We start from the raw sequence: 237351 nt of genomic DNA, 5'->3' as shown, positions 1-237351 counted from the left end.
TAGCCTGCTCAGGCTGCCACAACAAAATACCACAGGTTTAAGCATCAGTGACATAAATGGAAACTTATTTCTCACAGTTTGGAGGGTTGGGAAGTCTAAAATCAAGATGACAGAAGCAGGCTGGTTTGATTTCTCATGAGAGCTCTCTTCTTGGCTTGGAGACAGCCTCTTGTCCTCAAATGAATTTTCTTCTAAGGAAAAGAAAGTAAGCTCTCTGGTGTCATTTCTTACAAAGATACTAATCCTATCCAATTAGGGCCCCACCTTTATGACCTCACTTACTTCCTTAGAGGCCACATCTCCAAATACAGTCACAATGGGGATTAGGGCTTCAACATGTGATTTTCACAGGGATATATTCAGTCTAATAACACTCTCTCACCTGACAGTCCACACTCTTTCCTCCTACTATCTTCAATATGCCTACCTAATTTTACCTATCAAATAATTCACATCTTGTAATATCAGGTTTGCCGATGGATACTTTACTTGGGACTATTCATTCCTATGCTCTGACTATTTGCCAAAAACTCTGAAAATATATAATTTCAGTTTGCTTTCTCTGCATTTTAAACTTATACAACTAAGTGCTATTTGTATGTGTTAGGGTTAAATTGGCTCCCGTAAAACTCAAATTCCCCTAACCCAACTCTCAGCAACTTATTCAGTAAACATTTCCCTCACCCAACTTCCCCTGCCCCTTAAACAACTCTCCCCTCTATCCCCCCAGAAAGTTCTGAAAAATGTCATTGAGATAAGGCCATCATGAGAGGACTGAGGGTTAGAAAAAGGATACAGCCTATAATCAAGGTAACTGAACTCGATATGCTAATCTAAGTATGTCCAGGTGGCAACCCCAATGACAGCAACCCTTATATCTAATGCTCTCTCCTGCAGGTCACCACTGAGACCCTTTTGCTGACACCCTTTGGCTGGTCTCAGCCACCTGATACCCTTTTGCTGGTCTCAGCCCACTGACACCCTTTGCTGGTCTCAGCCTGCTTATAGCTGGTATCCAGGCGCTTTTAAAATAACTTCCTTTTTGGAACATATGAGCCTTGTGTTTGGTTCATCCCATGGTTTCTGCCTTCGAGTATGTTTCATAGGGTCTTCCAACTGTACATACATTATTTAAACACATTAACTCAACCCTTCTCACAACCAAAAAAATTCTCCTTGTCCTATGTTCCTGCTTCATTTAACAGGCTTCCACATCTTAAACTTGAAAGTCATCTGACCCTTTCCTCTAGTTTTCCACATTCAGTGAATCATCAAATCTTAACAATTTTATCTTCTAATATCTCTTAATTTTAATCTTTTCCATATATCATCTTGCTTTGTCATCTCGTTTTGCCTCCCTATATTGCAGCCTGTTAACTAGTTTCCCTACATCTACTAAAAGGAGCCAACATAATCACTCCCCTACTTAAAATGAACTCTTGTTGTTTGTATGTCATATAAGGTCTTCCATGTTCAAGCTACTTTCTACTATGTTAACCTTCTTCATCAGTCTTTAAGTTTCAGTGTAGGGTTTTCTCACTCTCCAATGTTTTATCATCTTTCGCCACACACACTGTTCCCTCCACCTATATAATCTCTCCCCTCATTATTAGTCTGGAGAAAAATCTACTCATCTTGAAATTCACTACTTAACCTCTCATTCATTAGAAATGACTTACCTGATTCCAACATTAAATTCTTTTTGCTGTAACATCTCATGGCGGCAGTTTGGAAGAAAAATTTTCCTCAACCTTCCTAGGTTTAGTTCTTAGGGGCCTGTAAATAAAACTGACAAAAGACAGATAAGAGAAAATACAGAAAAATGTGACTCAAGAAAGCAGTTAGAATTTAGGGCTTACATGCCATTTTAACAGAGGAAGGAAAAGAGGGAAATGGTACTTATGGGAAAGCAAAGAACTTTTAGTAAAGATAAATGGGATCTTATGAGAATATATGGAAGATATGATTTGTGAGAATGTCTAGTTAGGTGTGGTGCTGATGTCTATCTAGCCTCCAGTGGTAAGAGTCATTCTTCCCTTGTTCTTCTCGCAGGTAAGATATTTATGAAAATTAAGTTCTTTGCCTCTGCTTTTAGGCAAACAATTCCAGAAAATCAGATGACTTGCTGCTCAAAATATTTCTTATGCCACAGACGCAGTATTCTTGACCCTTTCCCAGCATACAGCATTTTCCTTTTTTTAACTCACTGCACACTTTAGCCTTTACTTTCTCAAGATTGTACACAAATGAAAGTTGTTGCCTTACTTGTCCTATTCAGTATCCCCAATGCCTTCAGATCAGTTAAATGTGCAAATGAACTGATATCCCCTGGTGAACATCCAAGCATGTGTGACTCAGTCCCTTGATTATGCAAGAATTACTTGTGCTAGACACTTAGAATGTCAAGCACAATAGACAATGAACAATAGAGAACTTCATACATACATACAAATCTTCAACTGTTTTATTTTATTGTCTAACTTCTCTGCACTGAATTTGGGTGGACGTGTTCCTCTTATGCTGTTGTATAAATAAGGTGACCAACTTTTTTACAATGAAAAGGAGGACAAAAATAAATTGAAGAAAACAATATCGTAAATAAAAGAAACATTTTATTCATTGCAACAATAATACACTATATGATAAATGCATAATAAAAAACATTTGTAATATTTTATATTGTAATTATGCTTACATGCCTATTTTTAATAATTATAAGAAAAAAGTACTCATTTAGATACAAACATGTCACAACACATGCAATGGATCAACTCTGCATTGATCGAATACAGACACTTACAGAAGAGTCTTCCAATATCAGAAAGGAGGACATGTAGGAGGACACTTTTGGAGGGAAGCCTGAACTTACAAAAGAAGGACTGTCCTCCCTAAAGGAGGACGATTGGTCACCTTAAAATTGATAATATTGATAATCCTTTTAAAAAGACAGGGACATTTTTATACTTAATATTTGAAATAGATGCAGGCTGTTTCCAAGATGTAGCACTTGGATTAAAATATATATATATATATATATATATATATATATATATATATATATATATATATATATGATGAACTAAATTCATTTCTTTAAGGACTTTTAGGAGAGAATGCATGGTCCACAAGCTCTTTTATTGGGTCAATCAATATTTAATATCCAGGGCCTAACAGGATGCAAACTCTGGATTTTCCCACGAAGAATTAGAAAGTAAAACCCACTTCCTCATATTTTGGGCGTAGGGAAAGAAAACCAGTGAGCCTTCTCCACGCTCTTGATCCAGAAACACACAGGAGCGCCCCTGAGGGAACGAATAAGACTGCTCCCAGGTCCGTGACGTCACCGGAAGTGGTTGTCTGTGCCACTCCAGGGCCCACCCCGCGTGCCCCGCGCCCGGAAGCAAAGCAAAGGTGAACATGCACCCGCTTCCGTTCTGGGTCGCCATTTCTGTCGGTTGCAGGTTCCCACGCGTTGTAATCGCTGGGACAATGAGCTCTGACTACCATCAGAGCTGGCGCGGCGATAGCGGGCCCCGCAGCTCCGGCGGCGGCTCCGGAGGGGTCCGGGGAGAGAGCCGAGGCTCCGGAGGCGGCGGCGGAGGAGGGGGTGGTCGCGGAGGCCGAGGCCGGCATCCTGGGCACCTGAAGGGCCGCGACATCGGCCTGTGGTACGCGAAGAAACAGGGCCAGAAGAACAGGGAAGCCGAGAGGCAGGAGGTAATCGGAGAGCCGATAGTGCAAGGGCAGGAGACAGGATAGCTTTTCTTTTCTCCCCCTCCACCTCTGACTTTTTCTTTGCTTTGTTTCCTAACGTACTTTTTAACTGATATGCTTTGTGAAGTGCACGTGCAGCACAAAGGTGTTGTGCTGAAGCTCCGTGTAGAAGACATTCTATGGCTTAGCCTTAGCCCTGCGCGTCTGACCAGAAGCAGTTAGGATTTCTGTGGGCCGAGTGTATGCTTTGCCTAAGGACGCGAGAACTGTGGGCAAAACAAATGTTAACTTCAAGTTCCGACCGAAATCAGCTGTACTGGGGTATCACTGCCATAGGATCTCTGGCCAGCCTTTCTCTTAGAATCAGTGTGGTCACTTTTTTCAAGATGTTGGCCTGATGAGCTCTAAACTAGCGACCTTGTACATTAGATAACAGGTTTGCAGGAAACAAAAGCTGCCAAGCACTATTTTGAATGTACATCTTCAGAGGAATAGTCCAGCTTTCGTTTTTAGTATTAAAGCAGTCACAAACCCACAGTAAAGTTCCAGGAACTCTTTATCAGGTTATTTACCCGTTTCACACATGATCTGAAGAAATATGATGGTCACAGTCTAGTTGGGAAAATAAGACTTGAAGGGATGAAAAGTTAAATAAATCAGGAATAATTGTTCATTATTTCCACCAGAAACCAAGTGTACAATGGATCATTATGAATGGAACGTGATTTCCAACCTCTCCCCAAATTTCAATTTCAGTAAATGTCACTACCATTTATTGGCTAGCTAAGGTCAAAATGGGATTTATCTCTGATTTTTCTCATTTCAGCCAATTTATCTGTTCTGCCTTCTTAATATATCCCAATTCAAATCACAGCAATTACCATAGGTCAAACTACTATTTTCTTTTCAGTTTCTGGCCTCCTGACGGGTCTTCTAGCTTCCACTAGTCCTTTTTAGAGCCACATACAGTGATCTTTTGAAGGCAAAATGTAGTTCAACTCCTTTTCTAGGTCACAATTTGAGATTAGACTGTGACTTCTGTCTCAGTCTAATATATTTTAGTGGCATCCTAACATGTTTTCCAGGAATCTTGGTCATCTGGCTCCAATATAACAGGTTTTCCTCTGTGTACCTATCTTTTTGAGCCTAGTCTTCAATCTGATGTAATTAGGGCTTTCATAAACATGCTGTTATTTTTGCTTTTTTCTTAACAATTCTCATACCATTCTACTCTCTCAAATATCTTTCTCCAGTTTTTCAGTCTAAATATGCGTATTGTTTAATATTTGGCTCATCCTACCTCTTTGACGACTTTCAGCCATATTTGAGTGCTTCCTAATTAGAATTTTCATTACTTTTACTTTTTAAATCTCTGTGTTTACCAAGTGAATGCATTCTAATGATGCACTCTTAAGTTCTTTCAACAAATATTTATTGAGGATCTAGTATGTTTGAGATAGTATCTTAGGCATTGTGTTAATATAAATATAGTTCCTACCCTATAGAGATTATGGTGTAGTAGGGGCCATAGATAGTTAGAATACAATGTTCAAGTATTATCATAAGGAGAATGTGGACTGTCATCTAACTTAAACCAGAATGATTCTGGAAGATTTTCAAGAGGATATAACTCTTCACCTGAAACTTGAAAGAGAGTAAAATGTGTATATGTTTGGGATTTTCAGCATGTGCCACAACATAAAGGTCTGGAAGGACAAGGTCAAGGAACTGAAAGAATAAGAGCATGGTTGTGAGTGTGGTGAGATGAGGGCAGACGGTGGCTTTCAAAGTTGTTTGGCTACTTCACACAAAAAGCAGTATATTTTAAATTGCAAGCCAATACACAGAAATAAATATCTGAGAAAAATTCATAAAATACTTAATTATATTTTTCTAGGTTTTGTTGTTTGTACTTTTTTGCTCTTTTTTTAAAAATTAATATTGGCTATGAGCCTTTAATTTTACAAAGAACAATATTAAAAGCCCTAGGATAGAAAAATAAGCATGGCTTTAAAATTCATTGAATTTTCCCTAAGAACTCCATCAAGCCATTAAAGCATTTTAAGCAATAAAAAGAAAGAAAGGAAGAAAAGAAATGAGTGGCTTTGTGTTTAAATTATTGGAGACCAGTTAGAGGAGTGCTTGGAGGGATTAAGGTGAAAAATGACAGCTGGATTTAGGACAGCGGCAGTGGAGATGGAGAGAAGTGGACAGATTAATTTAGGAGGTAGACTCAACATGATTTTTATCTGGAGGGAAGGGGAAAATGACACATAACTATGTAAGGGACAGATGATGGAGGAAAAGGATGGAATCAGCTTAAAGACACTGAGTTTGCTGTTATAGGGCATGTAAGCAGTGATTTCAAGGAGGTAGAAGGCTGTGTTGATCTGATGCCTAGAAATCTAGTCTTCAGTTGAGCATTTATCAGTTTGCGGGCTTACGGATAGTACTTGGATAATGAGGAGTGGGGCATAGGCCTGAAATCTGTAGACCATTACTTCTCAAACTTGTGCGTAGGAGTCACCTGGCATCTTGTTAGAATAGCACTGGGCTGGGGTCAGAGAGCCTACTTTTCTAACAGGTTCCCAGATGATATCAGTGCTGCTGGTCTGCAGATCACTCAGGCTATATAGAGTAGAACAAGAAAATTTAAGTGACAGTCTGAGGAAGAAAAGCTTGCAAAAGAATCTAGGAAGAAGCAGCCAGACAGAAAAATAAGGAGATTGGTGATGTTTTGGAATCCAGGAGTATTTGTTTAGTTTAAGGGAGAAAACAGTATGTATACAAAGAGAAAGGAATGAATAGTGACAAACACTGTACAGATATCAGGCAAAGTCATAGCTCAGAATGTCTATTGGATTTAGCAACAAAGTCATTAGTATTAGTAATCTTGATAACCTTTTCTGCGGAGTGGAAATAATCAGATTGCAGTGGGATTGCTGGTGAGGGAGAGATGAAGAAATAGAGTGCTTTCAAGCAGTTTCACTATGAAGAGAAAGAAGAAAAATTGGGCAATAGCTGATAGAAATGGGAGAATTCAAGAAAGGACTTTTTTGGTTTCTTTTTCTAAAAGTGAAGAAATTTGACACTGCATGTACTGCCGGTGTGGAGTTGGTGGAGAGGGAACGTCTATCAGAGCAGACTGAATCATGCTGCTGTATAAACAGGGCCCAAATCCTAATGACTTATCACAACAAAGCTTTGTTTTTCCACTCATATTACTTGAACATTGGAGTTCATTTGAGAGTTTTCATTTTGAAAACAAGGTTACAGAGCCTCCACCCATTTAGAGCATAGCTGGCTTTGGTGGCATCCGGGAGGGAGCACAGTAAATTACCCTTGATTCTTGGAGATTGCCGTTTACACTTCTCTGGCCAATAAGTCATGGCCATGCTTAACACAGGTGTAGGAAAATGCTATTCTACCATATATCTAGGAAGAAGCAAACCAGAATATTGATCAACAGCCTAATGGCTGCTAAGGAGGAAGAGATTTAGGAAAGGAAGATAAATGTCAGTGGAAGGAGATAGCTCCGAGGAGGTGGAAGAAAATGAGCTACAGGGTTTAGGTGGAGAAATTAACCTTAAACAAATAAATGGACTCCTTCCATTTTAATAGAAAGGAGAAGAACAAATGATGGGTTCTGATACTGGGAAGTTTAGGTTGGATTGCAAGTAGTTGAGGACTTTCCTTTGGTTTTTATTTTCTTTATGACTACTGTGAAATTGTCAGGGTGAACAGGCGGTGGTATTGGTGTATCACAGAATGGAGAAAATTTGAAATACACTGCTTACAAAAATTAGGGGGTATTTCAAAATGAATATAAACAGTCAGTGTGTGTCACTTTCATCCAGTTTCACATGCTTTGTTCCTCCCCACCAATATGTCACTTGCTACTCAATCACGATCATTGAGTTTGCATCTCATTTGCATAATTTAACAACCTTCTTTGACTTGTCATTTGCCTTTGTGATGTTCTTGTTTAATAAAAAAAAAATCAAATGCTTGCTTTTTATTGCTTCATACTCGTTTTGAAATAGCCCCTGTAGTTGCAGCTAATTAGAATCTGGTAAGGTGGACACAGACAATATGATGGTCTCCTTTGCCAGGAATTCTATAACTAGAAGCAGAAAGAATATTTGAGGATGTCCTGGGGGAGGATAATAAAAACATCAATTCAAATTAAATAGTTGTGAACATAAAATGTGTGTGAGATTTTCCAGATGGAGTGAGATGAAGTGGAAAATGATGGCTCTGGAAGGTTAGAAGGGAGGTAGCTTACAATTCTCCATTGCCATATAGTCTCTGCACTTTTATTGTTTGGAGATCCTCATTAAAATTAATTTATAAAAAATGTAAATTGTATTTTAACTAAAAAGTATAAATTATGTGTTTTCAGGGGCTATTTCATCTTTCAATCATCATACCTTTTTGTGGATATCTTAAACTTGTAATAAGGTGAGGAGGTGAACCTTTCTTCTGCTAGTAGAGGTTAAAGCTTCAAAATGTGAAGTTCTAGTTGGCTTAAGAAATGCTTTAGTCTGAATGAGTTTTTGCTGGAAAGAAATTGCTCTTTTGGTAATCTCTTTGCCATTTTGAAAGTGACTGAAAGAAACAATGGCTTTGAGCCCTTGAGGTTGTTGGAAAGGGTATAAAAATTAAGGAACCTTTATTTGAGAAAGATTTTATGTCGTGGGGCTTCCTTCCCAGAGGAGTCTTTAATTAAGAATACTACAGATTTTTACATTTCTTTTGGCGCTGGCTGGTTTGCACAGTGGATAGCATCAGCCTGGCTTGTGGACGTCCCTGGTTTGATCCCCAGTCAGGGCACACAGGAGAAGAGACCATCTGCTCCTCTTCCACTCCCCCTTTTCCCTCTCTCTCTCTCTTCCTCTCCTGTAGCCAGTGGCTTGATTGGTTCAAACATTGGCCCCAGCTGCTGAGGATAGCTCCATTGATTTGAGCATCAGCCTCAGACAGGATTTGCCAGGTAGAGCCTGAACAGGGCACATGCAGGAGTCTGTCTCTCTATCACCCCTCCTCTCACTTAAAAAATAAATATAACTTTAATTATAAAATAAAGTCTCAAAAATAACTTTGAAGAAAAACTAATAAAAATTCATTGGAAAGGTATATGGAGTAGCATTGTAATCCCCATGTATAAGATGCACCTTAATTTTGGGGCCTGAAATTTGAAAAAAAAAGGGATTACATAAAGTTATTGAACTCAAGTTTTATTCATAAAATTCAAACAACTCATCACTGTCAAAACTCCCAACCATTAGCTTGTCCTCATCTGTGTCTGATGACGAATCACTGTCTTCATATATTGCCTCATCCTCAATTCCATCTATGGCATTTGAAATGCCACACTTCTTATATGACTTGACAACAATCTCAATCTTGATATTATCCCAGGATCTTTTCACCCAGGTACAAACTTCTCCTATAGTTGGTTTATTCACCTTCCTGCGGGTGTCAGATTGTCCCCAGAAGACTTCATCCATTGGTTCCATTCATCTCTCATGGCAGCTTTGAAGGGTTTGTTAAAGCTGACATCAAGTGGTTGGAGCTGGGATGTCAAGACTCCAGGTATGACGGCAAGTTTTGTTTTCTGCTCTGCAGCAATCTTCTTTGTGGGTTTTTTTGTTTTTGGTTTTTGTATTTTTCTGAAGCTGGAAACGGGGAGAGACAGTCAGACAGACTCCCACATGCTCCCAACCGGGATCTACCCAGCACGCCCACCAGGGGCGAGCTCTGCCCACCAGGGGGCGATGCTCTGCCCCTCTGGGGCGTCACTCTGCCTTGACCAGAGCCACTCTAGCGCCTGGGGCAGAGGCCAAGGAGCCAGCGCCCGGGCCATCTTTGCTCCAATGGAGCCTTGGCTGTGGGAGGGGAAGAGAGAGACAGAGAGGAAGGAGGGGAGAGGTGGAGAAGCAAATGGGCGCTTCTCCTATGTGCCCTGGCCGGGAATTGAACCCGGGTCCCCCGCATGCCAGGCCAATGCTCTACCGCTGAGCCAACTGGCCAGGGCCTTCTTTATGTTTTTTGTTATGCGTGCCCTGAACTGATCAAGCACCAATAGGGCAGGTTTGTGTAAGAGCCCACCTAGTCTCCTTCTCCAAACTTTCTGAAACCAGATCTTCATCCCACCCTGTTCCATCCAGCTCTTGTCATGAACGTGGGCAATCACTCCTCAAGGAATGTCTTTTGGCATTGTTTTGTGTTTGAAAATCAGCATAGGAGGCACCTTGGTTTCATCAGCACAACAAGCTAGAACAGCTGTATAATGGCTCTTTTCATGTCCACTTGTCTTCACAGTTACAGTTTTCACCCCCTTCTTATCAACAGTTCTGTTATTGGGACATCAAAATGAAGGGGGACTTTGTCCATATTTGCATTCTGCCCCAACTCAAACTGATGTGTCTTCCGACACTGAAACAAATGAAATTCAAGGACCTTCTGCTCATAGCTTTCAGGCATCTTTTGGGCAAGTCTGCTGCGTGTACTCAAGCTTAGTCCATTCTGTTTCATGAACCTGAAGCACCAATTGTGTCCTCCTTTGAAATCAGTAACTTCTTTTTCATCAGTAATTCTTCTTGCCTCATGCTGAACCATCTTGTGGACACAGGAATTCCAATTGCCCTTTACTCTTCAATCCATATCTTCAATTCCCTCTCTAAATCAGGCCATTTTGCTGACTTGCCTCTCCTGGCCTTCTTCTGCCGTGGTGTTACAATAGGGTTTCTTCTTCCTGTAGCCGGTCTCGGATTGATTTCTCAGTTGGAGGAGGGCCACACTTATGTTCAGCAGTGCCGGCGTCCAGCCCCGGGGGGAATCCAGGGGTCCCACAGGAAGAGACGGCGTCGGCACGAATCGAGTGAGAGAGCCGAATTCTTTTCTTTCTCTTTATTCTCTCGTTAGCATTTACTGCCAGGCATCTCTACCAAATGCTGGTCTAGCTTTCTTTTTATGCACACACACTAAGTTACAATCACATGGTATTTTGTTTCACTATGGTTACATATTTCCAGATAACAGTTAATTCATATCTATAAGCTATGAATCAGGTGGTAAGTCATTCAAAGTACAGTTATACAATAGCAATAATAATATTGGTACAAACTTCTAAAAGATTAGTACTAATTAATAACTCTACTGTTGTGAGTCAAGGGCGCAGAGAGAGAGAGATTAAGAGATTAACAGACGAAATCATCAAGGACTAGCAAAGGACCACCGCTTGCTCAGGCAAATGGCCTTGAGTTCATGCAGTGTCCTAATTTTTCTCACAAGACTTCAAAAGGCTTGCTTATTAAGAAACTGGCATAGCATCAAGAGTAACTTTTGCTTAAAGATACATAGAGTGCACCTGCAAGATAGCTTAGTAACAACACAATATCAGAAGGCATTAATTGCTATTGCTGCTATGGATCCCACCACATTCCTCTCCTTATTCTTGGAAAATACAAAAATCTCATGAGAATGTTTTACTGAGAAAAAGCCCAGCAACTGCCTTCAGTCACAAAACAAGTCTCTTAACAAAACGTTCTTTACTTGCCGGCTGTGCTCCTATCCAAGGCTACGCAACAGGCCACTCCACTACACCTTACCTAAGGTTCTATTGTCTAGTCAAATTTTATTTATTTACTATAGTCATACACTAGTTAAGTTCTAACTTTATTCTTCTCAGAGTGTTCCACCACCTGTAGGTCAGGTATGCAAGAAGAAAGGAAAGTTTCTCTACTCTACCACATGAAAGAGCTAGGGAGGAAAAGTGATGAATTAAGTGAAGGCTGAAAGGTGCTCTGTGTATAGTTACTGTTTCCTACCTATTCATAAGTCACAATCTATTCTTTCTAACATGATTAATAAGAAGAAATTCTCCTACAAACTTAACCATTTACGAGGGATATCATAGGCAGCCTCTTATGTCTATGAGCCCAGTTCAAGGGGCTTACAGGTTTTTCTGTGGAACTTACACCTTCTGTCTCATTTCCAAAGAAATTACTACGAATCTACAGGGAAAGCACGGTACTATTATCCCTGTGCCATAAATGATAGCACACACCCAGAAACGGGGGGATATAAGGCCAGATTAATTCAAAAAGTCAAAGGGGGAAGTATCGTGCCTTTCCTTTGCGATGACTTTGTCAACCCGCAGCCATTGGTCTTCACTGCGGTGACTTTGTCAACCAGCAGCCGTTGGTCTTCTCTGCTGTGACTTTGTCAATCAGCAGTTTTTGATCTTCTGCTGTGACCTTGTCAGCCAGCAGTTGTGGGTCTTATCCTGCTGTGAACTTGTCAGCCAGCAGTTGTGGATCTTCTCTGCTGTGACCTTGTCAGCCAGCAGTTGTTGATCGGCTCCCGACACAGCAGCATGATTTCCATTCACTTTTGCAAACTGGATCACTTTTAACTTGAATTCAGCACTGTAGGAAAATCTTTTCTGAGCCGTTGCTGGGCAGAACTTGGCAAAATGTAACCTACCGTAATTTACCGGTAACAAGTGTGAAACAATAAGCGCAAAGACAAGCAGCATAAAAAAGCGATAAATTCAAGTTAAAAAAATCTACAAACACTATAAGACGCACCCAGTTTTTAGACCCCAAATATTTCGGAAAAGGTTGCATCTTATATGGGGAAATATGGTTAATGTTAATATAGGCCAAAGTCATTAAAGAATAGTGCAAAAGTGTTCTGATCCTCTGTGTTGGAGGTGGCCAAGACCACTCTCAGGTTCTGTGATTCACTAGGAGGAATCACAAAACTGAAAAGTTGGTAAGTTCACAGTGACAGTTCTTTTTTGTTTTGTTTTGTTTTCATAGCAAATTATTATAGATTGAAATTAGCAAAGATAAATGTGCATAGGTCAAAATCCAAGACAAACTAGGTGCAAGCTTCCAGTCTTAGTGGAGAAGACATACCTTATACAAGAAAAGATACTAGTTTAGTCCAATATCTAAACTATTTTACAATGATTTCTGTTCAGCACAGTTAAGAAAAACAGACAAAATTTTGGGCTTAAGTCAATAACTAGGTTAGGCTGCATTTTGCAATTTTCTAAGGCTTTTTTATTAACCATAGTTTTATAGTATGGAACTTTTTAAATTATATCAGCATAATTATGCTTTTAGTTGACTCTTTAATAAGTTATCAGCAAAAGTCTTCTGGAATTCCCCAAAGATCTCATTGTATTCTTTCTGTGCATATATTTATTTCCTTAAAGAGAATAATGGCTTTAACATAAATGTCATGTGTGCTCATTGTAAAAGATAGATTCACCCTTTATCTGTTTTTTTGACAGATTTCTGTGGAGCATCTGCCATGTCCCAAAAATATCTAGAAGAAATATTGCAAAAAGTGTAGAATATGAAGTGAATAAATTAAAGTAGTACAAAAACAAGATCCTACTGTACATTTTCTGCAACTCGCTTTTTCATTTAATATCCTGGCCATCTTTCTTGTCTGCACACTAACAGAAATCTAACCACTCCTTCAACTAATGGGTTTATTTATAATTCAACTGATTTTAATTTGCAGTTATAAAAGAGAACAGTTTTTAAAAGTTCTTTTTCTAAACTGTACAGTGTAACTGGTATCTTTCATGTATTCGCTCAATAAAATAATATACTGTTCACAAAAATTAGAGGATATTTTATCGCTTCATATTCACTTTGAAATATCCCCTAATTTTTGTGAGCAGTATATTTTATTTGGGGTGTGTGTGTGTGAATAATCCTTACTCTATGAGAAAACTGCATCATTTGTTATATTGGATCATCATTTTCATGAACACTGATCATTTATTTTCTCTGAGCTTAGACTTCTTCCCAATTTATTTCTCTTTTTAGTGTAAGCTTTAAAATGCCCTTAATATGATTGTTGCAACCAAAATAGTATTTCTAGTTTTGATCTAAATTTTTAAAGCAGTATTGAGTTTCATTAACTTTAATTATGGATATCTAAAAATTTTAAATAAGTAACAAAATCATAAAATATGAGAGTAGGAGGAAAGGGAACCAAAGTTTTAGGAAGGAACATGAATATACTTTTTTTTCCCATTTTAATATAACTTAGGTCTAGGTATTGGAATTGGGCATGAGGAGAAGTGTGGAGTGGCTCTAACGTTCTTCAGTATGTTTTTGAACATGTATTTGCCTGTATATTTTTATGAGATAATTTTGTATATGCCTTCTCATGTTGATGAGGATGCTTCTTCTTTGCACAAAATAGAGAGCTGTGGTACACATGGATGAACATCGAGAAGAGCAAATTGTGCAGCTACTACATTCTGTCCAAGCTAAGAATGAGAAAGATTCGGAAGCACAAATATCCTGGTTTGCTCCTGAAGATCACAGGTAAGACAAAAGGTAGTCTTTTAAAAAGTGGGCAAAGAATGACACTTCTTTCATAGCAATGGCTAGAAAAACATGATAGAAATAACATCTTTTCATTAATAAGTGACATTTAGCCTTGAAGTAATATTTTTTTTTAATGCAGATGGAACAGATTTGATAAAAGGTAAAAAAAAAAAAAGATAGCCGGCATATTCATTCTTATAAGAAAAGTTAGTGATAGGAATAGTCTTATCTGCATATGAGATTTATTAAGTTATTTATTTTTCTTTCTACCCATCATCTACATACTTCCAAAGTTCTCCTGCAGGGAAGATCTGCAATAAGTCAAATTGTTCTGTTTTAAAAATATCAAACAAACTGCATCATTTAGAGAAAATTAGTAGTTTTTCTGAGACTATAATGTAGCATCCCATTTATAGCTTAGAAAGGGTGGCAGGCAGAAATGAAGTCATAAAATAAATCAAAGCCTATTTAAAGAATGCTAAGTCATTGCGGTGGAGAATGACATGTGGAATTTTTAAATTTTAATTACCACAAGGAATAATTGTACTTCTATTAATAGGGAGGAAAATTTTTAATTCATTTTAAGAATCTTAAGTGTTTTCATAATTTCTCTACTAAGAGAAAAGAATGGAAGCTTTTGATTTTGGTGATACTTGAAATAAACAATGTATTATTTTGTTTTAGGACTTGATTGGTTATTTAGACCTTTATTACCATTTTTTTATTTTGTCAAAATAGATATGGTACTGAAGCTCCTGCTGAGAACAAACCAAATTCAGAGAAGAAATTTGAGGATCACCAAAAAAAAGTGATAAATCAAGAGAAGAGGAAATTTAGAATTAGGGACAAATATATTGACCGAGATTCTGAGTACCTCTTGCAAGAAAATGAACCAGATACAATTTTAGATCAACAGTTATTGGAAGATTTACAAAAGAAAAAGACTGATCTTCGATATATTGAAATGCAGGTAATGGGAATGCAAGATGTGGAAAAACTCTTTACTTGTCTCCTCAAACTTGATAAAAATGTATTTATGGTTAGAGGTAGTTGCATGGTATATAGATCAGTGAGATTCCTCAACAGGCCTTCCTCTGGGAATTTTTCTCCCTTTTAAAGTAGAGAAAAGCAACAGGAATAAAATTACATATAACCTACAGTGGTGAGGATAAATATTTGAAGATGGTAATGCAAATGAAACTTTTCTAGACCAGTTCAGGGAGATGATGTCAGGTGAATAGAATTCTAAAGTTTCTTCTAGACCATTTAATCCAGTGCCTGCCTTTTACAGGTGATAACATTAAATCTCTGAAAAGTCATGATGTGTTTATGTTCAATATTATAAAGACAGGAGTGTGACTGGAACTGAAATTGTCCGAAATTTTTTTTTCTTGTTTTCTTTCCTTGCTAGGAAAGATAGTTTAAGGTGACTTCTGTTAAAGCAGGGGTCCCCAAACTTTTTACACAGGGGGCCAGTTCACTGTCCCTCAGACCGTTGGAGGGCCGGACTATAAAAAAAACTATGAACAAATCCCTGTGCACACTGCACGTATCTTATTTTAAAGTAAAAAAAACAAAACAGGAACAAATACAATATTTAAAATAAAGAACAAGTAAATTTAAATCAATAAACTGACCAGTATTTCAATGGGAACTATGCTCCTCTCATTGACCATCAATGAAAGAGGTGCCCCTTCCGGAAGTGCGGTGGGGGCCGGATACATGGCCTCAGGGGGCCGCATGTGGCCCGCGGGCCATAGTTTGGGGACCCCTGTGTTAAAGCATAAAACTGTATGCTTTGTGGATGTTCTAGAGATAGATATAATAAAACGTCCACATGTGTGTGTGCTTTTTTTTAAGGTGAAAATTCTGAGGGCCGTATCTTTAATATGCAAATACTACTGTTTTAAGGAAAGGCAAAATATCACATCTCCTGTATTAAAGAAAACAACATTGACTGTTGTTGATTAAGATTAGATATCCTGATTAGAACAGATGAACTGAAGTTGTCCAGGGGCCAAATTGTATAGCTTTTTGATGTCGAGTGAAAATATAAGGATAGAGAAGATTTCAAGATGAATTAATTCAGAATGTGGCTGAGAGCAGTTTCTTTTATTGCCTTAGGAGCAAGAAGAGTAAGGTGCTATCTCTGTTTACTTTGTATGGAGAACAGAACTCACATATTGTTACTAGTAATTGAGGTAGTTTAGAGAAAGTTAGAAAAACTGTGAGAAATAAAAACAGGTGGTGGTCTTCTATCATGCAGTTACTGTTGTAAAAACTCTTTACATGTATTAATTACCTCATTTAAACTTCCCAGCAACTCTGTATGAGATTATACATGTCTGTTAAAGATGAGGAAAAAGAGGGCTAGGTTAAATGACCTAAGGTTGCATAGCTAGTAACAGAATGAGGTAGAAAATTCAGATGTGTTTAAGAGTTCAACTCTTTAATCCTTTCTGGTAATATGCCATGTTTTATTTTATGATTTATTTAATAAACATTAGTTTTCCACTTGCTAGATGCCTGTCATTGTATTGTGTTTCCCAAAGGCTGATAAGACATTCCTTGTCCTCAGAGAGCTTATTATCGCATTATCCCATCTCAGGGTTCCAGCTGGAAATTAGGAAATAATTTCTAATTTTTTGTCTACCTTGGGGAAGAATCTTGCTTTGTACCTATCCCTTCAGCAGCATTTGCATGTACAAAAAGTAATTAGTGCTAGTTTAATGGGATAGCTTGTATATACTTACATATTAAGACAGTTGCATATAACTATGTGGGATGTTAATATTTTTAGAAGTCATTAAATGGTTTTTAAATAATTTAAAAAGTATAATAAAAAAAATTTTAAGACAAGTATGGTGACTTATCTCAAAGCACTAGAATTCCAGTCACCACACTGACTCAATTTTATGGCACTGGTACGAATACCTGCCCATGGCAAGCATGATGTGTATGTACAGCATGGTCTGTAATAAAGCTGTGTTGTGTATTTGAACGTGGCTGTGAGAGAGTAAGTCTTAAAAGTTCTCATCACAAGAAGAAATTTATAACTATGTAGTGACAGGTATTAACAAGACTTATTTTGGTGATCATTTCATAATATATACAGATGGCGAATCATTATGTTGTACACCTGAACCTAATAAAAATATTAGGGGGCTTCTGCACAGTCACTATCTTGACAAATCAGGTGGGCAAAAAATTAACAATGATGTTTCAAGAAATTAAAAAACAAAAACAAGCATGGCAGTAATATACAAGATTACTTAGGATAATCTTCTAATTTTGCATATTTCTTTACTTTTCTAAAAGAGGGTTTGTTAAAGCTGTGATTTGTTATTTTATACCACTGAAGTTCTTTTTTTTTTTGCATTTTTCCAAAACTGGAAACGGGGAGGCAGTCAGACAGACTCCCGCATGCGCCTGACCGGGATCCACCCGGCATGCCCACCAGGGGGTGATGCTCTGCCCCTCTGGGGCGTCGCTCTGTTGCATCCAGAGCCATTCTAGCACCTGAGGCAGAGGCCACAGAGCCATCCTCAGCGCCCGGGCCATCTTTGCTCCAATGGAGCCTCAGCTGCGGGAGGGGAAGAGAGAGAGAGGAAGGAGAGGGGGAGGGGTGGAGAAGCAGATGGGCGCCTCTCCTGTGTGCCCTGGCCAGGAATCGAACCCAGGACTCCTGTACGCCAGGCCGACGCTTTTCCACTGAGCCAACTGGCCAGGGCCTGAAGTTCTTTTTTTTTATGTTATATGATAAACCTAGTTCAGTGTAAACCATAGTGCTGCTTCTTTATGTATGTCATTTTTATGTAAGTTATTGGTATGGGTTACCGTAAAAGTTTTCAAAACAAGAAAGAAATTAATCATGTAGAAGTTACAAGAAAGAATTAATTATTCTCTTTTTAGTATTCTACTTGTAATTCACCAAAGACTTGTTGATTAGCTTATATGTCAGAGACTGCTACTTGTTTTTTATATAAAGGCTTTTCATTCAGATCTGTGGCAGCCCTAAGATAAAAACCTGTGAGACTCCCAGATTTGATTTGAGATCACAGTTCTTAAATGGCAGGACCAGATTTTTTTACTGAAGTTATTGTTTTAAGCTTTTTTAATACTCAAAGTCAAGTCCCCAGGAATAATTTAGAATATGTTCAATACCTAATGCACTAACTAGTTAACAGTGTGTATCTGTGAGTGAGAAAAAAATGTGATGTAGAAATCAAATCCAAGATGAATATATATAAAACAAGTAGAAAAAATGGTAAAAGAAACATAGGGAAGTTAATTAGTATTTTTTTAATAAAATTCTTTTTTACGACTTGATACTTCACATAAGCTGTGAGGTAATAAAAATATTTTTTTCTGGCATATTTATCAGTATTTTCTAATTACCAGGATTATAATTTCATTTCTGTTTTTGGTGAAAATTTATAATTTTTTTTAATTTCAGCATTTCAGGGAAAAGCTGCCTTCATTTGGAATGCAAAAGGTAAAATGATTATGCACTATTTAATTTGTTTTGCAAAATACTGAAAATATTTTACAAAGCACTCTGTTAAGAAATACAAATTAATGAAACTTTCTCTAAAGGATATTCTTGGAAATTCATTTTATTCTTTTGCATTGTTGAAAACAAAAAGAAAATATGTGCATGAAACGATTTTCCTGAAGTTTGCTCATATTTGTGCCAATAATTGAAGAATTTAGAATTTAAAAACTATAGAATTTCCACAAAAGTTTTTTGGTAACTTTATTTTAATTATTTGAAAGGAAATAATTTTAAATATTCTTCCATGTTCTTTAAGACAGTATTCAAAATTTGTCCTGAAGACAAAGTCCTATTTTATGGAGTATGATATAAATCTTAATGTCTTTAGTAGTTGTTTAGGTATCAGGATTTGCCTTGCACACAGTAGCCTCACTGTCAGCATTCTTTTTAATGTTAATTCTTATGCATGGAACTTAATAGTTGTTACTTTTCTATACTTAACTTAGTGTGGTTTTCTTCCATGGTGCCTTGGCTTTTTTTGTGTATGTGTGTGTTTTTTTTTAAATAATTTTGTGCTTTTTAGCTCTTGAAAACTCGTAGATCCGATATCCAAAATGCCAGCACTGCACATAACAAAATTTAAAAAGTATTCATGTTTGTTAGAAGCAATTACCTTCAATTTGATAGAATATTGATAACTGTCTTTTCAGACTTAACGTGATCTTCACTTGTTTTTCCTTTTGAACTAGGAATTGATAAATATGATCGATAATCATCAGGTAACAGTAATAAGTGGTGAAACTGGTTGTGGAAAAACCACTCAAGTTACTCAGTTCATTTTGGATAATTACATCGAAAGAAGGAAAGGATCTGCATGCAGGATAGTTTGCACGCAGCCAAGAAGGATTAGTGCCATTTCAGTAAGTTTGCTCTCACTTTTAAAAATCTCCCACTTCTTCATTTTCCTTTGCAGTATTTTTTTTTATTAATTTTGATGGGGTGACATTGATAAATCAGGGTACATATGTTCAGAGAAAACATCTCTAGGTTTTTTTGACATTTGCTTATGCTGCATTCCCATCACCCAAAGTCCAGTTGTCTTCTGTCACCTTCTAACTGGTTTTCTTTGTGCCCCTCCCCTCCCCCAACCTCCTCCCTCTCCTCCCCCCCATAACACCCACACTCTTGTCCATGTCTCTGAGTCTCATTTTTATGTCCCACCTATGTATGGATTCATTTAGTTCTTAGTTTTTTCTAATTTACTTATTTCACTCTGTATAATGTTATCAAGGTCCATCTATGTTATTGTAAATGATCCGATGTCATCATTTCCTAAGGCTGAGTAGTATTCCATAGTGTATATGTACCAAAGCTTTTTAATCCACTCGTCCACTGACAGACACTTGGGCTGTTTCCAGATCTTCGCTATTGTGAACAATGCTGCCATGAACATGGGGGTGCATTTCTTATTTTCAACAGTGCTATGGTGTTCTTAGGGTATATTCCTAATAGTGGGATAGCTGGGTCAAAAGGCAGTTCAATTTTTAATTTCTTGAGGAATCTCCATACTGTTTTCCACAGTGGCTGTACCAGTCTGCATTCCCACCAGCAGTGCAGGAGGGTTCCCTTTTCTCCATATCCTCGTCAGCACTTACTCTGTGTTGTTTTGTTGATGAGCATCATTCTGACAGGTGTGAGGTGATATCTCATTGTGGTTTTAATTTGCATTTCTCTAATTAGTGATGTTGAGCATTTTTTTAATGCCTATTGGCCATCTATTTATCCTCTTTGGAGAAGTGTCTATTCATTTCTTTCGCCCATTTTTTGATTGGATTGTTTCTCTTCCTGGTATTGAGTTTTACAAGTTCTCTATAAATTTTGGTTATTAACCCCTTATCAGATGTATTGTCAAGTATATTCTTCCATTGTGTAGTTTGTCTTTTTATTCTGTTCTTGTTGTCTTTAGCTGTGCAGAAGCTTTTTAGTTTGATGTAGTCCCATTTGTTTATCCTTTTATTTTACTTGCCCGTGGAGATAAATCGGCAAATATACTGCTGCGAGAGATGTCAGAGAGCTTACTGCTTATGTTTTCTTCTAAGATGCTTATGGTTTTACGGCTTACATTTAAGTCATTTATCCATTTTGAGTTTATTTTTGTGAATGGTGTAAGTTGGTGGTCTGGTTTCATTTTTTTGTAGGTAGCTGTCCAATTTTCCCAACATCATTTGTTGAAGAGGCTGTCTTTACTCCAATGAATGCTCTTACCTCCATTGTCAAATATCAGTTGTCCATAGTGCTGTGGGTTTATTTCTGGGTTCTCTGTTCTGTTCCATTGATCTATATGCCTGTTCTTATGCCAGTACCAGGCTGTTTTGAGTACAATGGCCTTAGAGTATAACTTGATATCCAGAAGTGTGATACCTCCCACTTTATTCTTCCTTTTCAAGATTGCTGAGGCTATTCGTGTTCTCTTTTGGTTCCATATAAATTTTTGGAATATGTGTTCTATATCTTTGAAGTAAGTGATTGGTATTTTAATCGGTATTGCATTGAATTTATAAATTGCTTTGGGTAATATAGACATTTTAATGATGTTTATTCTTCCTAACCATGAGCACAGTATATGCTTCCACTTGTTTGTATCTTCCCTGATTTCTTTTATCAATGTTTTATATCTTATAATTTTTTGAGTACAAGTCTTTAATCTCCCTTGTTAAATTTATTCCTAGGTACTTTATTTTTGGGGTTGCAATGGTAAAGGGGATTGCTTCCTTAATTTCTCTTTCTGACAGTTCATTGTTAGTGTATAAAAATGTCTCTGATTTCTCAGTATTAATTTTATATCCTGCCACCTTGCTGAATTTATCAGGTCAAGTTGTTTTTTGACTGAGACTTTAGGGTTTTCTATATATAATATCATATCATCTGCAAATAATGATAGTTTTACTTCTTCTTTTCCAGTTTGGATGCCTTTTATTTCTTTTTCTTGTCTGATTGCTGTGTCTAGGACTTCCAGAACTGTGCTGAATAAGAGTGGTGAAAGGGGGCAACCCTGCCTTGTTTCTGATCTTACGGGGATTGCTTTTAATTTTTGCCCATTGAGGCAAAAATTGAGGTATGTTCCCTGTATTCCCACTTTGCTGAGAGTTTTGATCATGAATGGGTGCTGGATTTTATCAAATGCTTTTCTATTGATATTATCATGTGGTTTTTCTCCTTCCTTTTGTTTATGTGATGAATCACATTGATTGATTTGCGAATATTGTACCAGCCTTGCCTCCCAAGAATAAATCCCACTTGATCATGGTGTATGATTTTTTTCATATATTGCTGGATCCGGTTTGCTAATATTTTGTTGAGGATTTTAGCATCTAAATTCATCAGAGATATTGGCCTACAATTTTCTTTCTTTGTGTTGTCTTTGCCTGGTTCTGGAATCAGAATTATACGCGCCTCATCAAAGGAGTTTGGAAGTCTTCCTTCCTCTTGAATTTTTTGAAATAGCTTGAGAAGGGTAGGAGTTAGTTCTTTGAATATTTGGTAGAATTCACTTGTGAAGCCATCAGGCCCAGGACTTTTCTTTTTTGGGGAGTTTTTTGATAACTGTTTCAGTCTCATTTGTTGTAATTGGTCTGTTTAGGTTTTCTGATTCTTCCAGATTAATTTTTGGAGGATATATGTTTCAAAGAATTTGTCCATTTCATCTAGGTTGTCTAGTTTTTTGGCGGACAGTTCTTCATAGTATTTTCTTGCAATATTTTGTATTTCTGTTGTGTCAGTTGTTATTTCTCCACTTTCAATTCTAATTTTATTTATTTGAGTTCTCTCTCTTTTTTTTTTTGGTGAGTCTGGTTAAAGATTCATCGATCTTGTTTACCTTTACCTTTTTAAAGAACCAGCTCCTGGTTTCATTGATCCTCTGTATTGTTTTTTAGCCTCTGTTTCATTTATTTCTGCTCTGATCTTTATTATTTCCTTCCTTCTACTAGCTCTGGGCTTTACTTGCTGTTCTTTTTCTAGTTCTTATAGATGCAGGGTCAAGTTGTTTATTTGAGCTTTTTCTAGCTTCTTGAGGTATGCCTATAATGCTATGAACTTCCCTCTCAGGGCTGCTTTTGCTGTGCTCCATAAATTTTGAGTTGATGTATGCTTGTTATCGTTCGTTTCTAGGAATTTTTTCATTTCTTCTTTGATCTCATTGTTAACCCATTCGTTATTTAATAACATGCTATTTAGTTTCCAAGTGTTTGAGTATTTTTCAGTTTTTCTGTTGTGGTTGATTTCTAGTTTCATGTATTGTAATCAGAGAAAGTGCTCGATATGATTTCAGTCATTTTAAATTTGTTCAGTCTGCTTTGTGCCCTAACGTGTGGTCTATCCTAGGGACTGTACCATGAGCACTTGAAAAGAATGTATATTCTGCTGCTTTAGGGTGAAAGGTTCTGAAGATATCTGTTAAATCGAGTTGATCTATTATGTCCTTTAAGTCTGCTCTTTCTTTGTTAATTTTCTTTCTTGAGGATCTATTTAGTGATGTTAGTGGGGTACTGAAATCCCCAACTATTATAGTATTGCTGTTGATCTCACCCTTTAAATCCATCAAAGTCTGCTTTATATATTTAGGTGCGTGGATATTTATAACGGTTATATGTTCCAGTTGGATTGCTCCTTTTATCATTATTTAGTGACCTTCTTATCTCTTACTATAGTCTTTGTTTTAAAGTCCATTTTGTCTGATATAAGTATTGTACCCCAGCTTTTCTTTCATTTCCATTTGCATGAAATATTTTTTTCCATTCATTTATCTTCAGTCTATGTGCATCTTTTGTTTTAAGGGTGTCTCTTGTAGACACCATATGTATGGGTCCTGTTCTCTTATCCACGCAGCTATCCTATGTCTTTTGATTGGATTATTTAATCCATTTCATTTAAGGTTATTATTGATATGTAGTTGTTTATTGCCATTTTATTCTTTAAAACTATATTCCTCTTTTGCTATATTCTTTTTCTCCTTTGATCTGTTTACAACATGCCCCTTAGCATTTCTTGCAGCCTTGGTTTAGTTGTAGTGAATTCCTTGAGCTTTTTTTGTCTGGAAAGCTTTTTATTTCACCTTCAATTTTAAACGATGGTCTTGCTTGATAAAGTAGTCTTGGTTGTAGGCTCTTGTTCTGCATTACTTTGAATATTTCTTGCCATTCCCTTCTGGCCTCTAATGTTTCTGTTGTGAAGACGGAAGTCATCCTTATGGGGGCTCCTTTGTAGATAATAGTCTTTTTTTCTATAGCAGCTTTTAATATTTTCTCTATCATTTAGCTTTGGTTTTTTAATTATGATGTGTCTTGGTGTAGGTTTCTTTGGGTTTCTCTTTAATGGAGTTCTCTGTGCTTGAACTTGTGAGATGTTTTCCTCCCTTAATTGAGGGAAATTTTCAGCTGTAATATGTTTGAACAAAGTCTTTATCCCTTGTTCTTTCTATTCTCCTTCAGGAACTCCTATGATGCGGATGTTATTTCTCTTCATGTTGTCACAGAACTCTCTTAGAGTTTCCTTAGACTTTTTGAGTCTCTTTTCTTTTTTCTGCTCTGCTTTCGTGCCTTTATTTATTTTGTCCTCTAACTCGCTGATTTGATTCTCAGCTTCATCTATCCTGCTTTTAATTCCTTCCATTGAGTTCTTCATTTCTGGTATTGTATTTGTTGTTTCTGCTGATTCTTTTTTATTACTTCAATGTCCTTTTTTATATTTGCTATCTCTTTATTTAGGTGTTGGTAATGACCATCTATTGTTCTAATATCTCTGAGCATCCTAACAATCGTTATTTTAAACTCTGCATCTGGTAATTTGGTTATATTTGACTCATTCAAGTCCTTTTCTGGGGATTTCTCTTCATTCGTGTTGCATTTCTCTGCCTTCTTTTTTTGTCTGTGTAAAAGAAGGTTTTGGCCACTGGAGTCTACTGGGTGTGGCCTCTGTGTTTCCTAGGTGTGGTCTTTCTGCAGGCTTGTCACCCCTCTGCTGATGCTGCCTAGGGCATTCGGGTCTGGGCGTTGCTCGTGCCTGTCCACTGGGGCTGTTACTGTGGTTTCTGCCTCTCTTTCACGGGAGTGGCTGTGATCACGCGCTCGGGTGTACAAGCCTCGGTGGCCTTGGCCTTTGCCCCGCCCCCGTGGGTGGCATTATGCTCGGCCATGAGGGCAGGAGTGAGCACATTTGCTCCGCTGCGGGTCTCTGCCTGATTCCAGACTTTCACCCCGCCCTTGCAGGAGGAGCCCGCTCATGGGACAGCTGCAAGCCTTGGCTCTACAGGGCTGGCGAGACTGCTTGCCCACGCTGGGTAGTGGGACTCTGCCTGTTCTGGGTTTTTGACTCCACCCCCGTGGGAGGAGCCAGTTCGCAAGTCATACTACAAGCCTCAGTTTGCTGGCAGGGCAAGGCTATTCTCCTGCACCCTTGATCAAGGGCAGGTCTCCACCCCTTCTGGGGTTCCCGCGCCCCCCCTTCTGCAGGCTGGATTTCAGGCAGCCCGCAGCTGGGCTTGACCACTTTTGCACATCCCCTCCTCCCCTACTCCCCAGCTGGGCAAGACTGAGCTCACAACTGGGCCTCAGTGGTGGCCAGCCAGCTTCTGCCCTTGCTGACGGAACTGCGCTTCTGTGTCCTGCCACCGCCTGCCCTCAGGCAAGCACTTAGCCTTTTGGGTGGGGGCGCTGCAGCTCAGACCCTGAGACTCACTACTGTAGTCCCGAAAGCTCCCTCCTTCTAAGCAACTCTGTTCTGAGTGCCGCAGGAGAGCTTGTTTGGCTGGTGTCCTGCTTCCCTTTGCTGTTATTGCTGTTTCCAGGGGAAATATTCACTCAGATTTGGGGAGTGACTCATCCCAGAGGTTAGGGTGGCTATCTCTCAAAATGTTTCTCCCTGTGCCTCCTAGATTACACTCTCTTCCTGCTATTCCGGTCCTTTCCTCTCTCCTTGTCCCCTGGAGCCCTGGGTGAGTGGTTGTGAGAGAGGTTTTCTGCACGGTCCCTTCAAGAAGAATCCTGGGTCTGAGAAATCAGTCTCTTTCTCACAAACAGGATCCTGTCTTGTTTCCAGCTAAATACTGTCCATACACCTCTTCTAGGCTCTGGGGCTGCAGGCTGGAGCTTCATTCCTGGGGCTCAGGACCCTCCCCTCTTTGCTAAACTCACTTCCCGCCGCGTGAGTCTCTCCCGGCTGCCATTCACTCCAGGGAGCTGGGCAGCCCTCTTCACGTTTCTGCTTTTCCTACCAGTCTCAGTGTGCCTTCTTCAGTGTTCCTGGGTTGAAGAGTCCTCTTAGTTTAGTTGAAAATTTGTTTTTCCAGATGATGGTTCTTAAAATTAGTTTGTAATCCACTTTGGTTCTGGGAGGTGGGAGTTGGTATGTCCGCCTACTCCATCGCCATCTTGTCTTCTTCTGCAGTAGTCTTGATAATACCTTTTTTTTCCCTCCAAGATCTGTTCTTTTTAAATGAACAGTGTAAGCAGTAAAGGGAATAATAATGTATACAGAATATATTGAATGGGAAATTTTACTTCTGACATATTATGTTTTAAAAATTGTGTCATTTTCTAACCTAATTCATCACTGTTCTGTCAGAAGATGACTTTTGGTTACTTTTAGTTACACGAATCAGTAATGATTATAATAATTTCATCCCTCCGAAGCTCACCTTTGGCAGCCATAACTTTTACAACATAATCAAGTAGTCTGCAGCTCCTAAGGATACCTCAGATTTTAATCTCTTTTTTTTTAAGTTCTGAAAATCTGATGAATAGTTTTCAACAATCACTTATTTTCCTGGATGTTTAGGATATTTATAGTAAAATTCTGTTTGCTTTGTAACCATATTTTGTTTCCATTGAAGGTTGCAGAAAGAGTGGCTGCAGAAAGGGCAGAATCTTGTGGCAGCGGCAATAGTACTGGGTACCAAATCCGTCTCCAGAGGTAAAGAATGTACACATATTGTTTACAGGTAGATTTTAGTGAAAAATTTGAAGCTGGAGATTCAAAAGATACTTTCTGCATTATAATGCTAATTATTACTATTAGAATTAACATTTAAAGTAACTGAAGCAGGGGAGGCCAACAACCCACAAAGTCATTTTTTTAACCCAAATTTAGATTTGGATTGCCATTTTAATGTCTTTTATAGTATAGAATGATTAGAAAAACAACTTATTTCCTGGATATACACTAATAGATTATCACTCCCCCTGAAGGGAGTCCATGTTCTATACATATTTTGGTATTACTACCCAGCCCCTGATAAACTTACATTGATTTTGATATCTTTAACCCCCTGTCCTACTTAATTGTATTTCTTTAGTTTTTCTTTTGGAGTCAAGATTCCATTTACTTTTAAAATAAACTGACTTTCCATTCACTGTACAGAAGTTTAGGCCCTAAGTAATGGGTCATTTTCTGAATGTGACTTGTGCTATTACAAAGAAATAATTAACATTGAGTCATGAAAACAAAAATAATATACAATGAAGTTGAATGTAGTATTTCTTATTACCCTATCGTATAATAGGAATTTCTATAATTAAAGTTAAGTATGAATATAGTTATTAAAACTATAAGCACTTTTTAAATTAAAGTTTTTCTTTAAAAGTTTATGGTAGTTAGTAATATTTTAGTAAAGAAAACCAGGAATTATTAACTTGTGTCTTTTATTCACAGCCGTTTACCAAGGAAACAGGGTTCTATCTTATACTGTACAACAGGAATCATTCTTCAGTGGCTCCAGTCAGACCCGTGAGTGTATTTCAATTCAGGACATTTAATTAAATCTTATCAAAAGATATAATTATTAAATTAGACGTCACTATTTATGGAATGATTACTACTTGGCCACACTTTTGCTTTAGGCATTTGTCCAGTGTTAGTCATATCGTGCTTGATGAAATCCATGAGAGAAATCTCCAGTCAGATGTGTTAATGACTGTCGTTAAAGATCTCCTCAACTATAGGCCTGACCTGAAAGTAATATTGATGAGTGCAACGTTGAATGCTGAGAAATTTTCAGAATATTTTGGTGAGTAAAATTTATGGCTATTACTTTAGATAATTACCACATAAAAGTCAAACCACAGCATTGAATAATTTTATAAACTTTTTGTGAGATTCTTTTGTGGGTTTTATGTACTGTCGCAGGCTAGGGTGGCATTTTGCTAATGACAGTAATACTAGCGACCACTTAACAGAATACCTTCAGTGTACCAGGTAGTATATATGGTGCTTAGTCTTTATGAATTCTCATAATACCTTGTGAAGTAGGGCTATTTTCATTTTTACAAATGAGAAAACACTGACCTGTGGTGGCGCAGTGGATAAAGTGTTGACCTGGAAATGCTGAGGTCGCCGGTTCAAAACCTTGGGCTTGCCTGGTCAAGGCACATATGGGAGTTGATGCTTCTAGCTCTTCCCCTCTGTCTCTCCTCTCTAAAATGAATAAATAAAATAAAAAAAATTAAAAAAAAAAAAAACCAAACAAATGAGAAAACAGCCTCAGCACAGTTAAGTAAGGAGCTTACCCACAGTGGCCTAATTTACAGAGGGTCAAGAGGATTTGAAACTAAATTTGACTAGCTGCAAAGTATATTCTTTTAAAATTATGCCTTTGTCTCTTCTGTTTATAATTGGGGAAGGAGGAGAAAAGGGGAAGGAGTTAAAATGGAATGTAGCTATATTTAATACATATTCTGTATTCAGCTCTGTATTCAGTCATATTCTGTATGGACTCTTAAAGTCTTATGAACTTGGTAAGTATTTTATGTCCTCTTTTTCTTTTCTCTTTTTTTTGGATGAGTTACCCAGAATTAACATTTGAGCTACTTAATTCAAACTTAATGAAAGTGAGAGGCAAAGCTGTGATACCTCAGATACTTTGACCTCTGCTACAATTGACCTTTCCTTACAGTGTGTGTGCTATTTTGTTTGGTACAAAATGTCAATAACATTTAGAAAACAGTCCCAGGAATCCTTTTTCTTTTTAAATAATGATTCTAAAATAATAAGTAACAATTTAATATTTGGTTCAGTCTTGTTTTAATTGCTTTTTTCTTCTGCTACTCTGGGAGTCATGGGAGGAATGCTTCATGTGTAGATTTCAATGAAACAGGTTCTGATGATACCATCTTGGCTAGTGAGTGACCAAGAGAAAATAGACTTCTAACAGGTTTTGAGTAGATTTAAAATTCTTTACCCTTTGGTATTCTCCATTACTTTATAGAACTGTGAGATATATGTATAGTGTAGTAGCAGTAAAATGGTGTTGAGTGAAGACTAGACTACTGTTTATTATTGGATTAGATGTAGAAAAATAGGATAGAGCTGTAGAAGTTGAGGACCATTTTCTGTAAAAAGGGTAATAGACTCATTGTCTTATTTGCAATGTTTAATTTTTATTTGGAACATTTGAGTACAGACTTATGCTTTGTTTACCGTAATAGGTAACTGTCCAATGATACACATACCTGGTTTTACTTTTCCGGTTGTGGAGTATCTTTTGGAAGATATAATTGAAAAAATAAGGTAAGTAAATATTAGAAAATAAAAGATTAAAAAATAGCTAATATGTCACATTTTTTAAATTCAGAAACACCTGTAAACACTTTCTTCTAAAACATTGTTTTTCCTTAGTCAGGGATTCTAGAATTTGTTGCACACTAAAATCACCCCTTAGCCTTTTAAAATACAGATGCCATAATCACACCCTATCCCTTCATGACATTACAAAGTCTGGGTTGGTAACTAGGCTTTAGTATTTTCCAAAGATCCATGGGCAGCAATGTTTGGAACTCTGTCTTTTGTGCTTGAATCTCACTTCTGGTTTTCCTGACTAATTTTTTAATTCTCCTTCGCGGGCTTCCATTCCCCACCCTTTCAATATGATTTTCCCCAAAGGTTCTCCATTAGCCCTTTCTCAGTCTGTTGTGATTTCACTGTGTGGTCCTGTTTCCATGACCATATGTCTGTATTTTCACAGCTCTCTGAGCTAGAGTTTCAGAACTCAGGCTCTCCCTGAACTCTAAACTTGTTGCCTAACTGTGTACTCTGCAGCACTCCAGCACCACAGATACCTGGAATGTCACGTTTTAAAAACCAACATTCCTGCTGGCTCTGGTTGCAACAGAGCAACGCCCCAGATGGGCAGAGCATCGCCCCCTGGTGGGCGTGCCGGGTGGATCCCAGTCAGGCGCATGTGGAAGTCTGTCTGACTGCCTCCCCGTTTCCAACTTCAGAAAAATACAAAAAATACAAAAAATAAAAAATAAAAACCAACATTCCTGCCATGCTTTCACCAAAAAACTTAGGCATTATAATGGTTACTGATGTTATCCTCAGGTATAAATCAAAACAGCTAATATTTATTGAGTAGTTATATACTAGGGTGAGTTAACTGCTTTATTTGTTTAATAACCAAATGACTGCAAGTCATTCTGTATTCCACCTCCTGTTCACCCCTGAAATGCAGCCCTTAAAAACTTTCGGCTTGAACTTAACATGTCTTCTCATTTTTATTTCTTCTACTTAAGGGCTATATTCTCTCTTCTCTGCTAATGTAATAGTTTTCTTTTGGTGCTATTATCTTGACTCAAAACTGCTGCCATATATTCTCCAAAAAATCTGCTCATGTGAACTTTCTCCCCCTAGACACAGCCCTGAGATTTGTCCTTAAGTATAGTACTTGTTTAAGAACCTTTATTGGTTTATCCTGGCCTGTAGCAGAGCACCTCCCTGGTATACCCAAGTTATTGATCCCTTCAACACTGGCCTTTAGCTATCACTGTCTTCTTCAAGGAGCTGTGCAAAATTATATTTGCATTCTGATTAGAAAAGACCTGGAAAGCATAGCCTCATAGTATCTACTTCCAGGGCCTAAGTTAGTCAGATATTCCCAGGCGCCTCACAGTCTGGGCCCACCCTGTTCTAGCCTCCTGCATCCCATAGGCCACTTATCCTGAGTGCACCGTTCTCCACTGTGCCAGCCATTGCCCTATCACTCAAGACTTGATACTTTGTTACATGTTGTTTCCTCCTTTTAGGCTTAGTTTTCCACTTTCTCCATCCTTTGACCTATAAACTATTGATTATATAAAACTGAGTCTCAGCTTCATTGCCTGTTCAGCCATCTGTGCTACCTCTCACAGAGGGAGTTGCTTTCTCATCCAGACTCCTATAGCACTTTTGTCATGTCCCTTACAACACTTATTTTATTGATATGTGATGTATCTTTATATTTGCCTCTTACACCAGATTTCACAGTTTGGAGATCAAGGATTTTGTCCTGTTTGTCTTCGTAACTAGTGCATAGCACAGTGCCTGACCTCTAGTAAGCATCTGATAAGTATATGGACAGATGTAGAAACCCTTGTGATGAGATTTTTTAGACTACAGAGCTTACTTGATAAATGAGAAAATGAGTAGTGGGAAAGGTGAGAAGGAAGACCATAGAGTGTATTTTACATGGAGAAAAGTCATCTGGATTTTGAGTACGTGTTTATTCAACAGATGATTTTTAAACTTTACGCCTTGCACTGTGTGCTAGGGTCTCAGCATGAAACAAAAAAGACTTGGTACATACCTCATAGCTTATATATGGTCAGAGAGACATATACACTATTACTATAATGTATGATTGACCTGTTGTGAGAGTAGAATGTGTTGAGAATGAGATTTTGTACAGCAGGGATAGTTTAGGCAAGTCAGGAAAGCATTGAAATTCAGAGTAAGAAAGAGGGATGTGTATGTAAATTGAGAAACAGTGTATTCTTCCATGCTCTAGTTCTGTCAGTGTCCATAAATTTGTATTCCCTTCCTCAGTGTATCCTACTTCCACTGTGTATCCTACTTCCACAGCACATTTACCAATCGTTTTCCAAGAGAGTAATTGTCAGCAGCTTGACAGTAATGAACACAAAGTTTCAGGGATCAGGAATCTAAACTTACATGGAGGTGAATTGCTTTCCTAAGCTGTCTAGTAGAGGCATGTTATGTACAAGGAACTGTAGCTAAGGGGTCCTTGAAACAAAAGGATATTCTCTATCCTTACCATTCCATAGCCATCCCAGAGAGGGCAGCTGAAGGAGGGTGGTCCTTGGATAGAAATTTTCCTCAGGAACTCTGAGCTATCACCTTCTCAGAAGAGCTGCACTAGAGGGAAGTAAGAGGGAAAGATGAGATGGAGGGTGTGATTGGGCCTTTGGGGTGGGGAATGAAGGTTACCTCTGTTGTTGGAATTGCTGGGAAGGGAGCCAGCTGTGGGTTCATCCTGCTGACAAGGACTAATCTCTGTCTCAGGTTGCCCTACCTCAAGCTGGTGCCTCTGTATGCATCGAAGACTTAGGGGAATCCTGGGTCACAGGTACTGCATAAGGAAGGGGATTAACACTTTTTGGGTGTCTGCTATGTGTCAGGCACTGTGCTTTACTCATAAAACTTTGTTTTTATTCTTACGCCAGTACTGCTATAAGAGTATTAATCTCTCAAATAAGGAAATTAAAGACCAGAAAATCGCACCTTGTTCAAAGTCACACAGGAGGTCAGTGGCAGAGCAAGGACATCATTTCCATGCGCCAACCCACCCTCCCACCGCCATTCCGTCTAGATGCCGTCCCCTTGGTAAACTCGGACGGGACTGAGGTTAAAGTTTAGGTTCATTTTTCTTTATCTCTCTTCACCTTCATGTGCTCAGAGCCTACTTACAGTAGGTGGGATTCTGGGGTAGACGTGCCCTGCTTACAGCAGTCACTGCAGCATGGAGTCATGGCACAGTGCTGGACAAATGAGATTTGAGTGCTGATTCAGGCTCGGCCCTTGGCTATGTCTGTGGGCCTGAGTAGAATTAAATAGTTGTCAACCATGAGTCTGCACATCTATAGATGTACTACCTGAATCTCCTGGGGCCCTAATTAAAATTCCTGAATTAGCAGACCCCTGTCAGACTTGAGTCCAAATCACAAGGTATAGGATTTTAGAATTTACAATCTACAAACTATCCAGGGAATTCCTATATGTATTCAGGTTTGGAAACCTATATGTAAAATCTGAATCTTCTACTAGGCAACATTAGCTATTATTTTGGACCTAATATGTTAACTTGTTTTAGAGCAAACTAAAGATAGAAGGTGAAAGTTAATCTAATTTTGATTGCTTAAAATGATCTAGAAGTGTATGTACTTTGATACAGAAGAATGATTTTCAATTAAAATGTCAGATTTTTTGTTAATGAATACTTACAAATTGATAATTTAACTAGTGTTCACTAAAAGTTATAGTGAAATTGTTTTTTAATCTTTTTAAGAACTCTAAATGTAAGAAGTCATAGATATTAGCTAAAACCAAAGTTCTGTTGTTTGTTTTAAGTGAAGCTATTCAAGAATGTTTTTATTTTAGATATGTTCCAGAACAAAAAGAACACAGATCCCATTTTAAGAGGGGTTTCATGCAAGGGCATGTAAATAGACAGGAAAAAGAAGAGAAAGAAACAATCTATAAGGAACGCTGGCCGAATTATGTAAGGGAACTGCGGAAAAGGTAAGTTTATTTTGTTTGAAAGTCAGAACACAGTGACCCAGTGACTAAAACAAAAAGCAGGAGTTGCCTGACCAGGTGGTGGCGCAGTGGATAGAGCGTCGGACTGGGATGCGGAAGGACCCAGGTTCGAGACCCCGAGGTCGCCAGCTTGAGCGCGGGCTCATCTGGCTTGAGCAAAGAGCTCACCAGCTTCGACCCAGGGTCGCTGGCTCCAGCAGGGGGTTGCTTGGTCTGCTGAAGGCCCGCGGTCAAGGCACATGTGAGAGGGCAATAAGTGAACAACTGAGAAGTCTCAATGCGCAGCGAGAAACTGATTATTGATGCTTCTCATCTCTCTCTGTTCCTGTCTGTCTGTCCCTGTCTATTTCTGCCTCTGTAAAAAAAAAAAAAAGCAGGAGTTACCTTCTTGAATTTGTATGTATTTAAGGAGACTACTGCATTCTCGTTCCCGCTAACTACTATGCTGATTTGACTTGTACATACTATTATTTTCTCTTATCTACTGATTATTCCCCATTTGCAGGTTGAGTTAATTTTTAGATTTTATAGAAAGTTAAACTTCAGGAAACATTATCGGGTATTTTATGATTTTCTATTTAACTTTGATAGGTATTCTGCAAATACTGTAGATGTTATAGAAATGATGGATGATGATAAAGTTGATCTGAATTTGATTGCTGCCCTTATTCGATACATTGTTTTGGAAGAAGAGGTTAGTTTTTTTTCTTTAAGTGACATAATTTCAATTTTATTTTCATATCTAGGCCATGAAAAAAAGAAAAAAAAATTTAATGTTTTTAAAAATAGCCTATGAAAGAAACTGCATTTTATACCAGAAATGAGAATCTCAAAATCCCAAGGATTTAGATTTATGAAGAAAAGACTGACCAAATGAAAAACCTGGTTAATAAATTCTATTTTTGAAAAGCAAGTTTATACTGTTTATTTCTAATCAGTAACCATAATTCTTCTGAGGTAGTATAATTGTAATGAAGACTTCCTTCAGTGTGCCCAGATGTTTGCTCTCAGTGTATTCTGTTATGTGACGCTCTGTAATGGTCATTTCCTCTGCATGCAGGATGGGGCGATACTGGTCTTTCTGCCAGGCTGGGACAATATCAGCACTTTACATGATCTCTTGATGTCACAAGTGATGTTTAAATCAGGTATTACAGAAATGTATTTTATTGCAGTTCTGGGAGTGGAACTTGAATCACATGTCGCCTGCTTTTTAATCTTTCATTTGAGGAAGTGTTGCTTCTAAGGCCACTTCAGTGAAAGAACTTGGATGTCTTAAAAATTATTATGTTTAAAACTATGGGTTACTTCTGGAATGTATTATGTTTAACCAGTGCTAATTATTTTTAAATTGGATATGGAAATTTGATAAGTAATTTGCTTTATAAATTCAAATATTCTATATATAATTAAAAGAGTGAGGGTCATTCAAAATCTACAAACTTTGATTCATATTGAGCAAAATCCTTTGGTCTTCAATATAGTGGTGGGACTGGAGTTAATGATGTTTTTCTAGTATAGTTTGAAAAGATTATTTCCAACTTTTAAGCATTTTTTTAGGAATTTGGGCAATGTGCTAATAAATGAAATAAATGAACAATAAAATGTTGACAAGAACTTGTTGGAGCACTCAGAAAGCAACATAAGAATAAAGTTGATCTGCTTATATTTAGGAATATAAATTAAGAATTAATGTAGTTTAACCATTGAATTCATTGTTTCCTGTATGTCTGATGGCGCTTTTCTGCAGCTGTTGTAAAGTTTAATTTTCTTTTTAATTTTCAGACAAATTTCTTATTATACCTTTACATTCACTGATGCCTACTGTTAACCAGACACAGGTATGTTGTTAAATTTATTCAGTCTTCCTGAGGGAAGCTTAAAGCACTGCTTACTGTGTTTTTGTTGAATTGTTTTATTTTTAAAGCATATTATCAAGTATAATTCATATAAAAATACTTCTTTGAGACCCTTTGCTAATGAGTCTTTAGGTGATGATTTTACAAAAACATGAATAAGAGAGGGTAATCCACAAGTCATATTAGTTTTGTCAACATTAGGGGAAAGTTGAAAGATTGGTTTCACCAATAACTTGTTTGGCTTTTCTGAATAGAAGATAAAGGATATGTGAGTACTAATAAAAATAACTCAACATAGAAATTGTGTGTGACATGCCATAGTTTGATATTTAAAATTTTGATATAACAGCATTAGTATATTTGCAGGTATGAGGTGTCTTATTGTCAATCATGTATTATTTATTTGAATATTTTGGCTCAGATTCAGAGATTTCCCTGGTTAGAATGAATACTGCATTCTCAAAGAAAAGATAATCTTCTGGATTGCAGTGTTTGCGGGCCATAGTAGAATGAGAGAGGTGAGAAACTGTACCTCTCTTCCCTTCTAGTTTTTTCACTCTTGGTAAGAAACTAGCAAGGCATTGTTTTCAGACCCTTTTCATATCCTTTTTGCTGAGGAAGGAAATGCTTACTCCTGAGTGAGGCTCAACCAGCGGAATTAGAGTGCTTACCTGAGGGAAGAGAGAACTCTTGGTTCAAAGAGGGGAGCAGTGTGTTTGAGGTAGAGGCACCTCTGACACCGTAACAGTCAATTGTTTCTCCCTTTGCAGAGAATATGTGACTAGACTGGGAAACAACATCTTCTCTACTGATACTACTTTTACTCATGTGGGGATCGTTTGTGCATTTTTGTGCTTTACAGCCAAGAGATGCTTGGCTGCATGTCTTTTCATCTACTTGGTGGCTTTGTTAAGGCTTTTTTGTTTGTAGGATTCAGCACTTGAAGAGGATTTTTTTCTTTTTTTTTCTTTTCTTTTTTTTTTTTTTTCTATATTTTTCCGAAGCTGGAAATGGGGAGAGACAGTCAGACAGACTCCCGCATGCGCCCAACCGGGATCCACCCGGCACGCCCACCAGGGGGTGACACTCTGCCCACCAGGGGGCAATGCGACCAGAGCCACTCCAGCGCCTGGGGCAGAGGCCAAGGAGCCATACCCAGCGCCCGGGCCATCCTTGCTCCAATGGAGCCTTGCTGCGGGAGGGAAAGAGAGAGACAGAGAGGAAGGAGAGGGGCAGAGGTGGAGAAGCAGATGGGTGCTTCTCCTGTGTGCCCTGGCCAGAAATCGAACCCGGGACCCCTTGCACGCCAGGCCAACGCTCTACCACTGAGCCAACAGGCCAGGGCGAGGATTTTTTTTCTTAATCCAGTCTAATCTCAAAAGTTCGTATTTGGTGATACAGCCAGTTAATGTTTATTCTGATGAGTTGAGCGTCTGCCTTGTTTGGTGTTTTTACCCATATAGTTTTGGGTAATTCATAACTTCTGTTTTTAAACTAATTTCTCTCTCTCCCTTAAACACTTGATTATACAATCAGATATTTAACACTTCAGTTTTTGTTAAAAACCATTGTATAAATTATTGTATTTTATTTAAAATTTTCTTTGTGATAAGGTTCTGATACTTGTGGGAGATTTAGCTTGGTTTACTAAAAGGGAATTTTGTAGTATTGAAAATGATGTCTTTTCATCTACTTGGTGGCTTTGTTAAGGCTTTTTTGTTTGCAGGATTCAGCACTTGAAGAGGATTTTTTTCTTTTTTTTTCTTTTCTTTTTTTTTTTTTTTCTATATTTTTCCGAAGCTGGAAATGGGGAGAGACAGTCAGACAGACTCCTGCATGCGCCCAACTCCCGCATGCGCCCAATCTATTTATATTATAGATCTATAAATAGATCTATAAATATTAGATGCGTACATGTGTCAACACACATATTTGTTGTATAAGTGCTAGAAATGAATAATATCTGACGTAATTCCTCTAATTACAAGAGTGATACATCAGAAATCAGTGTACTTTTGGAGTTTTGATGTGTTTATTCTTACAGGTATTTAGAAGAACCCCTTCTGGTGTTCGGAAGATAGTAATTGCTACCAACATTGCAGAGACTAGGTAAAAATGGTTTTAAATATCAACTGCTGATGATTATATCAGTTTTAAACCCCATAATTATTTAACATCCCATAATCTTCTTTCTCTACAAATCATTTTGTAATTTCTTAAAAATAAGTCTGTTTTAATTTGGTTATGGTATAGGTTTGTTTAGTTTTCTTTACATTTTATTTAACCTATACTAATTCTTTAGTCCTCTTCAGAAACAGCCTTTAAGTGTTTTTTTTCAAAGCTTTCCTAAAGAACCATGAAGCTGATGTCAGTTTTGTTCTATTTGCCTTTTGATGGTTGGGGATGGAATTATTGGGTGATTTGGCAATTAATTATATGCAGCCTTTAAACTGTATTGTATTCTCTTGGAGGTATAATATACCAGTACAGTACTGGGACAGATTGTTTTATGGAAGCTGATGTTAAACCGTGGCACTGGGGTGAAGGGCGCCACAAGAGCTAGGTACAAAAGTCAGCTGTGAACTTCAGTTGTGGGCAAGGGCACCTAGCATGTACTCTGCAGAACTTGCACTGTGGGGCCGCTGAGCTGCAGAGGCACCTGTGAGGAGGTGCTGAGGTCGTGGCATTGGTACATGTGGGAAGACTGAGAAAGTCCAAACTGCCAAAATCAATTTGATCCAATAGAAATGCTCTAAAAACTATCCGTAGGCCTCTCACAGATTATTGCACTTTTGATGTGTTTTAATGTTTTATATATTTTGTTTTCCAAACAGCATTACCATAGATGATGTAGTTTATGTGATAGATGGAGGAAAAATAAAGGAGACACACTTTGACACACAAAACAACATCAGTACGATGTCTGCTGAGTGGGTTAGTAAAGCTAATGCCAAGCAAAGGAAAGGTCGAGCTGGCAGGTAAGATGGGGCCTGGTCTGAAGCCTTTACAAAACACACAGGATTTTTATGTAGCAAATGTGTTACTGGCATTTAAAAAGACTATGTATTTAGGAGAATTACCTTTCCTATTTTTAAAAACTTAGTGTAGCACATTTTTAAATGGGGAAGTCTTATGGTTTCTTTGAAATCCTTTATGATTTTTGTACCTGTTATTCCTCAGTCAATTAAAATTAATGTTCTTTATTCTTATTAATTATATTACCCATAATTTTATTTTTTTAAAAGCATATATTACTAATAATAACTACTAATAACTACTATTATTACTATTTGAATGTCAACTCATCTCCTGATCACTTATATATATTACCTTGCTTAATTCTCAGCACAGTGCTGCAAGGTAGGTTAATAACTATTTTAAGGGTGAGGAAATTAAGGTACAAATGAATGAAATAATCTGTCACACAGCTTTGTAAGTAGCAGGGCCAGGACTTGAATTCAGACAGCCTGGTTTCTCAGTCTGGGCTCCTGATTCCTACACTGTGTGTATGGCTATGCTGGTTTTCACCATTAGTTACCAACAGAAGGAAAGGCCTTTCTCCCCTTGATGCAAGTGGTAGCATAAGAAATAAAAATATTTCTCACCTGACCAGGCGGTGGCACAGTGGATAGAGCGTTGGACTGGGATGCGGAGGACCCAGGTTTGAGACCCTGAGGTCTCCAGCTTGAGCGCGGGCTCATCTGGTTTGAGCAAAGCTCACCAGCTTGGACCCAAGGTAGCTGGCTTGAGCAAGGGGTTACTCGGTCTGCTGAAGGCCCACGGTCAAGGCACATATGAGAAAGCAATCAATGAACAACTAAGGTGTCACAACAAAAAACTGATGATTGATACTTCTCATCTCTCTCCATCCCTGTCTATCCCTCTCTCTGACTCTTGCTATGTCTCTGTAAAAAAAAAAAAAATCTCTGTCCCAATTGTAGGAGTAAGATTTGCCTTTAACACAAATAATTGCACTTACTGTTTATTTTTATGCATTTTTTTCACAGTATTTTTACACCCTTAATCATGTGAGTGGTAGAATCATATCTGGAGTTGTATAAGAGAATTTTTCTTTGGTCTTTCACAGGAGAGCCAATAGATTCACTTTAGCCTTCAGATAGGGGCTTAAGAAAGAAAAGTTGAAAGGAAAGCCTTACAGACCATTGTATTTAAGGTTGTGCTATATGTGTAAAGCTCTGACATACTTGCTATAATCTTTGCATATTATCTCAGTATAACTTGACTTCAGGTAGTTTATTTACATAATTTTTTGATGCTGTTGAGCCAAAGTCATGGCTTAGTCTAGAAGTATATCCTCCTATTAGGGGATAACTGGTCCCTTTCTAACTAGTTATTAGGGGACCCAGCAAGACTGGGGAGTTCCCATGTAGACTTAAGCACCAATGGTACTGATTTAACGAGTGTTCATTATAGTGAACAGGTTTTGCCAACTTTTACATATGCGTAGTACACACAATAGGCCTTAGGTTTGAGCCATGAAACAGTTATAGAAATCAGTTACCTTAAGTAACACATTTTATCTAGCTCTTCATTCCCACTCTCCTACTGTAGGTTAACTGGAATTACAGTGTTTAATTCAAACGGAGAATAGTCCCTTGTAGGCTCCATAGATATAAGTTCCTTTAACAAATACTAATTAGCTTGATAATTATTTCAAAGGTCAGAACAAACTATATTATGTAGTCTTCAGTAGAAACACTCTTAGTTTCTGCAGGCATGTTCTATAATAGATGATGGGTTTTTGTAAACTTGTGATAGAAATAACTAAGGTTTTTAGAATTTATTTTTATTCTTATAGGAAAAGGACTACCCTCTCCTACAGTAGCAAGAGTTTTGCTTAGAAATACGTAGAATGAATATCCTCACTTCTTTTCATCAGTCCTTATATTATCCAAAGAATAATAAGATTCATGTCACTAGATGCAAATAAGAAAGGAAAAAAATTCCAACATTCTTCTGAGAGCTCACAAATAGCACATACTTAAAATATTCTAATGATACAGACAAGTTAACAATGTCAAGATTTGTTACATAAACTGTTCACCAGGCATAGAGAAGTTAAATAGACTGCTGTTATTGAGCAAAGCAGTCTGAATTCTGTAAGATATAGGGAAACAAATTATTGCTATAGTCAGAGTCTCTATTTCTTAAAACCAGGAGAGATAGTGGGTTTAAGGTTATTCAAAATAGATGGGGAGAAGGAATATATAATTAGTAAAAGTGAAATAATAATTAAGTGAATTAGTTCTGATGTGGCTTGCAAGAAATCGAAATTGCCCCACTTTCCCTGCCTATTTTCTCTGCAGTTCAAAAAAGTCACTGATAAATGCTCCCCCCCTTTTTTTAAGAGTTCAATCTGGTCATTGCTATCATCTGTATAATGGTCTTAGAGCAAACCTTCTAGATGACTATCAACTGCCAGAAATTTTGAGGACTCCTTTGGAAGAACTTTGTTTACAAATAAAGGTACATTAGGTGGGGTGGTTAAAAAATTAAATTGGAGGTGGGGTTTTAATTTTTACCATGCATTTGTTTTCTGTGTGTGTTAGTAAACTATGTTTATTAGGCTCCTTCAAATGCTTATTTAAAAGTTTTTAATCATGTACTGTTCTGGGGCCAGATTGCCTATGTTTGAATCCCACCACCTCTCTTGAGAAGCCAGTCTTGTTACATTGGACAAGTTATTTTAACTCATAAAATTCTTACTGGCGCATAGTAAGTGGTCAGTAAATGTTAGCTACTCTTACTACATCTTAAGATTTTATTTGTCCTTATAAATTATTTTTCAGTATTTTTTATATTTCATATAATTATCCTTATTTTGAAAATAATTGGTAGTCAGTATGTTTTTTGAGTTTTTAACCAACTACTTTACTTGTTAATAAGAGTTGGTGGATGGTAAAAAATAGTATATTGGCCTTTAAACATGTTTTTGTAGAATCACAAATGTAATATTAACTTATTCTAGTGAAATAACTAGCTTGGAAATCACACACAGGTTTGATGCTTTACTCGAGTGAGTGTCACAAGCAGGACTAAACTGTGGTGTCAGTGTGATACATATTTGACTGTACTTGTCTCCCCCAGATCCTGAGGCTAGGTGGAATTGCTCATTTTCTGGGTAGGCTAATGGATCCACCATCAAATGAAGCAGTGTCACTCTCCATAAGACATCTGATGGAACTGGTAAACTAGATTTTTTAAATTTATTTATTTATTAATATTAATTCAGTGAGAAGAGGGGAGAGAAACTTCTGCATGCGCTCTAACCGGGATTCACCTGGTAAGCCCACTAGGGGACGACACTCTGCCCATCTAGGACATTGCTCTGTTGTTCAGCAGCCGAGCTCTTAGCGCCTGAGGTGGAGGCCATGGAACCATCCTCAGCTCCCAGGGCCAACTCCAATCAAGCTATGAGTGCAGGAGGGGGAAAGTGAGAGAAAAGTGAGAGGGGAAAGGGTGGAAAAGCAGATGGTCACTTTTCCTGTGTGCCCTGACTAGAAATTGAACCCAGGACATCCACATGCTGGGCTGACACTAACACTGAGCCAACCAGACAGGGCCATAAACGTGATTTTTTAAAATAAATTTTAACATAGCTATAGAATGCTAGAGCATGTAAGCCAGCTAATTGTAATATTTACTCATGTTTCTTCAAGGTAGACCAGTGAATGCACAGTGCCAACCTTTATATACTATTTGGCTATTCACCTTAGTGTATGAAGTATGAGTTAGAAAGTTATAGAAATGATACTTTTGTATGTTCTTATAATATTGGGTACTTTCCACACAGTTTTTTTCATTGTAGGCTTGATTTAAAAACACATCAAGTTTTGAAATCTTTGAATTATGGTCTTTGTCTTTGTTTGTCTTCTTGAAATGTATTGGTTGGTTTATTCTACTCTTTGATTACCATAATATTTTTAGAGCTTTCATCACAGATCTAGTGTCTGGGATTGTGTGTCTGTGGGTTGTGTTCTACTCTCTTGGTGTTTCTGTCTGAGTTGAACTAATACTATACTGTCTTAATGAAAGTATTGAGTCTTACCAAACCAGAAACACTCCCTGTCCTGTTTATTTAGGCATTTCATTTCTCTTAGTGTTTCATTGCCATCTGTGTAGGCCATTGTTTCTCAAAGTGTGCGCCAGGGTGCACTGGTGCACCCTATGGTATTCCAGAGAAATATGTGCCTGTTGAGAACCAAAAAACCAACAGGGTTTTTGGAGTTTAGATTTTTGGGGGACAGAAGTGTGGGGAATTGGCTGTAAGCTGACAGTCTGCCCAACGCCCCACCTAACTTGCCTGATTAGGTTGCAAAAGTCTGTTAAGCTGTGGTGCTGGATTGTTTACACTACCCCCCATGTTCCCCAGAAAGACTGGAGGCAAGTTTCTTCTACCCTTTGTTTGGTGTAAATTAAGATGGTATGTATGGTGGGGGTTTTCTGCACTTGTTAAAATTCTTGGGTTGCCTTGGAAATGTGAGCAGAGACCATTGATTTGCTAATGGATTCACTTTGCCCTATAAATAAAGCAAGATGCAGTTTTTGGATGCACTTTGTTCTTGCCAGCAGCAATTACAGGGCCCTCCTGACCCCATAGTTTCTTAATTTCGCACCATTCCCACTTGGGACCTGGAATTATTAGCTGCACTGGATCATGGCATGTCCCCAGATATAAAAATAAATATTGTTATTATACCATTTCATTACAGTAATACTGCTCTTTTTGTTAACACATCCTTATTGTATTATTAACACATCATTATATTATTTATGTTTCTCATAAACACAAGAATGAAAAAACTTAACACATTTGCATCAGGACCTGCTGAATTTACTAAATCTTACTAAGAATGTATATATAAAAAGATAAATTTTTTTGTCTTTTTATTTTTTAATCCCTCTTTTTTATGAATTCTAAAAAGCATAACTCAAAAAATATAACAAAAATCTTTTTTAATGTCAGAATAAATTTAATTTTGTCATTTATTTTGTTTAATTACCATAAAAGCATGTTTGGACTTTATATATTTTTTCTTTAATATTTGACTTAATTATTATAGCATAATTCTCAAAAATTTGTATATAGCATGCCTACAATTATTTGTAGGATTTTAAATGCGCCCCGACTTCAAAAAATTTGAGAACCACTGGTGTAGGCGTTCTATGCAACTTTTTTAAAGATGTATTTCTTGGTTTTATTTTTAGTTTCTACCCTGAATTTTTAAAATTTTTATTTTCTTCTGAGTCTGATATATAGAAATGAAATTGGTGTGAATATTGACCTTATGTTCATCAGTGCTGTGAAACCCATTTATTCTAGTAATTATATGTAGATTTTTTTATATAGTCGCATCTATAGATAATTACAGTTTTATTTATTTCCAGTCATCTAGGGCCCCTAGTACAATGTTGAGCAGAAGTGGTATGCTAATTGGCATTCTTGTGTTTTTGTTCTTAAAGGGAAAGCATGTTGAAGATTTTTTGTAGAAACTGTCAAGGAAGTTCCTATTTTAGTTAACGTAGAGATTTTTTATCATGCAGGCATAATTGATTTTAATCAAATACCTTTTCTGCCTTTTAATGAGATTATGGTATGATTTTTTTTTTCTTTTTGAATTTGTAATGTTTTAAATTACATTGATTTTTTTTCAAAGGTAAAACTAATTTTCGTGCCTGAAACAAACCTAACTTTATGGGATTCAATTTGCCATTATTCTGTTTTCTCATATGTAAGATTATTCATTAGTTTTCCTTTTTCTAAATGTCCCTGCAAAGTTTAGATACCAAGATTATGCTAAATTCAAAAAACAAGTTTGTAAAATTATTTTTATTGCTTAAAGAATTTTTGTAAGATCAAGGTTATTTCCTCCACAAATGTTTGGAAGTCTGTGTCTGATAGGACACATGGGATTTTTTAAATTTTATTTTACTTTTTTATATTTTATTATATGCCTAGTTAATTGGGTACTGGGCAATCTATTTATGCAATTCTCTGCAGACAAAAATTTAAAGCCTGTGGGTGTTGCTTCTGCTGGGACAGCAGCCCCAGTGTTGGACTTCTCTGGACTTTTGTCATTCCCCAATCCTAGACTTATAATTCTTGTAAGTCTTTTGTTAACTGCTCTGTGTATTCTAGTAGCTTTGCTAGCTATGCTCAGTGGGATGATTGGATCAGATTACCTAGGTAATCAGAACAGCAGTTACCCTCTCGTCTTTCTTTACTGTCTCGTGTTTCCTAAACTACTAGAATCGAGGGGTTGTGAATATATTACAAATATGTAATATTTTCTGTTTGTTTTATGTTTTCCATAATTCTTGCTATGAGGGGTTTTTTTTTATTCAGTTGATGGTTTCCTACTGTATTTCTCTGATTTCTCTCCTAATATTTACAGTAAAGCCAAGATATAGATTTAGTTTTTATTTATGTAAGTTTAACCATTGCTGACCTCAAAACTTATGTTTTGATGAAGAAACTAGGGCTGAACAATATTAGGGCACTTGGTCTTAAGAGAGTCAAGGAATGGCCTCTTTTTCCTAAGCAAATTAAAAGTACATTTGAGAGTGATATTTTATGATGTCTGTTTTAAACATAAACCTTTACTTTACAGAACGCTTTGGATAAACAAGAAGAATTGACACCGCTTGGGGTCCACTTAGCTCGATTACCAGTTGAACCACACATTGGAAAAATGATTCTTTTTGGAGCTCTGTTCTGTTGCTTAGACCCAGTACTTACCATTGCTGCTAGTCTCAGCTTCAAGGACCCCTTTGTCATTCCATTGGTAAGAAAGGCTAGGCATTTTTATTACACATAACAGTTATTGCTTAGATACATTTTTTTCATTAGCTTTTTATTGGAATGCTGTATTATATACTGTCAGAGCCATTTGAAGTTGCTTTTGTATTTTTTAAGGGAAAAGAAAAGGTCGCAGATGCAAGAAGGAAAGAGTTGGCAAAGGATTCCAAAAGTGACCACCTGACAGTTGTCAATGCATTTGAGGTAAAAAATAACTGTGACAGTTTATTCAAGTGAAAAGCTGATAATAGAATAGGACCACATTTGACTTTTTAAAAATCTATATTATCATAGGTGTTAGTAATAAATTGCTAAGTATGAATGTTTAAATTTGAGAAACATTTTTTAACTTTATTTTTCAGATTTATAATAACTTATTAAATTTTAACATTTTGGGGAAAGAATTATTTGTACATGTTTTGATAACAATTGAACAAGTAAATACTTTATTTTAAAATTTTATTTGATACTCACTTTGAGCTGTGTTATTGACATTCAGGACGGGTCTCTTGTTGTTTATTCATCAGCTACCTATATTCCTATAGAACATTTTGATAGAGTATCATAATCATGTACATTATTAAAAATACAGGCATTTTCTGCTTCCAAAAGCCAGGCTTCTCTGAGGATAAACATTTATCACCAGTCTTTACAAAATGTAAATGTACTTTGGTTTACAGAGACGGCAACTTCTAGAGTCAATTTTGCACTACATATTATGGGAAAGTTTTTTTCTTACACCTGTTTCAGTATTACGTACTTTTCTTATTTTCCACCTTTCCTCCTTTTCTATCTAAAATAATTTGTGTTTGTAAAGTTGAAAAATATTTGATAGTATTGAAATTTGTTTAATAGTGCTCATTATGTTTATAACATTATGTACATGGTGGTGCCATTATGTATAAAAAATACAATATGTTGCTATATAACTTGTAGAAAGTTCCGGCGATTTAGTGGTGGTTATTTCTTAATAATTAGGATCATGGGGAGGTATTTTAGTTTATAAACTTTAAAATTTTTTGATCTTTTTACACAGAAAACATCAAATTAGATTAAATTATTAACAAAATAAAGACCGACAAATAATCTTTGCTTTGGGGAACTATATAAATAGTTTTCTTCAATTCTTTGCAACAGGGCTGGGAAGATGCTAGACGACGTGGTTTCAGATATGAAAAAGACTATTGCTGGGAATATTTTTTGTCTTCAAATACACTACAGGTAATGGGGAATGTTTTGAAGTGATTCTCATATGTTAGAGAATAGACTATGCATTTTGTACAGTTTGATCGATAGCAAAAGATTAATTAATTGTGTGTTTTATCTTAAAAAGTTGAGTCATTATACAAAATCTTTATTAAATCAACTGCAATAAATAAAAACATATGTATAATATAATAAAAAACTAACGGATAAGAAAAGATATTTAAGAGTCTAGAGTATAGCAGGAAAACACAGTAATGCTTGGTTGGTTACTGTTCTTGCACCCACCCTCTAGTTGACATTTTAATGATTTAACCTGAAAGATTTCATTGATACTCCTAAAATCTATTTTTAGTATCAAATAGGGTATCTTTAATTGATTAGTGTAGTGAGAAATACTGAAGAGGAAGCATTTTTATTTCTTATTTATTTATTTATTTATTTAGTGAGAGGAGACAGAAAGACAGAGTCGCGCCTGTGCCCCGAGTGGGATCCACCTGGAAAGCCCACTAGGGGGCGATGCTCTGCCCATCTCAGGCCATTGCTCCTTTACAACTGGAGCCATTTTTTTTTTAGCACCTGAAATGGAGGCCATGGAGCCATCTTCAGCTCCCAAGGGCAACTTGCTCCAGCCAGTCATGGCAGGGCTGTGGAAAAAGAAGAGAGAGAAAGAGAAGGGGAATGGTTGGAAAAGCAGTTGATTGCTTCTCCTGTGTGCCCTGACCAGGAATTGAACCTGGGAGTTCCACATGCCGGGCCAGTGCTCTACCACTGAGTCAACCGGCCAGGGCCAGGAAGCATTTTTCATACATAAGAAAGTAAACAATAAATAGGGCAGATGCATTAAATTGGAGACGTGATCGCAAGCCAGTAACAATGGGAATGTCCTCATCTTTCTCTATTACAATTACACTCTGTGGCATGAACCCTAGACTGTACTGGACATTTTAACAAATCTACCGGGGGGTAAAAACAGGAATCTAGCATATTTAACCAGAAGGGCCTAAGCATTAACTAAATGAAAAGAAGGATCATGGTGACTGAAAGATACTACAGCCGAAGGAATATAAGAATGGAACACAGCATATCTCAACAGAAAACCCATTGAAACTGCTTCATAGTAGAAGAGTTTAAGAATACAAATTCAGCCTGACCAGGTGGTGGCGCAGTGGATAGAGCGTCGGACTAGATTGCGGAAGGACCCAGGTTTGAGACCCTGAGATCGCCAGCTTGAGTGTGAGCTCATCTGGTTTGAGCAAAAGCTCACCAGCTTCAACCCAAGGTCGCTGGCTCAAGCAAGGGGTTACTCGGTCTGCTGAAGGCCCACGGTCAAGGCACATATGAGAAAATCAATGAACACTAAGGTGTCGCAACGTGCAATGAAAAACTAAGGATTGATGCTTCTCATCTGTCTGTTCCTGTCTATCCATCTCTCTGACTCTCTCTTTGTCCCTTAAAAAAAAAAGAATACGAATTCAGTAAAACAAAAATAAGAAAATAAAGCAATAAAATGAATGAAAAGACTACTGAGCGAAGAAAAAAATTAAAGAACAAGAGAATTATAAAGAACAAAATAGAAACCCCTTGAAAGCAAAATACTGCCGTAGAAGAAAGGCTTGAGATGATTTCAGTTTGTAGGTGCAGCTATAAGCAGAAAGCATTAAAGCAGTAAGTAAAAAGCGTGTAGACAGGAAGACAAGACTGATCATTGTAAAGATAATAGTTTCTATGCATAGAAAATTCAAGTGTGTTCAATTAAATATGTATTTGAGAGAGGTATAAGAACATTTTCCTGAAAAAGAAAAAAATTGATAACCACAAGTATGAAAAGATGGCTGAATCCACATGTTATTTGATAATAGTCAGTCAAGACATTAAATGTAAAGACAGGACAGGCATTCAAGAAAGCACTTTAAATACTGCACCCACGAGCAGTTCTTGAAAAATTTGCTGATAGTGAAATGCTGCCTATTAAGAAGAGATAAATCTAAAAGACTTCAGAAATGGAGTGTGCTAAATCAGCTGGTTGTGTACACTGAAATGACTTAACAATACAACGAATACAAGAATTAAGGATGCAGAATAGAAAGCAGGCAGTAACTCAGAGTCAATTAGAGATGAGGTGGGGACACTAATGTCACAATTCTGAATATGACCAACTTTATGTTTCATAATTTATTTTAAGTTTACAAGGATATTTGAGTAAATAACTCAGGATTATAAAAATGTAAAATTCATCTAGTTCGGTTTCATTTCTATTTAACTTAAAATATTGAACTAGAATTAATTTGAGTACTTTTATAAAATAGCTTCTATACTATTATCCCATTGTTAGGTTAGCATTTCTAGTTCTGTCAGTGTATACATAAGTTTGCCATATTATTTCTTAGTGAATGATTTTTCTGACAATATTGGATATAGGGATATTTCTTTGTGTTTTTCAGTATTACTCGAATGTTTATAATGAGCCCTGCATCATTTTTAGTCAAATAGTGATTTTTCTTAGAAAAAGCCTGGAGTTTTTGTGCTAATAACCAACAGTAGTTAATTCTCAGTAGTGGTAATGTGGATGGATGTTTGTTATTTTCTTTATGCGTTTCTGTATTTCTTTCAAATTATGCTGTCAAGAGCAGTTTTGAAGATTATACTTACTCATCAGTGGGTATTCCCTACAGTAGGCAAACCTTTTGTGTAAAAGATCAGAAGACAACTACTTTAGGCTTACAGGCCATATGGCCTCTCTTGAAACCACTCACCTCTGCTATATAGTGCGAATGTAGTGAATGGTGTGGCTGTGTTCCAATAAAACTTTATTGACAAAACAAGTTTTTATAAATTTTGTAGTTTACCAGCCCTTGCTCTGAAACATCAAATTTTTGCAAAAGGATTTTATAAAGCGGGGAAGGCTTATAGCTAAATCTATTTATGAGTATATGCTTTTTAACCCTCATAAATCTGTGCAAGGTTTTCTAGTTCTGTTTGTTAACCATTGCTCTCTAGATGCTGCATAACATGAAAGGGCAGTTTGCTGAGCATCTTCTCGGAGCTGGATTTGTAAACAGTAGAGATCCTAAAGATCCAAAATCTAATATCAATTCAGGTAAAGCAGATTGAAACAATGTAAATAAGTTGCTGCTGTTGTCCATTGTATCGGTATTTTACTCTTTTTTTCTCTGCCCTCCCACCCCTAATAGATAATGAGAAGATAATTAAAGCTGTCATCTGTGCTGGTTTATATCCCAAAGTTGCTAAAATCCGACTAAATTTGGGTAAAAAAAGAAAAATGTAAGCATTGAAAATTATTATGAATTACTTGTAATTATCTCTTAAACTTTTAAAATCCTATAATGCAACAAACAGGGCTCATGTTGTACATATCTCCTTGTTCACATTTGGGCCATGTTCTTGTTTCTTTTACTTTTGATCATTTACGAGAAAGCAAACGTTTTAACAGGCATGACTTTTCCCCCATAGCATGTTCTTGGCATCAACTTTCTATCACCTACGTCTATGTTAGTAGATACAATCACAGTATGAATATGAGAAAGTAAGGCAGCTATTAGTCTTGTCAGAAGCTCAGAGATGTGATGTGAGTGGTGGTTATTTGTAGCTATATTATATCAAATTCTGTATAAGACCACTATCTTAAATTTTAATAGGTGCATCACTTTTAGACATAAAAAAACAACACAAAAGGGCCAGATGGACATTGCTTAGAATAGATTTTGCTTTAGAATTTTCCCTTCGCTCATAATTTTGTAATATGTCTCTTTGAATAAAATTATGATTTTAGTATTTTGAAAAATGAGGTATGAGTTTTAAATATATGGACAAATAGAGTTAGCCTTAGTAGTAATTGGAGAGAATGTGGCATATTTTTGCCTAGTAAATGTGCTAGTGAGGAAAGAGAAACTGAAAGTCACAATGGTTAATAGTATGTGAATTGTTGCCATCATTTTGAAAGGTACTGTAGTTTAGAATTATGTGTCAACAGTCATTAAAATAGTTACTGGCCAAGTGGATTCATATGTGACTATCTTAATTTGAGGCATAGAAAGTAATTCTAGGCCCTGGCTGGTTGGCTCAGTGGTAGAGCGTCAGCCCAGCGTGTGGAAGTCCCTGGTTCAATTCCCGGCCAGGGCACACAGGAGAAGCACCCATCTGCTTCTCCACCCTTCTCCCTCTCCTTTCTCTGTGTCCCTCTCTTCCCCTCCTGCAGCCAAGGCTCCATTGGAGCAAAGTTGGCCCGGGCACTGAGGATGACTCTTTGGCCTCCGTCTCAGGCGCTAGAATGGCTCTGGTTGCAACAGAGTAGCTGCCCAGATCGGCAGAGCACCGCCCCCTAGTGGGCTTGCTGGGTGGATCCCGGTCTGGCGCATGTGGTAGTCTGTCTGTCTGCCTCCCCGCTTCTCACTTTGGAAAAATACCCCCCTCAAAAAAAAATTCCAAAAAATTTTAGAAGCTATATTATTGTAAACTACATACATGTCTAGTAGCAATGGGGAAATTGTGGTTTTATGATACCATATTATATGACTTTCCTGTTAGCTGCGCATACAAAACAGGCATTGTGTAGTAACATAAAATATTTGAGCTGCTATTAAATAAAAAAGCTATATCCCCTATGATTATAAACATAAAAAATAAACACCTCAAAGATAAAGCACAGACATTGTTATAAGGGCATTGGTTCTCAACTGAGTTTTTTATTTTACTTGGGATATTTGACCCTATCGATAGACATTTGTAGTGGTTATAACTGTAGTGGTACTATAGCATCTAATAAATAGAGGCCAATTAATAGAATGGAATGCTACTATGCATACCATAATACAGAGGACAGCCCCTCACAGCAATGAATTCTACATATCAAAAATGCAGGTGCTCAGAAATTCTATTCTCAGGCATAAGATTATGCATAACATGAATTTTAATCATTGTGGTTGGATTGTGCACATTTTGAGTGATCCCAGGTAATTTTTGACAAATTCTTCTTCATATCCCTAACTTTACAGATAACCTTACAGAGAGAGACTCTTTGAAATGCAAACATTTTTATATATCCCTTGCTGTCCTAGGAAGGCTTTACGAAAAAAAAATGTAGGTCTCTTTGGATTGGAGTTTTGTTTTGGTCTAGACCAGGGGTCAGCAAATTTTGATATACTGGCCAATGTTTGTATACATTTTCATTGGAACATAGCCACCATGCCTGTTTATTCACATGTTGTCTGTGTCTGCTTTCATGCTACACTAATGGAGTTGAGTAGCGGTGACAGAGATCATAGGGCCCACAAAGCCTAAAATATTTTTTCTGGTCCCATATGGAAAAGTCTGCCATTCTCTGCTGCTGTAGTGATGCACGGTTGCAGTATGGCATTGGTTAAATTGACTGCAGTGATTTATTCTGAATGACTCATGACTGTGATTTTGATAGAAGTATTATGAATTCCTGGAAGTACGAAAAGGTACTCTTATATGTCTTCACTTACATGTGGAACCTGAGGAACAAAATAAACAATTGAAACATTCATAGACACAGAGAGTGGACTGGACTGGCGGTCGGCAGAGGGGAGGGGAATTGAGGGACTGGGGTAAAGAACTGAAGGGATTAAGAAGTACAAATTGGGCCCTGGACGGTTGGCTCAGTGGTAGAGCGTCAGACTGGCGTGCAGGAGTCCCTGGTTCGATTCCCAGCCAGGGCACACAAGAGAAGCGCCCATTTGCTTCTTCACCCCTCCCCCTCTCCTTCCTCTCTGTCTCTCTCTTCCCCTCCTGCAGCCAAGGCTCCATTGGAGCAAAGTTGGCCCCGGGCACTGAGGATGGCTCCATGGCCTCTGCCTCAGGCGCAAGACTGGCCCTGGTTGCAACAGAGCAACGCCCCAGATGGGCAGAGCATCGCCCCCTGGTGGCATGCCCGGTGGATCCCGGTTGGGCGCATGCAGGAGTCTGTTTGACTGCCTCACTGTTTCCAACTTCAGAAAAATACAAAAAAAAAAAAAAAAAAGAGAAGTACAAATTGGTAGTTAAAAAGCAGTTACAGGGATGTAAATACATCACGGGATATAGTCAGTAACATGGCAATAACTATGCATGGTGCCAGGTGGGTCCTGGAAACATTAGAGAACACTGTAGAGTATGTGTGCTGTACATCCAAAACTAACACAGAATAGTGAATGTGAACTCTAATTGAAAAATAAAATATAAATAAAAGCAATTAGGAAGGATTAGTGAATTACCACCTTTTATGCAGGCAGTTACTATTGACAATTTAAAAATAAACCACCAAACATCTCCCTATTGAATAATAATAATTAAAACTTCAGCAGAATTGAGGAAAGATTTTATGACTATCAAGAAAAGACCCTTGGGAATGACGAGGCTAAAGTGTAGCTGTGTTAAAGTACATTTATTCCAAGTATTCCTGTTTTGAAAATGGAGGATTTGAATGAATGTGAGACCACTTAGAACATATTTTAGAATAGGTTTTTAAAAGTCAGTTGTATATAAAGTCCCTTCTGAACAACATTCTTAATTTTTTATATTCATCTGTGTGCATAACCGGTGAAATTTTTAATTGATCATTTCACAAAGTTATTCTATACTTTGAGGGCTGTTAGTATCATAAATGACAGTATTATGTAGAGACTGTTCTGTTCTGAATCACTTTTAAGTATTTCAGCTGTTTATTTCATCCTTTGCCCTTCAGTGGTATAGTAGAAACATAAGGAATATTTTGTCACCTTTCTAATGAGTTGAGTAATTATACCTTCAAGAAGAGGATTTGATGTCTGATTTCACAGTTAGCTAATAATTTTTCATGTTTTATTAAAATAAAATTATGTCCTCAAATATAAATTTGTAAATTTATATTGCAAAAGTAAACTGAACTTGTCTGTTTTTTTGTTTGTTTGTTTTTTTGATTCTGGGATTGGTTTGGAATCTAAGAATTTTTAAAAAAACAAATTATTACATTTTACCTTTTCTGAAGGGTGAAAGTTTACACAAAAACTGATGGATTAGTTGCTATTCATCCTAAGTCCGTTAATGTGGAGCAAACAGAGTTTCACTACAACTGGCTTATCTATCACCTGAAGATGAGAACAAGTAGTGTAAGTAAATAAGGTGATCATGGATCTGAATGTTAGTATTCTATTTTATATAATGGTGTAGTTTTCATAAATATAAACAGAATTTGGCATGAATTATACCTTATTCAAACAAATAACCTATACTTTTAAATGTGCAGTTCTGTCATGATCCATTTTTGTATTTTAATTAGTTGGGATAGTTACTTGATTTGTCTAATTTTCTTTCAGAGTGTGCTTTTAGGAAGTACTGGCATTTTCTGATATATAGGAGTTTACACAGTGCAAATAATTTTGTTGGCATATCAATATATCCTATAAGTAGTAGTCAGAATCTTAAGTGGGATTCTGTTTATATATCTGTAGAAATAATTTCAATTACATTAGTGATTGTCACTCTGAAATATTTTGTTTAAAGAATAATACTATTGTTTGAAATGAAACAAAAATATAAAACTCCTGTGTTCTCTGAATTAATAAAGAATGGCTCATTTAAAATGTATTCCTTCAAAACTAGTCTCTGAAATTATAGTAATAGGGTAATACCTATTTTAGAAGGATTGATACTGGTAGTATTATTAAATTAATGTGGCAGTAATTGAGACTCTTTAATGTATTTATTAATTTACTTTAATTCTCATAGATATACTTGTATGACTGCACAGAGGTTTCCCCATACTGTCTTTTGTTCTTTGGAGGCGATATTTCCATCCAGAAGGATAATGATCAGGAAACTATCGCTGTGGATGAGTGGATTGTCTTTCAGTCTCCAGCAAGAATTGCCCATCTTGTCAAGGTGACCAACTGATTTACCCGATTGTATTTGAATCTGCATGCAGGGTAGTGTGTTGTGTTGTGGTTTTGTTCCAGATGTTATATGTTTTGTCATTTCTTGATATATTTCAGCACAGCAAATAGTGTTGAGAAATTCATATTTTTCAAATGTTTTTTTTTATTTTAATTTATTGTTTTTACATAGATTCTAGTGTCCCCACAAATGCATCCTCCCTCCCCCGTGTTCCCCACAACATCCTCCTTTCCCCCTCGCCACAACGCCCTCCCCCTTTCCCTCCAGGATTTGCTTTTCTGCTCTCTATAAGCTTTGTTATGTGTATATAATTTCACCAATCTCTTTCCCTTCTCTGATCCCATCCTCTCATCCCTTTTCCCTCTGTCCACTTTCCCTCTGGTCCCTTTGATCCCACCTCTTGTCTCTATTTTGTACCTCAGTTCATATTGTTCATTGGAATCCTCAAATGAGTGAGGTCATATGATATTTTTCTTTCTCTGCCTGGATTATTTCACTTAACATAATAGTTTCCTGGTCCATCCGTGTTGTTGCAAAAGGTAAGATTTCCTTTTTTTCCACGGCCTCATAGTATATATGTACCACTGCTTTTTAATCCACTCGTCCACTGATGGACACTTGGGCTGTTTCCAGATCTTCGCTATTGTAAACAACACTGCCATAAACATGGGGTGCATTTCGTTTTTGAATCACTGATGTGGTGTTCTTGGGATATATTCCTAAAAATGGGATGGCTGTGTCAAAAGGCAGTTCCATTTTTAATTTTTTGAGGAATTTCCATACTGTTTTCCACAGTGGCTGCACCAGTCTGCATTCCCACCAGCACTGCAGGAGGGTTCCCTTTTCTCCACATCCTTGTCAGCACTTATTATGTGTTATTTTGTTAATGAGCACCATTCTGACTGGTGTGAGGTGATATCTCATTGTGGTTTTTATTTGCATTTCTCTAGTGATTAGTGATGTTGAGGATTTTTTCATCTGCTATACATTGGCTATCGGTATGTCCTCTTTGGAGAAGTGTCTGTTCATTTCTTTTGCCCATTTTTTGATTAGATTGTTTATCTTCTTGGTGTTGAGTTTTAGAAGTTCTTTATACATTTTGTTTATTAACGCCTTATCAGACATATTGTCAAATATGTTCTCCCATTGTGTGGTTTGTCTTTTTATTTTGTTCATATAGTTCCATTTGTTTATCCTTTTATTTCACTTCCCCGTGGAGATAAATCAGCAAATAGATTGCTTATGTTTTCTTCTTGGATGCTTATGGTTTTACGGCTTACATTTAAGTTTTTTATCATTTTGAGTTTATTTTTGTGAATGGAGTAAGTTGGTGGTTTAGTTTCATTTTTTTGCAGGTAGCTGTCCAATTTTCCCAACACCATTTGTTAAAGATTCTCTTTACTCCATTGTATGCTCTTACCTCCTTTGTCAAATATCAATTGTCTATAAAGGTGCAGGTTTACTTCTGGGTTTTCTGTTCTGTTCCATTGATCTATATGCCCGTTCTTATGCCACTACCAAGCTGTTTTGAGTACAATGGCCTTGTAGTATAACTTGATATCAGGAAATGTGATAACACCCACTTTATTCTTCCTATTCAAGATTGCTGAGGCTATTTGTGTTCTTTTTTGGTTCCATATGAATTTTTGGAATATTTGTTCTATATCTTTGAAGTATGTCATTGGTATTTTAATAGGAATTGCATTGAATTTATAAATTGCTTTGGGTAATATAGACATTTTAATGATGTTTATTCTTCCTAACCATGAACAAAGTATATGCTTCCACTTGTTTGTATCTTCTTTGATCTCTTCTATCAATGATTTATAATTTTCTGAGTACAAGTCTTTAACCTCCTTGGTTAAATTTACTCCTAGATACTTAATTTTTTTGTTGCAATAGTGAAGGGAATTATTTTCTTAATTTCTCTTTCAGACAGATCATTGTTGGTATATAAAAATGCCTCTAATTTCTGAGTGTTAATTTTATATCCTGCCACCTTGCTGAATTCATCTATCAGGTGCAGTAGTTTTTTGACTGCGACTTTAGGGTTTTCTAGGTACAGTATCATATCATCAGCAAATAATGAGTTTTACTTCTTCTTTTCCAATTTGGATGTGTTTTAATTCTTCCTGTCTGATTGCTATGGCTAGGACTTCCAGAACTATGCTGAATAAGAGTGGTGAAAGGGGCACCCCTGCCTTGTTCCTGATCTTAAGGGAATTGCTTTTAATGTTTGTCTATTGAGTATGATGTTGGCTGTGGGTTTGTCATAGATGGCTTTTATCATGTTGAGGTATGTTCCCTGTATTCCCACTTTGCTGAGAGTTTTGATCATAAATGAATGCTGGATTTTATCAAATGCTTTTTTCTGCATCTATTGATATTATCATGTGGTTTTTCTCCTTCTTTCTGTTTATGTGATGAATCATATTGATTTATTTGCATATATTATACTAGCCTTGCCTCCCCATAATAAATAATAAATCCCACTTGATCATGATGTGTGATTTTTTTCATGTACTGCTGGATCCGGTTTGCTAATATTTTGTTGAGAATTTTAGCATCTAAATTCATCAAGGATATTGGCCTATAGTTTTCTTTCTTTGTGTTGTCTTTGCCTGGTTTTGGAATGAGGATTATGCTTGCCTCTTAAAAGGAGCTTGGAAGTTTTCCCTCCTCTTGAATTTTTTGAAATAGCTTGAGAAGGATAGATTTAGTTCTTCTTTGAATATTTGGCAGAATTTGCCTGTGAAGCCATCTGGCCCAGGACTTTTCTGTTTTGGGAGTTTTTTGATAACTCTTTCGATCTCATTTGTTGTAATCAGTCTATTTATGTTTTCTGATTCTTCCAGATTGATTTTTGAGAGATTACATTTTTCAAGGAATTTGTTTATTTCACTTAGGTTGTCTAATTTTTTGGCATACAGTTCTTCATAGTATTTTTTTTTTTTACAATCCTTGGTATTTCTGCTGTGTCAGTTGTTACTTCTCCACTCTCATTTCTAATTTTATTTATTTTAGTCCTCTCTCTTACTTGCTTGGTGAGTCTGGTTAAAGGTTAATTGGTCTTGTTTACCCTTTCAGAGAACCAGCTCTTGTTTTCATTGATCTTCTGTATTGTTTTTTTAGCCTCTATGTCATTTATTTCTGCTCTGATCTTTATTATTTCCTGCCTTCTACTTCCTCTGGGCTTTACTTGCTGTTCTTTTTCTAGTTCTTTTAGTTGCCAGGTTGTTTATTTGAGCTTGTTCTAGCTTCTTAAGGTATGCCTGTAATGCTATGAACTTCCCTCTCAGGACTGCTTTTGCTGTGTCTCATAGATTTTGAGGAGTTGTATGCTCATTTTCATTTGTATCAAAGAATTTATTTATTTATTCCTTGATCTAATTGTTAACCCATTCGTTATTTAATAACATGGTGTTTAGTCTCCAAGTGTTTGAGTGTTTTTTAGTTTTTCTGTTGTAGTTGATTTTTAGTTTCATGTCATTGTGGTGAGAGAAGGTGTTTGATATGATTTCAATCTTCTTAAATTTGTTGAGGCTCGTTTTGTGCCCTAACATCTGGTCTATCCTAGAGAATGTACCATGAGCTCTTGAAAAGAATGTATATTCTGCTGCTTTAGGGTGAAAGGTTCTGAAGATATCTATTAAATCCAGTTGAGCTAGTGTGTCCCTTAATGCTGCTGTTTCTTTGTTAATTTTCTTTCTTGAGGATCTATGCAATGATGTTAGTGAGTTATTGAAATCATCTACAATTATAGTATTGCTGTTGATCTCTCCCTTTATGTCCATCAAAGTCTGCTTTATATATTTAGGTGCTCCTATATTAGGTTCATAGATATTTATAATGGTTATCTCTTCCTGTTGGATTGCTCCCTTTATCATTATGTAGTGACCTTCTCAATCTCTTACTATAGCCTTTGTTTTAAAGTCTGCTTTGTCTGATATAAGTATTGCTACCCCAGCTTTCTTTTCATTCCATTTGCATGAAAATTTTTTTCCATCCTTTTACTTTCAGTCTGTGTGTATCTTTTGTTTTGAGGTGTGTCTCCTATAGACAGCATATGTATGGGTCCAGTTTTCTTATGCATGCAGCTACCCTATGCCTTTTGATTGGAACATTTTAAGATTATTGTTGATATATAGTTGTTTATTGCCATTTTTTTTTTAAATTGACATTTCTCTTTTACTAGATTTTTTTCCCGCTTTGTTCTGTCTACAGTAGGCCCCTTAACATTTCCTGCAGCATTCTTTTGGGTGTGATGAATTCCTTGAGGTTTTTTTGTTTGTTTATTTGTTTGGGGAGCTTTTTATTTCTCCTTCAATTTTAAATGATAGCCTTGCTGGATAAAGAAGTCTTGGTTGTTCTTGTTCTGCATTACTTTGAATATTTCTTGCCATTCCCTTCGGCCTCAAGTGTTTCTGTTGAAAAGTCTGATGTCATCCTTATGAGGCTCCTTTGTAGGTGATGGACTGTTTTTCCTTTGTAGCTTTTAGTGTTCTTTTATTATCTCTTAGCTTTGGTATTTTGATTATGATATGTCTTGGTGTGGATCTCTTTAGGTTCTTTTTTAATGGGGTTCTTTTTGCTTCTTGAACCTGTATGACTCTTTCCTGCATCAATTTAGGGAAATTTTTAGGTATAATTTCTTCCAACAGGTTCTCTATCCCTTGTTCTTTCTCTTCTTCTTCAGGAACCCCTAGGATGTGGATGTTATTTCTCTTCATGTTGTCATTGAACTCTCTTAGAGTTTCCTCAGCCTTTTTGATCCTCTTTTTTTTTTTTTTTTTTTGCTGTTCTGCTTCTGTGCTTTCGCTTATCTTCTCTCCTAAGTCACTGATTTGATCCTCTGTTTCATCCAGCCTGCTTTTCATTTCTTGTAGTGCAGTCTTCATTTCTGATATTGTGTTTGTCATTTCTGTCTGTTTTTTTTTTTTATGATTTCAGTGTCCTTTTTGATGCTTACAATTTCTTTATATACATGCTCATTAAGTCCATCCATTGTAGCTTTGAGATCCTTAAGCATCCTAACAATCATTATTTTAAACCCTGCATCTTGTAATTTGATTACTTCCATTTCATCTAGGTCTTTTTCTGGGAATTTTTCTTGTTGATTCATATGGCTTATGTTCCTCTGTCTTCCCATTGTTTCTGTTTGTGGTTTGCAGGCTTGTTTGAGATGTGGTCTCCTTAACTAGTAGAGCCGCTTTTCCATTTTCTATATCTTCACTCGGTCAAGTGTGAGTAGCCCTTCTTTAAGATGTCATTCTAACAAGGGTTGTTAGGTCCTAACTGATGCTTTCCACATCTGAGCTCTGGATGTGCCCTCCCTGGACCTTTTTGGCCAGAGCCTGGCACAGACCAGTGGTGGTTGCTGCCTATGACTGGCCCTTATCTATCTTTTTCGAGCAACAGGTGATCTAGATCCTGTGGCTGCCTCTGCTGAGCCCAGGTGCCATTGTTAATATCTACTTAGGCTGGCTTTTATCTACTTTTGTCCTGGAGGACGTTCATTTAAATGTTCAGGTTTCCTGGAGATCCGCTTTCTGCCACCTCTTATTGGTGGCTACTTGTTGGGCTCAGTACTATAAATCAGGAGTTAGTAAGGTATTGGATGTGTCTTGTCCCTTAGCCTCAGGTTTCGTTTATCCAACCTTTTTTATTTTATTTTATTTTACTTTTTTTTTTCTTTTCAGCCCTCAGAAGGGTGTGGCCACAGGATTCCAATGGGTGTGGCCTCTGTGTTCCCGAGGTGCGGTCTGTTCGCAGGCCTGCCCCCACCACTGCTGCTGCCTCAGGCTTTCAAACACAGGCATTGTCGATGCCGGCCCACCACTGTGATTGCTGTGACTGCTGCCTTGCCTCCATGGGTGGGACTGCATGCGCATGCCCAGTCTGCAAGCCTTGGGCACCCTGGCTTCTGCCTCGCCCCCACGGGCTGCTTTGGTGCTCCTGGGCTGCAAGCCTGGGCAGGTTCCTAGGTTTCCACCCCACCCCCGGCAATGGGACCGTGTTCCCGCGTCCCACCGCCACCTGCCCTCCTGCGAGCACTCAGCAGTGTGGGGGTGGTGTTGTAGCTCAGACCTTATCACTCAACACTGTCCCTTACGGGCTTCCTGCTTCTAAGCAACTCTGCTCTGAGTGCCCCGGGAGAGCTTCTATTTGACTGGTGTCCTCCTTCCCTTTGCTGGTATTGCTGTTTCCAGGGGAAATATTCACTTCAGATTTGGGGAGTGACTCAGCCCAGGGGTTAGGGTGGCTTTCCCTCAAAGTGTTTCTCCCTGTGCCTCCTAGATTACACTCTCTTCCTGCTACTCCTGTACTCTCCTCTCTCCCCATCCCCTGGAGCTCCTGGTGAGTGGTTGTGAGAGAGGTTTTCTGCATGGTCCCTTTAAGAATCCTGGGTCTGAGAAATCTGTCTCTTTCTCGTAAATGGTATCCTGACTTGTTTTGCTGCTAAATATAATCCATATGACTCTTCTAGGCTCCAGGGTTGCAGGCTGGGGCTTCGTTCCTGGGGCTCAGGACCCTCCCCGCTTCAGTAAAACCCCACCACCACGCAAGTCCTTCAGGGCCACTGGGAGCTGGCCTCTCCACGTTTCTGCTTTTCCTACCAGTCTCAGTGTAGCTTCTTTGGTGTTCTTTGGTTATAGATTTCTCTTGGTATATTTAGCCCAAAGTTGGTTTTTCCAGATGATTGTTCTTAAAATTAAGTTGTAATCCACTTGGGTTCTGGGAGGTGGAAGTTGGAATGGCCACGTACTCCATCGCCATCTTGCCACCTTGAACTTAATGTTAGTAGCTTCCATTCTTGTTTGAGTGGCAGCTATTAATTTTAGTCAATCAGGGATTACCCACTTCCTCAGCATTGCATCAAAGTTCTGGGATCCTGTGTTAAAATGCAGGAGAGAGTGGCAGGATGGGCAAGTGAAATGCATGCTTTCTGTCTGCTGGCATCTGTCAAATGGTTTTTTGAGGTAGTTACCAACCAACCATTGTAATAAATGTCTAAGTGAGATGGAAGTTTGAATTTTTTAATTTTACTGTAGTTAGATGCTTACTAAATATTTTAGTCTTTTGTATAGTAATAGTTTACAAAGTTCAGCCAATTGCTTGTATTTATTACATTCTTATTTTAGATCTGCCTTTGTTGAATTGGTGTAATTTTTCCAACCGCAGGAATTGAGAAAGGAACTAGATATCCTCCTGCAGGAGAAGATTGAAAGTCCTCATCCTGTAGACTGGAATGACATGAAATCCAGAGACTGTGCTGTTCTCTCAGCAATTACAGACTTGATCAAAACACAGGAAAAGGCAATTCCTCGGAACTTTCCACCACGGAACCCGGATGGTGTTACAGCTGACAGCTTTTCTGTGGTAGTCTGAAAAGCCAACTTGATAGCCATTTTCCATTTTTTGGCTAGATGCCAAACCCAGGGACATGAATAATTTTCATTTATAAGGTAGAAAGAAACCTTAGGTAGTAAAAACTTAATGTGCATGAGGTTAGCAGTGTTATCTGTAGCTGTTTTAAATAGACCATAAAAGACAGTGTGTTCTCTGATCACAGTATGTTCTCTGGTCTCTGTTGTGGTCATATCCCCATTTTGGCAGTATTCCTCTTACATATATTGAGTGTTGTACCACTTGAGAAATTCCTTTGTTCTGTTATAAAAAATTAGTTTTGCCCATAATAACTGAGTACAGAACTGGTAAAAATAGAATGCTTAGCCAAAAAGCAATGTCAAATAGGAATTTTAACCACATTTTTTAAATGAAATCAGTTTGTTTGTTCTAATAAAATCCAATATTCAATAAAATGTATGGTGTGTATATCACAGCTAAATTCTTGGCATGGTGTCTACATCTCCTTCTCTCCCTTGGTTTATTTGTTTAAAAAAAATCTTTTTAGAATATATTCATTCCCCTTTTACATCACCTGTGCAGCACAGTGTAGCAACTGGGGCCTGAGCTTGGAGTCTGACTACCCACATTCAGATTGCAGCTGTGTCATCTACCAGGCACTTTGGGCAAGTTGCTTCACGTCTCTTTCCTTTTCCCGATCTGTAAATGAGAGGAGACCATTGTGCGGATTAAATATGTTAACGTACATAAAGTGCATAGACTAGTGTCTGGCATGTAGAGTATACTCACTAAAGCTTAGTTATTTTTTGTCCCTGAAATGTTTTTTAATAATAGTCCATTCTATTACACTTCTTTTCATACTCTGCATGCTACTTTTTCCTTTGGCCATTGAAGTTAGTGTAACTTGTACTGTATGCTTTTAGCAATACCCGGTTGTGACAAATACTGGTTACTCTCCAGCAGCCATCTCGTCCCTCACTTTTTGCTTACTTGTTCGAGTGCTACCCCTCTGTGCAGCCTCATTCCCAAGGATGTCGACTTTGCATGGTCTTCTCCCCTCATAAGTAACTAACTGGTAAGGCATGACTATGTGAACCTGTCCTGGCCAATGTTAACTAAAAAGAGATCTGCAAGGGGCATCTAATTTTCCCTACTAATGGACTAAAGGGAGAAAATTCTGCTGTCTTCGGAAATTATCTTGTCTGAATCAGAACTGCAGTAGCCATTTTTTGGTCACAAGGTTGGCTGAATGGGATGGTGGTGAAAATCATCAGTTCTTGATAATGCTAGTGAGCTGCTGAACTAGTCAAACTGCCTTCCCTACACGTCAAATAAACCTTTCACTGAAAAACAAACTATTCAGCATTGACAGTTGCTATCTGAGTGTTGTTTTCTACCACTTATTTTGTGACTAAGAGTTTGACCCATATGCCTGATAAAAAGTATGAAAGTGGTAGTACTGAACATACTGAATAAAAAAACATACCAAGAATATTCTGCCGTAACCTAAAAGCTACACATTTTACTGTGCCTTCCAATACATGCAAAGAAACCAAAGGAAAAAAGTATCTCATCTTACAATAACTGAGACTAATTGATAATGCCATTATGATCTGTTAACAGCATTGGTTCAGGTGCTGTTCCCATTGCTGAGAATGTGTGTCTACCTACCATTGCCTTCTAAGGTTTTGAATGTCCTGTGTGTCCTAAGTCCAATCTCTTGGTTAGTTTCGCCAGTGACTTGTCTCTCACCAAATTCTCATACAGTACCTTGAGATATGAATTTAATTTGTACTGTAACCGAGTTCGTAAGTCAGTCAACTCGTATATCAAACTGTTGATACTGGACCCGTGCGTCAACACGCCAACTAGTGGCAGCTTCCCAAATCATGACTCATATCTCCGAATTTCGCTCGGATCTTGAACAAAAATACGGACCAAGTTGCAGCTCGTATCTTAAAAAAATTCATATGTTGGTCTGTTCGCATCTCAAAGTACCACTGTATTGAGTCATATCACAATAAGGTAGCACTTTAGTTTTGCCCCTAAACTCAAGGTGACCAGTAGGTCCTGTTAGCCAAATGGTCTTGGCAGAAAGCATTTTAAAAATCTATCAAGAAAAAGGTTACTAGTTAATTGGTTCGATGTTTGCGAACTGAGCCAATATTTAGTCTCTTAAATGGGGAATATGTTCCTGAGGAATTGTTTTAAGAGATGTGCTATTCAAAGAAATCAAGCAGTTACCTCCCCCAATTTGTCTTTTCCACTGCTGGTCAGGATGAAAATTTTAATTGAAGGTGCTATTTTTGTTGTTTCTTTTGTTTACAAAATAAGGTGTTCCTAAGTTGAAAATGTATTCCAGGTCTGAGAACTATTTGTCAGTTAGTTTTAAAGAATAAGGCACTAACTTAAAATCTCTGCCTTTCCATTCTGAGTGACACTGAAGGTAACTCTTGAACAGAAATATGGAAAAAACAAAGAAGAAATCACTGAATAATCATGGAAAAGTGAGTCCATTTGACACCTTCCTAATTCATTAACTAGGGCAAAAACCCAAGATGTATTTATATCAGCAATTTTCAACCTTTTTCATCTCATGGCACGCAAACTAATTACTAAATTTTGCGGCACACCAAAATATATATTTTTTGCCAATAAGATAAAAAAGTGGATATAATTTTAATTCATTCACACCAGGTGGCTATTGTTATGTTGGCCATTGTCATTTTTTAATTTGACAATCTTAAGGAAAAAGAGGTCAGTGCCCCTGACTAAAATAGTCAGGTATTGTGTGTTTTAAAAGTTCTTGTGGCACACTGGTTGAAAATCACTGATTTACACCAATTATTACAAGTGACTTTCTCTTACTACATTTTTAAAACAAACCTACCTTAAAAGTTAGAAATTATAGAAAAGCTTTCGCAGAAAGTTTTTTTCGTACCCTCTTACCCAAAGTAAATGGTAATTTTCCTTCCACTTTTTTAGCTCTGAGTTTGTGTATATTTATTTTTTAGTAATTGTAATCATGTGGTAGAAGCATGTTTGTTTTTAAATGGCATTTTATCCTGATTTTAATACACATCCTTATTGTAGAATATTTAGAAATTTAACAAGTATTTTACTCATTTTGATATATTTACACTCTTTTGGTATATATATAATAAAATAAGCCAACTTAAGTGTATAATTCTGATTTTTTTTAAATGTATGAACTTATGCAATTGCTAGCACCAGAATCTTGACATAAAATATTCCTATCGCCTAAGTTTCCCTTGTTCTTTATTGTAGTCAATCCCCTGTCCCCACTCCATTGACAACCATTGATCTGCTTTTGGTCACTAATGTTTTGCATTTTCTAGAATTTCAAATAAATGAAATCATATGTAGTCTTTTGTGTCTGGCTTCTTTCCCTAAACATAATGGTTTTGAGATATTTATGTTGTTCCACGTATCAGTTCTTAGCTCCTTTTTTATTGTTAAACAATACTATTTTATTCATTTACCAGTTGATGGACCTTTGAGTTATTTTCAGTTTTTTTGCTATAATAAATGCAGCTGCTATAGACACATATATATAAGTCTGTGTGTAGATGTTTTTATTTCTCTTTGTAAATGAGAAAATATAAATCAGGTAAATGCCTGATTAGGACTGTTGTGTCATATGGTGTGTTTAACCTTGTAGGAAACTGCCAACTGATTTCTGAAGTGGCTTTACTGTGGTCCCTCGTCTATCGCGGGGTCAGGTTCCAGAACCCCCGCAATAGGTGAAAATCCACAAAGCAGCGACCTTATACTTATTTTATTGTTTATATATATTTTAAGGCTTTACAAACCCTCCCACACTCTTATAAACTTTTCCCACAGTTATTTTGCTTATTTTACCGCAAAAATAATTAAAATAATAAATATATAAAAATACCTATATCCACAAAATCCTGCAATATAGCAAAAAATCCACAATACAGTATTAGATGTATACATTTTAAAATCTGCGATACAGTGAAACTGTAAAAGTGAACCACAGTATGGCGAGGGACTACATTTTACACACCCACCAGCAATAAATGGAGGCTCAAAGTATCTCACTCAGATCCTTTCCATGTACTCATATTTTTAGTTGTAATTTGTTGTTGCTTTGGTTATTTCAGCCTTGAGTGGATGTGGAGTCAGCTCATTATGGTTTATTTTGTATTTCTATAATGATCAATGATGAGCACACTTAATGTGCTTACTTGCTATCTTTAGTTGTCTTACACGTATATATGGCTTTGTATTTTGATTTTCCATCTCATGTTAAGTAATTGGGGCTTTAGAAATATATCTCTCTTAAGGAGGAGGATTCTTTATGAATTTTAAAGGTGAAAAACTACTCAGTTCATTGATACTGAAAATGACAACATGTGCCACTCTTAAGTTGGTTGGTAAAATGGAAAGAGTTAAGCCAGTGTTCAAGTGCCAGAAGAGAGGAGCATGAGCGTCAGGTGGCTGATGTCAAGTGGTTGTATATCCACCATGAGGTAAAGCAGGGGTCCCCAAACTTTTTACACAGGGGGCCAGTTCACTGTCCCTCAGACTGTTGGAGGGCCGGACTATAAAAAAAACTATGAACAAATCCCTATGCACACTACACGTATCTTATTTTAAAGTAAAAAAACAAAATGGGAACGAATACAATATTTAAAATAGAGAACAAGTAAACTTAAATCAACAAACTGACCAGTATTTCAATGGGAATTATGCTCCTCTCACTGACCACCAATGAAAGAGGTGCCCCTTCCGGGTGTGCGGCGGGGGTGGGGGGGGGCGGATAAATGGCCTCAGGGGGCCGCATGTGGCCCGCGGGCCATAGTTTGGGGACCCCTGAGGTAAAGAGTAGGACATGAGACAAAGCATTTCTTGATGTGGGTAAAGGCCTGGGAGCTAAGGAAGACAGCAGATGTAGAAGCATTGCACTCTTCCTTGTAGATGACAGATCCCATTGGTCCTCAGTAGGGGACTTGTTTTAAATTGTGACTACCATTTTTTTAGTTCTTAATTTTGATTCATGTCTAATGGTCTGGTGTGAATTTTCAAGTAATTTTTTTTTTCAAGTGTAAGATAATGACATATTTCTGAGTCCTTGCAGAGTACCATATTGACATCACACAATGAAGACCACTTGGGGAATACAACTCATTTTAGCCAAGCTTTCCTTTAATTAGTGATTCCTCAGTGATTTCTCTTTTTCCAGGCCTTTTAACTTTATACTTTCTAGGTATTTTAATACTTCCATTCAGTTCATTTTCTTTTATTTCTCTTAAGTTATTTGGTTATTTTCAATTGTTCCCAGAAGCCAACTTTTGATTTTAAGCAAAGATAGTGAAGCATTTTTCCAGAGTCTGGAATAAGAATGCAAATGGAGGCCAACATACTAAAAGTCTTGGGTGAAATATGTTCTGTCCTCCTAACATGACAAATACGCGTTCTCAACAACACAATAAGACATGGCATATAAACCACGTTTTTCTACAATTGATGCTCAGTTAAATATCTAAGATGATTTCTAACCCTAGTTTGTTGTGTTTTTCCATGAATTTCAACTTTTTCCAAATACCCTTTTTACATCAATTGATATAGCCTTTTTTTCACCTTTTACCTGTTAAATTAGTGGATTGCATTGATTTTGAAAAATTGAATTCCTTTTTTGCATTCCTGGATTAAACTCCATTTGGTTGCAATGTGTAATAATTTTATATATTGCTGGCTATAATACTTTAAGATTTTTGCCACCCTGTTCATGGGAATACCAGTCTAGATTTTGTGAGATAATGCTGACCTCAAAGTAAGTTCGAAGTGTTACCTTTTCTTCTGGTTTCTAAAAGAGATTGTATAGAATTGGTGTTAATTCTTTAAATGTTTGGAAGACTTTAGTGAAACCATGTGCACCTGGATATTTCTTTTTCAGGTTTTAAAATTAAGAATTCAATCTAGTAGTTACAGTACTAGAGTTTTGGTAGTTTGTGGTTTTCAGTGAATTGGCCCATTTATCCAAGTTGTCGAATTTATGTTTGTCAAGTTGTTTAAATACCCAAGCTTTGGCCATTATGAATGAAACTGCTATAAACATTTGTGTGCATTTTTATGTGGACATAGGTTTCAACTGATTTGGATAAACACCAAGGATTGTGATTGCTGCCTCATGTAAGAAACTGCCAAACTGTCTTCCCAGTGGCTTTTGCATTCTGACCAGCAGTGAATGCAAGTTCCTGTCGCTCCACCTCCTCACCAGTGTTTGGTATTGTCGGGATTATGGTAGGTACGTAATGGTAATCTCTTTTTAATGTGACATTTCTTAATGAAGTAGGATCTTGAGCATCTTTTTGTGCTGATTTGCCATTGGTTTATCTATGGGAGTTTTCTAGAATTTTGCCCATTTTTAAATTGAGTTGTGTTCTAATCGTTGTTTTAAGTGTTGAGTATTTTAGATGCCAATTCTTTATCAGAGACATTTGCAAGATTTCCTTCTGCTCTCGATTGTTCTTTCCTTCTATCTCTAAATGAAGTCCAAGTTACTATTTTCTTTTAATTGATCATGCTTCTCGTGTAGTATTTAAAGTCATCCCCAAACCCAAGATAACCTCAATTTTTCCTGTTATCTTCTAGGAGTTCCATAGGTTTTCATTTCATATTTAGGTCTGTTTCCAAATAAATGAATATTTAATTTTACTTTTGTTATTGATTTCTAACCTGATGGTGTTATAATCAGAGGACTCACTCTGTCAACCTTAGTTCTTCAATTAAAATTTAAAATTTGGTGAAACTGGCCTGACTTGTGGTAGCACAGTGGATAAAGCATCGACCTGGAATGCTGAGGTCGCTGATTCAAAACCCTGGGCAAGGCACATATGGGAGTTGATGCTTCCTGCTCCCCATCTCCTCTCTCTCTCTAAAAATGAATAAATAAAATCTAAAAAAAATTATTAAAAAATTAAAATCTTTTAAAAAACTTTGGTGAAACTTATTTTACCACATAGAAAATGTAAATATTTTATGTGTACTTGAAAAAAATGTATATGCTGAAATTGCTGCAGTATCCTATTATGCCTATGTTATAGTCATTCAAATCTACTTTTGATTTTTATCTACTTTTGCATTTTTATTTTCATCTTTTTTTGTCAGGTGAGATAGGTAGGTTAAAAGTCTCATGCTGTGATTTTAGATTTATTACATTTATGCCAATTTCTGCTATAGTGAAGTCATGTTATTGGAATATATATTTAGAATTCTTACATTTTCCTGGTTAAACTTTCAACAGTATGAAGGCTCACTCTAGCCACACCTTCTATCTTAAAGACTATTTTATCTAATATTGACATAGCTAGATGTAGTGAATGTTGCGATGTTCTGCCCAATGGATTTATTCCTTTAGAGGGTGGAAGAGCTGTCAAGGCGACAGCCTTCCCATTGGACAGAGCCATCTTACCCAAGGCCACTTCCTCTTTCTGTGGACAGTGGTTTTCAACTCTTTTACACTTGGGGATCAGTGACCTAACGGCTGGAAACACACAACAAAAGTTTTACCTTACAGCACCTAACAGTGCAACACGGTAAGCTGGTGCTTGATTTCTGAACTCCACATGTACGGTACATTGGATACTAGATAAGTTTGTCTGAAAGCTTGTCTATTGCACATGATTTGTAAATGTTCTGCGTAGTTCAAAGGGCTGTTTGAACGTGCTTACATGTTTCAGAGATACCTAAGATGACCTCAATAATATTTTCATTGATGATACAGGCTGCTAAGTGGCCATCACCCTGAGCATAAACAAATTCGACTAAGATCATTGGGTCTATAATCTTCATACAACATCAGAGTGATTAACTTTTTCATGGATCAGGACAGAATTTCTGGCAGACTGGCGCTGGTCTGTGGATCAGTGGTTGACAATCACTGGTCTACATTGAATGGGTGGTCGGAATAGGGTTATAAAGATGCAATCCCCTTGCTCAAGTGCCTTCTCCTCTCTGTCTTCTATGTCTCTTCTCTCCATGCTTCCTTGTAGGTTCCTTCTAGCCTAGTGGTCCCCAACCTTTTTTGGGCCACAGACCGATTTAATGTCAGAAAATATTTTCATGGACTAGCCTTTAGGGTGGGACGGATAAATGTATCACGTGACCGAGACAAGCGTCAAGAGTGAGTCTTAGACGGATGTGACAGGGTATCTGGTCATTTTTTAAAAATAAAACATTGTTCAGACTTAAATATAAATAAAACGGAAATAATGTAAGTTATTTATTCTTTCTCTGCGGACCGGTACAAATGGCCCACGGACCGCTACCGGTCGGCAGCCCCGGGGTTAGGGACCACTGTTATAGCCTCCCTTCCAGCTTACCAGTATCTCTTTTAACAATCTTGTAAATAAACCCAATTCCACAATACCTAGCTGTTGTTTTTTTTCTATCAGTTCTTGTGGTTGTATGTTCTGTATTACAATTTAAAGTTTGATGCTGTGTCTCAGTATTTTTTTGAACTTTTTGTTTGAGGATTAGTGTTTGGAAATAATTGAGAACTAAGATGATGCTAACTTCTTCCAGAGCAGGTTTTGTTTCCTGCTTACAGGATCTTAGTATCTAGAAGCCCAAAGAGCAAACTGGCAGTCATCCAGAATTCATCTCCTCACTCCAGAGTAAACCTTTGGAGACCTAGTCCACAACGAGGGAGATCCTGGCACTCATCTCTGGCCTGCATTATTTAGTACTGCAAGTCCATGGATTATCTCTGCCTGTCTGTAGCTTTTCTTCCAAAATCCAGCAAACGTAGTAGTAATATGGGATGGAGGATGGAGGAGGCACCCCCCCACTTCCAGAGATGGCACTCCTTCTCCATCAATGGCTTGCATGGAAATCCAACAAAGCTTCCTCTAAGTGGTGTGTCCTGTCACGTGGCTCTATTTTAGCTACAAGGAATGCTGGCAAACTAACCTAGAATTTTAAAGTTTTCAAGTGGGTGCTGTAGGCAGAATTCTAAGATGCTCTAATCTCTGCTTCCTTGGTGTTGCACCTGTGATTCTATTACACTGCATGGCAAAAGAATTTTGCAGATCTAAAATCCCAAATCAGATAATGAAGAGTTAATCATAAGGGAAAGTATCCTGTGGGAGTAATAAATAATGAGTTCTTGAAAAGCAGAGTTTTCCCCCAGCTGGTAGCATACTTAGTATGTAGTCAGAGAGATCCCAAGTATGAGAACATTCAACATGCCACTGCTGCCTGAATAGACAGAAGCAGCCACCTGGCAAGGAATATAAACAGCCAGTAGAAGCTGTGAGCATTCCCTTTGTCACCCCACACTGGCAGCCAGCAGGAGACAGGAACTTCAGTCCTATCACCACAAGGAACGAAATGTGTGAAAAACAGGTATGAGCTTGAAAGAAGACACCAAACTCCAGTTGAGAAATCAGCCAGCGAACAGTTTGACTTCAACCTGTGATACTCTAAGCAGAGAACCCCACCATACCATCCTGAACTGATTACGGAACTGTGAGATAAAAAATGAGTGTTGTTTCATAGAAATTTGTTACACAGCAAAAGAAAACTAATACAGAAGTCATTCTTTGCCTTCCACCAAGATTTACAGGGTGGTAAAAAATTTAAAAGCACGAAGGTTTAGATACTGTGCAGCCAAAATGAATGATAAGATATACTCCAGGGGTCAACAGCAGGTAGAGAACTATGAACTATTGAAGATAAGCTAGACAGTCCTGTAGTTTTGTGTAAACTATGAAAAGAAACAGTATGGCTTAGCTCTTAAAAATGCTCCAGCCTTCTAGGGCAGCTGATGTCAGCACACACCCAAGGAGGACAGGCGTGTCCCCTTCATTGTCAGCTGCTGATCTCTTTTTAGAATTCTGATTTGGCCAAGAATTCGGCAAACTATATACTTAAATGAATACACCCTACAATCAATTAAATCACTTCAGAACAAATAAACAAGTACATACAAAATCTTTATAAATGCATATATTTCGCCAAAAGTGTACAAGCACTTTCAATTCATTGGGACAAAACTGAGTATTTCTGTTCTCCACAGGTCACTGAATGAAATCACACAGTTCAGAGAAGCTATTCTAGAAGTTGAACTAAGTTGGAAAACAATACTGTCATATAAAAACAACAATTCACGGTTGAATTTAAACATTGTGAATGTGTTCAACACTTTTAAAACAACACTTCTTCTAATAACATTATTAACCTGCTTGTTTAGTAAGGCTTTTGATTTACAAGATGCATGTGTTTCCAAAACTGTTTAACATCTTATAAATTAATTCACAGGACTTAGAGTTGTTTTTTAGCTTCTGAGTATTAGCAAGAACAATGCGAAATGATCCTTTTGCAAGCAACAAATTTACTTTCCTTCCTCAATGATAACATCACATTCGATTAGATAATACAATGTGTTAGCCTCTCCTACAAAAAGTCTGTGACATTAAAGGAGACAGACTTCATTTTTACCAACCCCAAAACATCTCTTGTTGTGGCCCACTGCTGTGACTTCAGACCTCAAGGAACTCAGGGTTTGGAGTGTGTTTTCTACCCAGAAATGTATGCACAGGTAATGGAGAGCAGTCCAGGGGCCAGGAGGCCCAGGGTGCCCACGCTGACTCATTGCTGCAGTGGCAAGACGTAGGGCACAGGAGCTCAGTCCTTACACTTAGACTTCCTGCCCTGCGCTTGTGCAACTTCCCTCCCAACTTGGGTACCTGGTTGGATATAGTAGCTGGAGTGTATCCCACATAGATCTGAGCCCTTGAATAACGCATCTGGAAGAGAATGGAGCAGAGGAAACAGCTGCCAGTCAAGATCACCTCTTCCCTCTCAGTCTCCTGGGCCTTTGTGCCCTCTTTAGGAAACACACTCTAGAAATGATTTTGCTCACTCCTGGCACCAGTGGAAGAAATGAAGTTCTGCAGACACCTGCCATGAAGAGGCTCTGATCCAGCTCACGAGGCCTTCAGTGCAGACTAAATGGGTCCCAGGAAGGGTGAAATGTCATATTTCTATTAAGCACCATGCTGGCTTCTTGATACCTTTTAAGGCCTAATTCTATTTTCCTTGATATTGTTATAAACTGTGTTTTAGCCCATTTCCTATTTGGAAATGAATGGGAGTAGAAAGAGTTGAAAACCTTGCATGATTGAAGGCCAAGCAGCCTCACGTCAGTTTATCAGCTCATTTGGGAGTATGTTCAAAGTTAGAGCCCTGTCTTATACTTAAGATTTTCTCACATACGTGAACCATCTAAATTCCATGTTGTTAGAGTAGCTTAGTTGTATTAGGCTATGTTGATTTAAGAGCAGTATTGGGTAAGATGGATTTTATTTTTTTAACTTCAAACCAAGGCCTCCTTACTTCCCTAATGAGGAGGGAGGTGGCTAAACTTCAAGTGTTGACTTCCCTCTCCTGGGAAGAGGCTTAAATAAAACTTTGTTCACCTTCAGAACTCTATCAATTCTTGTTAAAATCCACATAGCACTCTAATCAGATCTAAACTGTAAGAGCAGGAAAAATATTTACAAAATTGGGTATTCCTTCAAGATACAGAAATCTTGCTCATGCTGGGTAAATCACATCAAGGAGCTGCATAAAGAGGGATGGGATATGCTTGGTGAAGTGAGAGCAGAGAGAATCGGGTACTGCATTTGTACATGTTTTAAGTCAGACATAGTGCAACTAGGAGGAGCTGAGGCCGCCTGATCCCTGAAGTGGACTGCTCAGCCATTCTGCTGACCTAGAGGTTTGCAGGAGGGTCATACACGAACCAAGCTTTACAAACTGTATCCAGTAGCTGTCTTCCTGTGAGCGTAAAACTGCCTGGCAAGCTTAAAGGCAAATGTGTTCACTCTTTGAGTTAATGTGCTGTGTTCTAATTAACAAGGAAACCAGCCTGGAACCAACCCACCCACCACGATGTAATGCAAGTTTCACAGTCACACAAGGCCACCGGAGAGGCTACACGTTGGTCTCTAGTCCTAGCAAGCGTCCCATTCTCTCCACGTTCTTATCAATTGTAGCTTGGCATGTTATCTCCTTGGCACACTCCATAGGAAACCAGCCCCTTTCTCCATCTCGCAGTCTTTCCCCTTCATACCAGCCTGCAAAGAAGAACAGAGTTCTTATGAAGCAACACGTATTTGGATGAACCTTGACTGTGCTCGGCTCCAAGAGGGTGCTGGGAATCACAGAGATGAAAGGTGAGAGGGAGGAAGGTCTCAAGGCAGAATGACTGCCAAACCAGGGGCAGCACATGACCAGAAACCCCAAAGTGAGGCAGCGGAGACAGGATGTGTGCTTGGGCTGAGCTGTGTGAGAGGATGCTTTTGGGAGGGGCAGCAGGAAAATATAATATGTGTGTGTGTGTGTAAGTAAGGAAGAAAGAACTCTGGAGATGAGAAGTAGGTCACGGGGGCACTGGGAAAGAAGGATAACTTTTCACAATTCCTTTTGAATAACAAGCTATGTGACTGCATCCTGATTCAAAACCATGCAACAGCAATAACGTGTAGAGAGGAGAGGCTGGTGCGTATGAGAAAACCGAAGGGAGATGGGATATAAGCATTAGTAACAAAAAGGAGACACTTTAGTTCTTCATGCCCTGAATGCTGGACCACCAGTATGCCCTGTAAGAACACTCCCACTCACCATCGCTGACACATTGATAAACAAGGACCACGTCTGCCACCTGCAGGGAGAGTTCGTCAGGCTGCTTGGCAGTAAATGATCTAATGATTTCCACCTGGGTCAGTGCTGAGGAGGAAAGGGAACATCATGAGCTTCTAGGAGCAGAGGGAAAAACAAAACAGGTACAAATCAATCGTGCACATTTACTCAGTCTTTCTGTGCAATTCAGGGCTGGCATGGATAGAAACAAGTTAGGCTTTATCAAGAAGCAGATCTTTTCCAAGAACTCTCATACTTAGCTAAGAACTTTATAATTTTAGAAGCTCAGAGTCTAGAGAGGCCTTTTATGATGTTTGAATCCCATCACGTTAGTCATGTCACACAATGGAGCAGAAAACAGCCACTGTGCACTGGGGAAACTGAGGCGGAACAGGTTAGGTACTTTGCTAAGAGCACGCAACTGATGATAAAATCCACAATATAGCCCGTTCTCCAGGCTCTCACCCAACGTGCTCCCCAAACCCATCAGTAGCAGCACAGAAAAGCTGCCAAGAGATTGAGGAATAGAAGATCTCCAACTGGAAGTTAGAAAAAACATTTTAAAGGTTCCGCATTATGCTAAGTCATCATAAAACCATTAACTTCAGTGACTTGGTACTGACAGACGAGACTTCTTAATTTGTTTTTTAATACAAAACTTAATTCTAGGAACTTTTATACCAATCACTTCAGCTGTGGCTCGAAGCTTACAGCTATGGTTTTTGACTGTTCCAGGACAACCAGTTTTGTTGCCCTCAGGCGGATTACAGTCGGTTGAGGCCCCAGGCACAGAAGAAAATATTGGGCCCTTTACATTAGAAAAAAAGTGTGAAGTTGGGGTTTTGCAGGGCCCTTCAGAAGCTGGGGCCCAGGGTGCCCAGGGCACATGGCTGGTGCACCTGCCGTTAAATCTGCCTCTGGTTCCCTTATTCTTTGGATTTGACCTTCCAGCTAGAACCAGCATAACATCAACACTGAGGCACTAATACACCCCCTGTAACTGTACCAGTTCCTAGCTCTCCAGAAGAATGAAATACATTTTGTTAACATTACCACTTAAAAAAAGAAAATGTCAAAAGGAGTGGTAATGCAATTTTCTTTAAGGTTAAAAATACATTTCAGCTTAGATTTAGATTGTCCATACAGCTTTAGCCTTGAAGCTAACAAGCCTTAACTGTAGCTAGAAATTTAGAGATTTACAGTCCAAGCAGGGCTTTCTGTGCATATTATTTAACTCCATCCTCACAATAACCCTGTTTGTCTATCATAATGCACCTGAGTTGTAGAAGGTTAAACAGGTTCGCAGTGGATATGCAACAATTCACCACGTTTATACAACAAAGAAGAACCGAGCCTTGAATTTGAATTTAGCCTCCTTGACTTCCAAAGCAGGGATCTCTTAGTTCTAAAAGGGGCAGCAGGAAGGAAACTCTGGGGGACGATTAATATCCCAGCGTCCAGCAGGGGGCAGAGCCTCTCCACGTTCCACATCCCAGAGCAGACAGCCCTGGATTTACTTACAAGTTCGGTCTGGAGGCTGCTTCCCACTGCTGTGTCCCAGGGCAGTGATCCAGCGGGCACGCTCACTCCTAAACACAGAGAGGACACCCAGTTGAAAGATTCTAGGAGTTCAGACACAGAATAAAATGCAAAGCCATTCCCTCCAAACGGGACAGATAATCTAAGGATATATGGGGCTGGTTTTCAAATCAAGGGTTAAGAGTTTTAAAGTGATAATCTGGAATGCTTAATATAGGCCAAAGACTAGTCATCGTCAAGAGTATGAATAAACTTGGCTAGCCATTGATTAAGTGGAATTTCTCATGTAACAGTTTAATAAAGAGCGGATAGCACTAACACATTGCAATCACAAAAAAATGTTTAGTACACTGATAATCTCAAGTTTAACATATCAAAAAAGTAAATTTTCTTTCAAAAGAAAAAGTCCTTGTAAATCACCCTCTCCACTCTTCTTCCCTTCCCGCCACACTCAAACCACTTTCAGAAAAGATGAGAAACGTGACATAAAGTTCTGTTCCCCATACAACTAATATTGTCAAATATCAGCTTTATTGAAATAGAAATTTTTTTGACCGTTTTAGACCGTTCTCAAATACTTAAAATGGCTTAATCAGTACAGCCAAAATAATTCAAGGGGAAAAAAAAACCCCAAGACTTTTAATACAATATTAATCTATAATTAATAAAACAAAATATTTAACTAAAGGATCAAAAGTTTCCGGTATGCAAACACCACTCCATAATATAGTTTATGATTTGGAAAGTCAAACACTGAGATTACAATTAAATGAACCAAATACACGTATACACTTTGAAATCTCTTAAGCAGCTTGATTCCACCCATGCTACACGGCAGACACAACACCTGACATCCCTTGTCACGCATTCCTCCCTAAAAGCCCGTCAGCAGGATGCGAACATGACACGACATGTAAGTTCTAACATCCTTAACTCCAACCAAGGTTCATTTCTACTAGTGCCACCCTACCTTCTCAAGGAGGGATGTCTTTATCAGAACTTGAAAAACATTTTTCCTCCCCTAAGAGCTTACACCTAAAAGATGCATCTCACTGTCACCCCATCTTCACCCTCCATGTGCATCCATCCTTCTTTCATCCACTGGAACATGTCATGCTGTTCCACACCTTACCTCAAATACGACCTTCCCTCCCTGTTTTTACTGAACTGAGCGAACCCATAATTGCTATTTAAAAAATTTTTAATTGAAAACATGCACTAAATAAAGCTCTGCACTGCTCTCACGTGTCTGTGTTTACTTAGGTAGACCCATGTACATGTGCTGCAAGGTCAGGAGACCGCCAGGAGGCTCCCTCCACTCCCATTCCAATCAACCTCCTGCAAAGGGAGCCATTGTTGTGATTTCCATCCTCAGAGACTATGTTTCTTTCGCCTGTCCTTTTCTTTATGAAAATGAAATCCTATGTTGTCCACCTTTGACTTTTTTGTTTGAGACATCCACACTGAGAACACAAGCTTCGCCTCCCTGTCCAGGGAGCCTCTTCTGATGCAGACCCGTACTTCGCCCCAGTCTCAGTCTGACGATCCTCTTCCCACACAGTCCTCTCTGCACACTCCTGGTTAACTGTAACCCTCATGAAGGCAGGCATCATATCTACAAAGTTCAGTGCTTGGCATATAACAGAGACTCAGAACACACCGTGGACCCATGACATCACTGTCACTCATCTTGCACGGAACCCCCAGCGTTTACTGACTTCCCTGTTTCTCAGCAGGCCAGGAACCCCAGGAGCGTAGGAATGGAGTCTTGTTCTGACCAGTTTTATGGAGCCGGGTAGGGTACTCTTTTATATTTTGCAAGTACCACCTAATGCAATCTTTACAACAAGCTTGGAAGAAAATCTTTCCATGATTATTTCCACTTTCCCAGAGGACAAAGCTAAAGTCTGGAGTGTTAAGTACCCTCTCACAGTAAAACAGCCATATGCTGCAGTCAAATAGAAAGCCAGGTGGTCTGGGATCCAAGAGGTAGTGTTCCCTAGCAGCTGCTTGCAAAATAATGAGATGGCTGGAAGCATGGCAACAGCAGTTTGCTGGGAGAGAGACCTCTTTAAAAGACAAAGATAAGGCTGGGACCTGGTTTAGCTTCTGTGTCAAGGAGGAATATACTCAGTTTAAACAGCATCTGATGATATTGCTTTGCTTTTAAACACTGTCGCTCTCTAACACATGACAAAGGGCTTCAGGAACAACTAAAGTACAATTTCCTTTAAAATAATCCCAAGCAAACCCTTAAATCTTTGCTATCATCACTTTGTTGTGTAAGATTTTTTTTTTAACTCAGGCTCTACTAGAATTTGCAAAGCATAAAGGCAACTGAAAACAAAGTATCTTGGATGGAAGACCTGCTCACCGAGAGAAGCCGAACATGACCCAGCCGTGTTCGCTACAAGCCACACCCATAACTCAGGCCTGCTCTGGCTTACTCGGCATCACTAGGCAGACTCGCTGCTGTCTGCAGTCCATGTAAGCTTTCCCTGGCATGGCACAGCCCTGGTATCGACTGGCCAGCTCTAGTGGTGGCCTCACCCTGCAGCTAGTTTCCAGAAGTCCAGATGAAATCTCTCACTCCTGTGGCATGCTGCCTGGATGCTAATGGCATCCCTTAGACACGGCGGCCCCTCACAGGGACTCCAGAGGACAGAACAAGACACTCCTTGTTGCCCTTGCTGAAAGGGGCCCCTTCTTGAAATAGCTTCAATGGAGTCTGATGCTGTCAGAGCCCCACCACTCGCCCAGGGTCTCCGGGAGCTCTGCCAAGGGCTCTCTCCCATCAGCAAGCAGGAAGGACAGCATCTCCAAAGCAGGGAGGGGACACTCGATAAAAGACGAAATTCTGAGAATGAGAAAAACCAGGGCCCAGGCATACCCATTATTAAACTGAGATACCAAGTCCGGAGCTCACTCCAGACAGCCTTTTCTCTGAGGACAATACGAAAGTCACACATGAAGTCACAGTGCACCCCACACCCAGTTCACAGATTTCTCCATTTGCCCAAACTAAGTGAGAGGGTAGAGAGGGCTGCCCTACCATTGACCTGGGCATACCAACTTCTAAGCCTGTCCTGACCACTCCTTTCTTCCCTGTTCACTGAGCGCCCACTTTTCCGGGGCCATGCTAGGCTGAGATTGCGAAGGGAGGTACCGGGCTCCCTGAAGCTCACCGTGCTCAGTGTTAAGGAACAGATGGGGCAGGACACAAACACAAAACCCAGTGCGGCCTGTGATGTGCTGGGGCAGAGTGCACTGCACAGAACACATGACCCAGGGACAAAAAGGATACAGGAAGAGATGCTTTTGGCCATCCCTGTGAAACCCCCAAATTCTCTATCTGAAATGAGGCATGAAATGATGCAGCCATGGTTTCCCATGCAGGAGTTGGCTGGGGCGGCTCTTCATCTTGACTCTCCTGTGATTAAAAACCCAGTTGCTCTAAACTTAATTGAACCAAAGTCGAAGGTACAGCAAAGCTGGACTTTTCCTTGAATACCAGGCATCCACTAGAAAAGACAGATTACACACTGGGAAAGTGGAAAATCAGCTTTGAAACAAAGAGGCAGGGCTGTGGATGAGGCTGAGCCGCACAGAGCGCCGGCAGAGGACTTCACCCCTGAACAGTTCTTCCTGACCTTTCCACAGACACAGAGACGTCAGCTGCTGGCTCACCTCCCTCTGTCGTCCTCTTAACGGCATTCGCCAGAACTGTTTGGTGTTCCTTCTCACACCTATAAATGTACCTTGGTTCCTGTTGAACTCCCTACACCCATGGCCTCTGGTGACAAGTCCCCTGAGGCTTCATAATGAAGAAGATAGTGGGGATGCTGTTTTTGTTCATTCTGACATTCAGTTCAACTAGGTGAGTTTAAAGGAAACCCACAGGGTAAAAAATGTCATTATGAATGCTGTGTGACAAAGCCTGATAAAGCTGGACTGCAGCTCAATTTACCTAATTTAAAAAAAAAATCTAACCAAAGCAAAATAATTACCCTCGTCCACAGAGAGTTCTAAAATTAAGGCTTTGTAATGTGCAACAAGGTTAAATTATTATTTTTAATTATTTCTTGTTTATCATCTCTAATAGCTCATGAGTCCTAGTTTGGCCCAGAATCCTGGAGTTAACCTAAAGCAGATCAATTATCTGTTTCCTGGATAATAAAAGACCCATAGTATCACCTGCTTTCCTGGGGTGATATTTCATTTACTGGGGCCAGTAATCAGGATCACAAAAGATGAAGAATTCTGACAGACACTGTACAAGTAGATCATTATTGGACACGGATTCTAAATGCAACAAGGAGAAAATACTACAACTTGTAATAGATATATTTTTCCCATATAAATTGTCATGTCTATGTTGTGAATTTTTCTTAAAGGATATATAAGATATATCAGACATACAAATTATAATTTTATTCCATGCCATGGACTTCCTGCTGTAGATTAAATCATTAACAGAAGCAGGAAGAGGGCAAAAGACTCCCTGCAAACAATGCCCCTTTATCAGCAGGTCCAGGAATGGGCCGTCTGAACGATTGACAGTACTGGTCATATTTATTAGAGTCCTAGCTCTCTTTGAGAGGGAGAGATTTGGAGAAGGATCTCTGATTATAGTGTAAGGTGATAATATCTTATAGCTGAATACAACAGGTGAAGAAAGTTTGCATTCACCACTGAATAGGTTCTGACGTCTCATCACTGCTTGTGCTGGACCCAAACACCACCCAAATTCCACTGTGGACACAGGATGCCAAGGACACCACTTGCCACGGCCTCTGGTCTGTGCCAGCAGCAGCTGTCTGGGCTTCATTTTAATGAGGGCAGACAAAGGGGACTCTCTGGCTCCCACATTCCTCTTGAAAGGCCCAGAGGGAAAGGAAATGACAGTAGTAAAAGGTACACTTTTGTATTCTTCACAGACTACTGTCTCATTAACAATACAAGAACTTAAGATCTTTAACAGGCAAATAGATATCACAGTATACATGATTTAGATACACAACCTCAAAAAAAACTTTAACCATATTCTTAATTAGCAAATGTTGAAAAACAAGTGGAATCTAGAGAAGGCTTGCATGAAAAAGACAGTGAACAGAGACTGACAAGAGAGGCAGTACTTCCTTGCATGTGACTATTATGGTTCTGCCCTGCCTGAATAAAGAAAAGCTAATTATATTAATTGTGGGTCAATTCCAAAAATATTTATTGGGAACTTGCTATGTACAAAGAGAAAGGACAAAGCTGGAGCTGAGTGTGGGACTTAGTAAGAAAACCACACAGAACTAACTGAAGAGAAGGAGAACAATTACTAGACTATCACAGTGGTTCAAAGATAAGTGACATGCAGGAAGTCCTAGGAAGGAGGTGGTGGAATGGAAACACGTGGAATGCGGCCGTGGACTTTTGTACAGAAAGAACCGCCCATGATGGACCCGTTCAGACCAGAAGCATGAGAAATGACACCACGTCTCCAGACCGGATAACTCATAGCGGTGTCAAGGGGATGATTCACAGACACATGCGTGTTGGGGAACTCAGTAGCTAATGGTTTTGAACCAGGGTCCTTAGTGCCCCAGGCCAAGGCTCTATCCACTGTGCCACTGCCTGGTCAGGCTCATGTTTACTTTTAATTAGATCAAGAAGAAACACTTTCACAGTATCCCAGCTCACTGTAGGCCATGTGCCCAGGCCGACTGGCTGAAGTTCCCTGCTGTCCAGTCACCCTCCTGGAGGGCAGAAGGCACAGAGAAGGCACACTCACTTGAACAGAAGTCTCCAAGGGCAGGGACCTGGTCTCTGCACTGTTCACTGCTATATCCCAGTGTGTAGAAGAGCACTTGCAAGGATGTTGGTGCCCAATAAAAATGACTACAGTCATGGCAAGAAACGAAGTTCAGCTGTAGCAGGAAGGAGAGACTGAGGGGTGGGTTGGAGTCGGGAGTAATACAGTAAGGGGAGGGTGCACGTGGCTGGCTCTCGCAGTTCCTGGGGAAACATCACCACAAGCAGCAATGACGTGATGAGTGTCCCAGCAGAGGAAAGACTTGGCTGGGTCCTTAGAGGGGAGACATTGGTCATTTGAGGAGGTCTGAAGAGGTGGTTTCGGAAGTGGGAAAAACACAGGCAGAGGAACAAAAAAGGTAGTTTAAAGCAGACAGTAAATTTTAGGATACAACATTATTCAGCATTTGATACGAAATATTTCAAAACATATGATTTTTTAAAAATTTACTATCTAAGTTTCCACAAACTTTTTCCTTTTTATAGTCTACAGACTAAAAAAAAACAAACCACATTAGTAGTTTCACACTTAATAGCAACTGGCTTCCAAGCTACCATTCCCAATACAGAGCAAGGCCAACGTGGGTGGCAACGTGGGGGCGGGGCTGTCGACACCGCAGGTAGCTTCTCAGTAAGGAGATTCCACTTCATTCCCAGGGACTCTGCACTGAGGAAGGGCAGGGTCTAGTCCCAGCTTTGGCAGTAACTCACTTCCTGCAGGCAAATCACTTCACCTCTGTGAGTCTCATTTTACCTTTGAGGAAAGTAGGGAACTGGACCACAGATGTATAATTAGGGGGTCACCACATATCTGTCTAAACATGACAGTTCTTAATTAAGATCCAGAGGAAGTGAGATCTACTGTCACCTCACTTAGCTACTTCCTTCAGCTCTGGGGTCCCATCCTTCTCTGGAAACAGTCCTAGGCCTCGCCTCACATTCTACAGCTGGCTGGGTGCCTGGCACACCCTAGCTGCTCACCAGGTGTTTGCCCACTTTCCTTTAGGTGAGCATTTTTGCATTCCTTATGTAATCGATGCTATTGGTCTGTTCCTCAACAAGGTCACTGTCATGACAGTTGAACTGTCCTTGTGCCCAACAGCGGCACCCTTCTTACTGCTGATTGTACATTTTATATATCCCCAGGTGGCCTCTACTGAGAACAGTTTTTCAAAAAAGGATATATATTTAGAGATGAACCCTATTCTTTTTCAAATCAAAGACTGAGTAGACAAAGGATATACGTGACTGGTCTGAAGTTTTACGATGATGCAAGGCTGGTATGGTGGTGAAAACCTTCTTTTCCCCACTAGATTGCTGCTGATGAACCATATGAACTGTGCATAAGACAGACAAAACATGAAAAACATATACTCTCCTAGACATTTTACAAATCTTAGAAGCAAAGAAAACATTCTAGATAGACCCAAACTCTGATTGCTCAAAACCCGAGTAGCTTACAGATGACCTGCCCATCTCCAAATATGGTACATAACAATTTGCTAGACTTTTAAAACAGCCTGTTGCTTTTAAAGAAAAGTGTGTGAGGGTGTAATATGTTTTCTTTCAACACCAAGGCTATTTATTTTATGTCTGAATGCTTAAGAGTATTTGTCCAGTTATTTACTTTTGAACTAAAATTGAGTTGGTGGTGGGAAGAGCGAGGGAGTCACTCTCTCTGTACCCACGAAGACAGCTGCCCCTGTGCCCTTTCCGGAATGTTCTCTTCCCATTAATTAAAGAACTACAAATATGAGTCATACCCATGAGTTTACGGGTGACATAACTAGATATTCTGAAAATATTTCTAACTGAGGAAATGAATACACCATTGTATGATCAAAAGGCAGGTGGGGGGAATAATGCGACAGAACATCCCAGAAAAGAACCTAGCCTTGGTATAGAAAGAACTGGACATGCCAATTTACTTCCTACTCGTTCTGAGCAATCTGAGGGACAAGTGGTGGAGAGGCCATAAATTATAAATCAGACAGCCAGGAAGAACTCTGCAAGAGCTGGCAAGGCCTGAATAAAAAATAAACAGTCCTTATAAACACAAGGAAAAGGAAAACACAGAGTAAAACCAACAACACTTTCACTATCGCTAACCAAAGTGATGAAAGAAAATCTGTTTCTAAAAATTCTCTAGAACATCTGGACAACCATGAACCTCCAAAGTGTTTAAGATGTTTTTACCCTTCATGTCTTATAAAATCCAAAGTTCAGACATATTAAACACTCTTTTTAAGACTGGCTTGCCCAAAGGAAGTTGAGCACTGTTTTCACTGGACAAGGAGTTCAGTCACTTTATGACGCCCTCCTCAGCCTTGAGGTTGGGTGTGCTTCCTGTGGGTCACCTGCACACACCAGCAATCACCACATCTACCTCAAGTCAGCCCCACGGAGGGGAAGACGCAGTGGCACAGCTTGGGAATGTGTCAGGCTTTCAGCAGTTTCAATACAAGAATTCTGGGACCTTTAGGAAAAGGCATTTCTTTATCATATAAACAAACACATATGATGAAACTCTTTTCCTCAAGTTTCTGTGAAACACTCTATTTTGGCTGTTTTCAAACCTCAAATATCTTGACCTAAACCTGTCCCTCTAGGTTTTTTCCAGCTTTTGAAAAGTTATTTCTAGTGCCAAGAGATACAAAATCTTCTCACCTTTTATATGAATGGTTCCTAATTTTAACTTTGGGGGGGGGGGGCGACAGGGACAGACAAACAGGAAGGAGACAGATGAGAAGCATCAGTTCTTCACTGAAGAACCTTAGTTGTTCATTGATTGCTTTCTCATATGTGCCTTGACTGGGGGGGGGGGGGCTACAGCTGAGCCAATGACCCCTTGCTCAAGCCAGTGACCTTGGGCTCAAGCCAGTGACCTCTGAGCTTCAAGCCAGTGACCTCTGGACTCAAGCCAGTGATCATGGGGTCATGTCTATGATCCCACACTCAAGCCGGTGAACCTGCAATCAAACCAACGACCTTGGGGTTTCAAATCTGGTCCTCAACATCCCAGGTTGATGCTCTATCCACTGCACCACTGCCTGTTCAGGCTAACCTTTTTTTTTTTAATGCAAGTCTCTAATTACCAGGCACAATGTTAAAATACTCTCAAAAAGTAGACATATTCTTTGGACTTACTTATGCTAAGATTTTATCAGTCTCAGGATGGTTATTCAGCAGCTGCTGATCCATTTAATCATGCCGTGTGGGCACCTTGGCAGATGTGGGTGGGAGATGTGCGTAAGAACACCAGAGGACAGAAAATTAGGGAAACTTCTTCCCCTCCACTGGTCTACCCTCTGGCCCAGTGTAATCTGTCTGTAGTAACTGTTCCAAGAGCAGGTTTCCAGTTTCTAAACAGATAAATTGGTCAACTATCTCCAAGTGGACCAAGTCAAAAAGGCAGACTTGAAAATGAAGCCCCCTTCCCTTCCCCCTGGGTGACGATGCACGAGGCACTAACTGCTCACAGAACTGCAGACGCACACGGACAGCTATGTAACGGCCAAATAAACCCAGGACAGGAAGAGGATTTGCCAGTATGTCCCCCAACCTGAGAATCTCTTATAAGAGAAATCACTGGGCTTTCTGTTGTCTGGTTGAAGGCAGATGCTGAGAAAGGACTTCAATTTCATATCTAAGAAAACGTATGGCACAAACTCAAACTATCAGGTAGGTCATATTTCTAGGGCTCAGAGGTCATATTTGTTTATCCATTACTAAAGTAAAATAATTTTTAAACCACTCTCTAAATGTAACATCACATCACTTAAAGTATAGCAGCACCCCCTTCTCTGAGGTTTCGCTTTCCACAGGTGTCAGTTACTGAGGTCTGAAATATTAAATAGAAAATTCTAAAAATAAACAATTCGTAAGTTTTAAATTGCATGCTGCTCTGAGAAGCTTGAAGAAATCTCCCACTCTTCTCTTCCGTCCCGCCCTGGACGTGACTCATCCCTGTGTCCGGCATATTCATGCTATAGATGCTCCCTGCAAGTTAGCCCCTCCGTAACTGCATCATAAGACAGTCGATAGGAGCCTCACACTGTGTCCCATTGCCTACGCCATTCACCTGACTGCATCTCATCATGGAGGCACTGTATCATTTCACATGGCCACAAGAAAAAGGGTGAGTCCAGTACAATACGTATTTTGAGAGAGAGACTATACTCACATAACTTTTATTACAGTATATTGTTATAATTATTGTTTTGTTTAATATTAGTGATTATTGTTGCTCTCTTATTATATCTAATTTATATATTAAAATTTACCATTGGTATAAATGTATAGAAAAAAAATAGTATATATAGAGTTCAGTACTATGGAGGTCTTGGAACATACTCCCTGCAAATAAGGGGGGACTCCTGTGCAAAGCATCCATCAGGATTCATGGACACCAAAAATAATACCCATCTTTCAAGACATTGAAAGGACCACAATGAAAAGATGGGCAGCATCTGTATAAAGCAGCTAGCTAGACTCAGCGCTGGGCATGTAATAGGTACCCAACAACAAAATAAATAGTAGCCACTGTTTACTATTTCCAGGGAGTCTATAGACTGAGGGCAATTAAGCAGGGCAGACTGATCCCAGATATTTGGAAACCCTCTCCCCACCCATACTCACTGTGTTTCGGCGCCTAGCAGCATGTCTACTTTCTCATTCGCATGGTTACTAAGGACTGTCAGAGTGAAGAGATAGCTGGCAGAGCTCTGTCTTGAATAGAGTATCATGGAACTGTTCTTCCCTGGAGAAGAATTAAGCTCTTCATTGTCAAGGGATTCCACTAATAGTTGATCTCGTAAGGAATAATCATTGACAATGTAACTTTCTTCACTAAAAGGAAAAAGAAAACAAACATGTCAATACTTCAGTGGGTAAGACTGTTACCTGGTCACTTTTTAAGTCACAGTTTGAGGCATGGCAGTGGGTGGAGGGCAAGAAGAGTACAATTTATTTTAAAATATAAATTGTAATCTAAATTATATCTACTGTTGATGATTCAGTATAATCCTTCCAATTAAACCTATTAATTACTATTTTTCTATAATATACTAAATTGTATGAAGACATACAAAACCTTCCAGGTTTCATTTTATAGCATCCTGGAACTGTTGTTAGTGACACATGCATGCATCATGAAAATGCTTGAATAAGTACACTTCCTCAATCTTGCCTCTATCAGAATCCCAAACCTATCCAAGCTCTCTGTAACAAGGCCTCATTCCCAGTCTCCAAACCACCCAGGCTCAGGAGAGGAGAAGAGTCCCAGAGGTCTGCTTGCTTCTGGCAATACGTCCTTCTCTTCAACATGCATAGCTTCACCACCACCTGCTTCAGAAACCACCAGAACTACTCCTTCTATCCCTGGTCTGTCTGGAACTTATCATTGCCCTGTTATCATATCCACTAGCACTGTGAACATGCCTAACCTGGCCCCACCTCCCTGAGCTCCTTGGCGGGTTCCTGACCACTTTCACTGTGTCCTCTGACAATGCCCCTCACTTAGGGAAGCCAGATAATTCTTCTTATCCCCTCCTTTTACCTTCTTGCCTTAATAGAAACTGGACCCTCCCTAGAGAATGCCACCTCACCAGAAGGCTGTCTCCTTGCTTCTCATTGCTGCTTCTAGATGATGTCACTTCCTCTTCCCCAAAAATCCTCAGCTTGAAGCTCATGCAGTCTCCATCTCACAAGCACAGTCATTTACAGGCCTCTGGATCACTCTTCAGCCTCCCTCATGAGTTCAGTTGATGGTTCCCTTTCCCCAACACTACTTCTTTCTTGAAGTTCCATGTAGCAGAGCCTTCCAGTATCCTGGCCTTCCCTGACTTCTCCTTCTCTAACGATCTTGTTCTCTGCCCTACTTTAGCCAACCCCCCACTATCATACCAAAGACCTTGTCATTACTATAAATAACAACCTTTCTGTAATCCCAATGGCAAACACAAGTCTAACCAGCACTGCCTGTTTCTCTACCTCACCTCTTCTCACCAACCCCAGCAATTCTTCAACCCGCCAGTTCCTGTTCCTACAACCCACTGACGTTACTACCTTTCTCCCAACCTTAAACTCTTCATGTCCTCTCATTCATGCTTACTGAACCCCTCAGCTTGGATTTCTTGGAACTTAGTTATAATCATTCCTTGCATACACCCTCATCTCCTTGAAAAATCCCAACCCTGCTTAGATACAGCTTTCCCTCTATCATGAATATGGACCTTTGCAGTTCACATGGGAGAGCTCAACAAATAATTGTTCAATAAATAAAAGACTATGCAGGCCCTGGCCGGTTGGCTCAGTGGTAGGGCGTCAGCCTGGCGTATGGAAGTCTCGGGTTCTATTCCCGGCCAGGGCACACAGGAGAAGCCCCCATCTGCTTCTCCACCCCTCCCGCTCTCCTTCCTCTCTGTCTCTCTCTTCCCCTCCCGCAGCCGAGGCTCCATTGGAGCAAAGATGGCCCGGGCACTGGGGATGGCTCTGTGGCCTCTGCCTCAGGCGCTAGACTGGCTCTGGTCACAACAGAGCGACGCCCCAAATGGGCAGAACATCACTCCCTGGTGGGTGTGCCGGGTGGATCCCGGTTGGGCGCATGCAGGAGTCTGTCTGACTGCCTCCCCGTTTCCAGCTTTAGAAAAATACAAAAAAAAAAGAAAAAGAAAAAAAAAAGACTATGCAGTAAATTCGAGTATATTCTATGAACAATATCAAATTGCTACCTTATTTACTAATAAACACAAATGTATGAACTTAGGGGGATTGAGAGAAAATAAAAATCCTTATCTAGTCAACTATACTAGAAATTTCAGAATAAGCCATTTGCTCAAGATTTCTTAAGACTTCTTTTGGCCCTAGCTGGTTGGATCAGTGGTAGAGTGTCACCCCAGCGTGTAGAGGTCCCAGGTTCAATTCCCGCTCAGGGCACACAGAAGAGGCGCCCATCTGCTTCCACACCTCTCCCCCTCTTGCTTCTTCTCTCTGTCTCTCTGTTCCCCTCTTGCAGCCATGGTTCACTGGAATGAGTTGGCCCCAGGAGCTGAGGATGTCTCCATGGCCTCCTCCTAGACTGGAAGAAAGAGCTCTGTTGCTCAGAGCAGCATCCCAGATGGTCAGAGCATCACCCCCTAGTGGGCTTGCTGGGTGGATACCAGAAGGGGCGCAGTAGTAGTCTCTTTGCCTCCCTTCCTCTCAAGAATAAAAAAAAGAAAAAGAACTTTTTTCAGTGTTGGACATCTGCCTGTCGACCATGCCCTTGTAACTCTCTTTGAAAAACTATGATCTTTTTTAAAATTTAGTTTGATAGTTGTCCTCTCAAAAAAATAACAAACACAGTTATCATATATAAAAGCAAAATACTGCCTTCTGATCAAGCCTTTTGCTGCTAAGGTAATACTCTCTATTAATTGAAAATTCACATGGCAAGATCACTTCAAAGCTCTCCTGAAACTGCATAGTCACACCAGGGTATATAAAAGTATTTCTTACACCAAAATGAGGTTTATCTAAGCTCACACGATTTTTATTAAGGGAAAAGAGAGGATGATACACTCTGCAAATGTTATGTTTAAAGGACCATGTTTACCAGAAACAAAGCGGTCAGTTTTTAGAAGAAGAGAAGTTTATGATGTTTCTCTAGCTATCTCAGGCATAGATTTAATAGCCTAGGACTCAAGATAAAACAAACAAACAAAAGCCTGACGTGTGGTGGCACACTGGATAAAGTGTTGACCTGAATGAAATGCTGAGGTAGCTGGTTCGAAATCCCGGGCTTACGTGGTCAAAGCACATACCTGTTCCTCCCTACTGCCCTCCCCCCTCTAATCAGTAAATATTAAAAAAGAAAAAAAAAGAACAAAAGCAAAAACTCAACAACAAAAAGAGAAAAAGCAAGATTAAGGAAGGCTCCCTTATAGTCCTCTCCCTGCACCTCCTAATTGCTCTTGGTCCAACTCACAAGTTAATAAGAAAGACTACATATTAGTCAAAGACACTCATTCTCGGTTAAAATAATCTGCTTCAGACAGAAAATTTAAGCACCCTAATGTTGTGTACCTGGATGTTTTAGTGCCCTAAACAATGAGACTAACTAGATACTCTTCGCATTTCAAAAAAAAAAAAAAAAGAGGCAAAAAATTGCATATGCTATAAAGTAATCATTCAAGATGACTGATTCAAAGAGGTCTTTAGCATAAAGTGCTTTCACTTATTACACAGTCCCCAATAAAATTCAAGACCAAGAGTTCACTGGAAACTAATGAAAACTAATATAAATAAACTACCTAAATCTTTTTTTCCCTCTTCATTTTAGAGTTTCTATTTTCCCCAGTGTTTGCCTAAATACAAATAATACCAGCTATTGTATTTTACAAATGCTTTGAATCTTTGTCTTTGGAGGTAATTAGAGACAGAATAAGTAGATCAAGTATGATAGAATGTTTTTCATTGTTCTCTTAAGTGATAACAACTACAAAGCCATTAAGAGCTAGGGTGACCATTGACCCAGTTTATAATTGTTATTCTCTGGAATATCCACTTTGGATGATGAACTGTGGCCACTTTATTCACAGCTCTGAGAGTTCACCTCCAGGTATCCATTTCTAAACATCTTCACATCTGTGTCATTGAATATGCCTTAACAGGCAACTCTCCCTCTGTTTTAACTTTTGAGTCCAAAATAAAAAAAAAAAAAGGAAATGTTTGCCTTAAAAAAATAAAAAACAAGAAAAAAGAAAAACTAGTTCAACAGACACATTTTATCTAGACTTGTAGAAACTTCTTCATCACATAACATTTATAACTTCTTCACTACTCCTAATAAATTTAATATAAAAAACTGGTTTTCATTTAATACTATTGAATGATTTATCTTTGTCAGCTATTATTCAAACCCAGTAAAACAAACATTGAAAAGTAGTGCACTCTTGCTAGTCATTTCACTGTTCATGCTCTCTCACACACACACTTAATCTCAGAGGTTAAAAATAATTGTACCCCCCCCCCAGGTCTGCTAAATACTGAATGAAACTCCTTCTCCTAATGTCAGTCAGCCTCCAATTATCTCTCTCATGCTGACACAGATGCTAAAATATGTGCGCAAGCATAAGGAAGAGGGGAGATTCTATAACCAGATGAAGTTTCCCAACCTTACTTCCCTCCTCTGCTTACTCACTCACGTCCAGTAAGTACAAAGCCGGCTCAACTGGGCTGGGAAAGAAACCGTTCCTGAGGGAAGCTGATGCTAATCAGACTTCCCCATGTTTGTCTCTAGCCTTTCGCAAACATATGGTTTACATAGTCTCTGGAACAATTTGGATCATGTAATTAGGAAGTTAAATTGCTCAGAAAAAGGCAAATGGAAAAACCACCTTTCACCCCATGAAGAAGTTTATATGTAGACTTCCTCTGATTGTCTTATCTGTGCTCCAAGTTCACCAGCTGCTCCTCAGGGCTGTCTGCTTTGTGCAGACAGGGACTCCTATCACGTGCAGCGATCAAGTCTATATAAGTCTGTCGCTCAGTGGTGTAAACAATGATGGTTCTGCGGGTTAAAATCCACTTAAAGTCCAGTAAACTTTGTTGAGAATCCTTTCTTTTATTTATTTTTTAACAAGATAAAGAACTAACTGTAGAGAACAGGATGTGGTTAAATATATACCCCAATTACTCTTCCCTTGGGAAGTTATTCTTTTGTTAAGTAGTTCAGAGTTTTTGGTTCTATTAAATGCTCGAGTTGAAAAATTATATACTGTATTTTATGGTGAAAAGTGTCCTTTATAGCCTGACCTGTGGTGGCGCAGTGGATAAAACATCGACTTGGAACGCTGAGGTTGCTGGTTCAAAACCCTGGGCTTGCCTGGTCAAGGCACATATGGGAGTTGATGCTTCCTGCTCCTCCCTTCTCTCTATTTCTCTCTCTCTCACTCCTCTCTAAAATGAATAAATAAATAACGTCTTAAAAAAAAGTGTCCTTTATAGAAATTAAAATTATTACGGTGACACTGGTTAATAGGATCATATATATTCAACTGTACATTTCTATGATACATGGTCTGCATATCACATTGTGTGCCCATGACCCAAAGTCAAATCATCTTCCATCAACATACATATATTTGGTTCCCTTTACCCTCTCTTACCTCCTTACCCCCTTCCTTTGGTTAATCACCATACTGTTGTCCATGTCTATGAGTTTCAGTTTTATATCCTACATGAGTGAAATTATATGGTTCTTAGCTTTTTCTGAACTGACTCATTTCACTTAGCACAATATTCTCAAGGTCAATCCATGTTGTGACAAATGGCAGAATTTCATCTTTTCTCATGACTGAGTAGTATTTCACTGTATCTGTGTAACACATCTTTTTTATCTAGTCCTCTATCAAAGAACACTTTGGTTGTCAACATGTCTTGGCCATTGTGAATAATGCTGCAATGAGCATAGGGGTGCATGTATCTTTGCAAATAATGTTTTTGAGGGTTTTGGATAGATACTCAGAAGAGGAGTTGCTGGGTCACATGGTAACTCTATCCTTAATTTTTTGAGAAACTTTCATACTGTTTTCTATAGTGGCTGTACCAGTTTGTATTTCAAAGAGCAGTGAATGAGGGTTCCTTTTTCTCCACAGCCTCTCCAACATTTACTACCTGTCTTGCTGATAACAGCCATTCTAACAGGTGTGAGGTAGTATCCCATTGTAGTTTTGATTTTTATTTCCCTAATACTAGTAAAATTGAGAGTCTTCATATATTTCTTGGCCATTTGTATGTCATATTGGGAAAAGTGTTCAGGTCCTCTGCTCATTTTTTAATTGAATTATTTGTTGCATTGCATGAATTGTTTACATATTTTGAACATCAACCCCTTGTTGGACCTGTTGTTTGCAAATATCAACTCCCATTTGGTTGGTTGCCTTTTTGTTTTGTTGTCAGTTTCTTTTGCTGTGCAGAAGCATTTCAGTTTGATGTAGTCCCATTCATTTATTGTTGCCTTTGCTTCCCTTGCCTTTGAGGCCAAATTCATAAAATGTTCTCTGTGACAATGGTCCATAAGTTTAGTACCTATGTTTTCTTCTATGTAATTTATTGTTTCAGATCTTATAGTTAGGTCTTTGACCCATTTTGAAATAATTTTTTGTATATGTGAACAAAGTATAATTGAGTTTCATTCTTCCCCATGTGGCTTTCCAGTTTTCCCAGCACTATTTACTGAAGGGGCTTTCTTTTCTCCATTGTGTGTTGTTGTTGTTGGCCCCTTTGTCAAAAATTATTTGCCCATATACATGTGGTTTTATTTATAGGCTCTCAATTCTGTTACACTGGTCTGTGTGTCTGTTTTTCTGCCAATACCATGCTGTTTTGATTACTGTAGCTCTGTAGTAGTCAGGTGGTTGTTCCTCTCCTGTGTCAGTGGAAGCCCATGGTTATCCTGGATTTCTACCCCACTCAGCAATAAACAAACCATATTCCTCCCACATCCCTGCTAGTGTGGTATCCAATATTTGCTTTCTTAAAGCAAGTATTAGGGAATATGTTTACTTTTCTGTCCCATTACATTTCTATAAAAGCTAGAATTATCCATAATGAGCATATACCATATTTATTACTTTTATACCAGGACAACATTTACAACTGCATACAACATACATTTTAAAACTCCAGAACAAGGCCCTGGACAGCTGGCTCAGCAGTAAAGTGTCCGCACAGCGTGTAGAAGTCTCAGGCTCAATTCTCAGGGAACACAGAAAAAGTGACCTTCTGCTTCTCCATCCCTCCCCCTCCACCCCTCTCATTCTCTTCTCCTGCAGCCATGGCTTAAATGGTTTGAGCAAGGTGGCCCCAGGTACTGAGGATGGCTCCATGGCTTTGCCTCAGGTGCTAAAATAGCTCAGTTGGCAAGCAATGTAGTAGCCTCAGATGGGCAGAGCATCACCGGGTAGAGGGCTTGCTGGGTGGATCCAAGCTGGGCGTATGAGGGAGCCTGTTTGTCTGCTTCCCCACCTCTCACTTAATTAAAAAACAAAACAAAACCCACCAAAACTACATATATACTGCAGGGAGTGCAGGATGATAGACACCAACCTCAGCACAGGAGTTACTCTGGGAAGAAGAAGGAGAAGATGGAATAATGGTGAAGAGACTTTAGGATAACCTGCAGTGTTATATCAGGTATTTTGTATAAAAATCAGAGATCTGAAATATATGGTAAAAAGTTAGTATCTGTTAAGTATGAATAAGTATGTTATGGTTTGATAATTTTCTATACATTTGAGATATTTCACAATTTATGGTAAAAAGAAATTTAAAAATAATAAATCCATAGATATGAAGATTACTATCATTCTAGGTGTCTGTGAATGCCTATGGGTATAGCTGGAGTGACTACTGGACAATGGAATTTTGCCCTCCAAACAACTCATTATTTGCAGATGACATCATTGACTGAAAAGATATTACAAGGTGACAGTAAATTCAATCAAGTGGTTGGGTTAAAAAAGAGGTTCTCCTATATATAAATGACATTCAGAAAAAATAAGAGAAGTAATCTTTATAAGCCACAAAACATAAAATATTTAGGATTAAATTCAACCAGTTTCTGCTATACAGAGACAGCCTTCCAATACTGCACTCAGAGAAAGGCCTGAATAAACAGGAAAATTTGATATTATAGAGGTATCAGTTATTTGTAATTGATATATAATTTTAACACAATCCAAAAAAAGTACAAACAGTGATTTTGGGGGACAGCAAGGAGAAGGAGCAATCAAGCTGATTCTAAAACACACGCAAAAAAATAAACATGTAAGAATAGTCAGAAAGGTTGTGAAAAGAATGAGAGTGAACTAGCCTTATGACATAGTAAAACTGTATTGTAGAGCTACAGTAATTCAAAGATAAGAACAGGGCATGAGCTGACAAATGGATCAGCAAAAGAGAACAGTGTGCTCACAGATGGACCCCAAACACATCTGGGAATTTCGTACATGATATAGGAGACATTTCAAATCCATAGGGAATTGATGCATTAGTCAACAAATAATATTGGGTCATCTGGAGAAAAATGTCTAAAAAATATAAAAAGTTGGATCCCAATTTCACTCCATAAACCAAGATGTTTCCTTGGACCCAAGTTATGGGTCCTTAAGAGTCATGAAGAAGAGGTGGTGACAGAATAGGCCCTCCTGCTGGGCTTAGAACCATCTGGGCCTGCCTTGTGATCAGGGAGGTGCTTTTAAACATGCAAATACCTTAGGGGAATTTCTATATTAACTCTTATTAGCAAGCGTCTTGAGTACATAATAAGGACAATCAAGAATGAAATATAAGCTCCTTGACCAAGACAGAGCCAGGAGTATGGAAGGAAAGATGGAGGGAAAAGTGGATTGTCAAGGACAGCTTTGCCACAACTCATTGTCAGCCCTAACTGTTACTTTGGCATTGTTCTGGAACTTTCTTTTATAGCTAAAATCTGACAAGTAAAACCCAAACAGCATCTCTAATTCTTCCTTTTATTAAGGAGTTACATGTAAAAGGAAGGATGCTATCAAGAATTATGTAAAACAAAACACAATTTTATGCATATATCACCAAGCTAGTGTTTATTTTTTACCTATTCAATAGTTTCCTTTCTGCAGGCTTTCTATAAAACATTCATGCAGCTTCCCTGTGGTGAAAAAACCTTTACTTCTGTCTGTTAGTGTCCAGACAAATGTCTCCTCAGCCAGCAGCTGCCTGTGTTTTTGCTGTCTCAGACCCTGTGCCTACATCCCAGTGAAACTGTTCCCCAAGGTCATCATGGCCCAAATCCAAAGACCTGGGTTTCACCATTGTTCTTGACATCTACTCTATTTGATGATGTTGAGCACTTTTGACCTCCTGAAATTCTATCATCTTCTAATGCCTTTGCGACTATTTCTAAGTCATGCTTCTTTGGGGTCATTCTCCAAGATACTCTCTTAGGCTCTCTGGCTTCTCTCTCAGGGATTTAAATGGCTCTGCCATTTTCCCAGTATGTCAGTTCATGGGAGTACACCAGGTTTTATCAGATAAAAGACAGTCTTCCTTCCTTCCTTAAAGAGGTGTATGAGAATTCTTCCTCCGCTGATTTTAGTTTGTTTCTCCTCTCCGTCTGAAAACATGATTTCTAAATCCCCGTATTTAAGCCTGTGTTCTACTGGAATAAAAATACTCTAGTTCAACATTTCTGGGATGGAGAATATTGCACAATACTAAAACTTATTTTGAGTTAAGTGATCGAAACGCATGGTGTTAGAATTATACAAACAAGTTCTTGGTGAAATAACATACAATTTTAAAGTAGTAAGTACAGTATAACAATTCAGGGTACGGACTTGATTTAGAATGTCTATAAAAATCCCTATACCATCACTCATTTACTTTGTGATTTGAGCAAGTTATTGATTCTCTGTTTTCAGTTTTCTCATCTATAAAATGGGAATAATAACACCAATTTCTTTGGGTTGTTATGAGCAGTTACCTTATTGTATATAAAGCTCTTGTAATGATGTCTGGCTTACAGCCAGTGAATTAGATATAAATGTGGAAAAATATAATTAGATCTAAATGCCTGTGTTGAGAAATTAATAATTTGGCAAATGCTCCAACCAGTAAAACAGGGCATAATATTTACCGAGAAACTGATTTCTAACAGCATTACTTGCTCAGCTCCTCAAAATAATTCTGAAGACTAACTAACAAACATGCCACATGCTTCCTATTTCATTGTCAAGAATATAACAGAGGGTGGAGATGAGGGTCACATTCATTGGTAAGATAAGGATCTGTTGTGCTTTACTGTCACCAAAAAAGATAGCCAGTGACCCACAAAAGGACCACGAATTCCCCATTCTTCTCACCATGGATCTGCAGATTCCATAAGCTGGGACCTTACTGGCTGCTCACGGATGCCCTGGACCCATGGTCCTTGACAAAGAGGAGATGGGCAGGTCCAGAGGCTCTAGCACCTTACTGAAGCTTTCTCCCTGGCCTAACGAGAACTAAAAAGCTCTGAAGAGCATGTAGGCAGCTTCTTAAGTTGGTAACAAGGTTATTCCAAATTACCAGAGTAATTCCAACATTCCAATTTAAGTTTACTTCTGCTGACTTCCTCAAATGAAAAGGGAAAAATACAATGAATTCACCTTTTAAGCCACAAAGTTATACTGTCTCCTACTCAGCTGTGAAGGATGTTGCATGAAAAATACTACTACCAAGATGTACATGATTCACATCAACTTATAAAATAATAGAAGTAGGTCATCTGACACAGGTTCTTGATGGGGAGGTAGAGGCATGGACTTAAATGCAATTTTTCCTAAAGCTGTATATCAGAGGCCATAAATCTAGGTCTGACCCTAGACTGCACCACAGCTTTCAGATGTATAGCAATGGCTAAAGGTGTCAAAACATTTTTTAAACAACAAAACATTCTAGAAACAAAGGACAATAATTTAATCCTTAGAATGAGAAACACAATGCTAGGAATAATGACACTCAGCATGTATCTCTGTCACTTGGCAGAGATTGCTCACTGCATTAAGAGCTTTATGTGCATTCTCACTTAATTCTCACAGAAAATTCTATGAAGAAGATGCATTATTGTACCCATTTTACAGAGGAGGAGACTGAGGCTCTGAGAGTTTAAGAGTAATTTGCTCAAGGTCACATGGCCAGGATTTGGGCCCAGTTCTGTCTAATTCTAGACTTTGAGATTGTGCTTTTCCATCACGGCAGCTTTCAACAATAAATGGCAATGTCAACTCTTCTCACAGACAAGAGGACACAATACACTTACTACTCATCCTACATAGGAAGTGAGGGTATGTAGAGAGGCCAGAGGAAAAAAGGTGGAGAAAAAAGGGAACGGGGCTCTCACCATCTTAAATTTTTTTTTTTATTGTTTATTTTTTACAGAGAAGAGAGTGAGTCAGAGAGAGGGACAGACAGACAGGAATGGAGAGATGAGAAGCATCAATCATTAGTTTTTCATTGCGCGTTGCAACACCTTAGTTGAACATTGACTGCTTTCTCATATGTGCCTTGACCGAGGGGCCTTCAGCAGCAGTAACCCCTTGCTGGAGCCAGCGACCTTGGGTTCAAGCTGGTGGGCTTTTCCTCAAACCAGATGAGCCCACACTCAAGCTGGCAACCTCGGGGTCTTGAACCCGGGTCCTCTGCATCCCAGTCCGATGCTCTATCCACTGCGCCACCGCCTGGTCAGGCTCACCATCTTAAATTTAAAACCTGCTATCACCATGGTCAGATATAACCAAGTTTTATGCTGCAGGAATAAAAGCTCTTTGAGCCAGTCTTAATTAGCTTTCCTTTTTATTCAGGCTACTCTAAAGTTAATTTGCCAACAAATGCGTTTATCCTGCAGAGGAAGAGAGACAATGTGAGGTGACTGCAACTTTCTATAAAGGGAAATACTTCAAAATGGAAAAGCTCAAAGTGGGACCAAAGACACCACAACCCTTTCCAGGGAGCTCGCACAGATTTAAGCCACTGGGCATTCAAACTACTTCGGAAAATGCTAAGTTGTAACATAAATCCTGAATGTATGATAATAATCTGGTAGTATTCTATTATAGAAAATCCTTCTCTTACACCCTGAGGATTTGTAATGTGTCATAAAGTTCAAGTTATGTCAATGTACACAATATTTATGGAACAGGAATCAGGAAGTGGCAACTTACTGTCTTAAATATCCACAGGAAGGATGTGTTATGAAAAGGAAACTTTTCCTTACACTCTGATGCTAGATTAGCCAAAAGTAGAGGAAAGCTCACAAGTGCAACTTGGTACTGGTTCTAATTTTCTCCTACAGCATTTACAACTACAAAAATACTTCACAAAAGCTTGTTTTGGAAAACGTGTTTATCAAGACAAACAAAAAAGGTGCGGAACGTCTAGAACGTTTTTCCTATTATCATTGGATAAGGAACGGCAACAATATTCTAGAAAAATAAAGTCAAGAAGTAATGAACATAAAGAAATTGTTTAGAGAGGAGACTTTAAAATCAGAGACACATGGGAATCCTGGCTTTGCCGAGAGACTTTGGAAAAGAGGCTTTCTTTCTCTGCCTCAGCATCCTTATCTGTAAAACGGACATAAAGCAAGGCTGCTGTGATTCCTCAATGATATATAGCACATAAACTCTGAGCTCAGTGACTCGCACACCATACATGCTCAATAATACAGGTTCTTATCATTATTACCATTATGATTCCTACTCATATAACTACAGGGAATATCCCAAAACAACATGGTTAAATCATTTATGTGTAGAGAACTCAGGACAAGAAAACAAATCCAAACATGTGTATATTTACTATTATAGATAACAAGACCAGAATGGATTTCAGCGTTCTTTAGGTATTATGCCCAACACCCACACCACACCCATCTATCTGCTCCAAATGTGCGGCAGGGCAAGCCTGGCTGCTGGGAGCAGAGGCACTGCCACGCAGATGCTCACAGGACCCCAGCTGGATGACCAATACCAGCCAAAAGGAAGTGGGTTTTCATCTCCAATCACTTCTGTCACTTTTGAAACTATGGCCCCCACCCGCATTTACCCTGAAAGAAAGGTGTCAGTTCTTTTACGTTCTTAATTTTTACTTAGATATTTTTTATTAAATTTATTGGGGTACAGGTTTCAAGTGCACAACTCAATAAAACATCATCTGACACTGTAACATTCACCTATCAGCCCAAAGTCTCTTTCCACTCATCCCCACCCTTTGCCCACTTTGACCTACCTGCCACCCCCCACTCCCTCTGGCTATCACCACACTGCTGTGTCTGTGTGTTATATATATATATATATATATATATATATATATATATATATATATATATATATATATATATATGTTTTTTGCTTAATCCCTTCACCTTCTTTCATCCAGTCCCCAACCCCCTACCCCTCTGACAGTCTGTTAGCTCTTTCCATTTCCCAAACTACTCATACGTTAATTGGGTGTTCTGTGGAAAAGAGGATTTCTTTCCTAGTTGTAGTTGGAACTACTGTCTAATCACCTGCCAGCCTCCCCACTTGTTGTCCCTCAAGCCCCAGTGTGCTCAGCCCGGGGAACGCATCGTGGCTGAACCAAACAGTCACGGCTTTCCTGTTCCCCTTTGTCAAGTGCTGGCTTTCCCGGCCTCCCTTGAAAAAGTCCTGTGACCCATGGCTAAACCATGAGATACAAGAAGTCTTCTGGGGACTGTCTGGGACAGGTTTTCCTCTGCTGATAAAAAAGAAAAGCCACTTGAGGAACAAGCCCCTTGGTTAGGCCTCTGATTTTCACCCTCGCCTTCTTCTATTACCTGACTGAAAATATGATGCCTGCAGGAAACATCTGAAACCAGGAAGCTGAAGAATGGAAAGGGGCAGGGTTACTGGTGACCCCTGGGTCAGACTGACCACTCTCATGTCTGGAGAGAGAGGTAAAAGCCTTTTGTGTTAGAGCCACTGTTATTTGAGAATTGTTCCAAAGAGCCAACAGCTTTCTAAGTGGTCCAATAGTAAATCTCTTAAAGAGGAATAAAGAGTAGAGGATTTCCCAAACTCACCCAACTTATTATATGTGTGTATGATAGTTCAATATTATTATTGCTTAACCCTTTCATATTAGTATACTTTTACTTGCAGCTCAAAACGTTAACACAGTAGTACAAAATAAAAGCAAGCCAAAAAGAACTTCCTCTACAGAGCCCAGTTTTGCAAATACAGTCCTAATAATTCTATAGGTAAAACTACAGAGGAGATAAGAAGCCACATGATAAACCAAGATCTAGATTTGTTTTTGCCAAAAATATTTTAAAATGTTTCCTTAGAAATGAATATATAATAGAGGGGAATACAAAAATCATCTATCTGTTAAAAAATAAAAAAGAATTCAAAGATTTTTTAGCTTAGGGGGAAATAGGACGAGGCATGCATTTATTGTTCATATTTAATCATTTACATAATTGGTTTGATAAAGTAGGCAGTTAGACAGGCATTGCAGAGTAGGCACGAAACGCCAGGTACTGAAGGTCACGAGGGCGGAAAGCCCTGGGTACCCAGCAACCAGAAAAACTGGGGTGGGATCTTGTTCCCCAGAATGACCTTTCCTTTTCTAGTATATTGCTGGTCACACAATTCAGACCCCCTCCCCCGAACCCTCTTCCCGGGCATGTCACTAGTCATGTGATATATATACGCCCTTAGAGGAGAAACAAGGGGGCTGGAGACAAGCTTCACACACCACTATATACAAGCCTGTACATGAGCACTTCCTTAAGCATCAGCCCTCAAGACAATAAGGCCCTCAAAACCCACTCAAATAATCTTAAGAACAAAGAATCGGGTCTATGACCACAGAGACAATTTTGGTCAAACTACAGATAGCATCTAGTCCTCAGTTGTGTTTCAGTTCCAGGCCCAAAAAAGCAGCAAGGCCACATGGGCAACGCCATGGCTCACATCAGGACTAGCTGCGATGACTAATGACACACTGCCCTAGCGCTAACCAATCAGTGGCAACCATGATCCTGAAAGGACACACCTATTGTGATCTTCTCCTGAGACCTCCCCTAAAATTCCTGCCTTCAGAAAGCAGATAAAAACCCTTCAGACAAAGAACCCAATGCATGTGCTCTCTCTATATGTATTCTCTCTCATCTTTTATCTCTCTCCCTCTCTCTGTCATATACTTGACTTTCCCCATCCATTCTTTCTCTAGCAAGTGTACTCCCTCTCTCTCTTCCCTCATTCTGTCTCTAGGGTACACCCACACCTTTCTCGCTCTCCTTCTCTCAGGTATGTTATCTTTGTCTTTCTCCTAAGCTCCAAAGAGCCCTTCTTCTGCCTCTGTAACTTGTTTCCTGAGTCCACGCAGCTGAGCTGGCTCACTTCTTCTACCCCTATGACTTTCTAAGGAAACTTTCACTTGTATTTGAGTCTTGGCTCTGAATTCTTTGAGGACTGAGGTCGAACATCTCATAACATTTGCTGTTAACAGTTGACATTCAACAGATATTTACAAACGAATATTATAGACCAGGCACTGGGCTATGCACTGAGGATTCAAAGGTTAATAAGACAGACCATGAACACATGGTAATACAAATGTCATTGCAGAGAAAATGCAGGGTTTTCTGGGACCACAAAGCAGCAGATATAAACCTACTCTAAAGGATTTTATAAGAACTCCCAATGCACCGGTGTGACAATTAATCTAAGACCTAAACAGTAAAAAAGATTTTGGCCTAGAAAAGGTCTGCGATGGGGTTGGTATAGGGGTAGGGAGAATATTTAGGCAGAGAAAGAAACTTGTGCCAAATCCTGGTGGTTATAAAGGTGCTTCAGGGAGGCTTTATGTTTAGTGCAAGGTAAGACCAGGGAAGGGTAGTTTGCAAGGGACGAACTGAGTAGATCTGATTTTGAAAAGCATGCTCTGCTTGCACAATGTAAAATTGATGGTGGGATGGTGGCATGAATCCAGTTAGGTGCGTCTTATGGCAAATTCAAGGTGGCTGGCACAAGGACAGTGGCAATAGGAGAGAAGCAATTCCTGTTCTGTCTGGAAGAATAGGGAAGCTCAGAAAGGAACAGAGAGTCAGGGTAGTCTTCAGGTTTATTGTGGAGCAACCACCTGGAAAGACTGCCCTTTTTACTAATAAGGGAACTGACCCTGGAAAAGAAACGTGTTTCAAGGAGGTGATTTCAATGAAGATAACCTACAAGAATGCCAAATAGAGGTGTTTAAGTCCTGTGCATGATATTCCAAAATTATGAAAAATGTCATCAAAGTTGGAAAAAATAAACGCGTGTTCTAGAACTAGCTTAAAGCATGACAGCACATCTATTAATTATATGTTTAAGTGAGACAGTGACAAATGGCGGGGGAAGTCAAGTGGGTTGAACTGTGACCTCCAAAAAATATGTTGAAGTCCTAATCCCTTGTACATTTGGCCAAATTTGGAAATAAGGTCTTTGCAAATGTAGTGAAGTTAGGATGAGTTGATTCTAGAGTAGAGTAGCCCCTAAATCCAGTAACTGCTGTGCTTATATGGAGAGGGGGATTTCGAGACACACAGAAATACAGGAGAGAGTACCCATGAAGACAGAGATAGAAATGGCAGTTAGGCTGCTATAAGCCAAGGAACCCTGGGAGTGACCAGGGGCTGCAAAAAGCAAAGTAGGATTCTCTTGAGGGCTCTCAGAAGGAGGGTGGCCCTGACAATATCTTGATTTCAGACATTCGCCTCCAGAACTACAAGATGATGAATTCCTATTGTTTTATGCCATCCAGTCATGGCACCTCGCTATAGCAGCTAAGAAACTAATACAGGGAGAAAACTCATTCCTAGCTATGGAAGAAATTGGCAAGGAACACCTAAATCAGATATAAGGCAGCTATCTGAGAACAATAAGACAGTTAACTACCTTACAAAGTAAGTCTTTGGGGAGTTTGAATCTATTTAGATCTTAGATTCAGTTTCCACACTGCCAAACTAGGGACAAGAGTAGTTAATCCCTAAGGTTGCACATAGCATCTAGTCTACACACTGCAATGGAGAATTATAAGTAAGTTATTACTAGGCACAGATTACATGGTATGATACATTATTATCCATTAATCTGAGTACAACATGGCAAGCAATTTGCTTGTGTCCAATCGGCTCATTTTCTTACCTTCTAGACTCTGAGGCAACAGTTGACAGTTTGCCATCACTCTAGGACAGTGGTTCTCAACTGGAGGCAATTTGGCCCTGAGAAACAAATGACAATGCCTGGAGATACTTTGGGTTGTCATACTTCATACCCGGGAGAAAAGTGCTCCTGGCCAAGAGTGGGTAAAGACCAGGACGCTGTGGAAACACCCTGCAGAGCAGAGGGCAGCCCCACAAAGAGCCAGAAGGTATCAGCAGTGCAGATTTGAGAACTCTGCTCCAAAAGTCCCCGGGTCACCTGTGAGAAATCCCTCAGATTTCACTTTCTCATGCAAAACAGACTGATCATGTGTCCTCTCGAAATGTGGTGGGAGAGATTATTAATACAGTGACTCACAAACAGCCCAGAGCTAACAGAAACTTTAAACTTCCCTTAGATACTTGAAAAAAAAAAAGTGAAAATTCCTGTCTTAGAAGACAGTCATGGTCACTGCCTGCTCCACAAGCACTAACAACAACACAGCTCTGCACAGTGGAGGCATCCACCCAGCCCAGCCACCTGCAGAAAGTGCTCAGCATGAAGCAGTGGCCAGACTGGGGAGCTGCGGGGGGGGGGGGGGAGGGGGGTCCTCCCAAGCTGTCTGTCAGTGGCCCGGGAGCCTCCCTAAAGCTAAGGACTCCGGGAGGCCCAGCAGCTAAGCTTGACTGAACCCTGGCATCAGGGGGCGCACAGGTAGTTCTCTTGATCTCTGCCTCGTGGCCACACCTAAATTGTTGCCTAGTTCAAAGCTGTTGTATCTCCTTCGCTGCTTGCTGCCTCTGGCATGCGAAGCATCTGCAGTTGACTCCTTGAAGCTGCAGAGTAAATACGGCTATGCATACTGTACATTTTTAACCAGCCTGTTTACCAAGCCTTTGTGTTCTGCTTGTCACTGTCGTCCCAGTCAGGTCAAGAACAACTTGAGCCTCTAACGCCATTCCTTGAGTCAAGAGCACCTTAGAAATATGTGTGATGAGCTCACCGTAAGGGCAAGAAAATTCCAGTTTTGGTAAAGGCAAAGATACATACTCAAGCTTCCCTCTCCACTGGAACGGTACACAATATTTTGCTCTTACTTTTATTATAGTAGAAGTTCAAGCATACCTGAGCAAATAAATGTGGGATAGCTAGGAAAGCAACACGAAATTTAATTAAAAAAATCTCCTGTGGAGGCAAAAGTATGCTGCTAAATAGACTAGCATATGCTTTGATTCTAACTTTCAAAAATCTGTATTTATTCGGTAGCTCTATACAAATTCAAGAATAAAAGTTGTACTATACTGGTTTAAACATCCTTAATGGTTTCACCAATTCACTGAAGAAATTATAATCAAAACTACATATTTAAAATCAGTTTGATATACTTTGTCATTAAAATAAAAAGTTTTGGTAAAGCTTTTGGTCCAATGAGACAGAATAAATATTTCAACAGCTGCAAAATGTTACAAGTCAAGAGTTCTGGCATTTGAAGAGTCACATATATAATTACTCTTCCCCCAAAACAAAACATCTCGAAGAAAGCCAAAAAACATGCTATCTCATAGGAAACCAACAAAACATAAAAATACAAACATTATAATGTCTCTCCAGTATTTTATTTATAAAATTTACTTAGCTACTGAGATTATTTAAACTGCCCCAAGGTAAGAGAAATAATGTCTTCTTAAAGTTACAGAAACACAACTGTCCAAAGCATGAAAAATAATCACCAGCATCTTTATGTATTTATCACAGTTGTATTATGGCTTTTCAGAGTAGACCATCCAAAGTTTTCATTTCAGCTAGACAGCCAAGCAGCTTAAATCATTCATAACACAGTCTGACCAAGAGGAGCAAAAAAAAAAAGTTCAACCACTGTTCCAATTTAGTTGAATATTCAAGCTAAAACGTCAGCAAGTCAGTACTATTTAAATAAACATTTTATGATAAATTTAGATATTTATTTTATGTATCACAGGAGTTTGCTTCCATGATTCTCTTCACCTTGACTAAGCTGTACCCATGAACTACCCCTGTTTCTGTTACATGCCAGCAATTCTGCCCACCGCATTGACTTCATATGTGGAAATAACACACCATGAATTGATTTTTTTTTTAAGTTCACGTTCTGGGAAAGATAGACTATTTATGAAGGACCAGCAGGAAAATGTTTTCAATCTTATATATACTGAGTATAGTTAATAATGACTGTTCCCTAGAGAACAGGAGAGCTGAGGAGAGAGAGAGAGAGAGAGAGAGAGAGAGAGAGAGAGAGAGAGAGAGAGTGTGTGTGTAGTGAAGACAGAACAAATAGTATATAAAAAAAAGACTTGTACATTACTCCTCCTGGATGTCTCCCTAGAGTAGGACATGAATAAACGAGCAGAGAAATCTGAAGCTGGAGATATAAACACTCTGCCAACCAACTGATTTCCTTTATATTCCCTTAAATATTCAAAAGCAGCCAACATCTTCCCAGTCATGGAGAAACATTTTAGACTATCAATCATTAAGAGCAGTGGATTTTAAATTAAGTTACAAGGAGCACTAGACTTGCACCCAGCTTGCTCTCAACCAGAGAAAAAGTTCTATGGAGAAGAAATGTGAAAAATGCTGATCGGGAGTAGTAAGCGTGTGGCCTTCTCAGGGATGTATGTCATGAGAATGCAATGAGATGAAAGTGTAACATGCTTAGAACAGTGGCTCTGCACACTGCAAAAGCTCAGTAAAGCCTGGATAGAATAGTGATGCTCATAATGATCCAAGTCTCAACTGCTCAGGTAATTTAAAGAAAAGGAAGCACAGATGCTACTAGGACTCCAGGTGCAGAAACCATACATCTAACATCTCAAGTTTTAAAGGATGGCAACCTCTAACAAGCATTTGAACTGTAGAGCTTTGAAACTAGATACCTCCTGCCTGATGGCTTGGTTCTTTAGAGCATCATTCTGAAGCACAGAAGTTGTTGCCAATTCGATCCCTGGTCAGGGCACATACAGGAACAGATCGATGTTCCTGTCTCTCTCTCCCTCTCTCCTTCCCCCTTCCTTTTTTTTTTGTCTAAAATCAATAAACATATATATATGGAAAAGACAAAAAGAAACTGGATACACAGTGAGCAACAACACAAAAACGCTTACCTCTTCTTCTTAGTGATAATGAGCACGTCATTAAAGAGAAAGAAGTAGACTTGCTGTTTGGATGTCCTCCGGGAGAAAAGCACAGTGTCTTCTACATAAGCTGTCAATTCACCTCTCTTTAGCAACCACCGGGAAGAGGAGACTAGAGGAAAAGGCTACAAAAAGGGAAAAACTCAGCAATCAAAGCACAATGAGGGCTTTTAATATTACTGAAAGTAAAATATAAAACTTTCATTCAAACAAATTATACATATTATGGCATACATGATTATTTTATAGGTATATTTTAATAAAACATAATTAGAGATGTATAGTAATTTCTAACAGAAAATGAAAAAGAGCAATTTATTTACTAATATAAGAAAACTATTAACTTGCTTATATGCAACTAAAACTCAATGAGAAAATGTAATTGGGCCAACTGCACAGTCTTGTATCACTCTTCTGTTAACATCTCAATTGAAAATGAAGATTGATAAGGAGTCACCGAAATTGAAAAGCCTTAAAATGAAATCAATTTCAACTGTAGCTACTTTAAATATCACAAATACAGAAAAATACAGATAACTTTAGTTAACAGGAGACAGATAAAAAAGTCCACATCCACTTTATGAACTAGAAAGACTTTATTCAAAAAAACACAATCCTCTCAAATGTATGATTTGTCAGTATATTGATTATTTACTTCACCTATTCTGAAGAATACCTGTTCTTAAGTTTATGGTAGTATTCTTCATGGAAGTTCAGCCCTGAAGGCATCATGCCATTTCCTGGCTTGGAAAATGAATTTTCCCAAAATAATCCATCTTAATTCCACAGAAAAGCCTGGATACAAGGAATTACATGTTTTTTTAAAAAATTCAGTTTCTAGTTTCCAATTGGGAAACTCTCAAAACCACAGAATAATCCTTATCCTTGAGAGCTGTTTTCTTTTTAAGTTCCAGAAATCCTTACTGCCCCAAAATCTGATTTTAAAAAACTACATCTATAAAATAAGTTCTTAGACAAAAAAACATAACTGAAGTTGGGTAGTGCAACCAAATATCATCCTTTTCAAGGAATAACAATTAAAAATAGCTAGAGAAAACTGAGGTTATTAGAGAGGAAATAAAGCTAAGAAAGGACTTCATTTTTTTTAAACCTTATAAAGGACTGTTATAAGCAGGCTGCTCATCAGATATGTACTGCTTTCTTGAGGTTTAAAAAGGAAGATGAAAGGTTAAGGCTGACCTCAAACTTGCTATTAAGGAAGTTCATAGAGTTTCCAGCCCCCAAATTTCAAATCAGACGATTATCCAACAGAAATGGTTGAAACTTAAAAGGCTGACAGACAAAGAGATGGCTTAGATAAGTCCCGAGAACCCCACCAGCAACAAGAGGTCACCATAAAGAACTGTGTGTCCAGTGTGGTCCTGCAAATGTATGCAATTACTGGGAACACGGTGCTACCTTGCTACTGCATGTAACCATACTGCTGAGCCAAGCACAGGGTTACAGTGAAGTTCCAACATATGTACCACCTGATGGCTGCTCTTAGTGTAGGGGCCGTGGAAACAAAGTACTTAATCATGTAACCATTTAAAAGTATACATACAATTCAGTGGCTTTCAGTACATTCACATGTTGTGCAATGCTCACCACTGTCTAATTCCAGAACATTTTCGTTATCCTAAAATAAAGCTCACATACTTTAACCCTTTGTGGAGTGAGCTTGCTTGACACCCGAGTGAGTTTTTCAAAAAATGAAATTAGTTCCAGTTACAGTTTTATTAACTTAAAATCATGTTTGTTTGATAACCTATTTATAGAAACAACAAGAACATACATTTGCCTTTTTTTAATGTCGCCTTACACATTCTTAAAATAAAAAAATTTATTATCTCATACTCTGGATGGTCAGGAGGCACAAAGACATACATGAACATTCACATTACTCAAAGAGTTAGTAACATAAAGAAAGCTTTTCATATCAGTACCTAAAAATCTCCTTTATTCTTTTAAGTTGAATGGAATCACATTTTTTGGTTTTACTATCATTTATTTAATCAGTGCACTACTGATAGATATTTAGGTTGTTTCTAATCTTTTGTAATTACAAACAATGCCATATGAATACCTCTGTGTGTGTCTTGTATATATGCATATGTATGTGTAAGTAATTTTATACATTTATGAATATAGCTATAGGATGAATTCTTAGAAGCAAAGTGGTGGGATTATAGTAACTTGTATTTCTAATTTTGATGGTTATTGTCAAATTGCCTGCCATTGGGGTTATAACAATCCTTTCCATCAACAACATATAAAAGAGCCCTTCCCTACATTCTCACTGATAAAGTACGTTACCAAACCTTTGAATTATTTATAAATCTAAAAGATACAATATTCTATTTGAATTTCAATTAACAATTTTCTTCTGAAGTAAACCATCTTTTCAAATGGTCAGTAGTTACTTGTATTTGTATTCCTTCTTCTGGCAGCATTTTTCTAATTTGCAAAATTCTAGTGTTTTTTCTTATTATTTTGAATTTATATGTTGGGGATACTAACCCTTTGTCTATATATAAGTTGCAAATATTTTTTTCTATTTATTATAGCAAATATTTTGCTATTTCCGTTTTCACCTTTTTTATGTTTTATTATTTTTATCTCTAGAAAAGTTTTTTAATTGAATTTATTGGGTGACACTATTAACACAATTATCTGGGTTGCAGGTGCCCAACTCTACAACACATCTCTGGACACCATATTGTGTGTTCACCCCCAAGTCTTCATCCATCACCATTTATTCTTCCCTACACCCTCCTCCATTCCCTTCACCCCAATAATCATTATGCTATTGTCTGTGTCCATGAGATTTTTCTTTCTTTCTTTCTGTCATTTTTTACTCAGTCCCTCTTTGGGGAAGGGTAACCAAAAAGATTAATATCCAAATATATATATAGAAAATTTTTTTTTTTTTTTATCAAGTGAGCGGTAGGTAGGTAGAGAGATAGACTCCTGCATGCACCCTGGTCAGGATCCACTCGGCAAGCCCCTTAGGGGCTGATGTTCTATCCATCTGTGGCTGCTGCTCTGATGCTTGGCAACCAAGCTCTTTTAGCACCTGTGGCAAGGCCATATAGCTATCCTTAGCTCGGGGGACCAACAAGCTCATTTGAGTCACGGCTGCAGGAAGGAGAGGAAGGGAAGCAGATGGTCGCTTTTCCTGTGTGCCCTGACTAGGAATCGAACCCAGGACTTCCGCAAACCAGGCCAACATTCTACTGCTGAGCCAAAAGGGCCACAGCCAAAAAAATAATTTATTTTAATGTTCTTATAAACAAATTAATCAATTTTTCTTTTAATGACTTCTGGATTTGGAGTAAGTTTGAAAGGCCTTTTCTATGTTGCTTAAAGTCACCTACACAGAAAGCACATCTAGCTATGTCAATTCCCTGCTTCTGTGGCTCCCAAATGACCTTGCTCAACTCCTCCTCTTGACAGACAAGGCCCTCCACATGAGCCTCTGCTCACTGCACCAGCTCTGCCCAGATCCCCTGGCGCTCCGAGTCTATCCGCACTGCAGGCATAACATTTCTGGGCTATGGCGGCTAAAACCACATGCTGTGTATTTGTTCTTGATCTTTACTCCTGGAAGACACTTCCTAAATCACATTTCAAGATTCAGTGTGAAGCCTTACCTGACTGTCACAAGCTCCACCCCCCTCTGTCCCTGATTCTTAAGGCTGAAAAGTCTCTTTCCATTCCCAGTCTTCCATCTGCTGCAACCATGCACACCTTGTTACTAACGCCTTTGTATTTCTATAATTTTCTGTGAGGCTGTAAGCTTCTCAAGGGCAAAGCTCATATTTTTGTTTTTTGCACTGCCTTCCATATAGGTGCTGATTAAACTAATTGAAAGAATGCATGTTCTGGGACAAATCACTTAACTTCTTTGAACATCTACTTCTGTGTGCCCGGACTAGGAATCAAAACCGGGACTTCCACACGCCAGGTCAATGCTCTACTGCTGAGCCAACCAGCCAGAGTGAGGTTTTTCTTTCTTAAACCTAGGGAGGAGGTGGTCATGAAAGATCCAGACAAAAGGATCTCTTAGTAGGTATGGAGTAAAAGTAACTTCTAACCTAAGGAGACTGCTTTGTTTAAAAATAAAAAGACTTAGGAATTAACTTAGACTAAACTTTGATGCCAAACAAAATGTGATGTTGGGCAAAGCACCTCCTCTCTCCAGACCTCTGTTTTCCCTGCTGCATAATGTATGAAATAAAATGGTCTCAAACGCTCATGTTGGTTGGAACATGCCGCAAGTCTAAGCTACTCAAACATTTTCAGGGAAATTGAGTGCCCTGGTGGCAAGAGAAAGTCAGCGCTATCCCATGGCTCATGAGTGAGATATGATGGGGGCATTGGGCGAGGAGGAGGCAGGTGTGGTGGAAGCAGGCAAAGGAAGACGTGTTGGTGGTCCAGTTCGATGTGCCAGTGATTGTACCCAGATGTGATATGCAGTAAACCCATTACTCTACTTGGTGCAGTCAGGGGCCACCAGCATTTCCCAGAAGAAATTTTATGAGTCAATGTTAATTTTACTTTTGCTGTTGATTGCATTTCTCAGTGATACTAATTACCAGATATATATTATAAAATATTTAGAAACAAATTATAAAGAACAGATTCCTTTTGAGGGATGGAAGAAAGATGGGTTTTGAAACTGCTGTGCTTTTCTGTATGAGGACATTATAACTATAGTTTAAGTGGCTTGTGTTGTTTTAAACAAGTATTCATCATCGTCTAGTCTAAAAAGAATTATGGATTGAGTTTCTGCAAATAACCTTTACAGTCGGGATGTAGTCACAACATCTGGACCTTAGTTCTGATTCCACCACCACTAGCCTGTTAACAATTAATTATTCTCTGGGTGTTGCTTTCATCATTTATAAAATAAAAGGTTGCAGCTATACTATATCCATGGTCCTCACACTATATGACATGGCAGACTCTCTGCAACAGGCAGTGAAATGCTGATTGCTCTAATTCTACTGCATGAATTAGGAACACTTTGCCTATAAAAAAATATGACCTGTCATTATAAGTTGCTTAATGAAATAGATATGTAATAAAACAAAATAGAACCACAATTGTGAGCATGCACATCCATTAAGAACTTGGCTGGAAACCAACAGAGGACTGAGGGTGGCCTAGATTTGTAGTTAATTGTCATTTCTTTCTTTACCTTGTCACCTGCTCCTGGGCAGTATCAGACAAGAAGTAACATGCAGAACACATTTAGTAAAGAATTGTGAGAAAAATAAAATTGCAAAGAACACTGCAGAAATGGTTTTGTTTTTTTTTTTTCAAACTGGACAAGGAGTGCCTTCATTTGATTTGGGAGAACACCCTGGTTCAGCTCATGGAATACCTCTCTTTTGCAGCACACTTGGGAATAATAAAGAAATCTCCTTTCGGTACTAAAATTCTATTATTTTTAACACCCCTTCCCCTATGTTTGGTGTCTTTTCTGGGGGAATAAATGTTCCAGTTAGATAATACCTAACTGTGGCCTGCAGAAAGGTCACTTTATCCAGCATAAGTGAGAGCAAAATCACTCTGGGCATCTCCTACCCCCTCTGTCAGCCTCTGTGTAATCAATTTATGGCCCTTCTTTGAAAAGTAAAATCCTATCCACTTTGTTGCTCTCCACGGTCTCTCTTATTTACAGAACACTGAACCAAGAGCCGTAATAAATCTGTTTATGAAGAAGTGCAAGAATACCTTAATTTTAAATTCCAGCTGGGAGTTAATTGTGTACATCATTTCTGTCCTTTCCATCTTCCGGGCTCCTTCATTGCAGAGTCGAACCAACTGGGAACACAGAAACATAAGGAGGGGTAAGAGGCCAAGGAGAGAACCCTCCCTTTCAAATGCAGCTCTCTTGCAGAAAATGATTAGCACTTGGGAAGCTCCAGAGACTCATTTCTGACAACTGAAGAACTCAGAGCTTTACAGAGTTAAGCCACTGTACTCAGTTAAAAGTAGTGTCATTAGGACATCAACACAGAAGGAAAAAAATTTCATAAAAATGGCATATGTCCTTCATGTGTTATGACATCACCCCCTCTACTCTACACACTGGTTCCTCAGAGGGGCCCTGTGTCATTCCTCCTCTCCCTCACCCAGGGAACGTCACCCAGCCACTGGGCCCACTGCACCTGTCTCCTCATTCCCAAGACAGAGCGTAGGTATAAAGGACATGGCCAGTCACAGAAGGCTGAAAAAGGGAAACCTTCTTGTAGGTGAAGTCCAATGGTCTAGGATTCTTCAAGGATGACCAAGCTAAAAGAACTTCACTTTAATTAGCAGCAATGAATTTCTCTACAACTCCATGTATTCTCAGTCTTTTGGTGAGGGCCTGGGATGTTGTTATCTATAATAGGACACAAGTAGGTGGTCTTTGTCCACAGTGTCCAGCACACAGCATGTGGAACACTTGTCATTTCTTATGTAAGAACCACAGAAGCATCCAAAGTTATGATATACTTATTTCTAATAAGCCCCTTCCAACAGCACCAGGGCTTATGGTAATGAAGTAACCTGGAAAAGCTGATAACCACAGGATAAAGGCTGACTGCCAGGAGAACCAACCAGGTGACTAGAAAAAGGGTTCAAACTTCCAGCCCTACACCCCAAGCTTCTGGAGAGAGAAGAGGGGCTAGAAATCGATTTGATTACTCCATGGGGTCAGAAGCTCCCAGAGTTGGGACCTTCCTGACCTCACCTTATCCCTTTAATATCCTTTGTGATACACTGGTAATCTAGTAAGTAAACGGTTTTCCTGTGTTCTGTAATGAACATAATGAAGCCTCCACAAAAATCCTTGTACTAGGACATCCAGCCCAAAAGTGACCTCACCCACTTTGACAAATGGTCCTGTGACATTCGGCTGCAGCGGCAAAAGGCTACTCTCCGTAAGTGTCTGAAGTCCTGCCACTAACCAGTTCACCTAGACCTCGGACCGCCAAACAGCTACTCAACTGCTCAAACTGGCCCAAGTACAGACCAGAGACCAAGCAAGAAAAGAAGCAGTGATTGTTGACCTGGGCTGAGAGAAAAGTGGCTGACAAAGGCGACGTCCCCACCAAAGGGCCAGCTGTCCCTCGAACGAGGGTTATTACTGTCACCACCTTGGTGGAGAACAAAACGGTCCAGCTGGTCATGACTGCACATGATGGGCCTCACCCAGTGGCCCTCTTCCTGCCTGCCCTGTGCCATAAGATGGGGGTCCCCTATTGCATTATTAAGAGGAAGGCTGGCTGCGGCATCTAGTCTACTGGAAGACCTGCACCACTACCGTCCCCTTCACACAGGTTAACTCGGAAGGAAAGGAGTTCTGGCTAAGCGGGTGGAAGCTATCAGGAGCAATTACAACGATAGATATGGTAAGATCTGTCACCACTGGGGAGGCAAAGTCCTAGGTCCAATGCTGATGGCTCACATTGCCAAGCTGAAAAGGCAAAGACTAAAGAACTGGCCACCAATGTGGGTTACGAGTGCATTGTTGAGTCTTCTGTACATAAAAGTAATCAAAATTGTCCTTCAAAGAATATCCCTATAGTCGGGGTTGGTGAACATGAATGCATCCACGTGCCAGCAGGGTGGTGCACCCCAAACTCCATGGGGTCAGGAACTCCCAGGGTTGGGACCCTTCCTGACCTCACCTTATCTCTTTATCTGGCTATTCACTCGTATCCTTTAATATCCCTTGTGATACACTGGTAATCTAGTAAGTAAATGGTTTTCCTGTGTTCTGTGAGCTAATCTAGTAAATTAACCAAAACGAAGAGGGGATCGTGGGAACCTCCAACTTATTTTCGCCTGTCACTCAGAAGCACAGGTGACAACCTGGACTTAAACCTGGGAACCAAGTTGAGTGGAGGGCAGTTCTGTGGGACCGAGCCCTTATCCTGTGGGATATGATGCAATCTACAGGTAGAGTAAAAACTGAACTGAATTGTAAAATACCCAATTAGCACAGAATTGTGAGTGTGTAGAACTGCTCCCCCAACCCCCTATATTTGGTGAACTGAAGTGCCAGAAGTGAAGCTTCCTGTGAGTAGTACTGAGAGTAGAGGAGACACACAGGAGTGTCTCCTTTACATTGCACTTCAACATAATTAGTTCACTGCCCTAAATCAAAACAAATGTTTCCAATTTCTTATTGATTAAAAAATCTGTACAGCCCTGGCCAGTTTGCTCAGTGGTAGAGAGTTGCCCGGCGTGTGGAAGTCCCGGGTTCGATTCCTAACCAGGGCACACAGGAGAAGCAGATGACAGGAGAAGTGCTCATCTGCTTCTCCACCCTTCCCCTCTCCTTCCTACCTCTCTCTCCCCCTCCCGCAGCCAAGGCTCCATTGGAGCCAAGTTGGCCCGGGCACTGAGGACGGCTCCATGGCCTCTGCCTCAGGCACTAGAATGGCTCCAGTTGCAACGGAGTAACAGTCTAGACGGGCAGAGCATCACCCCTTAGTGGGCATACCAGGTGGATCCCAGTTGGGCACATGCAGGAGTCTGTCTCTCTGTCTCCCCGCTTCTCACTTCAGAAAAATACAAAAAAAAAAAAAAGTCTGTACAAAATGTCCATCACAAGAACCACCAGCCATAAACACAATGTGATTATTAAAAATAAAAGCTGGAAGTTTCAGTTGGATTTCTTTTTAACATGACTATTAAATAATACATGCCCGCTGTTTAAAAATAAAAATGATAATACATAAGGAAATAAAATGGGTCCTAAAAGGTTCTGACCTGGTCCCGCTCCACAGAGTAACTGGAAAAAGGTTGGGTTATACACTTGCTCTTTTTTTTCTAGGCTTATGTGAATATATAAACATGTGTGTACAGAAATGTTTATTTTTGTAAATGAATTATTCTGTTTGCCTGTGACTTGATTTTTTTTCAATTACCAATGTTACCTCTAATAAATATAACATGCACTGAAAAAAAAGTTTGCGTTGTTCCTGCTTTGTGTCAGGTGCTGAGGTTATAATAGATAAGAGATACATAATCTCTATTTTCATTCAAAGGCAGAGGAGAGATGCCATCATTACAGATTGAGATCTTCAAGTAAAAAAATTAAAACAGGGGAGTGGGGAGGAGGAAGGTCGAAAAGGAGACCTCTCCTGAGGGAACAGCTCGAGCAAAGGGCCAACAACGGGGAAGCACTGGTGCACAGGAGAAAGTAAAAGATCCGCCTGACACAGGGAAGTCGCACAAGTTGAAGCTACAGAGATGGGTCAAGGTCAAAGCACGTAGCTGTTAAGGTGTCTGGATTGCAAAGAGTGCAAAGAAAAGCCAGCAGCAAGCTTTTGGCAGGAGAGTGACATGATGCAACTTTCGTTACAATCGCATGGGCTTTCCAAAGTGTCACTGATGATGGACTTAACTTAAATGATCTCCAAATGCTTAACAGAGGTCTACTACAGCTTACCTTTGGGTCTGATTAGTCTGGAAAATTCACTGATGCAGAGACTGACAGCTAAACCTGATCAAAGCTAGGAGCCAAAAATGCCCTGGCTGGGTGAGGGCCAGCTTCAAATTGCAACATCCTCCAAGGACCGAGACACAGCAAGAGTGCAATCTGGTCAGGCAGCCACTGCTCAGGACACTTTTAAGATTTCTCTAGAGGAATATGATCACGGTTTTCAAACCTATGTCCCCACCTTGGTCCGTCACCTAGGGTCTCCATTCAACTACTTAGATGACCTCTCTTCTCAGATGTCTCATAGCCATCTCAAACTCAGAATGAGAATGCCCACACCTGAGCATCACCTCCATCACCCCCACCTGCCCCATGCTCCCTACACCTCAGTGATAGAGACCCCAGCATCACTCACTTCTCCAAGCCAGAAAATGTGGTCCTCACCACTCACAGACACCTCCCTCTCCTTTGTCCCCCACCTCTAAACAGTCCTCACGTTTGTTTCTGTCCTGTTGTTCATGTCCCTCCATCGCCCTTTTCCCTGAACTCAGGCTCAAACTTCTTCTCACCGGCATTACTGGCCCACGAACTTTTTCTTCTCTACCTAAAATGATGTTTAGACAATATTCCTAAATTCCAATCTAATTATGAAATTCCTAAACTGAAACCTTTAAAAGGCTCCCCACAGCACAACCATGATCTGGCGCCGACGTTCTGATGACCCTTAACCTCTCCCTGCTCTGATCTTGCTACCAAATTTCTGTCCAAAACTCCATGCTCCAACCTGTCTGCAAACTTTCACGTGTGCTTCCCTAGCCTGAATCCCTTCACCCCACTGTGCCACAGACCCCTCTTGTCTTGGTGCATGTCCCTCTGTTTGTTTTTCAGGAATCATCTCAGGTATCAATTATCCAAAAGGACAGGAGAGCAAAGACTGTACGATTTTCATATTTATAAGCCCAGTGCCAGGCCCAGCCCAGCACATGAGACACAATGAACACTCAGTAAATGTTTTTGTATAAACAAACTGCCTTCAGAGACAATTTAAGTCATTTTTACAAAAAAGGACAGCCTGGCCAAGTAGCTCAGTTAGTTGGTTCGAGTGTCGTCCCACTATGCTAAGGTTGTAGGTTCGATCCCCAATCAGGGCACATATAAAAATCAACCAATGAATGCATAAATAAGTGGAACAACAGATTAATGTTTTCCTCCTTCACTCCCTCCCCCGCTCTCAAAAAATCAATAAATTTAAAAAGAATTTTTAAAAAGAAGGAACTCCTTTATAGTTATTTCATTTTAAAATGAAAATGAAAAGTGGAATTTTTAAGTTTGAGTTATTATCTTATTTCGCAAATGTCCAAATGTCAACTCCATTAGCAAAAGATGGAGTTATGCCACCATTGCAGGAGAATATGCACCAGAGAGCATGTTAAAAACAAGAGTTCCCCAAATGTCTTAAACATTGGTATCATCTGTGGACTGCTGAATGGCTATTCTGAAGGGACAAACACTAAGTTGGATCGGTGCAATCTGGTGTTTTTACTAAAATCAGCCTCTGTGTATCATCAAAGCTGTGCCTTCTCTCAGCATCTGTCAAAGCTTTATTAAATTTACTCACTGATCTTTTTGTTTTAGACCAAGTTTATTTTTTTTAAAAATCGTCAAACTCTCCTATAAAAAATATAAATAAAAACAAAATAAAATTTTCAATCTATCAAATTCACAGAGAGTAAAAGAGTATTTGGTGCCAGGAAGTATACAATAAGATAGACACTTAAAAACAGTTCTTCTGGTGATCGTGGACATGGAACAACCTTTCTTAAAGGCACCTGGGAAGCTTTAAAGCATACCTACAGTTTTGTCCCAATAAACTCACTTCTAGAAATTTATCTTTAGAAATATTCAGATGAGCACGATCATTTACGTAAAACGATGTGCATGCCACAGTACTTAGTAAATGGAATGGATTCCATACCAATCCACTTTAAGTGTTTGTTTACATCCATAAACTAATGCTGAATAGAAACCCAACTGGAAGGCTATGTACTATGGTGGTAATAGTCATTATCTTTGATTAAATTAGATACATTTTATTTTGTGTCTCTTACTTGAATTTTCAAAACTTCCTATAACATAACTTACTTTATTTTAAAAACATACCTTTGTAAACTTTAAATACATTCTTATAGAGCAGTATTCGGAGTGAAAAAAATAAACCTACTATTTCCTCCCTTCCACACTCCTCCACTCCTCTCTCCCTTTATCATATAGGTCACCATGCTTAAAAGTCCGATATGTATAATTCTGGAACTATTTCTATATGTGTATATAAACACCCTTATGATCCAGAATTCATCACACTAGTAGAATTCTGCAACTGAATGTTCCTCACACAATGAGAAGTCTGCAATCCGGAAGAAGGTGCTAAGCTGACCATGCTGGTGCCTCAATGCTGGACTTCCCAACCTCCAAAACAGAAACAGCTTCCTGTTTATAAGCCACCCAGCCTGTGGTGTTCTGTTCTAGCAGCCCAAGTGAATTAAGACACAGAGACGCTTGGTCTTAATACAAAGAAGTATGTCAGAAAAATAAATAACTAGCTCATATATGATTGGCAAGAATGAGGATAAGTATAACTGAGTCAATTTAAAGTTGATTAAACAGTACTCTACAGCAAAGTTGTACAAGGATATACCAAACTCAAAGGTGGTATGGAGCTTTGTTATGTTTTGGAAGCCATCATTACCTCTGACCCCTGGCCTCACCCGTATGGTATCTTCACAAACTTTCCTTTCCTTCTACTGCTTTCTCTTAGCTAGCTATTCCTATCAGCATTTAAACATACCCACAGTTTTCAAATCCTTAAACTAAAAAGACTCTCGTTTACTTCCCTTTCAGCTATAGTTCTCTCTCTCTTTCTACTCACAGCCCCATTGTTGAAACAGAGAGCTCCCCTTGCTGGCTGGCTGCACGTTTAGCTCACCCGCTCATTCCTCAGCACACTCCCATCTGGCTCCATAAGCCCTCACTGCAGGCATACGAGCCGCTGCTGAGAAAGCCAGTGAACCAATGAAGCTTCACTCATTATTTCACTTCAGCTTCAGAGCACTCAGCAAGGCTGGCCTTCCTTCGACCGGCTCATTTGCTATCTTGCCAGGCTATTATGGTTGTCTTCCTTCTTTGGTAGGTTCTGTTTAGATGTTTAAGTCTCCTCTTCTGGTTCCTTTTCTCTGAACAACATGAATGTTGGTGCTGTTCATGGTTCTGGCTCAGACTCACTACTTTTCTTATTTTACACACTCTTTCGGGGTAAATCTCAGCCACTCTCCCAGCTTCAAAAATCACCCATGTGTTGATGATTCCCAAATTCATGCCTCCAATTCTAGTCTTACTGAGCCCCTGACCTACTTAATTCAGCAATCCTGGATATCCCATAGGAATCCCAATGACACCATATCCAAAACGGAACTCATCAGCTACTCCCATGTTTCTGCTGGAGAGATAAGTAAGAGCATCTATCTAGCTACCCAAGCCAGACTATATTCCTTCACTTCTGACCTCAGTATGTTCACCCATTCAGTTCCCATGCCTACCTTCCCAAAATGACAGGTCTGTTTCTCTCCATCTATCACCTCAGTATACACCACTGTCATGTCTAGCCTAATCAATTAAAAAAAGCCTCATAATTGCCCCCCCACTGTCACCTTCACAAGACATTTATTTATAGCTTCTGCATCATCTTAGCATAAAGTCCACAATTTGAACATGGCTCACCAGTACTCTCTTTGAGACCAGACTCTATAGTCACATAAAGAACATTCCAGTTCCTCAAATTCTCCACTTTCTTGCCTTTGGGGTTTCTATACATACCCAAGATAATCTCTTTCCCCTAATCCCTGGCTTACAGCTACTCTTACTTTAGGTTCAGCTCAAACATTACTATCTTGCCAACTCACCGTCCTTTACTATAATTCCTATTGAATGTCTGTCTTCCCTTTTACATAAAACATTTCACAAGGGCAATAACCACAACTGTCTTATTCATCACCTTACTGTCAAGGGCTGGCATTATGCCTGCTACAGTAGTTGATACACAGTATATTTATTTAATGATAGAATTAATAAACAATTATTCAGATACAATAACAAAATGAGACATCTATAGGCTCTTAAAGCAAGACTGGCACTGTAAAAAATACATATTTCATTTGAGTAAAGCAAACATTTTGTCTTTCAGCTATCTAAAGAATGCCGTTCAAGTGGCTATGAGAACCAACCAATTTTCAGCATCAAACCCATTCTCTTCTGAGCTACTTGAATGATCAGTTACTCAACAGTTACTCACTGTCTGATCAGTTACTCAACAGTTACCTTGCTCACTTCCTTTAAGGCCCTTTTACAGGCTTCATATTTCGAAGAGTCTTTAGGTGTTTTTTGACAGATAGTCTGCAATGAAGTAAAAGAAGAAAAAAATAAACTAATTTATTTTATTACGTACAACAAAACCAATGCCCAGACATACCCTCTAGTGTCATAGCAAATTTAACAATGATTTAAACCAGGGGTCAGAACCTATGGCTCACGAGCCAGATGTGGCTCTTTTGATGGCTGCATCTGGCTCGCAGACAAATCTTAAAAAACAAAACAAACAAAAAAAAAACGTTAAAAATATAAAACATTCTCATGTATTACAATCCATTCATTTCCTACTACTCATGTTCATGGTTGTGGGTGGCTGAAGTCAATCACAGCTGTCCTCCGGGACAACAGCAAATTTTTATTGGATAATGCGTAACTTACACAGGTCATTGCATGGCTCTCATGGAATTACATTTTAAAATATGTGGCGTTCATGGCTCTCTCAGCCAAAAAGGTTCCCAACCCCTGATTTAACAATATTACAGATGGGCATGCTGATTACATCAAAATCCAATTACAAAACTAGAACATAATCTTTAAACACACAGAATCCAAGTAAATCCAGGAAATGACTAAGAAAGAGGAGAAACTTCAGAGATGGATGAACCTGATTTCAAATCAGAGTTCTGTCTACTACTGGCTATCTGACTTTGGGCAAGCCATGACCTCTCTATGTATAAGCCTCAGTTTCCTCATCTGTAAATTCAGGATGATACCAACTATGTTCCCAGATGGCTGCAGGGATTAAATGATGACACGTGTGAAGTTCTTCATGAGTCTCTGGCATACAGCAGGCCCTCAATAAACAATAAAAGTGCTTTAATTGTCACCATCATCATCATTAGAGGTTAACTAATTTTACAGATGACACAACTGAATAAAAAAAATCAAGAAAAAAAGGCTGCAAAATTTTCTCCTGATATATTTATACAGCAATATTTGTGATGGTAAAATTAGGCTTAAAGAAGGTCAATTCAAGGTAAACTGAATGATTCTGAAACTATACCTATTCAAAACTAACAAAACCGTTTTAATTGTTAAAAATGTTCACTCCCATTAAGCTTAAAAGAACCTCAAAACAAGTTTAATTCTCCAAATGAAGTAAAATTAAAGAGAGTATGTTTCAAGTACATTTAGAGTCTGCCTCGGTGGCCAGACTCTCACACGAGGACAGATTAGGCACAGGTCTCAGGCAAACGGTGAAGGCAGCTGGGACCTAGCAACACACTGCTGCGGGGAAGGCAGAGAAGACCAGGTCTGCAGTCTGAGGTCAGGCGTCAGGACTGTGATACATGAAATGACAGAAGGAACACAGAGGTAACATCGGTGCATTTATATTAATAGTTCTCAATATATATATTTCTTAGTTATGACCCCATCAGAAATACATTTAACACTGCAGCCAGTACACATGCAAACAAAAATGGAATGTGTTTGTTTTTTTTTTAGATTTTTCTTATTTATTCATTTTTATTAGAAGAGAGGGGAGAGAGAGAGAGAGGAAGAGATAGAGAGAGAACAGGGAGGAGCAGGAAGCATCAACTCCCATATGTGCCTTGACCAGGCAAGCCCAGGGTTTTGAACCGGCGACCTCAGCATCCAGGTTGATGCTTTATCCACTGCACCACCACAGGTCAGGCCTATTCTTTTTTAAGGAAATAATATTTAACCACATTATGAACTGTGTACATATCATGTACTGTATGTTCTAATTGTTTAAGAACAGTGCCCATTTTTCAAAAATCAATTATTTGACTCACTAATGGGTATGAAAGCAGTTTGAGAAATAATGGTGTATGGCCCTGAGAGAGACTTCTTAACTAAGTTCATAGTGTCTCTGCACACTTCAATATCATGTAAATTTTGTGCATCATAAATTTTCTAGGAAGAACGATTATAGCTTTACTTAGAATCTCAGAATGATCTCTAACCCAAAAAAGTTTAGAGCCCACTGGACGATATTGGTATAAACCTCCAACATGGTATGTTAGGTTTTGTAAGTCCCAATCTATTCAAGCAATTAAAAGAGAGAATATAAAAGGCTGGGAGATCGCAACACACACAAAATCTAAGGAAACGTGGCTGAAATGTCTTTTCATAAGAAGACAGAAAAGAACCCTGAAAAGTCAGACCTTTATAAGACACTGTATATTTAGAAAGCACTCATTTCTTATTTAAAATAGTAAAGTTTGAATTATTCCCTATATAACTCAAAGTTTTATATTTTTTACAAAAGTTTTATAAGTCACGTAATATAAATCCTTTTTTTAATGATTTTTTATTTATTGATTTGAGAGAGAGAGAGATAGAGAGAGAGAAATATCCACCTGTTTCTGTATGTGCTCTGATCAAGGATCCAATCACCAGTAAATGACTCCCTTACTTCTGATAAATCTTAACCAGAAAAGGCACAGTAGCCGCTCCTTAAAGGTATCTTTGAAAACTCGCAATAATATCACCGAGCATACGCCTGTGTGTTGTATTACTAACTTAGTCAAGAAACACTGTGTATTGTCAGGCATAATATTTACTTACTATTTAATTCATTTTCATGCTGACCCTGCAAGTACCTGTCATTCTTAGTTTCAGAGGAAGTTGAACAATTTGCCTAGGATCACACAGTAAAGAGGCAGAGTGAGAATTTGTACCCAGATCTCTCACTCCAGAGCCAAAACTTGACCTCATCTAGTTTATATATCAGAGCCCCTTCTTCTGAGCGCTATGGGTGTTCAAGTAGGAAGGAAGCTCATCCCAGTTAGTAGTATCAAGGAGGGCTTCAGGAGAGAAGGCGCACTGGGGCTAATGTACAACAGATGTGCTTGTTTTGACCGTGTGGAAATGGAACGTGGAGTAGAAGCCAAGGACAATGTGAACAAGATGCAGAGTGGGCAAGTTGGGCATAGGTGGGGATGGAACCTTAAAAAAACAAAAAACCTTTCAGCCTTGGCCGGTTGGCTTAGTGGTAGAGTGGCCTGGCGTGCAGGAGTCCCAGGTTCGATTCCCGGCCAGAGCACACAGGAGAAGCGCCCATCTGCTTCTCCACCCTTCCCCCTCTCCTTCCTCTCTGTCTCTCTCTTCCCTTCCCGCAGCCAAGGCTCCATTGGAGCAAAGTTGGCCAGGGCGCTGAGGATGGCTCTGGGGTCTCTGCCTCAGGTGCTAGAATGGCTCTGGTCGCAACAGAGCAATGCCCCAGATGGGCAGAGCATCGCCCATGGTGGGCATGCTGGGTGGATCATGGTCGGGCGCATGCGGGAGTCTGTCTGACTGCCTCCCCATTTCCAATTTCAGAAAAATACAAAACAAAAAAAACTTTCAAAGTCAAAATTTGGTTTTGATAACCAGGCTGCATTGTATCCTTACAATAATAAATACTGATCACACACACAAAAAATTAGAGAGCTAAACTTTCAAATTCTGCAGGCTTTTCAATGTTTACAGGAAGTTCTAAATTACAGGTCATGGATGGGGAAGACTATGAAGATAGTAAGCAGCTTGTGGTGAACTCAGAGACAGCAGGGTGCTGTGAATTGTGAGACAATCACCACAAGCTCTCCAAAACCATGCAGCAGAGCCAAGAAGTGACTGTGATCACACACTTTGACTCATTGTGAAATCTCAATCCTCATTTAGAATATAGCTTAGAATTTTTTTTTAAGATTTTATCTGTTGATTTTAGAGAGGAGAGAGAGAGAAAAGAAGCTGTGGAGGAGCGGGAAGTATCAACTCATAGTAGTTGTTCTGTTATGTGCCTTGACCTGGCAAGCCCAGGGCTTCAAACCAGGGATCACAGCACTCCAGGCCGATGCTCTATCCATTGCACAGGATAGGTGAATATAGCTTAGAATTTATAATGGGATATAGAAGATACAGTTTATTTGGTAACCTTCCTAAATCATAATTTTTGCTTTATTTTTATCCCGTGTTTGAATTTGTACAAATCAAGAATGCTAAAAACGACCTTATGCTAACATTATGATCCAATTTTAAAGTAGAACTAGGACAAAATATTTCACTTTGATAAAAAAAAATGGTATTTGCTCATGTAGCTAGATGGCAGCTGTGTTGGGCAGCCCTATTCTTGTTTCATAGACACCACTGCAGGTCTAGCCCTTCCAGTGCCCAGGTCCTGGGACCACTGCCTCCTCTCCTCCCAGGGGTACCATATACCCTGCAGCATCTACTCACTCCTCCTAGCTCTGTCTTCCAACTCTTCAAAATCAATACCCATTTTCTTCATCAATGTTCCCTAAAATGAGAAGGAAGCTGGACTTTTCTCACCCACTTTGTGCAATACAGGATAGAGGCAAGATAGAGGCAAATTTATGCCTTGTAAGGTTGAAGTCTTTTTCCTACAGTATCTTGGAACACTGCAGGAGAGGGAGGAGCTTAATGATGGGCCTGTGGAAACTGAGGCCTAGAGAGATTAAATGAGTTGCCCAAGGTCACAGGTCTAGTGGCTCAGCCGGAATGAGAATCCAGAAGTTCTGACTTCAAGAAATCAATATTCTTCCCAATTCATGGGAAGCATGTTGAGTTAGTAATGTACTCTAAATTCTTTAGTGACATACAAACCTCAATTGAAGTTTATTTCCAAAGGTATTAGACAAAAGCAAGACTTTCCAACCGAATAGCACCTTCCCACTTAATTGGGAGACTTTGTAGAGGGGGTCACATATTAATGGGATAGAACAGTAATTTTCTTAATCAGATTATGGCACTACAGCTGATGCCAGAGGGAAGAGCCACCCAATCATGTCTTACGTCCATCAGCAGGGGAAGGCGAGTCACCCTCTGCATGGGGAGAATGAGGAAAGAGATCATGGGTAAGTTCCTACAGTCTTCGTGGGACTCGATTCTCGACAATACTTCCTTAAAAGATGGATTGGTGGCTCTGAGGAAAACATAGAGAGAAGAGACTTCAATATGTTGCCTCCTGAAGTTAAGAAGCAAATATAAATGTATATAGTAGCATGAAATACTGTGATAAATTCAGATGTTATCAATGATATTTAAATATATAGAACAACATGAATACATAATTACATAGATGGCTTGTCTAGCTTTTATAGTCAAGACTGAATATAAGATATGAATTTAAGGTAACAGTATGAACAATAAGATGAAATGTATGAGCCAGAAATTTATAGAAGTGGAAAGTAAACAAATGAGACAATGGCATCGTAATGGTGAATGTATCAATTACAAATTAGTATACAGACTGGACCTCATGTCTGATCATTTGTAAACATTTTATTAAAAAGATGACAAATTATTTGTTTTTGCCACTTCTCTAGCCCTAGACAACAATCTAAAAAAGATATGTCAGACTGGATTCACTAACTAGGCGGCTTCTGGAATATTTCAAAGCATTTAAGACAGAAAAACGTCTGACTACTGTTAGAGTATTTCTTCTCTCCCAGTGACGTAAAATACAGTAATAATATTGCCACAACATTTTAATGAAATTTAGCAAGATGCACTGACACGTGCGATCCTATGTGGAACCACCCACATAACTTTTCAGAGAGGTCAAGAGGGGATTACAGTAAGAATGGAGCCTCACAAAGGTCCCAACTTGCCAAATCAGACCTCACATTTGGTAAAGACAGAAGTCAAACCAAGATCTCCTGAATTTCAGTGGGTGCCTCTACCTCTTTCTCTCCCCATTCCCTCACTGCACCCCAGGAGGAGCTGTGGCAAGCTCCACTGTGACTTGCAAAAAGGAGGTAGGGAAGGGACGGTCCTGCCTTCTGTAATCTCATGTTGGAGGCAAAGGCAGGCCAAGAAGCAGGGCAGTGGCGACTGAGACCTTTAAAAAAATGTATTTTGAAAATTTGATGATTTGGTTCATGTCTGCTAAAAATAAATTAGAAAATACTCAGAATAGCAAATTAAAAGAAATTTCACATCAGTGTATTAATTTCATTTTCTCAAAATAAGGAGTTTTAAGTTTCCCCTCCTGCCAGTTGAAACTATTTTTAGGAAGTTAAAAGAAAAAAAAAAATCAAACTCTAAAACAGTTGCATCTTTATTTATTTTTTTAAAATATGTGTGTGTTTTTTCTAATTCTTATTTATTAATTTTTAGGAAGAGGCAGGAAGAGGGAGGAAGGGAGGGAGAGAGAGAAGGAGAGAGAGAGAAACATCATTTGCTGTTCTACTGATTTATACATTCCATGGTTGATTCTTGTCTGTGCCTGACCTGGAACTTGCAACCTTGGCAGTTGGAGATGCCATCTAACTAACTGCGCTACCCAGCAGGGCTAAGCCACCGGCATCATCTCTAAGTCACGGAGCTCTTACTTAGTCTCCCACCTCTGAAGAGTCTGATTACACAGTCTGGGATGAACCCTAGGCTTTGTCTTTTGTTTGTTTTCAGATTCCCAGGAGTTTCCAAAGTGCAAGTAAATTTGCATGTCACTGTCCTAACTGTAAATTCACATCAGTTGCCACAAAGCTCCTGTAAACACAACTACTAGTTTCCACGTGAAAGCTCAAATGATGGTAACATAAAGCTAATTTCAATAAAACTTTTAATTTTTAAGAGTTACATAATGTACAGCAGTTTCCATTCACATTCTTTTTAACTCTACCCAAAAAAAAAAAAAAAAAAGAAAACACAATGAAATATAGCTCTGATTTAAGGCTTTGTTTGAGAACAGGTAACTTGCATTTTCAAAAGTTATAAAGCAACCTTCACCGCAGCAGTTACTCGGAGGGGTTAGGAAAACTGTGGGGCGGGACTTCCCCCCAAGGGGCATTCATCAGTGTCTGCAGGCATTTTGGTTGTCATAACTACCAGCATCTAGTGGGCATGCACAAGTGCACTGTAAAGCCAATAGCTACCTGAGCTAAACAAGGCCCCTGAAAATAAGACACTCTAGACATTACTAAACAACAACTGACTCTTAAGGATAGAGATGAAATATATATCACACCAGAACTCATAGTAACCAAAAAAGGACAAAGAGAAAAGGTGTGGAGGGAAATTTAAAGCTTGTTTTTTGGTTCATAATTAAAGTCTTTAAGAACTTATTTTTTTCCATTGGCTTCCTTAAGACTTTCCCTTCTCAGACTACCCCCGGGGAAAACCAGCAATTCCTATAAACAACTAATAGAAGCTGTTTACATGGAATTGTAAAGTCACAGAGAAAACTCTGGATTTTAGGCACTAACAACCTACTCAAAAGCTCTCTCTTGGACTCAGGCGAAATACTTTAATGGCTAGTTAAAGGCTTAGAAAACTGGAGGCTTTGAAATGATCATACATTTAAAAACAAAAACAAAACAAGGAAAACAACAACATGCTAGAATTCATCATTACTTTAGAGAGAACATTCTCCACAGACTAGATTTTTCTACCCAAACATGCTTACCCTGAAAGCAATACTTGTCAACATTTCTTCCTGGTAAATAGCTCATCAAAAGGCACTTCTAAATATAATTTAAGAAATCAATTGACTTCAATCAATGTGATTTAATTAAAACAAGGTTAGAAATTAAAACTGTAATAGTCAATATAGCTTACAACAATTTTTGCAGTGTTCGCTGTTGGTAGACTTCGTTTGTACAGTATTTCACATACGGGTCAAACGTGGATGCTGTATGTTTTTCCACAATGTCGCTGATGTCATCTATGAAGATATTATTCTGATGTCTTGCTTCCAACTCTGTAAAGAATCTGAAACAACAAAGAAAAGTATTTATGCTTTCTTCTACATGCTTTACTAACAGATTGGCCTCATGTAATGATTTTTATACAGGGTTTGAAAATATCAACAGGACCAGTACCAATTCAAAAAGACACAAGCAAAAGAACTATAAAAACTGTCTAAATTTAAAAGCCTTATAACTTCAAGTAGTAGGTTTAAAACATTGATAATCCAGTTCATTTCTGTGTTTTCAAGCATATTTTAGAATATACAGATTTCACTATTTTTCAAGAATTCCATAGAGATGGGGAGTAGTAGTAAGGTTGATGCTTACCCATTTTATTATATTAAAGAGCATATGAGCAAGACACCTAAATAAGTGCTTTAAAAAGCCTGAAATAACCTAATTCTAAGTATTCTTCATCTCAAAATAAAAGTAACCATATAATTTTAAATTGAATAATATACGTGTGACATTCCATAAATTATTTAGCTTGCAATTCAGGGTTGACAGTGTATGTATTTATCTATATGTGCATATATTTCATCCAGTCCAGTTAAAATTAATTTCAGAAATAATAAATAATTTTCATAAAAATATGCATCAAATATCTAGCAACCAAAAATTGCAACCAGTTTACAGAACATCAAAATCATGTAATTGAAATAGGTTTCCACCCAAACTACTGCTGCTCAGAATGTGGTCCACAGACCAGAAGCACTGGCATCACCTAAGAGCATATTAGCAATGAGATATACCCCTCTCTCTCTCTCTCTCTCTCTCTCTCTCTCTCTCTCTCTCTCACACACACACACACACACACACACACACACACACGTCTCTCCCAATCTGAATCTGCTTCTCAGCAAGATCTCCATCCAGATGATTTGAAGGAACGTTAAAATTTGAGAACTGCCCCTACAGCTCACTTCCTGTCCAAGTTCAAAATGGTAGGAAAATCTATTAGAAATAACTATCACATGAGGGCCAAATAATTTTCTAAAAAGATGTGCTAAAGGCGAAGTCAACAGTAATTTCTAAGGCAGACTTTTGGAACAAAGGAAATTTAGTTGTCAGTAAGCTCTTTAGCATTAAGCACATCACTTTTCCGTACCATGTTGTTAGCTCCTGTCACACAGAATTCACGGTTGACAGTGACTGATACAAGAGATTTATACAAGATCATAGTAAATATGGGCTCGCATTCTTCCCCACTTATGTTATTTAAAAAAAAAAAAAAATCCTGGCACTCAGAAATAAAATAATCAAGATATTAAGAGGCTTGGCTTTTTTTTTTTTTTTTTTGTATTTTTCTGAAGCTGGAAACGGGGAAAGACAGACAGACTCCCGCATGAGCCTGACCGAGATCCACCCAGCACGCCCACCAGGGGGCGACGCTCTGCCCACCAGGGGGCGATGCTCTGCCCCTCCGGGGCGTCGCTCTGTTGCGACCAGAGCCACTCTAGCGCCTGGGGCACAGGCCAAGGAGCCATCCCCAGCGCCCGGGCCATCTTTGCTCCAATGGAGCCTCGCTGCGGGAGGGGAAGAGAGAGACAGAAAGGAAGGAGAGGGGGAGAGGTGGAGAAGCAGATGGGCGCTTCTCCTGTGTGCCCTGGCCGGGAATCGAACCTGGGACTTCTGCACACCAGGCCGACGCTCTACCACTGAGCCAACCGGCCAGGGCCAAGAGCCTTGGCTTTTATATAGTCACCTGTATATTAAACTCAACTGTATTATTAGCTTGTCATCACTACTTATTTTGTTTTTAAAGTTTCTGTAGGAGCATAAAAGACAAATACATTTTAACTTTTTAGAAGAGTAAAATCATTATACTCTGAGAAAGAAACCACATTTTTATTTCCTTTAACAAAACAAAAAATAATCAGTATGATTCCCATCCACAGATTATAATTGGCCTACTCATTCAAGTTCCTTGCTTAAAACAGCAAGAGCAAAAACTAGCTGGACTACTTGCCTTTCCCTTCAATGGTATCAGGGTTCACATGCACAATTCTTAGATAGCAGGCCAGAAAACATACCAGTATGTTCCAAACCCAGTCAACAGCTTCATATTGATATTCAAGTAAAATAACTCCATCTTAAAAATTGCAGCAATTTCAAAAACAACCAACTCCAAACTCCAAAACAAAAGCTATGTTTCTTAAAGAATATATTCCAAATGGACAGGTCCCTAACTTCAAGAAATATATGATACGTTAGGAAGATAAGAATGATAAACATAGAAGATAAATATATTTTGTTCTTGCTTTTAACTACAGGTTGAAACATAGGTGCATAAGGGTATTTGGTGGTAGCATCTTTTTTTAATTACATAAACTATATATTTTCTACTGTGGTAAAATATTTTAACCATCTTTTGGTGTGCAGTTCAATGGAGTTAATTATAGTTATGATGTTGTGCAACCATCACCATGATCTATTTCCAAAATATTTTCATCACTCTAAACAGAAAGACAACAACCATGAAGCAGTAACTCCTTATTTCCCTCTCTCCCCAGCCTGATAACCTCTAACCCACCTTCTACCTGTATAAATGTGCCTATTGTAGACATTTCATATAAGTGGAATCATACATTTGTACTTTTTGTCTGGCTTATTTCACTTAGTGCAATTTTTTTTTAAATTCAATCATATTTTTTAAAGATTTATTGATTTTAGAGAAAGGAGGGAAAGAAGAAGAAAGAAAGGAGAAATGGGGGGAGGAACGGGAAGCATCAACTCCGTAGGTGCTTGTCGTATGTACCTTGGCCAGGCAAGGCCGGATTTCAAACCAGCAACCTCAGGGTTCCAGGTCATCACTTTATCCACTGCGTCACCACAGGTCAGGCTAAGTTCAATCATATTAAGGTATGTATCAGACCTTTATTCCACTTTATGGCTAAATAATATTCCTTTAGCTGCATATACCATATTTTATTTAGCCATTCATTTGACAGACACTTAGGTAATTTTCACTTTTTGGCCATTGTAAATAATGCTGCATGAAAATTAGCATATGATATCTGTATGCTAATCTGTTTTCAAATCTTTGGGTTAAGTATATATCTAGAGATGAACTGTCATCCTGTCTCTGTGCTGATAATAGTGTACATCAAGAAAAGATAGTAGCCTGACTCGGTGGTTGCGCAGTGGATAGAGCGTCGGACTGGGATGCGGAAGACCCAGGTTCGAGACCCCCGAGATCGCCAGCTTGAGTGCAGGCTCATCTGGTTTGAGCAAAAGCTCACCAGCTTGATCCCAAGGTTGCTGGCTCGAGCAAGGGGTTACTCGATCTGCTGAAGGCCCGCAGTCAAGGCACGTATGAGAAGGCAATCAATGAACAATAAAGGTGTTGCAATGCGCAACAAAAAACTAATGATTGATGCTTCTCATCTCTCTCTGTTCGTGTCTGTCTATCCCTCTCTCTGACTCTCTCTCTGTCTCTAAAAAAAAAAAAAGAAAGAAAGAAAAGAAAAGATAGTAAACAGTAACACCAAGAAGTAATAGAGAAGCTGCTGAGTTACTGCCAAAGGGAAATTACTTCATTAAATGAAAGTTAAATAAGAAATGAGCCTTCCCTCCTGAGTGACTCATGGGAAGCGTGGACAATTAATTATAATACAAGATCTGTAACAGAGGCACACCATGAAAAGTCCCTACAGCAGGGTCACTGACAGTAAACATAGGTGAGGATGGGCTGAGGCAGGGCTTCAGTGACAAGAATGTCATTAATGGGAGCAGAGGGGCACAGCACTGTGGGCTGGACAAATGTGGGCCCAGACATGAATCTCACTCAAGAAGATGTAGGTAGGTAACTGGGCTAAGGTGTGGACCACAGGAGAAACAGGGGCAAAGAGCGAAGGCTGAAGAGCAGGTCAGAGCTTGATGGCAAAGATCTGACTGTACACTAAGAGCTTGGGCTTAATCTGTGGACAATGAGAATTTGCTTGAGAGCTGAAGCCAATAAGTCACCAAGTCAGGGAAAACTGGGACAGTGGAAGGATGGATTATAAGTGGGGAGAGAAAGACTATAATATAAGCAGGACAGTGAGATGACAAATTTGGGCAAGTGACGATAAAGCCTGGCAGGGGGAAATTAAAGAAAGGACATACATTAAGGTAACAATTTGGAGGAAAAGTTATACAATGAAGAAACTCACTGTTGGGCAGATAAAATATATTATGCTCACTTTGTTAAGGATGGTGCTGCTCACATGGAAGCCCGTCACCCAGGTGATGATATTAGTTGCCCTTCTTGCTTGGGATGGATGTGATTATATTAATGTGTGTTGGGGGCGGGCTATGGGCAGGCAGGATCCTTGTAACCTGGGCCTTGGTTTCGGGACTAAGCCTTTCCTACCCTTTTTGATGTGGGGTGGTGCACTCTCATGAGGAATCCCATTATACCTCAGATGAGTGACTTGGTATCAGAGACTTCCTTGTTTGTATATTGGATTAAAGGTCTTGATTTCTATACTATAAAGTGGGGCAGACCAGGAGCTTGTTCTCTCTTGGTTCCTGAGATTAGCATTAGAGAGAGTAAAGAGAGCAGAAAAAGGCCACGTGGAGGAGAGGAGAAGCAGCCAACATGGCAGAGTGCTGAAGGAGAAGCCAGTTTGTGCAGAGTTTGTGTAGAGAGGAGATGGGAAACAGAGATGTAATAAGGCTAGTGAGCTAAAACCTATGATTCTAGGAAACTCGGATAAGTCAGTGGCTATGGGAGCCCTGAATGGAAAGGGAAGTGTTTACTCACTGTGTGTATTTCTTGCCCGCCAGGTGTAAGCTAGGCTAAAGATGATGGCCCACCAGTTCTTGGCTCCGATGTTTCATTACCATCTGTCCAAATCTAATGAGAACCTGCATGGGCCGGGCGGCTGTGATGGTGGCCATGCCTACTGGCTTCACACTCACTATATGGGAAAGTCAGGGAAGATGCTGGGATTTCTAGTTAAGGTTTCTACCTGTGCATTAAGATTAGTCATGAACAGGGATTTAGGAGAAGGGGAGAGAAGCAAGAAGGAAGCAGTTTGATTCTGTCTTGGGGATGTCAAACAGACAGCTGAACACACACATCTGTGAGAACTCCAAGCCACAGCAATTCTAGGTAATCTGTAGTCAAGACTAGTGAATTTTAGCTGGTTTTCATAAAAAGCAAAATCTCTGTACTTTCATTCCAAGCATCTTTGAAGAAAATGTTCAAAGAAAATTGAAAGAACAAGAAACCATTCATAAAGCCATTATCATCTAAATCTGAGAAATAAATTTCTTAGGGGAAAATATCTTTTAAAACATCTTTTGTTTCTTGTCTTTAGCTAACTGTAACAATCTCAAAGAATTCAACTCTATAACTAAAAACAACACAGTCACTGGCTTTTTTCCAAATGAAAAGGAAATTCATTTATCATAGTAAATAGTTTGCCAAAGTACAAGATTAACAAAGTGCTAATGAAATATTTGTTTATGCTACTTAGGTTACTCTAATATAAACCAAGCCACTTGTCTTTTATTTTTGACATAGCATAATTAAGACACAATTTAAAGCTTTCTGTGTTAAATTATCTATTGGTTATTTTGGCAAATTTGCATATTTTACTGAGTGGAGCTACAAAAAGACCAGGCAATTATTACTGAAGTATGAGGTATTATTCCCGTAACCAAGAATGCTGCTGGTCCCTATCAAATCTGAAGCAAAAGTTAAAGTATTCTGGTTGCCTGGATGAAATGTGACTGCATTGTGGAGTTATATGCCTTATCTGAAGAATAACTTTTTAATGGAAATATATTTCAGCACTATACATTTTTTTCTGTGAAATACATTCATTAGGGAAAACAGCAGTGAGGTGGCCACTTCTGATACACTCGGTGCATGTAATTTTGCCAGCTTCACCTCCTTACAGAGAAGGCAGCAGAGACCTGCAAATATGCAGCAGACATCCCCCCACACCATTACTACTAGCCTTTTTAAAATTCAACTGGTCATGTAACTGACATGACAGATATGAACGTTTCTGATAGCTATTGAAGACTGGATGGTAAATCCACCAATCTATAGAGGAGATTAAAATGGATTTAATACAGAAAACGATTCTGCTTTAATTAGTCAACCAACAAAATCTCCTTCTATGTGTCTAGCACAGGATGACAGGCTGGCTTTAGTGGATGTCAAAGAGCAAATGATAATTATGACCAGTACTCATTGTGCCAAGTACAGTGATACACTGCCTCATTTAACTTAATCCTCAAGCCTACTTTATGAGATGGCCATTTTACCCATTTTACAGATAAGAAAACCAAGGCTAGCCCTGCTTAGGTAATGCAGTCAGTTAAAGCATAGTCGAACACACCAACGTGGTAGGATTCATCCCCGGTCAGGGCACATACAAGAATCAACCAAGGAATGCATAAATAAGTGGAACAAATTGATTTCCCTTTCTCCTTTCCTCTTTCCCTATAACCAATCAATAAATTAATTTTTAAAAAGAAAAGAAAAAAATAAACAAGGCTGTGAACCTTAAGTCAAAACTCTAAACTACTGAGCCTCAGTTTGAACCCAAAGTCGGAGCCTTTCTGAGTCCAGAGCCTGTGAACACCTCTGGCCTCTGCTCACAGGTGCCTGCTGGTACTGCCTGTCTGCTACTACTGGCTAGCCTTCAAACTGGGCAGCCAGCAAGAAGACTAACAGCTGAGCTGAAAAAGAAATATTACTTTCCAAGAAGAGCTGCTGTGGCATCATCTCAGCAAGTAAATTATAGACATCAACAGTAAAGACTTTTTCCACAGCGAACTTATGATGCAGCAAAATCAGCAGGACAGAAGAGTCAACAGCTACCCAAGGCCGGGCTCCTGGAAAACAGTGAGAATGGTGGTGGCCAGTGATCCGTTCTGGTCCTGGTCAACACAGTGTGAGCAATTATGGGATCACAGGGACCCTGTGAAACTCTGGAGTCATTCATTGCGGCCTGCTCTGTTCTCCACTGCCCTCTTCTCTGTTCCATTTATCCTTTACATCCTGGTCTACATTTCAACTCCTCCAGGAAGCTCTCTCTGATACCAGTGGGTTGGGTTAACCTCCCCTATTTTTTGTCTTTATAAACCCCTATACTTACCCTTAGGTGTCCCTACAATGACTGCAATTAATTATATTATGATTTTATTTGCACTTGTCTCTCTTGGTAAGGTCTAGAGCAGTGATTTTCAACCTTTTTTGAGCCGCGGCACATTTTTTACATTTACAAAATCCTGGGGCATACCACCTACCAAAATGACACAAAATGACACTCTAACACAGCATATATTATACATATAGTTAATAATATAGTTTCTAAATGTATTTATACTCACACCTGACCATGTCTCACGGCACACTAGTGTGCCACGGCACACTGGTTGAAAAACACTGGTCTAGAGGACGTGCCATGTCTGTTTTGTACAACACTATATATACCCAGGTCCTGTCCACAGTACCTAGAACACAGGAGACAGTCAAGTATTTGATGTAAACAAATAAAATTTGTGTTTTCAACAGAAAAGTATATAAAAATGAAACCTGTCCAAGAAATTATGTTCTATTGCTGTTTTACCAAGAATATAACCCCCACAAATTGGTCAGACTCTACCTTGCTTTTACTCACTGGTAAATCAAGTCAGTGTATATTAATTGACCACAAACTGGGTTCCCAGGACCATGCTAGGTGTAATTAAGGGTCACCAGTGAAGACACAAATTTTTGGCACAAACTTTTACAATCCCATCAAATAAGGTCACTAAAATGAGACCATAATCCAGCCCCAATTTCCTCAGTATCAGCTGCAGGTATTGGACTGCAGGGAAAACCTGTTTAAGCAGTCCATCCCCCACCCACTGAGGCAGGATTCCAGGGCGGCTCAGATGCTCAGCACTCAAGGCTCTGGTTATATAAGCACTGTCCTGTGCCCTTCTCAGAATGGCATCCTTTCAAGGCACATTTCCTTCATTAATATCTATCTTCCCAAAGCAAACTGAAATCATTCCTGGACTCCCTCCTCCCTTGAATGATCTGTCTGTCTCAGGGCTGCAGGGTCCCACCAAAGGGTCACACTCACTCAGGCTGGAGACGTGAAACATACCAGGTAGGTTTCACATGTCTGAGTTGCTGTTATATAATAAAATAGCTTCACTAAACAAAGAAATATTCCAGATAAGTGGCAGCAAACTATGTGCTGCTGGAAACACTTTCCTAACAGAACGTTCTGTACTCTATCAAAATGAATTTATATTCTGCTGTGGTTAAGTGAAATTCGGGACTGGTTTGTCAGGGAGATTTGTGTGTGTGTGTTTGGTGGTCAGTATGACACTCAAGATGAGCATCAATTTCTTTGAATACATGGGATCAGGGATAGCGAACACATGGCTGGAGTACCACCACTAACCTATGGCAGGCATCACTAACTGAGTGTGGCACTCTGCCCAGATGCAGAATTTACACTCCAGGCAACCACTATCAATCAATCAAAATTGACGATGAACACGATGAAGCTCATCTATGAATCCTTCCCCAGGCTAACACTGATAGAAAATCTGTTAATTTGACAAAAATATAGAACTGTCCTTTCTCAGTGAGTATAGCCTAGATCCCAATCCATTAAAAGATCTCACAAGGTTTCTTCCTTAACAGACTTCTCACATTCCATGTTTTACCTTTTCTTCTAAAACTTTATCTCTAGATTGATAATATGGGGATAAGGATTGAAGTTAAAAGTGTTTGGGAATGTGAGAAAAAACATTCTAAACAAAAATGTCCTGGTAGTCCTCATTCTTATTCTGATAGCTACTGTTTGATCCTTACAATCCAGGGGTCAGGAACCTATGGCTTGCGAGCCAGATGTGGCTCTTTTGATGGCTGCATCTGGCTCGCAGACAAAACTTTAATAAAAAAAATAGTAACATTAAAAATATAAAACATTCTCATGTATTACAATCCATTCATTTCCTACCTCTCATGTTCATGGTTGTGGGTGGCTGGAGCCAATCACAGCTGTCCTCCGGGACAACATCAAATTTTTATTGGATAATGCATAACGTACACAGATCACTGTATGGCTCTCACGGAATTACATTTTAAAATATGTGGCGTTCATGGCTCTCTCAGCCAAAAAGGTTCCTGACCCCTGTTATAATCTCTAGGATGGCTTTTGTTAAAAGATTTTTATCACATCTTCAAGATCTGCCTGGAGCCCTGGCCGGTTGGCTCAGTGGTAGAGCGTCGGCCTGGCGTTCAGAAGTCCCGGGTTCGATTCCCAGCCAGGGCACACAGGAGAGGCGCCCATCTGCTTCTCCACCCCTCCCCCTCTCCTTCCTCTCTGTCTCTCTCTTCCCCTCCCGCAGCCGAGGCTCCATTGGAGCAAAGATGGCCCGGGCGCTGGAGATGGCTCCTTGGCCTCTGCCCCAGGCGCTAGAGTGGCTCTGGCCGCTACAGATCGATGCCCCGGAGGGGCAGAGCATCGCCCCCTGGTGGGCGTGCCAGGTGGATCCCGGTCAGGCGCATGCGGGAGTCTGTCTGACTGTCTATCCCCGTTTCCAGCTTCAGAAAAAAAAAAAAAGATCTGCCTGGACACATGACAGAAGAGATTAAGGTGAAATAGATAAACTAAAGGTTTTCTTATTCTTAGTATCACAAAGCACAGAGCCTTCTTAGGTTTAAATCTAGCTCCTTCCCCATAGACACCTTCAGTTTAAGGCACCTAGCAGATCCCAAAGGAGGTGGGGCTGTGGTCCTGGGCAGGAAACAGCAAAGACAGACTACAGAACTGAGTGCCCCAAGACTCCCCCATATCAGTTGCGGTGCTGGCGCCCTCAGTTCTTCCTCTCCCTGATAATGTCCATGCCAGAAGGAACACAAACAGGATCCTACAAAGATAGGAACACAATATTTAAAAGTCCTTGAAATGTTAATACCATGAGACTGAGTTCTTACTGAAAATAAGAATTTAAAGTATCATCTGAATCTGCTATACAAAAGTAAATTGGAGAAAAAGGAGCCTGTTCCCATGGTAACCTTTTGCGTACTCGGTTCTTTGTTTCGGTGCTACTCATGTGCATTCATCCATATTTGAATTTCTCCCAGAAATGTGGATAACATCAATGAATGCCAGAAAGCATGTGCCAGTGTTCTTATCAAAATGTCTTTAGAAGAGACAAAAGCCTGTGTGTGCATGGCCTGGGATGCTCTGGTTTGTATTTGAGCACAACCATGAATTTACAGCTAAGGAAAAATCCCCCTATCCCCAATTTTATATATGACCTTGAAGACGGAGACCAAGTATGCCTGTTTCAGCACTTGCTCTGCGGGACCTAGCAAAGAATGAGCACTCAGTAAATGTGTGGCATGAATCAATACTAGAAACCTATTTATTCCTCCTTGCCCCATTGCTAAAGTACTATCTCTCAGGGAGAGGAACAGTGAGCAATAATGTGAAGTGTGTATTGACCAGGTTTGATTTAATAACTACAATAAATTAATTATCAGGGTCCTCACAGTAGGGCTGGGCTGAAGTGAGCAGGCACTGAATGGCTCTATGGGTTGACAAAGAATGTTTATGAAATCCTAAATACAGGGCTTATAATCTCAAGAATAGTTTTGCTAATGCATTGCCTAGCAAAAATTCTTTGAAAACTCAAAATCTAGCAAAGTGTTGAGGCACTAATAGGTGATAATTACATAACCAACTCTGTGACCCTGTCATCCTGGCTACATGGGAGGGTACTGCTGTGTATAACCCCCATTCAGTAACTCAACCAGAGGTGGCTGGGCTTGTGGTCTCTCCTTGCCCCTCCCTGGGTTTCTGTGTCCACCAAACCAGCCTCACTGTGTACATGTCATTTTCTGTAAGTTGCCTTGTGCCTTTTGTGGATACAGTTAGAGTATAAATAATAAATTACAAACAAACCAGAAAAATGTGGATTCTGGTTGCTGCTTCAAAACAGCACCGAGAATAAATTTATAGACTACTGGAAAAAAGTCAAGTTAAATAAATAAGCCTCTACATGCCGAAGCCCCTTTTTCTAGTGTGGGTGGGTCTTCGGACATAAAATCAGCACAGGGAAGAGCATGTTCCTCTTCAGGGACTGTCTCCAGACACTCTTTAGGTAGTCCCCATTATATTTCAAGGCAGAATTCAATCCACAAGGAAGAATAACATTTAAAGTAAGCCACAAATTGCATCTCAGTTTTTCTTTACTAAATATGCCCAAAGAAAGTTATCTTCCTAAAAGAAAAGAATGCTTTCTATGGCTCCCATCAGTTTCATCCAAAATAAATAAATAAATAAAACAAAATAAAAATAAGAAAGTAGAATTCTGAATTTTTAAAATTCTAGAAGTCAATGTCCATAATAATCTAAGAAAAATGATGTTTGTCTTCACGAAAGACAGAATTTACTGTCGTCTCTGACATTTTTTCCAATATGCTCCCGTTCACCCAGAACTGGCTCTGGTCTGAGCTCTTCATACAACCTCATCTTCAACTCTTATCAAGGATTTTTTTTTTCTCATCAGGAATTTTTAAAATACTTTCCCTTTAGATGGTCATTCATACTGCTTAGCAGGTATAGAAAAAGAGGTAAATAAGTTCCCATCCTGGTTTTTAAGTGCATTTAAGCTAATGATAAATTTCTGTTGTTTCATTTATCGGCCATGAAAAAGAAGGAAATCTTACCAATTACTATGGCATGAATGGACCTAGAATGTATGATGATCAGTGAAATAAGTCAGATAGAGAAAGACAAATACCAGATGATTTCACTTATATGTGGAATAATCTAAAGAACAAAATAAAGACACAAATGAAACAGAAACAGACTCATGGACACAGAGAACAGATTGATGGTTGCCAGAGGGTACAGGGGCTGGGAAACTGGGTAAAGAGGTTAAGGATTAAGAAGTACAAATTGGTAGTTACAAATAGTCATGAGGATGTATATACAGCACGGAATATAGTCAGTAACATTGAGACAACTACACATGGTGCCAGGTGGGTCCTGGAAACATTGAGGGGAACGCTTTGCAAACTATGTGATTAGCTAACCAGTGTGCTATACACCTGAAACCAATACAAAATAATACTGAAAGTAAACTGTAATCAAAAAAAAAAAAATTTAAAAAAACAAACAACTGAATGGAGAAGACCAGCCCAGTCTTTAGTCCAGCCACACACAATCAGTTCAAGAAAGACCACAGAGAACACAGTGACAGGGACGCACACCAGGAAGAAGAGAAAAGGTTCTACAGGATAATGGTAGAGAAGCATGCAGGAATAAAAGGAGAGAATGGGCCCTCCCTGCATAGTTCAGTCAGAAAGAGCATTGTCCCAAAGCACCCAGGTTGTGGGTTCTACCCTTAGGGCATGTATGGGAAGCAACCAAACAATGACCTAAGAAGAGCAACAAATAAATGCTTCTCTCTCTCTCTCCTTTCCTCTCTCTGTCTTTCTAAAATCAATTAATTACACTGGGAAACAAATTTTTTTTTCCTTTTCTGTTGCATGAGGTTTTAGAACTGTTTCTATATACTTCTGCATCACTGATTCCAAATCTGAAATCCATTTTTTGGAGCATGCTCTAGGTTTTATGCAATTTTAATTTCTTTTTGTTACAGTTAATGGCATGCATTGGTTTTTAAACTGGAGTTAAAGGGCAACAACTCTTGGATTGAACATAACCACAAGGCAATTAATGTTTTACAAACATCACTTATGTAATTGTAGTTCTTTTTAAATGTAAAAAATTATTATCTGATAAAAACACCCTCTTATTTTGTTTTAAGATTGAATCATGGGCCCTGGCCGGTTGGCTCAGTGGTAGAGCGTCGGCCTGGCGTGCAGAAGTCCTGGGTTCGATTCCCGGCCAGGGCACACAGGAGAAGCGCCCATCTGCTTCTCCACCCTTCCCCCTCTCCTTCCTCTCTGTCTCTCTCTTCCCCTCCCGCAGCCGAGGCTCCATTGGAGCAAAGATGGCCCGGGCGCTGGGGATGGCTCCTTGGCCTCTGCCCCAGGCACTAGAGTGGCTCTGGTCTCGGCAGAGTGACCTCCCAGAGGGGCAGAGCATCGCCCCCTGGTGAGCAGAGCGTTGCTCCCTGGTGGGCGTGCCGGGTGGATCCCGGTCGGGTGCATGCGGGAGTCTGTCTGACTGTCTCTCCCCGTTCCTAGCTTCAGAAAAAATACAAAAAAAAAAAAAAAGATTGAATCATGGCTTCTTCGAGTAGGCATAAATGTAAGAATAATCCTGACACCTTTTGTTATGTATGTGGCTGTTACACACTTCAACATCAAAGGGGCAATATTTCATTATTTGTGACACGTGCATATATTGCCTATTTTCAAGTTCCCCTTGGCGATCAAGACAAGAATTGGGCTCCTCATATTATGTGTCATAATTGTGAGGAAATGCTTCATGACTGGACAAAAGCAAAACACAAAGAAATGTCTTTTGGTATTCCTATGGTTTGGTGTGAATCTAAGGACCACAGCAGTATCTATTATTTCTGTCTGATCCATACAAAGGGCATTGGCAAGAAAAAATGGCATATGATTGCATATCCCAATATTCCTTCAGCAATACGACCTTTCCCACACTCTGAGACACTGCTGGTTCCAGTTTTCTTTTTTTTTTTTTTTTTTGTATTTTTCTGAAGCTGGAAACGGGGAGAGACAGTCAGACAGACTCCCGCATGCGCCCGACCGGGATCCACACGGCACGCCCACCAGGGGCGACGCTCTGCCCACCAGGGGGCAATGCTCTGCCCCTCTGGGGCGTCGCTCTGCTGCGACCAGAGCCACTCTAGCGCCTGGGGCAGAGGCCAAGGAGCCATCCCCAGCACCCGGGCCATCTTTGCTCCAATGGAGCCTTGGCTGCGGGAGGGGAAGAGAGAGACAGAGAGGAAGGAGGGGGGGTTGGAGAAGCAAATGGGCGCTTCTCCTATGTGCCCTGGCCGGGAATCAAACCCGGGTCCCCCGCACGCCAGGCCGACGCTCTACCGCTGAGCCAACCGGCCAGGGCCTGGTTCCAGTTTTCAATGGTTTTATTTCTTCTAAGGATGAAGAAAGTGAACACAGTGATCAAGTGTATTTTGATAAGATGCATGAGGAAATGGTTGTAGGATCTGAAGGGTCTTCTTCTAATGCCAAGCAGTCATTAACCCCTCAGCAGTTTAGCCAAACCGAATTGAATGACTTTAAGTAAGAGATTTGGGCCTATCAAAGAAAGCAGCTGAGTTATTAGCCTCCAGGCTTCAAGAAAAGAATGTACTTCACCGGTCCACTAAAGTATCCCATTTCAGGAAGTGTGAACAAAGTTCTATGGACTTTTTTTCTGAAGACAAACACTTGTTTACTGTCATAGTATCAGTAGTCTTCTCAGCCAGCTAGGTGTTACCACTTACAGTCCAACAGAATGACGGCTATTTCTTGACAGCTCTAAACGGAGTCTGAACTGTTCTACACCAGAGTTTTTCAACCAGTGTGCCACGGCACACTAGTATGCCATGAGACATGGTCAGGTATGCCGTGGGGAAATTAAACATGGGTCCCTAAACTACGGCCTGCATGCTGGATACAACCTGCGGAGGCTATTTATCTGGCCCGCCGCCAGCCGCCTCCATCCGAACATAAACATTCCCCTCACAATCCCTCCAGCTATCAGCTACAGGAAGAGTGGAGGCACAGGGAACACTCACTAACCAATCACCTTCTAGGATTCATCCCGACCACTAGCGATGAACCAACAGTAGGCTGTCTCTCATCCACACCCAGGAAGGTCCCTGCTTGGGCTGCCGCGCACTTGTCATTGTGTGGCCGCGGTGAGTAGTTGAAGCTGCTACTCCTCCCCATGGTCCCGATTTCTAATCCTGGTCAGGACTGGAGGTAAATGTTGCCACCACTAGATGAAGCCTCAGCCTCAGCTGGTTATGTCTATCCTGATGTGTATATAGATATTTGACCTTTTTCTTTTTAAAAGAGGCCCCCTCAGAGGGTGATATACAATGCATCACAATGTTATCTATATTGTATATGGCCTCCTGAAGGGTCATCTTCTTAAAGAGCTCAGTCTATATACACCATCAAAACAGACAGAACCAAGGCCCCTGCACCCAGCTGACCATGGGATTTGAACCCACAACCTCAGGGAGAACTCTAGTATTTATCAGAATCCTCACCTAGAAAGCAAACTTCTCAATCTGACAGTAGAGATGCTCTGAGAACTTATGATGTTACACAAGTACCCAACATTTTCTAAAATTGATTTTGTTCAGTCTCTATATAGAGAGAGTATTTGCCAAATTGATTTGAACCCACCTTGATGAAAGCTCCAGTATCTATTAGCGCTCCCATTTTCAACCACATATCTATGTGAGCTGAGCTTCTCAAGCTTGACTGCGATAAAAACTAAAAACAGAGAGAGACTGAGAACTGTTGAGGAAGAGCTTCGTGTGTGTCTTTCTACCATTCCTGCCAGGATATCCCTTTTGTGTTCATCGAAACAGGCCCAGGTTTCACACTAAGTGAGTATAAATACATTTAGAAACTATATTATTAACTACATGTATAATATGTACTGTGTTAGAGTGTCATTTTGTGTCATTTTGGTAGGTGGTGTGCCCCAGGATTTTGTAAATGTAAAAAATGTGCCATGGCTCAAAAAAGGTTGAAATCACTGTTCTACACAACGGTAATGTTTATGCAGCAGTTCCAATTGGTTATTCAACTCATCTGCGAGAAGATTATAATGACATAAAAATTGTCCTCAATTTTCTGAAGTATGAGGAGCATAACTGGATCATTTGTGTGGATCTTAAAATAGGACAACAGAGAGGTTTAACGAAGTACCCTTGCTTTCTGTGTTTGTGGGACAGCCAAGCTTGGGAGAAACACTGGACACAGAAGGAGTGGCTGAAACGTGAAGCTCTAGAAGTAGGGATGCAAAATATTGTGAATGAACCTGTAGTTAATTGAGACAGGATCATTTTTCCCCCACTTCACATCAAACTTGGCTTAATAAAGCAGTTTGTTCAGGCTTTGAATAGAGAAAGTGAATGCTTTCAACATATTATTTCTGCTTTTCCTGCCTTGTCTTTCAAGAAGATAAAAGCAGATGTATTCGATGGACCTTAAATTTGAACCCTCATATGTGACAAAGAATTTGCCAGGAAGATGAATAAAGAGGAGAAAGCAGTATGGCAGTCTTTTGTGGCAGTTATAAAGAACTTCCTTGGCAACAAAAAAAGCAGAAAACTATGAACTTCTGGTTCAAAGGATGCTGTTGACTTTCCGCGACATTGGATGTAACATGAGCGTTAAGATTCACTTCCTGGCCCTGGCCGGTTGGCTCAGTGGTAGAGCGTCGGCCTGGCGTGCAGGTGTCCCAGGTTCGATTCCCAGCCAGGGCACACAGGAGAAGCGCCCATCTGCTTCTCCACCCCTCCCCCTCTCCTTCCTCTCTGTCTCTCTCTTCCCCTCCCGCAGCCAAGGCTCCATTGGAGCAAAGTTGGCCCAGGCACTGAGGATGGCTCCATGGCCTCTGCCTCAGGCGCTAGAATGGCCCTGGTTGCAACAGAGCAACACCCCAGGATGGGTAGAGCATCGCCCCCTGGTGGGCATGCCGGGTGGATCCCGGTCAGGAGCATGCGGGAGTCTGTCTGACTGCCTCCCCGTTTCCAACTTCAGAAAAATACACACACAAAAGGATTCACTTTCTCAACAGTCACCTTGATAAGTTTCCCGAAAATCTTGGAGCTGTTAGTGATGAGCAGACTACTGACGGAGCATCAAACGAGATTGTCCTCAACAAGTACACAAACGCAAGAGTTACAAACACAAATTTTTTCCTGAATAGAATTTAAATTGGTTTTGCACAAATTTTATGATTAAAATAAGTGTTTTAGTATGTTCTATTTTGAAATTGTAGACAAATCCTGATGCAATCATCTTTTAGTGTATTAGTGTATTTACTGCATTACGTAAATTATATTTTCACAAAGATGATTTCCAAGACATTCCACTTATGTTAAACTAAATGTTGAAAATTTTACAAAAAGATGAAAACCTAAAATCTTGAATTGCAAAAAAAACTGTAGCTTACAGAGAAATACTAATGTCAGATTTGAGATCAGCACACTCGAATTAGGTAAGAACAAGTGTTTTTTGTGGATGCAACAAAAATTTTGTTCCCCAGTGTTATTAAAGAGAGAGAGAGAAGATTAAGCCTCCAGCACTCTGACAATGCCAAAACCAGGTTTCCCATGGTGTCCTTCCCAACCTTCTTGCTTTCCTTCAACTTAGGTGCTCTCTTACCTCACGATTAGATTAATAATATCTAAAAGTGAATACACTTTCAGATAAAGTCCAATTCACATTGTACCTCCTGTAGCAAGGCTAATCATGCACCATTACATCACACCCCTGGAAATTGTATGCAGATTATTGGCTATGGGTACAGGCTTGGGAGCCAGATGACCTGGGCCAGACCCCTCTTTTATTAGCCATGTAACCTTAGGCAACTTGCTTAATGTCTCCATGCCCTATTTCCTCATTTGTAAAATGGGAATAATAATGGTATGACCTCATATGACTACCATATTCATGATGACTGAATAAATTAAAATAATTTAAGAGCTTAGAACACAGTCTGGCACATGCTCATTAACATTAATTATCACTTAAAGTGTAATAAAATGCTTTTCTCTCCTATATGAATTCACACAATTCACATGGCTTTGACAAAATGCCAGGAGGCCTTCTTGTTTCTCCAGTCCAGTCTGCTCAAGGGCAGCAAGTCAACCTCCTCTATTTCCATCAACTAACTCTACATACACCAACCAAATCCTCTCATAATCACAGTTACACACTTTCTCTTCAACTAACTCTACATACACCAAATCCTCTCATAATCACAGTTACACACTTTCTCTTCAACTTTTAAAAATTGTAATAGGTACTTGCCAATGACAAGATTACAGAACGATCCAGCTCAGTCCTTTTTAGTCCCATGTGTTGGTACCCCTCAGTGAGTGACAGATGGGAAAGCAACAAACTAGCGTAAACTAATAATTTTCTGCCAAGAAGTGGTGGAACATTTCTTTACATGTAAATACTGTTCTTGGCCTTGGCTCCAAATCACTGTGAAGAACAAGTCATGTCACAATTAAGAGGCTTTAAGCCAGCCAAGTCCCAGACACACTTGGCTAAAACACAAAGGGTACCATATTTATTTTTAGAGCCCCTGTGGGAGACTATGTAATGGCCCCCAAAGATGTCCATATCCTATGACTATGTTGTCTTACATGATAAAAGTGACTATGCAAATGTTATTAAGGATTTGTGGGTGGGTAAATCACCCTGGATTAGCGGGGGTGGGGGGGTGGGGCGGGGGGGGGGGGGCAATGGCATCACTACAGTCTAAGCAGTAGGCAGGAGGATCAGAATCAGAGAGAAGATAAAAGCATGAAAGCAGAATCCAGAAGAAAAGAAGATGCCATGCAGCTGGCTTTCAGGGATAGAAAAAAGGGTCATACAACAAGGAATATAGATGACCTGTCTTCTAGTCTCCAGAAGAAATCAGTACTGCCAACACTTGATTTTATCCCATGAAACTGACTTCAGATTTCTGACCTTCAGAATTCTAAAAGAATACACTTATGTGTTTTAATCCACTAAATTTGGACTAATTTGTTATAGCAACAATAGGAAATTTGTTATAGCAACAATAGGAAACTAATACACTCCCTTAATCCACTTTAGATATATCTCTCTCTTCTAACTTCCTTCTCCCTCTCTAATATCTAACATCTAGTAGCTGCACATACCAGCCCCTGGATAACTCATGCTCCTGACTTTAGAGCTCCATCAATTCCAGAAGGCTGGAGAGTCCAAACCTAGATCCCTCCCTTACTCATTCATTCAGTGACTTTTTACTGAACACTTAACCACGTTCCAGCCTCATTCTAGGCACATAGAACACACAGCCCAGAGCCACTGCAACCAAAACCCTGCATTCCTGGTACTGACAATCTGGCTCCTAGGGAAGTGAGCCCTCTCTGTTCTACTCCCCAGGGGCCCTCCTAGAAGACATCACAAAAACCTCTTAGCACCACTGGTGAAATGGGACAGAACACTTTGCTTCTAAGTACACTAAAAAATACTTAAAAACACAGCAGACTTTTGCATTAGGTGACTGCCAGGGAGGAAGAGGGGGACGAGGAAGGTGTATTATGAGCAAAGAAGGGAACTCACAGGTTGTATCCTGTGTCCAAAGAATGTGGGGTAGACTTCGGGATCTGTTAATGGTCAACTTTCACAGGGGCTATGACACAAACAAGTTTAAGAACCAATAGCTTTGTATAATGCATATACCTAACATAAAAGGATACAGAAAAACTGGGAAATTACTATAAAATGAAATGATAAATATAGCCTTGGCCTAGGAGTGAAGAATTCCAAGTGTCATTTCAATTCCTTCCTTAAGTAGTAGAGAACCACTGAGGTTTCTTGTATTTCAGGAAAGTAATTCTAGAGGTAGGGGAAAGGATAGGATGTAGGATGGAAGGCTGAACTAAGATGCAAAAAACAAGGCAAGGAGGGCAGCCACAAGTCTGCATACATAATCCTAATAGCAAAGAAAGCTGGTAGTTCCTCAATATATCAAACACAGAGTCACCACATGACCTAACGAGCCCACTCCCCAGTACATACGCAAGGGAAATGAAAAACCTATGATCACACAAAATCTGTACACAAATATTTACAGCAACACAATTTATAATAGCAAAAGGAAGGAACAGCCCAATTTCCATCAACTGGTAAATGGATAAATAAAATGTGGTAGAGCCACATAATGGAATATTACTCACCAATGAAAAGAAAGTACTGACATATAACAATATCAATGAACCTTGGAAATATTATGCCAGGTGAAAGAAGCCAGTCATAAAAGATCACATATTGTATGACTGCGTTAATATGAAATGTCCAGAACAGTCAAATCTATAGAAACAGAAAGTAGACTGCTGACTGCCCAGGCTTGGGGATGGGGTGGGAGTGGGGGTGGAGAATGAGTACTAATGCGTACAGTGCTTTTTTGCGACAATGAAAACGTGAAATTGAGTGTGGTGATGTTCATTCAATCTGCAAGTATTCTAAAAAACACCAAATTATCCATCTTAAATGGGTTATTTGTGTGGTATATGAGTTATTCTCTCAACAAAGCTCTCTAATGGAAAGGACAGCACCTGAGAAATGGTCAGAAGGTGTAAAAGCTGCTATCTTCTCATTCTGTCCATGTATAGAGGTCTCTCTTTGCCTATTTTCCCAGAGAATGGATTGTGTATCTGTTTCATCTCTTTTCAAGGGACTCTAACGACAAGTCCCAAGATTTAAACAATAAAGAAGATCTGTTCTGGCTGAAGCAAGGTCTCGAGGCCCAGAGTCGGGTTGTTCAGCTTCCCTAACTCCCAAATTGGCCGACCCTCACGTGCCTTCAGGGAATTCCCAGCCCCCTGGGACACAATCTGAAACCGCTCTGTAGACCCAGAGGGCTGAGAGATGTGGGAATGTTAAGCATCTTTGTAGAGTCAGGGGAGGGAACCCAGCCAAGATCTCCCTAGTCACACCAGGGGCCTGGAGATGGTATGTCCACACAAAGTAGCCCTGCCCCACAGCACAGGCCTTGAACCCAAGTAACAACTGTTGGCCTTCAGCTTCTTCACCATACAAGAGTTCCTAGTAAGAGTGAGAAATGGTTTCATTTATAGAACGCTAAGAAAAGTTTGTTTCCTAGCCTTCCCATACGCTTTCAGAGAAGTCCAATAATGGCAACTTATTCCAAATGGGTCAACATGTTCCCAAAGTCATACTCAGCATTTGACCACAACTAAAATGATGGCAGCTTTTAACTTTAATAAATGAATTTAAAATTACAAAATATGTTATTTATTCCTTTAGAGAAATCTCCATAGCATATGTACTTCTTAAATCTACATTTCCTGCTGCCAGTCAGTAATTTATAAACCACAAACAGTCACATTTCACCAAGGCTAGTGTTCTGTTTTACATACACACACCTCTTCCTTCTCCTATATCTCTACCACAACCCGTACCCCAAAACACACATCTTCTCTTCTGTAATGTGTTTTGTTCTTTGTGGTATATACCCCACCTCTCTTTATCTCCCTGCATCAACCCACTTTTAAAGAGCCTACCAAAGCCTCTTCTAAAGACTCTGGCCCTCCATCCCCTTCCTCTGAACCATCAATCAGACATAGCTGTCTAAACCAAATTCTGACTGCTGGTTTCTAACCACACAACCTCCCCTAAGAAAAGCCCGCAGATGCACAGCCAGCTCTCTGAGCCGCTTAACCAGCTGCATGCCTGCGCCTACCTACAAAAGGACCTTCAGAATCATTACAGAATCTTCTTTGATTGCTTGTTAAGAATGTTGACACTAGGTCACCACAACTGTGTCATTCGCCACGATATGTAGTGGCTAGATTGTAGAGATGTGACCACTTACAGTTTGCATTCTCTAGCTTTTCTTCTTCTTCTTCTTTTTAATTTTCCTTAAATCTTAATAGCTGTGCTGAAAACTATGGCAAAGAGCTAATCTGTACTTTGGAGATGTGTGTATGTGTGTATATATATATATATATATATATACACACACACACACACACACACACATATATACACATATATATATATATATATGTATTTGATCAATTTTCCAAAAAAGAGCCACTCCCAACCACATTCCCCACCCTCATTTTCCACCACAGAAGCAGAGCTGACTCCTAGCTCACTGCAGAGATTAGAGAAAAACTAAAGAAACTGCCTACTTGTAGTTTACTCCAGAGAGAGCTGCCCTGTGGACCCCTTCACAAGGGGGATGGTCTCCAGTTTAAAAAGAATGCAGGAGATGACACCTATGGGGGGAAGGGCAGTGTTACTGGACAGCTGGACCATGGGATCCAGGCCTGCTGAGGCACATAACCACTAAGTTGTCAGCGACCATTCCAGTTTTCTGTAACACATCAGATACCGAAAATGCCTCAGCACCAACACTAACAAGCCAGCGTGAGTTTCAGCTACAGATAATTTTTCGTCATTAGACCTGATAGCCTCAATAGACCTGGTACAGTGGTCTACTGTTTCCACGTGGTTTTACACTTCTCTCCACTAAGCAGTAGTACCTTATCCAAGGGCTTCCCTTAGAACTCATTATAGCACTGCAAATAAATACCACTGGTTTCTTTCTAAAACAAAACTAAGTAAAATATTCAATATAAATTCTTTGTTTTCTTCTTCTTCTTTTCTTTCTTTTTTTTTTTGGGGGGGGGGGGGAGTGTAGTGGAATATCCCATTGCATGGCCTTGGATGGGAATACAGCCAACAAGAAAAGAATGTTTTGCCAAGAGAATTGTTTTGTGACTTGAAGGCGGGTCGCTGAAACAGGTCTATGTTACTGAAGGCAGTTACTGGGCTTTTTCAGTAAAACATTCTCATAAGATATCTTATCCCTTGAGATAAAGAGAGGAATGTTGCGGGAACCATAGAAGCAATAGCAATTAATGCCTTTTGATATTATATTGTTATTAAGCTATCATGCATGTATACTCCATGTATCTTTAAGTAAAAGTTATGCTTGATGTTATGCCAATTTCTCAGTAAACAGGCTTTTTGAAATCTTGTGAATAAAAATAGGACACAGCGCAATCTCGGGGCCATTTTCCTGAGCGAGCGGTGGTCCTTTGCTAGTCCATGATGATTTCGTCTGCTGATCTCTCTCTCTGCGCCCCCAACTCACAAAAGGGGGGGCTACCTAAAAAAACTGTAAAATCAATTATAAAAAATTGACATATGAGAAGTGGTCTCCGAAACAAAAAAATCACTTGCAGTTTATATTATTGGTAGTGATCAGTGAAATACTACCTTAAAAAGAAAGTATGCACAATGTATCTTTACTGTTTTGTCTCCAGAAAATTTAAAACTCAAGACTTTTGGAAAATATCATTTTCTTCCAGTTTTCTTTTACAAATCTTCAGGTTTCTATATATTAATTTCCGATACATCTTTTGTTTGTTTGTTTAAGGATAGCCTGAAGATAAACAATATAAAATAAAAAAAGAGGGAAGTAAATTTCACACTCCAAGCCAGACGAGCAGTTCCCGTGCAGCTGCAGGTGGGGGGTGAAGGTAACACATCTACCCAGGACCTCTTAGAAAGATCTGCAAACAAGATGATGGGGGTGCCATTCCTGTTTCTCAGACTTTCATACCTGAGCTTGAACTTGACCCCCTACGACACAGAATGGTAAATTCCATATTTAAAAAAGGAGATGCTAAAAGTATTAGAGGTGAGAGATGCTTCACTGCTGACTCAGGACACCCTGCCAAGGGCACTGTCACTAAAACTTCCCAAGATTCAGCACAACACGTATCCTTCATCTTCTTCATTTCCTGTGCATAAACAAGGTGTGTTTCTCTTACCTGTACCGTTTCTAAGCTTAAGCAGTTCTCAGTTTTCTGTGGTTGCTTTACCATCTTGCCAGATAATACCTGGTAGCCAACTCAAGTTTCTTAACTTTTTAATCAGGAAAAAAATACAAACAAATGATGGTGGGTATGTAATATACACTTCCCTGTTTTCTTTTTAAAAAGAGCGTTGCTTTTACTTCTATGTTAATACTATAATAAAACAAATCTGACTGACTCATTAGTTGCTCTAATATAAAAAATTTGGCAAAGGAGTATTATTTAACTAAATGCCCATCTGATTTTAATAGGGGGAAAATAAAAGAAAGATAAACAGTGTGATTAAAAATTATTCAACTGTATTAATGCCCAAATTATATAATATTAAAGAGAAATGTATTTGAAAGTTTTTATGCTTAATTTCTCTAAGTCCAGTGAGAGTGTTCACCTCAATTTGTTAAAATATCTTCTCCTTTAACACTTGTTAAATTAATAGGGAGGGTCTCTGAGAAACTTCAAGAGTGTGACACTGTGCACGGCACAAGGCCCATGGGTTTCGTCAGTCTAATTTAGACTAAATGATCTAACCAACACAATGAGCACCAGAGCTTTCAAACAGGTGGCTGATGGGTTGCCCTACACATCTGTATTTTAAAAATCTGAACAAGCTCCCAACATTTAAAAATCAAGGGACTACACCTATGTGTTCAGATTTCCCACTTGAAATGTTAGAAAATCTTAATCCTGAGCTCCTATTCCCACAACAGCCACAGTGGCTGGGCTGCACTCACACCCCTATTTACAGTGACCCCCACCACTCAGAACTATCCCATGCCCAACCTGTGACCTGGCTGCAACAGCAAGGATTTAAATCTGTCCCCTGTTAGAGAAGGTTCTGGAGTCAGATTTGAGTCTGAACTCTGTCATCACTTATAGTCATATCTGCATATTTACTACTTGAGTGAAACTTAACTTCTCTCTTTCTCATCTGCTATAAAAGATGTAACACTGTCTCCTGAATAGATCAAAGCAAGGATTAAGTGGCACAGAGCACAGCAAAGACTTAGCAGAACACGTGGCGCATGGGGCTGAATAAGTGGTGGTAGATGTTGTTATCACTACGATCATCAAATGACAAAGCAGCCAAGAAATACTTGAGAAGCTGCTCATTTCCACCCAAGTCAAAGGGGTTTCTGATACCACTATTTCTACCCCCACAGCTATGGATTATTTAGAAGCACACTCAGTGATTAGGAACTCATTAAACTTTGGCTTCCAAATGCCAGGGATCTGCAAGCCCAAACTCGATATATATGCCAATTATATACACAAACCTCTGAAACCTCTGGTTTTCATTCAGTTCCTAGCAAAAGGAATATACTGTTCATCAGAAATAGTTTCATACGTGCATCAGTCTTTTCCTTATCCCTGAAACATTTCTCATACTAATATAAAAAGAAAAAATACAAGTTTTATTAACCTAAAAAATGTTGTTTAAACTGAGAATTAATTGCTGCAATTAGCAACCAGTTTTAATAAACGCATGGTCGTAAAATGTGTGTCTTTCAATTTAAAGGCTTTCGAATTTACAAGTTGCAATAATGAATATCTCTGTGAGAACTGTAATTAATTGGAAACTTTTACAGCTCAATTATAAAAGAAAGAAAGAAAGAAAAATTATACCCAGTCATTTTTTCATAATCTTAGTGCAATCTTGGTGAACTGATATCAATAAAATATTCTCGTCAACTTATATTCATAATCCGAGCCAGAAGAACCTGGATGAGAAGCGAAGTCCAATTTTTATAGCATACTGGCAAAAGTCCAAGGTAGTACCACAATGAATTTCTAGAGGGGTTGAGGGAGGAAGGAAAAAGAATCCATGGAAACCTTAGTAATAAATTCTCTTGAAATGGCATTTTAAGGTTATAAAAAGGTATTAACAGCACCTGGCTGAACACACTATATTTTGATGATAAGTACACTGTGCTGTAAAGCCTTAACAATTTCTCCAATGTTAATTTTGGCTATTGCATATGTAAAAACAAAGGCTAGATTATGATCCTTGTAAGCACTGTACTTGAAAGTCAATGTGAGTAAAGCAATCTATCCCTTACAAAACAGCAATATAAAGTTATAAAAAAGGGACCTTATTTATGCAATAGAAGTTTCTATAAAACTAAGACTTTTATAAATCAAACCACCACCAATGACCAAAAAACCCATGGACAGTTCATTTTGAAGAAGAAAAAAAGAAATGGCAATTTTGAGATGGGAATATCTCCCTGAGAATGTACCTGTGTTCTGTACATCTAGACGATAGGCCATCATTTCTTGAAACACAACCTGTACTTCCTGCATTCAGAAAACAAATGAAACCAGAAAGAAACACCTGTGTCCAAAGGCCACAGTGAGACCTCAGCAGCACCACTGCCAGACAGAATAAGGCGCTTCACCCCTCCAAGCCAGGCTCAGACTAATGGGTTCTGAAGGGGGATCATTCTTCCATTGATTCCACAGTAAAGTGACCCTCATGCAACTACTTCTGTGTAGAATTCAAAATCTCACAGACATCATATGAGATATGACTCCTCAAAAGGGTTCTACAAAAGATTAAGGTCATTCTTAAAGTACATTAAATTTTTTCTTTATACAGGAAAAAAAAACAAATAAAAAAACAACACCTGAACAGCACTTAGCTCTTAGAGCACACCATTCTTCTGGGTTCCTCAGGCTCATGCACTGCTCCTTCTCAGACTCCTTTGTTGGCTCAACCCACATCTTCCCAAGCTCTAGCGTTGGAAGGTCCCAGGGCTTGGCGCTCAGCATTTTCCTCTCTATCTCCATTCTTTTTTCCAGCATCATTGCTTAAAATTCCACCTACATGCTAACCACTCCCAAATATGTCTTCACCCTTCAAAGAGCCCGAATCTAGACTGACACATCTAACTTCCTGTTCAGCAGTGCCTCTAGACGTCTCATAGCCATCTCAAAAGATACAGAGCATGTGAGACCAATAACCACTAAGACCTCAATAGTACTATGACAGGCAAAACTATGGAGACAGTAAAAAGATCAGTGTTTGCCAGGAGCTTGGGGAGTAGGAGAGATGAATAGATTGTAAATATACAGAGCACACAGAGAATACACAAAGGACTTTTAAGGCGATGAAACTATTCCATACGTATCTATAACGGAGGATACCTGTCATTATACCTCTGTCAAAACACAAAGAGTGTACAACATCAAGAGTGAACCCTTAATGTAAAATAGGATTTCAGGTAATAATGACGTGTCAATGCAGTTTCATCTGTTGTAACAGATGAACCGCTCTGTGGGGATGCTAACAGTGAGAGAGGCAGTGCTCATGGGAGGTCAAGGAGTATATGAGGAATCTCCGTCCATTCCACTCATTTTTGCTGTAACCTAAAACTACTCTAAAAAATAAAACAATTTAAAAAAAATATCTCACTAGTGAATGAACAGAGTGATTTGACACCTATTTGTGTCATTCAGTTTCTGTTCCTCTGTATCAGTCTGTGTTAGCAGCATCCCCGCTAGAAAGACACGCAATGCTTTCCCTAAAAACCTCCAAGAGAAAGGAGGGTCCTTGTCATCCTTCAGGAGCAGTGACATTAGCCACGAGTATATACCTGCTCACATTAAATGGAATCCATAGGCACCCGACTCTTCTCATGAGGTTAAAATTTAAGACGAGTTTCATGGGAACTTTCTAAGCAAAACCCTGATCTCTTAGGTTCCTCGTAGTAGTGTTTCCCACAGGTTTTTACTGGAGAAAGAACTGACCAGTGGGAATGACATAACCTCTCTCTGCTGGTACCCAGAACTAGACTCTATACAACTCTTTTTACAGAGTGTTGGATACAAAATGAGTGAAAGTCACATGGCTTCAGGCTACATTTGAATTCTCCACCTGTCCCTCTTCAATTCCTCTTTCCCAAGCAGTCCTATAGAACTAAGAGGAGGGAATTTTCAACTTCATTCTTGAAGAAGAAAAGAAATTAATCACCCCAACTTATATTTCCAGAAGGAGCCACTGATTAGGTATTAGTTGACAGTAACTAAGAATCATTCCCACAACTGGCTGGCATTACCACATAATTTATCCTCCAAATTAGGACACCCTTTGAGAGTGAGAATTAATAATTAATCATTATACCCCAAAATCTGAAATTATCCTGGACAAAAATAATTACCCTAATAGTATAAAGAGCATTGACTGTGTACAGTATAGTTTAACTGGTTGTCACTAATTTCTACAACAATGCAAAGAATAGATACTGCTGTCGTCTTCATTTTGCACACAAGAATACTGAGGCACACACATGCCAGGAAGCTTGCCCAAGGTCATATAGGACAAGAAGCAGAGCAGGTGGAACCCAGGCAAATTGATGACACTCTTAGTCACCATACTATAGTGTCAGTAACACTACTCTTAGCAACGTACTTAAAGTGTCCGTTTTTACAGTGTTTAGAACAAACAACTAAAACTTAATTGTAGTTTTTCATAGTAATGAGTTATTTCATTACCAGGAAATTTTTTTCTCTTATATCTGATCAAAATTATACCTGCTGTACCTTAGGATAGAACAAGAAGAAATAAATCCAATTACAGCTAGCAAGAAGTTCTGCTTTACTGTCAATTCTCGTTATTTGCAATAGTTCTGTTTTATAAAGTTATTGTTAACATTGAATTATTGGATACTGAACAACTGCTCAGAGTGGAAACAGGGTTAGGCTCCTATAAGCCTCTGGTCATGGTATTTTCACCAACTGATCAATGTATAATCCTGTTTATGTGTGTTTTTGTTTAAAGACATTTTATTTAATTCTATGGTTGATTCCTTAGCATTGAACTCACAGTCAACAGCACAACTCATACCTGACCTAAGCTTGTCTAATGCACAAGTTTTCTCCATAAGGCACATCACAGCCTTCTTTCTTTTAGAAACTCGAGATAGCAGTTCAGTACTATACTTACAGGCCATTTTAAACAGTGAAATCACCACCAGAAAAAAAAAGAAATGCAATAGATGTGGCATTAAATAGAATGCATGTCTGAATACAAAATCACAGCAAGTATTGACTTAGGGGTCATAAATAAATTTTAGTGGTTGGCAAATTCACAAATATGAAATCCACAAATGATGAGTATCAATTCACTAGAGAAAGGCGGCAAGCTGCTGCAGTAGCAGTACAGAGACTTGAATATCTGAGTGCAAGTCCCCAATGAGACACCACCGGTTGAAGGACCATGACTCACTTTACCTCCCTTTGAGCATTTCTCTTCTCATCTATAAAGTAAAAATGCCCAAACCATCTCTTCTTTGGGTCAAATAATAGCCATTTCAGTGACTTTTCACTCTGAGTTTTGTTTTCCATTGCTAATCATTTTTTGCTATCTAGTCTAGAGAGCTAAGTTCCCACTTTTCACACACTGTTGAGTCAGGCTACATAGAGCAACCAGGTTCCAATCTCACTGCAGCAAATCAAGTGGGATCTGTAGGCACACTAACTCTTCTCAGGAGCTAATTAATATTTAAACTTCAGGGAGAAAGAAGAGATGCAGCATACTGGACATGGTCAGTATGCTACTTTTTTTAAAAAGGGTGGACAATAAGAAACCATTTCTGCTTGCTTATATTTGCAGAAAGACATTCTAAAAGAAGAAATATGACATCGAATACATTAACAGAAAGGAAAGGAGTAGGAGGGTGAGCAAGGCGTCGCAGTACATAATAGATTCCATCTGACAGTATTTGCACTTTGAAGCCACGTAAACATATAACTTACTAAAAAAATAATGAAATATCCTTTCCTGTATAATAATGAGCCAAGGACTGAAGTCTTGAGTTCTGGCCTTAGCTCTGATTCAAATAGCTATGAGGGCTAGGGTGCTAGCTGTAACCTCCAGAGTGGGAACTCAGATGACCTCTGAGCTCCCTCCCAATCTCAAAATTCCAAGGAAGTGTTTTATTAATTACTAAACAAAATAAAGGAGTAAAATAAGCTCAGTTGTACTACTATGTTTACTATGAGAAATCAATTAATTGCAAGTAAGCTATAGCTTAGTCAAACTAATGATCTAACATGATTGATAGTTTTTATAATTTCTATTTCCTATTATAAAAACATCACCTGGAAGCCTGAACGTAATCACAAATTACAGAAATTTGCACATAACTAAGAATATGATATAAAGGGATTTTCTAGTGGACCTGAAGCATAAATCAGATGCCTTTTCCTCAAGCTAGACAGTATCTAAATTCCCCAGATTTAGAAATCATTCAGAAGCAAGGAAATCAATGAATTATACTTTCAAACTAGAAATAGGTTTAGTACTTTGAATCATAACAAAATCCAAGCTGTTGTTCACTAAATAAAGAACTTCATATTGTTTATTATCATTTAATTTCATTGAAATGTTGATTTTTTTTTTAAATTTTATTTATTCATTTTTTTTTAGAGAGGAGAGAGAGAGAAACAGAGAGAGAGAAGGGGGAGGAGCTGGAAGCATCAACTCCCATATGTTCCTTGACCAGGCAAGCCCAGGGTTTTGAACCGGAAATGTTGGTTTATTATGATCAATTCCAGTCATTCCAGTTGACTATATGAGGTTACTTGCAAATATAAAATAACAACATATGACTACTATGGTGTTACTATATATAGTTAGACACTAGGCTAAACTATATTTGAATTAAAATATCTATTAAAGACTATTAATTCTATGAGATTAATCTGAAGAAAGAGCATCTAAGGCAGGGGTCCCCAAACTACAGCCCGTGGGCTGCATGCGGCCCCCTGAGGCTATTTATCCAGCCCCCGCTGCACTTCCAGAAGGGGCACCTCTTTCATTGGTGGTCAGTGAGAGGAGCACGGCGTCGCTCACTACAGTACTACTTCCGGTGATGCAGAACGCACGCATCATGGCTCCGGAAATGCGTCATAGCACTTGTTACAGCTAGTAGATATGGAACCAGACATTGACCATCACATTAGCCAAAAGCAGGCCCATAGTTCCCATTGAAATATTGGTCAGTTTGTTGATTTAAAATTTACTTGTTCTTTATTTTAAATATTGTATTTGTTCTCGTTTTATTCTTTTACTTTAAAATAAGATATGTGCAGTGTGCATAGGGATTTGTTCATAGTTTTTTTTATAGTCCGGCCCTCCAACAGTCTGAGGGACAGTGAACTGACCCCCTGTATAAAAAGTTTGGGGACCCCTGATCTAAGGAAAGAAGAGTAATTAAGGGTTGAGAAAGGTTTCTTCCCTGGTTCCTGGGGCAATACTGAGGTACTACTTCAAGGTGTACCCCATTGCTCAGGCACCTGTCACATGTGCATCAGTGGTCAGCAAACCACGGCTCGTGAGCCACATGCGGCTCTTTGGCCTCTTAAGTGTGGCTCTACCACAAAATACCACATGTGGGCGCTACCTCGATAAGGAATGTACCTAAGTATATAGTTTAGGTTTAAAAAATTGGGCTCTCAAAAGAAATTTCAATCGTTGTACTGTTGATATTTGGCTCTGTTGACTAATGAGTTTGCCGACCACTAGAATCTTGCCCGTCGTGTTCAGTGTTATATTTCCAACGTCTAGCACACTGCCTGGTACACAGTAGCTTCTCTATAAATTATGCCAAAAAAATCAACTTACCCAAAATAAATTTATCCAAGAATAAGATGTAATATTTAAAAAATTTCACATACAGAGTAATGACTATCTCTCAAGGAAAATAAATTTCATAACTTATGTGAAACCACTTATTTAAAGTTCCTGAATAGCAGAAACTAGATAGAGAAAGTCCTGGCTTTGGGAGTACAGGATAAAAGAAAAAAAAGATACCCACTAGTATTCTTCATTTAAGACTCTGAAGAATAACAAGCAAGTATACGATTAATGCTGTATAACAGTGGTATACTAGGTTATCATCATATTTAAAAAACCATACTGTATATGCAGAACACATCTTGGGAAACGACACCACAAACCAGCTATACTGTAGGGCTTCTCCCTGCCTAGCCTTTGGCAGCACTTGAATTTTTCACCATGCATATGTATTATTTGGGGCAGTGGTGGCGGGATTTCTCGCCCACTGTTTCTTGGATTCCAGCCAGGTCGCCTCCTCCAGATGCATCAGCAGTGGCCATGCCCTGGCTAGGATGCACACAGCTCCACAGGGCAAGAGCAGGCCTTTCATATGGAACAAAGCAGTTTCTGGACAAGTCAGCTCTTTCCATGTCCAACTGTCAACAACTCAATTCCAGGCTTGTTAAAAGAAATACATCCACAACAGTTATGAAAGTATTATGGCACATTTTCCTTAAATATGGTGCTCAACTGTGCCTACAGGAAAGGCAAAGTGGCTCTGCTTCCCAAGCCCTCCGCCTCATCTGCTTCTCATAGCTGAGATGTTCACTCCGCAAATGGTTTCTACACATTATCCTCCTATTAGTAGGTTATTCTCATCTTCACTGTGGCTAATCTTTCCCATATTAAAAAATATATATATTGGCAATGTGTACAGCTACATTTTTTCATATGACTCCTGAAGGGCTCTTCCCATATCCAGGCCCTGACGTAAGTCAGATTTCTGAGCCTAAAGTAATGCTTGCAGAGCCCACCCTCCGTGAGATTAACTTTTCCAAGTCCAGAATCAATATATTGCGGGGAGCACACACTGTGGAGAGGAAAGCACTTGTAGGAATGAGTAAAACTCTCCAGTGTGAGTGGGTGACAGAGTCACAACGGGTGCAGACCTCAAGCACCCCAGTTTTACATTCCTTAGTTATTCTTGTTTTTTTTCCTTTTTATCGAATTTATAAGGATGACACTGGTTAACAAAATTATACAGGTTGCAGATGTACAATTCTACAATGTATCTCTGTACATGTACTGTGTGTTCACCTCCCCAAGCCAAGTCTCCTTCCATCACCATTTTGCGCCTCCATACCTTCCTCTACCTCTCTTGCTCCCCTCCTCCCGGCAACCACCACACTGCTGTCCAAGTCCATGAAGTGTGTTTCTCTTTTGCTCAATTAGATTCCTTAGTTATTCTGATAATGTTAGCTTGTGCTGATGGAAACCTCACTTAGCAGCTGACGTGAAGAAGAAATAAAGCCATCTGCCCAAGATGAAAGCAGATTTCTTGCTCCAGTCTTAGGACAGAGAAATGTGATCAATAGAAACTAGTCTTCAAAGTTAGGAATTCGTTCATGCCAGGAAAATCCACAATAAAACAGGCAAAGGCAAGCCAAAGTTTCTGCAGTTTGGACATCTGAGTTTCTAATCAGAAGGTTCTTCAAAGAGTCCAGAGAATGCGTTATTTGACAATATGCAGAGGAAGTGTTTGCAGTCTAAATGATGAAACATTTCCCCTCTCTAAGTAGGGAAGGGTACCTCATGAGCAATAGGCAGAAAATCACCTAGTGTGTACTTCTCAGAAGTGTTTATAAAATAATATCCCAATCTATAAATTTATTAATAAATTGGTGAAATGATATTCTGGCATTCTAAATTAATAAAACTGCATTCCAACTGCAAAAGCTGTATTGTGGAAGTAAACAGGATTTGGTCAGGAAGACTGAAAAAAAAAGGAATAAAGGGATAAGCAAAGGTTCAAATAGCAGGCATCTCATTAGAGTGACCTCAGGGATGCAGGAACACAAACAAGGCAACCAAACTCTTCACCCTATAATATGTTTCAAAACCCATCAAACATGAATTATCCAATGACTGTATCAGTTATTCTAAATATCTTTTTAAAAAGTCCTCTCAAAAATCTTTAACTTAATGTTGCTTTAGTGAAATCCAAGAGAATAATTTCATGGCTTAATCATTCAATAGAATAGACTCAAGTAAAATTTCTACTCGCAAAAATGGCTATTAAAGATGTCTTGAAAAAACATCTTATTCTAGTAAAATTTTCAAAGATATTACAAACATGCACAAATACATACATAAGTATGCATAACTAAGAGTTGGGCACCAAATATACACAGATGCAAGAGAGTAAGAAGTAGGAGTCACACCACCAGACGATTTCAGCAGATAAACACAAACACTGCTATTGTGCCCTGTTCTGGTTGTTCATATCCCTCTTCTCTGCTAGGAAAGAAATTCCAATGAACTCCCGATACAGAGACAGTTTTGTTGGGTTTTTTTGCCACAAAGGGGCCTTTGTTTGAATCCCCCTCAAGTGACAAGGTCAATCTTAGCTGATCTTGACATTTCTATGGAACCTTTCCACCAGATTGTTTTCCAAGTTCAAATCATTTCCCGAAACCTTTTGGAAATCCAAAGAAAACTCTGTATAAATATAGTATCAGCTAAGTTCTGGAACAAATACCCTTCATGATTTTTCTCAAGACGGTTTTCTATAAATATATGTATGACATCTAAAGTGTCAAAGCTCATAGGATGTAATCCGTGTCCTTAGAAAATCAGCCACAAGAGTGTAGTAATAATATACTGAATTAAATATTTAAAACAGTATTCACCTGTCTTCTTAGCATACAGAAAATATTTTCAAAATTTTTAAAGAAAATCTATTTTCACAGGTTTTACACAAAATTGACATTTTAGAAAATTAAAATACTTTGCTGTGAGGTTGCTCAGTATTTACATTACCACCTAAAAAATGAACTATTCTTTCATTTAAGTCCTAAAAAGAACTTGCAAACTCATTTTCTATAGAAGTTTATTTTAGAAACATTAGATTTTTCAAATGAAGAGGCAGATAATTATCATCTAATTCAGTCAGCATTTCCCAGAACTTTTCTTCCTCAAATCTCTGTAAAAGTTCAAGGAGTTTAACAGCTACTTGGATAGCTTTATAATTGTATTGCATTATTGAATGTTAAGGCATCTGATGATATAGAAACCATAGTATACTTTTTATAATCAACGAGCTTCTTTCTAGAGAATACTGCAACACTTCAACCATGGTAATATATATGGAGAATCTTATGATAAAGACACTAAGGGAATGGCCACAAGGAAGGGACAAGCCAATAGGGTCTATGGTGTGCCACCGGGTATGACAGAAAGGTAGCTGCTCTTTGCTTTTAAGGTCTCCACATTTCACAAGGTCATGACACTCAAAATAAGACAAAAAGCTCCATGGGTAATGTACACCACAAAGAGTAAATCCCAATAGTTTTCCAGATGGATAATCCCTACAAGAGGCCTAAAGTGAAATTTAACTCTTTAAACTGAAGCCTTAACTACATTTAAATATATACATATATTTTTGAACAAGTGATCTAGGGGAATGCATTGTGAAGAATCAAAAACTCACTAGTTTCAACTCTAAATAAATGAATGAATGAATGAAGCAAATTCACAATCTTAATTTAGGTCTAAGTCTCCTGAGCTGCAAAAAAAAAAAATGCTGGTACTTCCCAAGATGCTATAAAAGATTAAATCATGAAATACGAAGTGTTGGAAAAAGATAAAAACTGATACCCAGATGCTAATAATTAACGCATAACAACGAGAGGCAATAGCCTATGATCAACAAGTAATCAAACAGCTTAAAAGAGCTTGCTTTTGAAATTGAATTAATCAACCATATTACTTGTACTTAAATCAAGTGCTACATTTAACTTGGCTACATCACAAAGTTTATGTTAAAATCTCCTCCATCCTCCAGAAAAACTGTGTGGTCTTGCTTATTTAACTCACACCTGGCAAAGTCAAAACCCCATGTAATGGTTCAAAATCCACAGCTGTAAATGCAATGCAGATGAAATACTGAAACAAACCCCCAGCCATTGTTTCTTTTTCCACAAAATTCTACCCTAATTTAAGATTGATAACAGCTAAAGACTACGCTTGGTAACACTTTCATCTGTCCCTACCAGGATCATTATCCAAGTTTAAATCTCCATGTAATAACTCAGAATCCACAGACTCTTGGAGCTTGCAAAAGCAATGCAAAAGACCAAAAGTATGTAGTAGCCCCAAATGTCTGCAAAACATAACCAGAGCATAACTGGCAGTGGGAGCACATCAGGGCCTGCTGTGAACCCTGGTCCAAGTAGCCTACCACTCACCCACTCACAGGGCAAATAACAGGCAGGGAGGCAGTCAACAGCTCACATTTCAGTCCTCAACTAAAACAGAATATGCTTTAGGACAGCGATTCTCAACCTGTGGGTCGCGACCCCGGCGGGGTCGCATAAAGCCATCGGAAAATACATAATGCATATCGGGTATTTACATTCCGAATCATAACTGTAGCAAAATTAGAGTTATGAAGTAGCCACCAAAGTTATTTTTTGGTTTGGGGTCACCGCAACATGAGGAACTGTATTGCGGGGTCACAGCATTAGAAAGGTTGAGAACCACTGCTTTAGGATAAGGGGAAAATCCATTTATTTTGACGTCGTTCAACATCAAAATAAACGAGGATTGCCCACAATGCTGTAAAACATACTCATGGCAGTCACTGTGCTAGAATCTGTGTAAAACGAGACCTGTTTAACCCTGTCTTACAACAATGTGCAGTGACACAGAGAGTACAGACCCTAATTTTTCGCTCCATAAGACACATTTTTTCCCCAAAAAAGTGGAGGGGAAAATGCTCTTGCGCCTTGTGGAGTGAGAAATATGGTATTTTATTAAATATTTTAACACACCATTTGGTTCAGAATATTTTTTTCTTGTTTTCCTCCTTAAAACCCAGGTGTGTCTTATGGTCAGGTGTGTCTTATGGAGCGAAAAATACAGTACACACAAAAATCAATATGTTGGTCAAATAAGTTTGTAAATAGGATACATAGGTTTGCTCGCTTATAGTTTGCATTGGGTGTGGGGACAGGCTGTAAGCAGGCCGGGTTGTTATACCCTAAGGCAGGGGTCTCAAACTCGCGGCCCGCCGAACAATTTTGTGCAGCCCGCAGACTAAACAAGACCCAAACATAAGCCAAGATACAGGCTGCATGAGCACCGAGCCCACTGTCATGGACAGAAACCACTGTAATGGGCCGGGACAGGCGAGAGAGAGCCCGGGCTGGGCTGGACTGGGTGGAAAGGGTGAGAGTCAGATGACTGGAGTGGCCATGGCCACAGGGAGGAAATTGTTCGGCGGGCCGCATGCGGTCCGCGGGCCGCGAGTTTGAGACCCCTGCCCTAAGGATTAGTTTTAAGACTAAGCCTTTCCCATCCTAAGTGACTCTGTATCAGAGACTTCCTTGTCTGTACATTAAAGGTTTGGATTTCTACACTATAAAATGGGGCAGACCAGGAGCTTGCTCTCTCTCGGTTCCTGAGATTAGCATTAGAGGAGAGAGCAGAGAAAGGCCACGTGGAGGAGAGGAGAAGCAGCCAAGATGGTGGAGTGCTGAAGGAGAGGCCAGTTTGTGCAGAGTTTGTGCAGAGAAGGAGATGGGGAACAAAGGTGAATAAGGCTGGTGAGGTAGAAACCTTTGATTCTAGGAAAACTCAGATAAGTCAGTGGCTTTGGGAGCCCTAAATGGAAAGGGAAGTGTTTTCCCACTGTGTGTATTTCTCGCCCACCGGGTACAACTAGGATTAAAGGTGATGGCCCACCAGTTCTTGGCTCCATTGTTTCATTACCGACTGTCTGAATCTAACGCGAACCTGCATGGGCCAGGTGGCTGTGATGGTGGCCGTGGCTACTGGCCATATACAATAAATACAAAATTCAGAAACATTTCAGAATCTCAGACACAGGTAATCAAAATGACAGTAACAATATCAACAAAATCATTGCTATTTGAGAGCTATGTAGTCTGCTTATACTAAGCAAACAGTTTACATGTAGTATCTCATTGAATTCTCATAACAACTCTATGAGGTTAGCTATAATTTTACCCGTTAGAGAGAGAAACCAGGATTTAGATTGTAAGTGCCTACCTACCATATTACTGAGTTAATTTTTAAAATTTGAGGCTGTTTAAATTGTTGCTCTACTCTTCAGGTTGTTGCTTCCTGTAAAACTCAATAATGATAATAATATAATATATAATAATGTATTTGAACATAAATATTGATAAAAATTATAAAGTGTTACTTAAATTATGCCAATCACCATTTGACAAAAATAGGGCAAAAAGTATACATGTAACTGGCTACATGCTACATGCTACATGTTCCAGAGGAGAGTGGGGTGCAGGCCCCAGGTGTTAGCCATCACTACCTCCTCACTCCCTGAGCAGCAGGCCCTTCCTCATGTGGGCCAGGTCCGCCCGTCCAGGGCTTCTACTCTGTCCTGCTGCAGGGTTGAAGCAGAGTGTCATCCACCTGTGTCAAGTTCCAGAAAGGCTATGGGCTCCAATTACTTCTTCAACAGGCTTTCACACAACTCCTGTTTTTGTCACACCTTTATCCCAACTTTGTTATCAATTCCTGCACCTTCTAGAAGTTCTTGCTTTTAAATCTGCTTCTTTCTTGGCTTTCCTCACTTCCAGTTCAAACTTTCTCAGAATTCATGAAATAGTTACTGAGCGTCCATTTTCCGGTTCCAAAATGTTGTTGCTGTTGTCTCCCTCTTTCTACTTTTTTTTCTGCCCTTGGGCACTGACGTTCCCATCATTTTAATGGGATTTCAGAAGGGAATGAATGTAAAGTCACCTTAAATTGGCAGTATCTCCCTTGCCAAGTGTTCAGATTCCCTCCCTGCTTTTCTGCAAATCTTAACTGAAAGGCCTGAACCTATTCTTAATACTATGGACTTTATTTCTTTACTTCAAATGATGCATAAATAACTACTTATTTCTGTTACTGCTACTTCAGGCATCTGTTATGGATAAAAGATGAACCATGTAGGCCGAAATTCCCATGTTATCATATAATAATTGAGAAGGAATTCACATGAACTTCTTTGGCCACTCATCTCAGGAAAAAAGTCAAAGAATGTAATAAAAAGTAGCTTTTGAAAGTCACTGTCTTTCAATCTCAGCGGAAGTTTCATTTTAAAAACAATAAAGTGTCTTTGTTATAATAAGGGGAAATGGCAATTATTTTACATACCAGAGATTCTATGGTAAACTTATATTGCACATTGAGAGAGGAAAGAGCATTTGCTAATGGAAAACAAAGGCAGCTACAATCACTTCAGGGCAAGAATTAAACAGGTTCCACAATGGAAACAGCTCCATATTCTCTGGCCTAGTTAAGATTAATAGGTTTTCCTCTTAAAATTTAGCTTTAAGAATTAGAAAGGATAAAATGTTAATATTAGTACTATACTTTAAAACTTCTGAAGGTTTGTTATTAAGGCATTCAAGCTTAGAATTTTAATTATCAAATAGAAAACACTCTGCAATGCAGCTTTACAGTGTCATCATTTGAGTAAAAGGTCAGTATTTTGTAATATAAAGGCATTTCACAAAATAATATTAGGTGTGTGCATTTAAAGCAGTATTTAATATCCCATGATATTTCAATTTTAATATAATTTGATTAAAATTAGGGGGAAAAGTCTTCTGGAGAAGCCACGTTGGGTGAGTCCCTTCCGAATGGGGACAACTGCTGTCATTCACCCGACCCCAAGGAAGAAACGGGAGACATGGCATCAGTTCCTCATTATATGTGGGAAGCAGATTCAGTGCCTCAAGACACAAAAGCGCAGTGATGGATACTTTTATTTTACTCTGTAGAAACTGAAGACAAGCATACTTTTAACTTTGTATTACTTTCCAAAGAAATACAATGTTTTAACTTTAAAATAGGAAAAAGAAAAATAAGCATCTTGCAAAGTTCTTCCACAGCATATTTTTATAGGTTGCAAATAATAGTATATTCTAATGTTAGGAAAAATGTACTGATACAGTTAGCATAACCTAAATATTTAGAATGAAAACTCAGAGTTGAGGGTAAAAACATCATTTTATAAGACAGCAAAATAAAGGCTCGTCTCGTTTTCATTTTGTAGAAAACTTTTTAACACAAAAGACCTTAGAGTGTCTAAACATAACAGGGGGATTAATACTCTGCCTTACACAAAAGAATTTATTTTCCTCATGGTATCAGTCTTTCACCATTGGTATATCTTAAGTCTAAAAACAAGGGGAATTAGATCATTTCTCTCACAAGTGAATATAAATTAATCATACTTGTAAGTTTTTCCTATTAATATTTAATTATCTATAAATTATTCTAAGTGAACACAGATATATGAGGGCAGAACACAAAAAGGAAAAATCAAAGGATATGTGCAAACATGCAAAACATACACTATGTATGGTGTTCAGTTATGAATTAAGCCTATTCATTTCTAAACCAAATACCTAATACACCTTTTTCATGGGATGCTTAGGCTTTTAGGACATCTCTGAACTTGGTCTTTAAAAGACAAGAAGAATATAAATCCAGGAGATTTCATGAGTTTGAGTCACAGGGAAAAATGAACATAGGTGGAAGGAAGGAAGTCCAGATTTGGAGGTCAAAGGTGCTGCCCCAGCATTGACCCAAAGGCATACAGGTACTGCCTACACGTCAAGGATCTAGCTATAATCATCCCATGAAAAAGAAGAGAGGGACAAACGCAGCCTACTGCCCCAAATATGCCTTTGAAGAGTGTTACATCAAAGACAGAGCAAAGTCTCCTCACCAAGGAGCTCTGAGACAAGTCCTTGTGGGTGTTCTCCTACTTTATTCATTTCTGTCCCAACCATGGGACCCCTAAGTATTTCTGTACCAAAATTCTGACCTTGGTTTTCTTTTTCTTTTTACTCTGGGCACGGATCTCAAGAAAAGTACTACTGGCTTTTGAGAGGGACAATTCATGCTTGTGTGGGACTGTCATACCAATTGCAAGGTGTCTGTCATCTGTGGCTCACACATACTAGTAATACCTTTGTGGTAAGGTATCAAAAGTTGCAAAATTAATATTGATATTTTAGGAAAAAGGTCAGACTTTCTGTCCCATCCTTTCCTTGGGGAGGGGAGGAAGAAGAATGTAGAAACTTCCTGACTTACAAGGACAATGGATCATTTAGTTTTAACTATAGAATAAAGGTTGTATGAGGAACTTCTTTTCTCTTTCAATAAGAGACAGAATTTACATACCACCCTACATTGATTGTGGCTCCTCCTCCATTCCTGGAACCCTGAGAGTTACATACCTCTAGGCAAAGAAGGGGAGATAGACACTAAAAGATTTATAAATGTCTTTGATTGTATTACCTTAAAAGTTTTAATGTTTCTTTGAATCTCCTAAACAAATGTTGCAAGCTTGTGCCATGATGTCATGCTCCCCCCAACCTGTGTGTAATCAGGGGTATATAAACAGCCTTTGAAAGGTATTTGGTGCACACGATTTGGGTCTGCAATGCCCCATGTTAGTCATATGTGGCTGGCACATTTAATAAATCTCCTCCTTTAATAAAACCCTTCAAAATTCATCTGGACTTGGTGTCTCTACATAAACCCACAGAAGTCAGATACAGGTACTTTAAGACATTTGGCACCCAACGTGGGGCCACGGTGTTTCACACCACCGGGCAGAGACACCCCGAATCGCCTGGTCTCTCCGGGGGCTGCCTGACCCCGCTGGAATTTCGAGGAGAGGCACCACCTGAGATGTTTTCAGGGCTCCTGGTTTTCCTGTGGGTTTGGACAGTTCTTCGGCAGACACCCCCCGTTCCCAAATTCAATGATTTGGACAATTTGGCAGAGAAATCAAGAAGGTAGGTAAAGCAACTCTTTTGCTTTACTCAATTCTAGCTTTTCTTCTGTTCTGAATTCTTGCTTTTCTGTTTGGGACTAGTATGTAGGTAAGGCAGATCTATGGCTTTGCTGTTTGTGACTCCGGAGATATGTAGGTAAAACAGACCTTCTGCTTTACTGTTTGGGACTCTGGAGATGTGTAGGTAGGGTTCTTCTGTTTTGCTGTTTGGGACTAGTCTGTTTGTCTCGATCTGCCGTATGAAGATTAGACACAATCTTACTTGTGCAGTAGGCTCTCCAAGACCGAAACATCTGTGGAGAGTTTTGGATCCTGCCTTAGGCTTATCTGGGATGTATCTAGTTGTACTCTGGAAGAGATGTCCATTTGTATTTGCACTCTAGGAAAATAACAGGTGGGAACTGAGTCAATCAGGTTGACCAGTTCTGCCTTGGGCTTCCAGAGGCATCTGTTTGTGTCTGTACATTTGTCTGTGTTCTAGGAAGACCATTAATGGGGACTAAGTTAACCCTGAACTTCCGGAGACATCTGGTTGTGCTCTCAGAGAAAGAACTGAGTGGGGACATTTGGTGGTGCCACATCTGGGGGTGCTCTCAGGAAAAGACCTGAGTAAGGACTGAGCTGATCAGTCCTATCTCAAGATTTCCAGGGACACCTTTGTATTTGTCGAGATCTCAGTCTTTGTTTTCAATGTTTCTGTCTAAAACCCCTGAGCTGTATGATGTGAGTGGAAATCTGGTGCTTGAGCCTAAGCTCTTCCAAGGACGTGGCCTGCAAGCACCTGAGAGGCCACTAGGGGGAACCCTTCCCTTGTCGATTGAGCTGTGTGCTTAATTAGTAAATGATTTATTCTGTCTGTTTGCCAGGAAAAATCTCTGGTATAATTTTTAATTGGAATAAGTAAAGCGTGCTCTTTAAATTTCTTGATTTATAATTTGTGTATGTGAAGTCTTTGTTTAATGTTTAAACGTATCTATTTTAAAGCCTGAATTAAGTTTTTACATACACTTCTGGCTTCAGGGCACTCTGATTTCTCCCCTGAAGAAATTATTCTCTTCTGTTGGCTACTTCCTCTTGTCTTGTGTAATAATTAATACCTCTATAGTCAAACATCCTTTATTCTGGGTGCTAGTTATTATCTGTCTTATCTTTCTTGCTTTTATTAGTGTGCTAATTCCTGCATTTTCCCAGTTTCAATTTTGTAAATCAGTGGCCCTAGCTATTAAATATGGGAGGAGGGCCCAGTACACAGAAGACTCCCTTAGGCTGTCTCCTAAAGCACTTTCAAGAAGCTTATGGAGGCAATCGTGGATATGGAATTAAATGGTCCAAGAAAAGACTTTGTACTCTTGTGAATCAGAATGGCCCACCTTTGGGGTATGTAAGGCCAGTGGCTACGGCCAGGGCCACCATCAGAGCAGCCCGGCCCATGCAGGTTCGCATTGGATTCGGACAGTCGGTAAAGAAACAACGGAGCCACAAACTGGTGGGCCATAGTCTTTAATTCTAGCTTGCACCCGGCGGGCAAGTAAAAACACACACTGGGCTCCAAAACCCACTCACATTCAGTGCTCACAAAGCCACTGACTTATCCGAGTTTCCTAGAATCAAAGGTTTCTAGCTCACCAGCCTTATTCTCCTCAGTTCCCCATCTCCTTCCTTATCCTAGATACAAACACTACACAAACTGGCATCTCACTCAGCACTCCGCCATCTTGGCTGCTTCTCCTGGCCACATGGCCTCTTTCTGGCTCTCTGCTCTGCTCCCTCTGCTCTCTCATGCTAATCATCCCAGGAACCAAGAGCGCAAGCTCCCGTTCTGCCCCTATTTTATAGTGTAGATTCAAAACCTTTAATCCAATATACAAAATAGGGAAGTCTCTAATACAAAGTCACTTATCTGAGGCATGATAGGATTGTACCACCTCACATCAAAAAGGGTGGGAAAGGCTTAGTCCTAAAACCAAACCCCAGGCTACAAGAATCCTGCCTGCCTTTAGCCCACCCCAACACACCTTAATATCACCTGGGCGACAGCCTCCACGTGGGCAGCGCCATCTTTAACAAAGTGAGCATAATATATTTTATCTGCCCAACAGGGTAGGATGGCCATTGACCGGACTTTTAATCTCTGACTAGTAAGGGCAGTTTGGGACATCATAACTGAGGATCTGGGCCACCCTGATCAGTTTCCATACATTGATCAATGGCTAAATTTAACAATGAATCCACACAGTGGCTAAAAACATGCCTGATACAAAGAGGGTGCCACATCTTCCTAGTCCGGCCAGATTTGAGTCTGAAACAGGATAAAAGAATAACTAAAGTAACAGTAACAGCACTTCAAGAAACGAACTCTTTTAAGGACAAAGGGTCCCTAGGGGAGCGAAATAAAAAAGGAAGAAATTAAAAAAAAATTAGGACTACGCTAAGAAAAAATGTGCATATTGCAAAAAAAGAGAGACATTGGAAAAACAAATGTCCCATATTACGAGCAGCCAAGGAAAGTTTCTCCAGCCTCTGGGGGGAAGGGCTGGCAAGTAAGTGGTTTAGCTGAGAGAAAAGCGTAAGGCAGGGCTGGGACATACTCTGAGGAACGGCAGGGGAAGGGCGCTAGAGTAAGGGTGAGGTGACTGGAGGAAGTATAAAATAGGAACTAGTTTCAGATATTCAGATATCCACTGTAAAGCCAGTAGTCACGGACACCATCAAAGCAGCCTGGCCCATGCAGGTTCGCATTGGATTCGGACAGTCGGCAAAGAAACAACGGAGCCAAAAGCTGATGGGCCATAGTCTTTAATCCTAGCTTGCACTCGGCGGGCAAGTAAAAACATACACTGGGCTCCAAAACCCATTCACATTCAGTGCTCACAAAGCTACCGACTTATCCGAGTTTCCTAGAATCAAAGGTTTCTAGCTCACCAGCCTTATTCTCCTCAGTTCCCCATCTCCTTCCTTTTCCAGCATCAAACTGCACAAACTGGCATCTCACTCAGCACTCTGCCATCTTGGCTGCTTCTCCTGGCCTACTCCACGTGGCCTCCTTCTGTTCTCCTCTGCTCTCTCTTGCTAATCTCAGGAACCAAAGAGCCCAAACTCTCGTCCCGCCCCCATTTTATATTGTAGCTTCACAACCTTTAATCCAATATACAAAATAGGGAAGTCTCTACTACAAAGTCACTTCTCTGAGGCATGATTGGATTGTACCACCCCACATCAAAAAAGGGTGGGAAAGGCTTAATCCCAAAATCAAGCCCCAGGCTACAATGATCCTGTCTGCCCCCAACACACATTAATATCACCTGGGTGACGGCATCTTTAACAAAGTGAGCATAATACATTTTATCTGCCCAACATCCACCTACTGACCAGAAATTTTACCCATTTGGAAAATACAAGGTAGGAATAATATTAAAAATTGGAACATTGCTTTAGAAAAAAACTTAAGGAAAAAAAAGGAAACAGGGTCAGGTAAAAAGGTTTAGAAATAAACAAACCACAGGTGTGGACCTTGCTGGTTATCAGTTCCTTGAAATAAACTGCAACTCCAAAATGAGTAATGGAATCATGAATAACAAGATTATAGGGAATGGGATTATCAGAGAAAGGCCCTCTGGCTGCCTCTCCCCTTCTCCTTGTTAGGACACAGGGGTCACATGGGCCCTCCAAGGGTTGGAGTGATGGCTTGGTGCCCTCCACTGCTGTGTAAAAAAAATCATAAAAGGGAAAATAAGTGTAAAATATACAAAACTAGCACTGGGAGAAGGGTTTTGACTCTCTCCCGCAGGGCCGAAGCAGGTGTTGGGTCACCTCCCGGTCTCTCAGTTCCGTCACGTGGCATGACTGTTGTCTGACATGGGAGGCCTGGGGTTCACGAGGGAAACCCACTGCTTTAGTCATAACAGTAAGAAATTGTAAAAAGAATTCTCAGCGGCCTGACCAGATGATGGCGCAGTGGATAGAGCGTTGGACTGGGATGAGGAAGGACCCAGGTTCGAGACCCTGAGGTCATCTGGCTTCAGCAAAAAAAAAAAAAAGCTCACTTGGACCCAAGGTCCCTGGCTCCAGCAAGGGGTTACTCGGTCTGCTGAAGGCCCGCGGTCAAGGCACATATGAGAAAGCAATCAATGAACAACTAAGAAGTCCCAACGCCAAACGAAAAAAAAAACTAATGATTGATGCTTCTCATCTCTCTCCGTTCCTGTCTATCTCTGCCTATGTTTAAAAAAAAAAAGAATTCTCAGGTGTTGGGCAGATAAAATGTATTATGCTCACTTTGTTAAAGATAACACGAGGAGGCCATCGCCCAGGTGATATTAATGTGTGTTGGGGTGGGCTAAAGGCAGGCAGAATCCTTGTAGCCTGGGGCTTGGTTTTGGGATTAAGCCTTTCCTACCCTTCTTGATGTGGGGTGGTACAATCCAATCATGCCTCAGAAAGTGACTGTATTAGAGACTTCCCTATTTTGTATATTGGATTAAGGGTTTGGATTTCTACACTATAAAATGGGGACAGAGCGGGAGCTTGTGCTCTTGGTTCCTGGGATGATTAGCATGAGAGAGCAGAGAGCAGAAAGAGGCCATGTGGCCAGGAGAAGCAGCCAAGATGGCGGAGTGTTGAGTGAGATGCCAATGTTGGTCAAATAAGTTTGTAAATATGATATATATGTTTGCTCGCTTGTGACTTATATTGGGTGTGGGGGACAGGCTATAAGCAGGCCAGGTGGTTGTAGCCTAAGGTTTGGTTTTGGGACTAAGCTTTTCCCCACACCCTTGACTGATTGTATGATCTGGGTGGTGCACTCTCATGAGGAATACAATTATGCCTTGGATAAGTGACTTTGTATCAGAGACTTCCTTGTTTGTATATTGGATTAAGGGATTTTGGTTTTCTACACTATAAAGTGGGACAGACCAGGAGCTTGGACACACAGTTCCTGCTATCACAATTGCAGGGGCTTCCCTGATCCCTTGCCCTTCATGGGAAGAGCTGGTTTTCTGCTTTTCCCTTGTCTTCTTCTGTGGTTTGCCTGTCTTGGTGAGACACCAATAAATAGGATGGCCCCCCATCCTCTGACTCCGCCATTTCTTTATCGTCTGCCTGAATCCAATGGGAACCTGCATGTGAATGGCCACGATGGCGGCTCCTGGCCTTACAGCCAGTTTGTGCAGAGTTTGTATCTGGGATAAGGAAGGAGATGGGGAACTGAGGAGAATAATGCTGGTGAGCTAGAAACCTTTGATTCTAGGAAACTCGGATAAGTCAGTGGCTTTGTGAGCACTGAATGTGAGTGGGTTTTGGAGCCCAGTGTGTGTTTTTACTTGCCCGCCGGGTGCAAGCTAGAATTAAAGACTATGGCCCACCAGTTTGTGGCTCCGTTGTTTCTTTACCGACTGTCCGAATCCAATGCTAACCTGCATGGGCCAGGCGGCTGTGATAGTGGCCCTGGCCCTGGCTTCTGGCTTTACATCAGGGAATTGCGGAGAAATTAAAAACCTCATGTGGGCTAAAGCAGCCCACTGTTGGGAAAGTAAATTTATAAAATTTATGATTTTTAGTTTGCTGCATTGGTTGTAAGAAATAAAGCTAGACAGCTGCTGGGGAAGGGGTGGGGATGAAAGTCGGCTTAGTTCTTGGGTCTGCAATGCCCCATGTTAGTCATATGCGGCCGGCATATTTAATAAATCTCCTCCTTTAATAAAACCCTTCAAAATTCATCCAGACTGAGTGTCTCTACGTAAACCTGTGGAAGTGAGGTACGGGTACTTTACAACACCTTTAGAACCCCCAAGTCACCAGATATGGGGCAACCAGATATGTATTTGCCAATGCCCCTTGGGAGTAAACACAGCCACGTCACTTCAAAACCATTGCTACAAACTCTAGTATCTCATTGAAACCGCCATGTAGAGAACCGCCTCTCCAATCAAGACTGTTCTCTAGTTCTAACATGTTTTCTCCTTTACTTTCCCCCAGCTTCCCCTCAGGCTCCACGAGGACTTCCAACCAGCCCAAAATTGAATTCTTTATCTCCCTCAGTAGCCCTCAGGTCCCTTCTTTCCAATGCCTTATCAGGTTCCATCATCCCTAGGTGGTACTGGAATGGTCACAAATCTGTCACCATCTTCAGCTCCTCTCTCATACAAACACCAATCGCTACCTCCCAGGTCACCACATCAGTCCTCTACTTAATGGCTCAATGCACCCATGTAGCCTTCAGGAAACAGTGAGAATGCCTCTGCAAGGCACACAAAGACCTTCACTTCCCTTAGTGCTGATTCCCACCAAGGCCTTAATGGCCACCACCTCCAGCCTGACCCAAACCTGGCCATTTCGGGAGAACACCCTTGTAGTCGGATGCCTCTGTACACACGCTCTGAGTGTTCCAGTGGCTACCACTGGCCCCTGGGAAGATGCCACCAGCTGAAATGCTTTAGAACCCAGGTACTTTGCAGAATAGGAAGTTCCATAAGTGTTGACTGAAATGAACAATATAAAGGAGAGAACTGAGTGGGACCATGACACCGATTAACACACACACACACACAGACACACTGCCAGAACCAGAACAGTCTTGCTCCTGCCTGTCTTCCTTTCATAACAGGGCTTTGGAGTGTTACTTGCGTGCAGTGAAGAAGCTGAACCACCATAAAGGGGACCAGATGCCACACTGTCAAGTTGAATGTTGAGCATGTTCTTACCTCAACCTACACTAAATATCCTATCACCTGGAGCTACAATTTCTCATAAGGTAAAAGTAAAGCAGCAGAGAGAGTCCAGCAAAGAGGAGAAATGAGGAAAAAGAATGAAGAGACCTTAGATATAACAGTCTTCTGTGACAATTACACACTTAGCATCTGTCTATGTATCAACAACTTGAAACACCTATAAATTTATTTGAAATAATACAGCTAAACACCAACTGAATTAATGAAATATTTCATACTTCTAAATATCTTCCTCTTAAACTAATACAGGTGTTTGTTCAGAAGCAATGTCTTGCGGTGACCAAAGGCAAACTAAGAAGAACTTACTTTTTGCTCGCCTCGCAGACGTCTGTAATGTTGGAGAAGAGGTGATGACTCTCTGTTTTGGTCATTGTATCGCTCAATTCTTTCGAATTTTTAAACATCCGTATCAAGATCTCCAAGCTGAGTAAATATGAGTGTTCGGAGGATATCACTTCAAAGATAGCCTGGTAAGGAGGAAGAAGAAATGTATTATTACGTTATATTAATTAAAGAACTAAATATAGCTTCCCTAATTCTGCTATAAGGATGATCTAATTTTAGAAAAGTACAAAATGATAGCATTAAGAAAACAACTTAATGCTGTTGTATCACCAAACAACTGTCATTCTATAAGGCACTTAAACCCAAATTATGAGCAGTAGTCACTACCCACAGTATAGGATCTATGTTAGGAAGCCAAGATAGATCATTAAACCTCAGAGTGACATTAATTAACTTTTGGAGTCATCTTCTCCAGCTCTGCTTTCAAAGCATGCTGCTCTGGGACAGGAAGGATTTAGACATCTCTTAGGATTCAGAGAAAATTTCTCACAAATATATCCCCTCACCTCATCTCTGTGGGCCCTTTCTCTCCCTATGTTTCAGTCTTAATAATCTGCAGTCAATAACAGCAAACATTCTGTTGTGTTAAGAGAGCATGACTTTACCTACCTTCCAAAGGCTCTTATCAGCTACAGAAATTCCTTTATATAAACTCATATACATATACTCAATTGAAAGTAATTCTGTCTATTCAACAAGCCATTTCTGCTTTTGTCAGTGTCTCAAGTGGAGTGAAAGACCTTCTGCAGAAGCATCTGGTGTCAGGCACACAGTGGTTTTCCTGATAAGAGTTCATTAATGATGAAATGTCAACCCACACAAGTAGGTGGACACCAATGCCCTGTGAAGGAATTCAGCTAGCTCCTTAACAAAATCAACTTCATACCCTCCAGGAATGGCAACACAGGGAGAATTCCTTCTCGGAGTGGCGTTATGACATCCTTGCAGGCCTGAGATTCACACCCTTCATGGAGATCTCCCTAGTAATACTGCCATCATCACCTAGCCCTTCAGGGCTCCTCCCAACAAGCCCTGGGCTCAGAAGATTCTTCCCAGAGCTCCCTGTGCTGCTCCTGAGGCTGGGTGGAAACAGGCAGGCTCGGCAGGTGGACCAGGCAGACACAGGTGCCTAGCTGCTGGTGGGCAGGCCATGTTTGTCAGTCAGATGAGTGGTGTTAATCTCTACATGTACCACTCCCCTTTTAGCATCCATAAGCTTTTAGGAAATTCTTACTTAAATGTGTTGGCCTAGTTTGGGTTGTGCTCAGGGATTTAAGTGATATAACAAATCTAAAGAGTAAAGAGTTAAGAACATTAAAAGTCTCACTTAACCCAATGGTTTTCAACCTTTTTACACTTGGGGACTGATGAAAATAGAATTATTTGGGGGGTCACTAAGGCAGAAATCACTCTGAGCATAAGCAAATTTGGCTAAAATCATTGGGTCTACAATCTTCATACAACATCAGGGTAGTTAATTCTTTCATGAACTGGCATGAAATTTCTGGCCAACCTGTCCACAAACCAGCAGTTGAAAAACATTGACTTAACTTGTATTTTATGTAATTCTACGACACCAATATCAACCAATATGATTATCCCCCGGAAATATAATGCATGCTAAAGAAAACTGTCACTTCCTAGCCAAAAATAATTGATTTAAGGTTGTTGGTGAATGTGGTGCCTTGGAATGACTTAAAATCAGAAAGTAAAGGCTTTTAAGATCAAATCTACAATACTAAGATTCGAACAAAAAGATATAATATACTACACATAACAGATCACAGGGTAAGATGAATAACTGGTACTTCAATACAATAAACTCACAAAAATTAGGGGATGTTTAAAAATGAATATGATGCTATAAAATATCCCCAAATTTTTGTGAACAGTGTAGGTTTAAGGTCATTGTTAAAACACCCTCAACAGAGCCATCAACTACTTAAAAGCAAATCAGGTTACACCTGCTAAAAATAGTTATATAGGAATAGAAAGGAACCATAAAGTTAGATTTGCTGCTGCCATTACTTTCTTATATCACAAATCTTAATAAATATTTTCAAAATATAAGAGGAATAGAATAGCTTCAAATAGAAAAAGTTTAAAAGAACAGAAACATTCAAATGGAATGAAGACTCTGGAAAAGCTTGAATTTGTCCACAAGGAAAGAGAAACATTGTTTATATCACAATGTTAACAATAAAGAAAAAAACATATCACCTACTGTCCACCATTTAAAAAACAGATTTTAAAAAGGCATTATTTATAGATTATACTCTATAGGGGTCTGAATAAATGACCTCGATTAATAGGCCTTAACATGGATAAATCTCAAAAATATTGTTGAATGTAACACATTACCAAAAAATATATTCAGAATCATTTATTTACATTTTAATATACACACACAAGTACATGTACCGTATTTCCCCAGTATAAAACGCACCTTAATTCTGAGGCCCAAAATTTGAAAAAAAAAATGTATTATATAAAGTTACTGAACTCGAGTTTTATTCATCATAAAGTTCATACAACTCCTCATCACTGTCAAAACTCCCATCCATTAGCTTGTCCTCATCTGTGTCTGATGACGAATCATGATCTTCATATATTGCCTCGTCTTCAGTTCCATCTATGGCATTTGAAATGCCACACTTCTTAAATGCAAGTAAAAAAATCTATAACCACTATATAAGATGCACTCAGTTTTTAGACCCCAAATTTTTTGGAAGAGGTTGCTTCTTACACATGGGGAAATACAGTATATAAATATATGTAAAACATGATTTAAAAACACAGATTGGACAAATATACATTAATTCATAATTATAGTTGCGTCTGGGGTTGAGAACCAGGGAGTGGGACTGAGAAGGAGAATACAGGACTTTTATTTTACTGAAAATTTTATTTTATTTACTTTAAAAAATATGACGATAAAAATTATAAATGTAAAACATTTGCTAATTGTCAGTGATGGGTACACCAATGTTATATACTACTCTTTTTTAAAAAACTTTAAACAATGGTACTATTATATACACTTATATTTTTGCATTATTCCATGCCAATGAAGAAGAAAAGAATAATGTATATGCGTGTATATGTATAAATGTGTGTGTGTGTTTATCCACAGTAATATGCGTGAGACAGGAGGAAAATGCTTTGAGAACTTCACAATATCATCACAATGAGCAGTTTTCTTAAACTGCAGCTAAACTTCCAAGTTGTGAAACCCTATTGCTGTTTTATTTTTTATTAAGTAAAGTTTTATTTTGGAATAACCTCATAAAGAGAGGGGTTCTTTCCCCCAACCCCACAACCAGGGTACACTACATTCTGTTTGCAGACAAATGTACATACGTTATTACTCAGTCTTTCCTGTGACATCCTTTCTCAGTTCCAGGGTCTAACTTCTGTTTCATTATTCAACATATTTCTTTCAGTTTAAATACCTGGGCAAGGTGCTTTGTTGTTTACATTAGCATTGGGATATTTAAATTTTTTCTCTTTTTAGAGATTCAAGTGTAGTTTTATTTGACAGTTATCACATACTTCTTTTGTAAAAAAAACTCCTTTTATTCTTGTTTGGCACGTACTCACTTTATACGTTTGCAAAACACCTCAACAAGTGCCCAAGTAGGTGGAAGCACACACACTTCAGACTCTAGAGAACATACCTCTTGTCTCTTTCTTTCCTCCTGGCTAACTGTCTGAGATAATCCATTTCTTTTCACCTAGGGAAGGAAACAAAATAGCTTTGAGCTCATTCGCTTTAACAATTTCTTTATTATGTAAGGCATAACTTTACACCATTTAAAAAATAATTGAAAGAAATTTATGCAAAATGTTCAATTCAATACACATTAATTTTTGGGTCTCATACCCCACAAATAATTATTCAGGCACATTAATAAATGAGCCGACTTCAACACCAAAGAACTGGCCAGTGTGTGGAGAACTATGCTATCACAGGTTGAGTCACTCTGTTCTATTGTTAGTTCTGGATATTCCTAAAATATTTATCAAATTACTCTCCCAAAAACTAAATGCAAAAATCTAATAAGAAAGAAATGAAGCCACTGCTCTGAGAGTTTACTGTCCAAGATTACAAAATTAAAGATTAACTTTAACATCATTTTTCATAAAGACTAAATGGAATACCAACGCTCTTTATAAAAACCCAATCAAAGAGAAAAACAGAGTCTCCTTTGCCCCAATTTCTGCATTTAACTCTGAAAAATAAGGATGTTAACCAGATTTGGAGAAGACACAGTACCTACACAAAAACCAAGAACATGAGTACTACACTTGGAGAAATGCATTTGTATCATTAGTTGAGTTAATGTGATCAATATCTCAATTGATTAACATTTTTATTTGATTGCTACAGTTTCTACCATAATTCTATACTACTAAAAAGAGGGTGAAATATAAGCTCTGGAAAGGCAGAACCTGGTGTCTCCTCTGGGACACCTGGCATTCAGTTTGGCACATGAAAGAAATAAATGTATTTTAGCCACAGATTTCATTAGCATAAGGTAAGCCATACATATAAAATACCAACCAATTAAATCCCGCACATAAGATAAAGAAGAGCAGTAGGAAAGACAGTGCCCTCAGCAATAAAATATAACAAATAAAATATAAAGGTCTTCAAATATATTTTTGCTATCAAACATAGAACTTTTTAAAAAACTATGTTCCCCTAGACCAGGGGTCCCCAAACTTTTACACAGGGGGCCAGTTCACTGTCCCTCAGACTGTTGGAGGGCCGGACTATAAAAAAATCTATGAATAAATCCCTATGCACACTGCACACATCTTATCTTAAAGTAAAAAAACAAAATGAGAACAAATACAATATTTAAAATAAAGAACAAGTAAATTTAAATCAACAAACTGATCAGTATTTCAATGGGAACTATGGGCCTGCTTTTGGCTAATGGGATGGTCAATGTCCGGGTTCCATATCTGCTAGCTGTAACAAGTGATATGACGCGCTTCCAGAGCCGTGACGCGTGTGTCCCGCGTCACCGGAAGTAGTACTATACGTGAGTGACTCCGTGCTCTTCTCACTGACCATCAATGAAAGAGGTGCCCCTTCTGGAAGTGCGGCGGGGCAAGATAAATGGCCTCAGGGGCCACAGTTTGAGGACCCCTGTGTTAGACCTATTTTTAAGTTCATATCTCAGATTTTTTTATCTGAAATTAAAAAATTTTCAAGTTGTATTTTCATGCTAATTGTCAATCTAGACACTTTAAATGTGTGCTACTATGGTCTTTTAAATGCATTCAATGAAATGTAAAAACCATATCTTACATCCACCAGCATACATTTAAAAATTAAATAAGCTTCACTTAACAGTTGGCGATTTTACACTATTTTCTTTTCTCCTTAATATCATATTTCTGGCCCTGGCTGGGTGGCTCAGTGGCAGAGCATTGGCCTGGTGTGTGGATGTCCTGGGTTCAATTCCCAGTCAGGGCACACAGGAGAAGTGACCATCTGCTACCATCTGCTTCTCTACCCTCCTCTTCCTCTCCCCCCCCCTTTTCCCTTCCTGCAGTCATGGCCCAAATAGTTCAAGGAAAGTTGGCCCTGGGCACTGAGGATGGCTCCACTGCCTCGCCTCAGGCATTAAAATAGCTCAGTTGCCGAGCAAAGGAGCAGCAGCGCAGATGGGCAGAGCATCACCACCTAGTGGCTTGCCAGATAGATCTGGTCTGGGCGCATGTGGGGTCTGTCTCTGTCTCTCTGCCTCTCACCTAAGAAAAAAATATCATTTTCATATCAATTTCTCCCTAAAATTTCCTAATGAAATATAATTCTTAGTGTTAAGAGAACCTTATTAGTCATGCTGATATACTCTGAAGCAAAAAAACATGCTTTTAAATGTAATTTTCTGAAATTCCCTGTGACAACTGAACTTTTAGTATAAAAGAGAGATTCTCCTAAATTATATATCCACCACAAATAATAATAATCTATGATAAAATCTACATAACTACTTCTAATTTTAATGCATTAAGCTTTAATGCAACTCTTAGAAAGATGGGGAGGGTTATGGTAGCTTAATTAAAGGAGGCTTCACTAAAATAATCCCCATTGACCCCCTTTTTTGCAAGTCCCGCGTTCTAACACCTTGGGGCCACACACCACAGTGATGACTTTCTTGAATAAAATGGCAAAAGGGCAACTGCAACAGGAGAGGCGGAAAGAGCCCGGGCGTCACCCTGTAACTGCAGATGCAGTCTCCGTTTTAGAAGGAAAAAATCTAGAAGCTGAGGAACTGGAAAACAGCAGCCTTCAACGGACTCTGGTCCACCTCGCCCAGCGTCCCTGAATTCCACGGCCGTGAGGCATCTCCTAGTGTGAAGACAGCTATGCACAGTTCTCCACATCGTGCTGTCACGGAAACCAAGACAACCACGTGTGACTGTCTTCAATTTAATTTCTGGAAAAAGTTAGAAAGCAGTATAAAAATAGAGTCCTAAATTAGTACTAAAATGAATAACCATTTACTGTATGCCAGGGAATGTGCTAAGTGTTAAACCTGTTTTCCCACTGAATCCTTGTTAAAAACTAGAAAGCTGATACTATTCTTCTCCCCATTTCATAGATGAGGATAACAACCGAGGCTGAGGACCCAAGATCACACAGTTAAGTAGGCAGCAAAGCCAGACCTGCAACCACGCGTGTCCAGCATCAGGGCTCACACTCTGAATCATATCAATGGGTCCCCTGCCTCTATTTCTAGGAATGGGCAAGAACCCCTTCTACTCTCAGGTTTCTGGATGAAGCTTCCATATGTTTTATTTCATTCACCAATATCGTGGAATGTTCTTAGCTTTACCCACCATCCTGATCCTGGGTCAGTGTGTCAACAAGAATTCATGATTAAAAAGGCTCCTTCATACATTCTAATAAGGGAGGAGACGAGCTAGAACAAAACTGTTCAGAGCTTTCCCTATTTTGGTTAACCCTGAATATGAATTTCACAGGATTTCCTGCCTGACACTGAGTCCTGGCAGATGGCTATCCAGGCTCCGTGCCCACAGTCTCTGCAGGTGAGGTCATCAGCAAGAATTTCCATACCACTGGCATCTTCATCAAAACTACTAATAAGTTCAAACCCAGAAATCTTAAGGGGAAGAGAATGAAGTATGTGGACTTAGAGACCAAGACAGATGACGGCTAGTTTACGGTTAAGAGTACTTCATCTGACCATAAAAACAAAACAAAAATATCCTCAGATAAAGTAGTTGCTTTTTGAGGGGGAACTGAAGGTAGTTTCAAAAAAGGCAAATACTAATATACAAAATTACATCTTTCCCTAAGACTAATCATAAAATGATAAAAATACTTCTTTTAACCAAAAACTCATCAGTAAGAAACCAGCAGCCCATACAAACTACTGTGACAGAAGAAAAAAGATCCCAGGGAACATTATTGGGCCGTAAGAAAACTGAAGCGCATTACATTGGGGAGGCTCAAAGTTTGCTCTGGGCAATTACGACAAACCAGTTCCCCCTGGCTGGCTGCCACGCGGATGCACCCAGGTCTGTCATTCTGTTTCAGCCCCTCCAGTTCCACACAGGGCAGGCTGGACAGGTCCTTCCGCCACAGCCAAGAAGGATCATTTTGTCCACCTGAGACCTCCTTCCAACATGCAACTCAGTTAAGTAGTACCTGAGAACGGGTGCCTGCAGATAGAAGAGCAAGAGCAAGCACAATGATTTCAGAGACTGAGGAGTTTGGAGAAATGAAACCAGAGAAAGAGGGGGGATGAGTGATATAAAAAGAGCCACCCCCCATGGGCTGGCAGAGGGCAGAGGAGAGAAAATTAGAGCATGAAATATAGGAGTAAATATCAAGCTGAAAGAAACAAGGAAGGAGGAAAGGAGAAAGAACTTGAGCCAAGTTTCTAATAGCACATAACTCTGGACATTGTCTACTCTAAACAGTGACCTTGTCAGTGACCTTGATAAAAATCACTGGAAGACCCAGAGTTGGGGTGTGTGTGTGTGTGTGTGTGTGTAAAACACAAATGTGGCAAAGGCCATATTTATACTTATAGTTTAAAATTTACACACACAGTTTTGCTATAAAATCTAAAATATTACATTTATCACATTTTTTCAAGTGTTCCCCTTGTTTCCATGTGTAGGAAAGAAAAAAAATAACATACAAGCTTCTAAAACTGATTGCTATTTTTCTATCTAAAATGAAAAATTAAAATTATGCCGTCTCCTTTTATTATTTTTAAAATATATATTTCACATTGGTAGCTCTGGGTGAGTACAAACAGGAATACTTCAACAGTCAGAAATACACTCCTTTTAAGGTCTCCTCTGACCTCGCTAGAACTTTCTTATTCTTCACTGTCTGGGTCTGGTTTAAATTTTGTATTTAACTATGTCACGGAGAAGTAGCACTGCAAAAGTAGTTTAATGAAACACTAAGACTTGGATTCAATTTGGGGTTCTAGAGTTTGTATAATTCCAAGCAATTCACAAAAATGTTCAAATCTTGCCATGGCAAATTCTACACTCTAGGGAGAAAGTATAAATGCATGTCAATGTCTTCAACATTTTAAGTGGATGAAACTTAATTCAAATAAAACATTAAAGCCCAAGACCACAATTCTGACCTAAGTTAAAATATGAATGTAGCCTGACCAGGTGGTGCAGTCTATAGAGCACTGCACTGGGATGCAGAGGACCTAGGTTTGAAACCCTAAATTCACCAGCTTGAGTGCAGACTCACCAGCTTGAGCGCAGGGTCGCTGGCTTGAGCATGGGATCACAGACAAGACCTCATGGTCGCTGACTTTAGCCCAAAGGTCACTGGCTTAAAGCCCAAGGTTGCTGGCTTGAGCCCAAGGTCGCTGCCTTGAGCAAGGGGTCACTTGCTCCACTGTAGCCCCTGGTCAATATGAGAAAGCAGTCAATGAACAACTAAGGAGCTGCAACAAAGAACTGATGCTTCTCATCTTTCTACCTTCCTGTCTGTCTGTCCCTATCTGTCCCGCTCTCTGTCTCTATCACACACACACACACACACACACAAAACTAAAAAGAAAATCAATGTATGTGTGTGTGTAGCTTATCAAGATAGCAAATGACGAGACCTCAATAATGTTACAATAGTTTTAAATTCATAATTAGTTTTTTACTGCTATAGTTGGTATTGAAATTCTTCCACCATGATCTTTATAACTGATAAATATTACATGTCCAAATGAGACAGAAGGTAACAATTAGCTGAAACTAATAAAGAACAGTATAAAATACTTCATGGCATGTCTAGTTAGACCCAAAATATATAGTTTTTGAAATTTAGAAAAGGGTAAACTCCCTAACGTATAGACCCAAAAATTAATTATTAGATACTCCATCTAAAGTTCATGCCAGTATTCTTCTTGACAACTTGCAAGTCTGACCTTTTCAGACAACTCTCCTACGAATGAACAGGGAGGCTTTAAGCAGAGATGCCATTCCTGTACTCAACAAGTTACAAGCATTGTCACAGAACTGTCAGGAAATCCTAAAACTTTATGTAATATTCCTTGGCCTTGGACTTCACTGACTGGAATAGGTTAGGAGCCAAGTTCTCTAAGGCTCAAATGAGCCCCAATATTGCTGCGTACACAAAGCCTATCTATAGAATAGAGCAGATCCTGTGTTGCAAGCCAAGATTAATAAGACCAGTCTCTGGGTGAACCAGATAACCATTTGTTAGGGGGTAAACAGGGATATATTCTCAGGCTGACCAAGATTTCACACTTGTTTGTAGCTCACATGGGTACACATTCCTCCCATTTTCCCCCACCAGCTAGGGAAACCAGATAGAAGGCTCCAATAGACTAATTGAACAAAAAGACTCAGAAATGTAGCCAGTAAAAAATTAGATCAGGAATTTATACTTCAAGATCACTTAGGCTCCATAAAGCACCAATGGACACTGAATACCCATTTGAGCTAAGACCTTTATACTCTGCCAGAGTTTACTCACTTGCTGAAAATCGGCTGGTTATTCATGCCTCTTGGCGATTCTCTATTCACCAGCTTCTGTTCTTAAAAGCTCACATGGAGAGGGAATGAACTGCAAAGTAAAATTAAACCACAGGACACATTCATATTCTCTCTCTCTCTCTCTCTCTCTCTCTCATCTTTTCTACACTTTACACACCCCAAAAAGCCCTGGAATTACAAATGAGTTACAGTTCTTTCATCCTAAATAACACTGGAACAGCAGCTCTTTGAGAGTGTGTTTAAAAGGCATAAACTAAAAATCTGCCAGGGTCCAGAACTCATGACCTCTGTAGCCCAGCCTCTTAGGCTCTCTCCATGCTCACCTCGTCCAGGAGAAACATCCTGAGATATACCTTACACCTAAGCCAAAAGTGGCCAAGCAACATCCATCTCAAAGGCCCAGAGACCTGCACAACCGAAGAGTAGAGGTCAAGGTGGGCTGATATTTTTAGGGAGAGTGGGAAATAGAATACTATATATGTATATTTAAATGAGAGTTAGAAGACAATGGCCCATTTAATAAATTCATATGCTTAATTTGAAAACATATCAAGAAATATGCCAGGGACCTCCTACACGCATATGTTCAAAAACCTGGTCTCCTCCCTGATCTGCTGCTGTTGATCTAATTCTATAATCCTCACCAAAGTTCTTGGATCCCCAGAAACAGCAAGCCACTCAGCCCTCCTCTCCTCCCCCACCCAGGGGACCTCAGACCTGCTGAAAGGAGAGCAGGCTCAGGAAGACAGGTCAGGGCTTGAGGCTGTCACTCCTCTGTGGCCTGTGTCACCAGCCAGACAGAGCCAACATTCCTGAATTCACTCAAATTATTTCAATACAGATAAGAGGCTGAGAGTACAAACAAACAGGTAATCAAATGAACAAAAATAAACTGTTGCGCTCTGTATGATATCGGAGATAAGTATGAATTACTTCACTGCAGCCAGCCTTGCTAGCTAGCTACCCAGAGCTAGCCAATGCCTGATTCAGAGTTGCTGCTGGCCCTTCATTCATGTCTCAAACTACCATGGTATCAAATGCTTGCCATGTACCAGAGCCTTGTAATTTCTAAAACTCCTAACAATACTGCAAGGAAGGTAACAGAATCAATAAAGTTCAGTCATTAGCCGGTACTAGGGAGCAAGCTGGATTCCAACCCAGGGCTGCCTGCCTGCCTGCCCTCAAGGGCTGAGTGATCTCTTAATACACACAGCACACAGCCTTCTTGAACTCATGTGAATTTCTCTGAGCTGTGATCTGCAGCTCCTCTTCCCCTGAACTAAGATCCTCCTGCTGGATGGCCCAGAAACCACATCTCTTCACTGGATTTTTTTTTCTCTTCCCCATTGGCTTTCTTTCTTTCTTTTTAAAAATTTATTTATTTATTTATTTTTATTAATTTTAATGGGGTGACATTGGATTTTTTTTTTAAGAGAGACAGAGACAGGAAGGGAGAGCTAGAGGGAGGAGAGAAATGAGAGGCATCAACTCATAGTTGCTCACTTGAGTTGTTCATAGCTTCTTCGATTCGTCTTGAGAGAGAAAACTCAATCAAGAGACAAAATACAGCAAGTAAAGGAAGAACTTACTGGCTGTGCAGGAAGAAAGTCAGAGAAAAGGGGGCCTTGGAGACAGGCTCAGGGGGTTGGCCCAGGACACACTTCCGCTGCCCACTGCTCCCCCTGGTTGCAAGTCGTGTGGGGCCCCTTAGAGCTTAGGAGGAAGGGAGGGGGCAGGAAAACGCTGTGGGCTTCTGAGCAGTGACAGCTAAGCTGGCAATGGGGTGGCCTGGCCATTTAACTTGTTGCTTAGTCCTGACATTTCTCCCACCAAAGGAATGCCTCCCTGTGACTTGTGGCTCTTACTAGTATCCTTCATTCCCCTGTGGGCTACTGAGCCTAGACCCAAACTTACTCACCTCCATCCCCAGGTGTATCAACAATTAAGAGGACAAAGTGAAGTTAAAAAATACATGAAAAGCTAATGACACAGAAGTAGAAAGTAAGAACAGGAAAATTACTTTAGGGAAAAAGGGCAATTTTACAAAATTATAGGTTTTTTAAATAAAAGATGAGCAGGTTCACAATATGGAATATTTAATAAAATACTGAGGAGCAGACCAAGACTAACAGTGGTTAACAGTGGAAGGGGCTGGTATGTAATAAAATCAAAGCAGATTTTGGTCTGAACTGTTATGTTTAATTTTGTAATAAGGAGAATGTATTTGTATCACTTCTGTAATTCAAAATTAATTGTTATAAAGAACTTCATCAGCATTAAAGTTTAAACTTTTAAACTGAAAAATCAGGAACAATCTAACGCCTAACATTGGGTAATTGCTTAAAAGAACCAAACACCACCTATTTAATGAAATACTATGCAGGCTCTCCAAAAGGCTGTCCTGGAAGAAAGTTTAATGATGTGGAAAGTAATTTATAGCATTATTAAGAGAAAAAAATGGGTTGCAAAACAGCAGGGGTTTTTTTTTCCCTAAGTGAGAAGTGAGGAGGCAGAGAGTCAGACTCCCACACGCGCCCAACTGGGATCCACACGGCAAGCCCCCTATAGAGCCATGCTCTATCCACCTGGGGCCATTGCTCCATTGCTCAGCAACCGAGCTATTACAGCACCTGAGGCAAGGCTATGGAGCCATTTTCAGCACCCAGGGCCAACTTGCTCCAACCTAGCATGGCTGCAGGAGGTTAAGATAGAGAAAGAGAGAAGGGAGAAGGGGAGGGATGGAGAAGCAGATGGGTGATTCTCCTATGTGCCCTCACTGGGAATTGAACCTGGGACTTCCACACATTGGGCCTACACTCTACCACTGAGCTAACTGGCCAGGGCAAAAACAACAGGTTTAATGAAACAAAAATGTATTTAGAACACTGTTAAGGGGAATATGGGTAACAAGACAGTATCATTTTACTTTTTTGCACAAAAAGAAAAACATCTATGTATACATTTTTTTTTAAAAAGGTCTGAAAAGTTATATACCAAAATGTGAATACTGGAGGGGGGGAAGTCAGCTAATTTTTATTTTGTTCTCTTTTTCTATTGGTACCTTTTAACTTTTCTATAATGAACATGTCTTAGTTTTATAACTAAAGCATCATTTTTAACAAAAACCAAAACAGATTTCAAAGTCCTCTCTCTAAAAATAAATACAAGTCATGCAGACAGATGAAGTGGTTAAGGTTACCAACAAAACCTGCACTTCTGTGTTGCTGGCCACAAGGAAGGCTAGAGAAATGAGAGAGAATACCAGCAGGTAAAAGAATGAAGTACGGTAAAGGCAGGAAATAAGAAAGAAAGACTTCAGTCAAACCCAAACCACACAGCAGCTTATGAGGCAGTGTTGAAAATGAGTGATGACAGGTGTGCACGAGTGAGAGGTAAGCGGAGGCCTGAGCTGGATGGAGCTGGTGTCGCCCAGAATGACACCATCGCACATAGTGAAGGCCTGAGTCAAGAGGGGCCGACAAAGGCTGGTCTGGGGGCTCCTCTCACCCAAGAGAACACTGGTTTATAAAGGTGATGCCAATGTGTAACTGCTGTTTTCTTTCTGTTTGTTATTTTTGAAAGCTGGCAGATGGTCAGGAAAGATCAACTGCAAAACTGTAAGTTACTCAGAACAACACTGACCTCAAGGTTAATTTCTTAGATTTCAATCAAAATCTAACCTGAGCAAAAACTATTCTGGACAAGATGAGCACTAAAGTGAACTCACGTTTTATACAGGATTTACAAAGCATGCGATGGTTTCACCAAACAGAAATTAGCTTATTGTATGGAGGAGAGCTGCGAAATAGGCACAGAACAGAAGTGGCCTTCTGGTTCACCCAAAGGTCAGACTTCATCCCAGCACATTATACTTCTCTTACTTTTCTTCCCCACGCAGCTGCCCATCCAGCCCATCAGGTTTTGGTCACACCTTCTAGAAAGGAATATCCTAACCTTAACTGTTCTCGGATTCTGGTGTCATTCATTTCAACATTTTGTCCTATCTTTTTTCAAACACATCATTTAGACACTTTGTGTCTATTGTCCTCTATACCGGCTTCTAATCCTGTAAGGCAAGGACCAGATTTTAGGCTTGTTTGGTTTGCCTCATCCACTATGATGAATTCTGGAGTCAGATACCAGTATTTATCAAACTACAAGTTATAAGCTCTTAGTGAATTGCAAAATAAGGCCCATACATTTCTGATCTTCATCTATTTAAATGTAACAAAACAAAAAGGAGAAAACAGAAAATACAACAGTGTACTGCATGTATTAAAGATAACTTCTTTGTCAAATTTTTGTTTGTGATACACACACATGCTCACACAGAGGCACACATGCAAACACACATACTGGGTTTCAAGAGAAGATGAATTTCTCACGATGTTACGTCCCTGATACAGACTATGGTTATGAAGTCAACTCTACTATGTGTAAATAAAGGAAACTTGAGAGGCTCTGTTCCAGGTAATATTAAGACCCTTATAAAAAGCAATAAGAGATAACTATACTTAACATCTGAGAATCTCAGCTGCCTCAATATAAAGTATGTAGAGAAACAGTTATTGCCCTTGTGATGTTGTCACAGGAGGACATAAACTGCAGAGAAAGAACCTAGTACAGTCCCTGGTGCACAGTGAAGCCTATGCAAATGTTTGGTTAATAATTTAAGCAGATATAAAGAAATGAATATCATCATGAACCAATGGCAGATCCCAGAGCTGCAGCTACCCAGCAAGTCAGCCACTGCACTGCCTGCTCACACAGAGACCTTGAACCCAGGTGGGTATCAGGCCTCTCTGTTGAGCAGACAACAACCATACTCCTTTGTACATCACTACCAGAAACAGGGTTTCCTGCCATCCACAATGGGAACTGCTCCAATTTTTGTGTTATTTCAGTTGAAGGGGTGGCAGAGTTTATCTCCTACAACAAAGGGGAAAATAATCTGCAACTTCCTTTCACTGGCAACAACACTTCCTTCTGCAAAAGCTGTCCACTGGCTCTATGGTCCTTATCTCCTCCAATAGCAGATACTAAGACCAGAAGTACCATACTAATGTTAAGACATTAGAGTACAGACTAATCATGTAGAGAATCAACAGGCTATGAGCACTCTGGATATAGCAACAAAATTTGAAACACGAAGTTTCAAGCATTAGTTCTATATTTAAAAATTCAACAGTAATTTTGATGGTGATGATTTTTTCAGTCATTACAAAAGCAAATCTCTATATGGATATGCCCTGAGAAATAGTCCCATCATTAAACTAAGGGACAAGATGCCACAAGAGGACATCTTACAGTCAAAATGGCAAATGTAAGAATCTGATATGCCCTGGTTGGGTAGGTCAGTTGGTTAGAACGTCATCTCAACATGCCAAAGTTGCAGGTTCAATCCCCAGTTAGGACACATACAAGAATCAACCAATGATGGCATGGATAGGTGGAGCAACAAATTGATGTATCTCTCTCTGTTTCATTCGTTTTCTCTCTTTCTAAAAATTTAAATAAAAGTCTTTTTAAAAAGAATCTGAGAGATGATTTCCACAGTTCAAAGCTCAGTAGTAAAGAGCCTTTCCCCACTGTTATTCAGAAATCCTCAAAGTAACTAAGCCTTTTCTCCTGTTCCTACAAACTGCTATTATTCTTGAATGTCCCTATCCAAGTCCCCAAAAGAAACCCCAAGTGGAGAAGGAGACTATAATTTTATTTGATTTCACAGTATGCAAATACTTAAAATGGGCTAACATAGTTCTAAACTATGAAGATGCCAAGTTCCCCAATGTTTCAAAGACACCTATTAAATCCAGGATGTAGACAAATAACCATTAAGAATTTTCCTTTTAAAAATAAAATTTTAAGAGGCTCCAAATGGCCTCTAAATGGGAAACTTCCTGGTTGCTTTCACTGCTGAGTAACTTTCTATTATTTTCACTTATGAGATTAGGTTTCTGCATTTATTCATTCATTCATAAATCCATCAAATATTTACTGCAAGCCTACCATAAGTCAGGCACTATACCATGCATTAGGGATACAGCAGAAAATAAAATGGAAAAAATCTCTGCCTTCATGCAGCTTTTATTCCAGTGGGAGCATATGGACAATTAACAAATAAAGTAGATCCCATAGTGTGTTGGGGCGGCAAACGTCACAAAGAGGATGGAACATGTTAAGGGGGTGCTACGGAGAAAGCCACATGGCTCTCTGAAAGAAGAGCTATTATAAGCCAAGGAGACAGCTAATGCAAAGGTCCTGAGGCAGAACACATCTTGTATTTGAGAAACATCAGTGTGACTAGCAACAACAAGCAAGAAGGAAAAGCAGGAGTTGAGTCCAGAGAGATAGCAGCAGCCAGATCACACAGCCCCCTGGCCACTATAAGGCCCTTACTGTGAGTAGAAGAGAAATCACTTGAGGGCTCAGAAGAAATATACAATATCTCAGTATATTTTAAGAGGCTCACAAATCAGCAATATAATTATACAGCTGCTATATGGAGAAGTGACTAAAGGAAACACAGGTAGTGCTGGGAAGCAATGAGGTAATCCACTTCTGTGTTGCCCCGTGAGGCAGCAGCAAAGTGCCTCTGGTCAGAAGGTAAAGGCAACAGGCCTTGCACCGAAGAGGAGAGTGAGGAATGACTCCAAGGTTTTTGATCTCTGCAACTGGAGAAACAGGAGCAGTTATTTGTTAAAAAGAAAAGAAAGAAAAGAAAACATTGTGGGAGAATCAGGTTCAGGTGGGAGAGAAGGGAGTGATCAGAAGTACACTTTTGAACAGGTTAAGTTTGAGATATCGATTAGATACCAGAAACTGGCTATCCTTACCTTAAGTTCAAGGAAAGACCCTATCTAGAAGAGACTTAGAAGTAAGTCATCAGAGCATAAGATGTATTTAAAGCCACAAGACTGGAAGACATCACAAAGTGAGTGCAGGCAAGCCCAAGGGTGAGCCTAGGGACCCTCCAACATTTAGAGATCACTGGAATGAGAAGAAGCCCACAAAGTAGATCAAGAAGCTCCAGATGCACTGACTTTATTCTAACACAGAGGTCGAGAACCTGTTTAGCTGAGAGAGCCATGAACACCACATATTTTGAAATGTAATTCCGTGAGAGCCATACAACTACCCGTGTACATTACACATTATCCAATAAAAATTTGGTGTTGTCTCGTAAGACAGCTGTGATTGACTCCAGCCACCCGCAACCATGAACATGAGAGGTAGGAAATGAATGGATTGTAATACATGAGAATGTTTTATATTTTTAACGTTATTATTTTTTTATTAAAGATTTGTCTGCGAGCCAGATGCAGCCATCAAAAGAGCCACATCTATTCTTTCTCTTACTCACTGTCAGCCCAAAGGGCATAGATGATGTTTCCCCTGCCTGGGGCTTCTCCCTCCTGGTCCCAAACTCCCCCACCCCAACTTCGCCCAGACAACTATCCGGGCACTCCTCAGGTGGCAGCTCTTGTCACCTCCTTTGCCACCTTCCTTCAACTGACAGACTGACAGTACCTTGTCCAGACAGGTGTCCTCCCCCGTAAGGCCTCAGAGCAGCACAAACATGCCCTGCACGGTTAACACAGCTGTAATTCTGTATTTATTATTTGATGTCTGTCTTGCCATGCTGGGCATCTATAAGGGCATGAAAGGAAGGTGGAGTCTGCTTTTGCTCCATGTCCAGTGTCTGGGACTAGGCATGTGAAGAACAGGCCCTCCAAAAAGACTAGATGAATGAAGACATCTCTCCCATCGACTTTCTGTTCCATGAAATAGTAAGACCCTCTTGTCTAGGTCCCATGTCTAGGTTTTCGGTTGAAATGCTTCTGCAGTTGTGCCAACCAAAATTAAATATCCCTGTGCTCATAACCTCCCACTTTCCTGGAGCACTTTTGTCCTGTGCTGTCTGTCTCCCCTCAGGGCCTAGTGCACACAACCTCCACATTTTCACCTCCCATTGTTCTCTCAGGAGAAGTAATAACATAAAGAAGAGAAATCACTTGAGGGCTCAGAAGAAAGATACTGGCCTATCTACCACTCAGTTGCTCTTTAATTACTCAGCTCCAACCAGAGTTGTTTTTTTCTCAACTTACATACGTTGTTCTATAATGCAGTTCAAGTTCTGTGTACTCAGTACAGAGTACTTAGCAAGGTGCTCCCAGGGTTTGAAGACAGTCAAGAAAGAAAAAAAAATGCCCTCAAACTGAAATAATAAAAAAAACAACTAGTTATAAACAGATATTTACAGATATACTTGTGTGTGTATTTTTCTAGAGAAGGTGCAGCACTCATAACTTTTACCAGATTCTCAAAGCACGTATAACCCAAGAAAAGATAGCAAAGTGCATATCTATCCTACAGAATAATGTAGCAGAAAGAACACTGAAGGTCAGCGCAGACAGACATAAAATGATTTGTAAGACTCATCGTCCTGCCTGACCAGGTGGTGGCGCAGTGGATACAGCATCGGACTGAGATGCGGAAGGACCCAGGTTCAAGACCTGAGGTCGCCAGCTTGAGTGCGGGCTCATCTGGCTTGAGCAAAAAAAAAAGCTCACCAGCTTGGACCCAAGGTCGCTGGCTCCAGCAAGGGGTTACTCGGTCTGCTGAAGGCCCGTGGTCAAGGCACATATGAGAAAGCAATCAATGAACAACTAAGAAGTCGCAACGCGCAACGAAAAACTAATGATTGATGCTTCTCATCTTTCTCCATTCCTGTATGTCCCTGTCTATCTCTGCCTCTGTAAAAAAAAAAAAAAAAAAAAAAAAAAGACTCATCGTCCTGCAAAAAGCAAGTTATAAAATCTATAAAGCATATTATATATGTAATCACACACCCTTTATTTTTTTCTTTACATGTATACATGTGGCTTTGAAGAAGAAGGCTGTTACCAAATACCTACAGAGAAGGGGAAGGGGATAGTAATGGCAGACAGGGTATCAAAAATACTTTAGTTTTATCTGAAATGCTTAAATTCCTTTTTACATAGAGAATGTCTTATGCATTTCTCATGTAAATCAAAACTAAATTTCAAAAATGTTAAGAAAACACTATAATCTAATCGTGCAGAAATGGCAAAAGTCTATACAGCCCAGTCCCCGGCCCAGGCTAAGCAGGTCCCCAGCTCCAGCCCTTGTAACTAGAATAAGATCTCTAATTAGGGTCTCAGATCTAGGCACATGGACCTCTTTTTCTGTTTATAAAATGCAAACATTCCAAAAGTTCTGCTCTTCAACTTAAAAGTGTGGATGAGTATGTGTCTAAAGCCCCGTTTACACTATGAATATGATAAGTAAGGCAGACATGAAAAATGAACCTTTCTCTATTTTTTAAACACAAAGGATAAATATGATAAAAGGCATTCATCGCCATTTCTGGTAAAAAGTAATTTTATGAGACTGATAACTTGCAAAAACATAAATGGAAAATTATATGACTCAAGAGATTATTTTAAGCAGCAAGTCACTGAGCAACTGGAAATTATTTCAGACAAGTCGAAAATTTAAGGAAAAAGAATGAAACTTTCTATGACCTCTAAATGCAAGATTTCTGCAAACAAAATCACATACAGGTCTATTTCATCTGTTGAGCTCTGTTTTTTAGTAGAAAAAGTATGTTTTTTAACTACACAGTGTAAATTCAAAGAGTAAGTCCCATTAGTCAAACTGCTAAGACTCTCTAACGTGTATGTTATACTTTCAACAAAATGAAATTATATTTATAATAAAACTGCCATTTTTCTGATTGCCCTGTCTCTTTTGGCAGTTGTGAAAGTTGTCCAGAGGCAAACTAGGTGCCTTCAGAGCTCAGCCTGGCACTTGAGATTCACGTCCTAATTCTCAACCTCCCATTAACACTGCTAGCCATGCTAAGCTGAAGAAATACTTTGAGGAAAATATAAAACCAGTTCCTGAACAAAGAGTTTGAAACTTTTGAGCAAACTGAAGAAATACTCATAATAATTTCAGATTACGGGTAAATCCACCTGTCAGCAGCACGAATGAAGAGAACAGGAGAGATGACTAAATTAGGTGTTGAATTCAGTGGAAGGTTTGCCCGCATGCTTCTTTTTGCCTCTGGAGCCTGAACAGCCTTTTCAAAAGCACCTGGCATGTCAAGGTGATGGAAATTACACAAACACATCTCACGGCAAATAAATGGGGTCAGGGTACGGCTGCTGAGTGTGGCTGTGGTGCTGTCACTAAATATAGCAAAACAAACACTGGTTTCACAACTGTCATTTTTTGGAGCATACCCAGTGCATTATAGTGCAGGTGAGTTATGATGAAAAGCAAAAAGACTTCAGTCAAGACATATCTTTTCTTTTCTGTAATATTTAACTACGCCCAGGATCTCATTAAAAGGGGAACCTGGGAATATGCTCAGCTTCGACACTCTTGGCACTTACCGTAACAAGTGCTTCGTGTTCTACCCCAGACAGATAATACCATCAGTATTTCTCTTCACACCCACAAGCTTTTCTCAGAGATCCAGGAACTCTCGGCATGGCATTCACACTGCTGTTTTAGGTGAGTCACTGAACAATTCACCTGTGTGTGGCATGTACCTCACCTCTGAGCACAGATCTCTAAAGATAAAAAATATTTTTCTTTCAAGTTCAAAACCTCAAATCCTTTAATGTATAACCAACCAAACACTGGGGACCATAATCATTTATTTATTTTTAATATTTATTTAGAAATTAAATTCAATGAGGTGATATGGGTCCATAAGAACACATAGGTTTCAAGTGAACATCTCTATAGCATTTGAACTGCTGATTGTGTTGTGTGCCCATCACTCAAAGTCAAATCATTTTCTGTCACCGTATATTTGTCTCTCTTTACCCCCCTGCCCCTCCCTCTGGCAACCACTTCAGTTTTGTCTATGTCCATGAGGCTCAGCTTTATATGATCATTTAAATTATTTCTCATACATTAGTCCTGAATGGCAACACAAAATTATACTCCCTTGAATGGTGATTTCCAATTAAGGATAGATCTATAAACTCTGACAATCAAGTGAAGGAAGAGTAAGCCTGTCACTACCTTATGCAGTTAGGAGCCCAGGTCAGGTTCCTGACTGTAAGAGAACACCCACCTCTCCCCGGAGCACCTGCCGGCAGAGCCACCACTGCTAAATACATTCTCATTAACTCACTGGAATATGGACAAGAGAAGTCCGTGGCTGCCTCAACTTTCATCCTTCTACTGAGGCCCTGTTCAATGCTGCTCTAAAAAATATCTAGTTCTCCTTTATTCCAAATGACCATGACACTATAATTAAACCTGTCTCAACAGTGTAAACGGGAAACCCTTGCCAACTGCGCTGTTGTCCAGTAAAACTAAAGGAGACATATCATAAGGAAACACACGAAGACAAATGACATTCTGGACTGAGGCTGGAAGAGCTTCTGGGACAACCACAAATGACTGCCCACTGCTGCAATTCTTTCTGGCATGCTGAATTCTTCTTGCAGCCAACCAATAAAAAAAGTTTCATCCTAAGAGGCAGGCAGGTGTTTGCAACAAGGATAAAAGATTTTTAGAAAATAAAACCATACACAGCAGCTAAGAAAGGCAAGGCAGATGCCAATCTGAGACCCAACCGTTTCCCAGAAAACCTCTTGTTCTGCTCTCTTCCCGGACTCAAGGCCTCACCTGAAGAAGTGCTTTCTGTTCGTGATATATGCAAGATTAGATGGAGGATTCTCTATTCATTTGAGATATTAAAAGTTAAGCATGGAAGGATGATGCAAAAATATATAAAAAGCAGATGTTTTCCAAGATCTGTCCCAAGCACTACGGCCCCTCTACAAAAAGGGAGCAGGGAATGAGGTCAGACAGAAAAATGGGGGTCTGATCCTTAGGGAAAGCATTCTGACATTGTTCAAAATTCATGATGCCTCCTCTCTTAAGGGTCCTAACTGCAACTTTGACAAAACAACTGCTGGCCTTCGAAAAAAGTTATGGCAGCTTTTTGCTGTTTAAATATCCACATTCCTAAAAGCCAGAGCTGCTTGCATCTTTTTGGTGGATAGAAAGCCCACGTGGACGGACAGCAGAGAACTTCAGGACAGTGACTACCCCTGGGGAGGCAGAATGAAGGAAATGCCTGGAGAGGAAGGTGATCAGCTAGGTTAACCTAAAAAAATAGAGGCCTGAAGTAAAGATGTTTAAACACGGACATTTGCTCAATCTGGGTGGCGGGTACCTGGAAATCTACTCCACACACATACTTTTTAAATTTTTCTGAGTGTCTGAAGTACTTTATAATACAAAAAGAAAGTAAAATGTTTTAAATGTGAAAAGGAGACATAAAAGACAAAGAAAACGCAGGCTGGTACCTGAGCCACCTGGCGTCAAAGTCCAATCATGCTACTTTGATTCAATGGAATTGCCAAGCAACACAATAAATACACATAACCCTCCTGGGAACACTCAAATCCAAGATGACAGACATGAGGTTAGAAACCACGTTAGTTTTACAGTTTATCACCCAATAGTCTTTTGGTATCAATCTTGTTAAAATATATATATACATAAAGGCATATTGGTACATTTATCTTTTGCCAAATAAAATGCATGCCAATGTTTGAAGTTATACTGGAGGATGTGTGGTATTATTTTAATGTGCACTAGTTATCTAAATGAAAACCAAACTGCAGGAGGTATCAAGATGGCAGCCTGATTTTTAGTTTTAAAAGCTAAGTTGTTTCAAAGTGTGAGTGACACATTTCTGTTTGGTTTCAGAGAAAAACACCACGATTTAGGCCTCTGCTAACAAAGATGCTGCCACAGAAAGAAAACTGAAGACATGCACAGGTTTCTTCTTGAGGATCCACTACCAAATGGTCCATACCAACCACAGAATGACAGCCACTTAGTGCCAACACAGCCTCTTGGTCCCTATCTGCAGTTTTCACAAGGATATGCTTTGGATACACATATCGTGAGGTCACTGGATTGTACATATCGTGAGATCGTTATACTAGGGTATAAGCTATGAATATGCCAGCTCTATGGATCACTGCAGGCCAAAATCAAAGCTTCAAACTCTTAGCACAGAAGTCAACCTGGGTCCATAAATATTTTGTTGGGCCCAAACATTCTTTTATAAAACTTGAATTAGGACAATGATCATCTGGATTTCTGTATCCCCTCTTCTAAATATTAGAAGATCTGTCAACATTGGACTGGTCTGAGCTAAGCTGCAGCTTCTCAGTTTGTCTAAGTCTACTCCCCACAGTTTCCAGCACTCCCAGCCCCACACACTCCAGCAAGCATCACTTATTCAGATGGCCTGTCCCGCCCCTGCCAGCATTTTAATCTGTCACTTCATACTCTGGATACCACACCTTGGAGAACTGAATAGATTCTCCTTAAAACCAAATAAGGGCGTGAGAGGGAGACAAAGAGAAAGGGCTTGGTTTCCAGAACTCTAAATTTCAATATAGGGGAGAAGAGGCGAGATACAGCCTGAACCAGAAGGTGTCCCCACCGCCAACATATACCCTTTCCACAGTCTTGTTTCTGAGGACCAACAATTACGACTCCTCTTCTTATGCTGCTGGTTCCCTTGAATACATGGGATCCCCGACTCTGAACTGACTGAACAATGCTCATTCATTTCAGCTCAACAGGGAAACTCCTCTGCTACTGTACCGCCTGAGGACTCACAGAGATGTTCTGGCTTGCTTCTTGATGCAATATCCCCAACACGCAGGCCAGCCATGAGAATTCCTCTCTACTCGGTAATGCCTCAAATGCCCTCAAATGCTGTGCCCAAACTCATAGCAAGGAAAGAAAGCATCACGCTGTGACATCTGTTAAGCCAGGAGGAAAAGAAATAACAAAAGATGTTTAATACAAAAAGGAGACGGAACAGTACACCATTCACTCATTAACTTCAAGAAAATACAAATGTGTCTATTTCAAATGCAATTTCTACGAAAGAACTGCAATAAGCTTCCTATTGTATGTAGGGACAAATACATACACAAACATATGTATATATAACCATAACTGTGATAAAGTTCAGCATATATTAAGTAACTACTATTATACATATACACTACATAAAAGAATAAATAAGGAAAGATACTGCATTGGAAGAGGTTCCAGAGTTCATAGTACATCAGTCTCAAGGCACTTTATTTTATCAAAAACTAATATTCCTAATCAGAAGTGTCAAAGTGCATACTCTCACCTGTGGCTACAGAGTTTCAAGAAACATTTTGCCGTCAAAATAGAAGAGTCTTACTCCTTAGAGTTACAGGATAATAGGCAGAAATATTCAAAACCACATTCTGATACCATTTTCACAACTGGGTGTTTTCAGCCCTGTAGACAGAAAAGTAGGTAAACACTCACGGCAGAAAGCTGGCTCCATGTGGATCGCAGCGGCTTATGCTGAATCACGATTTTCTCATCTGACTTCTGTTCTTTGGGCTCGGACTCTTCATCAGAGTCAATGTCAAGAGCCTTTTCTTTGTAGTTCTGGTACAGGACAGCATTTTCTGCAAGAAAGACAAACCCTATGTGTCACCCACTGACCCCATCATTATGCTGCCTGTTCTAAACACACATATATACAGTGTGTCCGTAAAGTCATGGTGCACTTTTGACTGGTCACAGGAAAGCAACAAAAGACAATAGAAATGTGAAATCTGCACCAAATAAAAGGAAAACCCTCCCAGTTTCATACTTATTCAGTGCAGTTCGATGTGGGCTCACACACAGATTTTTTTAGGGCTCCTTAGGTAGCTATCCCGTATAGCCTCTACAGACTCGTCATTGACTGATGGCCTACCAGAACAGGGTTTCTCCACCAAACTGCCGGTTTTCTACAACTGCTTATCCACCAAGTAATGTTATTCCTATGTGGTGGCGCTTCATTATAAACGCACCAATATTCATGTTGCACTTTGGTCACGGATTTGAATTTAGCGAGCCACAGAACACACTGAACTTTTCTCTGTACCGTCCACATCTCGACTGGCATGGCAGTGAGCTGCTCCGCTGTATATACGGTGTTACGTCACTATCTGTGCATGCGCACATGCTGCCACATCATCCTACAGAAACTGAGTTTTCCTTTTATTTGGTGCAGATTTCACACATCTATCATCTTTTGTTGCTTTCCTGTGATCGGTCAAAAGTGCACCATGACTTTACAGACACACTGTATTTATACAACATTTGAGTCTCCAGTTTAACAAGCAACAAAGAGACAAATGGAAATTGTCACTAATCCCAATTACCAAAAAGTGAAAAAGTGATTTTTCTCACTCATGCAGCTCTGTCCCAAATTCATCCATAGGAGAAGGGAAGGGGTTCATACATGAAACGCCAACTGACAAAGCGAAACTGACATACCTCTGTTTGCCACCCACAAAGGACAGCCAGGTGTGTTAAACTGTTTTTTAGGTTAAATTGAATCCACACCCTATCTTTCTTTCAAGGCCCATCACCATTCATTTATCTACTTAACAAACATGCATCACACATCTACAACATGCCAGGGGCTGGGAGTAAATACAAAATAAAAGATACTTCTTGTGCCCGCATGAGCTAAAAAAAATTTTTTTTGTATTTTTCCAAAGTAAGAAGTGGGGAGATAGACAAATAGATTCCCGTGTGTGCCCAACCAGGGTCCACCCGGCATGCCCACTAGAGGGTGATGCTCTGCCCATCTGGGGTGTTGCTCCACTGCAACTGGAGCCATTCTAGCACCTGAGGCAGAGACCATGGAGCCATCCTCAGTGACCAGGCCAACTTTGCTCCAACGGAGCCTTGGCTGCGGGAGGGGAAGAGACAGAGAGAAATGAGACAGGAAAGGGTGGAGAAGTAGATGGGCGCTTCTCCTGGTGCCTTGGCCAGGAATCAAATCCAGGTCTTCCACAGGCCAGGCCAATGCTCTAACACTGAGCCAACTGGCCAGGAACTGAGCTAAAAATTATTTAATGAAAGAAATAGTCATTTTTTTACTGAATCAACTGATATTTAGAAAACGGTTACTGGATGCCAATAATTGCTAGGCACTGGGGACACAACAATGAACAAAAAAGATAAAAAATTTCAGTCTTCATGGAGCTGACATCGGAATGAGAGGAGAGTAACAATAAATAAATAATTTAAAAATATGTCAGGTGCTGTCATGAAGAAAAATAAAACAAAAAGAGAAGAGGGGAATGTTACAAGGAAGGAATGTAAATCTTAAACGGGGTTATTTAATAAGAGCTCACCAAGGTGACATTGAAGCAAAGACCTGAAAAAGGTGAGAGAGCAAGCTACATGTCCAAGTGGGAGAAGAACATCCCATCAAAGGGAACAGCAAGTACCAAGACCCTGGGGCAGAACTCTACTTGGTAGGTCCCTATGTACAAATCACCTACCTATGTGGGTGGAATAGGATGAGGGAGGGGAGAAAATATAGGAAATGAAGACTGTGAATGAATAAAGGGTAGATCATGTAGGCCTTGCCTCAGCATCTTTGAAAGAACTTTATAGTTTTTGCTTCTGGTGAGAAGGCAAATCATTCTAGGATTGAGAACACAGTGATCTTGCAAATACATATCTACACACTGAAAGCTTTATATACAGAAGCTCTGAAAACAGACTCTCAGCAGGGTAAAATCTATTCTGGGGGTCAAAGAGTTGTCAGTGAGGAAAATCTAACATCTGAAAGCTGGGATGCTACAGAGCTAAAGGAAAAAGCAGATGAAAAAGAAATTGTGCCTTAGAACAAAAGCAGGTCAATGAGTGTGGATGTCTAGAGGTCAAAGGATGCAAGGTGAGTTTAGGGAGATGAGCCAGACAGTCCAAATCAACCAGAGCTTTGCAAACAATATTAATTAACTGAATTTTATCCTGAGCACAAAAGGAATGAGTTTCTTTCACACTGTAAAGACTGTATTTTATCCTAATGGCAATGGCAGTGCACCAAAAGGAACAATTTCATTAGATTGGCAGAGCAAAACAGTGACTATTTAGGGAACTACTGAGGATGCTATTGAAGTGGTCAGTGAAAGATAAAGGAGCTTGGGCTATGCAATTTAGAAAGGACTGGAAGTGGACTGGATTATGGACTCAGAGAGAGGGAGGTGGTAAGGTGTTCTGAGGTCTTCAGGTCCCACAACTAGGTAGGAGAGGGGAATACTATCAGAGAATTAGCTTTAGTAGGGAAGGTTAGGAGTTTCGTTTAGGACACAATGAGTTTGAAACACCTTTCTGTCTAAAGAATCAAGCAAACTTCTGTCTCTTCTCTCATCAACTACTGCATGTTCTACCTGACTATGATAAAGAAATATTGGGGTTTATGTACGATTACACTGGTCTCTGACTGCTCTGCATACATAAAGCAGATTGTGAAGGTGGAAACAGATTTCCCCACCTCTAGCTTCCTTTAAAGTAGTTAGTGGTTGGCACAAAATATATGTATACATTGTTGAAATGACTTCTCATTCACTCCCACAAAAACACTGGCAGTAGTAGTATTAGCTTCATTTTACACATGATACAATCAAGCCTTGGTGAGATTAAGGTGCTTGCTCAATTATCACTCAAATGATGAGTAAAGCAGTAGGACAGGAACCCAGGTCCCTGGCTCCAACTTCACAGGTTCTCACCACTCTATTGTACTGCTTCCCAATTACATTCTTGCTAATCACTAACTATAAGTAAGAATCCTGCATTCTTCATGTATATATATATGTGAGAAAGAATTTCTAGGTCATCACATTTGAAGAGATAAGAAGGTGCACAGAAACAGCTTCTTATAAAAGGAAATAACGTAAAACTCATAATGAAGGGCATGACCTAGAGTAGGGAGATCTGCCCTCTGACTTAAAATAAAGCTTAACATCTTTAACCATTTGAGGCAAAGGTCCCAGAATCAATGCCAAATTCCAGAGGATGCAAAACATCTCTCTACTGATCCTCTGTAGATGTTCTGATCACATTATGATCAAACAGTTGTACAAGAGAAAACAACCAGGCTAAGAATTTGTTCTCTGTTCCAGGATTGGCTGTGACAGCAGACAGGGTACTAAACCTCTCAGAGCTTCCAGTACCCTCAACTATAAAATCAGGGAGATGAATTTATCTCAACCAACTAAAATACTGCACCCAGGTTTCTTCTCCATATGGTAAGTTTCCTGAGATTGGAGCAATTAATACATTTTTACAAACAGGTCATGTTTAAACACTCCAAGGGAAATGACTTTTAGACAGGGAAATGATTTATAATAGCCATGGTTTAATATGTTTTATAACTCTGGCTGGTTTTACATTAGCTTTACTGAAGAGAGGGGCATGCCCTTCGACATCATTCTTTAAAGGTTGGAAAATCTAAGCATTTCAAAGCATGACAGAAGAAAAACTATCCTCACCTCTTCACCACACTTCAGCAGTCCACAAGGGTTGCAGCCAGGGCCATTGCTCCCTTCATGCTTTTCCAGTTGGCTGACATTTGACCCATCTATTTACACAAAGCCCACTAGTCTGATTAGGGTTTGAACACCTGGTTTAAGCTGCTTTTGTTTTTGAGACCCTTAACAAAAATACTATATGGGTTACAAATTCTTAGGAATATGTTTCTGTTGGCCAGGTGAGTTAGATTTCCTCCAAACTAAAACTGATAAGGAAACAGGAAGTCAGAAATGATACTAAAATGGGGGAAAGAATATTGTCAAAGGGAATATGACCTGCTAAAAAAAATGACTTAAGATCTAAATGCCAAACTCTCAGAATTTTTAACTGGAGAGCCAGAGCTTGCTCTTACTTTTTCTCCATTTTTTCCAAGGAGGTGGGGATGTAGCCAGCATAGAAAAGAATGAAAATAATCCCAGGACACTGGCTGACCCAAGTTATCAGCTTACAAAGTAAGCTATTAATTTTATTCACTGCTGGTATTACTAGATGAAAATTTAGCTTAGTAAAGAGCTTTGTGCTGCATAATTTTGAGAAGTTGAAGATTTTTCTCATCTTAAGTGCTTTTGTTTCTGCAGATAGATTGCAATTTATAATGCATATTCCACACTGAAACAGCAATTAAAGTCTGGAAAATCAAATGCTTACCTTCCCCATCAAATGGTCCTTGTCTTTTCAGCATTTTTTTCTAAGAAACAAGAAAAGCAAAAAAAAGGAAAAGGCAAAGCAAAGTATGTATGAATGAACCAAGCAGAAAACACAACTCTTTTCAGAAAAAGTACTTATTTTGTTGTTACATTCATTAGATTTCCCAAAGCAAACTGCAGATGACTCCTGGAGTTGTTCATTCATATGACTACTATGATTTACTAAGAGTAAAATATCATTCACACCCTATCAAAATGGTTTGAGAATCCTCAAATGAACAGCAGATTCAGCTTATTTCACTACTCATGGTTCACCATCACTGTTAAATTGAACTTGGCTATACTTGCAGAGTTGGGGGGTGGGGACATAAAATGTTATGTAATCTCCCTAAGGCCATGGGATCTAAAATAAAACATGCTTGTTCGTGTATTACACATGTGACATTTATATAGACTGGTTCCAGTCTTCCGATTAATCAAGACAAGATGTGGCTGCCAAACTTAATTTCTGCCCTATTGCTGAGAGTTGTCTTATTTCTGGAGCAGGCAGCACATAAACACTCCAAAATACCCTTCTTTAGTTTGCCCAATTTCTTTATGTCACATTTGGAAGTGTTTTGCCAATTACAGGTTTGGGGCCTTTATCAGGGAGCACACAGTTCATGTGAACCTGAAGTGTTGAGCTACCAACTTGTGAAATGCACTTAGGATAAACGTGGCACAAAATGGGAATAAAACACAACCAAAGGCCACAATGACAGAAATAAGTAACAACAAAGATGACTATCTGTGCCTTGTGTCTTTTGCCATTCTGACACCTAATTTTAAAATTCCCATTTTACCTGAAGTATGTAGTATGTGATTGCCACTCAAAAAATAAACACGTAAGTAATGTAAATAATTAAAATAACAGGCTCAAAGGAAATCAGTCTTTTCCCCAATCAGCTGTGATGAATCAGCAACCCCTGACTGACACCTCTCAACAAGCACCAGACAACTCGACCAGAGTCAAGAGAACAAATCCAGGCCTGTTCTCCACTCTCTTTGCAGCTTACCTGTATTAAAAATGTTCAGGGCTCATGCAACCAATACCTAATTCGCTGTATTTTTTTCCCCATTTGTCCCTAGATTTTTTCCTGAGCTTAGAAAGTTAACAGTGATAAGTTTCACTTCCTCCCACAAAGCTGCATTAACCTGGGCTGTGCCTGCCAGCAACAGAATGGCCAAGTGATAGATGTGCACAGATCTTATCAACAAATAACAGAATTAAAGAGAACAATAACGTCTGGTTCTTTGTCCCCCCTCCTCCCCATCCCCAACACCTTCACTTGGGACCTTGTGAATGCCTGGCTTAGTCAGTGACATGCGACACTGCTGCAGTCTTACCTTTATCCTTCCAAGACTGGAAAACTTCTCCTTGTCTTCTATCACCGCTTTCAGAATCGGCTGGGATATTCTGTTCTTCTTCTTCGAGGTGATAGGACTGTCAAAATCAACACCACTCACCACCGCCCTGCGATAAGACGTGGACCGCAAGCCTCTCCGCAGAGACCCAGGGCTGTCCAGGTCGTTCTCGGCCTCGCCTTCATCCTCTGGGAGGCCCAGGGGCGCTCCGAGGCCCTCCACCATGCTGCGCACCTTGAGGAGTCTTTTGTGGGGTTCCACATTCTGACTGTTGCTTTTACTTATTTTGATTTCCGAGGCTAGGTTCTTCGGAATAATCTGCTGCTTCCCCACTTTGAGGGCAACCGGGCTGTTTGTGCTCAAAACCACTGAAGGATTCTCCGGGAGCTCGTTCTCCAGTGAGGTCAGCCTTTGGAGGGGGAGTTTTTGTTCCAAAGACCTATTCTGGGGCGAGGGTCCCTGCTCAGAATCTTTAGCTGTATGGCTGGATTGCAAACGCGAGCCTGGGGAGTCGATATTAGGAGTAAACCCATTTGCAGCTGGCGAAGGCAGGGGGCTGGCAGTCAATCCGATCTGGTCTCCCTCTGGGCTGCAGGGGGCGGATGCATTAGGAGTCCGCGGGAGGCGCAGCCGCTGCGGAGCAGGCGAAATGACCGTACCATTCGCTGAGGATTTCTGGGCGCCGCTCAACGCCCCTTTGGGGGCCTGGAGTGACTTAGGCCATGGAAGCTGAGGAGAGACAGCCCTGTACTCCGGGGAGACCGTCTTCCCATTGGTCATCGCCCTCGGATGAGCGCAGAGAAGCAGGGGGCTCCTCTGGACGGTCCTGCCGTCGGAACTGGTGGGCACCTGGGCCGGAGTCTGCACCGCAGGGAGCATTCCAAGGTCCTCCACTGGGAAATCCGTGATCAGCAACCCGCTGGGGCTCTGGTAAGATTGGGGTCTGGGCTTGCTCCGGCCCAGCAGTTGGGGCGGAGGGGTCGACCGCCTCCGCCACAAAGGAGTTAAACTGTTGCTAGAAATATTCACGTCGCTCTCCCTCTCCATAGTTAAGCCTTGGGGCTAAGCCCTACGAGGAACAGCACCCAGCTAGTCTTGCCTAAAGAGGAAAAAAGTCATGGAACTTTGACTCCAGACAACCGGGCACGCCTTGGAGACGAGCACGCTCCAAGCCCGGCGGTCACCCGGCTGCTCCGCGGAACACAACTGCGTGTCACTTACCCGCCCTTTCTCGGGCAAAAACTGCGCCGACCACGCTGCGCAGTCGGGTACAGAAATTTGGGCTGCGCCCAAGCGAATGAACCCAATTACCTCCGCTTCTCTCCTGCGCCCAAAGACCACCCGCACAGGAAAAGCCCGCCACCAGTTCGCGGGGTGCAAGCCGATGCGCTGGAAACTAGGGACAAGTTCGGCTTTCTTGGGAAACTCGCCGCGGGACGCTCCCCTCTGCCGCCATCCATCCGCCCGCCTCCGTCGTTGGTTCCCTCGCGCTCAAACTGCCCGGCTCCGAGGTGGGTTTACCTTCGGAGATCAGAAAAGGCCTACCGCCCCGTGGGTGGCCGGCGAACAGGGCCCGGTAGCCGCGGCGGGAGCTCTGGAAAGCTCAGCAGCAGACCAAGGCGTCGGCCCCGCCCCCGAGCCTGCCCGCCCTCAGCCTTGGCCCCGCCCCAGTCTTGGTCACGCCCAGTCACTCCTCTTTCTTCGGCCTGCAGCCAACCGCTGCCTCTTTTCCCCGAAGTGCTTTTGATCTGGCCGCGTCTCTGTGTAAAACAGCCGAGCACACCTGGGCTGGTTGCCGAGCTCCGGGATTCCAGGCCGGACTCTGCGGCTGGAGGCGGCGGCGGGGGAGCTGCGGGCGTTCCGGACGGTTGCCGGGAGCACAGGGTGGGAACCAGCGTGAGACCCCTGCTGAGATCCCATTTACAAAGCCTGGGCCCCGGGGGACTGCCCGCGCGGTGACCAGGAAAACGAGGCGGAATAGGGTTTGTGAAACGGATGAGAGTACGCGTAACTCCACGCGCAGAGAGACAGACCCCTCCCAGCGGTCAGATGGTCTTAAAACATAAATCCGATGGTCTCGCTCCCCTGCTTAAAATATCTTCATAATATTGACCAATAAATTCACTTGTTTGTGCCTAGTGTATTTCCGGTGGCATACACACAGCCAGTTTCGGAGAGAACTGGGAGGCTAGCAAACCCGAAGGAAGGAAAGTTTTCATTCAATAATCTTTGGATCTGCTATGCTTTGAGTCGGAGATGTTGCCTATTAAAAATGAACGCAATTTAAATTACGGAAAAAAGGTATTGGTTTTAAGTGTACATAGAATAAAACTCAAAATCCTCTCTCTAGCTTCCTTGTCCTTGCAACGGCATGCCTATCTCTGTGCCCCAGTCTTTCCCAATCACTTCTTCCTGCCCTGATCTTAGCTGTACCCACTTAAAGTTTTAGGAGGTCAGAGAAACTTCCCTTTTCTTCCTCCCTGACGTCCCGTCTTGTTACTCCATCGGAGGCATTCCTTGGTTTCACCTGAATCAGACCAGGGCCGCCTATTTATTTCCCAGCCACCCGTTCTCTTCCTTTTCTACATTTACCACATTTTGCATGTGTGTGTGTGTGTGTGTGTGTGTGTGTGTGTGTGTGTGTGTGTGTGTGTATAAAGGTATATTTTATGGTTTTGTGTTTATCTATTTTGTTTTCTTTAGATTACTGCATGCTGCAGGAGGGCCAGGCTCATGATTATTTATTGCCCCTCTGTATTCTAGGCACGTAGTAGGCACTTAGTAAATATTTGTTGAATGAATGAAGGAATGAATGAATAAAGAATGAAGTGAGGACAGTGACCTTTCCTCTGAGAATGCTCCGTGGACCAATAGTAGGAAGGTGATTGTGTCCTGGCCAACCTCCTGCTATGTGAGAAGAATAGGGCAAACTTGAGAAGACAAATGACTTTTAGACCATAAGATATGTATAATTCTATTAGCAAGGCTTGGCTTTTCTCCAAGTTCTCTTTCAGCATTCATGCATTCAGCAGCGACGTAGTGAGCATCCACTGTGTGCAAGTTGAGCTGCTTGTTTTTGCCTAGATCAGCAAGAGGTGCATTGGTATGCTGCAAGAATTTTTAAAACATAGCAATACCATACTATTTAGTCAGGGACACTGACCTCTTTTCCCTTAGATTGAAAAAAAAATGACAACAGCCAACACAACAATAGTGGTCTGCTGTGTATGAATCAAAATTTTACCTATTTTTTGTCAGATCAGCAAAAATTATAATTTTTTTTTGGTATGCTGCAGAATTTTAGTAATTTATGTGTGCCACGTGATGAAAAAGGTTGAAAATCATTGCCCTAAGTACACTGAATGTAGTGGCCAAAAAACATTAAGAAGAAATCTCTGGGTGGTGAGAAGAAGCATGATGTTTTTCATGCTTCTTTATACTTTTTTGTGCTTAGTAGAGCTACACACTGAATATACATTACTTTGATCTGAGATAGTTTTGTAAACTAGAAGAAATGGTATCGAAAATGTTTATAAGAAAAAGATTTTAGAAGGAAATTTACTAAATATTTTGTTTGGAAGAAATATGATTGATTACATACTCATACATGCCCAATTTTTAACATAGGACATTTTCTATACTAACATTTTATTTTTAAATTGGAAAACATACATTTAAGTTAAAAATGCTTAACTAATGAAAAATGAAATGTTACTTAATGCAGAATACAATCTACAACATGATAAGAAGTTATCAATGGTGACATGAGAAGCTAAATTCTCTTCAAATTATGTTATCTCTGCAAGCAGGTGTAACTGATGATTATGAAGAAATTAGTTTCTTCCTACCTCATTCCTAAGCAACATGAGACCAACCAAAACAACAACAACAAAATACTATAAGCTCTGTTCCTTCCAAGACAAGGTTGGAAATTCACAGATCTACTGCCTATTTTAACTTCCGTTCAACTTATCATATCCAAATCTAAGACATCTTTGTACCACCAAGAAAGGGAAAGTGCTGCCAATTAAACGGACACAATGTGTGATCACATCGAATTTTTGTTTTATACTCATTAAAACAGTGTTTTCAGACTTAGGCATATTAATTGCATATGAAGAAAAGAAAAATATAAACAATGTAATTAAAGTACTTCTAAAAATTATGTAAACTGAGTCTAATTACTCTGAATCCCTTTTCATGCAGAATGTCAATCTTTGTGTGCTTCCACACTATCACTAATACTGCAGTATTTCTTAAAAGATTGTCTCTGGGATTTGCTTCCTAGCCACTGGCACTCATTCAGCAAGTCTGATGACTAAAAAACATAGCTTCTTTGTTCAACTGAATCGTATGTCACTACAAGCTATGCAACTTCTCTATTAATGGCCAGAAGGAAGTTTCTGACAAATTGAAGTTCAATACTTTAACAATAGTCCTATAAGATACATGTATTGGTTATATCAGCCAATAGTTGCTTTGGCATTTCTTTCACCTAATGTGACACATCTGGAAATTTCTGCTGCCTTTGATTGTGTTTCTTGGTATATGGATTTTACACATATAGTACTAAATAGTTTTGAACTTGGTGAAATGATGACAATTCAAATAGTTATGAACATGTTCATGTATACATAGGCAATGCCAACTATGTCATGACTGCCACCTGGCCAATGGCTATTTCTTTGATAATGAGACAGATCCCAGTTTCAGAGATGCTAACATGTGGGACCAAAGTGCTTCTTAGAACTGAATATAACATTGTATTAGTTTAAAGTGTACAATATAATGATTTGATATACATATATATTGTAAAATGATTACCACAGTAAGTTTAGTTACCATCCATCACCTCACATAGTTATAAATTATTCTTCTAATGATGAGAACTCTTATGATTTGTTCTCTTGGCATCTCAAATATTCTATACAGAATTGTTAACTATAATAACCATGCTGTACATTACATCCCCAGAACTTATTTATCTTAAAACTTTAAATTTGCACCTTTTGATCAACTTTACTTATTGCCTCCAATGATATACTGAACTATTAAAATATTCAATGGTATAATGCAGAATACCAGAGGTTGAAATACAGATTATTGCTACATTTATTTAACAAATTTGCATTAATTTCCATTTATGTGTCTGACATAATATCATAATTAGGCTAATAATAAGTGCAATGTAACTCATTACATTTCAGTTATATCCCATGCATTCTTTATTCATTTATTTGTTTTTTCCCACAAATACTAATTGGATGCATATAACTGTCCAGCACTGAGATAGGCCTTTCCAAAGCTTATAACCTAGCTGATTTACTATATCTGAAACATTAAAATAATAACAAGACACTCAAGCCAAGTAAAATACATGGAAGCTCCCCATTCTATGAAAGCATTTGTGAAGGAATCTGGATAAAACTAGGCCAGAAGAGGCAGTAAAATGCTGTGAGGTGGAAAAGAAAAGAAGGGTATTCCAGAGAGATTTCCCAACATAAGCAAAAACATGAGGGGATAGCTGGAGATAGTTTTTTTGTTTGTTTGTTTGTTTGTTTGTTTTGTATTTTTCTGAAATTGGAAACGGGGAGGCAGTCAGACAGACTCCCGCATGCGCCCGACCAGGATCCACCTGGCACGCCCACCAGGGGACGATGCTCTGCCCATCTGGGGAGTCTCTCTGTTGCAACCAGAGCCATTCTAGCACCTGAGGCAGAGGCCACAGAGCCATCCTCAGCACCCAGGCCAACTTTGCTCCAAAGGAGCCTTGGCTGAGGGAGGGGAAGAGAGAGACAGAGAGGAAGGAGAGGGGGAGGGGTGGAGAAGCAGATGGGTGCTTCTCCTGTGTGCCCTGGCCGGGAATCGAACCCGGGACTCCTGCACACCAGGCCAACGCTCTACCACTGAGCCAACTGGCCAGGGCCTGGAGATAGTTATCAAGAGCTAATTACATGTCAATTACTATGACTCATTACGTATAATTTAACCTCTCATAAATCCTGTCTCAACTTAAATATGAAGAAACAGAGGCTCTAAAATCTCTGGTCGAGTCAGAATCTTCACTTCAGTCTGTCAACCCAGAGCTCATGTGATTCACAAATCAAAAACCAAACTCTCAAGAACAGCATTTGCCTTTGGAGTTGTAGGAGGTCAATTTGACGAGCTACAGTCAGTATAGAACGCGGTGTGTGACAAACATGAAGGGTCTGGATTTCACCTGATACAAACTGATACTGGCTGAAGGTATTTAAATTTTGTTTTCCTTTAAAATAATGAATCTGATGACACCAGTGTCAGAAATAAAAAATTTAAAAACAAAAACAATAGATTTGGCAACTAAAAAATATATAATCTCTTTGCATTAAGAAAAGCCACATGTGCTCACTTTGGCAGCACATATTCTAAGAAAAGTCACATAAACCCATAAAATCTGAGATCTTCTCTTAGAGGGAAATCAGAGAAAGTATTTAGAGGTGTATACATAAGAGACGAAGCATTAATTTCTATATCATTCGTAAATCAATAGGAAAAAGATTAATAATGGAAAAAAATTAGCCAATAGTGAGAATACACATTTTTGAAAAGATACAAGTATTCATTATACATAAAAATATATTCAACCTCAATAGTTAAAACAGTATTGAAATTACAATTTTTTTCATTCATAAGGTTCACAAAGATTTTTTTTTTAAAGAGAGAGAAGTAACCTGACTGGTGGTGGTGGTGGTGTAGTATACAGAGCATTGACCTGAGACACTGAGGTCCCAGGTTCAAAACCCTGAGATCTCTGGCTTGAGTGCAGGCTCATCCAGCTTAAGTGCGGGCTCATCCGGCTTGAGTACAGGGTCGCCTGGCTTGAGTGTGGAATAACTGACATTATCCCATGGTCATTGGCTGGAGCACAAAGGTTGCTGGCTTGAATCCCAAGGTCACTGGCTTGAGCAAGGGGTCATTGGCTCAGCTGGAGCCCTCCGGTCAAGGCACATTTGAGAAAGCAATCAGTGATCAACTACAAGTGCTACAACTACAAGTTGATGCTTCTCATCTCTCTCCCTTCCTGTCTGTCTTTCTCACACATGCGCAAAAACAAAAAAGAAAAAAAAAGAAGGAAGTAATATTTCACCATTGGTAAAAGCACAGAGAAAGAGACTCTGGATCATCATTGATGGTAGAAAAGTATACTGGTACAAACTTTCCATAAAGCTATTAAATATGACAGTAGTGTAATAGTTATGAGTCAGATGGAACCAAATTGCATGGGTTTCTGAATCTCTGTTTAGTGTCTTCACTTAACACTTCAAAGAGGGTTGGATATTGTAAGTGTTCAAAAAATATATTTTAAAACACAGGCTGTCCCTGGCTGGTTGGCTCAGTGGTAGAGCATCGGCCTGGCGTGCGGAGGTCCCGGGTTCGATTCCCGGCCAGGGCACACAGGAGAAGTGCCCATCTGCTTCTGCACCCCTCCCCCTCTCCTTCCTCTCTGTCTCTCTCTTCCCCTCCCACAGCCAAGGCTCCATTGGAGCAAAGATGGCCCGGGCGCTGGGAATGGCTCTGTGGCCTCTGCCTCAGGTGCTAGACTGGCTCTGGTTGCAACAGAGCAACGCCCCGGATGGGCAGAGCATCACCCCCTGGTGGGCGTGCTGTGTGGATCCTGGTTGGGCGCATGCGGGAGTCTGTCTGACTGTCTCCCCATTTCCAGCTTCAGAAAAATGCAAAAACAACAACAACAACAACAAAAAAAAAAAAACAGGCTAATAGGCTAATATATAAATCATTATTATAAGCAAAACCTTGAAAACAAGCAAATCTTCAATTTAGTAATTTCATGCACAGAAAATAATCCTGAGGAAAATCCTTGTTGTGTGAAAAGAAATATATCAAAGCATTTCTTACCATGGCAAAAAATTAGAAGTAAACTAAGATTTTCTTGGTAGAAGACTAGTAAATAAAATAATGCACATATATAAATATTCATACAAAAACTCAAAGTATAAGTAATTTTTTGAAAAGTTTTTTTTTCTTTTTATTGAGAAAGGGACAGGGACAGACATACAGGAAGGGAGAGAAAAGAGAAGCATCAATTCTTCTTTGTTGCAGCACCTTAGTTGTTCATTGATTGCTTTCTCATATGTGCCTTGATGAGGGGCTCTAGCTGAACCAGTGACCCCTTGCTCAAGTCAGGAACCTTGGGCTCAAGCCAATGACCTTTGGGCTTAAGCCAGTTACCATGGGTCCATGTTTATGATTCCATGCTCTAGCCAGCAACCTTGGTGTTTTGAATCTGGCTCCTCAGCATCCCAAGCCAATGCTCTATCTACTGCACCACCACCTAGTCAGTCAAAAAAAAAAAAAAAAAAAAAAGCTATTTTAAATGCACTATGTAGAATGTTGTCCTTAGAGTTTTTAAAACTGGAAATACAGTGTGTCTGTAAAGTCATGGTGCACTTTTGACTGGTCACAGGAAAGCAACAAAAGACAATAGAAATGTGAAATCTGCACCAAATAAAAGGAAAACTCTCCCAGTTTCATACCTTTCAGTGCAGTTCGATGTGGGCTCACACACAGATTTTTTCAGGCTCCTTAGGTAGCTACCCTGTATAACCTCTACAGACTCATCACTGACTGATGGCCTATCAGAACGGGGTTTCTCCACCAAACTGCCGGTTTCCTTCAACTGCTTATCCCACCAAGTAATGTTATTCCTATGTGGTGGTGCTTCATTATAAACGCGCCAATATTCACGTTGCACTTTGGTCATGAATTTGAATTTAGCGAGCCACAGAACACACTGAACTTTTCTCTGTACCGTCCACATCTGACTGGCATAGCCGTGGGCTGCTCCACTGTATACACAGTGTTATGTCATTATCTGGGCATGCGCACATGCTGCCACATCATCCTACAGAAACTGGGAGGGTTTTCCTTTTATTTGGTGCAGATTTCACATTTCTAGCGTCTTTTGTTGCTTTCCTGTGACCAGTTAAAAGTGCACCATGACTTGACGGACACACTGTATTACATAATTTATGAGCAAGTTATCTTTTTATAAACATTTAAACTATTATTATTATTATTATTTTCAAAATCTGAGTACTAATAAGAAAAAAGATCCTTTCAACTCTCAATTTCCACAATTCTTTGCTCTGTTTCCATTCTTTCATGCCTGGAAAAGATAAGTTACTAAAAGAGAACATAGATGCAGGTATGGTTTAATTCTGTTACGTGTAATGTAAAGTTTGCTCTTAGTACAATCTTAATGGTGAAATCATGCACAGATGTGCTTTAAGCAGAGTTCTGTTCATTTTGGAAGAAACTGGATTAAGGGTGTGATCATCATTATTTTCTTTGCTATTATTTTCCAGTGTTCATTTCACTTCTGTTCTTTCCTGGATCCTGTTCTTTCACTGAATTATCACGACAGTGTGTAGAATCACAACTTGTTTCATGAAATTTATAATTTTAACAAAGAAGTATCTGAATATGCCACACTGTTCATTTTGTCTGCCAAGTCTGGTGATCGCTAAAGAACATAAGAGAAAATACTCTGTTGTGTGCACTCCATTTCCCAGGTAAAACTGTATTAGGAATCATGTGGGAATATTTAAAACTGGCCAATACTTTCAAGTTTTTCTTTCTTCCAAGATTGCTCTGGAAGAAATCCAGCCTTACCTATCTCAAAAATTCAGCAGGGAAAAATAGCTGAAATAAATTAGGCATGTGATTACTTAATTCTGTGTTTACCTAGACATTCTGGCATTTGGCTCAAAAGACAAAGCTTTTTAGAAGTGTTATTTAAACTTAGTTTGGCCATAGATTTTAAATTGGAAGAAAAAAATGATAACAGAGTAAAGGTCTATAAATCATACACGTTTGTGTTCATTACCAAGCTCCTCTCACCAAGCAGTACTAATAGAATTTGAAAATGTGCTTTCCAGAATTAAGGTCTGCCACCTAGCAACCACTTTGAAATGCTTCCTGCACTGGCCCAAGACTACTCAAAATGACCAGTTTTGAAATTGGTGAGGTGTTTTGCTGTGCTTGGGCCACCGTCATGGCAGGGAAGATTAGAATTTTGTTTTTAGGGCAAAGACATGCAGATTAGAAGAATTATTTTATTTAACTGCTCAACTGGTTTTGGAGTAAAGTTGGCAGATTAAAAACAGATTAAAGGTTGCATCAGACATACTATGCTCATAAATTATTTGTTATCTGAAATTCACATTTAACAGGGCATCCTGTATTTTTATTTGCTAAATCTGGCAACTCTATTTTAGAGAGACTTTTGAAGTTCAGAGCCAAGGAATATTGATAAAATAGGCATTATGTATATTAACTTGATTCCTTCAAGGCTGCTGATTCTATGAATTTAAAACACCTTTCTCAGGCCACTTGTTATTGAGCCTACCAGCCAGCCTGAACATAGGAAAACAAAAGTGTAGGTGGGTGGGAGCTAATGGAAGGAGGCAAGAAATCACCCCGAGGTTGTGCCCAGGAAAACTAAATTGCGGGGAGGACAGGGGAAGGTAGGGTTTGAGCATGTAGGAGAGGAGTTGCCACAGAATGTAATGGTACATGGAGAGGAGAGGGAAGTGCCTAGAAATCTGGGAGGAAGTAGAGAAGCATGACAGCAGCAGTCATTTCATTTTTAAGAGGAAAAAGAGAGATAGTGAAGCCCTCCCTACATAAATGTTCGTTCTGAAACTTGGGCTGAGGTGGGAGGGGCACAAACAGCAAACCACTAGAGGGCGTTTCCACCTCCATGCAGCTGCCAAACTAGGCTCGGTCCAGCAAGAAGAGCGGGCCTGGGACTGCAGAGGCTTTGCCAAGGCCCTGAGCTTGGGAGAGGCTGTCTCTTTGTCTTCAATTCAGAACACAGCTCCTCATCTCTACACCAGAAACCTGAAGCCCCTGCTTGTTAACTTGACCCAGCAGTACAAAACAGTTAGAATGTAAAATACACACATCATCTCAATGTGTTTGCACATGACTGAACGAACACCTGAAAGACACACAAGAAGCCCCTACCTGTGGCTGGCTACCTGAGGGAAGAAGACGAGAGTGGGCAGGTCCCAGCTAAGAGTAAAGTATACTTGCTCACATATACTCTGTACTCACTGATTTATTTTACTATGTGTGTATTACTGACACAAACGCTTTCGAATTATGACTAGACAAGTTCAGTTCAGAAGCTAACTCATCTTTAAACTATTTGCATTTTAATTTAAGATGGTTCATTATGGTAAGAGATTTTTCAATAAATTTCTCTATATGGTTTTGCATACTCTGTGTCTGTTAAAGAGATCTGACATTTCAGGTTGCTTTCTGGAAAATTTGCTGCTAAAATCAGTGACAAATCAATAGTAAACCTTGACAAAAAGATTTTGCTTATCTTTATAAATGTTTACTCTGAGTTTTGGGCCATGTTGTTTTTATATACAGATATTGAAAGTCTCAAAACGTAAGTTTGATAGAAATTAAATAAGAGTATTAAATATATATATTTATTTAAAGAAATATTGAATCCTATCTGTAAATTCTATGAGACCAGGAATATTTGTCTCTTTTGTGCAGTAATAGATCTCTAGGGCCTAGAGCAGTTTTTAGCACATATTAGTATTAGATGCTCAATAAATATTTGTTGAATAAAGTAATACATATCATTATAAAAATACAAACATTACAGAAAAATATGATATAGAATGTTTCATCTTCTTTAATCCCTTTCTTCTAAACAACCACTTTCAACCACTTATTCTAGTCTTTTCAAGTCAAAGAACAAATAATTTATTTCCTGAAGACTAAAAGTTTCATTGTAAACATGTTTTTAAAATAACAATAATGAAATATCACCATAAAAATAAAAAGGACAAAATTTGAGAAAATGTTTGTATACCTATAATTGGCAAAGTACTGGTATCTAAAATATGTAAAGAACTCACTCCAATCAGTTAGAAAAACTGGCAAAACACTTGAATACACACTTCATATAAGAGTTACTTCTAATGGCCAAAATCATATGAAAAGTGTTCTCACATTTAGTCATGAGAGAAATGAAAATTAAAACCAGACTGTTGTGGACCATAAATGGCAAAAGCCATTGTAGATTTAAGGCTTAGCAAAAGGCTAAGTTCTCCCCCCTTCACCTCCATATTGGGCTATGATGCTGAGTATTTGCACCCACTTCACTTGCTTGCTTAAATTGCTGGAAGCAATTTAAATGCCCTTCCTCTTACTCTCTGTTCAGATGTTGGTTGATTTCACTTATGCATGGTAGGGGGATTCCTGTTTATGCCTTGGGAGAGTTCCTGCTTTAGCCTCGGATGTGTAACTTTGTATCAAGGACTTCCTTGATTTGCATATGGCTATAGAGTAAAGCAAACTGGGGCTATGGGGCACTCGGATATTGCCATCAGCATTTGAAGAGTCCTCCCAGTCCCATTTTTCTTAATAAGTGTGTTTCCTTAATTCCACACCGTTATTAGGAGCTGCGCTGGTCCACGGCATCAGACAATCAACAGATTGTTCAGGATGTTGAGGTCTCACAATACTAAATGTTGGTGAGGACCCTGAGCAACAGGAACTCCCATCTATTATCTGAGGGAGTAAATTGGTTAATCCAGTATAGATAACTCCTCAGCATTTTCTTCTTAAACTGAATATACAGCAACTCTTAGGTGTCTAATAAGAGTTCATTTAACATAGCAATATAGGTAACATGCCTAAATGAAAAACTACCCACTTGTTTACCAACAGAAGAATGGATTTTAAAAATGTGGTATAGTCCATGATGGAATTCTATACAGCAATGAAAAGGAAGAAACCATGTCTTTGAGCAAAAATATGGATGAATTTCACCAACATACAGTTGTCATAGGGTTTTGTCAAGGTTTCCTTAGAGGATCAGCAGGTCATTTCATTGGACTGCCTCTTATAGCAATTTGGAAATGTCCCAGCACTGGAATAGTTTGCATCTAGACAGCCAGCTCTAGTTGAGGTATGGAGGCAATGTTAATGGGGAGAGGTGCATAGAGTCACAAAAAAGCTTTGTGGTTGAAGGGTAGACTGTGAAGCTAGGGAAATGTTAGATTCAGGGAGTACTTGGGCTGCCAAAGAGTGTAACTATTGAAGGAACAGGGAGTGTTGCAAAGAGTGTAACTATTGAAGGAACAGTAAGTGCTGATATGGCTCCTGTGAGGCTGAGAACAAAGAAGGTCAGAGACCCTTATCAGAAGTTTATGTTTGAAATTCGCCACTAAGCTAAAACCCGCCCCTATTGCTATGCCGGCCCCTGTTGCTATGCTGCGTGTGACCTCCCTAGCCAATAGCTAGACTGCCACATCTGCTTCTGTACTATGCTTGCTCACTTAGGATATATAAGGGCCTGGCTGTAAGCTCCAGGCGCGGCTTCCGTTTGCAGCTCCTTGTGGGCACGGTGTCTCCGGACATCTTGGGAGTTCGCCCCTGCGCAGGTTAAACTGGCCAATAGAGTAACATCTTAACTCCTGGAAGTCTCCAGCGTTTGTTCTCATACCCGGTGGATGCTACAGGAAACATTCAGACAGTGGCATGAAGTCCCTGACATAGAGATGGGAGGCCACGTTTGGAGCTGACACTACAGGAATCTCTATGGGGTCTGAGCACCAATTGTTCATATCCTTTGTGCATTCCTATTTTGAGTGGTCAATCTTTTTTTATTTGAGCCCTTTATGTATCTAGACAAATAGGCCTTGTTGATTATATGTTTTGCAAATATTTTTCTAGTTTGTTGTCTTTTGACTATGTGCTTATTGCTATACAGATCTAAATAAAGTATTACAGTATATTTTTTACATCATTCTTAGAAAGGTCTATCCCATTCTACAATGATAAAAAAAATACCCATGTTTTCTTTTGGGATGCTTATTGCCAGAGTCACATCTTATAGTAGGTGTTTTGGCATTAATAATAGGGACCTCAACAAATGTTTCTTTCCTTCCTTTCCTCTTACAGTATATAAATCACTGAACCAGTTGTTATAGTAACTCATTCTTAATACCTCATCAGGTATTACTGTCTGTACTTTACTGTGAGACCTAGAGAGTCTAAAAAAGAGTAGCTTTGCTTTTCTTCTTTCTCTATCCTCTGAAACAGCTTAAATAGCACAAGACTTGTTTTTTGAAAGCTGGAAAAGTTAACAGTGAAACTGCCTAAACTAGGCTTTGTAGAGGATAATTTTTTTTTTGTATTTTTCTGAAGCTGGAAACGGGGAGAGACAGTCAGACAGACTCCCGCATGCGCCCCACCGGGATCCACCCGGCATGCCCACCAGAGGCGGACGCTCTGCCCACCAGGGGGCGATGCTCTGCCCCTCCGGGGCGTCGCTCTGCCGCAACCAACAGCCAAGATCTGGAAACAGCCCAAGTGCCCATCAGTATATGAGTGGATTAAAAAGCTGTGGTACATTTACACAATGGAATACTATTTGTCTGAAAAAAAAAAGAAGGAAATTTTACCTTTTGAACAGCTTGGATGGACCTGGAGATTATTATGCTAAGTGAAATAACCAATTAGAGAAAGACATATCCCATATGATCTCACTTATATGTGGAATCCAATAAACAAAATAATTGAACAAACAAAATAGAAACAGAACATAGATACATAGACTGACAGCTGTCAGAGGGGAGGGTGTTAGGGGGCTGGATGAAATGAGGTGAAGGGATTAAGAAAAAAATACATATTATTAAATCACATAGACACAGACAACAGTGCCAGGATAGCCAGAGGGAAAGGGGTGGGGTCCAGTGGAAGAGTGCAAAGGGGGGATAAATAGGACTGAAAGAGACTTTAATTTTGGTGATGAGTGCACAAAGTGGTATGCTGCTGCTGTTTTGTTGAGTTGTACACTTGAAACCTGTATGGTTTTGTTAACCAGTGTCACCACAGTAAACTAAATACATAAATAAATAAATAAATAAATAAATAAATAAATAAAATGGACCAGAAATTCTATATAATAATAATAATAATAATAATAAAGAAACAGACACAGTAAATAGGAGATGTATAAAGCCTCTGCCAGGGTAATAGGGCTTACTGTTTTACCACAAACTTTTTTCTTTTTAACAAAAAGTATATGCTACAATAATGATAAAAAGTGCAGTACATACATATATCAGTAACATAGTTGTTCATTATCATTATCAAGTATTATGTACTCTGCACAGTTGTATACATTATAGTTTTATATGACTAGAAGCATAGTAGGTTTGTTTATACCAGCAGCACCACAAACATGTGAGTATTGCACTATGGGGTGACTTTCAGAGGGATATGATGTTACTACCACTACAGTACAACTTTATGACAGCTATGACTTTATGACAGCTATGATGTCACTAGTAAGCAATAGGAACTTTTTGGCTCCATTGTAATCTTATGGGAGCGCCTTCCTATATGCGATCCCTCGTTGACCAAAACACACAAGTGCATGACTGTGCTCTAAACAGAGACATAAGCTGCTCTGAGGGCAAGGATGAGCTGGCGGTCAGGAGAGTTGGAGGTGAAACACCGGAAAGCTCTGGTGAGTTTTGCACAGACAGCTTAATCAGTCTTACCATGACAGCAGTAGCTTGCCCTCCAAATGGCTTTTTGAGTTATTAGAAAGCTCCTAACAAATAATACCTCATTTTTACAAGTGTTAGACTGAGAGCAGTTACTGGAGGTAAATTGTAAATTGGTTTAAACTTTCCGACGTTTATAAAGTGCATTGACTTAGCCATTCCCCTTCTAAGAATTTATTCTAGGGAAATATTTATCCGTGGAGTTTGTGCGACAAGCTGTTTATTGATGTGAGGATGGAAACAATCTAAGTGTCTCACAGTGTAAGATTTGAGGGGCAAAGAAAGAGATCATTACAAATACTAAGGAATTCATTGCAGGCATTTAAAATTCTTTTGTAAAAGAGTATTTAAGGAAATGGAAGTTTGATTATAATATAATGTTATATGAAAAAACAACTTCCAAGTGATTGAACTAACTTTTATTATGCTTTACTATCTACTAGACAGTTGTATTATCTGCTTTAATCATCACAATTCTATATGGTAGGCATTAGCTTTTTTTCCTTATATTACTTCTTTGAACTTCATCTCTTTATAAATGGCATCTGGTTGAGACAGTCATCTGGCAGCTGCATAGCAGGATCCAGAGCTAGCTCTGTTACTTATTGTTCATGTGACTTCAGACAAGTTGCTTTTTACATCACAATTCACATCAAAAAATATGTTTTATATTGCAAATCAGCGCTCTTATGCACACATAGACACACAATATAAATGGAAAGCAAAATTTTCAAACCAATACTTATTCTTACTACTTTGGAGACATTCTGATATTTTCTTTCCTGTACCATTTAATTTCTTCCTATTCTGATCTACTTCATTCTATTCCATTTTTTTAAATTGATGATTACAACCTACCAAACATAACCCACTAAGGGTAGATGCCCAATAAATGGTTGCTATTATTCTTGTTGTTATTATTATCATTATCAGTTGTGGGAGACTACAAGTGGCAAAGTCCTTTGCAGTTTGAGGCTTAGCAAAAGGCTAAGTTCTCCCCACCACCACCTCCATATTGGATAAGAAGCTGAGTATTTGCACTCATCCAATCCCCCCACTTCACTTGCTTGCTTAAGTTGCTAGAAGCAATTTACGTGCCCTTCCTCTCACCCTTTGTTTGTTCAAATGTTGGTTGATTACACTTATGTATTGTGGGAGGATTACTGTTTACACCTTAAATGGTTCTTGTTTAAGCCTTACATGGATTCCTGTTTATGCCTTAAGAGAATTCCTGTTTTTGCCTCCAAGTTGTGACTTTGTATCAGAGATTTCCTTATTTGCATATGGCTATATAATAAAGCAAACCGGGGGCTATTTCTCTCTGTCTTACCATCAGCTTGCAGAGGCCTCCCAATCCCATCTTATCTCTCTTTAAGCCTATTTTCTTCATTCCACATCATTCTCCCTCAGGATCTAGAATTACTAGCCACTCTGGTTCACAGCAATCAGTAGTCGTGGTAGCAGCAGCATGGAGATTATGAAAAGAGATAGTTAAAGGTGGTGACCTCCAAAAATGTAGGAAAGTGGAAGATTCAACTTGCTTGGATTTTAAGATGTGCTTTAGTGTGTAGAAACACAAGGTAAATTGCTACAATTACTATAAATATAGCAGATCTAAGAAAGCAGGTGGGTTTAGTGTGTACTACATAATAAACCCAATTATCAATGGTGGCAGTAAAGATAGAAATTTGGTTTTGGAAGGCAGCCAATACTAAAAGAGTAATACTAAAAGTGAGTCAGGAGACTGGATTGGCTAATGAACTTCAGAAGAAGTATTGGGACTTTCAGTTATAGTTGACTAAAAATCAAAACTAAGATAAAAGAAAAGAGAATTTATGGGCTTACATACAGAGGATCTAGTTAGGCCTTGGGTTCTGCGGGATCCAGGTGCTCAACAGAGTCCTCAGAAAATTGTGTGTTTTTCTTTTCTATCTTTCAGTTATACTTTACTGTACTGGTTTTACTCTCAGCCAGGTATTTCTTTAATGGTTGCCTTTGACAACTGAAGCTCCACAATTGGAAGAAAGAGAATGTCTCTCCTGCCAAGTTCCAATAAATGCCTGGAGCTGGGCTCTCTGACTCACATTGTGTTCCATCTTGGTCCTAATTGCTCCAGTGAGGGAGATGAGTTGCTGTGAGTGGCCAGCATTCCCAGAACCCTATTGCAGGGTGGTCAGCAATGGGGGATGGTCACGTGAGGAACCCAGGCCCAGGAACTTTGGCTAAAATGGCCCACACTCGGGTGCACCAAAAGAAACTTCCCAGGAGCCCTTTGGAAAAAAGCAACTGTCTGTCAGTCAGTGAGATTTCGCTACATCATATTAGCTTGACTTCCCTAGAGGACCCTTTAAATTTGCCCAGGTGTTTTCTCCATGCACGATTTCCTGACCTCCATCTCCTGGGCCAGTGAATCTTGTCCAAGAAGCAATGTATTCAATAAAGCTTTTGCTTATCCACACTTGGTGGCTACGCCCTTCCTTCTTCCTCAGTGGGGAAAAATACCTTACATTTGGTGCTGAAAACCTGGGAGGAGTTAAAGTCCGCAAGAACCGCTCCTCTTCTCTTCCCTTCTGAGAAAGAACCAGGACCTCCGACTTTCCACCCACTTTGGCGCACAGTGCGGTAAGTCCCCTGCCTCAGCCTCCCCTCAGTTCTTTCTGCCGAGACTCCCTGTTTGAAACTGCAGCTGCGTCAGGGACCTCTTTCCGTTCCAAGTGTGTGTGCACCCATGGAGACATCCTGAGCACATCCACTTTCCCTATCTGTCCAGTGGCTAGAACCTGAGTTGTGGGATGCCAATTTTCAACTCTGACCACTCGGAGAACTGAGGGTGAGGGATCCAAGCCTGACTCTAAAACACCCCTGGGGTGCCTTATCTGGAATCTCTCAAACATTGATCCTTCCCTAAAAAAGAAGAAACAAATCTTCTTCTGCAGCATAGCCTGGCCACAATACCCACTGGATAACCAGACCAGGTGGCCTCAGGAAGGGACTTTTGATTTTAACACCCTTACTGATTTACAGAACTATTGTCAAAAGGCTGGAAAATGGTTGGAAAAATCCCTTATATTCAGGGCTTCTGGCATCTGCACTCTCGTCCTAATTTCTGCACTGGCTGCTCTACAATGCAGGTCTATTGTGGACCATTAATGGCAAAAAGCCATTATAGATTTGAGGCTTAGCAAAAGGCTAAGTTCTCCCCCCTCCATCTCCATATTTGGCTTTGATGCTGAGTATTTGCACCCACTCCACTTGCTTCCTTGGGTTGCTGGAAGCAATATACATGCCCTTCCTCTGACTCTTTGTTTGTTTCAGATGTTTGTAAATTTCACCAATGTATCCTGTTTTTGCCTTGGGAGAGTTCCCGTCTTAGCCTTTGATGTGCAACTTTATCAGGGTCCTTGATTTGCATATGTCTATATAATAAAGTGAACTGGGGCTATGAGGCACTCAGATACTGCCAGGCAGTTTGAGGAGAACTCCCGGTCCCATCGGTTTTGTTCTGACAAAGTGTGTTTCCTCAATTCCGCACCATTATTAGAAGTTGCGCTGGTCCGCAGCAAGTGGCACCTGAACAGACGACTTGAATATGAGTACGAGGAAACTAAAACTGAAGGAAGGTGACAGAACTCCCCAAAGTGAAGTGTGCACAGTGAGTAAAGAAAGTTTTTGAGGAAAGTATAGTTGGGAGTAAAAGAATATGGGACAGATAGGGTCAAAAGTAAGGGACTTTTATGTAGGAATGTTTATGTATGAAGACAAATCATTGTCTAAAGAGTATCAGGGTGAGCTGGAAACAGAGGGATGTGAAATATGAGGATAACTTAGAGTCTGAGGATGACAGGGGGGATGAAAAATACGTGGCTATGGCTGCCTTAGCTGCGGGGCCTCCGCTGCCCTCAGCTCCTTCCTACATTCAACCCTCTGCTCCTCTGTTCCCTTATTGGGCTGATTGCAGAGTCTATAGCTCAAAATCTGGGAAATCCCCCCTCCAACAATCTATAGACCAGGCTCAAAATGTAGGGGAAACAATAAATGATGGCTTTACCTGTTTTCCTGTTGTAGAAAGACAGGATGATACAGGGAGACTAATGCGAGAACATGAACCTGTACCTTTTAGAACTCTGAAAGAGCTTAAACTTGCTTGTGTTCAGTATGGGCCTACTTCCCCCTTTTCACTTGGTTTATTAGATACTATTAGGGCAAAGGCTGTTCCCCCAAATGACTAGAAGGCGATTGCTTGTGCTTGTCTCTCCGGGGAGGATTATTTACTGTGGAAGTTGGACTTTCATGAAGGGGCTGTTGAGGTAAGAGAGAAATCTCAGCATGGTCAACCTGAGCCGCCGGTTGCAGCAACTATAGAATTTGAGAGTGGAAAGGAGACTCAGGTATTAGGAAAGCTGCAGTTTTTCCTGTCATGGTCTGATTTTCTTTAATGTTTTGGCTACAATCTTCTGAGCTATCATTTTGTTTCTTTCTTGTTCTTTGCCTGGAGGTTGAGGCAGGGGACCTGTGTTGGATCTGACTATGGAAAATATCCCAGCAGCTGCCGAGAGCAAATTTTCTCAGGGAGATTTTGTTTAGTCACATCCTTCAGTCCCTGTGTCTGAGGATGCCCTGACTAATATCGGGCAGCATCTTTCTATTCTGGATATGCTCTGAAATCCTGGGTTTCTCTCTGGTTTGTCTAATTCTTGTTTCTGTTTAGTCTTTGTTTAATGTTGTCAAAATGTGTCTGTTTTTAAGGCCTAAATTAAGGTTTTTTTGCATGCAAAAATTGGAAATGCTGGCTCTAATATTTAGAAAAAATAAAATGTTTTTATTTATTTATTTATTTATTTATTTTTCTCATTTTTCTGAAGCTGGAAACAGGGAGAGACAGTCAGACAGACTCCTGCATGCACCCGACCAGGATCCACCCGGCACGCCTACCATGGGGCGACGCTCTGCCCACCAGGGGGCGATGCTCTGCCCATCCTGGGCGTCGCCATGTTGCGACCAGAGCCACTCTAGCGCCTGAGGTAGAGGCCACAGAGCCATCCCCAGCGCCCAGGCCATCTTTGCTCCAATGGAGCCTTGGCTGCGGGAGGGGAAGAGAGAGACAGAGAGGAAAGTGCGGCGGAGGGGTGGAGAAGCAAATGGGCGCTTCTCCTGTGTGCCCTGGCCGGGAATCGAACCCGGATCCTCCGCACGCTAGGCCGACGCTCTACCACTGAGCCAACTGGCCAGGGCATAAAATGTTTTTAGAACTTGTAATGAGCGCTCATTTAAATTTAAATAGAATAGAATGTACATCCTTAAGACTTACTGATTTGGATAGTGCATTGTGAGGTGTGTTCAGAGTTAGGAGCCAAACAGCAACTTAAGTATTAAGAAACTCCTGCAAATCTTCTTTGTCATGCTCTTTTTACTTTAAGTTTTTTGAATACTGATGTACAGGGTCATTCAGCAGCAGAAAGACTCTGGAACCCTGCAAGGAAAGCCTTCCCTGAAGTGCGATGGAGGGACCCGCTCACAAGAATCTGGCAAGGGCCAGACCCTATTATCTTATGGGGACGAGGATATGTGTGTGTTTTTCCTAGGTCTGCTGAAGCTCCTCGGTGGATCCCTGAATGACTGGTGAGACACCATGATTCTAGATTAGAGACTCACTTCACAAGAGCAATTGCATAAGACTTACTATGCTCTCTTCCCTTTCTCAATTATTATTTTCTAATTTTTTAAATGTTTTAGATTATTTTATTTCTTTACTGCTCCATTGCCTGAAAAGAGGGTGAAAGGGGGGCCTGATTTGGGTGTTGCTGAACAGAAATCTCATTCGGCCGTCTTGATATTTTTTGAGAGAGATCTCTGTTTAGTTCCTATTAAGGTAGCCCTACTTAAGATCAAGTAGGCCATAGTTTAATCTCTAAAACCCCGGGTTTCACTCTTGATTTGTGTGATTGTATGTGAAGTCTTTGTTTAATGTCTAAGCGTCTTTATTTATAAGGCCTGAATTAAGTCCTTACATGAAAAGTAATAATAATAATAATTTTGGAAATGCCGGCTCTAGTATTGAAAACAAAATAAAAATAATTTCATTTCCCTACATAAATATAATTTTGTTTGGAATAAGTAAAGCACGCTTATTTTGGATCCAAAAGACTTGCTGGTTTGGCCAGGCTGCTCCAGGCTGCAAGCGAAAGGCTTGAAGCAGCATAGATTTACATAATAAAAGTGTAAAGATTTTTTTTGCTATAGGAGAATAATGAAGATCACACTGGGATTTTTCAGTTTTGACATGTACTCTTTAAGCTGCCTGTTAATTAATATTAAGGGGGTGTTTTGATAAGTGTGGGAATGTTGCTTGAAGGTACATTTACTCTATTTTTGTTAAAAGTTAACAAAGTCAAGAATTTCTTGCAATCTTTGAAGTAAAAATATTGTAAAGTGTGCTTAACATTTGCTTGAAGATTCAATTGTAAATAATATAAAAAGAAAGGGGGGAGGGTCATGTCCTGGAGCTCCTGTAGGTCTACCCTATCATGCTTTTTACTTTAAACAATTTCTTTTGAATACTGATGTACAAGAGATGCCAATTTTTTTTGTCCTGAAACTTCTACCCTCTTTTATTTGATTCAGCTAATAACACTGTTTTGTTCTTTTCTAAATAGCTCCAGATATATTGGCAGATAGGGACTCTCAAGCCCCTCAGTGAGATCTTCTGAGCATGGTTTTTAAGGTACCAAGAGGATGAAAAAGCCCAAAGGAGATCAGGTAAAATACTAGCTCTTGGCATACGCCCTCAGAGGCTCCAATGCTCCAACTGGAACTTCATCAGGGCCCTGCTTCAATAGTGGAAAGGATGGTCATTTGAGCCAAAGCCTGCCAGGCTTACATGCCTTTGCTGTGAGGAAGAAGGGACACACTGGAAGGTAGGCTTCCCTCTCGCTCCTCTAAGGGAGGGTTCAGTCTCTTCCAGCCCTGCTCCAGCCACCTGTGACCTAACCTTGCCCCAGAATACTGGGATTTGCTACTGAAGGCTAAAAGGTGCCCAGGGCCGTTGGCCCCGTCTACAACACTGTGGACGAGCCTGGGGTATTTCTTCCAAGTAGCTGGTAGACTGGTCTCATTTACACAAGGGCCACTTAACTATGTCTTGCCTGAATATTCAGGTTTTTTATTCTTCCCTCGAAGATCTCTGTTGTGGGTATTGATAGTCCTGTTTTCTGCTGCTTTGTTTAATATATAGTCTTTCCTTTATTCCTCCTGCCTCAATGCCCCACTCATATTTTAGGCTAGGACCTACTCCTAATTCAGAGCTCCTTTTTTCCCTTTTTGCCAACTTACAAATTTACCTCTGCCACCCAGCTTAGTGTATCCCAAGGTTTTCCTCACCACCCAATGACTGTAAAGCTCCAGTATAGGACCCCTGGGTTCATCTTTCCAGTTTAAAGAAAACGGAAGCTCTGTCTTCATGCATGCTGTGGATGGCTTTTCCAGTCTACCTGGGTCGTTACCAGCTTCAGGGGTCTCGAACTTGCGGCCCGTGGGCCGCATGCGGCCCGCCAAACAATTTTGTACTGATTTTTTTTTGTTTTCAACTGCAGTGAGAAAAGTGTTGCACAACAGTTGCCTTTTGTAGACCTAGCGCGGCCCACCGAATGGCTGTGATCTTGCTCTGCGGCCCACATGCTGAGTTGAGTTTGAGACCCCTGATAGAAGCAGCGGTCATTGGGGCTTTGACGCTAACTGCAGAGTGTGGAAGTGTGACAGCAATTCCAGTGCCATGTGGACTTTTCCTGAATGTGGACTTTTCCTGGCCTCCTGCTCCTGTGACAGTTTTTGATAGACTGAACTGGTTTTGGGTTGCATTTGCAGAGATTTGGAATGGTGTTGGTGCCAACTTGGACTTGGTGAACACATTAAGGACATTACTCTTTTATAGATTCTTGTTGTATTAGCTTAAAGAGTTTGCCTAAAGGCTTTAATCACTGTGATGTATTAGTATACTTGTTTTTGGGTATCTGTTAGCATTGGCTATACTAATTTTGTGTTTGTTCTGTATTTTTTCCGTCTTCCTCCAAATTAGAATCTGGGAAACTAGGAAATCAGATAAGTGCAATCTCAGCACACAAATTAAAAATAAAAAATAAAAGGGGGATATGTTGTGGACCGTTAATGGCAAAAAGCCATTATAGAGTTGAGGCTAAGCAAAAGGCTAAGTTCTCCCCCCTCCATCTCCATATTTGGCTTTGATGCTGAGTATTTGCACCCACTCCACTTGCTTCCTTGGGTTGCTGGAAGCAATATACATGCCCTTCCTCTGACTCTTTGTTTGTTTCAGATGTTTGTAAATTTCACCAATGTATCCTGTTTTTGCCTTGGGAGAGTTCCTGTCTTAGCCTTTGATGTGCAACTTTGTATCAGGGTCCTTGATTTGCATATGTCTATATAATAAAGTGAACTGGGGCTATGAGGCACTCAGATACTGCCAGGCAGTTTGAGGAGTCGTCCCGGTCCCATCGGTTTTGTTCTGACAAAGTGTGTTTCCTCAATTCCGCACTGTTATTAGGAGCCACGCTGGTCTGTGGCACAGGTCCTCTTGGCCAGAGAAACCTCAGCCAAACCCTCCGCTCCAGATCTCTCCTCCTTTGCCGACTCCCCCAAGAAACTCTCTTCCCCTCTTCCACGACTCCCTTGACTCCCTCGGTCCCATCGGACTCCTTCCCCCTCTTCACTAGATCCTGTTTCTCTGCCTGCAAATGCTGGTTTCTCTCTCTCCTCCCCTGTCAGTGCTCACACCTGATCCCACTCCAGGCCACAAGAGGGAGCAACCTCCTATGCCCTCTCCGCGAGGTGGCTGGAGCAGAAGGAGTTGTTCGGGTTCATGTGCCTTTCTCCCTCTCTGATCTGTCTGCAATTGAAAAGCATTTAGGCTCCTACTCTTCTAATCCTACCACCTATACCAAGGAATTCCAATATCTCACTCAGGCATATGACCTCACTTGGCATGATCTCTATATTATTATGTCTTCTACCCTTACCCCCAATGAACGGAACTGAATCCGTTTGGCGGCACGAGCTCATGCAGATAAGGTTCATGCCTTAAACACTCAAATGCCGGTGGGCCCAGAGGTGGTCCCTGACATGGACCCCAACTGGAATTACCAGGTGGAACAAACAGGTAGGAGACCATGAGACCAAATGATTGAATGTCTTGTAGCTGGCAGGCAGGATGCAGCACAAAAGGTAGTTAACTATGACAAGTTAAGGGAAATTATTCAAGGACCTGAGGAAAATCTGGCTCTCTTCTTAAACCACCTCACTGATGCTATGGTCCTCCATACTCGTTTAGACCCTACCTCCAATGCCGGGGCCACTGTATTAGCCACTCACTTTATTTCCCAGTTGACCCCAGACATTCGGAGGAAATTTAAAAAAGCAGAAGAGGGCCCCCAAACCTCTATCCAAGGCCTGATTAACATGGCATTTAAGGTTTTTAATAGTCAAGAAGAACAGGCTGAGGCTGCTCGCCAGGCCCACATGTAGCAGAAGGTATTACTCCAAACCCAGGTTTTTGTGGCAGCCCTGAGGCCGGCAGAGCAACAGGGGCAAGGCACAGAAGGTGCTTACCTAAGTCCGGGCCGCCAAGAGGAACCCCACCAGGAGCTTGCTTTAAGTGTGGCAAGGAGGATCACTGGTCCTGGCAGTGCCCCTGCCTGAGGCCGCCCACTAAACCCTGCCCTAAGTGCAAGCAGCCTGGTCACTGGCAGAGCGATTGCCCCCTTTGAGCAACAGGCTCATCCTTAACATCTGTACATGGAGGATTAGCCACTCAGATGAGAGGCCAAGCTAGCCAGCTGGCCCATCATTCGAACTCCTAGGCCTCATGGACGGCTAATGCGGCCCGGACTCGGAGACCCCCATTACTCTATCTGAGCCACGGGTAATGCTACAGGATTGGGTAAGTCCATCTCATTTCTTGTGGACATGGGAGCTACCTTCCCTGTTTTGCCATCACACTCTGGACCTCTAGTTCCCTCACAGGTCTCGGTTATGGGAGTGGATGGGACCCTTTCTTTTCCTCTTTGCACGCCACCCCTGACATGCAGTTTGGACGGAATCCCCTTTTTGCACTCGTTCTTACTTATGCCATCATGCCCTCTACCCCTCCTGGGTCAGGACATTCTACACAGTCTCGGAGCCACTATCCAGCCAACAGCATCTTCCCACCTACTTCTACCACTCCTGACTTGAAGGCCCTCCCACTACCACAGATCACCCTAACCCGGTTGCACCCCTATTCCACCAGACGTTGTCAACCCTCAAGTCTGGGACACCTTGACCCCAGTGGTAGTGACCCACCACCCACCTGTACACATCCGCTTGAAGGATCCTTCCTGATTCCCATCTAGACCCCAATTCCCTATTTCAGCAAATCATCGACAGGGCCTTAAACCAATAATTACCTGCCTCTTAAACCAAGGCTTACTCATCCCCACAGACTCTCCCTGCAATACCCCCATCCTTCCTGTTCGAAAACCCTCAGGGGCTTATCGCCTTGTACAAGACTTATGCCTAATCAACGAGGCAGTAGTTCCCCTCCATCCAGTAGTCCCTAATCCTTACACATTACTGTCACACATTCCCCCTGACACCACTCACTTCATGGTCCTAGATCTCAAGGATGCCTTCTTTACCATTCCTCTACATCCTGACTCTTACTTTCTGTTTGCCTTTACTTGGACTGACCCGGACACTGACGCAGCCCAGCAGCTTACGTGGACTGTCCTACCCCAGGGTTTCAGGGACAGCCTATACCTGTTTGGACAGGTGCTGGCTTGGGATTTAGCTACATGTGATCTTGAGACTAGTACCCTCTTACAATATGTAGATGACCTACTCCTCTGCAGCCCCTCCCTGCCTGCCTCAAGGAGACACATTTCCACAATTCCTAACTTCCTCACAATGAAGGGATATCGTGTCTCCCCCACTAAGGCTCAACTTTCACTCTCAGTCTGTAGTCTATCTGGGCATCGCCTTAACCCTACCACCTGAGGTCTCATTCTAGTTCAAACTCAGACCCTCCACAGTCTCCAACCACCTACCACCACTGATCAGATTCTTTCTTTCCTTGGTCTAATAGGCTTCTTTAGGCACTGGATTCCCAAGTTGGCTCTCTTAGCCAAACCCCTCTACGAGGCTGCAAAAGAGACTCCCACGGGACCTCTCACATCCCTCAACACTATTAAAAGGGCTTTCTCTACCCTCCGAGATGCCCTCATCTCCTCTCCCCCTCCCACTTTACCTGACTCCAGACACCCCTTCCACCTTTTCACTGATGAAAAGCACGGTAATGCAATCAGAGTACTGACTCAACCTGTGGGGCCTATATACCACCCAGTAGCATATCTCTCTATACAATTGAATACCACCATCAAAGGTTTGCAGCCCTGCCTCCGGACACTGGGCGCGGCAGCTGAACTCACCAAGGAGGCTACTAAGCTCACCCTTTCCCAACCCATCACTGTCTTCTCCTCCCACAGGCTCACCGACCTCCTTTCACACAAATCTCTTTCTCTGTTAAGTCCTTCCTGCCTACAAGAATTTCACCTCCTGTTCATCGAAAACCCTTCAGTCACTCTTTTGCCCTCTCCCAGACTCAATCCAGCCACTCTACTGCCAGCTCCAATGACACTTCCGGAACCCACCCGCTCTTGTATGGAACTAATAGATTTCCTCAACATACCTTGAGATGGATTATCAGGTTCTCTTTAAAAGATCCAGATATAATACTCTTTGTAGATGGGAACTCTGTACAGGGACCCAACGGACGATGACAGGTGGCCTACGTGATGGTCACCACCTCCTCCACCCTATATGCCCAACAGCTGCCAGAGGGCACCACCTCCCAGAAAGCAGAGCTGATTGCCCTCACACGGGCACTCACTCTGGCCCAGGGAAAATGCGTAACTATATATACTGACTCTAAAAATGCTTTTCTTATCACCCACAGCCACTCTGCCCTCTGGAAGGAAAGGGGCTTCCTCACTACCAAGCGCTCCCCCATAATCAATGCTACCCTCATTTCTAAAATTTTGCAGGCATCAAAACTACCCACTGAGGAGGCCGTGGTACATTGTAGGGGCCATCAAACCTCTCAGGACCCGGTGGCCTTGGAAAATGCTCAGGCCGATGCGGCGGCTCGAAACCTCACCACGGGATCTCCCCCACTCCTCTCATGTTTCTCTCCACCTCCTTGAAACCTTCCTACACTCCTGAGGAAGAACAAACCCTCCTTAGAAAGGGTGGGGATGTGTGCAACCAGGGATGGATATTTCTCGGAGATAGAATTGCCTTACCAAAAGAACAGGCTGAAACTCTCCTTTCTGATATCCACTGTTCCTTACACATAGGGCCAAAAGCTCTCTATCAGTTCTTGCAACCACTCTTTTTCTTCCCAGGCCTCCAGCACACTATCAAAAAGGTACACGCAATATGCACTGTCTGTTCCAAAGGGGGCTTCGCCCCTGCTTCCCTACTCATCAACTGAGGGGGCACGTGCCAGGCCAAGATTGGCAAACTGACTTCACTCACATGACCCCTCACAAAAAACTCCATTAGCTCTTAACTTTTGTTGACACCTTTTCAGGATGGATGGAAACCTTTCCCACCCCTCAAGAAACGTCAGACACCATTGCCTCCATTCTCGTTGAACGTATCATCCTGCAGTTTGGACTGCCAACTACCATTCAGTCAGACAATGACCCAGCCTTCACTGCCCAAATAGTCCAGCAGGTTTCCACCTCTCTCAACATTACCTGGAGACTCCACATACCCTATCACCCTCAATTGTCGGGTAAGGTGGAAAGGGCCCATTGCATCCTGAACAGTCAGCTAACCAAAATTTCCATTGAGACCAGGCTCTTCTGGCCAAACCTCCTCCTCCCCCTGGCTCTCACCAGAATTAGGGCAACCTCACGAAACCCCACTGGACTCAGCCCCTTTGAGCTGGCTTACGGTAGACCATTCCTAATCAATCACAACTTACCTATTAACCCCCTCCTCTTGCCACACAACTTCCCTTTCTGTCTTTACTCTGCCATCTTCTCAGGGAACACGCAGACCGGACCCTTCCTCCCATAGGGAGTCCAGATGAAGCACACCCAGTGGTCCCCCTCCAACCAGGGGACAGAATTCTTCTGAGGGAGCTCCAGCCTGGCTCCCTGCAGCCCAGGTGGACAGGACCCCATATGGTAATACTGACTACATCATGTCTCTCTCCTCAAATGTGTTCCCATACAGGATTGCTGGGAGTCAGAACCACTGGGTCCTACTAGTCTGTGGCTCACCAAAAGGTTGCTCCTGTCCCTCCCACCAGGAACCTGCCACCAGAGTGAGCTAAAGCAGGGAGCAATGCTGTTCAGTAAGACTGGCCTGATAAAAGAAGCTTCAATCTCCTCAACCATCTGCGAGAAAAATTAAGCAAGAATCTCTCCTCCCACAACCTGCTTAACTCCTAATGGCAGCCACCCATTATTACCTGGGCTGCCCCTATCTTAAATCTTTTTCTAATTATCAGCGTATAACTCATATTTGCTTCTCTTTTTAAAATTCTTACAGAACCACATCTGCAAAGTTTCTCAACTCATGGTGAACCAGATGTTCCTCCTGACACACCTCAAAGCCACCATGTTCTGATCTCCCCTCCCCACAATGCCCCTAATCAGCAGGAAGTAGCCAGACGAATAAGTGGCACCCCTAATTAACACAAAATATTGGAATGTGGGGTGGTCAGCAATGGGGGATGGTCACTGAGAAACCCAGACCCAGGAACTTTGGCTGAAACTGCCCACACTCAGGCACGCTAAAAGAAACTTCCCAGAAGCTCTTTGGAAAAAAGCGACTGTCTGTCAGTCAGTGAGATTTCGCTATGTCATATTAGCTCGACTTTCCTAGAGGACCCTTTAAATTTGCCCACATGGTTTCTCCACGCACGATTTCCTGACCTCCATCTCCTGGGCCAGTGAATCTCGTCCAAGAAGCAATGTATTCAATAAAGCTTTTGTTTATTCACACTTGGTGGCTACACCCCTTCCTTCTTCCTCAGCGGGGAAAAATACCTTACACCTATGGGCCAAAGTAGAAGTAGGTAGATTGCCAAAGAAAACCAGGTTGCTATTACCAGTAGTAGGGAGAAAAGATATGAGTGTACAAAAGAAAAAAAATAAGAAGTGTCCACTAGAGTTAGTCATAGTTCAGCCAGACAGAGGGTCAAAAGTCCATGCAGGCAGTCAGCAGGCCCCAGAACCCCACATAAAGTGAGTGGTCATAAGGGTCTAAAACCAGGCATGAACCATAAATAAATGTTCCAGCAGCAATAAAAAAAAACTTTAGCACTCAGCCTTGGCTGGGTGACTCCATGGATAAAGCATTGTCCCAGTGTGCTGAGGTCATGGGTTTGGTCTTATCAGGGCACATATGAGAAACAACTAATAAGTGTACAATGAAATAGAACAACTAACTGGGACAACAGTTGATGCTTCTCAAACTCTTTCTCCCCACTTCTTTCCCTTTCCATCCCCTTTCTGTCTCTCAAATCAATAAAAAAAAAAATTCAGCACTGCAGTAACCCATGTGCTTTCCCTGTCTGGTGTGGACAGAGATCTTGTTAGGAGCCCCTCCTTCCTGAGACAGGAAGATAAGAAGAGAGACCTAGAACAAGGGAACTGCACTAAACTAATAAGTATTTTATCATTTTATTTTAAAAGATTGGTCCTCAGGCAACCCTGGAGAGGGTGGTAGGATTTCCATACACACACTAAGAGATTGTAATCATACAGCCAGAAAGTGAGGGAGTCAACATTTCTTTTTTTTTTTTTTTTTTTTGTATTTTTTTCCGAAGCTGGAAATGGGGAGAGACAGTCAGACAGACTCCCGCATGCGCCCGACTGGGATCCACCCGGCACGCCCACCAGGGGCGATGCTCTGCCCCTCCGGGGGGTCGCTCTGTCGCGACCAGAGCCACTCTAGCGCCTGGGGCAGAGGCCAAGGAGCCATCCCCAGCGCCCGGGCCATCTTTGCTCCAATGGAGCCTTGGCTGCGGGAGGGGAAGAGAGAAACAGAGAGGAAGGAGGGGGTGGGGGTGGAGAAGCAAATGGGTGCTTCTCCTATGTGCCCTGGCCGGGAATCGAACCCGGGTCCCCCGCACGCCAGGCCAACGCTCTACCGCTGAGCCAACCGGCCAGGGCGGGA

The 237351-nt window shown here is 40.0% G+C and overlaps 2 protein-coding genes and 1 pseudogene across 3 annotated transcripts; 2 read left to right on the top strand and 1 right to left on the bottom strand.

Moving 5' to 3' along the window:
* Positions 1–3402: 3402 nt before the first annotated feature.
* Positions 3403–64846, top strand: DHX36 (DEAH-box helicase 36). The gene is made up of 25 exons (XM_066369913.1): positions 3403–3717; positions 13951–14075; positions 14817–15048; positions 18535–18573; positions 19323–19493; positions 26462–26541; positions 27280–27354; positions 27468–27634; positions 29052–29133; positions 32998–33138; positions 33748–33850; positions 34217–34304; positions 34942–34997; positions 37060–37124; positions 37850–37993; positions 40385–40502; positions 41124–41222; positions 44648–44821; positions 44953–45039; positions 45973–46056; positions 49039–49138; positions 49233–49323; positions 53027–53147; positions 53767–53919; positions 61114–64846. The coding sequence occupies exons 1-25, from the start codon at positions 3418–3420 to the stop codon at positions 61318–61320; spliced, it is 3102 nt and encodes a 1033-aa protein (XP_066226010.1). The 5' UTR covers positions 3403–3417; the 3' UTR covers positions 61321–64846.
* A 6303-nt stretch (positions 64847–71149) lies between these two features.
* On the bottom strand, positions 71150–208114 carry ARHGEF26 (Rho guanine nucleotide exchange factor 26). 2 transcript variants are annotated; one of them, XM_066369910.1, is made up of 14 exons: positions 206492–208114; positions 205107–205146; positions 200400–200545; positions 179654–179710; positions 175938–176098; positions 127605–127757; positions 124839–124968; positions 120030–120104; positions 111956–112045; positions 106184–106338; positions 85972–86181; positions 75517–75584; positions 73978–74082; positions 71150–73430 (listed from the first exon to the last, which is right to left on the bottom strand). In XM_066369910.1, exons 1-14 carry the CDS (start codon positions 207554–207556, stop codon positions 73288–73290), a joined length of 2598 nt encoding a protein of 865 aa, XP_066226007.1. In that variant the 5' UTR covers positions 207557–208114; the 3' UTR covers positions 71150–73287. The 2 variants fall into 2 exon arrangements, with proteins under 2 accessions (XP_066226007.1, XP_066226008.1); XM_066369911.1 differs by lacking the exon at positions 120030–120104.
* Positions 112434–118731, top strand: LOC136393952 (large ribosomal subunit protein eL8 pseudogene; annotated as a pseudogene).
* Positions 208115–237351: the final 29237 nt, after the last annotated feature.

The sequence above is a fragment of the Saccopteryx leptura genome, chromosome 2 (genome assembly GCF_036850995.1).
Source record: "Saccopteryx leptura isolate mSacLep1 chromosome 2, mSacLep1_pri_phased_curated, whole genome shotgun sequence".
Lineage (NCBI taxonomy): Eukaryota > Metazoa > Chordata > Mammalia > Chiroptera > Emballonuridae > Saccopteryx > Saccopteryx leptura.
This window is presented reverse-complemented; position numbering and strand designations above follow the sequence as displayed.

Coding starts and splice junctions, on each gene's coding strand:
- DHX36 (XM_066369913.1), top strand. CDS start 3,418: ATGCACCCGCTTCCGTTCTGGGTCGCCATTTCTGTCGGTTGCAGGTTC. Junction 29,134..32,997: donor GATATAATTGAAAAAATAAG/GTAAGTAAATAT, acceptor TTTTTATTTTAG/ATATGTTCCAGAACAAAAAG. Junction 46,057..49,038: donor TGTCTTCAAATACACTACAG/GTAATGGGGAAT, acceptor ATTGCTCTCTAG/ATGCTGCATAACATGAAAGG.
- ARHGEF26 (XM_066369910.1), bottom strand. CDS start 207,556: ATGGAGAGGGAGAGCGACGTGAATATTTCTAGCAACAGTTTAACTCCT. Junction 124,969..127,604: donor CGAACACTGCAAAAATTGTT/GTAAGCTATATT, acceptor TGTTTTCCTCAG/AGCCACCAATCCATCTTTTA. Junction 73,431..73,977: donor TTATCAATGTGTCAGCGATG/GTGAGTGGGAGT, acceptor TCTTCTTTGCAG/GCTGGTATGAAGGGGAAAGA.